We start from the raw sequence: 288358 nt of genomic DNA on the forward strand, positions 1-288358 counted from the left end.
CCTGTAGCTAGAAAAGCCATTCATGACTAGTTCTGAAAAATTATATGGGATACTGTAAATTTATATAGTAAATAGTCGAAAGGTACTGTACCTGTCTATACGTTTCTTGTGGACACTGTCAGTTAATGTGAACAGCATATACTCCAAATGAGGTGAAGCCTTGCAAAGTTATAACATTGCAATTACATGTTTATGGTCAATTATACCATTCTAGATACGCACTTGACACTTTTGCAATATTGAAAACAGGAAGATGTGCTCCAACTCGAATGTGGCACTCATTTTGTCGCACCAGTATTAATAGGAGAAGATATATTTTTGTATGCTCAAAGATGGCGCCCATATTTACTTTTACTTCTGGGACTCAGATATATATAAAGTGTAAAACGTGTATTTACTTTTTGGTAATCTCAGGTATACACCTGACGACTAATTTTACTGACTCTGGAACATATGTGTACGTTTGCCGTGTTACACAGTGGTTTCAGTCGTTTTTCTAATATGGGAGAGATAAACCCGTAATTTAAAGATGTCAGCCATTCTTATGTTCATAGACCGCTTACTGTTTTGCGAGTAATCGAGAGTCCCCTATCCAAAATGGTGTTGAATCACTTATGATAAGATGTGCTATATATCTTGTCGCACGTAATAAACCACACATACATATGCGTTGAATATTCAAAATAAATAAAATTTGGCTCGATTTCCCATGTGTAAATATGAGCAAATTTATTAGGAAAATAACTTCAGTATATAACGAGTGTTGCTCGGTCCATTACAAGATGGCGGCCATGGTTATAACTGCAAATCCTGTCATTAGGGACTAACGAGGCTCAGCTGATTGTCAAAGCGGGGTATTTAAATACTGACGTTTTCTGATAGCTTATCGACACCTTTGGAAGAACCATGCGACGGGTGCAGACTTATTTCGCACTACTAGTAAGTTTCTGGGCAGCGTACCTTCTTAGTCATGGGCATAGATATAATTCACGCTAGCTTTACTAAGGAAGGGTATTTTAGCCATGACTTGGGCTAGGGTGAGGGGACGCCTCTCCCACCGTTTTTGTAAAGTCCACATTTATATAAGTGTGGTGAGGAGAGGGGACGCCTTTTCCCCCACTCTTTGTACAGTTCACATCTATGGAAGTGCGGTGATTTGGTGCTGACTGATTCCACACTTGGGAGTTATTGTCGAGTGAACATAACTGTCTTGACACTCTACACAAATTGTTGTAGCTTCTCTGCAAGATGGAACCTATGCTCTGACTAGAGCTCGAACAGGGGTGGGTCCGTCGATTTTGTATAAGAGTCTATCATATTTAAGTATTTGCAACCCTGTGTGTGTCATATTATAAAAGCACTCATCTGAGTTTATGGGACATAATAATACAATGTGGCATGCTATAAGCTGACTGCCTGCCAACCACATATTAATAATTTATTTTTAAATATGGGCCTTGCGCCTAAAACATATAGGTTTTTAATACTAAAATTATTTTGCAATGACTCTTTCTCTGGTGCTGAATAGCTGCTTTTTACTTATATACTTTTGTAGATTGAGACTGTTTAATGCCACTTACATTTTATTGGGAGCACGCACTGTAATTGGATTCCCTCAATGCAGGGAGAACGACTTTGGAAAATACAGAGGTATGTCTAACATGAGAATTATACTTATTATATCACCCTGGATATGGGGACCGGACATTAATGATGCACTCATGTCCTGACCTCATAGGTCATAGGTGGCTGCTTTACGAGAGAGTGACATATCACCAATATTGGCCGAAGGACAAGTCAGAAAAACGCCCGCTATTATTTTCGGTAAGCAGGGAGTTGACGGTTCGGGGGTAGCTTGCCTTTCAATGGAAATAAAAGTGGCACACGTTTGTGTACGACTTGGGATAGTACTTATTAAGTATACAATAGGAATAAATGTAGGCTTTGCCAAGACATTTTATCAAAACCTCTCTATTAAGGTATAACTTTCCCAATAAATTAGATTACATTAAGAAAAAGGTAATTTGATTGAAGTGACCCTCATGTAATACTTCTTCAGATGCAATAGTTTCTTGTTTTGTGAATATTTTTTTTTTAAGCAGGTCATTTTGACAATAGTGCATATAGATAAAGATTGATTATAATTGACTTTTGATACACACGTTTAGAAAGTGCCAACATTGGCTACAGCAATGTATGGGAAAATTCATTGTATATATAAAGACTGTACATAGAAAGTGATTGAATGTTTTTAACTATCTATATGTTTGTAAATATTATTGTATATATAATGTATATTTTGTATACTTATTTGTAGCCCTGAAGACGTCCTTAGGGACGAAATGCGTTGGCTACGTTCGTGTGATTTGCACGAAGAATATGAATAAAGAACATTTATATAAAGACCTGCTGGATGGATTTTAATTTTAATTTTGTTAAACTTAACCATTAGTGATTTTTTGAGTGGAGTGCTGGACCATTGTATTTCATTGTAAAGTGTGGGAATTTCCCTTGGAATCTTAGGAGATTGCGCTTCAGGTCCCTGGCACCCCGAGATTAGGATTACCTACACCAGACTATCGATAGGTGCAGTCATTATTGCCTTATACCCTGTGTTCCTCTGTTTTGGTTGTAAGATGTTCGGGTCATGGGCCCATTGCTGCAGGTGACAGAGTATACTTTTTGCAAATAATTTGCCCGATGCGTCCAACAGCGCAATCTGTCTGAAACTAGTAGGTAGACTTTTGGGGCCCTCTTATACAAGGGGACTAAAATACTCCCCTTTCAAGAAGGGGGCAATATTAATCGTTTGAAAGCAGAAATTAAACAAAGGTGCCAAAAAGGCTCCCCATGCAGCTGAATCTTTCTTAATTAACACAATCGGGATTCCATCCGGCCCTTGTGCGCCAGAGGTTCTAGCATTCTCTATGTGACCCACATCTTCCTCCCTTGATGGGGGTCCATATTCCAGAAAAGAAGACTCCTCTATGGCGCGCAGCAGAAATGGTACTGAACCTTTGTTTTTATAGAATAGTGAGATATAATCTACCCACTCCCTTTCTGGGATCGGAATAGGGAGAGCCCTTTGTCTTGAATCACAATATTCTGCGATCAGGTACCAGTACTTTTTTAAATCTTTGTCTCTTGCGGCCTCCCTCAGCCCAATCTATTTTGCATCAAACTCCCTTCTCTTTTCTCTAAGTTTATAACGACTTTTTACTCGCTTAAGGCTTAATTTCCTGCTGTTTGCAATAGAGAAGTGTAAATGTTGTTGAGGACACTGCTTTGGAGTGAGGAATGGGCTCTGACCATGATGGAAAGTGCAGTAGATCTTTAGATAGTTTGCTGGAGCATGATGGATTGTCTGGTGTTATGTTATGTTAACTGCTATTTCTATAGCACATAATCATAGTAGCATTGAGTGACTGTGTCCAGGTGGAAACACCAGATAAGATAGTGAGCATACCACATCAGTTATAAGAGATGGAATTCCAGATCGCAGGGGACATACAACCCCCCCTAATAAATGTTCTCTTTTGGGAGAACTTGTTGTACGGCTATGGCATTTTCCTGTCTGAAAAATAGTTTGTCATGGTTTGCTCAATCATAAAAACAGTAATTTTACCTGCTTTTTCTGACTTTGTTCCAGAATTAGCAAAGAATTCATAGGCCAAGGAGTGGGTATTAGCTCCTGCTTTATACAACAACCATGTGGGGTTAGATGACGGTTGTCCATATCATTTATTACCAGTGAAGTCGACCCCAAAACCTCAAAGACAATACCCCATCAAAAATGATGCAAGAAAATAGGCTAAAGAAATTCTCACACAAATTGAATATCAGGGTGTAACAGAAATGTGCATCTCTCCTATGAATATTCCCTTGTCTCCAGTGCAGCAACCACACCATTCATACTGTCTGCAGTTAGATTACAGACACTTGGTACATGAACATTTGCTGTACAAAATGTGCATAGCACAGCACTAGTGAACAACATAGTGCACAAAAAACTACTACTTTTCTGCCAAGATATAGCATCTGAAAGCAGACACTTGACTGCATTTAGCATACTAGGTTCTCAAAAACAGTTTGGTCTATTACTACAGGGGTATAAGAAAAGCTCCAGTTTATTTTCAGCCCGGATTATGGAACTGCTACAAATCTTTAATGATCAGGCAATGCCCTCTGTCAATGACATATATGTGACAACAATGGTAGAGAGGCAACTTCAAAGAAAATATATGTAAAAGCACATTGCTATATTAGTAACAAAGAGAATTACTCAAAAGGTCTGTTCCTTGCTTGTTATGATTCTTTGAAATATGAATGGCTAATGTTGATGGCTAGGCTTTTGAGGTGGGTGATTTCAAATTAATTTTTAGTAAATTGATAACACACGTGGTGGTGCGGTAAACACATCCCCTTACTGCCTATACTTGTTCAGTCTGACATATATGTGAGGGATGATGACCTGCCTAGACACTTGAAAAGAGTATATCACATCCTTTTGGGTTTTGCTCCAATGGGCTACAAATTTAATACAAAAAATAAAAAATTGTCCACCTCAACTTACTATTTCTGGAATACGAGCTATCAAGTGCTTTGCGACACATTTTTTAGAAAACAGATGGTGTCTACGTCAACGTGCCACAGTCCAACTCAACTCAAGTTCTATAGAGGCTCTGGAGCTGCCAATAAAAATAGAACAAATAGGGTCCAGCTACTTTATCAAATATGATGACTTCTCTTTGGATGCATCGGATTCACCTTCAGGTAGACTACATGTATTCTACCTTTGGTTGAAGAAGACATACATTGTTATTGTATAGCTATTCCTTTGGATTGCAATTGATTTACTTTTCCTAATTATTTAGATTGGTTTTGTGACAGTTTTTTTCCTGATTCTAGATGGACACTGTGTCCCCGAAAGCTCTGCTGTTGAACCTGTGAACTTTGTTTTAAACCCTCATTTTTTCTTCACAAACAGTGCAAAGAGACATTTCAGCTGTTCTGGTTCCTGATGGAATTGTTTGGGATAGGGTATTGTATGAAATATTTGGTCCCATCAAACTTTTATGAATTCCATATTTGTTCAAAATATCATTGAATGACTTTATCACCCCTGATATTTGGGACATTAATACAGTGCATGAAATGCTCATAGATCTAGAGCATCCAACTGTTTATAATTCCAATTAACCGTATGTTGGTAGGGCTAACTATGATGAAATGTTCGGTTTTCAGCGTTATGGGCTTCATTTATTTGTATAAAGCAAGTACTGTGCTGTATTTAATTATATAGAATGGGAACACCCTCCTACACCACCACGGGGTACCTTCAACATGTTTGGACAGAAGTTTGCATATTTTCAGGTTGCAATACAACTGATCCAGCACCTTATTACTATAGGCTCACTCCATCTGCAGTGAGGAAAAATATGCTCACAGTTGGGAAACAGCCTTTACAATGCGGTTGTTACCACATTGTACTTTTACCATGCATTTTTACCATGTATGTTTGTAGAACGCATATGCTTTTACAACGTATGCCTTTACCACACATTTAAGGTAAGTTTAGGGTCTTCCCCCACAAATACACTGTATACAGAATGATAGTCCTAGTTTCAAGGCTGCCTCTTCAGCTTCGCTTAATACACGTGGCGTGAGGTTAATGATGGTCAGATCATTTATTTCTTCTACCACCGTTTTCCCCTGTTGCTGCGCTTCGCTCGAGATGCACCCCTGCCTCTTCCTCTGCTTCGTGCGCCACCAGCCACCTCTCCTTGTCCGTCTGCGTATTCCGGAGGCTTGCTCTTTCCGCCTCTCAGCCACGTTTGCCGTATAAGATCGAACTCCAAGTGAAAAGGATTTTTCGTTTTGTCACTCTGAGGGGCAGTCGTGTCTTCTCCCGATAGTTCACTTTCCGTGATTTCAGATTCGGAAGTTTCTATTCTATCAGACGGTACCGGAGATTTCTTCAGGGATTATAAGATGTAAGAACATTTTATTTCTTTTCTTGTCATTATTATCTGTTTCTCCTGAGCATGTCATGACTCTTTCACACAGCAATGAGTTTATATTTCAATAGATTCTATTGGATTTTTATAATCATGCATAATAAGCTTAGGCCGATACACGGCTTTGAATGTTTAATAAATTACTTAATCCATAGTATATCTATTTTAGATTAATTGGACGATATGAAGTTTTTTGCTACAATATGTTCGCCGATCCACGGCTTAATTTTATGAACATGTGTAGCCTCTCATGACACACAATTGTGAAGCGATATTCAGAATATGTTTAGATCATCACATTGTGATTGCATTCATGCTTTTTATAGCTGGATTTGTAACAAATGTGTTGTCTTGATGATTATGATTTTACCCTTGAATGTCGAGCGATAAACAACAATAAGGGTTTATCCACATGAGTTGGTACGTTGACTTCGCCCTGTTAAGATGGCCGCCATGTAATAGATGAATATTGCATTAGCTGTGCCGGTGGGGGAAGTGACGTCAATGGCTTTTGATTTCAAAATGCTATCGCGCGGCTAGCGCAACTAGACACTGAAGAAGGATAACCTGAAACGCGTCTGTCTTTTTGTTTGTTGCTGAATAAACAAACCTACGGAATATTCCCTGAGTGCTGTACTTTGTCCGAGAGTGTGGACTTTGTTGGTAGCGCTGATATATATATATATATATATATATATATATATATTCAACAGAACTTCCTCACAAGTAGGAAAGCCGACGCCGTGTCTTGTGCTTCAATAATTCCTTTATTCGGTCAGCTAACACGTTGAACGCGTTTCGCTTGTCCCGCAAGCTTGTTCACCAACATTTTACATAAAGTTTTGCCGCCATTTTAAGTGCTCAGTGCATACGTTGTGCGTAAAAAACTAAATCATAGACAGTAACAACAGACTCGTAGTTCCATGCAAATCGTAGTTACTACGGAGCTCGGAAAGTTAATTTGTAAATACAATTCATGTTAATGTAAACAATCTTGTCACATTAGAACAATTCCGCGATAATAGTTCTTGTATTTGCATAATACATTTCACATAGAAAGTAAGGCTCATCATTTGAATAGCTTTATATCAATAGAAACAAAAGCAAAAACACTATTCTTGGTTCTTGGTGCCAGGATTTATCCTTGTTGTTTTAGTCTATTAAAATGTCAGCTACTGAACTAAAGGAAAGGGAGGAAGCGGCTCTCTCCATATTCGATGACGATACACCCTCCGTTCAGAAAGGGTCTGCACCAATGAACACTACGAAAGTCACAGATGTAACAGTGAGATTGAAGAGACTGGAAAAATTAAAACGTTCAGAACTCTCCAAATGGTGGGAAGCAAAGTCCCTCCAGCGCTATCTAGAAGTCAAAAGGGTCCCCAGAGGCCTTAGGATTATGGTGGCACCGACATATGAAGACCCCAATCCGAATATGCTGAAGGAGTGGGCGGAAAATAATCAAGAAGCGTCAAGCAGAATGTTGCACATTCTTGTAAAGTATGCTGTCATAGATCGTGCCAGAATACTGGAAGAAATTGAACAAATTCTGCTAATCCTTGACAAAGAACCTGATCAAGATATGATCCTGAAATTCAAAACAGATATGACAGATCGGTTGTCTAAGCTGGAAATTACGATAAAAGAAAGAAAAGCACAAAAGTTCCGGCGTGACAAAATTGATTATGAACGTGGACAAATCTATACGTTCGCTAAAAAATTCGACAATATGCGGAAGCAAAGGCTCAACTCAGAATTGGATACCGATCTAGAGGAAGGCCCGAGTACCGGAATGTCGATTCCCTCTGTCATTGATGAATTTGATTTTTTACGCGAGGAGAGGCGCTTCAACCTACGCCCGCGCCCTCCAACAAACGCCAGGCCTCCAAGAGGAAGAGGCAGAGGCAGAGGCGGCGCAAAGGGGCAAAGCAACGCAAACAACAATGGCAAGAAGTCAACGAAATCCAACAAATAGAATGCGACAAGGTAGCAACTGTCATTAACCTTACAGAGATGACGTTATCGGACAAAGAGCAAGATATCCTCAAGTTAGGTTTATCCTACTGTCCCAAAGCGAACATTGACTATGTACAAACTAGAGTTGATATCTTTAAATTTACTAGATCACTCAAGTTGAAAAAATTCTTTGCAATTGCTCCGAAACAACCAGTAGTGGCACAGGGCAGCTTAATATCAAATCAATCTGGCAACCTGGCTGTAGACGACATGAATTTGATGCTAGTAATGGCGGACTTACATGATGATTTGAGCCAAGAGGCTCAAGCTAGCCAAGAAGTGCCTGATACTCTACAAAAAGCATTGCATCTGGCTGAGAGTGAGAGTTTGAACATAGAACAGAGGGCACCAACCAAGTTTAAACTGAATTCCAAGTTTACGCCTCTGGCCAACAAGGACTCTGTAGATGTGTTTAATTATTTGGTGGTGAATGATGTCAAGAAACTGTGCAGCACATTAAAATTTAAGAACCAAGCATACACCCAGCGTGATAAAGATTACTATGCGCTAGTTAAGAAATTGACGAGTAATGACACTTGTATTGTTCGTAATGCGGATAAAGGGGGTAATGTGGTGTTGTGGGGAAGAGAACAATATCTCAAAGAAGCCTATAAACAGCTGAATAACAAGTCCAACTATGTACGGGTTAGCAAGGAAGTAATGATAGCTAGCCACGAGAAATACAACAGTATGTTATTAGACTGGTACAAACAGGGTCTGATTAGCAATGATGAAATGTTGTTTTTGAAGATCAATAATCCCGTGACACCAGTTTTTTACTTAATACCAAAAGTACATAAGAGCATTGAGAACCCCCCAGGAAGGCCGATTATTTCAGCCATTTCCAGTGCACTGGAAAACACCTCGAAGTATGTTGATTCCTTCATTAATCCTTTGGTCAGTAAACTCCCGTCGTTTATACAAGATACGGGTGACTTCCTACGAAAGATCTATGATATACCTTGGGAGTGTGACTACGTTTTGATGACTATCGATGCAACAACCCTGTATACGAGCATTAGACACTCTGATGGGCTGAACGCCGTTAAACACTATCTGGGTTGCAGGCCGTTACAGCTTTGGCATCATACTCAGATGTTATTGTCGATGACCAAAACATGTCTTGACAATAATTATTTTCTGTTCAATGGAGAATTGTTTCATCAAGTGTGCGGGACCGCGATGGGCACCTGCTTCGCCCCCAGCTATGCGAATTTGCATATGGGCTGGTGGGAGGAGCAGGTGGTCCAAGTCCGGTTCCCCAAGGAATGGCAAGAAAATGTAGTTCTTTGGAGCCGGTATATAGACGACCTGTTTGTCGTTTGGAAGGGCTCCCAGAACAGTGCACGTGACTTTGTGAATAGGTTACAAGAGAATGATCTCAATTTAAAATTGACGTTTGAATTAAGTACAGTAAGTGTCAATTTTTTAGATGTAACTGTCTATATTGCAGGAGATAAGTTGGAAACAAAGCTTTACCGTAAGGCCACAGATGGGAATACTCTACTACATGCGACTAGCTTTCATCCAAACAATCTAGTAAGAAGTATTCCCTATGGCGAGTGTTTAAGAGCCATGAGAAATTGCAGTAGTAAGGAAGACCTCAGCACAGAATTATCATGTTTGAAATCTAGGTTTGCAGCTAGAGGTTACCCTAGTAAATGGGTAGATACAGCAATCTGGAAGGCCCGTAAGAAAACGAGAGAACAAATCTTGTTTAGTCACCAAAACAGACATGAGATGCCAGATAATGACAGTGACAGCAAATGCAGGTTGATTACTAACTTCAACATGCAAGAGGGCAGTCTTAGAAAAATCTTGCAAAGACATTGGCACATCATTGCCAATGATCCTGTGCTTAAAAAACATGTAGGACGTAGGCCTTTGATAACTTTCAGGAAGGCCAAGTCACTCAAGCAGTCTTTGGTCAGCAATATGCTCCCTGCAACGAAAGGGAGAACTACTAAAAACTGGCTCAGTAGAAAAGAGGGCGTTATAAAATGTGCTAAATGCAAAGCCTGTGTCCACGGCAAAAACACATCCAACTTTGTGGGAGGCCTATCACCGGTTTTAAATAAAATCAAGGGCCACTACACCTGCAAAACAGATTTTGCTGTATATGTCCTCCGTTGCCCATGCGGCCTACGTTACGTTGGGAGCACAATACTACAAGTACACAAGCGTATCTTACAACACTTGAGGGCCATCAAAAACGGGGATAAATCCTACCCCGTAGCAAGACATTTTGACCAATTCCACGACAGAAATACCAAAGGACTTGAGTATTATGTAATTGATGCAGTCCCACTGAGTGAGAGAGGTGGGGATCGAGTCAAAAAACTGAGGAGGTTGGAATCTAACTATATTATCAGGCTCAATACTAAGATCCCTGAAGGCCTCAATATAGAAGAAGATTTTCATACACATCTATAAAATTAAAAATAACAGTAAACTTCCTTCCCTCTCCGTTTAGCAAACTTTTTTTAAATCATTTTTTAGTATGTATCTTTGTAAGTAGAGTTTTGTAGTTTCACGGATATACACATTAATGTTCAACAGACTTAGTTTAAACAATAGCCTTGAAAAAATGAAATGGAGCTTAGTAATATCAGTATATGTCCACTTGGGCTTAATCCACTAGGATCATGTACTGAGTTTATTTATTTACGAATAACAATTCTGCGGTTTTAATGTTGGCCCACTAGGGCAATAGTGTTTTTGCTTTTGTTTCTATTGATATAAAGCTATTCAAATGATGAGCCTTACTTTCTATGTGAAATGTATTATGCAAATACAAGAACTATTATCGCGGAATTGTTCTAATGTGACAAGATTGTTTACATTAACATGAATTGTATTTACAAATTAACTTTCCGAGCTCCGTAGTAACTACGATTTGCATGGAACTACGAGTCTGTTGTTACTGTCTATGATTTAGTTTTTTACGCACAACGTATGCACTGAGCACTTAAAATGGCGGCAAAACTTTATGTAAAATGTTGGTGAACAAGCTTGCGGGACAAGCGAAACGCGTTCAACGTTTTAGCTGACCGAATAAAGGAATTATTGAAGCACAAGACACGGCGTCGGCTTTCCTACTTGTGAGGAAGTTCTGTTGAATATTATCGGACCGTGCTTGGGAGGTCCGTTCGTTGACGCACCCCCTGGTTTGGAGGCGGTAGGCATACCTGAGCAAACGGAGGAGCAATATATATATATATATATATATATATATATATATATATATATATATATATATATATATATATATATATATATATATATATATATATATATATATATTCACTGAAAAAATCATAGGTTTCAGGGGTGTTATAGTTAGCTGGACTTTTCACTCAAACAAAACCATTGAAATTCCCGTGTTATAGTTAGTTCAGTTAACTATAACTCATGCGCCAGCTGATGACGTCACATATTACATCACTCATGACATCACTCATGACATCTCAAATGCCATCACTGATGACATCACTGATGACCTCATCCAGTGAATGTGTGTTTTTCTGAAAATTAAATATGCTTTATATATGTATATCTCAAGGTCAATGGAAGAATAAATGGGTATAGAAGTGTCTAAATGGCTGAATACATGGCTTAGTGAGTAATGTTTAAATATGTATATATCTGTATCAGTCTCTCACTTTGTGTATAAGTGGCTGCATGGGTTGGTGAGTAGCTACATGAGTGTCTATATAGGTTATTAGTTATTTTTTTGAGTATCAGTATGAGTGTCTGTGTGTCTGTATGGTTCGGTGGGGGTATTACGTAGTGAATAGATGCATGAATGAGTGACTCACTGTTTGTATGTGTTGAAGACAGCATGTGTGCAGGAATGTATGGGTGAATGAGTGTGTATATGGGTGTGTTAGTGAGTGAATGAGTGTCTCAATAGTGTCTTTATGAGTAACTACATATGTTTTAAACTAGTATATGTGACTATTGGTGTATATAAGTGAGCATATGTGAGAGTGAGAGATTGGAAGAGTTCCTGTACGAATAAGTATGTGTTTCTATAAGTGATTGTTTAAAAAACTAAGTATGTGTAAGTTTCTGTAGAAGTAAGTGTGGTGGTGTGTGTATAACTGTATATGCAAGTAAATGGATGTTTGATTCGTTATTAGCATGAGTGACTATGTGTGTGAGTAACTATGGATGAGTGGCACTGTGTAACAGGATGTATAGGTGTATGAGTACATATGATGAGTGAGTACATGTATGAGTGACTGTATAGGACTGTTGGTGAATGAGTGGATGTGTATGTGGATCTGAGAATTACTGAATAGGTTGTTGTAACTGGTATTGGTATGTCCATTGTTTTGAAAATTTGAGTTTCTATTTTTGAATGTGTGTATCAAAGGTTATATTAGGGTGAGAGGAAGTCTGCCACTCTATCACAAGGATGATGTCATCAGTGATGTCATTTGAGATGTCATCAGTGATGTCATGAGTGAGGTCACTGACCATGTCATGAGTGATGTAATATGTGACGTCATCAGCAGTGCATTGCGGGCGCGCGAGTTATAGTTAGCTGAACTAACTATAACGGGGGAATTTCAATGGTTTTGTATGAGTGAAAAGTCCTGCTAACTATAACGCCCCTGAAACCTATGTTTTTTTCAGTGAATTTCTAAGGTTTTTTAAATGCTAATTCCTAACTATAATTTGCCTGAAATCTATGGTTTTTTAAGTAAATTGCAAAGGTGTTTTAAATGCTAATTTCTAACTATGCCTACAGAGATAGGACATGTGAAGAAAGAAGAAAAAACGCACAGAAAGAAAACAGAATTCCTCAAAGACGAAGAAAAGTGCACGAAGAAGGATAACGTGCAGAAAGAACAAACAGAAGAGCAGAAAGAAGCCTTGTTGCAAAATCATCATGTACCCTCAACTTTTTCAGACTAATACTGGTGGTAACTGAGTCTGACTAACCAGTCCTAGAGCCAGTGCTATGTTAAAAGACACTTAGAATACAGCGAAAACACCTACATACACTAGGGAACACTATGCGTTGGGGTCCCCCTGTGATTAGCATGACCTCCTCTGTAAGCCCCTAGTATATAATAGGGCAGGGGGATTAAAACTACCTTTTAAAAATGCTCCACAGTGCGTGTTTGCACACGTCACCTCAGGCCCCGTCCCCTCCCTTCACCACTGTGTAAACACGCCCTGTGGCCATTTTTAGTTGAGATATTAAGTTCATTTGAATCCTGAGGGTCCCTAGGGTCCAACTAGCCCACTAGGTATCTCCAGTAAGCGCCACAGAGCTGCGTTGCAGAGAGGTGAAAAAAGTGGCACGGCCTGGACCACCTCTCTGCAACGCAGCGCAGTGGCGCTTACTGGAAGCACCTGGTGGGCTACTTAGCCCCCAGGGGCCCTCAGGATTGAAGGGGAATTATTTCCCCAACTTAAAACGTGCCATAGGGCGTGTTTGCACATGTCACCTCAGGCCCCGTCCCCTCCCTTCCCCACTGTGTAAACGCGCCCTGTGGCCGTTTTCCGTGGGGAGATTAAGTCCCCTTGAATTCTGAGGGCCCCTAGGGGAAAAATAGCCCACTAGGTACGTCCAGGAAGCGCCATTGCAGAGAGGTGTAAAAAGGGGCACGGCCTGCACCACCTCTCTGCAATGCAGCGCAGTGGCGCTTACTGGAAGCACCTGGTGGGCTAGTTGGCCCCTAGGGTCCCACAGGATTGAAAGGGCATTATTTCCCCAACTTAAAACGAGCCACAGGGCGTGTTTGCGCAAGTCACCTCAGGCCCCGTCCCCTCCCTTCACCACTGTGTAAACGCACCCTGTGGCCATTCTAATTTGAGAGATTAATTCCCCTTGAATCCTAAGGGTCCCTAGGGTCAAACTAGCCCGCTAGGTACCTCCAGTAAGCGCCACAGAGCTGCGTTGCAGAGAGATGTAAAAAGGGGCGCGGCCTCAGAACACCTGTCAGCAACGCAGCTCCCTGGCGCTTACTGGAGATACCTGTTGGGCTAGTTGGCCCTCAGGGACCCTCAGTATTGAAGGGGAATTAATTCCCCAACTTATAACTCGCCAGGGGGCATGGCCTCAGGCACGATGCCGGTCTTTTATTTATTTATTTATTTTAAGAAGGGGGGGTTGTGTGGCCCCACTTCTTTTTCTAATTTATTGGCCCTGGGGACCCCATCCCCCAGGGCCTGCACCCTAATTCTTTTTAGAAAAAAAAAAAATTGGAAGGGGCCGCAAGGCCCCCCTCCCGAGGCCTTAATCGGCCCTGGGGACCCCAACCCCCAGGGCATTTTTTTTTTTTATTCTTTAGGAGGGGGGTGCGTTGCCCCCCTCCTCAGACCACTTATGGCCCCGGGGACCCCATCCCCCGGGGCCGGCCTTTGTTTTTATTTTTTTATATCTTTATAGAAACACCTAGGACATGCTGGACAAACCGTACGTACCTATCACCATGACGATTTGCATGATATTCATTAAAAGGCGACAATGCATACAATGAATCCAAGTGTAATGTATTTACACAGCTAGTGAAGCTCTGACGTGTCTGACGCCCTACCGTGCTTAATCCTGGCACCCCCACCGGTGGGTACTCTCCAAGTAGACACACTTGTTGTTTATTTATACAAACATGGATAGCTATTGACGGGCACATTTAATACACATGACCACCAAGCCATTCAAAGGGGATTCGACAAAAAGTCGACCAAAACTATGCAAGAAACCCCCCTCACGGTTAATAAAACGCACATCCACCGCTCCTGGCTGAGTACAATGCTGTGTTACACCCACCAGTGCCCGCCGAGTGCCACACACCTCTGTGTTGTATTCCACAAGCTAGTGCGTATGCTATGACACTCTCTAGCCCATGTGCAATGTAACACCAACCCGGGAATATGTCATGCCACACTTGCCTTCGCACAAGTTATCTTGCCCCATCTAACGTGCCTTCCTCGATACCTATGTTATAATGCACAGCGCTATGCCATACATATTACAATCTGGGATCCATATCTTTGTCACAGTGCATATGCAACGTTACACTCCCCAGCACATATTTTATATTACAACTTTGGAGACTAGTTAGGTTACACAACACTGCCCTGTGCATATTACACTCCAAGGTGCATATCGCATAGCACGCACTAGTGACTGTGCTATCTCGCGCTCTCCAATGAATCTGTTATTGCACACAATGAATTGCATATTATATTTCATGCCCGGTTCATCTTATATCACACTTTTTGGTGCATAGTTTATACCATACACTATATCTAGTTTTCTATTTCAATCATGCTCTCAGGACTATATTCTTTATAACTCAGCGTTCACCTACCCTTTTCACGGGCATTACATTTTGCGATGGGGTGGAGGGTCAGGGGGTGTTTCTGCCAATTAAGCCCAGAGTCACAGTCACAAACGTCCTCTTCTTCCTGAATAAAAGTGAGATTATGCTGTATACTTGTTCACATTTTAAGTAGTTCGCACAGACACACATTTTAAAAACAATAAAGTTCCTAATACCCGCCTTCTCTGAACAGTTAGCTTGCTGCCCCATCCACCTCCTCCCTATCCTCTGTTGTCTGAATCCATGGACTAGCCTCCTCCCTCCTGCCATGCATGGTCTGATGTGCTGCCACTGCCCTCCATTTAGCATGATGTACCAGTCCACTCCTCCTGCCCTCCATTGCCCAATTCTATGCCCCATCATTGACCTCCTGCTTAGCCTCTGTGCTTAGCTTGCTGCCCCTACTCTCCTTGCCCCTGCCCTCCGATGTCTTTGTGCATGCCCCTGCTCCATCCTTTTTGCCCGCCATGTTCCATGGACCTGCCACTACTATCTACTCTGAGTGTTCTGTTGAGCTGCCACTCTCCTTCCACCTGCCTAGCATTGTCAGATGACTATAACCTGTCCCTGCCACCTCCACCCTGCCTGTCCACATTCCATGCCCCTATCCCCTTCCTCCTGTCCCCCATGGTCCATTTTACTGCCACAACCTTCTGCCCTCCCTGGTCTGTTGTGCTGCAACTGCTCCTCCTGCCTGCCCCGCGTGGTCTGTTATGAGGCCCCTTCCCCTGAACTCTATTGTCTGTGCCTAGGTCTTGACCCTTCCTTCTATCCTCCATGGCCCTTTGTGCATGCTCCTGCACCCTCCTTCTTGCCCATCATAGCCATTGTGCTGCCACTAACCCACCCGCTTGCCATGCATGGTCTTCTGTGCTGCCACGGCTACTCCCACCTTCCCTGTGTGGTCAGCTAGCTGCCCCTGACCCCCTCCCACCTTCCCTCCATGGTCTGTGTGTATGCCATCATAGTTTCACTGTTGCTCTCCATGCTTGCTTCTAGTGCCCATCCTGCCTGACCTCCATGGTCACCTTGCTGCTCCTGCCCTGCCCCCTTGCCCCCAGCCCTCTGTTTCCATGTGTAGACCCCTATTCCCTCCCTACTGACTTGTCTGTTCCATTGTAAGGCCCCTGATCCGTCCCTCCTGCCCTTTATGGTCTGTTATGCTGCAGCATTCTCTCCTGACTGTCCATTATGGTCAGCTAGCTACCATTGCCTCTTTCCCCTCTGTTCTCTGTTGTTCATGTGCAAGGTCCTGTCCCCTCCCTATTGCTTTCTATGGATTTTTGTGCTGCACTCCCATCCCGCTTGCCCTGTGTGGTGTATTGTGCTGCTGCAATCCCTGATGCCTGCCCTGTAGTGTCAGTTTGGTGCACCTCTCCATGTCCCTCCTGTCCTCTGTTATCCAGGTCCATGTCCCTACCCCAATTCCTCCTGCCTTCCAGGTGTGCCATACGTTTGCCATAAGTAAGACAGTAAACGCTCTAGTTGTTCTTAAGAACACTTTGGGACATTCTGTCATTGGGCTATACTTGGGCTACATCTGGGTGATATTTGTGCTACATTTGGGCTCTTTTGTCTCTGGTGGCCATCATGGGAGACTTATTTGTTATGAAGTTTCCTAATTTCCTAATTTACTGCAGTCTCCTCAGTAGGAAATTCTTTCAGTTTTTTACTTTGGTTCCATCAAGAAGGCATTCAGATGTGTCACACATTTGCCATAAATTCTGAATGTTAGCACTCTAGTTGCTCATTAGATCACTGTAGTAAAGATACTGCTCACCAGGGAAGTCTGCTGCTGGTATTCAAAGTGCATGTTTCAGTCTGCATGTCAGAATTTTTTAATGAAATAGAAGAGGATTTGAGGTCAAAATGTGCCCTAATTTTTCTTTCTGCAGCACTAATCATAATTTCTATGGCAAAATGAACCCCCTCATTTTGTTCCTTTGCAAATTAAATGTTTTAAGTGTTACCACTTTATTGCAATCAAGATGGCTTCAGGTGTGCCATCCTTTTTTCATAATGAAGACTGTTAGCGCTCTAGTTGTTCTTTAGAACACTCTGGGAAGCTGCAGTAGAACACAAAGGAATCAACTGACAGTCTCTGCCCTTGTTTGGTGTACATGTTTTACTGAGAATGTCAGACTTCATTCTCACATGACTGAGAAAGATAATGTAAATTTACAGAAAATATGCTCTCAGTTTAGCTTATAGATCACCTTCCAAACCTCTGTGGGAAAAGCATGAGAAAATAGTTTTCTCACAAACATGATTCACGATATCCCAGCAGAAGGCTTTTTCACATGGTAAAATCACCTTAGAACACACCACAATTCCTAAAATGAGTATGGTACCATCAACAAATGATTGATAATGTAACTAAAGCCTTAAAACCTTCTATTAACTGCAATGCTTTTTAATGAGGTGCTATCATGTATATTGGTCCCAAGATGGCTGCCAACACTTCTTGGATGAAGTGCTCACAGCCAATCAGATCTCACAATGAGATGTGTGGTTGGCTCCGCCCAGATTTATATGTGATTTTACTGAACTGATTTACACCATTTAACCAAAAGGCACAACTCTGAACCAAGGGCTACCTTTTTGCCAAATTTGGTGTAATTCCGTTCACCAGTTCAGGCTGTAGCTGCGATTAAAGGTTCCTATGGAAAATTGCATGGGGAAAACAGGTTTTGGGACCCCCCTTTTTTCTCAGCCCCTGCTTGATGAATCACCCCAGACTATCAGGATAGGAATGGACCAGAGCGCCCCACCAGTTTTGAAAATTTCACGAAGATTCATCACCGGCCCCAAAGTTATTCCAAATAGAATGTTGCGGATTTCCTATGGATAATAGGTTCTAACTATAACTACCTACTGGCGACCGCCAGTAGGTAATATATACATATTTAAAAAGCGTTTTTTGTTTTGCCAATATCTTTGGCGCCGTTTGACGAATCTTCGCAAACTTTTCACAACTAATAGTTCGCTCAGGTCAGCTCCTTTCTTGAATGTTTCGGAGGGCAAATAAAAAGGGAGGGTCCCAAAACGCGTTTTCTCCATGTTAATTTCCATAGGAAACTTTAGACAAAGCTACAGCCCAAACTGCTGAATGGAATAACACCAAATATGGCAAAAAGGGAGGTCTTGGTTCAGAATGTGACCTCTTTTTTAAATGGTGTAAATCTGTTCAGTAGTTCCTGAGAAATGTAAATCTGGTGACCAAGGAGGATTTGTGAACCCTCCCGATCACAAGCTTTATTTTGATTGGCTGACAACACTCCAAACCAAGAAGTGTTGTGACTCGGTTGAACTGAGTCACAAGGACAAGGGTCAAAAAATGATTAAAAAACAAGATAAGGGGGAGAGTAAAAAAACACTGAACCTCTAGGCCTGCTCAGGGGCTCCGGCGCTTCGTTTTCCTTAAACCCCCAGGTGAGCAAGGTCCCGGGGGCAATTTATTATTGGTATGCGGGCCCTCATAGCTCCGGGGACCTCCACCCCTAGGGCTTTTAAGGAAAAATGTGTGTGGGGGCTTTTGCCCTCCTCACGCTGGAAGCCCCACCCCATACTGCCTCAGGGGCCACCACCTCCCTGGAGAAAACTTTAATAACGGGTGGGGGTCCGTTGCCGACCCCCGGTCCCGGGGACCACCACCTTCCTAGGGCTTTTCAGTGGACCCCAGATCACTTGATGGCTCTGGGGACCACTGTTAGAATAAAAATATCTTAGCTGTGCTGCTTATGTATTGTACATCTTAAGTTAGCATTCGCTGCACCATTTTATGTTTGGCCGCCATTTTGAGTCATGATCAAAGCTAATTTCTGTCTGTCTCTGCTGAAAGCAGCTGTGGTAGTTTTCGTTTCTCCAAGGTTGGGCCTTTCTGTACTAATGAATACACTGTTCTTATTAGCTCATACATTTCCCACTCAATAGAGCCCTGCTCTCACTAGTCCAGCGTGGGCACAGGCAAAACGACATGGGCATAGAGATAGTGTGTGCCTGGTCTCAGGATCGAAACTCATCTTTCTGTATTTTCTTTGTCTAGCTGCCTCCGACTGGAAATTTCCAGTCTGGGCGTGCCTTCATTGGTTCTGAATCCTACATAATGTATCGCCATGTTTGCTGATGTCAGTCCCCCTGCAGCAATACAGGGAGACTAGGCGGACTGGGCTCCGCTCGAGTGTTTCGGAATAAATATACTTGGTTTGTATTCTCTACTGTCTGACCACTTCTTCATTTGTATGGAAGGCTGGGAGGTGGTTGCGAGTGACCTGGTGGCTCTAATGGGATCACTTCCTTCAGTTGGCGCCCAAACAGGGACTCCAATGGGTGACCCATCCCCGCCCATGGATGGGTGGGGAGGTCGGGGCCATCTTCGGGTTGGACGGGCAGACCAGGGATGCCTGCACGAGAGAATTCCTGAACTCGCAGCTGCCCCGTCTGTCTGACCGGTTGGTGCCTTACCCAGCGGTCATCCCGACTGGGGTCCTGAACAGCGGAACCCTTGGATATGACCATTTGGTTCGAAGAGTCCACAGAGGAGAATACATTTGTTTGACCTGTGTGCACCAGGTGAGTTTGTTTTGGTTCTTTGTGGATGTGGTACCATTTTGGTTTGCATTTGGTACGGTCTGAGGACTGATTTTGGTTTGTATTTGGTAAGGTGCTTAGGACCGATTTTGGTACAAAGTGTTTATGAACACTTTGCTAGGCAACATAATGAATTTGGAACACTTTTGAGAATGCCTGGATTTAGTTGGTTTTTGGTTTCTTGTTGCCATTGTTGTTCTGCAGATGCTCGATTGGAAGAAAGTCAACAAGCGCCTCCAGAAGGCACTCCGAACTTTGACATGTATGTGAAGCATGGCCTTGGCCCTATTATGTTTAGTACGCTGTGGCACAAATATACAAGGGACAATGCCAAGTTGCAGTGGCCATTGATGGGAACTTTTGCTGAACAAAAAATTGGGTTTTCACAGGAGAAGTTGTTTACGAAAAGAAGTAAACAGTCTAAGTTTGATTCTCTTCGAACATGGCAGAAGGAGACTAACAGAGACGAATGAACGCAGAGAAAGAGGCCCAAAAGGAGAGAATGCAACTATTGACTCAGAAAGCTGTAGCACATGATAGAGAGAAACAAGAGATAGGGATTGAACGTGAAGACAGGAGGTTTTGATTACAGATTGATAAATCTTATGTGGCCCAAGAATAAAATGATACGTTTTTGGAACAATTGTTAGATACTCAACCCCCACCCACATATGCCCTGCAGAAGATATATCCCGCTCTTCCTTCACAGGCCCAGCTACCCGGTTCTTCTGTCTCTACTGTTTCTGCTTCTGGTACTGTTGATCATACCGCCTTGGCCACGGTACCTCCTGTCCTTTTTTTGTCCTCGCCGTCTGTGGCAACTATGACTGTTAGTGCTCCTGCAAAACCTATTGCTTTGGTGTCTTTTTCGTCAGCTCTGACACCACGACACAGCCAGCAGCAATGTTAGTGCCTGCTACTTCTGTTGCTACTCCCACGGTGTTCTTCCATTTCCCAACATGATAGAGTAGTGGGACACCAGTGCGTGGATTTGAGGATAGAGATTGGACGAAATTTAAGGAACGTGTGGGGCGGACAGTAGTCCGATCTGATATGGGAGATGAGGAGAAAAAGGTAGTGGCTAATCAGGCTGCGCAGTGGGCCCAAACCCCATTTATGGTGTGGAAGATGTGTGGAGTGTGGTGAAAGATTAGGAGCCTTTTGTACAACAGCATGCCCTTAAGCATATGTTGGCTACTTTGATCGGTCTTTGGGAGCAGTGCTTCAATGATGCAGCACCATAAATTTTATATGATATTAAGGATCATGTATATGTTACTGATGTGGCACTTGGTCAGGTTTTTAGTAATGTTGCGCTGCTGGTTGCTTACTTGGGTAGATTGCTTGAGAACAGCCCCACCCCGGTATCTCAGTTTCCGATGTGGGAGGTTCATCCTATCTATCATCCCGAAATACCAGAGATAAGGGATCAGCATAATATTGCTATTAGACAAGGGCCAGCTGCCCATTTCCAAGAACAATGGGTTCACACTCCATGGAAAAGGAGTGAGGTTTTGGAACTTAAGACTCATTTACCTGACCCTAGGAAGAATCCCACTGCTTATTATAAAGAATTGACTGAAGCTGTAAAGCTGCCTCTTCTACAGTGATGACACTGGCTGATATTGAAATGTTCTTTGGCTTGTTAGTTCCGGTTGATATTTTTAGACAAGTACACACACAGGATCATGTTGTAGAGTTGGGTGGTACATGGGATCAAATTAAAGTATGGGATCAGGAAAGGAAGCCAGGTGTTAAGCCTAGATTGGAGATACTTCCTTTGCCCAGCTGTATCATTACGTATATGCATTCTCACATTCCTCTGGGAAAAGTTGATTGGGACAAGTTATTGGCTTGTCATCAGACAAAAACATAAGAGTGAGCCTGATTTTTTCACTCAGTTTGAGGGGGTGTCTCTAGATTATAGTGGACAAGATTTATCGATTGAAGGTGGTCTGCGACTGTTTGTTAACAGATTTGTTTCCAATTTGCTTCCTGAGATTGCGACCCGATTGCAAGCTTCCAAAAGCACCTGGTCCACTTCTTCCCCTTCTGTTATTTTGAATATGGCGCAGTACTAGGAACACAGAGAAAATGAGGATAAGGAGAGGTCGGAAAAGAAGCACAAGGATTTGAAGACGAAGGTGGTGTTGCAGCAGGCTTCTAGGGGAATGGTAGAGGACATGGTAGTTCGGCCCGACAGCTTCCACGCACTGGCAGACTGCAAAATACCGCACGTATAAGTCTGAATCAGTGGGCGTATTGCAAAGAGGATGGACACTGGCGTAGTGAGTGTCCTCTGCTTTTGCAGAAGATATCATTCCCCAGAGATCGAGGTTCTCTTGGACGGGGTCGTAGAGCTAGTGGACACGGTTCAGAATGCTGTGGCCGCGCAGGGTTGTACTGATCAGAATTATTTTGATGACAATATTATCATGATGATTATGATATGGATGAGGTGACAGGGATGTCTTAAAGCTAGGACAGCCAGGGACAGAGTGAAGGAATGAAAAAGTCACGTCCCCTTATGTCAGGATTCTATAGCAGTCCTAAGTGTGTGAAAACAACAGTCATGTGTGAGGTAATGAATCTATACCTTTCGGAAACAATTGGCACCGGAAGGTTTGGTAAATGAGCCCTAGCAGGGAAAGCCGGTGTGCTCACTAAAGTTGCGAGAGGAATGAAATGTGGTTATAGAAGAGCTAGGTATGTGTTGGACCCGGCCTCGTGGCGTGGTCTTAACCCTCTTGGATTGTGCTCGTCCCCCGCACCGGCCTACACGGGCCGCCAGGGACCCCTCCTCCCTTCGAGGCCCCCTTTGGATTGTACCCGTTTTCCTACACCCGCCTCAGCGGCCCCCTTTTCCAGGCCGCACAGGGACCCCTCATCCCTTCGGGGTCCCCCCCATGCTTGCTCCACGCACCAGCCCACGCAGCCCGGCTCCCTCCGGCCTCGGCCCCAGCGAAGCCCTGCCATCGAGGCACCAAGATCTGGCCAGGGGGCACCGCATGGCAACTTCACCACTCCCGGAGGATGAGAGTTTCGATGGGCCCCCACCGTCCCTCAACACCTAGGTGCGATCGTCCTCCGGCCTCCCCGGGCCTGGCGCCTCTCCCGCTGGGCGTCTGGCCTCTCCCAGCCCGGCCTCTCCGCCCCCCCAGGCGCAAGGGTCCGGACATCAAAGGGCTCCAGACCTATATCTGGGGCAACCCCGCAATGGGACAGTAGTTGTATCCTGGAGTCAAGAGCCCTGCTGATGGAATCGCGGCTGACCCTACGGAGAAGAACTCTTGCTTGTTACTATACCACGAGCCCTGCTGACTGCGTCGCGGCTCCACCTTATTGAGACCAGGAACCTCACGGAACATCGGGGCCCTGCTGACGCTGTCGCGGCCCAACCTCGCTGAAGCCTCCACCAGAGCCCTGCTGACGTCGTCGCGGCTCGAGCTGAACTGAAACACCTTAAGAGCCCTGCTGACCTAGTCGCGGCTCAAGCTCCACGAACTGATCGCCAGAGCCCTGCTGACGCCGTTGCGGCTCGACCACTCCGAGACCCGGAGTCCCTCCAGCTTGAGGATCAAGAACTGGGCCAAGGTACCCTCGTACCCAGCTGCTACTAAAGACTGTCCTGCTACCCCGTCCCTACCAAAGACTTTGAGACTCTTGCAGATCCCTCGATCCCCCCTTGTATATATCGATAACCGTAACTTCCTAAATGCTGATAAAGAATTGCTCGTCTTGATAAACATCCTCGAGTCCTGTGTGGTGGTGTTACTGTGCTAGTACGGTATAGGAGAAGGACCTCTCCTAGGAGGCTTCTCAGCAGCGCTCGGCTACTTCGTACAGTGTGGGGGCCCCTCTGGGTGGTCTCTCCCACTCCCCCGAGGTCCGCCTTCCAACAGTATGGGACCTACCCCAGGCTGGCTTTACGCATCCAGCCACCCCCTTGAGAGTAGATAAGGATTACAGGTCCCAAAGAATTGCCGAGATCCTTTTGGAGTTTACTAAAGGCAAGAAACATGTTGACCCTTTGCACAACTCACAAGAACTGATATAGGTCTAATTTTCCCCACTCAGTTCACAACTTTTTTGAGTCTGTTTTTATCCATGGCCCAGGTAGTCCTCTAATACATTTTTCTTGGAGAATCCAGGAGCCATTTTTAAATCACTTTCACATAGTTCCACTTCTACTCACTTTACATAGGTTGCTCTCACATAAACCATCTAGCTTCACAACGGCAAAACTGAGAAGACCTCTGGCAAAGAGCCCTCCTGCGGGGCCCGTTGGGCATTGCAGCGCAGGCCCAACAAGGAGCTGCCCTGTGATGAAGCATGATACCCCTTGGGGTGTTTGAGGGCCCTTGCTCCTTATTGGAGCTATCCCTGGACAAGCACTAGCTTCCCTGCCCTTCTGAGCACCTATTTACAACTGACATGGTCTGACACCTTCTTCTCCCCCTTTCAACTCCCTAGGAACAGCATACTCCTTGTTTGTAGTTACCAGTTGGGGCCTGTATGCTGGACCTACCAAGCCCCCTGTCTCTTCCTGTAATATTATACATTACCACTCTATTGACAATGATTCCTTCGTCTGCTACATTCTTTTCTGTCATCAATTTGAAAAATTTGTATTCCTATTCATCCTGATAGCAGATATATGTTTGGATTCACCCTAGCTGGTAGAAGCTTTTAGATTCTGTTGTGCTCCTCAAGGCTAGCCAGAGAGTCTGAGTATCTATATTCAGGCATTGAAAGGTGAGCTGGATTCCTTTTAACTCCCTACAGGTCATCTATTGCTTCGGTATGTCGATGACTTGCTCATTGCCTTAGATACAGAACAAGGTTGCAGAGACAGTACGGTTAAATTGTTGCTACATTTAGCGCAACATGGCCATAGAGTATCCCTTTCCAAATTTCCGTATTGTTGACAGGAGGTCATCTATATAGGTGACCTACTGTCGAAGGAGGGTAGGAGACTGACTCCTGAGTGCATCAGTACCATTGTTAAAATGCCTGTTCCGCAAACTCAGAAAGATGTGCGCGCTTTCATAGGTATCACTTCTTAATGCAGGCAGGGGATACCTAGCTATTCGCTGTTAGTTAAGCCCCTGCTTGCCTTAACATTAAAAGATGTACATGAACCCCTGCCTTGGACACCTGAATATCAGCAGTCATTTGAACAATTAAAAACTGCGATTTGCTCAGCTCCAGTGCTTGGTACCCCTAACTATGCCTAATGCTTCATATTGTATGTCCATGAGATGGTTGTTTGCGTGCTTTCTCTTCTAACACAAAAATTTGGGGATAAGCAACAACAATGTGCTTATTTCTCTGCTGTGCTTGACCCTGTCGCACAAGCCCTCCCGAGCTGTGTAAGAGCGTTCGCAGCCCTGGCTATCCCGGTAAGGCAATCGGCTAGACTCATACTTTATACTGACCTTACAGTCATGGTACCCCATGCTGTGGATTCACTTTTATATAAGACAAAGACACAGCACCTCCTGGTGCACGTCTGGCAGGTTATGACTTAATGCTGTTCGCCAAAAATATTACGATCAAATGCTCTGCCACTCCGAATCCAGCCACGTTACTATCCATCCCTTCTGAGAATGAGGAGATTGACATACATGATTGTATCTTCCGGATGGAAGAATAAACGAACGGACTGGTAGACCTGACTGATGTTACCTTATCTGACCCTCAAGGGGAACTATATGTCATTGGCTCCTGCTTTAAATTACCAGATGACACCACAAGTGCTGCGTATGCTATTACTACACTGCATACGGTAGTTGAGACATCACATGTTCCCTACCAGTCGGCCCAAGCTGCAGAGCTCATTGCCCTTATTCGAGCCTGTGAATTAAGTGAAGGACTGGTTGTCACTGACAGCCACTATGCTTTTGGCGTTGCTCATAATTTAGGCCATCTCTGGGCAGAGAGAGGGTTCCTTACTTCCCTTGACACAAAGATCCAGCACGGTCATCTTATATATAGGCTTCTGCCTGCTTTGACACTCCCTAAGAAATAGGCAATAGTGAAGTGTAGTGCCCATAGGAAAGTTACTGACGATGTAGGCAAAGGGAAGGCTTTTGAAAATCAGACAGCTAAGGAGACGGCCCGGACAAGGATTAAAAGAATATTCGTAGCAGGTCTCACTAGGTGGGTGCCCGAGGTCAAAATGTTTGAAGATACACTTGAGAATGTGAAGGAAATACAGATAGGGCACAGAGTGGAAAGAAAGTACAGCACAATTGAATGATGAGGGATGTTGGATTGACAAGTCAGGGAAGCAAAGATGGATGTTGCCAGATGCATATGTTATTCCTGTAGTCACAATGGCCCATGGCCCAGGCCACATCAGTGCTAAGGGTATTTGCAAGTTGTTAGATGCTGTATGGCAGAATGACAACATTTCAAAGACAGCTACACATTTAGTAAAGTACTGTATGGTGTGCATGATACACAATCCTGGGATAGGTACCTCTACACTGCCTGGCAATTTTGCACCACCCACTTTCCATTTTGAGGTCCTTCAGCTAGATTACATCGAATTAGACAGGATCAACAACTTGAAGTACATGTTGGTGGTTGTCTGCGCATTCAGTAAATGGGTTGAGGCTTACTCCACTAAAGTCAATACAGCCATGACGACAGCAAAAGAACTCCTAATGGAGTTCTTCCCTCGTTTCAGCTTGCCCCATTTGATCTGGAGTGATAACGAAAGTAATTTCAACACTACGGTTATCCAGTTAGTTTGTGATGGTCTGCACAGAAAACAGAAGTTTCATGCTGCAAATCACCCCCAGTCAGCAGGTTTAGTTGAGAAGTACAATGGTAGTCTCAAACTGAAATTGGCAAAGATTCAGAAGACAAGAGGGTTACAGTGGCCAGATGCTTTACCATTAGCTCTTTTATCAACAAGAACAACAGCACATTTTAGGACAATATTGTCACCATACGAGGTTGTGTTTGGATGCCAGACAAATGTCTGGGGCATCCCGGGACCCCGGGGTTCAGACATTCAATACCCGTTGTTGATCGATTACCTCTGTCAGTTAACTGAAAATTTGCGTTCTATTCACCAACGGATCTGGGAGGCTCTGCCTGATATAACAGATGGACCCTTGCACAACATCCAGCCTGGTGATTGGATTCTGCTCTGCAATTTTCAGCGGAAGAAGAGATTGGAGCCCCACTGAAAGGGACCTGAACAGGTCCTTCCAGCCACCAGAAACGCAGTCATGGTCACTGGCTGAAAGGAGTGGATTCACGGCGCTCATTGCCTCAGTTCGTCCCCTTCAGTGATGCAAAGCTTAAATGGACACAAACGAATGGGGAGAATGATGAAGTGCTAAATGCAGTGGTCCTTCCAGAAATTTGAGCCACTGAGAAGCCACTTTTTGTTGACCCCTCTGTGCCTGAAATCACCAGGTATCATTTGCGTCCTCGGATGAGGAATGGTGCACCAAAGGAGAAGTTAGATTAGTCAGGGATGGACTATGTAAGTTAGGGAAACTTTACTATAGTGCCAACGGTGGTAGCACAGGGTTTGTGGAATTGGTGAACTGTTCTGACATTGGATAGAACAAATTGAATGTGCTCACTGGGAGGGGGGGTATATTTTCCTGTGCGACGTGGGATTCATCATGAGCTAGGACTGAGCAAGCTCCACCGCCTGCGCTCAAGAGCGCCAACGTCGATGAACAATAGGAGCCTGTACCAGTGAGGCTCAGACGGACACTGGGAACAATTGCCTTTGCTATCAGTTTTATTACATTTCTCTTTCTTGCTTCATAATGCATCCGTTTGTTCAGCCTATTGATGAGGAGGAACAGCCATTTGCACCACCGCGTCTAGCGCGAAGTTGGTCCACACAGAGCAAAATAGTTTTCTTAATAATTGTTGTGATTACATTGATAACTGTGATTAGAATATCCTGTTTCTGGACGAGAGGTATTCTGTACATTCCTTGGTTGGTACAACGCCCACTCAGCAATTTTTTATACTTTGGGCCCTCACGAAGAAGAGCATAGAAAGTCTTACACAGACTGTTTGAAATTGGGGTCTCTAGTTAGCAGAGGTAGGTACCTTTGTCCAAATAGGGACCCCTGCTTCTAGTCAGGGTGAGGGGGATACACACTTTAGATAACCTCTGCTCACCCCCTTGGTAGCTTGGCACAAGCAGACAGGCTTATCCCAAAGTCAATGTGTAAAGTATTTGTACCAACACTCACATTAACACTATGAAAACACCACAGAAGGACACCACACCAGATTTGAAAGATAAAGTATCTTTATCTAAACTAAACAAGACCAAACAACAAAAATCCAACATACACAGTTAAAAACTATGATTTAAAAAAAAAGGTTTCAAGAACTGGTACCATAGAAAGTTATGGATGCGTGGCTTTTCACCAAAGTACCTGTAGAAGCGTGAAAAGTTCACAAGCCAAACAGCCGCAGCGTCAGAAAACAAAGAAATGTGACACTCCTGAGACCTTGGGGAGGTGATGCAACAGTCCCGCTGCACGCAGAGGAAGGGTTGCGTCGAATCCGGTCTATATGGGGAGTGATGCGTTGATTCTTTGTGATGGTTCCGGTCCGCGGGTGATGCATCGGAAGAACTTGCCACATAGGTACGATGCGTGGAAATCCAGGGATGCGTCGGCAATCGATGAAGCGGCATCCAGCAGCACTGCGTTAGTCCTTTTCAGCCGCGACTCCTTGATGTGTCGATTCTTGCAGCGGCGACAGGCACTGCAACGGTTTCCGCAGCGGCGCGACAATGCGTGTAAATTCTCCTCGCACCATGGAGATGGGTTGGGAAAACAGCTGCAAGAATAGCGATGCGTTGATTTCTGTAGTTATTTGAATTTCTTCTTACTTCTAGAGCCGCAACAACCTCCAGAGGCCCAAAACTGTCACAGGCACCTCTTGTCAGAACTCACAGCAGCAGAGTTCAGGGGAGCTGAGGGTGAAGTCTTTGTATCCCTGAGACTTCAAACCAGGAGACTTGCTCACTTCAGGCTCTTGGAGATCTCCTTCAAGCAGGGGACACAGCACACAGCAAAGACCTTCTCCTTTCCTTGGCAGCAACAGCAACTGCAGGCCAACCTCAGTCTCTCCCGCTCTTTTCCTTAGCAAAGGTTCCTCTTGAATTCCAGGAATGATCTAAAGTTCAGGGGTTTTAGGTCTAAAACTTATACCTCAAAATGTCTTTGTTCTCTTTGTGCAAGGGGTTCTGAGCCCAGTTCAAACCAGTTCTGGGGAGCACTCTGCCAGTGTGCAACAACATCCATTGTCAGAGTGAGCCTTGGTTCCAGACACACCCCAGGGGGACGGAGCCAGCATTGTGGAAGGCAGGCACATCCCTATTTAGGTACAGGTGCTACTCTTCCCACCACTCCAAATGCAGATCAGGCCTATTCAGCCTAGTGCTGACTCATCCAGACTCCTGCAGCCACTGCACCTCCCCATCCCCTGCCACTCCAAAGCCGGACAGTCAATCCAAAAACAGGCAGAGGCACACAAGATGGTTGAACAAGGAAACAGACTCTTTCTCAAACTGATATTTTCAAACTCACAATCTAAAAACCCTCTTTCCTAAAATATGTGTTATAAATCCTGAGTTAAGGGATACCAAACTCTATTTTTCGATCTTATCTCTATGGGAAGATATGCCTGTAAAATGTTACAAAGCATTCCCGATCTCTGTCCTATGGGGCAAGATAGCCTTTCAATAGTGAAAAAACTAAATTGGCAGTATTTCACTATCAGGACATGTTACACACACCAGTACATGTCCTACCTTTCACATACACTGCACCCTGCCCAGGGTGGTACTGTGGGCCTACAATAGGGGTGCCCCATATGTAAGAAAAGGGAAGGATAGGGCCTGGCATTTGGGTGCCCTTGCCAAGTCGACATGGCACTTAACAAACTGTGCACAGGCACCGCGGTGGCAGGCCTGAGATATCGTTTCAGGGCTACTCATGTGGGTGGCACAATCAGTGCTGCAGGCCCACTAGTAGCATTTGATTTACCAGCCCTGGCACACTTAGTGCACTTTACTAGGGACCTACTGGTAAAACAGATATGCCAATCAGGGAGAACAAATCACAATAACAATTTACACAAAGAGCATATGAACAATATCACTGAACAGCAGTGGTAAAGTGCCCAGAGTCCTAAAGCCAACAAACAAAGGTCAGGAAAAATTAGCAGGAAGAAGCAAAATGTTTGGGGGATAACCCTGCAAAAAGGGTCATTTCCATCACAACCCCCTTCCAGCCTAAAGACAGGGTAGACCAATCAATACCTCGATGGACTTGCCAGCTTGGAGCAACAGAACATGGAACCTGGCCCAAACAGCAGGGGTCTATTCCTGTTCTATGCCTTCATAAACTCAGTTGGATCCCTCTATCCCTACTCCTGGGGCCCACTAGGATAATCCATGGGGACCCTTCTCCTCACCTGGGGACCCCCATCTGTGCCTTGCCTAAACTTACTTTGTTCAAAAATGTATCCAAACAGGTAGACAGTACAGACATGGCCAAAACAGTGGGTTGGCCCAGTCCACCCCTGGGGTTTGACTCCTGCCCCGCTTACAGGGGCAACTCAATCCACCAGGACAGCCAGCCACAGTGGCCACTGACAGCTGTCAGTGATGAGAGCCAGGCCCCGTGCCTTTCAGGCGTCTCTAACCTCTATGGTGTCAGAAAGTTGAGGGCAGTAGCCCCAGGTGCCTGGAACCTTTACTCCAATTTACCTCCTGCCAAGTCAGGTATGGCATTCTGACACTGGCCCACCGGCCCAGGGTCTGTACTCTGCGGCTGAACAAGAGACTGGGGTGGGCTCTCCCACTTCCTGTCTTCCTTCCTGGTGCTCTGCACCCTCCCACCCAGAGCAGTACCCCCAGAAGACAACTTGGTAGGGGCACTGTTAGCAGTCGCCCCTTCCTCCAGGTCAGGCGGGACACCCTGAACCTGGTCCTCTAACCCAGGGTCTGTACCCTTAGGCTTGACCTGTGCCTGGCAACCCAGGACTTCCGGGGGAGTACACAAACCCACCCCAAGGAAAACACACTCCTCATGAGTGGTACAAGAGTCTACCTGGCACAAGTCTCCAGCCTCCTGTCCACTTGACAGAGCATGAAGATCCCCAAGCCAGAAGTGGCATCACCAGGGTCAGTCCTGGGGTGCTTTGACCTCAGAGCTGGCAACCCCTTACCCACTGGTCCTTCCACTGGGGACTGTGTCCCCCTCTCCCTTTTCTAGGGACTCATGCACCCTCCCCTCTGGAGCAGTGCTACCAGACAACAGAACTGGTGGAATGCTTGTTACAGCAGCCCCCCCTAGTACACCTGACACTTTGGGATCCCCCTCAGAAAATGGCCTCCGGGTACAGACTAGGCCCCAGTCCTGGTGTTCACTTATGGAACCAACCAGGCCCTGGGACTGGGTTTCGGGCACCCTGGGACACAGCCCACTTCCACTTCTTCTCCTCTGAGACAGGACATCGAACCCTACACCCCTCCCACTACACTGAGACCTATCTGGGCTACCACAAACCTCCACTACCTCACTTGGTTGGGGAAATCCTGACCCACCCCCTTCAGGATCACTCTCAAAAGCTTCTTCAGACCCTCTGGAATCCACCAAAATGTCTGCCTCCAGCACAAGCTCCCTGGAATCAAAGAACTCACACTCCACCTAGTATCTGCATAGCTCTGGAAAACAGGAACTTAAAATATGCTCTCCGAAAATAGAATCACACGGCCCCCCACAGTTGTTAACCAAGCTACCCTTTGCCCCACCATCCAGTGCCTCACACAAGTACCCCACATCACTCTCCTGAGACTGGCAAGACAGTGTTTGACTGTCTTTGTCACTCAACCCACACTCTTCTGGGCAGTCTCCACACTCACACACCAGAACTCCCACCATGGGGGAACCCCTCTCCCTGCACCTCTCATCTAGTCAGTAGAGTGCCCCCCCACCACCAGGAATATGATCCCCTGTGTCAGTTCCCCAATCCACCTCAGGGACACTGCACATCACTGGAGCTACCTCATAACCCTGTACCCTTTGGTGTATGTCAACTCCCTCCCTCAAGTCAGGCACCACATCTCTGGGTGTGTGTACTTCTCCCTCAGCACTAGACATTACATTTTTGCTGACACCATCTGAGCTGGACTCCACCTCCAAATCAGCCAAACTCACTTCATGAGGTGCACACATTTCCTTTTCATCTAAGATACTCATGGCCTCAAGCCTTTCAAGCTCCACATCAAGCTCCCTCATTCTTAATTCATGTGCCAAGGTCAATTTCATTTTTTCCAAGGCATAAATCTTCTTGCTCTCCATTGCCGCCTTTTCTCTCTCTATGGCAGGAATTGATTCTCCATTGCCAATATTTTCATCTTGAGCCTCATGACTTCTAACTCATGATCTGTAACCCTTTGGATTTCCTCAAACTCCTCTGGGGAAAAATGTCTAGCGGAATTGTTGCTGCCAGCCCTAGAATCTACTCTTGACACAGGCAGATCCTGTGACCTGAAACCATCCCCTTCTGCATCCTTATCCATATCTGCATAATCTGTCTTCCCAGCCTCTTTGGCCTCCCACCAGGCCCTTATGGCCTTCTGTTGCTCCTCCTTCCTAGAGCTGCTCTTCATATGACATCCAAAGCTCTTGCAGAACTGCTTGAGTTGACCTACTTTGTTACCACTTAACATTTCAATATCAAACTTCAGTTCTGCTACATCACTTGCTGGTTTACCCTTCTGAGACATGATGTGTGGATACTTTAAGGGTCTCTCAAAAATAGAGCCAAAAACAAAACACAGTATGTGGTTGCGTAGTGGTCTGCACTAACCAATCAGTGTGGGTCAAGTACAAATACAGGTTCAAATCCTCACCTCTGACCACCAATGTTAGGAATGGAGGTCTCTAGTTGGCAGAGCTAGGTACCGTTGTCCAAATAGGGAGCCTTGCTTTTAGTCAGGGTAAGGAGGATACGCACTTTAGATAACCCCTGCTCACCCCCTTGGTAGATTGGCATGAGCGGACAGGCTTATCCCAAAGGCAATGTGTAAAGTATTTATACCAACACTCACAGTAACACAGTGAAAACACCAAAACAACAAAAATCCAACATATACAGTTAAAAAATATGACTTTAACCCCTTCGGTGAATCGGACAGCCGGGGGCCGTCCGACGCACCAGTGCTCATGTGTGTCGGACGGCCCCCGGCCGTCCTCGCACATGGCAAAGGGAATCCCTCTGGTGCGGGCACCAGAGGAATTCCCTTTCACAACAACAGCCTCGGGAGCTGGGGAAGAGCTTCCCCAGCTCCCAAGGGTGCAGCTTTGATTTTCCTGAAATGACTATCGGCACGCACTTCGAGCTGACTTCATTTTAGTTTTGCTTTCTACATGCTCAGGGCGTTATCTCAGCCCCCTAAGCACATAGAATGATGGGAGAGGTATAATTGAAAAAGGGGAAATTTGAGGTCTGCATGGGGTTCTGGGTAGGAAAACGTTGGAGGATTCCATACACGCCATACCTCGCTGGACTCCCCTGGGTGTCTAGTGTTCAAAAATGTGTGGGTTTGGTAGTTTCACAAGATGGCCGCCGAGCCCGGGGCCAAAAACCCTGGTGACCCCCCCATGCTAAAGCAGGCTGTTTTGTGATAGGTAATTTTGATGTCTCCTCAATACGTTTTGGGCCCTTGCCTGTTGCGGGTACTTGGGCCACCCACGCGAATGAGGTATCATTTTTATCGGGAGACCTTGGGGAATGCTGGATGGTAGGAAATTTGTGTCAGCCCGGTCATCCCACAACTTTCCCTCACAGAAATTTGAGAAACAAGTCATTTTTTCAGCTTAATTTGAGGTTTGAAGGGGATTCTGGGTGCGGATCCATGCAAGCCATACCTCCCTAGACTCCCCCGGGTGTCTAGTTTTCAGAAATATGTGGGTTTGGTAGGTTTCTCTAGATGGCCGCTGAGCTTGGGGCCAAAAACCCAGGTGACCCCCCCCTTGCAAAAGCAGGTTGTTTTGTGATAGGTAATTTTGATGTCTCCTCAATACGTTTTGGGCCCTTGCCTGTCGGGGGTACTTGAGTCACCCACACGAGTGAGGTATCATATTTATCAGGCGAGTTGGGGAAACACTGGGTGGTATGAAATTTGTCAGCCCAGTTATCCCACAACTTTCCCACACAGAAATTGAGAATGAAGTGAAATTTTCAGCTAAATCTAAGGTTTGCAGGGGATCTGGGTAGGAAAAAGTTGAGGGGTCCATGCAAGCCATACCTTGCTGGACTCCCCCTAGTGTCTTGTTTTCAGAAATGTGTGGGTCTGGTGGGTTTCCCTAGATTACCACTGATCCTGAGGCCAAAAACCCAGGTGACCCCCCTTGCAAAACCTGGTTGTTTTGTGATAGGTCATTTTGAAGTCTCCTCAATATGTTTTGGGCCCTTGCCTGTCACGGGTACATGACCCACCCATGCAAGTGAGGTTCCATTTTTTTGGAAGACCTGGGGGGATGCGGGTAGGGAATAATTTTGTGGGTCCAAGCAGATTGCAGAACTTTCCATTACAGAAATGTGAGGAAAATTTGTTTTTTGACAAAGTTTGATGATTGAGGGGGTTTTAGGTAACAAAACCTGATCAGAGCCACACAAGTCACCACTTACTAGACTCCCCTGGGTGTCTAGTTTTTAAAAATGTATAGGTTTCCCTACTTTACTGGATTTACGATAAGGATTATTAAGGTAAGAATACATATAATCATGCCAGCAGATCATAACCTGAATTCTATTATTGCTTGATCATATCTTCACTGAATGCTTTGCCCTGAAGAAGTCTGCTGTGATTGAAATAGCAAAAGACAAAACATGTGTTGGCGAAGGGGCATGTCTAAGATAATATCCTGGAGGGGCTCAATCTGTGGGGCACGACCCACAGGGGGGCTGTGGAGCATGGGAAGGGGGTCGTGCTCTTCCTTTGCTAAAAGAAAATGTCCCAGACGTAGTTTATAATGCATTCCCTGGAGTTTTATTCAGGGACTGTCCTGTGCTGGGAAATCAAAGCCAGACAGACATCTAAACACACCTTTCTACCAGTGTGTTGTCTGCCTGAAAGAAATGCAAATGCGCACAACTAGTTAATCTGCAAATGTAAAGGATTTGCAGATTTACATTTGTTTCAAGCTAGCAGCACACTGGCAGAAAGGTGTGTTTAGCTGTCTGGCTGGCTTTGATTTCTCAGGACAGGAGAGTGCTATTGCAGTTAATAGACAGTGGCCTACTAACCCTGGATGATATGCTGAGGGGCCCTCTCACTGGCGGGGGCCTTTGTTGGGCCCCTGGTTGCTGTGAGTAGCATACTCATCTGTCAAGCAAATGATGGCAGCAGTGACCAACATTCAGTCTAACGCCGCACCGAACCCCACATCCTTATATACGATTATTTTTTGCGTTCAATATTTTGTGATTAGAGAAGACATTTTCTGCATGCTATTCATTTATATTTGAGCACTTCTAAAGAGCTATAGCCAGGTAGGTATCTCAGCGCTCATTTTTCAAAAACCATTTCTGCAAATCATTAACAGGTCATATAAAATCACAAGAGCCTTGCAGTGGAAAAGCTGGGTGTTTAGTAGCTCTCTAGTCTAAATCGATATATAAGCCCCTATATTTTGGAAGCAGCCCGTATATTTTGGAAGCACCATTTTATCATAAAACATTTTGCAGCAGTCTATCTTATACTTCGTGTAATGCAAGTATAAAATAAAGACTTACACATTCACAGTGCTTTCTGTCACTGGCTGTGACCTCATAGCAATAAAATACACAAGTCACTATTCTCCACTGCACCAACCACCATTTAATTCTGTGGCTCTCTGGTTTCACACAGACTTTTGCAGTGCATTAACTGATAGAGGTTTCATAATTTATTTTAGTGCTTTTCCTACTGAGTACCAACTTTTTTACATGTATTTATTATTCATTGAAGCAGCCCATTATTTTATATGTAGCTAATTGACGGCGAAAGACCCAAAAACTGTACATATGTTTTAACCATGATGAATGATGTTCAACTACCTCCAGTTACAGGCTGCTGTAATTGCCAAGCTGTCCGCATGCCAAGAAATATAGTATGGTTTTCTTCTAATGCTGTGCATTAAAGTTGCAGCCCATGCATTACAGCTATTATACCAAGGGCCACTGGAATTATGTGATTGTCCGGCTGCAGCAATTTTAGCATAACTATAGATTTGCCACATTTGCCACATAATCCATCATCTGCCGCATAGTCTGCTGATTTAAAACAAAAAAGATGTATTTACTCAAAAGGTTTAAAAGTTACTAAAAAAGCAGCAACAGGTGTTGCCGCTCTGTAGAAGGCCATTTGTAAAGCTCTACTGGACCCCTTTTTGTTGCTTATTGTTATATTTTGGATTTAAACTGGTACTTATGAGGTTCAACCACAGATTGACCATTTCTCTGGAGAACGTTTATGGTTGTCAATGATAAGGACTGCCAGGTTCTAGAAATTTGTGTCAGGAGGTGGTCCTTACGCCTAAAAGATTTGGATGGGGTTCTCAGCATCAAAAGGTTTGAAGACCACTGATCTAGAGGGAATGAGTGCATCGTTGCTCCCAGTGTCCCCTGCTGGCGGTGCCCCCGACCAACGTAGTCCCAGCTATATGAGAGGGGAAAGCAGCAAATAACCCTGTGTGGCGGGGACGGGCTGGGGAGCGAATCAGAGAGCCTCTGCAGTTCGGCGTTGCATGGTGATGGGCCTCATCGGCCCACAAAGAGATACCTGTAGACAGGGGCCAGTTGAACTAACACACACATGGGATCTCCCCTCATCCCAACCACGTCAAGAGGATTCCTGAGAGGAGAAGAGCAAGAGTACCTGCAAGGATAAGAGACTGCCTGGAGAAGGCACCTGAGCAGGACAACGTGCTGCCTGGGTCACATATCTTTACGACGCGCATTAGGCTCTGGAGGCACATGGCGGGGGAACCCCATGCCCTTCAATGCATTGACTGAGCAGTCTCCCTCCATGGACACCGCTAGCCTAGATGCTTGACTAAGCAATGGAATGCTGGTACTACATTTGGGCCAGGGCGCACGCACAGGAGTAGTGAAGCTGGAGAGAGGCCTCTCAGACACACCACATGAGGGTGAATGGAAACAACTCCAGCGCCTCTGACTCTCTGTGACTCAGCAGCATGTCGGTGAACAGGTCAACAAAGATCGCTCTCTCAAAGAAATGATTGGTAAGCAGGGAAGCTCCGCTATGGAGGACAAACACACAGGTGCAGCTGTCGATTCCAAATCGTACCCCGAAGATGGGGAGGATCCAGTGACTAAGGCCTTCCTAAAATTCCTATTCACCTTCCTGAGTACTGACTTACCGGTGATGAAAGCAGAATTAGCGACAGATATACGGGAGGTATGGCGCGACATGGAAGAAGTAGGTAAAAGAGTGGCTGAGCTGGAGGACAAGGAACCCAGCCGAGAGGAAGCACTTGCATGGTTGCAACAGGAGGGCCTGAGGCTCAAAGAGCAGCATCTGGATCTCCAGGCCCATAATGAGGACTTAAAGAATCACTCCAGGAGAAACAGCATACGAGTCAGGGCATCAGAAGGGTCCAATCTGTGAGAATACATCACAGACCTCTTCCGACATGTCCTGAGACATACAGAAGAATCCACCCTGCAGCTGGACCGGGCTCACCGGGTGGGATCCGAACAATCAGGGGAAGGTCCCCCAGCGGACATATTGGTATGCGTGCACAATTTTTAAATCAAGGAAGACATCCTCAGGAGAGCTGGAGATGCACACCCAATCCAGTATAAAGGCCACTTATTGTAATTGCTTTTTTGTGTTCTAGGAAATAACTAACTAAAAGAATTTCTTCAAGGAATCATATTTAATTTAAAGGTTTATTATATATATATATATCAAGAGTTATCAAGATATCAAAACTTTAGGTATTTGTATAAAAGATTCTAAAAAGTTTAAACGTGAGAATTATATTCAGTTGTTACATTGTTTATTTGCATTTATATCTAACGTCAGCAACACCTGTTCACAAACAGACAGAATTCAGGAGAAACTGTTCCCTTGCGAAACTCTACATTCCACAGTCTTTGAAAACAAAAATATTGAAAGAAATAAAACACTTGATAACATTTCGTCATTTATCTTTCTCTCTTCTCGCCCTTCTTCTCCTTATACCCTAGGGTGATATAGTGTCGCCGTGTATATTCTACTACTGCCTTTCTATTTCACCTCAAAGGTGTTGGTGGCCCGTCGGCGCCAGGACTCAACATTCCCAAGTCCCAGAGAACAAGAACTGTAAAGTTGTTAAACACTTGATAACATTTTGTCATTTTTCTTTTTCTGTCTTCTCGTCCTTATTCTCCTTCTCCTATGGGGTAACATAGTGTCACTGTGTATATTCTACTACTCTCACCCTATTTTACCTCAAAAGGGTTGGGGGCCTGTCAGCTCTAGGACCAAAGAATCTGGAATACAGGTTAGTGGCCATTATAATATACAGGTTCACAGTTTTTATGAGTCATAGTGTATTTCCACAATAATTAAAGAAATAATTCCTTTGTACATCACTGAATGGATATGTTCCAAATAGTACTTTAAAAAATAAAAAACTGCATAGTCCCTCTATGAATGGTTCAGTGCAAAAGTACTCCCTCCCTCACTCATTGCATAATTGCATAAGTAATCCATGCTTGATTTTAATTTGTGTAGTATTAGTGCCTACTTGATTCTATAACCACATCATTTCTGCCTAAGTAACTATGGGTCATATTCTCAATGGCAGGCCTTAACAACCCTGAAGGCAGAGTGCTTGGTTTTTATGTGAGAGGGTTCCCCTGCATGAGCAGAGTCCCTCTGCAGCGTTTGGAGTACCTCCTCTGATGCTGTTTGTGGTGCAGCCTGACCATATACTCTTAAGTGCATTATAACTTTGCGGTAAATGCTAACTTTGGGATTGCTGCACGGAAACATGTCGTGTTTGGTGTCAAACGCTTTGGAATACTACCCCTGCCACCACGTCTGGTGGCGGGGATAGCATTCCACCCTTCTAGAGGGAGAGACATGTTCACACTGGTCTAACCCGGTAGGACTTTCTACAGCCCTGGCATCACAAAATGGATGCCTCTGCCACAGACACGGGTCTGGCCTCCTGCTGCTGACTGAAACTCTGGCAGGGGAGGCCTGGACAATAGGTTTCCTGTCCCAGGGAGGTGTAACCACCTCCCCAGACAGGCAGATGTGTATTGGGGCTGGGCGGGAGCACTCTGTGGTGTTTTGAAGTCCTGCACTGGGGGCACACTTGGTGTCCCTGTGCATAGTCCAGTTCAAACCGTTTGCAGGGGCTACCTACCCCTGCTCTGGCACAAAACTGGACAAAGGAAATGGGTGTAACCACCCCTCTTTCCAAACCCTTCCATATGTGGGTCCCTAGAGTATGTCCATCCACCATATTTAGTATAAGTATGGGAACCCAGTCCTTGCGACTTTAGATTAGCCTGGATGAAACTCTGCGACATATATCCTAGACCTTCAACGTTCTACTTTAACTAGAAGACTGAAGAAATCTCCCTTGGGGTCAAGGAGTGACTCACCTGCTTGGCAGGCACCAAAGAAGCAACTGACTGGTCTGCATCGCTGAAGCTCCCACCGGACGCCAAAGTCTTTGCATCACCAGAGGTGGATTTCCTGACTTCCCTGAGGCTACCCTGAGTCCACAGCAAAGCTGAGGCCCGTGGCTATTGTGGGTGATGTGGAACCCTGACCCCTGGACACCGTGATCTTTTGCAGCAACAGCATCTTCCTGGTCTTCCTCGAAGTTGTGCTTTGGGCTCTGAGTGGCTCCAGCCTTGAGCACCTCCTTCACCGAAGATTGCTGGCCTCCATTCCACGAGTGACCCATGGGTCAGTTTCCAGTGTGACTGCTCGAGGCTCCTTCACGTTTGCTAGCCCATTGGCTAGTAGGTCCCCACGAAGGCAACTCCTCTTCTGATTGGGCTTTCCTGGTTGCTCCAGAGGTGCCCTGACTTACCCTTGCTGGGTGAGTCCCTCAGACCTTGCTGGTCTGCACCGCATTCCTTTCTCTTATTCCAAGAGACTTGCCGTTGCCAAGGCTTGTTGGATCCAATCTGGTCGTCGACACTGCAGCACTTGACAGACTCTGTGGGACAGCTCGAATCCAGCTCCTGGTTGTCATCGGCGCCTCCTGGACCTCGTGGCTGAAGAGTCAAGACACCCATCAACTCACCTGAAGCACCCGACATCTGTGGGCATTGGTCCATCGTGCCCCTGGTTATTGGCAAGTCACCCAGACTCTGTCCCCTCTGCTTTCAGGTTCCTTCCATCCTAGATCCAGGCTCGGATCGCTTTGGACACTTCTCCTCTTCACGGCAGAAGCACTTCTTCGCCAGCTTCCATTGAAATCGATGACGCGACCCGACTCCAAAAGACACCTATGCACCCAGCTTCCCTGGGTGAGGTAACACGAGTACTCCAGTGCTCCCGTGGGTGCTAGCCCTAGAACTTCCTAAGCCCAAAAGGGTTTGGTCCTGACTTGATTGTAAATGTCCCTAATCTTTAAATTTCCATCGGTGACATTGCCCATAGAAGCTAACGAGAACCCGCTGTTGTGTTTACAAACTGCACACGGCCCCCGGGGGTCCCCAGTGTCACTACCGTGGGTGGTTCCTTGGGGTCTCAGCGATTCTACAGGCTCTAGGCCTTGTGTCTAGTTCAGTCGTGCTTCTTATACCACTTTACTGGTATATGGTTTGGTACGTCCCTAGGGCACACACGTGTATTTGTGCTATTACTGTTGATTGCTAACTTGTAAATTAAGTACTTCGAACTCCAGCCTCATAAAGAGACTAGAGAGGTGTCTTTTATCTTAAATACATATATTTTGAATATATACCTGATGTGGTTGTCTTTTCATCTGGTCATTCAGGAGATTATAGACTGGTAAAACAAGCTGCTTTACATTCCTTCAAGACTTAGCCTGAAGGCTGCTCTCCATAGCTACCACTAGGATAGCTTTCAATAAAGGTTGTCTTTAACCTATTCACCATAAGGGGTTGTATGGACTGATACAAGGTGCCCACTATAACTAGTGGACAGCATATATCAGGCCAGCTTCTCACAGTATCTGAGGGAATCCATCAGTCCTTTTGTACTGCCTCAATCATTAATTAAGTGCAAAACTACAAACGGGGGATTGCATAATTCTGTTGCTAATATCTTTGATTGATCTCTGTATACCACAGCCTCCATGATTGCATAAACCATTACCCAGTTTATACATTTAACTACCTTAAAACTACTTTTATCCATGAATTGCATTCTTTGATTTTGCATTTTTCTGTCAAAATGAAGATAAGTAAGTTTTAGTAACAGATAACCACACTTGGTTTTGTTCAATATTCTTTAGTGGAAATCTCCCACTACATTTTGACCACTTTATACACCAAATATTTAATCAGTCTGAAACTCAAGGCCTACCACATTTTTCTAAACTATCCCACTCCCGCCTTGTTATCTTTTTTCAGACCGGATTTCATTCATTCTAACTTTGCAAGCATATTTAGCGGGTCCCTTGGTGCTCCTTCCTTGTTTCCGGAAAAGTTGTTCTATAGCTCCTACTAGGAAATGGCTGCCCGTCCTCTGCTTCATCCCCATCCACCACAAATGGAGCTATACCATTGACGAATGCTACAACTTTTTAAATGCTTGCCATTGGCGAAATTTAGCATCAGATATCGCCTGAATTTCCGCCACGTGTACTTCACCTGTGTTCTACCTGTTTTTTATTGTCTCCGGTGCCACTATGAATGTGACCTCCAAGTCTGCCTCTCTACTACTTCACATGATCCCCTGGTTTATGAACTGTTGCTGCGTCTATTGCTGGCTCATGACCAGGACTGTTCCGGAGACACACGCTTGATGGATGCGTTTCATAATACAATAAGGGGAAGACGGAGTACTTGCGCTCATACGGAGATCCTCTTGCAGCAGACTATCCTCGAAAATCATGCAAGTTGCCCTGACATGCTCCTGCTTGCTGAAGATTATGATGACTATGTCTGTTCTTTTGACTTGCTGAATTGGATGGCCACCCTGTATGCTTGGAGAGGTGCAGATGACCTTTTGGAACTGATTGCATATCACGGTGCTTCTGAGTTCTTGAGGTTCGGTGAATCTCCATAAGTGCACATGGTAACCGGATTTGACGAGCTCCTATTTCTACACTTCAAGAACAATGTTTTTTTATTTATTTTTCTCTTTTCCTTCCTTTTTGGATTTTCAGACATTGACTTTCTGTATGAATTCCCCTTTACAGACTTGGGGCACCATTACGATGGCGGGCGGACACCGTAACGGTATGTGGGACTGCCTGCCAGGGGTGCCGCAGTCCCGCTGTGCCTATTAGGATGCCACTGCCACCCTGGAGGCCGCATCCTGTATATTGAACATTGTGGCGGGTGGTGCTTCAAGCAGCACCTGCCACAATGTTCAAGATGCATGTTGTGCATTGGCATGCACAACATGAGAGGCACCGCGCAGTGCCTGCCACCTTGTGTATGCCAATGTAGGGGGGTGCCATAGGTACCCCCCAAGTGCAGCCCATTACCCCCCCCATCCCCCCAGGGCCCATAACGGGCCACCAAAGCAATCTCCGCCGGCCTTTCCATGGCGGCATTGCTGCCATGGAAAGGGCTTTCAGGTTGCCCATGCTAATATGGGTGGTGTTGCCTGCAAGGCAGCACCACCATATTAGCTCCCTTTTCTGCCCGGTCGGCAATCCGCCCGGCGGAAAAGCTGCAGACGGTCTTTCTGTCTGCTGCGGTGCCCCTCGCCATGCTAAAATGGTGGGGTGTCCAACAAGGGCATTTGGCGGGCAGAACTCCCTTGGTTATGCTCTTTTGGTGTTTCCACACTGTTTGCCTGGTTGTTACAGAGCTAGTCGAAGAAATGGGTGACTTGGCAGTTGGGGACTTTACTATCTATATTAAAAGTTATGCAGTCTGCAGACAAACCTCTGAGATGTTCTATTTTATAATAACAGTTCTTTTTAGCTGAGAGAGAAACATAACTCAAGATGATCCTTTCTCTATTCCCTTTTTCTGATAACATCTTCCTTTATCAGATATTGATTCACTGCTATACTGATTATAATTCTATCATACACTTTTTTTCTTGTTATGGCACATATGCTGCACATTACGCCATGTACTTTAAAATAATTTTTTTTAAATGTATCATGTCTGTGTCATATGTTACAAACACATTACTGACAGTTAATTCCATTCCCAACATGTTTGTAACGTAATTTGCTTGCCCCATGTTTACTACCAACCAACTACTAACAATCTTGAGCCTAAGCAAATGCAAACCAGAAACACTTTTCAAGTTACAGTTGACAGTGTCACCATACTACTATTACAATGCATACATCTCCTGTGCCTTTTTGTGCCTTTTTGTAGTGGCAGCATACTGAAAAGAAACATACAATTATGTGTATACCTGTGTTTTATAGCTATCGCATCTTCCAACATATAACTCTTGTGAAAATACATGTTCAAGCATAGACATACCTTAGCAAAATTAAATGTTAACACCAATCATTGAGCAATGTAAATTGGAGCAATATGTAAGTTGCGAATTATCTCCGACTACCTTTTACACGTATTCTTCTGTACATAGTAAGTTGATAAAAAAACGTCTATCTTCAGGGATGGGCACCAATCTTCCCTACAATCGTTTGTTAAAAATTCTTTTTCATATTGCCACTGGAGCTGTGATCCAAACACTGTTGGTTTCCTGTCTCCAAAAGGCTCCCCAATCACTGGTCCCTCATTGGTTGGTGGGAGTCAAGGGCTAATCAGAACCGCCAATATCGGGACTGAAGAGTCTCCTGACGGGCTCCAAATTGCTTGTAGTGTGTACAGAAGAATACGTGTAAAATGTAGTCGGAGATAATTCGTATTGACACTCATAGGTTTACATGAGAGAAGACCCCATTGGGGAGAATGGAGATTCCCCCGACATTCCATTTATTATAGTGGATGACTGTGTTGGGAGACGCCATAATAGATTTGTAAGCCTGAAGAAGGTGGTTTACCAGAATATACCACCGAAACGCGTCACTTTGTGTTTTGAAGTCACCCAAGTTACATCGATTCTACCAGGAGTGAAAGAATTGTTTTAAGTGTTGAATTTGTGATCATAATATTTGCTCTTTAACTTGCTGGGCGATTTCTGACCCATTTGACTGAGGATATTTTATTTTTTATGAGATTCTCCCATGTTCTCTATATGAATTGTGTTTTAAGATTAGTAACATATGAAGATAGATATGTTTTTTAATGAGTAATTTTTGTTGTAAAAATATATTTCTTTAAAAAGGATTTGATCAAAGAATAGCATTTTTTATGGTGATCTTTGGGTTTCTATTCAACTTTTGGTGATTTGACTGAACAGGCATGAAAGGATTGAATGTATGGGTTTGGTCGGTTTCCCTAGATGGCTGCCGAGCCCGGGCCAAAAACTCATGGGACCCCCCTTGCAAAACAAGGTTGTTTTGTGATAGGTAATTTTGATGTCGCCTCAATAGGTTTTCGGCCCTTGCCTGTTGAGGGTACTTGACCCACCCACGCGAGTGAGGTACCATTTTTATCAGGAGACCTGGGGAAATGCTGTGTAGAAGGAAATTTGTGGATCCACTTAGATTCCAGAGCTTTCCCTCACAGAAATTTGAGAAAAAAGTTATATTTTCAGCTAAATTTGAGGTTTGCAGGGGATTCTGGGTAGGGAAATGTTGGGGGAACCACGCAAGCCATACCTTGCTGGAAACTCCCCAGGTGTCTAGTTTTCAGAAATGTGTGGGTTTGGTAGGTTTCCCCAGATGGCCGCCAAAGCCCAGGGCCAAAAACCCAAGTGACTCCCCTTGCAAAGCAAGGTTGTTTTGTGATTGGTCATTTTGATGTCTCCTCAATAGGTTTTGGGCCCCTGCCTGTTGTGGGAACTTGACCCACCCACCCGAGTGAGGAACAGTTTTTATTGGGAGACCTGGGGAAATTCTGGCTGGTAGGAAATTTGTGGATCCAAGTAGATTCCAGAACTTTCCAACAAAGTAATTTTTAATTTTTTTATTTTTTCATCAAAATATGAGGTTTGCTGGGGATTCTGTGTATGGAAACGTTGGCGGATCCAAGCAAGCCATACCTCCCAGGACTCCCCCGGGTCTCTAGTTTTCATAAATGTGTGGGCTTTGTAGGCTTTCCTAGATGGCCGCCAAGCCCGGGATAAAAAACTCATGTGACCTCCCTTGCAAAACCAGGTCATTTTCGGATACATAGGGGGCATCTGTGTTTTGGTCCCAGGGTCGACAGCCATCCCACACAAGTGAGGTATCATTTTTCTCAGAAGACTTTGGGAAACACAGAGTGTGTGGAATTTTGTGGATCCACGCAGATTCCAGACCTTTCCACCACATAAATGCGAGGAACATTTTTTTTTTTAACAGATTCTTAGGTTTGCAAGGGATTCTGGGTAACAGAACCTCGTGAGAGCAAGTCAAGTCTCCCCATCTTGGATTCCCCTGGGTGTCTAGTTTTAAAAAATGTATAGGTTTGCTAGGTTTTCCTAGGTGCGGGCAGAACTAGGGTTCAAAGTCTAGAGCTAGGCACTTTGTAAAGAAAGTGTCCGTTTGCACTGTGAAAATGTGGTGTGCCCACGTTGCGTTTTGGGACGTTTCCTGTCACGGGCACTAAGCCATGGGAGGTACCATTTTTCTTGGAAGACTTTGGAAAATAAGAGGTAGGTGGAATTTTGTGGCTCCACACAGATTCTAGAACTTTCCACCACAGAAATGTGAGGAAAATCGTTTTTTGTTACACATTTTTAGGTTTGCAAGGGATTCTGGGTAACAAGTCAAGTCACCCCATCCAGGATTCCCCTGGGTGTCTTGTTTTAAAAAATGTATAGGGTTCAAAATCTACAGCTAGGCCCTTTTCAAACAAAAGGGTCAGTTTTCAGTGTGAAAATGTGGTGTGTCCACATCCTGTTTTGGGCCGTTTCCTTTCACGGGCACTAGGCCTACCCACACAAGTGAGGTACCATTTTTCTTGGAAGACATTGGGGAATGTGGGGTGGGTGGAATTGTGTGGATCCACGCAGATTCCAGAACTTTCCACCACAGAAATGTGAGGAAAATGTGTATTTTTTGACACATTTTGAGGTTTGCAAGGGATTCTAGGTAACAGATCCTGGTGAGAGCCAGACAAGTCACCCCATCTTGCATTCCCCTGGGTGTCTAGCTTTAAAAAATGTATAGGTTTTGCAGAGCTAGGGTTCAAAATCTACAGCTAGGAGCTTTGCAAGAAAAGGGTCAGTTTTCACATTGAAAATGTTGTGTGTTCACATTCTGTTTTGGGCCGTTTCCTGTTGCGGGCACTAGGCCTACCCACAAAAGTGAGATACCATTTTTCTTGGAAGACTTTGGGGAATGCTGGGTGGGTGGAATTTAGTGGATCCACGCAGATTCCTGAACTTTCCACCCCAGAAATTTGAATAAAATGTGTTTGTTTTCTTACACATTTTGAGGTTTAAGAGGGATTCTGGGTAACAGAACCTGGTGAGAGGCAGACAAGTCATCCCATCCTGGATTCCCCTGGTGTCTAGTTTTAAAAAATGTATAGATTTGCAGGGTTTCCCTAGGTGCCGGCAGAGCTAGGGTTCAAAATCTACAGCTAGGCACTTTGCAAGAAAAGGGTCAGTTTTCACTGTGAAAATGTTGTGTCCACATTCTGTTTTGGCCCGTTTCCTGTTGTGGGCACTAGGCCTACCCATCACAAGTGATTGGAAGACTTTGGGGAATGCGTGGTTGGTGGAATTTTGTGGATCCACGCAGATACCAGAACTTTCCACCACAGAAATATGAGGAAAATGTGTTTTTTTGACAGATTTTGAGGTTTGCAATGGATTCTGGGTAACAGAGACCTGGTGAGAGCCAATCAAGTCACCCCATCCTGGATTCCCCTGGGTATTTAGTTTTAAAAATGTATAGGTTTGCTAGGTTTCCCTAGGTGCCAGCAGAGCTAGGGTTCAAAATCTACAGCTAGGCACTTTGCAAAAAAGGGTCAGTTTTCACCGTGAAAGTGGGCTGCACACAAATGGAATGCCATGGAGACACAACAAGCATGTGTACATCACATCAACACAAGGGACAGAGCTGGCTGGCACAGTCAGTGAAATCAAAACACAGACAGGTCAGTGCAACAGCACAGGGAGACAGCAATGCAAACCATGTATAGGCAAAAGGATGAAAGGATGAAAGGAAGGCCCTGAAGTCAAACTGGGAACAGCCAGACATCCATACAACTACTTCACAGGAGTACACCAGCATCACTACACACAAGGACCATCTACACACCTCAGGACTGACAAACACCAGTAAGAATATACACACATACCCCCTCACATCAGCAGCTCACAACACCAGTGCCAAACACACTGAAGGCTGGCAATACTTGACAGGCAATACACACACAAACAACCACACACCCTGGGCACAGCCACAAACATCACACACACAGGGATGCCACCACAAATGTGGAAACAAATACAGCAGACAAACACATAACCCAACAGAAACACACACAGAGTCACAACAGCCACAACAGACATGCCCTGTGCAGCTAAACTGGGGAAAGGCACTGGAAGCACAGACACAACAGGAGTGAACAACCTCATCACTCAGGAACAATGCACAGACAACATACCACAACACACACAAGAAGTGCACTATCACAGAACACACTAAACAAACAACAGATGCACAGGCAGAACAATCGCATAGCAAACACAGCAGGACATCAGGGGATGCACACCAGGCAATCACAAGGCAACATATACACACAGCACTGCAAGCACAACAAGCTGTGTGTGCACACCAGGCATACCAGACACACACAGACATCAGTGACAGAACAGTAACCCACATAACACCATAAAGCACACCACAAAGACAACAGCACGCCCAGGAAGTGAAGCAATAACAAACAAAACACATACATCCAACACAACACCCAATAGATGCACAAGTCTGGGACACAAAGCTGGAAACAACTTGACCACAGGACTGTGCAGCACACACAGTTGAACTGCATAGGAGCAACCATAACTGACAAACAGCACCAGAACATCACACATGACCCATTGGGGAAATGCACTGAGTGACACATTGACCCTGGACAAAGAACTGCATCACAAAGCACAGTGGCACAAATGAAGTCATGGGGAGGCACACACACATACAAACCAAGGGGACAGCTCACACCAAAGTGAAGTGTACTACATGTCAGTAGGGGACATGGCAGGAGTGGACCACACACAACGAGAGGGAGTGCAGACCCACAATGGGTACGCAGCTGAATGCACATATAGGGGAGGGCATTACAACACACACAACATGCCACACTGGAGGCAAGAAGGCACCATGGGACTGCAAGGCATGAGAAAACACAACCACAATGGCAGAGGGGAGTAGCAGGTCTGCACAGACCCCACAAACAGCCACCAGACACATGGATGTGCAACAAAACACAACACTGACTTACCAGTAACACCCTCTGCATACTCACAAGTGACAAAAACAACAAGCAGGAGTCAGACAGAACTGCAAGGACACACCAACACACTGCACAGTGCACAACATACATCTCACACATGGGCATACAACCACATCCACAGGGATGAACAATCAAAACAACAGGCACACAACTCCTTGGTGACATGTGTGTAGTTGACATTGCATAGGCATGAACACATCAACACTCCCCGCAAACTCACCCCCTTCACACTGCACACTACCTGGCCACCCAAGAGCACAAATGGAAAGTAAGCCATGGGACTAGGATGATTTGCCATCACAAGATGACCACACACATACACCACTGGGCACACATATAGGAAGAACACACACATGATGACCCTGGACAGTCTGCCTGCAATACTATGTGCAGAAACCCACTCTGTGCTGGCAGTGCCCCCCTACCTGACATGAGTACAATAAAGCCAACATGAACTAGTCACATAAATGACTACTGCTAACCATTCGAAATTGCCACCATTGCCACCACAAGTATCTGGGCCAAGAAGAACTGAACACCCTGTCACCCCTGAAAAAAAGAGAGCAAGTGAGCCCAAACATTGACCATGTTGAAGTGCCACACAGACCATGTGGCACAGTAAACCATTTACACACAGCAAAATAACTTTATTCAGTAAGGACACTGACAAAATAGACAACTGGAGCAACAGTCTTTATTCACACATTGCACAGATGGGTACCATGAGAAGAGAAAAGTAAGGCACAAAATGCAGAGCATGTCCATGAGAAGATGCACAGGCAAGGGCAAAACAGCAGTGAACAACAAGGCCAGTGGCCAGGGCAGAGTGCAGAGCATGTCCATGAGAAGCTGCACAGGCAAGGGCTAAACAGCAGTGAACAACAACGCCAGTGGCCAGGGCAGAGTGCACAGCATGTCCATGAGAAGCTGCACAGGCAAGCGCAAAACAGCAGTGAACAACAAGGCCAGTGGTCAGGGCAGAGTGCAGAGCATGTTCATGAGAAGCTACACAGGCAAGGGCACAACAGCAGTGAACAACAAGGCCAGTGGCCAGAGCAGAGTGCAGAGCATGTCCAAGAGAAGCTGCACAGGCAAGGGCAAAACAGAAGTGAATAACAATTCCAGTGGCCAGGGCAGAGTGCAGAGCATGTCCATGAGAAGCTGCAGGCAAGGGAAAAACAGCAGTGAACAACAAGTCCAGTGGCCAGGGCAGAGTGCAGAGCATGTCCATGAGAAGCTGCATGGGCAAGGCCAAAACAGCAGTGAACAACAAGGTCAGTGGCCAGGGCAGAGTGAAGAGCATGTCCATGAGAAGCTGCACAGGCAAGGGCAAATCAGCAGTGAACTACAAGTCCAGTGGCCAGGGCAGAGTGCAGAGCATGTCCATGAGAAGCTGCACAGGAGAGGCCAAAACAGCAGTGTTGGAAATGGCCTTTTTGCAGGGTCATCCCTAAGCTTTTTGCCTTCCTCCTGGATTTGTTCTAACCTGTTTTTGTTGGCTTTATGACTCTTGGCACTTTACCACTGCTGATCAGTGCTAAAGTGCATATGCTCTCCCTGTGTAAATATGGACATGTGAATTGGTATATCCATGATTGGCTTATTTGGTTTACCTTTTAGTCTCTAGTAGCATGGCCTGTGTGTGCCCAGGGCTGGTAAACCAAATGCTGCTGGTGGGCCTGCAACGCTGGTTTGCGCCACCCACAGAAGCAGCTTGTAAAGTGTAACTTAGACCTGCCACTGCAGTGACTGTGTGCAGTCCAGAACTGCCAACTTGGCTGTGAAGTGCACCCACTTCCTAAGCCCTGAACCTTCCCTTGGCATCATGTAAGTCACCCCTATGGTAGGTTGCATTGTATGTGTAAGGTAGGACATGCCTTTGTGTGCGTAGCATCAGTGGCGGACGGTGACATTTGAAAGGGGTGGCCGTAAAATGTTTGGCATACTTCAGCATAGCGAGCGAGCGTAGCGAGTGAGCCCGAAACAACCTAAGAGGGGTTCGGGGGGGTTCTCCCCCTGAGAAAATTTTGAAAAAAGAGTGGAAAAATGGTGCATTTTCAAGCAAATTTGAGAAAGCAGAAACGTTAATAAAGCAATGAAGGAAGTGCAGTTATTACAGTAATAAAGAGATCATGTCATATAACATAGGTAGCTGCTTATTCAGTATAACCAGGGTAAACAAACAAAGACTGGGGGGGGGGGAAACATAATGCTACAATTTTTACCTGCTTGCAGTTTGCATGCAGCTCTTAGATGACAGTTAATAATAGCTCACTGTTGTATGTTAGGATAACAACTTACAAACTTCAAGTAACAAAATGATCTCTCTGACAAATGCAGTGACTCACTGACCTATTTACATCATGTGCATTTTGTGATCTGCATCACGTACATGTTCTTTGCAGCTGCAGGCACATTAACCTTCTGAAGTTCTGCGCTACCTTTCCATGAGTCAAAACTTCCATTACACAAAACTCTGATCTCTCTCTAGGAAAAACATTAGCAATATCCTTGGTGCAACAACATCAGACAGTAGACTGTACTGTAGACAGAAGGGTGGCACTGCACAGGCAGCATTCATGAGCGAATCTAAGACTCTGGTGTGTGGTGTGCGCTGCAGCCTGCGTTATCTTATCAAATAAATAAGGTGGTCCACTGGGAAGAACTTCGCTGAAGCAGTGTTTTAGCATACAACACTTGAGAAGAAAAAAATTAAAACAGGTTCCCGCTTAAACATGCAAAAAATGCTGACCATAGGCTTGAAATTAAATTGTTGAGAAATTCCCTCCGTTCCATTGTATTTCCATTTTCTTGTCTCCCCTCCTTCTCTATTTATTTTATTCCTTGCCCCTTTCCTTCCTCACTGTGAGGAAGGAAAGGGGCAAGGAATAAAATAAATAGACCACTCGTTCACACTTCCTCTCATCTCTGCATTTACATTACATGTATAGCAACATTTCCCTTTCTTCGCCTCTCTTCTCTCTTCCTCTCGCGTGCTCCTCATTCTACTCCCTCGTAATTGCTTTCTTCCTTCCTCTTCATCTTATTGACCTTGTCCTACCCCATCTCACCCCTCTCTGTCTTGTAGTCTCTCACCTTTGCACTTCATACGCTCTTTTCTCTCCCCTGTCTCTTCTTTTGCCCCCCCCTTCACCATTCCTTTCTACATCCTTTTTTATCTCTACTGTGAAATCATGAAATGTGCTGCAACGCACCTCCCTTACATGCCAGAAACTAAGGATTTCCATCACACATGCATTGTGTGACACACATAGCCAAACGCAAGAGGCAATTCATATTTAAAATAATAACAATAACATGTAGGATGCTGTTATTTTAATTACTCTTTGAACGCGGCAAAGCGAAGGAAAGTTCATATATATTTGCAGTTTTTAAAGTCGTCTCAGTAGCTCGTGGCTTGGCCTCGCCTGTGTGCGAACTGCGGCCTTGTGCACATCATGTTCTGATTGGAAGCTGAGCTGTGGGCAGCATACGTCAAACAGACCACGAGGCCGCAGTGAGCATGTACGTCCACATCACGAGAAATAAAATACCCCTCTCGGGGCACCAGCACTAGACGGACCGGGACCAGACTTTTTTAAGGGGGGAGGGACCCACTCCCTCGTGGCAATAAAAAAAAACTGATTAAAAGTGATACGTTTACGAAACATAAACACGAGGAGGCAAATTCGCCGACTAAAAAAGACCCTTCTGACTTATTTATAGCTGCTTGGCACAAGAGCTGTCAAGTTTCCGGCAAAGTACGTGCATTTCTTAACGGGCGAGTTTCCATGATTTTCAAATACGGCTAATGCATTTATCGCCTGTGGCATCTATATATTTTTTAAGATCACTGCATACACCTCCCCTGCCAATTTCTTACCATTTGTAATACTATAGAATCATGACAAGTTGCAACCCGTGATTATAGGGGCTCCCTCGGAAATGCCAAGATTGGTTTCAGCACTGATGTGTCTCAGGCTGAGACACACATACTCAGTCGCTCCCAGCCCCCCTGACCCAGAGGAAGGAAAAACTGGTTGACAAATAAATACCCTTTTCAGCGCCATGGAGCTTTGGCACACTCCCGCGCGCTCCATACATCAACTTTTCAATATGAGGAAGAAAAAACCTGCACACAAAAATATCAATTTAGCGGGGCATTTGGATGCAATTTGACCGCTGTCCAGCGCGGACCATGAGTGAAGTGAGGAAACATCTGGGTTCAGCCAGCCATTTTCAAAAATTTCATTTACAATCCTTGTTTTTCAATTAATAAGAAGGCACACAATTCCCTGATGAATGCCTTCGTGTAAAAGATGTTACTGCGCAATATAGTAACTGCGCAAAGCGGCAAAGGTGCTCGGGGCTGTCCGCAACTCCGCACAACAAGGCGTGACGTGAATAGTGCTGGCCTCATGGCCTGGTGGTAAGTGCAAGTGAGGAGGGGTTCTTATGTAAAGGGTCAGGTCAGGGACTAGGCCTCAGTCGAAAGGGCTACACGAACAACACATTACATAAAAAATACAAAAACTTAAGCCTCCACAATCATAGTCGTCGTGATACATACTAGAGTCAAAAACTGACTGACTCGCTGCTGGTTCCGGCACTGACTGTGTGTGTCTCGTCTCTGCTCATCGTCTGACTCTGTCTGTCTCTGATGGTGACCGTGACTCTCAGTCCTCGCCTCGCACCTCGTGGTCGTGTCGTCTCTGTCTCGTGTGGCAGGCAACAACAGGCACTGGCGCGGTGACATGGTGCGCCGAACAGCGTAGAGACTGGAATGGCCAATCACTACTGCATGCCTTCACATTGCCGCAGTGTGATTGGCCATACCATACGCACGGCGCACCATGACTCACTCCAACTGCTGCAGGACCGCGGTGAATAAACTCAGCCAATCCTGGCGCTGTATTACCAGCGCCACTGTGCCAGCAGCGCCAGGATTGGCTTAAGAGCAGGGTTAGTCCCTGCCCATAATGAGACCCGGGGGCCTGCGTTAGGAGAAGCACCCTCGGGTCCCAGTCACGTCGTGTAGTAGTCAAAAGTTTCAAGTGCCACACACACACATCTGCGCATGTTCGGGCCAGGATCCCAGAATAGAGCCCAAAACATGACATGCGCATTGCCCACCACTGTACTGTCTGCTGGACTGCTGCGCACCGCTATCCACGTGACGTCAGCAGCAGCCCAGCCCTGCCCCCACACCGACCCAGGCACAGACTGCGACGATGCTCGGCTGCGAATTTTTTTTATTCAACCACAGTGACAGAAGCTGCTGTGGCGGTGCATCCATTGGGGCGTGGGGCTGTTCCAGCTTAGTGGGGCAACGCCCCAACGCCCCCAATGGACACACCGCCACTGCGTAGCATGTCCTGGTAGTGAATTACACCCAATTTCGTTTTTCACTACTGTAAGGCTACCTGTTCTCCATAGGTCAGAATGTGCAGTTTGACTATTACATTCTATAGTCCTAACTGACCCAAAGAACATGGTAGAAAAACAAATTTAGTATGCCTGAGCTCAGAATATTAAAATACATCTTTCAGTGAAGTTTATTTTTATATTCTGTGTTTGAAAATACCACTTTTAGAAAGTAGGTATTTTCTTGCCTAAGCCTTCCAGTGTGCTCTGCTGTTATGTGTATTGGCTGTCTGGTTTTGGAGTGACAGGGCTGGGGAATTCCAGGAGACAGGGTGAGGTGTCCCAGTGGTGAATAGAGAGATCTGCACCTAGATGGGTGGGAGGAGTTGCACCTGGGACCTAAATATGGCTGTGCCTTCCCTCCACAATGCTGGCTCCACCTCCTGTGGTACGTCTGATGTCTCTACCCTGCATTCTGGAAGGAAAGAAGCAGCCTGGTAAACAAAGTGCTCCAGGACTGAGCAGAACTGGTTCTGGCTGGGTTCAGTGACTTGCAGCTTCTGAGAACAAAGACTTTTGGGGTATAAATATCTGTGCTGAAACCCTTACAATTTGTTTTGCTCCTGGACAACAAGAAGAACCTCTGTCCGTGTAACTGAAGGAATCTGCAGGAGAGGACGGTCCTTGTGCTTGTGTGCTGTTTCTTGGACTGGCCTGCAGTGGTTACTACTGGAACTTGGAAGAAGAGGAAAAGGACTTTGAAGGAACTTTTATTTAAGCTTGCTACAGCAATCACCAAAGGGCTAGAAGAGAGCTAGCCTCCTGCTGGAGTCTCAGGCACATCAGACTCCACCACCAGCCTCCTCATTCCTACCAGCGAGGATTTCTATCTGCAGGTGAGGCTCTTGTGAGTTCCAGGGCCTCTAGTTCTACTACAGAGAAGAGAGTGCTGAAAATAGTCGTTAACGCCCGTTTGAGAGCCGCCACAGCGGAAGAGCGTGAGGAAAATCATTGCGCTGCTGCCCCTGGGTGCTCGCTACCAGAGATCATCGCATCACACGTTTGCGGGCTTCCAAATGCTCGCTAACCCGAAGATTATTGCATCGAGTTCATCGCTTCACGACATCGCAGCGCGGACGCCGAGCATCCCCCATTTTCATCGCATCGCATCAGGATCGTGGCTCCTTCGCGGAGCGCCATTTCTTTTCATCGCAACAAGATCGCACACGCAACAGGCTTGGCGCATCATCCTCCCTTCGCGGTAAGGATTTCAACGCATCGCCGGGTTAGCGTGGAGAAGTTTGTCGCTTTGTCCTGCACACAGATCAGCGCATCATCCTCCCTTGCGGCAAGGATTCAACGCATCGCTGGTCACGTGTGAGGAAAATCATTGCTACAACTCCTTAGCGACATTTTGGTTGCTTTGCTACAGAATCCAGGTATTTTGTGAGTAAAAGGGTCGCAGAGACCACTGCCTTGAACTGAACTCCTCTTTGCACACTTTGAACAATTTTTGCAGCATTTCAAGAGTAAGCCTATTTTCTAGTATTGTGGCTTTTTATTGTTAGTGGTCTTGTGTTAAGTCTATATATAAAGATACTTATATTTTATAACTACTTGTATGGTGTCCCTTTGTAGTGTTCTTCATTGTGTTACTGTGTAAGGTCATAAATGCTTCACACACTGCCTCTGAGATAAGCCTAACTGCTCGTGTTACGTTACCACAGGGTTGAGCAGGGGTTATCAAAGGGTGTAGCCCGCTTACTCTGACTTAGGAAGAAGGGTCCCTACTTGGACAGTGGCCAGCCATTGCCAACTAGAGACCCCCATTTCTAACAAGCAGTGAACAACAAGGCCAGTAGCCAGGGCAGAGTGCAGAGCATGTCCATGAGAAGCTGCACAGGCAAGGGCAATACAGCAGTAAACAACAAGTCCAGTGGCCAGGGCAGAGAGCAGAGCATGTCCATGAGAAGCTGCACAGGCAAGGGCAAAACAGCAGTGAACAACAAGGCCAGTGGCCAGGGCAGCGTGCAAAGCATGTCCATGAGAATCTGCACAGACAAGGGCAAAACAGCAGTGAACAACAAGGCCAGTGGGCATGACAAAGTGCAGACTGAGTCCATGAGAAGCTGCACAGGGAATGTGTGCGACTGTACCTTTCCATGGTCAGCAACACAGTCAGGGGGCAACAATGTGCAGTACAGGCCCACCTGTGTGAGACACAGGTGTGTGAGGGTGACTAACACTCAGACTTGGTTGTCAGGCGGACTGGGAGCTGGCTGTGTTCCGGGGATTGTCGGGGCACTTGACGGGGGAGAGAGCGGAACAGCTGAGGTAGAGCTATCAGTGGCTTGGCAAGCTGGAGGGCTGCTTGGACCAGGTGGTTAGTGGCACGTGGAGGTGGAGTCATCCAGACGGGAGTCATGGTGTGGCTGGGAGATTGTGGAGAGGTGCCCTTCCACTTCTTGGGGATCCTAAATGGCTTGACTGACTTTGGATCAATGGGAAGTGGTGTGGGCACAACAGGCACACTTACCACCATTGCTGCAGAAGGTGCAGGCACTGGCAGCCCCTCTGGTGATGCGCTGGACCCAGTGGTACTATTTGCCTTGCTTCGCCTCTGCCCCCCCCCTTCCCCTGTTTATTAGGTGTTACCCCTACAGTGCCCTCTGGCCCCTGCTTCACTGGGCTTGGAATGGGAGTCGAGTTGGTTGGGGAGACTGCCTTGGAGCCCTTCCTAGGTGTACCCTTGGCATGCACAGACACTGTACGATTATCTTTGCGTGATGCTTTAGGGGCAGGAGAATCCTTGGATGGGGATGCCACTGAGGCATGTGTGCCTGAGGTCTGCTGCTTTGCTAATTGTCCACTGGTGTCACCTGACGGGCTTTTCTCCCTACGCTCTGGGGTGCCTTTGATCTTCTGCAGGGATGGTGTCTGTGCCCGGGACCACTTGGGTTGCTGCTGCTGTGTGCTCTGTGTGGTGTATCGTGTCTTTGATGTATGTGGACCTTGGTCACTATCATCAGACGTGGCCACTGCCTGGGGGGTGGACAAAGGGACTGGAGCTGGACTGTGAGAATGTGCCTGTTGCAGGGCAGACGTCACTGTTGATGACAAAGCCTGGACTGTCCGGTGCAGCCCGCCCACGTCAGAATGTATGCCCTCCATGAAAGCAACCACCTGGGCCAATTTCTTGTCGTGGTCAATGAAGGCATTGAGGAAAGCTGTCTGGCCTACACACAGCTGTCACAAAAGCTCCACAGACTCAGCACTGATGGCAGCAGGGGAGACAGGGGCAGTGGTGCCAGGGGTTAAGGACACTCCTCCCCTCTTACTGAGGCGGACATGGGCAGCACCAGAGGAAGTGACTGGGAGGGTGGGCAACGGCCGCTGTGTGGTGGAAGTCGATGCAGAGTTCCCGTTTCCTGTGCCCTCCAACATGGATGCATCCACGCTTGCATTGGATGATGTGGTGCTTTGCGTCTCAGGCTGGGACTCCTCCAGCAGACTCTGTCCCCCTCTGAGGCGCTGGTGACATCTGTGTCACTGGGCTCCTGAGGAGCTGTGGTGCTAGTTTCACCCCCACTGGTGTCCGTCTCCTGTCCCTCCGTAAACACAGGTGATGCTGCATGGGAGAGAGAGATGTAGGGTCAGGTCAGTGGCAAAAACAGAACAAACATATGCAAGCAATGCATGACAAAAGTCGAGCAAATCTACATGTTGCACACCACCCTGTGCAATCACATCGTGCCAACTCACTACATAGACTCAAGCAGTGCGTGGAAACTGGAAACTCAGGCATGAGTGAGCCATGGGATGACCAGACAGCACAACACCCTGCTTGTGGCTCTGTTCAAACAGACACACAACTAGTTCTGAGCACACCTAGGGACATGATGGGGGCACACTAGTTGCCAATGACAGAACTGGATGGAACAGGAGGGGACAACACAGACCCAGACTACAACATGACAGTCCACAATGGACATTAGCCCATGCCACCCACCATTTCGTACCTTGGGGACAATAGAATGCTGCACATTGCTGTGAGATGTCTAGCCCTCCGCAGTATGGGTGCATGCAATGGACGCATTGATGTATGCACAGTAAGATTTAGCACACTGCCATTCCCCCCCATGGGATTCCCAAGACTACACCAATACAGAAAAAAACTGAAGAGCACAACTCAGAATGTAATGTGAAGGCACAGCATCCGAGTCACCTTTGTAAGTACAGGTAGTGCAAATGCATGCCACAGGCACCCAGCCCAGCAGCCACTACCAACATCACAGAGGCCAGCATTGGCACATGCTCTGTACACATGCAGCCACTCCCAGCCAAAGTCAGACTCCCCAAATGCTCACCCCTGGCTTGCTGCTGATGCTCCTTCAAACGTGCATCCAGCTCAGGCTGTGTCACCACCAAGATGCGCCCCATTAGTGGTGTCATACTCTGTCATGCCAGACGCCCAGTGTGTGGAAGCAGCCCTAGGGTCGTCTCCACCACATTCTTTGCTAGCCAGCTGATGTCGTCCCATCTCTTGTGGCAGTGGGTGCGCTGTCAGTTTGAGACCCCAAGGGCTCGCATCTTCGCTGCAATGGCCCTCCACACGGCCTTACACTGGTATACATTGAGCTGCAGGCATGGGAGACAAGAGGGAGAAATGATCAGGGACACAATGTCAGGTACCGACATCTATCAGTATAGCAGCAAGATACGAAATCATCACATATCCAACGATAGGTCAATCAGAGACTATAGTACAGCCCACATGGGACCCCTGCATTGGAAAATCTGATGTAAAAACATGCAGGTGTGAGGGGAACTCAGCCCCGGCACATCTCACACACATGCAGGATGCCAGCACTGAAACACCCATATAGCCTGCCCACATCTCCAGTCTATTGTTGGCTTGATCAACACATACATCACATGTCAACATGTGTTTGGGGGTGGACTCACTGTGTCCAAGACTGCGCAGCCATCAATGTCCCTGTCCTGTGAACATTTGAATGTGTCATGGTGGTCACATGGATGGACATGATATCACAAATACAAAATGCCAATCACATTGTTGTGTGCAAACCACCGTGCTGAGATGGCCCTTAGATGGGGTGCTATGTGAAAAGACTGATGTCATAATCTGTAGTTCAGTGAGTTGTCCTTGACTTTGTAGGCGGGGACTGTGCAGGCCAGTTGGGCTCACACGGAGATGGACTACAGGGGCACACACAGCCATCCAGCCAAGCAATCACTGTACTGACTACAGCATGAACAACCTTCTGTGTCACTGTATGGCTGACAACACAGGTCACTCACACATACATGTGCAGAGAGTGAAAGCTGTGGCATTGGGTACACATACCCTCCCACTGGAGACAGCATATCAGGCAGTGCATGACACTACCCCACACTCCCAGGCACATACTGCATCAGTCCAACTACATGTGTTGCCGGCCTACCTGCCCTACCCCACCACTGTTGAAGACTTACCACGACATTTGGGGCACCAAATAGCCTGGGGTACTGTGTGAGCACCTCGTCCACCAGGACCTCCAGCTCCTCGCTCGTGAAGGGACTGGCACGGATCTTCTCTGTCCTTGCCATCACTGTGGATGTGAGACAAAAGCAGGGGATTTTGGTGGCGAGGGGTCTCAGGCAGCAGTCCATGGAGGCAGCAGAAGGTGAGGGGTCGCAGGTGAGGGGTCTTAGTCAGCAGTCCCTGGAGGCAGCAGCACGTGAGGGGTCTCAGGCAGCAGTCCATGGAGGCAGCAGCAGGTGAGGGTCTCAGGCAGCAGTCCCTGGAGGCAGCAGAAGGTGAGGGGTCGCAGGTGAGGGGTCTTAGTCAGCAGTCCCTAGAGGCAGCAGCACGTGAGGGGTCTCAGGCAGCAGTCCATGGAGGCAGCAGCAGGTGAGGGTCTCAGGCAGCAGTCCCTGGAGGCAGCAGCAGGTGAGGGCTCTCAGGCAGCAGTCCCTGGAGGCAGCAGAAAGCGAGGGGTCACAGGTGAGGGGTCTCAGTCAGCAGTCCCTGGAGGCAGCAGCAGGTGAGGGGTCTCAGGCAGCAGTCCCTGGAGGCAGCAGAAGGTGAGGGGTCGCAGGTGAGGGGTCTTAGTCAGCAGTCCCTGGAGGCAGCAGCACGTGAGGGGTCTCAGGCAGCAGTCCATGGAGGCAGCAGCAGGTGAGGGTCTCAGGCAGCAGTCCCTGGAGGCAGCAGCAGGTGAGGGGTCTCAGGCAGCAGTCCCTGGAGGCAGCAGAAAGTGAGGGGTCACACGTGAGGGGTCTCAGTCAGCAGTCCCTGGAAGCAGCAGCAGGTGAGGGGTCTCAGGCAGCAGTCCATGGAGGCAGCAGCAGGTGAGGGGTCTCAGGCAGCAGTTCCTGGAGGCAGCAGCAGGTGAGGGGTCTCAGGCAGCAGGCTCTGTGAGCAGTGGCAATGTGAGGCTCACTCCCACATATATAGCCCCCTGGGGTCGTTTCAAAGATGCCAAGCTGCAGCAATTGGTGGTCCAATGAGCACGCCTACCGCGATCTTCAAAATTGCATCATGTCACCATAATCATGGCTCCCATTGGCTGTAAGGGCATGCTCCATGGCGGTGATACAACGCTGGGGCCCGGGGTGCGCTACCGCGTCCAAAGAGGCAGTGCAGTGTTGGAGAGGGTTGCCAACATGGCTGGCTCCATGACTGGCGTCTGGCATGTGCTTGGCCTCCAGATACTCCCAGGGTCTTCTTGGGACGGTCACTTCATTGTTTGGCAGGGGGGGCCCTACTGCAGGGCCAATGGGGTCTGAGGACTCACCCCTCTCTGTGGGCACAGGGGAGGATGGTGAACTGTCATTGTGCAGCCCACCAGAGGGAGGTGGAGTTGTTGTCTGTGGCGCATGCCTGTCCCTCAGTACTGGGGTACAGTGCGGACAGGGTGGTGTACGGTGCTGACATATTTGGGGTTGGGGGGCTGTACGGCTCGTACACGGGCATGGGTTTACCCGTGTACATGTGTGCTACTGCGTTAGCTCCGTACGGGCCTTTTTCCGTGCGATTGTGTATTCGGACGGACGGCCGGGATCGTACATGCGCGGTCGGACTTGTGTTTTACGATTTGCACGTACAAATGTCCGGCTCACTCTCGTACACTTTTCCCGATGATATTCGGACGTAAAAACTTTCCGACGAACTCTCGTACACTTTTCCCGACGCTATTCGTAGATATTTTTCACGTACGATTCGTACTTGCCCGTTTGTACGGTACTTGTACGACTCGTACGTAAAAAAATACGGATACGAGTCGTATGGTAATTTTTTTTAACGGATCGGCATCGGCACCTTGGTCTTGATATCATCCTTTGTGTGCAAACCATTTAACCTTGTCGACTTACATCCAAATCAGCCACTTGACATGGAGGGTGGATTCTATTCTGGACATTTCATCTCCCAAGAATACCAACTCAACGGTGAAATTTGGATTACCAGCACATTGTACAGCACTTCAAATTCCGTTCATCATCCTTACACATGTCTGTAAATAAAATCACAATCACACAATACTTCCCTCTGTTGTGATTTATACTTGGTTTGTGCCATGGCGATGATGTAGCAACACTGTGCATGCAAACTACTACAGCAATGTGAACACCGTTATGTGAGTCATGGGAATGTGACACATATGAGGGAGACACACCACTAGGGCAACACAACACATACTCACCATGTCCATCGAACTCATTGTCAACACTGATGTTAACAGGAAATACAGTGGAATGCACATACACAATACCCATCCTCGGTCAGTGGCAAGCAGCCCGCAGGAACAGGATCTAATGACTGTCGGATGTGTGGATACACACGGAGCACATCCCAAAGTGAAGCACTGGTTTATTAAAGATTCACAACGTGAGAATTCCACAACTGATGCAAGTTAACCTCATGTGACAATGATCAAAAATTAAACACGTGGTAAACAATGATAGTCCAGGGGTTTGTGGCATATCATTGGTTGGACCAACAACTACTTGCACTCTGGAACAAGGATCTGGGTGTTGGGGTTCAGACCTCACCATACAGCAGTCAAAGTACCCTGAGAAGAACAGACATAAAACACAATCAAAAACACAGACTTCCAGCATACAATAACAATATACATGCCCAAAACAAAACCCAAACTACGTACACACAACCTATCAATCAGGTAAACACTGTTTGGGGGTACAGACTACCTGAAAGGACACATCACAGCAATCATCTTGACAAGCAGCACACAGCCACACTCAAGCAGCACCAGTACACCACCAACATATAGCAGGCAAACACAATACTTTGACAACACATACCTGTATACTGACATTCATGTGAAGAAGTTGTGGATCAGCTGGCTCTGAACATCACCATCAACCTCATCATCACTGGCATCATGCCCCAGGGCAGAATCCTCCATGGCTGGCAGAGGCTGGTCATCGTCATCTTGGATGAGAGGCAACTTTTTCCTCACTGCCAGGTTGTGTAGCATGCAGCACACTATGATGATTCTGTACACCTTCGCAGGTGCATATGGGAGGGCCCCTTCTGTCTTGTCCAGGCAGCGGAATCTGCTTTTCAGGAGTCCAAATGTCCGCTCGATCACTCTCCTGGTCCGACCAAGTGCCTCGTTGTAGCGCATCTCGCCGGTGTCACAGGGTTCCTGAGGGGTGTCATCAACCATGGCATGTTGGGGTATCTGGAGTCACCTACATAAAGACAATTGCACATTAGATGAGTCTGAAAAGAGGGTGCTGATCAACTTTAGCAAACACACACAATGGTAAAAAGTCAGTACACACCAACAAGCCAGGAACGCTGGTACTGCATCTGTGACATCATCGTTGGGATGCGACTACTCCTCATTATGTAAGCTGCCTGTGCTGAACCCGGGAAACGTGCACACACATGTGAAATGGTCATGTCTGCCAAACATACAACCAGAGCAATAATTGAGTGGAAATATTTCCTGTTCCAGTATGTCTGCTCATGTGCCTGTGGTGGTACCAAAGCCACATGTGTCCCATCAATGGAGCCAATGACATGTGGCATCCTGCCCAGGGCATAGAAGTCACCCTTGATGTCAGCGAGTCGTTGTGGTTTTGGGAAATGGATGTACTGGTTGAGGAAATGCAACATCGCCTCCAACACATCTCGAAGCACATGGCTGAACATGGTCTGTGACATCCCACCAGCAGTAGCGACAGTGTGTTGGAAAGTACCGGCGGCAAAAAAGTATAGGGTTGCCATCACCTTCACCTTGGGGGTCAGAGCTGTAGGGTATGTCCGGCCAGGTTGCAAGTGTGCGGCCAACTGCTCGGCCAATTCTTCAATCAGTGGTTTAGTGAAGAGGTAGCGTTGCATGCAGTCACGTTTGACCATGGTGGCAAGGTTAGGGAACGGTCTGTGGACAGCTGGTCTCCTGCAGTACATAGATGAGCAAAGACAGCGTGTCAGTTCCCCTATCTATGTGCCAGTGTACATGCTAAATAGGACATGAAACAACATGACAGGACACAAGTACATGATGCGTGTGCTGTTGGGTATGGGCACACATGTCAGATACATACCCATCATCTGACATCTCAGCTCTACAGGTCCACACAACAAGGTCCATGTTGTGCTGTGACCAATCAATGGGATCTGTCACAGTACATCAGTACCAGTGCCACTGTGACTAGTGAGGACAGATGACTACCCCACATCACAGGTTTTTGACCGACACACACAGGGACCTTGTGTCACCACAAGGACACCATCATGATGTATCGTCTCATATACACACCACAATGCACACATGACACACACATGAAGTGCCACCTGATTTCATGGCTGCTCACACATAGATGTCTGTTACACACAGACGCAATATCAACTTACATTGACAATACACATGGATGTGCTGACCGTTTGACATTGAGCACATGAAATCAGAGTCATCTCTGCAGCAAAATGCACACATACTGTGGATGAACATCACATTTGTGGCACTGTGACACCCTGTGACACACACACCATTCCACCGACGAGTCATGGTGTATGTCACATGACATACACAATGTACACAGGGAACTGTGTACATGCCTCATACTCTGAACTGTACAGTTGTCAATCACAATGGTTATGTGTCCAACACACAAAGGTATCTGTCCCCATGACACCTTGCCCTGCCTGGGAGTGGGTGCCACTAAGTGTCACAAACCAAATCACATGTTTACCCACATACACAGACAGGTAATGCAGCCTGACATGCCGTTTGATATACTGTGTCACAGGCTGTAGTGTTGTTGGTGTGCCCATGGGTCCCTGGCAAACTATGGTGGGTGGCATACTTAGCACATTGACTGCAATGGGGCCTGACGCGGGTGTCCAAATCAAAAGACGCGTCGGACACCTAGGGAACGAGTCACACGCATGCCTTGCATACACACCTTGCACACTGACTGCAGTGGGGCCTGACATGGGTGACTAATTTAAAAGACGTGTCGGACACCTAGGGAACAAGTCGCACGCACGCCTTGAACACACGCCTTGCACATGGACTGCAATGGGGCCTGATGTGGGTGACCAATTCAAAAGACGCATCGGACACCTAGGAAACGAGTCGCACACACGCCTTGCACATTGACTGCAATGGGGACTGACGCGGGTGACCAATTCAAAAGACGCGTTGGACTCCTAGGGAACGAGTCACACACACGCCTTGCACACACGCCTTGCACATTGACTGCAATGGGGACTGACGTGGGTGACCAATTCAAAAGACGCGTTGGACACCTAGGGAACGAGTCACACACACGCCTTGCACACACGCCTTGCACATTGACTGCAATGGGGACTGATGCAGATTTGACCCCTGTACGATTCGTGTTCTTAAAAATCCGTTGGCTCCCTACAGCAATGTATCAGATTCATTGGTGTAATGGATTTGAATTTTTCAAACGATGCAAAAGACGTGTACGAGATGTGCAATGTGACGGATTGGCCAGATTCATAGGATGCAAACGTGTTGGACCTATTGCTTTGGACACATGGGACAGAATCTGCCTCTGCAGTACAGATATAAGGCTGTCTGTTCCCCTGAGAGCTCACTTGCCTTCACTACATGCTCCAGATTGACATCTCTGCTACCACTGCTGCTGTCTCTGCATCCTCTGGCTCCAAGAATGGCACATACTGTGGAGAGGGCCTCACCCTTCGAAGAGGAGGAGAACAAGTCCCTGCTGGACAGCCTCCTTCAACAGTACAGCAAGCTGTATGAGAAACCAGGGGAGCAGGTGAGTGTGCAGTCCACATCCCTTTTCATTGTGCATGTTGTCTGACTGGCACTAATGGCATTGTGTACACCAGTGGCTAGCATGCTCACTGAGTAGTTGTTACCCCCAGAGTGTGTAGGTACCTGTAGTGGACAGGTACTGTTAATGAAAGGTGCATTTTCACATGGTTAAAATACTGAGGCAATGTTTCCATGTTGTAAAAGCAGGACAACTGTCAATCACTGTTAGACGGCGACCTCAGAGGAGCCCGGAAGGGGGGTCCTGACTCCCCTGAGTCCCACCCGTGTAGTATCGTAGCCGGGCACTGGCGGGAGATTCCCCAGGGGGAGGAATCTCGCAACTAGGATCGTACTTCTGGCACCACACGACACAGATAGACCACACTGGGTATTCTCAGAAAACAAGCTTTATCAAATAGGTATCACTGCAAATATGTACAAGGTGAGCACGGGCTCAAGAGTCTCGGAAAGGTAGGGGGTAGCGGGACTGTCTCTGGTAACGGTTCAAAGCAGGGACGTATCCGGCGCACAGCTCACAATCCTCGAGCTGAGGGATACGTGGTCGGAGTCGGGGTCCGGCGGGACCGTGAGAGTCTGGGGGAGCCGCGAGTCACTCAGCGGGCTCAGGTACAGGTTCGGAGGTCTTACGATCTTCAAGGAGCCGCGAGTCACTCAGCAGGGCTCAGGTACAAGTTCGGAGGTCTTACGATCTTCAGGGAGCCGCGAGCCACTCAGCAGGGCTCAGGTACAAGTTCGGAGGTCTTACGATCTTCAGGGAGCCGCGAGTCACTCAGCAGGGCTCAGGTACAAGTTCGGAGGTCTTACGATCTTCAGGGAGCCGCGAGTCACTCAGCAGGGCTCAGGTAGGTTCAAGTTCCAGGAGCCGCGACCGCGTCGGCAGGCTCTCGTTGTTCCAGCGTCGAATCTACCGGACAGTCTCAGAGCACCCCTTGTTATAGGTCGACCCCTCTTTGATGTCCGGAGTCTGTGCAGGCAGGGGTCTTGTCACCTGGGGGCCGCTTGTCGGGGTTTCCTGCTATTGTCTTTTGATCCTTTCAGGGCCGGGTCGGGAGGAGTCCCAGACACCCAGCAGGCACGGAGCCAGCCTGCAGGGAGGCCGGAGGGCCGATCGAAACCCATCGTCCCAGGGGAGTTAGAGGTGCGATAGAAACTGCTCCTCCCTCTCTCATCCCCTGGAAGCGTGATGTCCTCCAGCCGGAGTGGCGCCTCGAGGCCCGGGTCGCGCTGGGGCCGGGCGGCCATCTTGTTGCATGGAGTGGGCACGCGGACCCGGGGTGGCCGAAAGGAGAGAGGCCATGGACGGGGAGGTCCGGGGTTGGTGCGGGTGTCCTGGTGGGAAGGGTCGGCTGGGCCGTGTGCTTGGGCTGCAGGTACCAGGTTTCGGTGGTGCGGGGGCACGGAGGGCCATTCTACGAGGCCGGGTCCAACACGTGTCCCCCCCAGCTGAAAGCCGGAGAGAACTGCCCATCACCTTGGGGGGTTCTCTTCGCTGAGGCGGAAGAACCGGGAGAGGCCGTCAGCGTTGGCGTGGTCCGTACCAGGGCGGTGTTCTACGGTGAAGTCCATTCCCTGGAGGGAGATTGACCACCGCAGTAGCTTGGGGTTTTCTCCTCGCATCTGCATGAGCCATCGCAAGGGCCGATGGTCAGTTTGGACTCTGAAATGAGTGCCGAACAGGTAAGGTCGTAGTTTTTTGAGTGCCCAGACCACGGCAAAGGCTTAGCGCTCTATGGTGCTCCACCTCTGTTCTCGGGGCAGCAGCCGCCGACTGAGGAAGGCGACGGGCTGGTCTAGGCCTTGATCATTCACTTGGGACAGGACGGCCCCAATGCCATGCTCAGAGGCATCGGTCTGGACTATGAACTCCTTGGTGTAGTCGGGAGCCTGGAGGACGGGGGCAGTGCACATGGCCTTTTTTAGAGCATCGAAAGCTTCCTGGCAGGCAGCCGTCCACTGCACCTTCTTTGGCTGTTTTTTAGACGTGAGTTCAGTGAGAGGGCCGACCAGGCTGCCATACCCCCGAATGAATCGGCGGTAGTAGCCCGTGAGTACCAGAAAGGCTCGGACCTCCGTTTGGGTGATGGGTGGTTCCCATGCCAGGATGGCGTCGATCTTTGGCTGTAGAGGGGCGACCTGGCCACTCCCGACTTGGTGCCCCAGGTAGACTACGGATCCTTGCCCGATCTGGCACTTGCTGGCTTTTACGGTGAGGCGTGCCTGGCGCAGGGCGGTTAGCACTCTCCGGAGGTGCTGGAGGTGCTCACTCCACTCTGAACTGAAGACAGCGATGTCGTCCAGATAGGCCGCGCTGAACTGTTCTAGCCCGGCCAGGACCCTATTCACCAGTCTCTGGAAAGTGGCCGGGGCATTTTTCATCCCGAAGGGCATCACGCGGAAGCGGTAGTGCCCATCGGGTGTGGAGAAAGCAGACCGCTCCTTGGCCCCTTCGGTGAGCGCAATCTGCCAGTATCCGCAGGTGAGGTCGAAAGTGCTGAGGAACCGGGCGGCCCCTAGTCGGTCAATGAGCTCGTCGGCTCGTGGAATGGGGTGGGCATCGGCTCGGGTAATGTCATTGAGCCCCCGGTAATCCACGCAGAACCGGAGCTCGGGGGCGACACCGGGGGCTGCTGTCTTCGGAACCAGGACCACGGGGCTGGCCCAGGGACTGTCAGAGGGCTCGATCACCCCCAGGGTCAACATCTTCGAGACTTCAGCTTGAATGCAGGACCGGACCCGGTCAGGAACCCGGTAGGCTCGGTGTCTCACCGGCGGGCTGTCCCCGGTGTCCACATCGTGAACACACCAGTTGGTTACCCGGGGGGTCAGGGAGAAGAGGTCGGAAAATTGTCTGAGGAGCTGGCGGCAGTCCGCTTGTTGCTGGGCAGTGAGGGCTGGGGAGAGGTTCACTCCCTCCACGGAACCATCCTGCTCCTTGACACACAGGAGGTCCGGGAGGGGATCCGACTCATCTTCGGCCCCGTCATCGGTGGCCAGCAGGAGGCTCAGTTCGGTCCGCACGAAGTGAGGCTTGAGGCGGTTCACGTGCAGGACCCGGAGGGGATCCCGAGGCGACTGGACGTCCACCAAGTAGGTGACTTGACTCTTCCTCTCAACCACTTTGTAGGGCCCAGTCCATCGGTCCTGGAGGGCGCCAGGCTTCACGGGGGCCATGACCCACACCTGCTGGCCCGGCTGGAACTCGACCAGAGTAGCATTCTGGTCGTACCAGCGCTTCATTTCTTCTTGACTCGCCTCCAGGTTGGCCTCGGCCAGTTCTCGGAACCTCCTGGTCTGGTTCCGGAGGGCCAGGACATATTGGAACACATCTCGGGGGGTGGTCTGGGGTGCTGCCTCCCACCCTTCCTTAACCAAACTGAGGGGACCTCGGACGGGGTGCCCATAGAGTAATTCAAACGGGCTGAACCCTAAGGACTTCTGGGGGACCTCCCGGTAAGCGAACAAGAGGCAGGGGAGCAGGACGTCCCACTTACGCCGGAGGGGCTCTTCTAGGCCAGCGATCATCCCTTTCAAAGTCCTATTAAACCTCTCTACTAGGCCGTTCCCTTGGGGATGGTACGGGGTGGTGAACTTATAGGACACCCCACATTGTTGCCACAGGGACGTCATATACCTTGATATAAAATTAGTGCCGCGATCGCTCACGACCTCGCGGGGGAAACCCACCCTGGAAAAGATCCCCATCAGGGCCCGGCCCACCACGGGGGCCGTAATGGTGCGTAGGGGAATAGCCTCCGGATAGCGTGTGGCGTGGTCTACTAGGACCAAGATGAAACGGTGACCTTGGGAGGTGGGGGGGTCCAGTGGCCCCACGATGTCGATTCCGACTCGTTCGAAGGGGGTACTGACGACCGGGAAGGGTTGGAGGGGAGCCTTGCGCTTCCCCCCACTCTTCCCACTGGCTTGGCACGTGGGGCAGGACTTGCAGTGTGCCTCTACCCCTGCTTTCATCTTAGGCCAATAAAAATGGGTCACGAGACGGCTGTAGGTCTTGTCCTGACCCAGGTTGCCGGCGAGGGGGACGTCGTGGGCTAAGCCCAGGAGGAAATCTCGGAAGCGGAGGGGTACCACCAGTACCCGTCCGGATCCCAGCTCCACCGACTTCTGCTCACTATACAGGATGTTATTCTCCCAATAGATTCGGTGCGTTCCGGTCTGGTCACCTGCGGCTTGGCCCTCGGCCTAGCGCCGCAGCCCGATCAGGGAAGGACAGGTGGCTTGCTCCCGGCAAAATTCTTCCCGGGTGGGCCCGCCCTCGTGGCGCCAATGGGCCAACTCGGGTAGATCCCCCAACTCGGGGACCGGGGCGGGGTCGGATGGTGCGGGTTCGTCGCTGGCGACGGACCCTTCCGATGGGGGAACGGGAGGACCCTCGGCGGGGACGGTACGGGTTTCTTCGACCGGGGTGCTCTCGACTTCTCTCCGGGGAGTGAGTCGGGCTGTCATAGATCGGGTGGTGGCACACACCCACTCGGGGAGTCCCATCATTCCTAGGTGGGCCTTGCGCTCTACGTGCTTCCAGGGAGAACTCTCCAGGTCGTTCCCTAGGAGGCAGTCGACCGGCTGGGAGGTTCTTACGGCCACCTTGAGTTTACCTATCACCCCTCCCCACTCAAATGGCACCAGGGCTACCTGACACATACTTTCCCTATTGTCTGCGGATATTACGGGGCAAAAGACATTGGGGAGGATCTGCTCCTCGGGGACTAGGTGCCTGAGGACACCGGTGATACTGGCCCCGGTGTCCCGCAGGGCCTCTACCTGGTGGCCATTGATCTTGACGAGCTGCCCATATTTCTGTGTGTTGGACGGTAGGAGGCTACCAGGGATCATTTCCCTATCTCCCAGGGATACTAGGGCCATAGCGGCGGGTTCCCACTCCTCGGCTTCCTCAACCTCCTCCCCCAGGGCTACGTTGGCTATCTGTCTCGCAGGGGTGACTTGGGTGGCCATGGGGCACTCTGGGTCATTGGCGTAGTGCCCGGGTTTCTGGCAACGGAAACATGTGACGGTCACCCGGTGTCCTCGTCTCCCAGGCGGCCCTGTCACTGGTGGGGGGGGCGCCGGGAAAGGTGGAGGTGGTATCTTCGGGGGGCTAGGCTGGGACTCTCTCGGCCCTCCCTGGTTCCCTCCCCCTCTCTGGCGGGGTGGTCCCTGACTGGTTCGGGGGTACTCTCCTACCATGCCCCGGGAGACCCGGGTGTTGGTCCAGCGGTCGGCCTCCACAGCCAGCTTCCGGGGATCTGTGAGCTTGCTATCCAGCAGATGTTGACGTAGCTCTATGAAGCAGTTCGCAGCCAGGTGTTCCCATAACATGAGATCAGTGGAACCGTTGGCGGTACATTTCTGGGGTGAGGCCGTATCTTGTGAGGAGAGCCTCTTTCATGTGGCTGTAGGAGGTCTGCAGGGAGAGGGGTAGGTCGAGCAGGGTGTCCCTTCCTTCGCTCAGAAACCGCCCCCACAACCCCGCCACCCAGTCCTTCTGTGGGATCCGATGGGAGGTCATGGCGACCTCGTAGGCCCGAAACCATTGCTGAATGTCATCGTTTTTATAGTATTCCTTGACCACATCCTTGGGGATGTGGACCTTCTGTTCCGATGGGGGGGCCGTCTCTCGGTTTCCCGAGGGCCTCCCGTCCTCATTTCGGGCCTTGAGCTCGAGTTCCTTTAAGCTGCGTTCGTGCTCCAGTTGGAGCTTCCTTCCTTCGTGCTCCCGTTGGAGCTTCTTTTCTTCCAGTTCGCCTTGTACGCGCATTTGCTCTACCGCTAGCTTTTTCTCCGCTAACTTCAATTCGCCCTCGATTTTGAGTTTGGCTAACTCGAGTTCATGACTGCGGCTTCTCTCTCTGTCCGCGAGTTCTTCCGGGGATAGGCCCCCGTCTGGTACAATGCCTCGCACCTGATTGTCGCTGCTTTCACTTGGAGGGGGTTCGGCTTCGTCGGGGAGCTCCCCCGTGCCTTCCGGGCGGGAGGCCCCAGTCTCCACCCAAGTTTTTAGTGCTTTCTGCAAGTCTTCCTTAGTGTTGAGGCCAGTGGTAGCGATTTTAAGTTCTTTGCAAAATTGCTTTAGCTCTTTGTGTGTGTATTCTTCTAGATGCTCCACCTGGAACACTCTGTTGGCGTTGGTTTCTGCGGAGCTCATGGCGCTTCCTTCTGCCATCTTTGTTGGTCGTGCGTCCGTTGTTCACTGTACGATCTCTAGGTGATGGGCCCGAATCCCGTCGCTTGCCACCAATGTTAGACGGCGACCTCAGAGGAGCCCGGAAGGGGGGTCCTGACTACCCTGAGTCCCACCCGCGTAGTATCGTAGCCGGGCACTGGCGGGAGATTCCCCAGGGGGAGGAATCTCGCAACTAGGATCGTACTTCTGGCACCACACGACACAGAGAGACCACACTGGGTATTCTCAGAAAACAAGCTTTATCAAATAGGTATCACTGCAAATATGTACAAGGTGAGCACGGGCTCAAGAGTCTCGGAAAGGTAGGGGGTAGCGGGACTGTCCCTGGTAACGGTTCAAAGCAGGGACGTATCCGGCGCACAGCTCACAATCCTCGAGCTGGGGGATACGTGGTCGGAGTCGGGGTCCGGCGGGACCGTGAGAGTCTGGGGGAGCCGCGAGTCACTCAGCGGGCTCAGGTACAGGTTCGGAGGTCTTACGATCTTCAAGGAGCCGCGAGTCACTCAGCAGGGCTCAGGTACAAGTTCGGAGGTCTTACGATCTTCAGGGAGCCGCGAGTCACTCAGCAGGGCTCAGGTACAAGTTCGGAGGTCTTACGATCTTCAGGGAGCCGCGAGTCACTCAGCAGGGCTCAGGTACAAGTTCGGAGGTCTTACGATCTTCAGGGAGCCGCGAGTCACTCAGCAGGGCACAGGTAGGTTCAAGTTCCAGGAGCCGTGACCGCGTCGGCAGGCTCTCATTGTTCCAGCGTCGAATCTACCGGACAGTCTCAGAGCACCCCTTGTTATAGGTCGACCCCTCTTTGATGTCCGGAGTCTGTGCAGGCAGGGGTCTTGTCACCTGGGGGCCGCTTGTCGGGGTTTCCTGCTATTGTCTTTTGATCCTTTCAGGGCCGGGTCGGGAGGAGTCCCAGACACCCAGCAGGCACGGAGCCAGCCCGCAGGGAGGCCGGAGGGCCGATCGAAACCCATCGTCCCAGGGGAGTTAGAGGTGCGATAGAAACTGCTCCTCCCTCTCTCATCCCCTGGAAGCGTGATGTCCTCCAGCCGGAGTGGCGCCTCGAGGCCCGGGTCGCGCTGGGGCCGGGCGGCCATCTTGTTGCATGGAGTGGGCACGCGGGGCCGGGGTGGCCGAAAGGAGAGAGGCCATGGACGGGGAGGTCCGGGGTTGGTGCGGGTGTCCTGGTGGGAAGGGTCGGCTGGGCCGTGTGCTTGGGCTGCAGGTACCAGGTTTCGGTGGTGCGGGGGCACGGAGGGCCATTCTACGAGGCCGGGTCCAACAATCACCATAGTTGCACTACCTGAATACATCAAATGCCCTTGCGATAAAGACATGTATATGAAACTGTGTGATGCACAAACATGTGGCATGTGTGATAATGGACTTTTATTCTTGTCATCCTCACAGGTTGATGCCCATAAAAAGCAGGAGATGTGGCTGACCATTGCCCGGGCTGGTGGATCTGTGGGGGTATACAGACGCCGCATCCGCAACTGCCAGAAGAGGTGGCAGGACCTTTGTGGCTGGACCCGGAGGATTGCAGCCTCCTCGCAGAAGGGGCGGAGGACGGACACTGACCCCCCACATGTACCGGATTCTGGTGGTGGTCTTTCCTCACCTTGATGGGCAGTTAAAGGCCAGACAGCAGCGAGGAGGGGGTAAGTGCATGCATTTTCTGTGTACTATGTCTCACATGCTCTTTGCACTCCTTCATCCTGATTACACTCCCACAGATCTCCTGTCTGCTTGAACAGGAGTCATGTGCCCAAATGCGGTCATGGACCATCCTCATCTGATACACAGGTGTGGCCCTTTCAGTATGTGACTTGTGTCACTTGGGTTGTGTGTCCCTGCTGTTGTCCAAACTTAAGGCTGTAAACAGCATCTGCTACCGGTGCATTGTTTTGTCTTCATGAGTGAGGCAATTGATTGCCACGTGTATGCACATTGCCAGAATTCAGACATGTACTCTTTGTGGGCAATTGATATGCGTTCCAATTGATGCAATGGCTCACCATATGTGCCTGGGGAATTTACCACACAGAGATATAGCAGGTACGGCAATGTTGGGGCCTCAGAAGAATGTACATCTTGTTTGTCACACATGCATGAACACATGCCTAGTGTTCAGGGTAATTCCATGTTGCACATGGATCTGGACAGGTATGCCTACTCAGGACATGAAGTACACTCTGTTCTTCTACTCCTGTGTGTCAGCCTACATTTAGTGCATTGTGAAATGTGCAATATGGTGTCTGCCTCAGTGTCATTGTGGAGTGGCCTAGCCTCTTAGACTCCTGTGGTGTTTGGTTTGGGCAGCTAGCTGAGGTGTAGCTAATGGATCATCACAATGGGGTAAAACATAGGTGTGTAATCACTTGACGGTGAATAATGTTGTATTATACATTAAAGTGCAGGCAGACTCAATTTGTTCTCATCAGGCTGTGATGTTATCATGTTTACAGATTGGTGCTTGCAGTCACTCAACTGTCACATTTGTATTACGTGTGATCATCAGATGCGTTAAGATGTGGGTAGCAGTGGGGGAACATGTACACTTGACAGCTGCAGGGCTTACATTCCCCAAAATGATAATGATTGTGACACAGTGCAGAATGTTTTTGTTTTGGTTGCACGGCCCTTGTGACTGAAACCAGTGATGACTGACTAGCCATACTGGGCAGTAGCATGGTATCCCACTTGCTAATGTGTATCCTGTAGTAATGTCAGTTGTACAGCATACACTCTATTGTGGAATTGACCAGCAATACATGGGCACCTCATGGTGGCTTGTGAAGGAAGCATATCCATTTTACTGACAATGAGTTTGGCCATCCCTTATCCTGACACATGTACTAAGTCAGTGGCAGGAAATGGGATATGGGTGTACTGGCACATTTCAATCACAATTTCAGCAGTTCTGAGATATGTCTATGTGGTGCATGTGTGCACATATAAGTAGTGGCATACTACATGCACCAGACAGATGGGTCCATGGGGGGGCAGGATATGAGGGGCATAGTTGACTGGCAGACTGACAGGTGTCTTTTCCAATATGTGTCAGCACTTTGTGCAATATTTGGCAAATGATGCAAATGAGTGCTCTGTAATGTGCTGTACTGACTGTGATGTGTCAGGTGAAACAGGTGACTGATGTGGATCTGGTTATCCTGATTGTTTGCAGATACATCTACGGCTACTGGAGGAGACAGCTCCACGGACCAAGAGTAGCCGCAGAGCCAGACTGGGTCCGCTTCAGAGGAGTTGAAGGGACCCAGTGGCATGGAGGGTGAGGGGAGCCACACTGAGGAGACCTCAGCTACGACCACCTCGGCTGAAGAACACAGCATTTCCAGTGAGGACTCCCTTGTGGAGGCAGGTATCTGCAGACCCCAGACACCACCACCATCTCCACCCTCCAATCTGCTCCCATCCCAGATGTCCGTGGAGGCCCCCATGTAAGGGAGCATGTCTCCTTTGGTCCAGGCACCGCACCCCCTGCCCCTGTCTCCCCTGCTGCCCTGAGTGTGGAGTCTGTGGACTTACTGAAGCAGCTCCATGTAGGGCAGACAGTGATGCTGAGTGTCCTCTATTCCCACACCAGTCTGTTGACACAACTGGAGGGCATCTCATCCAACATGTCTTCCCCACATCAGGCCATTCAGGCCATGGCTTCCACACAGACGGCAGCAGTGTCCCTCCTCCAACAGTCCCTCACCCCTCCAACCTCTGCTACATCCAAAGTCCCCACTACCCTTCCTGTCCAATGCACACACACACCAGCACTGGCAGGCACCACAACAGACACAAGCAGCACACAGCCACGCAAGACAAAATCCAAAGCCACAGGCATGCACACTCCGGGGACTGATGGCACACACACAGGAGATGGGTCACAGACGCACAAACAGGCATCCACAAGCACTCCGCGATCCTCAAATGCCTCTCCCTCCAAAACCCTTCCCCTGCCTCACCTGCAACACCCCCTTCCCAGCAGCTCTTCCTCTGTGACCTTGGTCTCTTCCCCACTGATCCATCTGCTCTGACTCACAAGGGGAAGAGGAAGTCACCACGCACACGGGGGAGTTCCCTTGCCACACGGACACCCTCCCCCAGGCGCACGGACACTGAGGCCCCATCCGCAAGTCCCCCCGGAGCAGGAAGAGCAAGATCCCACCACAATCCCACAGCTCCAAGACACAGTCTCTGTCCTGTAGCCCCAAGGCCACCACTCCACAGGTCCGCCGCCACACCCTGCCCCTGGTTCCCCCACACACCGATAACGCATCCCCAAAATGCTTAGGCCCTAACACATGCATTTCCACCCCCACCTCACACGCTCAGCCTGTTCCTGCCACTGGTGTGGAGACCGTGTCCCCCCCTCTGTCCTGCCCACCTCACCTGAACTCCATGTCACTCCTTTGGAGATTGGCACTGCAGTGGAGACCCCTTCCCAACCATCTGACCTGCCCACTGCAGTTGTGCCGGCAACAACCCCATCTGACTTGAGCCCTGCAGTGGTTCACAGCACCCACCACATTTGACTTTTGCCCTGCCGTGGTGACGACACCCACTGTGTCATACACCTCCACGGCAGTTTCCAGTGACACTCTTGCACCCACCACCCCTCTCCTACCCCATTCTGCTGTCCCCTGAGCCTGTTCCTTCGGTGCTTGGCCTGCCCCTATATATGTCCTTCCAAGGGGAGATGTCCCCTGCCCGTAGCAGTGCAGGCAAGCAATGGGTGACAACTTGTCACATGTCTTCCTGGTAGGACTCCTGAAATGGACTGGCCATTGGCCTTTTGACATTGTGGACTTAACAGTTTCAAGGAGTTATGTGCTGAATAAAGCCAATTGTTGTTTTTCAGTGGTGTTGCATCAACTGTACATGACGTTGATGGACTTGCTGTTGAACTGGTGTTTTAAAGGTATAACAAAATGATTTGTTGATGTGATGTACTCCATGTGGTCCATGGGATATGTGTACTTTTCTGCTATGTATCCATGACATCCTTAGCTGCAATTTCAGGGTGTAATGATGGCAAAATCTTGTGACCAGGATTTTCTCTTTGGGTTTGCTACTTCACATCTTTGGCATACACTGTTGCACATATTTAGTGCTTACATTTGAGCACATAGTAAGATTCCCTGACTAGGAACATCTCCACTTGACAGGCAGGTTTGTGCATCCATGGTACACAAGTCATCTGTGTCATCAGTCCAGCTTGCTCTACATGTGTGTTGCATATGTGCAGATGACTGAAGGGCGACTCCCATACACAGGCTGCTGTGACCAGAGCTTTCATTGTGTTGTAATTGTTGGCTCACTGGGCAAGTGTTGTGCTGGCATGACAGAACCCTGCACAGACAACGTTTGGCACAGCAGACCTTCCCCAGGAGTGGAGTCCCCTCATGGCATTGTGTCATTCCATGACATTGCCTGGGCACATGGTATGTGTTGTGTGAGCATGTCTGCGTGTGTTCCCTTCCCTTTTTAGGACACAACCTGTGTTTTATACAGATTTACCTGTTTGGTGCGCTTGCTGAGTTGTCCTGTATTCATCAAACATCCTTGCCCTGGGTTTTCTGGGATGTAGATGCATGACAACCTACTGGTCATTAGGGTGTCATCCCTGGCTGTTTCAGTTGTATGTTCCAGGGAACGCACGTGGGACACATTCTGGATTCTCATTTGCACTTATGTGTTACCAACATTATGTTGTTTTCCCTATGTGGTATCTGTCAGTGAGAGGCTCACTTGTATGTGTGTGTGACTACTCCCAATCATCAGGGTCATTGCTGCTATGTTGGAAGGTGCCAACATGTGTTCTTTGTGGCTCTCCTTTGGTTCCTCATTGGTGAAGGTGTGTGGCAGGGTTCCGAATGAATTGGGTAGTTTTCACATTATGCCCATGCTGTGCATACTGTGCAGTGTGGCAGACATTCACAGGGGCTGTTGACAGACCATGTGTGAGGATTTGTGAGTACCTTAGATCCCCCCACCAGCCCTGGGATTGACATGGGTGCTTGAGCAATGTCACCAGTCCCTGTGTGCCTAGCTGATGCACATTGTTGCAGATCAAGGTGTGTGGTGTTGAGGGTGGCCAAATGGGAGTTGTTTCATGTCTAGGCCCCTACCTACATTTTGCCCATTGTTTGCAGGCCATGGCCAATGATTTGTGTTGATGGAGGTGTTATATGAGTTTGTTGTTCAGGACACATGACCCAGTACGCACAGCTGACTGTGCTCCACAATATAGGGAAAACCTACCTTTGTCATCACAGTGGGATTGGCGTACAGGCTACTGTCACCACAAATTAGGGTACTAGACGGTAGTGCTGTAGTGGGTCTGCCTCTTGCTGTGTTGGTTGCTGTTCCACCCAGCTTGTGTCACATGAATCCGTTGGGACTCCACTCATCTGACAATGCCTGCCTGCCCACAAAGGGGTGTCGAGTTCATGAGTTACTTTTGTATGGCACTGTGTCCACATCTGTGTGATTGTTGTTCAGCCCACCGTCATGTGTTGTGTACTAGCCTGGGGACACTGAGACACACACATGTGTTGTGTATGATATGCAGTGTGGGGCTACCTGTCTGTGTTTGTGCATCTGCACCTCTGAATTGGTATGGCTTTTGCGTTCCATTGGGTGGATGTTGTTTGGAGGTTTGTCCCTAGTGTCCATGCGTCTTGTAGCTCATCATCCTGCACATTGATCATGTTTGGTATGTCCCATTGCTGCCATGGTATATGACTTTGTCACTTAACATTGACAGTCTCCACAGGATTCCTGTTTGTGTGTCTGTTCATAGAGATATGTGTGTATGCATCATGATGCTCAGATTTCACATAGTCTAATTCTAGTGTTTTGGACACCACACTTACCTTTTGGTCACTGCAGTGATGGGGGTTTATACCCCATTACCACAATGATAGTAAAATGCTGGTGTTTTGAACCCCACACTCACCTTTTGGTCACTGTAGGGATGGGGGGTTTAGACCCCCATTACCACAATGATACTAAAATGATGGTGTTTTGAACCCCACAATCACCTTTTGGGCACACATGTGATGGGAGTCATATTGTATGTTCACTGTCAGAATCTGTGTTGTGGGGATTTTGCACACACAAACAACCAATCTTGCCAAGATGGTAGGGGGGTGGTTTGCTTGGTTACCATATGTGTGTGAATGCTGGTGGTGCTGTGCATCCAGCCCCCTATGAGTTGGGGGTACTAGTATTGCTGGGCATCCAGCCCCCTATGAGTGGGGATGGTAGTGGTGCTGTGAATCCAGCCCCCTATGAGTTGGAGTACTGGTATTGCTGGGCATCCAGCCCTCTATGAGTGGGGATGGTAGTAGTGCTGTGCATCCAGCCCCCTATGAGTTGGGGGTACTGGTATTGCTGGGCATCCAGCCCCCTATGAGTAGGGATGGTAGCAGTGCTGGTCATCCAGCCCCTTATGAGTTGTTGGTACCAGTATTGCTGGGCATCCAGCCCCCTATGAGTGGGGATTGTAGTAGTGCTGTGCATCCAGCCCCCTATGAGTGGGGGGTACTGGTATTGCCGGGCATCCAGCCCCCTATGTGTTGGGGGTACTGGTATTGCAGGGCATCCAGCCCCCTATGAGTGGGGATGTTAGTAGTGCTGTGCATCCATCCCCCTATGAGTTGGGGGTACTGTTATTGATGTGCATCCAGCACCCTATGAGTTGGGGATACTGGTATTGCTGGGCAGCCAGCCCCCTATGAGTTGGGGGTACTGGTATTGCTGGGCATCCAGCCCTCTATGAGTGGGGATGGTCGTAGTGCTGTGCACCCAGTCCCTATGAGTTGGGGGTACTGGTATTGCTGGGCATCCAGCCTCCTATGAGTTTGGGGTACTGGTATTGCTGGGCATCCAGCCCCCTATGAGTGGGGATGGTAGTAGTGCTGGTCATCCAGCCCCCTATAAGTTGGGGGTACTGGTATTGCTGGGAATCCAGCCCCCTATGAGTGGGGATTGTAGCAGTGCAGGGCATCCAGCCCCCTATGAGTAGGGATGGTAGTAGTGCTGTGCAACCACCCCCCATGAGTTGGGTGTACTGGTATTGCTGTGCATCCAGCCCCCTACGAGTTGAGGGCACTGGTATTGCTGGGCATCCAGCCCCCTATGAGTGGGGATGGTACTTGTGCTGGGCATCCAGCCCCCTATGAGTTGGGGGTACTGGTATTGCTGGGCATGCAGCCCCCTATGAGTGGGGATGGAAGTGGTGCAGGGCATCCAACCCCTTATGAGTAGGGAAGGTAGTAGTGCTGTGCATCCAGCCCCCTATGAGTTGGGGGTACTCGTATTGCTGGGCATCCAGCCCCCTATGAGTGGGGATGGTAGTAGTGCTGTGCATCCAGCCCCTTGTGAGTTGGGGGTACTGGTGTTGCTAGGCATCTAGCCCCCTATGAGTGGGGATGGTAGTAGTACTGGGCATCCAGCCCCCTATGAGTTGGGGGTACTGGTATTGCTGGGCATCCAGCCCTCTATGAGTTGGGGGTACTGGTATTGCTGGGCATCCAGCCCCCTATGAGTGGGGATGGTAGTAATGCTGTGCATCCAGCCCCCTTTAAGTTGGGGTACTGGTATTGCTGGGCATCCAGCCCCCTATGAGTTGGGGGTACTGGTATTGCTGGGCATCCAGCCCCCTATGAGTGGGGATGGTAGTAGTGCTGGGCATCCAGCCCCCTACGAGTTGGGGGTGCTGGTATTGCTGGACATCCAGCCCCCTATGAGTAGGGATGGTGGTAGTGCTGGGCATCCAGCCCCCTATGAGTTGGGGGTACTGGTATTGCTGGGCATCCAGCCCTCTATCAGTGGGGATGGTAGTAGTGCAAGGCATCCAGCCCCCTATGAGTAGGGATGGTAGTAGTGCTGTGCAACCACCCCCCATGCATTGGGTGTACTGGTATTGCTGGGCATCCAGCCCCCTATGAGTGGGGATGGTACTAGTGCTGGGCATCCAGCCCCCTAGGAGTGGGGATGGAAGTGGTGCAGGGCATCCAGCCCCTTATGAGTAGGAAGGTAGTAGTGCTGTGCCTCCAGCCCCCTATGAGTTGGGGGTACTGGTATTGCTGGGTATCCAGCCCCCTATGAGTGGGGATGGTAGTAGTGCTGTGCATCCAACCCGCTATGAGTTGAGGGTACTGGTATTGCTGGGTATCCAGCCCCCTATGAGTGGGGATGGTAGTTGTGCTGGTCATCCAGCCACCTATGAGTGGGGATGGTAGTGGGACAGGGCATCCAACCCCCTATGAGTGGGGATGGTAGTAGTGTTGGCCATCCAGCACCCCAAATTTGTGGTTGGTAGTGGTGATGGGCACCCCCCCAAGGTGTGGGGACTGCTGGTAGTGAGGACCATGCTACTCCTGTGGTTTTGCTGTTGCTGGTGGAAGAGATGTACCCCCTGTGTGTGTAGCATTTCGCATGTTTGTGATGTTTGTTTGAGGGGGTGTCTGACTTACTGTCTGCGATGTACGCATCTGTTCATGATCCGGTCAGAGATATATAGTACTGGGATGACCTGACGATGGGATTCATCATTGGTTCGTCTTGTACTTGCTGATTGTTTCTCTGTCTCATACACGTTGAGAGTTGGTCCATCTCGGAGCCGTGGATCGTGTTGTGGCGCGAATCGGACCTGATATGCAGCTCTACCGGATGCTGTGATGTGCTGCTAGTGGCGACCTGTCCAGCGCGTAGGATTTGTGCATCGTACTTGTCCGGCAGGAAACTGCTGTGGAAACTGCTTTCAGGCGACTCGAATAGGCGTTTGGAGGTACGGCTCGTATGGGAAATGCTGCTGGAATCGCAGCATACGTGTCGGACGGAATTGTGGCACTTTTGCGCATCGTACTTCATCGCCGGACAGACCGGCTCACGGTACGAGTCAGTCGCAAGGTAAGGCTATGGACAGCTCTCGGAGGGCTGTCCGACCCAGATCGGAATCGACCCCTTAGGGTTGACTTTTGTAGATGTCTCCATTGATTAAAGTGGTAATAGTAACCCTGTTTTGCTGTATGGGGGTAGCATTGAGGTATTCTATTGATCATGGCATGCTCAAAATCAATAATTATTTTCTGAGTGAAATAATTATTGGTTTTATCTTTTATTTGGTTTAAAATTTCAAGGTAGGTAGCTTGTTGTTTGTTGGGGAGTAGAGTATAGACAAATGGAGCATTAGTATTTTGGAAAAACCCATGTATTGTGTGGATCACTGACAAAATATCGAGGAAAAAATATAGAATGCCAAAATATTGAATCCCTATTTACAAACAGGTAAGTACAAAAATATAGAATCCAAAATATCGTTGTAAAAAATATAGTTTGTCAAAATATCGAATTTTTTAAATGTCTTCAAAGTAATGTAAAATTAATGAAATAATACATATAATTAACTAAAACATACTTAAAAATACTTAAATAACTTTAAAATTAATAAATAATTAATGTAAGTAAAAAAAAAATGAATACATATATATTACATAATATTAGTCAAATATATTCAATATTTTTTGCGTAGGATAGCGTGCGGGTAAAATTTACTATTACCAATCCAGTAAGTGCAATAGTAGGGAAAGCGTTGGATAGCGGGAGGGTAAAAATTACTATTCCCACTCCAGAGAGTGCAACAGTAGGGAAAGCGTTGGATAGCGGGAGGGTAAAAATTACTATTCCCACTCCAGAGAGTGCAATAATAGGAAAAGCATTGGATAGCGTAGGGGTAAAAATTACTATTCCCACTCCAGAGAGTGCAACAGTAGGGAAAGCGTTGGATAGCGTAGGGGTAAAAATTACTATTCCCACTCCAAAGAGTGCAACAGTAGAGTAAGCATTGGATAGAGTAGGGGTAAAAATTACTATTCCCACTCCAGAGAGTGCAACAGTAGGGAAAGCGTTGGATAGCGTAGGGGTCAAATTTACTATTCCCACTCCAGAGAGTGCAACAGTAGGGAAAGCGTTGGATAGCGGGAGGGCAACATTTACTATTCCCACTCCAGTGAGTGAAACAGTAAGGAAAACGTCAGATGGCATAGGGGTAAAAATTACTATTCCCACTCCAAAGAGTGCAACAGTAGGGAAAGCTTTGGATAGCGTAGGGGTAAAAACTTACTATTCCCACTCCAGAGAGTGCAACAGTAGGGAAAGCGTTGGATAGCGGGAGGGTAAAATTTACTATTCCCACTCCAGTGAGTGCAACAGTAGGGAAAGCGTTGGATAGCATAGGGGTAAAAATTACTATACCCACTCCAAAGAGTGCAACAGTAGGGAAAGCGTTGGATAGCGTAGGGGTAAAAATTATTATTCCCACTCCAGTGAGTGCAAAAGTAGGGAAAGCGTTGGATAGCGTAGGGGTACAAATTACTATTCCCACTCCTGTGAGTGCAATAGTAGGAAACATAATAATGTAATATTTTATTAAAAATAAATTAATTATTAATACCCAAAAACAGTATTAAAATTAATTACCAATCACACAATATTTAATCATTAATGAATTGTAAACACCAATTTTTTTTTAATTACCTATTAATAATTAACAACCAATTGATTTTCAATACCAAAAATTAATAAATACAAATAATACCAATTAATAATTAATTAATAATAAATTAATTATCAATATACAAAAATTATTTCAATAATTAATTATTTACAATTAAATTACTTCCCACCATATTCCCCTATAAATCCACAACCAGCTACAAATAATACATTAATACAATAAACATAATTATCAATTAAACAATGAATACAAATTAATTACCAATTAATACAAATTATTTACCAATTAATAATTAATCAACATCCAATTAATTTTCAATACCAATTAATAATTACTTAATAACAATTAAATTACTTCCCACCCTATTCCCCTATAAACCCACAACCCGCTACAGAAGTAAAACGCAAAACTAAATTAAAAATAATTAATAATTCCTAAAAATGAATATTTAGGTGCCGTTTCCAATCCGTTAAAAATAATTTGCGTACGACCCGTATCTGTATTTTTTTACGTACGAGTCGTACAAGTACCGTACAAACTGGCAAGAACGATTTGTACGTGAAAAATATCTACGAATAGCGTTGGGAAAAGTCTACGAGAGTGCGTCGGAAAGTTTTTACGTCCGAATATCGTAGGGAAAAGTGTACGACACGTCCCCGGACAGTTTTACGTACGAATCGTAAAACTGAAGTCCGAGCGCACAAGTACGATCCGTACCGTCCGTCCGAATATACAACCGCATGTAAAACGTCCTGTACGGAGCAAACTGTGTACCACCCCTACCCCGGACATACCTGGGTGAGGGGTACGCGTTGCATGGCCCCCCCAGCTCCCCACCCCTCCCGCGTGCATCCGCACCGTACCCCCAGCCCCCCCATGTACGCACCGTACCCCAGCACCCATACGTGTATGCGCCGTACCCCAGCTCTGTACCACAGCCCCGTACCTGTACGCACCGTACCCCCACCCCCCCAGTATGTACGGTGCATACCCCCACCCCCGCATGTACGGTGCATACCCCCTCCTCCGCATGTATGGTGCGTACCCCCACCCCCCCAGTATGTACGGTGCATACCCTCACCCCCGCATGTACGGTGCGTACCCCCACCCCCGCATGTATGGTACGTACCCCCACCCCCACATGTTCGGTGCATACCCCCACCCCCGCATGTACGGTGCATACCCCCACCCCCGCATGTACGGTGTGTACCCCCACCCCCGTATGTACGGTGCGTACCCCCACCCCCACATGTACGGTGCGTACCCCCACCCCTGTATGTATGGTGCGTACCCCCACCCCCGTATGTACGGTGCGTACCCCCACCCCCGCATGTACGGCGTGTACCACCACCCCCGCATGTACAGTGCATACCCCCACCCCCGCATGTACGGTGCATACCCCCACCCCCGTATACCACCACCCCCACATGTATGGTGCATACCCCCACCCCCATATGTAAGGTGCGTAACCCCAGCACGTAGCACCATACATGTGGGGGGTATGCACCGTACATACGGGGGTGGGGGTATGCACCGTACATGCGGGTGGTACGCACCGTACATGCGGGGGTACGCACCATACATACAGGGGTGGGGGTACGCACCGTACATGCGGGGGGTAGGGGTACGGTGCGTACAGGTACGGGGCTGTGGTACGGAGGTGGGGTATGGCGCGTACACGTATGGGTGCTGGGGTACGGTGCGTACATGGGGGGGCTGGGGGTATGGTGCGGACGTGTACGGATGGGGGTACTGTGCGGACGTGTAGGGATGGGGGTACGGAGCATACCGGGCCCCCTTTTCGTCGTGCATCGCGGCCTAATTAGCTTTTCCGGCACTTTTTGGGTCCCGTAAATATATTGCCGTGCGAAGTGCTGTGGGTACGAATCGTACTTGCTGATCCGTAAAACGCTGCCTGACTCTGTGCGCATGTCGCGTACGCTGTGTCCCGGATCCGAATTGTGGGTATATTTTAGCCGGTCGGTGTTTTTTACGATTCGTACGGAATTGGTGTTTCTGTACGAATCGTACTTGCGGGTTTGTACGGTGTTTTTCGCGGGTACGAGTCGGACGGAGAAAACGCTCCGTCCGACGGTTCGTACCCGGGTTTTACAGGATCGGAATCGGCACCTTAATGTACTATAATTAAATTACTTCCCACCCTAATCCCCTATAAACCCACAACCCACTACGGAATTAAATTACACAAAAATTAAATATCATAAAATTATTTACTTTAAAAATATTCAAACATACATTCCCGCTGGGGGTCCGCACCGTACCTATGGGGGTGGGGGTACGTGCCGTACATACACGGGTGGGGGTATGTGCTGTACATACATGGGTGGGGGTATGTGCCGTACATACACGGGTGGGGGTATGTGCCGTACCTACGGGGTGGGGGTACGTGCCGTACATACATGGGTGGGGGTACGTGCCGTACATACACGGGTGGGGGTACATGCCGTACATACACGGGTGGGGGTACCTGCCGTACATACACGGGTGGGGGTACGTGCCGTACATACACGGGTGGGGGTACGTGCCGTACCTACAGGGGTGGGGGTACGTGCCATACATACACGGGTGGGGGTACGTGCTGTACCTACAGGGGTGGGGGTATGTGCCGTACATACACAGGTGGGGGTACGTGCCATACATACACGGGTGGGGGTACGTGCCATACATACACAGGTGGGGGTACGTACATACACGGGTGGGGGTACGTGCCATACATACACGGGTGGGGGTATGTGCCGTACCTACAGGGGTGGGGGTACTTGCCGTACATACACGGGTGGGGGTACATGCCGTACATACATGGGTGGGGGTACGTGCTGTACATACACGGGTAGGGGTATGTGCCATACCTACGGTGTGGGGGTACATGCCGTACATACACAGGTGGGGGTACATGCCGTACATACAGGGGTGGGGGTACGTGCCATACATACACAGGTGGGGTTAAGTGCCATACATACACGGGTGGGTGTACGTGCCATATATACACGGGTGGGGGTACGTGCCATACCTACGGGAGTGGGGGTACGTGCCATACATACACGGGTGGGGGTACGTGCCATACCTACAGGGGTGGAGGTCCGCACCGTACCTACGGGGGTGGGGGTACGGCGCGTACATCTGCGGGGCTGGGGACGGACAGCGCGTACATCCGCGGGGCTGGGGGGGACGGCGCGTACATCCGTGGGGCTGGAGGGGGACGGCGCGTACCGGGCTCCTGTTTGGACATCGCCATGGTTGCTATAGGAGTTCGCTCCGGACGGTCTTTTTACCATACGGTTGTACAATCGGACGGACGGTCCGAATCGTACTTGCGCGCTCGGACTTAAGTTTTCAGATTCGGACAAAAAAATGTCCGCGGACGTGTCGGACACCTTTTCCGACCCGAGAACGTCTCGGGGAATTTACCCAATGTGATTCGTATGGACTTTTTCACGTACGAATCGTACTTGCCAGTTTGTACGGGACTTGTACGATTCGTACGGTAAAAAATCCAGATACGATTCGTACGGGGAATATTTTACCAGGATCGGAATCGGCCCCTTAATGTTATAATGTTTGTTCTATTAATTTATAGGTGATGGGTAACTTGGGGATAATTCGGGTTTTTTGTGTGTATTTTAGGGAATTGTGAAAAATAAAACAGAAATATACTTTAAATGATTGATGTTTTTGCTTATGTAGTAGAAGTAGTTTTGGGATACCTTTTAGAAGGTATCTGTAGAGGAGACATAAGTGCAAGATAGATATATCAGTAAATGAGATTTTGAAAAAAAATTTAAGTGAAAAGTCTAAGTAGTGTTCTAGTTTAAATAGCGTTTTACTTACTTGGTGCTGTTGTAAATTTCTTTCAGAGTAGTAAATCTGCTTTATGGGAGTAATCTGGCAGAGCTTCCACTTCTTTTTTCTGTAGGGCTGTAGTTTGCATTATGTGTAAAAACGTATTGTTTATATAGTGTTTATTTCATTGATAGGTTTGATTCATGGATCTATTTTATTAGTTCAAGGTTTCTATTTGCTGTTCTTTATTTTTTTTTAGGTTTTGGAACGTACTTTCCATATATGGGAAACGCTAACTAAGAAGTTGCTAGTGGTGATTATTTTTTTAAACATATTTCTTGGCTTTTGTATGTTTAATATAGTTTAAAATGTATAACGTATGCAATATTTGTAATAATATTTTATGTGAAGTTTAGTAGTGTGATTAGTAACATGTAATTTTATGTATATTATAATACAGTTTTATAATGATTATAATGTGTGTAATTATTGTTTATATAGTGAAAATGCGTTTTGGAGTTAAGCTATGTTCATTTTAGTTACTTTTTTAAATGTCGATATTTAAATAAAACCAATATAATTGAAGTCTATAGTTTTGTTTTGATATTTAGGGCATTTTAATGTTTATTAAAGAAACTTCTATATTTTTTTAAATGATATTTGTGTTTTCGATAATGTTGTATACAATATTTTTGATGTACGATATTTTTGTTCGATATTTGTGTAATTTCTTTAATAAGTATTGGTAGTCGATATTATTGTCATCGATATTTTAGCGCTGATATTTTGGTAACTCGATTTTGTGCACTTTGATATTATGTCAGTGATTCCAGAATTAGGCAGGGATAGTTTGGGGGGAAAAGCGTTAAAACCTCAACTACAGGGCAGTCCTAAGAAGGAAACTTTTAAACAGGCACCTACTTCTTCTAAAAAGAAGTGGGATAATTAAAAAGAAAACTCTAAAGACAAGAGATCTCAGTCCCGAGGTAGGTCTCCTCAACAGGAGCACTCTGAAAAGAGGTACAACCTCAGGAATAGGGATAATATTAGGAAACCTGACAGGTATTAGGATACTGATACACAATCCTCTCACTCCTTTCAGGGCTCGAAGAAAGGCTCCAAAAGAGAAGGATAGTCAGAACTCAGAAAGGAGTGCACACAGTCCAGGAACAAGCAGCACGCTCAAGACTTTACTTCTAAAAAAGAAGATAAGCATAATCCAAAACCTCAATTTAAGAAAAAGAAAGTTGCTGATCTGAAAATCAGACATGCCCAGAATTCTGAGGACATAACTTCTGAACAGGGAATAGGCTCTGACGATGCTAGACAGTGCGGCAGAAGTAACAATAGCTCTCCTGAACCTGAAGGAATTTCTGGTGACAGCAAAGTTGAATGATTACATCACAGTGGATACACCAGACACCAGGGTGAGCGTCCCACAAAGGTTATCCAAAATGACATTCCGGATGGAGGGGGACAAGCCCAGGAAAGTAAAAGGTCTTTTTTTTAAGAACTTATCACCTGGTTATGACATCCTGTTAGCAGAACAAGATTTGCCGCCTGCATTCGTAATAGAGTGCCCTAGGAGAGAAAGTGTACATTTTCCGCATTCTCCAACCACGTTCCAGTTCACCTTAAACATACATATGCACAGGAGTGGGCAGTAGTCCAAACCCGGCATTGTACAAAAATCACGCCGGGTGGGATGAGAACTCAACCTACCACGTGATCCCGTTAAAAATCTCACCTACTGCGCAGAGACAATTTCCAGTAAAGGAAGAAGCTAAAAAACAGGTCAGGGAGATCTTAGATCAACTTGAATACCAAGGGGTCATTGAAAAATATACCTCTCCAATGAACATTCCTTTGTTTCCCGTCTCTAAACCTGACAAAACATATTGTCTAGTATTACATGTTAGACATTTAAACTCATGCACAAAGACATTTGCTGTCCAAAATGCACACAGTGGCGCATTAATATTTAACATTGTGCGCAAAATATACAAAACCACACTTGATATCTCAAATGGATTTTTCTGCCAGAATATAGCACCTTATAGCAGGTATCTAACAGCCTTCAGTGTGTTAGGGTCACAACGGCAATTTTGTCGACTCGCCCAAGGGTTCAAAATAGCACCAGGGTATTTTCTGCAAGAGAAACAGAGTTACTTCACAAATTTGATGAAGAAGCGTTGTCCTATGTGGATTATATTTATCTGACAGACGATGACTTGGAGAGGCACTTGACCAGGGTAAGCACCCTTAATATCGGATTTGCCACAGAGGGCTACAAATTCAACTTTAAAAAATCAAAAATAGCCCACCTCAATGTCTTTTGTTTGGGATATGAGCTGTCAAGTGAAGGCAAAAGCCTGGCAGCTAACTTTTTAGAAAAATGTGCACTGCTCCAGCCTATAAAATCATTGAAAAATTTACAATCAATACTAGGATTCCTGCATTTCGGCAGAACATACATTTTAGATTATGCAGAAAGGGTAAAACCTTTCTATAAATTAATCAAACCTGACTTTTCAGCCAGAGATTGGACACAAGAACATACTAATATTCTTGGTTTACTCCAGGAAGACATGACCTTTAATGAGGGAGAACCTGTACCTATCGCTTACAAATCACACCTGTACACAAGGGCAGAAATGCGTATCACTTTAACTAAAAAAATGCTGACAGCAGTTCAGACAGCTGTAGCAAGAGAAACAGCACTGGCTCAGGGGAAACGCATCATTGTCGTGACTCCAGTACCAGCTTTAGAAGCTGTTACAAAAGCCAGCATCCTGAATGTGAAAGCATTACATCCAAGATGGATACAATGGGATAATTCTCTTACTGCAACAGATGTTGAATATAGATTTGCTCCCAGTTTAAAAGCGCAGGCATTCTTCCAATATGAACGAGAATATCCTCTACCAAATGAAATCTTGCCTCTTGACCAGTATGAATATATTATTTAAACTGATGGGTCTGCTCAACCAGCGATAGGAAGTAAGCAGCAATATTTCTCGGCATGTGCTATCATTAAAGGTAACATGCATGATGGCAGGTTCCAAAATGCTTTTCATCCTAGTAATGGGTTAGAGAAGGATGCCACATTGTAATTGATTAGAGAAATGTTACATCGTGAAATGTGAAACAATGTCGTTTAGGACAAGTGTTGGAATAAGCTGCTGTGTTTTTCATAGAAAAACGAATTCAGTGATTAATACATCTACTCTGCCACTAATTCGACAACGTATTCCTCTAAACAGTTTGTCTTAAGCCTAGCAATATAGATAGGAATGCCCTGAACTGGTGAACGACAATGGTAGTTGAGAGCTCCGCTACAAGATGGCTGCCATTGATACGTGCATACGTACATATGTGGTTACGTCTCAAGTCTCAAAGTGGTTTTCTGAAAAACAGGTATATAAATGATAAATATCAACCTTTACTGGCTGATGATTAGCCTTAGGATGGCCGTCGGGAACAGGATTATTAGATAGCTTCTGTTCTTTTATAATGCGAAAACGCACTAAAAGATGGTGGATCGATATGGTTGCTCTGCACGGATATGGCGCATGCACAGGTTCGGGAGATAGGACTTAAAAACCCGCCGCTCTTTGAAATTGGCTTGACGGCGTTATACACAGAAGGAGGGATACTTTGCCCGAGATGTATTTTAAGGTGAGTCAACTATAGATTGATGGACTAACCAATCATACCAGATGGCAACGCTATTAGGGGACCTAAATAATGTTAAAATGGGCAAATAGAAATATTGAGTTATGAGCATGCCGGTAAAGGTGGAACTACTTTACATATTATTTCGGGTCCTCAGGGATACGAGAGCTTAATGTGGTGAACATGCAAATGAGCACATTAGTAAATATGTATCCATCACAACTATGATGTTGGTATCCAATGTCATTTGATGCTTAATTGCATGTACTCGTGAGCCCGCCGGTTAAGACAAAAATATATCCATCATAACTATGATGGCGGTATTTAAAGCTATTTGATGTCCAACTGCATGCATCCGTGAGTCTACGGGCTAAGGTGCAGACACTATTAATAATGCAAGAGCATAATATGACGTATACGCAAACTAGTATAATGGCAAATATGTACCTATTCTGAATAAGATGCAGGCACTTAATTTATGATTATCCTATGTCTCATGGGCTGTCTATAATTTCATGTTACTTCTAATGGAATGTAATGTTGTGCACAATTAAAATGAGCACACTAGTGAAGATTTAACCACTACGTCGTGATGTTATTTGTAATTACGTGTATGTATATGCAAGGACGGGACTTTAGCGGTGAACGGGAATCATTATGTCAATGTATGGGCCCCCAGGTCAGGATTTTGGTGGATAAAAGGACAAATGAGCTATATACAATAACGGTTCGGGACATATTGTAGTGGGACCTCGGGATTGAGGTACTGAATAATCGCTGAAGGGTCAGAACCTTTCTACGCTCTTTCCTGTTGTTTAACATGGGATACATCATTCACGATATGTGAGCCCCTTTTTCTATTTTACTTCATTCCCTATAGACTCATGAGTTGACCATGGCTTGCTCTTACCTAAGGAGTGTTATTGATAAATACCCGACAAAACTTGGACTTTAATACGTAAGCAAAGGTATGAGATTTGAAATATTAAACGAGAGGAGTACCCTAATTTTGTGTTCTCTGGAGACTGTCCATGAGTTATTCATGTGGCCTGTGTTGCTGGCATCACTCAGATTGTTATATATAGTTTGTACACTGACTATAGGGTATACCTTTCCTTACCCAGGGCACGCATTGACTGAATGTCTTATTTTGATTATGTTTTACAGTTCTTTGATATTGCCATCACCTCAAAAGAGCAAATATAGAAGAGAACATTAGAAATATTCAGTTGCGACTGGGGATTATAATATCCCAGTGATACAGGTATAGCGCTCTTCGTATTTAAGTCGTTGACTAACTAAATAAGAGCAACAGGGATATGTTATAGGGGACTATAATCTCCATTATTTCCCATATGTATTTCAGAGAGGATAAATGCAAGGTGGATTGCACATGAGTAAGAAGAAACCATACACCACTAAGAGGACAACTAATGAGGTAATTATAAAGTGTAACTGACCCTTACTGTTATTGTCCCTTCTTTGGGATTGTGCCGTAGGTTCTATGAGATTACAGTGGTCACTTTATAGTGTTGTGAATACTCACATAAGGTTCACTCATTGAGGAGTGTTTTGACGGGATGGATATGGAAATATAAAGGTCTCCCTATGCCACTGTGCACAGTTACAGGAGTTTTCCCTTATGTAAACCCAGATTTGGGACCTTTGCTGCTCAGCTTGTAAATATGTATGATAAAACAAAGAGTTTTTTATTTGTAAATATAAGATTATACTAGCACAGGTTTGTGGTGAAAGTGTTTGACAGTACTCATGTTATACAAGTTTCCCACACTGTCATACCCTGTGGTGGAATATAGTGTAATATTGTAAATATGTGTCAAAGTAACGTGTTTAGTGTGAACATGGTCTTAGAAGTGCTGATATGTAATCATGCAACCAGAACTTTATTGATGGACTGTATGAATTGTGTAAATGACTTTGTTCATACACACAATCTGGTTTTTAAAAAGATTTTTAATATTGTATGTTGTCTGTGTTTTGTAGCACTGAAGAAGTTCTTAAACAGGACGAAACGCGTTGGCTACTGTGAAGAAAGAAATCAAAGGAATGTGTAAATCACGATAATTTGGTGCGACTTTATTTTTCAATGTGTGCGGATCAAACCTTTATACAAAATGCTATGAGAACAGGTAGCAGACTTGAAAACCGAGCTACCGAGGACTCACGTGATCCATTCACTGAGTCATCAACATGATGGCGTTCATGTTGAAGGACATTTATTGGCTGATGAAGCCACAAAGGGGGCTGTTTGCATGGTTTCCGTAGCTGCACTGACTTGTTCTAAAACGAGAATAAACAGAAAGATAATGGTAGCTGTCATCGATTCACGCAAAGGCGTCACAGCAGTACCTAAAGAATTTCCACTCAAATACTCCTACAAGTTAGATGCACAAAACATTCCATATGCTCAGATTCCTGGAGTGGGGGATAGAGTAATACCAAATATGGATCGAAGGCAAGGTTTAATATTAACTGCACACAAGTGTTTGGGCTCTGCACACACTGGTGTTAAAGCGACTATTTCTTTACTGAAACAGCACTATTGGTGGCCAGGGTTATCTAAGCAAACTAAAGACTATGTCTTGAAGTTCTACATCTGCCAGCAAATGAAAGGCTCCACAGTTACACACCCGGCACAGACACCATAACTAAAGTCAGACAAACCTCTCGCATGTGTGTACTTGGACCACTGCGGCCCCTTACAAACGGACGGGGCTTACAGGTATATCATGGTGGCAGTGGATTCATGCTCGAGATTCCTGTGGGTTTGGCCTCAGCGTTCTGCTGGCGCTCGAACTGTTATAGAAGATTTGTGAGTCTTTATCGGTACATACGCAGTAAGCACGTTACACTCTGACCGCGGCCCTGCGTAAAGATATCAGGCTTACAAAAAGGCCATGGAAGGAATGGGTGTAGCATTGCAGTTTTCATCTCCGTATCATCCTGAGGGAAATTCTGTTGTGGAGAGAAAAAACCAAGCCTTAAAGCAATCTTCATCAGCTAGGGTATTAGGCAAGAGCGATAGTTGGGTCACACTCCTGTATTGGGTACAGCGGGCATTAAATAACCAGCCAAGAAGCTCTCTAGGGGTGTCACTCTTAATGAGATCCTCTATGGGACACAAATGTGGGTACGTGATCTGGATTGTGAAGGTGCAGTGTCGGATGAAACACCATTTGATATCCATGATCGTTTGGCTGTTTTACAGGATCTAAATGAATCCAGGACAAAACAAAGCAATGTCCATCTAAAGCAGACCTCCACTGAGGAAGTCAAGGTAGTCACAGCAAGACCTACCTGGATCCCAAAAGTCGGGGATCTGGTCAGTGAGAAAATTGCGGGCAAAAAGAAATTTGGACCCTTTTACAGAAAACCTGTACCAATCCTTGCAGTACACGCAATAAGAAATGTGCTGCTCCAGCCTCTTGCTGGAAAAAAGGAGAAAAGATTTGTCTCAATTGACTTAATCAAACCACACTTTGTGGCCGATACTAAATAGTATGCCTAGTGGGCTCCGATGTAGCAGACGTCCTCCTCTAGCTACAATCCAAGAAGTTCAAACAGAAAGACTAATCATGTTTGAAGAGCCATCTGTAAGGAATGAAGGACTAAGTGACAATGGTATTGAACTTGTTCCACTTGAACCAGACATTCAAATTCAGAATGAAAATCGGAATAATTCACAGGTTGCAATTAGACCAAATACAGACGTCTATATCAACATGCCTCGTCGAGAGGAAAACAAAATTTCAACTAATCCTGATGCAATTCCAAAAATTGATCGAACTGCTTCTGGCTATTTCATTAACTTTGATACGTTTTCTCTGGATCCAAGCGAGCCGGAAACAATGCCAGCCAAAACACCAGTCAAGCAAGATTTAGAGAACTTTCTTTTATTTCCTCAAAAGACATACCTGGTATCACCTTGGAATGAATTCTGGGTAATTTCTGGGATAATGTTTTTTTCTTTTATGGCAAAGTTTAGTAGAAACATTTAGTATGCTTATTAATGGTCATTATCTTCAACAAGATTCCACAGCCCAAAAGGTCAACATCCTCCTGAAGCCACACACATCGTCACATTGTGAACAAAGAGACTTGGTATAGTATGGGACAAGGTTGATTTCAACATATTCGGACCGACCAAACTTTTAAAAATTAATCATGTATTTAAAATCTCATTGAGTGATATCATTACCTCCAGTACATTTTCTGATGATTGGGACACTGAAACAGTTAATAACATGTTATCTGATTGAGAGAAAACTGCTTCATTTTCTAATAATGAAAGGTTAGAGGGTTCTTCAGACTATGACAAATTGTACTGTTATCAACATTATGGTCATCACTTTCTCCACAAATCCATTTCACCTAGGAATGTATATGAATACAATCAGTGGGAACACTGCCCAACACCACCAAAAAGTAGTTCACAAACGTTTGCACAGAAATTTGCATACTTTTCAGGGTTTATCATCACAGATCCAGTCTCATTCTATTATAAGGTTGCACCAACATCAGCACAGAAAATTATGTTGACAAACACCATACAGATTTACTCTGCTTAATTTTTGGTCCAATTGTCTGAACAGGGTTTCCACCTATGGAAAGACGAAATTGACTTAAAATCAATTTGGAGTTCAAGGATCTGGCAAGTCCAGGGTACAAAGGCAGTATTTAGAGCATGCCTCATCCCACAGCAGATGATCTTTTTAAATGATACTGTGCAACAGAATCCTGTCTTGGGATAGCCAAGATGAAGGAGCTAAACTCTCCTAAGTTTCCAACACCAACCCATGGGTAGCAGAATTCTTCTACAAAGGAAGGGGCAACAATTGATGACATATAAAAGTACATTAGAACAGACCCCAATTGGAAGGAGTGGTCAGTTTGGCCCTTAAACACAAACATAGGTCATAAAAAGGTTCCTGAACATCACCATGGGACTCAATATGCATAGGCCAGATCCACGTTATCCAGGGGTAATGACAACCTATAGTGTTGGGAAGTTGTGAGTACAAGGCTAGGAACCTCAACACTCGCAGAAGTTAAACAACACTTATCTTTACTCTCACCAGACATGGATCTTAGGGACTTTTTAGTAGGACCTAGGAAACAACGTAAAAACGTTTCGTATATGAAGGCATTTATGCTGCCTATAATGAAATCCGGAAGATTTCCCAACAAGATGCCGCAGAGAGAATACGGAAAATAGACCGTATTAACTTAGAAAAAGCTTTTGCTGTGGTGGATAATGGGTTAACATCTTTGCCCTCCAGAGTATATTCATTGGGCAACATTGTATCTTCTGCTATTGACATATTGGAACAGGATTTAGCGATATTACAAATCAGCCAATCAAAGTTATGTTCTATTATGTTATTGAGCTGGACACTACAATCTTTGCGTGCATGCCTTGTGCCTTGGCGTTTTATATACAGTATGTCTCTGTTTTCAGAATACAATCTAACTGATACATTGATTGAAATGGCACAAAGGAGAGCTAAATATACAATGCTGCAAATTGAAAAACTGGACAGACTACCATTTACAGTAACTGAATTGCCATCAACTGAATGGCTAATCCAAGGCCAAATCACTCTCTTGGTCACTACATTTCAGTTTCACTATTGCCTTGAGCAAAGGCAGGCAGGCAGATATGAAAAGTTGGGTAAATAATACATTAAGAAATTCTGGGATTTACCATTTAGATTTCGATGCCAGAGTGGGGATTGAGAAGTATTTCTTAGTAGTGCCAAAAGCAAGAACACTTTCAGCGGTTCTCTCATGTGCCAAGATATCGATTTGCATGGAGCCTGTAATGTTTCATTTTCGAATATGTCTTGCCACATGAAAGGAACACCAGCTGCCGTAATATCGCCAGTGTTCGAGTTACTTTCGAATGGGAGTTTCTTGATGCTGAACGATCAAGGTTGCTGTGGCATGCTTCCAGGCGTTGCATATCTGGTCACCATAAACATCAGGGTTACTTCTGTATGCAAGTATTGTTTCCTCCGACAAATACAGTCAGGGAGGCGCTAGTATGGCCTTCACTGAATGTTTTGTTGATACAGTTTGATGCTTTGAGCAGAATGAAAGCCATGCTTTTACAGAAAACTGTGCCAATGACCTCCGCTCAAGAAACCTTTGAATTTCAAGTTGCAAGGACCTCGACCGAGATACAGGCGCTGATTTGAACAAACTGCCCCCTACATTTCATAGACATGGTGGTACGTATCTTTAACATGTCTGATACGAGTGCTATTATACACCTATTTAAGACCATAGGGTCCGGATTCCTTAGCACTTTCCAGACTATCCTCTGAGTTATTCCTAACTTCATACAATCCATGTTTGGAAGCATTTTTGGGGATCTACCTCTGAAACTGCTCACTGTAGCTGGAATCCTGATTATGGTCTACCTGCTGCGCAATGGACGGACCATCCGCCAGCGAGATTGCGAAGGCTCTCCTGGAAAGACATTACCATGAGCGCGTGGTACAGCATCTCGGTGCACCTCGCCTACAAGAACTAAGTGCTTCTTGGTTCTTATCCTTCAGACCAGTCTTTGAGGACTGCATCGTACCTGTCTTTCGATGCCTCTTCTGCGGAGGCGAATGCAAGTTGGACATCTATCTGACACCTCTGACGGAGACGCTAGCGGACTTAGACTCCAGGCTGGAATCTTTATGGTCCCATGCACGACTCTATCCCCGGCGTATTCCCATCTTGACGCATGCCTTCCTTGAGGAACCACAGGTGCCTTTCACAACTGGATAAAATTTCAGCTCCAGCATTGACAGAGTTTTCGAATCCGGTACCGGAAGCCTACACACCAGCTGTTGGCAGCGAGGAGTTTCATCTATGCATATTTGACGTGCTATGCAAGGTGTTGCAATATTTGTCCCCTGATGTAGCAGGCAGTGTTAATGTTATGTCTCCCAGCCAGGACATTTAATCTGAATTCTGCTCACCGTGTGCTGGGAACAAATATGGAACTTTTGCTTCCCTTTATATTTCTAAAATAACTTTTTTAAATTGACACTTTCAATAAGCATGGCCTTCTAAGTATGCTTGCAGTAATTCAAATTGTGTGATTGAACTCGTTTTAGAACTGTGATTTGCGGAACTTTATGACAATGTAAAACCTTACCAAAGAAAATTTTTGCTAGTTTTTTTAACAGTTTTTAAATGATTTTAGAAAAAAAATTTAGAAGCATTTTAAATACCTGCTTGATAATGTTATACACTGACACTGTTATGAAAATGAGTATCTCAGAATGTGTATTATTATTGTTAAGTATCAGGTGGAGTGGGTGTGAGGTGACGTTTGCAAAAACGCCCTGTGGCGCATTTTAAGTTGGGGAAATAATTCTCCTTCAATCCTGAGGTCCCCTGGAGGTTAACTAGCCCACCAGGTATCTCCAGGTAGCGCCACAGAGCTGCGTTGCCGAGAGGTGTAGAAAAAGCATGGCCTGGACCTCCTCTCTGCAATGCAGCACAGTGGCGCTTACCGGAAACACCTGGTGGGCTAGTTGGCCCCCAGGGGTCCTCAGGATTGAAGAGGAATTATTTCCCCAACTTAAAACGTGCCACAGGGCATGTTTGCACACATCACCTCAGGTCCCATCGCCTGCCTTCACCACTGTGTAAACGCGCCCTGTGTCCGTTTTAAGTTGGGAGATTAAGTCCCCTTGAATCCTGAGGGTTCCTAGGTTCCAACTAGCTCACTAGGTACCTCCAGTTAGCACCACAGAGCTGCGTTGCAGAAAGGTATAAAAGGGGCACGGCCTGGACCACCTCTCTGCAACCTAGCACAGTGGCACTTACTGGAAGCACCTGGTGGACTATTTAGCCCCCAGGGGCCCTCAGGATTGAAGGAGAATTATTTCCCCAAATTAAAACGTGCCACAGGATGTGTTTGCACATGTCCCCTCAGGCCCCGTCCCCTCCCTTCCCCACTGTGTAAACATGCCCTGTGTCCGTTTTAAGTTGGGAGATTAAGTCCCCTTGCATCCTGAAGGTCCCTAGGGTCAAACTAGCCCACTAGGTACCTCCAGTAAGCGCCATTGCAGAGAGGTGTTAAAAGGGGTATGGCCTGGACCACCTCTCTGCAACGCAGCATAATAGCGCTTACTGGAACCACCTGGTGGGCTAGTTGGCCCCCAGGGGCTCTCAGGAATGAAGGGGAATTATTTCCCCACCTTAAAACACGCCACAGGTTGTGTTTGCACACGTCACCTCAGGCCCCGTCCCCTCCCTTCGCCTCTGTATAAACGCGCCCTGTGTCCGTTTTAAGTTGGGAGATTAAGTCCCCTTGAATTCTGAGCGTCCCTAGGGTCAAACTAGCCCACTAGGTACCTCCAGTAAGCGCCACAGAGCTGCGTTGCAGAGAGGTGTAAAAAGGGGCATGGCCTCAGCACACCTCTCTGCAACGCATCTCCCTGGCGCATACTGGAGGTACCTGGTGAGCTAGTTGGCCCTCAGGGACCCTCCGTATTGAAGAGGAATTATTTCCCCAACTTACAACTCGCCAGGGGGTGCGTTTGCCCAATGGTGAAGGAAGGGGGCGGGGCCTGAGGTGACACATCTGCAAACACGCCCTGTGGCGCGTTTTAAGTTGGGGAATTAATTCCTCTTCAATCCTGGGGGTTCCTGGGGACCAACTAGCCCACCAGGTACCTCCAGAAAGCGCCAGAGAGCTGCATTGCAGAGCGGTGTTCAGAGGCCACACCCCTTTTATAACACTCTGCAACACAGCTCCATGGCGCTTACTGGAGGTACCTGGTGGGCCAGTTGGCCCCCAGGGACCCTCAGGATTGAAGAGGAATTAATTCCCCAACTTAAAACGCGCCACAGGGCGTGTTTACAGACGTGTCACCTCAGGCCCCGCCCCCTTCCTCCACCATCCCCCGGGGTAGGCCTTTTAAAAAATATATTTTGAGGAGGGGGGCTGCGTGCCCCCCCTCCCGGGCCATTTCTAGCCCCGGAGACCCCATCCCCCAGGGCTGGCCCTCTCTGTTGGGGACCGTGGGGGGGTCAATCCCCCCACAGTCCCGCCAGCTCCCCGCGTCCTTCGGGAGCCGGCATTTCTTTTCCACATGGGGAGCTGCTAAGATGCAGCTCCCCATGTGGAAAAGCAATCATCTTTGGTTTTTGGATGAGAGAGCAGGTTTCCTGCTCTCTCTTCCAAAAACCAAAGCAGTTTGCTATGGCAGGGCGGGAGCCGCGAGGCTCCCACCCTGCCATAGCAAACAGCAGTGTCACCAGGGGTGGGCACCCCGGGACACTGCAGGAGCCGGCCCTGGGGGTGGCGGTCCCCAGGGCCATGACAGGGCTCCAGAAAGGGGGCCGTGTGGCCCCCTCCCAACATTTCCAAAGCCCCGGGGAGGTGGTGATCCCTGTCTGTCATAGACCCCCCTATTTTAATATTTGGAGCCCCGGGGATGTGGCGGGCCCTGGGGAGTGTGGGGCGACTCGAGCACCCCACACAGGTTTTTTTTTTTAATTTTCAAATGCAACACAATCCCCGGGGTTGGTGGTCCCTGGGGCTGCGGGGGGGCCGTGAGCCCCCCTGCAAATATATTCTTAAAGCCCCGGGGGGTGGTGGTCCCCGGGGCTTGGGGGGCCTTTGAGCCCCCTTCCATTGATTTTTGAAGCCCCGGGGGGGTTTAGAAAAATGTTTTGTTTTTTTCTTTTCAAATGCAACACAAGGTGGCAGTCCCCGGGGCTGGGGGGCCCCTCTGGGCCATTACATTAAACATATTGCCCCCAGTACTTGGCCCCCCCGGGCTAAATAGTAATGAAGCTCGGGAGACCACACATTTATTTGTGATGAATCACCCCGAAACTTTCAAGATAGGAGCGGACCGGAGCGGGCCATAAGTTTTGAAAGTTTTGTGAAGATTCGTCAACCGGCACCAAAGTTATTGGGAATACAATGTTGCGATTTTCCTATGGAAAATAGGTCCTAACTATAACTACCTTCTGGCGACTGCCAGTAGGTTTTATATATATATATATATTCACTGAAAAAACCATAGGTTTCACACATGTTATAGTTAGCTGGACATTTCACTCGTGAAAAACCAATGAAATTACCCCATTATAGTTAGTTCAGCTAACTATAACTCGCGCACCCGCAATCCACTGCTGATGACGTCACATATTACATCACTCATGACATGGTCAGTGACATCACTCATGACATCACTGATGACATCACATGTAATATGTGACGTCATCAGCAGTGGATTGCTGGTGCGCGAGTTATAGTTAGCTGAACTAACTATAACGGGGGAATTTAATTGGTTTTTCACGAGGGAAATGTCCAGCTAACTATAACATGTGTGAAACCTATGGTTTTTTCAGTGAATTTGTAAGGTTTTTTAAATGCTAATTCCTAACTATAACGTGTGTGAAACCTTTGGTTTTTTCAGTGAATTTGTACGGTTTTTTAAATGATAATTTTTGCATTATTTAATTATTAAAAAATATTTTTAATAAAAATAAAATTCCTATGTATTCATTTATATATTATCTGTATCTTTTTATTTGTTTTTGTTTTTTTTTAAAAAATTTAAATTAGGATAAAGTTGATTATTTTTTATAATTTTTACAATTAATTTTTCTCCACTTTTTTTTTTTAATATAAATTCTTGGGGTGCGCGCTCTGGGCGCGCTCCTAGTACAATTTCGTAAGTTTTTTATGAATACCGTCGTACGTTATTTACGTACGCAAATATACGTTATAGTGCGCGCTGGGAGCGCGCACCCAGTACGTATGCGTTCGTACGTACGCATGCGTGCGTGCGTCCTACGCACTACATGCGGTTTACTTCCGCATACGCTAAAATTATGCGCAATAACGATCGCGTATACGCATGTTCAACGTATGCGCGCATATGACGTATGCATATGCGCTCCTACGCGTTCGCGCATACGTAATCACGAGGTGCACGCTCGGAGCTTGTGCAGTGCGCGCACCTCGGGTTTATGCATAATAAAACAGCACTTCTTATTGGTTATCATTACTTTCAGTTTCTAATTGTTTCAACACCACACCCAATCCCCTCATGGCAAGTCATGTGATCAAGAATCATCACTTTTGATTGGTTAGAAGTACTTTCAGTTCCAGATTCTTCCCAAACCACACCTACTCCCCTCATTATTAGTTCTGATTGCTTTGGAGAATGAGCTATTCTGTTGTTGAGAGACAATGGCTGAACAGCAACCATCTTCAGACAGTGACCAGGACACTCTTGAGAGACAGAGGAACAGGAAGCAGAAAGACAGCTTTATATGGCATGTTTTTCACTTTTCCTGAGGGACTAAAGAAGGTAAATGCACCTAAAGTGACTTGTGTACTTTGTCAAAAAGTCTTGTCACGTGGGAATCCTAATAAGAAGTATTCTTTTAGCATTCACACTATGTTGAGGCATGTTGACAAAATGCATCCAGTGACTTTTCGTCGAGCTTCTGGAGCAAACCCTCCACCTGCTCTACCGACGACATCTGCAGCAGCTCAGCCGAGCACATCTTCGGCAGCTCAGCCGAGCACTTCTTCTGCAGTGGTGCCTTTGCCTTCTTCCACACCTCTTTTTGGACCACCTTGTTTGGCTAGGTTGTCCACACGCTGCACTGATTGCGGTAAACTTATTTCTGTGGGTGAGACCAGTCTTGATCTCATTCAGAGAAAATTTGATGCCCATGAGTGCAGTAGGCCATAGATGTTTTTTCTTTTTTTTTAGTTTTTCTCTTCCTGTTTCCCTCCATTAACTCAAGGGCTCTTTTAAGAGCCACTTATAAACTAAACCCCCCCAAAAAATTTTTGAGGGATTTTTTTTTAATTTTTTTTTGAGGTGCGCGCACCCTGCGCGCACCCAAGGGTTTTTAAAAATTTTTTTTTTTTTTTTTTTTAAATTTAATGTTCATAAAGAGGTGAAGAAATGGAAGCATGAAAAGGGAGAATTGAATAATACTAATATTTTTCACTTATTTTTTTTAAAAAATAAAATATTTCTAAAAAAAATTTTTCAAGTATTTTGCAAGGGAACAGAATTTTTTTAAACATTTTTTTTTCCAGTTCTGCAAAAAAAGAAAAAATGTATTAATATTCAATCATACATTACAAAAAGCATTACATGTTTTTACATATTTTACTAAGCAATTTTTTTGCCCTTTTTTTGCTGTTTTCAGAATTTTTTATTTTTCACTTAAAATAGTGAAAACAATTGTATTCATCATTTAACAGCGGGCAAAAAAAAACAATCTGAAAGATTGCTTAAAAAAAGCCCCAAATCTTCACTAAAATATACCTTGTTAGAAATATTACATATATATTACAACTACTTCTCTAGATGAATAAAACATTTCTAGACAAACCGTCTTTAAACCTTGTCGCAAAAGCACACATGCCAAAATAATTTCTGTCAAAGGAGTCCACAATTGTTTTTATTACTTTTCCTTTAGGCCAAATAGTAATTTCAAAATCCTTTTTAAGTGATATCTTCAATTTTAATCCTTTAAAATTACAAAAAATGCTTCCTTCAGATGCAGTTTTTAGTTTTCAAAATTTAGGTTTCAAAAAAATTAAGTAAGAATTGGGTAAATCATAAGGCAAACGTTGCTTGAAAATTAATTGGGAATCATTACACAGTGTCCAGCCTTTTTCACATTTAAGATAAACTGTGTAATGTCCAGAAGTTACAGTAGGTCCTTCATGAAAAATTATTGCAACTGTAACAAAAGTTTTTCCAGAAATTGATAATTGCTGTCCTGTAAACTTCTTTATTAAAGTGTCCAATTTTGAACCATCAGTTCTACAACGTTGCATCATTAAAATTACATACTGACCATATTTCTGTAAAAATAATGTTGAAAACATGTCTGATTTACATTCAGAACATTCCATGTGTTGATTGGCATCTTTAACTAATTTACTAAAAGTCACTGATTTACTTTGTGGTAATGGTAAAAATATGAACCTTTCTGAATCAACATTACTACTACATGTGTTCATACAGTTTTCACAGCAATGTTCCCACTTGTAAGAGACACCAAATAAGTTTTCTACTTCTACTCCTTCATCTTCTAGTACACTCAAAATATATATTAAGAATTCCTGAGCATCTTGCTGGACATTTTCTTTAAACTGTGTTGAACCAGAACATACATCTAAAAGATTTCTAACATCAGTAGCACTTTCTATTTCAGTTTTATCAGTACTCAGCTTCTCAAAAAGGAGACTCAGCAGAGAACACAATCTTTTTCCATGATTTACTATTATCTGTTCTAGCAACTTTTCAAGATAAAATACAACATTCAGCACTACATTTGCATAGCAGTTGACACCAGAGCTATTTTCAAAATGGCAACCAACAACCTCTTCAACACTGTCCTATTTCTTTTTCCTTGCTATCACATCACTGTCCTTTTCTTTTTTTTTGTTCTGTTCATCCACATTACAAATATTCTCAAATCTCCTTTTCCGAGAAACATGTTTTTCAATCACAGGATACTGACCTAAATGAGGAGCATAGGTTCTTCTTAATCTATTATACTCCTTGTATCAGCACTAACTTTTGAGTCATCAAAGTCTATCATAAATAAACCAGATAATGTTTTTACTCGAGACATATGCCATACCTTCTTTGAACACAGTAGAACCAATGTTTACAAAAGCACTCTCTACAGTCAATCCTTGAGACTTGTGAATAGTTACAGCATATGCTAGAGAAAATGGAAACTGCTTTCTATGCACATATAAGTCTTTCACAAGCATGAAACGAACTGAGCAACGACAAATGTCTTTAACTTCTTCTATCTGATCAAATTTTATTTTTAAACATTCAATTCCTTCTTTTTTCTGATAATTAATAAAACCCACAACTCTTCCCATAGCTCCATTCACTAAACCTTTTTCTACATCCAAATTTCTCCTTAAAATCACTCGACAATTCATGCAAACATATAGATTTTTTTCTAATCCAGCTGTTTTGGAAATGTTCTTCTCTAGTGAATCCAATTTATTTTTCAGTTTGCCTGTTAATGTAAAAGTAATTCTTTCATGCTGAATTTTGTCCTCTGCTTCCATTTTCATAATCTCTTCGTTTTCCAATTTCAAAAGTTCCTCATTGAATATTGAGCACTCACGTAGTGTTGGCATTAAGCAGATTACAGTATTTTTTTCTGCAATGTTCTGGTATATTTTCTCTGCAACTATTTCTTCATTTGGAAATAAGTTATGTAGCAACCGACTCTGTAATGCTTTTTTACCAACTTCTGTGAGTAGTCCAATTCTGATATCTTTCAGAATACTTGCATAATCTTCGTCGTTTGCTTGTCTCATATTGGTAGTGAGTTCTTTGTACTCAAAGAACGACCAAATATTCGCATTACCAATGCTTCCTAATGACTTCTTCGTGTCTTCATGTGTCACAGTATTAAACACTGGTTGTCCTTTAACTGGAGTGAGCTGCAGAAGATCTCCAAAAACTATGACGTGTTTACCTCCAAATAACACGTCATAGTCTCTCTTAAGTATTTGTTGCATTCTTAAATGCACAAAGGCAAGCATTACATTTGAAACCATGCTCACCTCATCAATAATGAGAACTTGCATCTTCTTCAACACTCTTGAAACTTCGAGGCATGCTTCTCCAGTTAGTTTGTGGTATTCTATTTTGTTCTCATGCTCCACTGGTAACATTAGCAAGCGATGTAAGGTAATTCCTTTTATGTTATAGGCTGCTAACCCAGTTGGAGCAGTTACCACACAAGACAAATTTGAAGTTGTTTTTTGCTGTAGCTAGCTTCTGATGACTTTTAAGAAACGTTTACCAGTTCCAGCTTGTCCACTCACATACATCCTGATTGGTTCAAATGATGTGCATGAGCACTCTTTCTTTTCATGTAGTAATCCATGATCAATTTTTTTGATGACTTCTTCATAAATTTATTTTTGTTCTTCATTCAGTTGTTCTTCCAGATTTACTAAGTCAATTGAATCTTCCTGTGCTTGATTCATAGCCGTTTCTACTTCAGTCATGGCTACTGCAGCTTCATTTTCTATGATCGGTTGTCCTAGGGGATCTTGACTAAGTGTTCCTGAACTTTGGCTGTCTTGAGAACTGTCTCTAGCTACTTCAGCTGCAATTTTTGCTTCCTGTTCATTTTCTTCATTTAACATTTGGACATAAGTTGTGAAAGTACTGCATTCTATGCTGTCTTTGCTAGCATTAAAAGAATCTTCATAGTTTTGAAATTCTCCCAGTAGTTCGTCCTCTGAACGCCATGGTTTAAACAGCTGTAAAAGAGCCAAGTAGTAAAATTCCTTTTTGTCAGTAGTTTCGCAACTGAGCTTCCTGTGATTTATCAAACTTCCTTTTGTTTGCTTCACCAAACATCCTTCCTCACCAATGACTTTATATTTTCCATTGTTGATGTCTTCTGTGGCTTTCCGTGAATAAATGTAGTTCTGCAGCACTTCATAGAGACACATGTTCTCAAGATGATGACTTCTCTTTGGGTAATATGTGTCCACCATGTTTGATTTCAAAATATCTGTACTTTCTGGGTCATTCTCAGCCAAATATTCAATTTCTCCAACAGATTTCAGTACCCGATTTCTCATTCCTGCACGGCCTAAGCTTACCCAAATTATTCTTCTGGATTTCGAGTAAAGACTTGCAGATGATAACCTATCTGAGCATTCGTAGGATCCAATTTCTCGATGCGATAACATCTTTAAACTGAAACTGTACAGCTTCTTACTGACAGTCTTCTCGTGAGAAATCTCTTCCCACATTTCCTTCAATTCTGTTTTCTCAGATTTAGTGATGTAAGATGTCACATACCGAGCAACAGCAATAGAATTGTCTGCCACATACTGAATATCCATGTTAGCATTCCACATGGATAAAATCACTGGGTTGAAGTCATTTATAAATTTTGACTCTTCATTTCTTTTTAGGTTGTAGGTATTTTTGGGAGATTTTCTGGTTATAGCATGTTGACTCTTCCTTTTGAAAGAACAGGTCTAGGAAATCCAAATCGACACTTTGTGTAGAATTTATCTTTGGTCTTGTACTTCCGTCGACAGTATTTTCCACACCGATGACTTTGGAAACGTAAAACTTGTTATTTTAACTTTTTCTCTTCTGTGCTTTTAGGTATAGCACATGTTGCATATTCTTCAATGAAAGATAACACTGCTTCATCAGTATCTGTTCCAAACTTTGGGGCATCCTTGATCCACAACAGCATATGAATATGAGGAGCACCTCTTGCCTGGTACTCTTTTCTCCAAAAGAAATCCACTACTTCTCCAAGAGGTGGATTTTTTTTATTGCAGATAAAGGACATCATAGCCTCAAATCTATGATTGAAATATCTGCAAACATTAACTGGATCCAAAGAGCACAGTTCTCCAGCTGTCTTGTATTCAATGTTTTTAATGTTTGAATTTGCCTCTCTTAGAAAATCCAGTAAATCATCCCAAGCATACTCGGCACAGCTTAGGGTAAGGAACTATGTTGGAGTTCCTAAATTCCGTAACATGCATTTTAATTCACCATGGCGTCGGTACCAATATTCATTTGTCCCACGCTGACAAGCCATCGGATTGATCAGTTGTGTTTCCAAATGATCATCTCGGTGCTGCACTTTCTCCATAAAATCCTTAGCAGACACATTTTGTAAATGCACTCCACTTTTTAAAATGTGATTTACTGCATTTGATAATGCAGACAAGTCGCTTTCAAATAAAAGATGAAACAAATAAGGAATACTTTGACGAAATCTTGGATCTTCTGCATATAGTCTTGTAGTCCGATACTCAGAAGTTGGAATATGTTCTGGACGTTCATCGTATCGTCCTCCTTTTCCTGTAGGAAACAGCTGGGGAAAACATCAAGCTTCCAAGCTCTCCTCCCATACACTCACGGGAGTTCCTTTTGCTTTCTTCATCTGAAACAGATCAATAGTGTCTCCCATAACTTCTTTTGAATGAAGAGGATGTATGCTAAAATGTTCATAAATTTCTTCTTCTTTTGACTTGTCCACTTTTTCAATTTGACCAGTTGGTGTTTCTGTGTCTTCTTGTAAATCTTTTTCTTCTTCTTCTATATAAATTGATTCATACCATTTATTATTTTTTTTCAAATACAAATTTGCTCTTTGTACTTTTCGTACATCCACCAGCTCTTGCCAAATCTTCTTATTCTTTGTAGGTACACCATTAACCAGAATTACTAATGGTTCAGTTTCCAAAGTATCTGCATCAATAGTTTCCATATTTTTTTTCAAATCCAAGGGCAAATACACCACTCTTCCTTTTAAACCTCTCAGTAAATCAGAAGGAGGTAATTTACCAGTTTTGGGCTCCATACGTACTATGGTCTGGAACGGATGAACACATTGAATGAGTATAGACTCATATGTATTTAATTCAGAAAGTTCGGCAGGAATAGCATCCAATTCTAAATTATTATGTACAGCTCTGGTCGGCATTCTATTTTCTTCTAACTTATTATAACAGTATTTACAAATACGCTGATCTTCACCCAATTCAAAACAATTTTCAAGAAATATATATGTTGCAAAATCCTTCCACTTATAATTATCTTCATTTTCACTTTTTTTATACAGATCAACACTCCTTGTTTGAATTTTATAATGACTTCTGCGGCAACAAATACAAGTAATATTTGGTCTTTCATTAGAGGTGATAGTAAATTTTGTCATTTCATCCTCAACATTTTTAGTAATAATGAGTTCTACATTCTGTTCCTCATTTTCCTCATTTACTGTGTCCTTTTCTGCACTTTCTTGTTCTGGACCAAAGTAACAAAACTGAATCTCATCAGTAACCTTCACTAGATCTGATACAGATCCATGGAACAGAGCATTATTCAACTCATTCAACTTTACTGCTGGACTTTTAGCAAAATACAACGTTCTCACAAACTTTCTCATTTCAGTATGATGAACAGCCAGCATCCTAAAATGATGAAAAACACTTTTACACACTCTTCTAGATAGACAAGCCAGAGAATGTCCCTGCAAACCAGTATTTTCTCTCACTCTGCATGGATCTAGTGTTTGAAGCACCTTCATCTTCTGTTTTACACTCTTTTTACTATATTCTCTTAGAAAGTCACGTAATTTATCAATAGATTCCTGACGCACAGTACAAATACTACTACAGTTCCAAGTGTACACTGGGGCTTTTGGACGTCTCCCCATAGCCTCAGCAGCCATTACTTCTTCCTCATTTCTAGGGACCATTTTCTCTTTTTGCATCACACAACCATCCTTAACTTCATATGCTCTACCATTAGTGTCAACTGCATGCAACAAACTATTACTTTGAAGATAACTCTCTTCATTAAAAAATGGTTCAGTACTTGAACTGTGTTTCCATTCTCCCAAGAACACTTTACAAAAGTTACTTTTTTCACTTCTCTTTTCCTTTTGCTTTGTTACTTCATTGCATTCACTAATTTTTCTAATCTACGCATCCTATTCAAAATTAGAATAAAAAGTTTTCTTTTTATTTCCAAAGCCTTACTTACAATATTTTCTATAAAAAAAATTTTCTTAATAAATTTAGATTTTTTCTTATATTTTTTCACATCCTTTAGCAAATTTAACATCACTCTTCTCTGAAACATTTTTCGACGAATGTTTTTAAAATCTAATTTTCGTGTTAAATCTGTTTGACATACTTCTGATTGTACATTAGCTTTTTTTTTTGCTGATGACTGTGTTGTGGCTTTGTACATAAAACTCTCTTTGTTTTACAGTTATTTGTGCCATTTTTTTGTTTTTTGAAAATCTTTTTTAAGAAATCTCTGCTCTGCTTACCAGTAGACTTTTTCTTTTTGCCATCACCAGCTTCTCCTGCTATTTTTTTTCCCCAGTTTTGTCCAGATATACTTGTTGTTGCTTTTCTTTCCTTTTTCTTGTCCTTACAGGCATTTTTTTTCCACTGTTGCTCAGCAATACCTGCAAGGAACTAAAAAAAAATCATTTTTGTAATTATAATTCATTTAAATATTTTTTTTTACATTTCATTTTTTTCAAATGTTTTTCCATTTCTTTCATTTGTGATTTACTAATTTGTGCACAGTACTAACCACCACAGTTGAAAAAAAACAAGCTGCCCCTTTCCTGCAAGTGCATTTTTTAACAGAACAACTGCAACACAAATTATATCTGTGGCCACAATTTCTGTGCACACACAGCCTCATGATGTGCTTCTAAGCAGAAAACAGAATTTGATTTCCAAATTCAAAGCACATTTACTACTCTGGTAGATCAAGTGATAATTGCTGTTACAGCCCTACACATTTTACCTGGAAAATCACAGAGGCAGAAAAGAGCACATTTCCTAACAGCTACTTCATACCATAAGTATCTGCAACCTGGCTGAGTGTTTAGAGTAGAGCAAAGAAAAAGAGGCCTTGGTTACGTTGAATGGGTTTGCATTACACACAGACCTGAGTAGTACACATGGGAGTGTTGGAGATGCTGCTGCGTGTGTCCCAAGAGTGTGTTTCTGCAGACTATGTATTGTCAGCTGCAAGAGACATAAGCAAGGAGATTTCCAGAACTGCATAAAGACTACAGGGATGTACATAAAAGTGCATGTGTGCTAAGGGATAATTTGTGTAAACACAACAGGCTGCCCCTTTCCAGGAACTGCATTTCTTACTGAACAACATCTTCACAAATTACATCTCTGCCCACAATTCCTGTGTGCACACAGACTCATGCCATCTTTTTACGCACATAACACAGGCTGCCCCTTTCCTGGGACTGCATTTCTTACTGAACAACATCTTCACAAATTAAATCTCTGCCCACAATTCCTGTGCGCACACAGACTCATGCTATGTTTTTTGGAACAAAACAGAGTCCCTGAATAGTACCAAATTACTGTTACAGCCTGATACATTTCCCTTATCATTTACAGAAGCAGAAAACAGCACATGTCCTAACAGCTCCTTAAAACCATGTCCATGTGTTACAGGGTGAGTGAATAGACTAGATCAATTTAAATGAGGCCTTGCTGACGTTGAATGTGTTTGCATTACACAGTGCTATCTGAAACAGCACACAGAGCTGAGTACTACACATGAGAGTGTTGGAGAAGCTGCTGCGTGTGTGCCAAGAGTGTGTTTCTGAACACTGTGTATTGTCTGGTGCAAGACAGATGAGCAAAGAGACTTCCAGAACTGCATCAAGACTGCAGGGATGTATGTAACAGTGCATGTGTGCTAAGGGATAATTTGTGTAAACACAACAGGCTGCCCCTTTCCAGGGACTGCATTTCTTACTGAACATCATTTTCACAAATTAAATCTCTGCCCACAATTCCTGTGTGCACACAGACTCATGCTATCTTTTTACGCACATAACACAGGCTGCCCCTTTCCTGGGACTGCATTTCTTACTGAACAACATCTTCACAAATTAAATCTCTGTCCACAATTCCTGTGCGCACACAGACTCATGCTATGTTTTTTGGAACAAAACAGAGTCCCTGAATAGTACCAAATTACTGTTACAGCCTGATACATTTCCCTAATCATTTACAGAAGCAGAAAACAGCACATGTCCTAACAGCTCCTTAAGACAATGACCATGTGTTACAGGGTGAGTGATTAGACTAGATCAATTTAAATGAGGCCTTGCTGACGTTGAATGTGTTTGCATTACACAGTGCTATCTGAAACAGCACACAGAGCTGAGTACTACACATGAGAGTGTTGGAGAAGCTGCTGCGTGTGTGCCAAGAGTGTGTTTCTGAACACTGTGTATTGTCTGGTGCAAGACAGATGAGCAAAGAGACTTCCAGAACTGCATGAAGACTGCAGGGATGTATGTAACACTGCATGTGTGCTAAGGGATAATTTGTGTAAACACAACAGGCTGCCCCTTTCCAGGGACTGCATTTCTTACTGAACAACATCTTCACAAATTAAATCTCTGCCCACAATTCCTTTGTGCACACAGACTCATGCTATGTTTTTTGGAACAAAACAGTGTCCCTGAATAGTACCAAATTACTGTTACTGCCTGACACATTTCCCATATCATTTACAGAAGCAGAAAACAGCACATGTCCTAACAGCTCCTTAACACCATGACCATGTGTTACAGGGTGAGTGATTAGACTAGATCAATTTAAATGAGGCCTTGCTGAAGTTGAATGTGTTTGCATTACACAGTGCTATCTGAAACAGCACACAGAGCTGAGTACTACACATGAGAGTGTTGGAGAAGCTGCTGCGTGTGTGCCAAGAGTGTGTTTCTGAACACTGTGTATTGTCTGGTGCATGACAGATGAGCAAAGAGACTGCCATCATTTTAAGCACATAACACAGGCTACCCCTTTCCAGGGACTGCATTTCTTACTGAACAACATCTTCACAAATTAAATCTCTGCCCACAATTCCTGTGTGCACACAGACTCATGCCATCTTTTTACGCACATAACACAGGCTGCCCCTTTTCTGGGACTGCATTTCTTACTGAACAACATTTTCACAAATTAAATCTCTGCCCACAATTCCTGTGTGCACACAGACTCATGTCATCATTTTAAGCACATAATACAGGCTACCCCTTTCCAGGGACTGCATTTCTTACTGAACAACATCTTCACAAATTAAATCTCAGACAACAATTCCTATATACACACAGACTCATGCTGTGTTGGTAGGCACAAAACACAGGCTGCCCCTTTCCTGGGTTATCAATTCTAACAGAACTAATGTTTTTTTCAAATGTGCTGCCATTTTCCTCTCTTTTCTTTCAAAGTGATTTCTGCTAAATGCTAACCATCACAATTAAAAAGAAGCTGTCCTTTTCTTTCAACTGCAAGTCTTACTTTTCAACAGCAACACAAATTAAATCTCTGTCAACAATTCTTCTCTGCACACAGACTCATGGTTTGATGGTAGGCACAAAACAGTATTCCTCATTGTTACCAGTACACATTAACTTATGGTGAAAACATACTCCATAATATTTTACATATTCAAAACAGTTAAATATCTCGCAAAACAGAAAATGTAAATCACAACTTTAAACAAATAATCATAATTCTTTTATTTATATCAAAATTAACCACAAACACCCCCTCTCAAACTCATAACTCACCTTTAAAATTAGTTAGTTGTGATAGAAATGTGGCAGTCACACAGCAGTTTATCAGACCAGAATCTCTGAGCTGAACACCTCTCTCCTCTCAGCAGATCCAGTTAATGGCACAGTTTCCCTCTCTTTTTTCACACATATACATGTTAATTTCAAATCTCAGTGCTTCCCACATTTTTTCAAATGAAATCACACATTTCTATTGGTTGAAAACTTCAACCCCTTTCCAAATGTACCCTTCCCCCACCTTGACTTCTGCCTGCTACCATAGCAACAGGTCATGGAACACAGGTGTGAGCAGAGAGGTCAGAAGTTCAACAGACAATGTTTCATTTCCAAAGAACAAGAGTGCTTGACTTTTCAGACCTAACAGCAAATCCAAACTAATGTTCTTTGTTCACACATTTTTCTGAACCAATACAATACATGCTTTTAAAAATTTAAACATACAGCCTAGTTTTTAGTGTAGAATGGTTTGAAACAGCCAATGAGTTCTTTTTATAAAAAAAAGTATGTGTGCCCCCATTTTTCAACTGTCTTTCATTTCTTTTTGCCTTTCTACTGAAAGACACCTCCTGAGTGCATCCAGATCTCCTTTGAAGATGTTCACAGTGTGGATTGGAGGTCACAGCTATGTCTTCTGGAGTGAAAAATTTGCAGAAAAAAGAGGTATGGTGAGAGACCTTGCTTTGCCAAATGTAGACATTAAATGGATTGGTCAGAGAGGGTTAAAGTGGCACCAATTAATGCCTTTGGTGAAAACCTTTCTACATCTCCCACAGCCTAACCTTATTATTGTGCACTGTGGTGGTAATGACCTAGGCACTTTAACTGGGGTAGGTCTGGAAATGCTTATTAAGGACACCTTTGTGCAATTGATGTCACTTTTTCCACAAACTGCCTTCGTATATTCTAACATATGCCAAAGGCAAAAGTGGAACTGGTCCAACCAATTTTGTCCGCAGATTGACAAAGCAAGGAAGCACGTCAACAAATCTATTTCTGCTTTCCTCAGAGACTATGGTATGGGTTCTATATACCACAACAACTTGCGTTACAACATGCAAGACATTTATAGAGGAGACGGTGTACACTTCACTGATGAAGGCAACAGAGTCTTCCTCTTGAACTTTAGACTCTGCATCGGTACTTACTTGTAGGTACCAAAAAACAAACAATAAACACAAGGGCCCTTTTTAGAGCCACCTTATATCTAAACACTTAAATGCGATTTTTTATTATTTTTTTAAAAAGTTTTTTTTCGGGTGCGCGCTGGGTGCGCGCACTCGGCGATATTTTTTTTCAAAACATAAATCTTTTTTTTTGCCCTACAAGGTCCTACTGTGACCCCCTTACAATGCCTAGTGGGTCAATATCTCCCCACTCTGCCCCCTTTTCAAGTTCTCCCCCTTTGTTTATCACCCCCTCTTTATGCGAGAGACAAAATGGCGGCCGCCGCTTCCTGATTTCCACTGATTCGAATGTTTACTTACATCTAACAACCAATCAGAAGTGCGCTCGCGCACGGCAAGGTTTGCGCCCAGTACTTGCTCAGTGCGCGCACGCTGCGCGCGTACAGATATATATATTGATTTAAATGCTAATTTCTCAGGAAATACTGAACAGATTTACACCAAACCTGCAAAAGGCACTTCATGGACCTTATGGCTACCTCTCTGCCAAATTTCACATAATTCTGTTCAGCCGTTCGGGCTGTAGCTGCGACTAAAGTCCCTATGGAAAAATACATGGGGAAAACGCGTTTTGGGACCCCCTTTTTTTCTCGGCCCCCGCTTGACGAATCACCCCGAGACTTTCAGGGTAGGAGCCGAGCGGAGCGCCCCATTAGTTTTGAAAATTTCGCGAGGATTCGTCAACCGGCGCCAAAGTTATTTAAAATAGAATTTTGAGATTTCCTATGGAAACACGGTCCTAACTATAACTACCTACTGGCGACCGCCAGTAGGTAATATATATATATATATATATATATATATATATATATATATATATATATATATATATATATATATATATATATATATACATACATATTATCTACTGGCGGTCGCCAGTAGATAGTTATAGTTAGGACCTATTTTCCATAGGAAATCTGCAACATTCTATTCCCAATAAATCTAGCGCCAATTGACGAATCTTCGCGAAATTTTCCAAACTTTTGGCCAGCTCCGCTCCTACCCTGAAAGTTTTGTGGTGATTCGTCAAGCGGGGGCCGAGAAAAAAGGGGGGTCCCAAAACACGTTTTCCCCATGCAATGTCCTATAGGATTTGTTGTCTCAGCTACAGCCCGAACTGCTGAACGGAATTACACCAAATTTGGCAAAGAGGTAGTCCTCAGTTCAGACTCGTGCCTTTTGCTTAAATGGTGTAAATCTGTTCAGTAGTTCCTGAGAAAATTAGGGTAAAAAAGTTAGTGATATCTTTGGCCGGGGAGGATCCGCGCACCCTCCCCACACCCAGCGCGCACCCTGCCGTGCACGAGCTGAATGCTAATTGGCTGCCAACACTCTGAATCAGGAAGTGTTGGCAGCCATCTTGTGCCTCGGTAGAACCGAGAAATAAAAGGCGCAAAACGCGACAAGGGGGCAGGGTAGAAACACCCTGATCCCCTAGGCCTGCTCAGGGGGTCCCAAAAGGACCCCCAAGGCCCCAAAAAATATATATCTTTTTTTTAATCACAGGATGCGCGTAGGGTCCGCGCATCCCGCTGCCGAAAAAAAAAACGCTTTGTTTTTATTTAGCCCCCGGGGGCAATATCTTTATCATAATGGGGGCCCCCCAGCCCTGGGGACCGCCACCCCTTGGGGCTCTAATTTAATGTATGCGGGGGGCTCATGGCCCCCCCGCAGCCCCGGGGACCGCCACCCCCCGGGGCTTGTTTGTTTAAAAAAAAAAAAACCTGTGTGGGGGGCTTGAGCCCCCCCACACACCCCAGGGACCGCTACCTCCCCGGAGCACTAATTATTTAAAATGGGGGGTCCGTTACGGACCCCCAAGCCCCGGAGACCACCACCCCCCGGGGCTTAAATTTAAGTGGGAGCCAAAGATGGCCCTGGGGACCGCCAACCCCCAGGGCCAGCTCCTGCAGTGTCCCGGGGTGCCCACCCCCGGGACACTGCTGTTTACAATGGCAGGGTGGGTGCCTCGTGCCTCCCACCCTGCCATTGCAAACTGCTTTGCAATGAAACCTGCTCTCGCTTCAATGAAGCAAAGACAATTGCTTTTCCACATGGGGAGCAGCATGTTAGCTGCTCCCCATGTGGAAAAGCAATGCCGGCTTCCGCAGGAAGCGGGGAGCCGGCTGGGACCGTGTGGGGATTGGGACCCCCCCACGGTCCCCAACGAGATGGCCAGGCCCCGGGGGAGGGGATCCCCGGGGCAAATTATGGCCTCGGATGGGGGGCCACGCGGCCCCCTTCCCGATTTCTTTAAATAAAAAAATACAAATTGGGGGCAGGCCCTGGAGAATGGGGTCCCCAGGGCCAAAAAACAAGAAAAAGAAGGGGGGCTACACAGCCCCCCTTCTTAAAAAGATTTTTTTTTTTTAAATGGAATGGGGAGGAGGCCACGCCTCCTCCTTTCATCACTCCGCAAACGTGCCCCCTGGCACGTTTGCAGAGGGGGAACAAATTTCCCTTCAATACTGGGGGTCCCTGGGGGCCAACTAGCCCACCAGGAACCTCCAGTATGTGCCAGGGGGCTGCGTTGCAGAGAGGTGTAACGAGGCCACCCCCCTTTTTACACCTCTTTGCAACGCAGCTCCCTGGCGCTTACTGGAGGTACCTGGTGGGCTACTTGGCCGCCAGGGGACCTCACGATTCAAGGGTACTTAATCTCCCAACTTAAAACGCACCACGGGGCGCGTTTGCACAGTGGTGAAGGTAGGGGGCGGGGCCTGAGGTGATACTGTGCAAATACGCCCTCTGGCGCGTTTTAAGTTGGGGAATTCATTCCTCTTCAATCCAGAAGTCCCCTAGGGGACAACTAGCCCACCAGGTACCTCCACCAAGTGCCACGGAGCTGCGTTGCAGAGTGTTGTAAAAAGGGGTGTGGCCTCTGAACACCTCTCTGCAACGCAGCTCCCTGGCGCATACTGGAGGTACCTGGTGGGCTAGATGGCCGCCAGGGGACCTCAGGATTCAAGGGGACTTAATCCCCCAACTTAAAATACCCTACGGGGCACGTTTTCACAGTGGTGAAGGTAGGGGGCGGGACCTGAGGTGAGATCTGTGCAAAAATGCACTGTGGCGTGTTTTAGGTTGGGGAATTAATTACTCTTCAATCCTGAGGGTTCCTGGGGACCAACTAGCCCACCAGGTACCTCAAGAAAGCGCCACGGAGCTGTGTTGCAGAGTGTTGTAAAAAGGGGCGTGGCCTCTGAATACCTCTCTGCAATGCAGCTCCCTGGTGCATACTGGAGGTACCTTGTGTTCTAGTTGGCCCCCAGGGGTCCTCAGAATTGAAGAGGAATTAATTCTCCAACTTAAACATGCCACAGGGCGTGTTTGCACACGTCACCTCAGGTCCCTCCCCCTTCCTTCACCATTGAACAAATATTCCTCTAGAATCAGCTGAACTACGAATTCCGATTTACTCACTTGTTATCAGGAGAAAACCCAGTGCTGCATCTTTTAGCCCAGCACTGACCCTGAAAAGTAATTCTAAGCGTACTTACCAGTAACTTGTATTTTCTTCCATAGGAATCCATTGTGTGGTTTTCACCAGAAGATTTTCTAAGTGTCTATTTTCACAAACTAAAAATATTCCTAGAAAATCATCTGTATGACTTAAACATATTCTTTCAACTGTTTACAGGAGGTTGGCCAGTGCTGGATCCAGGATCCACCACTGAGTAAGAAAAAGTAACGATAACACTACTTACCTGCTAAGTGAATTTTCTGCTGTAGGATAACATTGGTGATTCTATGGAAAAAAGTTTCTAAGTGTCAACTTTTAAAATACAATAATATTCCTTGAAAATTACTACTGTAACCAAAGCGCTTTTACTCAACTGTTTACAGGAGATGTCCAAGGACTGAATCTAGGATCCAGTCCTGTGGTTAGAAAAGTAATCCATAAAGTAACTAATTGCATTTAACTAGAAATTCACTTTGAGCACAATGTTGCTTTGTGTTTGAAATTGTGTTGCTCATTGCAACAACTGTAACTACTGTACTTCAAAGTCTGTTGCCTATTTGCCAAGTATTTAAACTACAGTAATTCATTCTGAGAAAGTATATTTTGTATTGTAATGTATAATGTAATTATAATATAATTTACAAAAATATATCTAAAAATAAATAGTTTAAAAAATGTAGTAAATCAGTATAAAAAAAATCAGTATAACAATTAATACATTAAAAATTGTCATTTACAAAACCTTTGAAATTCACTGAAAAGCCATAGGTTTCAGGGGCGTTATAGTTAGGAATTGGCATTTAAAAAACCTTAGAAATTCACTGAAAAAAACATAGGTTTCAGGGGTGTTATAGTTAGCTGGAAATTTCCCTCGTACAAAACCCTAGAAATTCCCCCGTTATAGTTAGTTCAGCTAACTATAACTCGCGCCCCCGCAATGCACTGCTGATGACGTCACATATTACATCACTCATGGCATGGTCAGTGACATCACTGATGACATCTCAAATGACATCACTGATGACATCACTGATGACGTCATCCAGTGAGTCTGTGTTTCTGTAAAGTTTTAATATGTTTAATATATATAGGGAAAGGCCTGTTGAAGAATGAGTGGGTGTACAAGTGTGTGAATGGATGATTTTCTAGGTGCGTAACTGACTCTATAAGTGAGTCATTAAATGTGTCTTACTGCAGACTAGTGACTAAACTGTGTGAATGTCTGAATGTGTCTATGTGTTGGTGTATGAGTGGCTGCATGGTTTTGTGAATAGCTATATGAGTGTCTATATGGGTTATTGATTGGTTGTCTGAATATCTGTATGGGTGCCTGAGTGTTTGTGTGGGTAGGGTGTGTGTGACTCTGTGCATAGATGTGTGAGTGGATGATTCTATGGGTGCATGGTTTTAAGAGTGCAACTGTGATGGACTGTATGGTTGGGTGAATGTATGTATGGGTGTGTTAGTGATTGAATGTATATCTCAGTTGTACATGTGTCACTAATTACATATGTGAAACGCAGTGTATATGTGTGTAAGAGTATATAGCTGTCTATATGTGAGAGTGTGTGATTGCGAGAGTGACTGTATGGATGAGTGTGTGCTTGTATTAGTAATTGTATAAGAGCGTCAGAATTTGGTAGTATTTTTATGAGTAAGTGAACTTGAGTGTGTTTAACTGTATAGGTGAGTAAAATGGACTGTGATTAATTATTTGCATGACTGACTAGGTGTGTCAGTACCTCAATGGATGATTGGCGGTGTGTGAGTGTCTATATAGGTGTATAAATGCATATGATAGTCCTGTACTGAGTGACTGTAAGTATGAGTGACTGTACAGGTGAGTGAGTGGAGGTGTATGTAGACCTAAGAGTCAATGAGTGGGTATGTAGTCATTGGTATTGGAGTAGCTATGGTTTTCAAAATGGCCGTCTGAAATTTTGAGTCGGTGTATCAAAGGTTATATTAGGGTGTGAGAAAATGCACTAATTTATCACATGGATGACATCATCAGTGATGTCATCAGTGATGTCATTTGAGATGTCATCAGTGATGTCATAAGTGATGTCACTGACCATGTCATGAGTGATGTAATATGTGACGTCATCAGCAGTGCATTGCGGGGGCGCGAGTTATAGTTAGCTGAACTAACTATAACGGGGGAATATATATATATATATATATATATATATATATATATATATATATATATATATATATATATATATATATATATATATATATATATATACCTACTGGCAGTCGCCAGTAGGTAGTTATAGTTAGGACCTATTTTCCATAGGAAATCAGCAACATTCTATTTGGAATAACGTTGGTGCCGATTGACAAATCTTCGCGAAATTTTCCAAACTTTTGGCCAGCTCCGTTCTGCTTCTATCCTGAAAATTTCACGGTGATTCGTCAAGCGGGGGCCGAGAAAAAAGGGGGGTCCCAAAACGCATTTTCCTCATGCATTTTCCCATAGGACCTGTTGACGCAGCTCCAGCCCGAACTGCTGAACGTAATTACACCAAATTTAGCAAAGAGCTAGTCCTCAGTTCATACTCATGCCTTTTGCTTAAATGGTGTAAATCCGTTAAATAGTTCCTGAGAAAATTAGAGTTATATCCGGACGGAACCTAAGCACACATCTCATCGTGAAATCTGATTGTCAGTACTTCATCCAAGAAGTGTTGGCAGCCATCTTAGGACCAATATACATGATAGCACCTCATTAAAAAGCATTGCAGTTAATAGAAGGTTTTAAGACTTTAATTACATTATAAATCATTTGTTGATGGTACCATAATCATTTTAGGAATTGTGGTGTGTTCTAAGGTGGTTTTACCATGTGAAAAAGCCTTCTGCTGTGATATCATGAATCATGTTTGAGAGAAAACTATTTTCTCATGCTTCTCCCACAGACATTTGGAAGGTGATCTATAAGCTAAACTGAGAGCATATTTACTGTAAATTGACATTATCTTTCTCAGTCATGTGAGAATGAAGTCAATCAATCAATCATGGAATTTATATCGCGCACTACTCACCCGGAAGGGTCTCAAGGCGCTTGGGGAAGGGGGTCTGCTACGGCTCGAACAGCCAGGTCTTGAGCTGTTTTCTGAAGGCCAGGTGGTCCTGGGTCAGCCGCAGGTGGATGGGTAGGGAGTTCCAAGTCTTAGCCACCAGGTAGGAGAAGGATCTTCCTCCGGCGGTGGCTCTCTGGATGCGAGGGACGACGGCGAGGGCGAGGTTCGCAGAACGTAGCTGGCGGGTGGGCGTGTAGAAGGTGAGGCGGTCATTGAGGTACCCTGGGCCCAGGTCGTGGAGGGATTTGTGTGCGTGGGTGAGGAGTCTGAACGTGATCCTCTTGTTGACAGGGAGACAGTGGAGAAGTGTGGCTCAATGATTAGAGCGGCAGACCCTGATGCAGAGGTCTAGCCCGGGACCAGGGTTCAATTCCCCGCCTCGGCGGGTCTTGGGCTCAAAAATTCCACGGACCTGATAATTCTCGCATCGGTGCCATTCCAATCATGGAGTCCCACTCTGCAACTCTGGGCAATAGCTTGCTTAATCTCCACAACGGCCCCCACAACGCTAAGGATGCCTGGCCTCCACCTTGGGGGTGCCCAGGAGTGGACGCCTCACAGGGAAAGCCAGGATGGGTTCCACAGCGGTATTCGTACAAGCGCCTTGAGACCCTTGCGGGTGAGTAGTGCGCTATACAAGTATCAAAAAAAAAAATAAATAAAAATAATTTACAGTGCAGGTCTCTCAGGTGGCACGAGATGTGGCTGCGTCGGGGGACGTCCAGGATGAATCGGGTGGAGGCGTTCTGGATACGCTGAAGTCTTTTCTGAAGCTTGGCTGTTGTACCGGCGTAGAGGGTGTTTCCGTAGTCTAGTCTGCTGGTGACGAGAGCCTGGGTGACCGTCTTCCTGGTCTCGGTCGGGATCCATCGGAAGATCTTCCGGAGCATGCGGAGGTTGTGGAAGCAAGCTGAGGAGAAGTCTGACATTCTCAGTAAAACATGTACATCCAACAAGGGCAGAGACTGTCAGTTGATTCCTTTGTGTTCTACTGCAGCTTCCCAGAGTGTTCTAAAGAACATCTAGAGCGCTAACAGTCCTACTTATGACAAACATATTGCACACGTGAAGTCATCTTGATTGGAATAAAGTGGTAACTCTTAAAACATTTAATTTAAAAAGGAACAAAATGAGGGGGTTCATTTTGCCATAGAAAGTATGATTAGTGCTGCAGAAAGAAAAATTAGGGCACATTTTGAGTGACTTCTCAAATCCTCTTCTATTTCAATAAAAAATTCTGACATGCAGACTGAAACATGCACTTTCAATACCAGCAGCAGACTTCCCTGGTGAGCAGTAGCTTTACTACAGTGATCTAATAAGCAACTAGAGTGCTAACATTCTGAATTTATGGCAAATGTGTGACACATCTGAATGCCTTCTTGATGGAATCAAAGTAAAAAACTGAAAGTATTTCCTACTGAGGAGACTGTAGTAAATGAGGAAATTAGGAAATTTCATAACAAATAAGTCTCCCAAAATGGCCACCAGAGACAAAAGAGCCCAAATGTAGCTCAAATATCACCCAGATGTAGCCCAAGTATAGCCCAATGACAGAATGTCCCAGAGTGTTCGAACGAACAACTAGAGAGCTAACAGTCTTACTTATGGCAAAAGTATGGCACACCTGAAGCCATCTTGATTGGAATAAAGTGGTAACACTTAAAACATTTAATTTACAAAGGATCAAAATGAGGGGGTTCATTTTGCCATAGAAATTATGATTAGTGCTTCAGAAAGAAAAATTAGGGCACATTTTGACTTCTCAAATCCTCGTCTATTTCATAAAAACATTCTGACATGCAGACTGAAACATGCACTATGAATACCAACAGCAGACTTCCCTGGTGATCAGTAGCTTTACTACAGTGATCTAATGAGCAATTAGAGTGCTAACATTCAGAATTTATGGCAAATGTGTGACACATCTGAATGCCTTCTTGATGGAACCAAAGTAAAAAACTGAAAGTATTTCCTACTGAGGAGACTGCAGTAAATGAGGAAATTCGGAACCTTCATAACAAATAAATCTCCCAAGATGGCCACCAGAGACAAAAGATCCCAAATGTAGCCCAAATATCACCCAGATGTAGCCCAAGTATAGCCCAATGACAGAATGTCCCAGAGTGTTCTAACGAACAACTAGAGCGCTAACAGTCTTACTTATGACAAAAGTATGGCACACCTGAAGCCATCTTGATTGGAATAAAGTGGTAACATTTAAAACATTTAATTTTCAAAGGAACAACATGAGGGGGTTCATTTTGCCATAGAAATTATGATTAGTGCTGCAGAAAGAAAAATTAGGGCACATTTTGACTTCTCAAATCCTCTTCTATTTCATAAACAAATTCTGACATGCAGACTGAAACATGCACTTTGAATACCAGCAGCAGACTTCCCTGGTGAGCAGTAGCTCTACTACAGTGATCTAATGAGCAACTATAGTGCTAACATTCAGAATTTATGGCAAATGTGTGACACATCTGAATGCCTTCTTGATGGAACCAAAATAAAAAAAACTGAAAGTATTTCCTACTGAGGAGACTGCAGTAAATGAGGAAATTAGGAAACTTCATAACAAATAAATCTCCCAAGATGGCCACCAGAGACAAAAGAACCCAAATGCAGCACAAATATTACCCAGATGTAGCCCACATGTAGCCCAATGACAGAAGTGTGCAAAACACTTATTTTTTGTGTATTTGCAATTTTATATAGTGCAGACTTGTCAGGTATTGGAGTGCTTTACATGAGCATTGGTTACATCACACAAGATCAAATTCATTTTAGTTGTAGACATGGGGAGATTAACACCCTTATGCATCAAGCCAAAATCCAGTCGGTAAAATACCGATTCGGTAATAGCTCCCGGTATTGTGTTAAAAATAGGCAATCCCAATGCATCAACCCAAAACCCGAGCAAATAACGAATCGCTAAATAAATAACCTCGAACATACCGAATCGCTAATACCCAAAATGCTAATTTACCGAATCGCTAAATACCGAATTCGCAATTACCGAAATCACTATTAGCTCCCGGAAATTGCCAATAGCAAATAACGAATCGCACCCCAATGCAACAAAACTCGCTAATACCGAAAATCCCAAAAATCGCTATTTTGCCAGAGCTAAATAAGGGGAATCAAAACCTGGAGGTAAAGTCACAAAAACAAAAAAAAAAAAAAAAAAAATTCCTACATGTGCAAATGATTGAGGCAATCACTAAACCCTTAAATTTGGCCCAGGAGACCCTGTTGGCTCCCCCAAAATGGCTGCCCTCTACGTGCTTGCAAGGAGGATGCGGATCAATGCAGCAGGACAGCGCAGGAGAAGGGTACAGGAGAGAGTGTTCAGACTGCGCATAACCCTGCTCGGCCAGAATGAGGACGAGGTGTACCAGAAATATCGCCTCAATCGCGCTATGATCATGCGCCTGATTGCAGACCTGGAACCATTACTGCAGCACCAGACCCACCGGACAAATGCAATCCCTGCGCACGTTCAGGTACTATGCAGCCTGCACCTACTGGCCTCAGGGAGTTTCCAGGGGGTAATTGCGGTTGCCGGAGGTGTTTCGCAAAGCGCACTGTCACGCTTCTTCAAAAAATTCCTAGATGCCATGCTGACAATGCTCCACAGACACATCAGCTTCCCCACAACCCCACAGCAGTTGGACCGCACCAAACAGGCATTCTACCAGGTGGCACAATTTCCACATGTGATTGGATGCATTGACTGCACGCATATCCCCATATGCCCTCCGTCAGCAAATGAGTACCTTTTCAGGAACCGCAAGTCATACCACTCGATCAACGTGCAGGTTGTGTGCGATGCCAACAACATCATAACGGACCTAGTGGCACAATTCCCAGGGAGCACACACGACTCATACATCTTCCGCAACAGTGGAATGCACAGGCGACTACTCAATGGCGAATTTGGAGAGGGACTCCTGTTAGGTAAGTAGAACTACGCTTCCCCACACCAACACCACACATGTATGTACATCACCAATGCTAAGTCTATGCTTCTATCTTCTAGGTGACAGTGCTTACGCCCTGCGGGAATACATACTAACCCCATACCTAAATCCAGCAACCCCGCAGGAACATCGCTACAACGCTGCACACATCAGCACGAGGAATGTGATAGAGCGGACTTTTGGGATTCTCAAGAGCCGCTTCCGTATCCTCCACAAGACTGGCGGCGCAATGCTATACCAACCAGACACATGCTCTCGAATAATTGCTGTATGTGCAATGCTGCACAACATTGCCACCAGAAGGGGGATACCCATGGAGGTGGACAGGGATGACGACCCCCAGGCTGACCAACCACCCGCCCAACGACGACCGGCACACATCCCAAACACAGCAGAGGGCCATAGGAGGCGGACAGACATAACGCAAAATCATTTTTGACCCTGGGTAAAATGAGACATTACAAGTTGGTGTTGGGTGCAACTGTTTAATGCACAGTAGCACTGAGGATTGTGCAACAGAAATAGCATTGTGAATCATGCTCCGAATGCATAAATGTAAATAAAAGGTTCCTTAAAGTCAGGCCTGTGCAAACAGGATAATTGGATGGCCATGGTTGCTCCACCATGGACCTGCAGCATGTCCAATTTTCTAGTGCCGCTTGCCACGTACACCAAGCCTCCGCTCAGGTGCATCCATACCCTCACCACGGCCTGTCCCCGTGGAGGCACGCGAACTTCGGCGCCTGGTGCTGGCCTCTGCCAGTGACACGCTGCTGACACTGGAGGCAGCCTCACTGGTGTCATCCCCTCCCAATGCTGCAGCACTGCATGTGCTGCTCTGAAGTTGTTCCACAGCAGTGGTGATGTGTCTCAGTGACTTGGCAACATCACCGCAGAAGTGCCCAAGGTCCACCTGCAGGGAGACTGTGCGGCGTGCCAACACAGCGGTGCAGTTGCTGTGCCGTTGTATGGCCTTGGTAGCGGCGGCAGAACGCAACATTAGCTGCCGGTTACTCCTCCTCTGGGACTCATGGCCCTCCCTGATGGCACGGGTGAGCTCACGTACCTCCTCCCTGAGCTGAGCATTGCCATCAGCAACCACAGTGGTCTGGTCCCTGACCGCCGTGCCCATGTCCCTGACCGCGGAGCCCATGTCGGTGACTGCTGCAGTCATGGCGCGCATCTCCCTCGCTAGGCGCACGATGTTGCAGCTGATGCTAGCCACATGTCTTCCCTGCAGGTTCTGTGTGCGCAGCATCCTCTCCTCAATTGCAGAGGTTGTTGGGACATCCTGGTCAGCTGAGGAGACGGAACTGCGACGGGCCCTGTGACGCCGTGCGTGTCTTGAGCCTCCATGTGGTGCAGCAGGTGGTGTGGATGTGCGCTGCGTGGGTGCCAATTGCGGGGGGGGGGGTTGCCATCTCCTGCAAGGGCGCAACTTGGTGCCTGTGCCTCTGCGGTATTGTGGCTGCACTGGCTGCAGGCTGGCTTGCTGGTGCCGTTGCTTGTGGCGCAGGTGGTGGTGCCTTGGCTTGTGGCGCAGGTGCCTTGGCTTGTGGCACTGGTGCTGGTGCCGATGATTGTGGCGCTGGTGGAGGTGGTGCTGGTGGGGTGGCAGGTGTTGGCGGTGCGTGCGCATCCTGCACAGTCTCCTGGTCTGACTCCACGGGTGTCTCAGATATGATCAGCTGGTCGCTGTCGTCAGAGTCCCCAGGTGATGCATCTGTGTGTGAAACAGTGCATGATTAGTGGGATGATTACACCTACATAGTGTTGTACCCATCAATGTCCCTCTGTGGTCCAACAAATGATCAGTCTACAGCCATGTACAAAATATGTGTTGTGTGAGGATTTACGCCTGTGCCTGCACTCTGGGCTGACTAGACTACAACTCCCAAGATGCAGTAGTGTCATGTGTGGAACTGTCTGTGCCAGAGCTGCAGACACAGTGAGATTGGGCTGGGGGCATGGGTATGGATTTACGCTATGCTGGGTGTGGCACAGGCATGCATCTTACCTTGGGCACTTGTGGCTGCGCCGGACGTGTCCATCTGGATCACCCCCACGACGGCTTCCCGCTCTATCGTCCCTTCCACAAGGTCCTCCAGGGCTGTGTTGGATGGTGCAGTGCTTGTTCCGCCTCCAGTCCTTCTTGCCTCCCGGAGCCTCTCAGCAATCCTCTCTTTTGCGCGCTTCCGGAGGTCATACCACCGTTTTTTGAGATCGTCGATGCTGCGGCTGGTGACGCCAACCGCATTGATCCTCTCACGGATGCGCTGCCAGATGCGCCGCTTCTCGGTCTCAGGCACCTTGAGGGACAGCTTGCCAAAGAGGCGGTCGTGTTTGCTGGACACTCCCTCGATGAGGTACTCCAGCTCCCTGTCTGAAAACTTCTTCTTGCGCTTGCGTGCAGATTCAGCGCTGGATGGCACTTCCTGCGACATGATGGATGTGTGCTGTGACTGGCAGAATCTGTGTGGCCTCACTCTGCACAGCCTGTCCTTCTTTCCAGCTCCTGTCTGCTCCTCTGTCGAGGCTATGTGGGTGGGGCAGCAGTATTTCCTGGTTGGTGATGTCATCAGCCTGTTCCCGGAGCGACGCGGCAATTTGCGATTTCGCTATTACCGATTCGGTAATTGCTAATTCGGTATTACCGAACTCGCTATTAGCCAAATCTGTATTACCGAACTCGCTATTTGCTAGTGGGGCCGTTTGCGTGCCCCGCTATTAAGGAATCGGTAAATTTAGCGATTTTTAAGGAATCGCTAAATTTTACCGAATCTGTTGATGCATGCCAATTACCGATTCCTTAATGGCGATTCCTTATTTTTCGCTATTAAGGAATCGGTATTAGTTTGGTTGATGCATATGCCCCTAAGTGATTTGACCAGAATCACAGAATGTTCAGCTGAAGCAGACACTCCAACCTGGTTCCCCAGATGCAAAGTCTGCAGCTCTGGAAGTAACACCACATCCTCTCCCCTAGGTGCAACATTTAATCAAGTGGTCAACTGGATAAAAAAACATAAAGATTACAAATAATTTAAAAGTTCTTTGTCGCTATTTAAAAACTCAGAAAATATGTCCTCATTTTAGTTTTTTAGAGCACTAACCATAATTTTGTTGCAAATAAGACCCTCTCATATATGTAATTTCTAAAGGAAATGCTCTAGGTATTACAGTTTTGATTACATCAAGATGACGTCAGGCGTTCCACACTTTTGTAATAAATATAGAATGTTAGCAATCTAGTTGTTCATTAGGATTCTGTTGAGAGGCAGAGGCCAGGAGCACGGACTCTGAAAATTGAAGGCAGGTAGGAGAGTGCAGAGGTAACAATTTGACCACACTGGTCAGGCAGGAAGGGCAGTGGCAGCACAACAGACTATGGAGGGCAGTGGAAAGGGGGGCAGGGGCAACACACCAACAATACAGGACTGGCAAGAGAGGCTGTGCCAATATAATAGACTATTGTGGGCAGAAGGAAGAGGCAGTGGTAGTACAACCATACATGCCAACAGACCCGTTTCAGCCAGGAAACGTCCACTGTTTTTAAGCTCAAATGGGCTTTATTTGATCTGTCTCCTGTCAATCAATCAATTAAAACTTTATTCGGATACAAAATTTGTAACCATAAAAGTATACAAGAATTAAAAACAAAGTTTTAAAATTTTAAAAGTTCAAGTAGATCATGGAAGAGTTAATATGCATTGATTGTAAATACAACAGGTATATAACACATAATTACTTTTAATCTATGTCACAGTTACAATCTAGCGATTTAAGAAAGGTCATAGTTTGCACGATATTTAATACAAGCTTTTAAAAAACTGGATATTAAAAAGATGCTATGCTCAGTGTCCAAACGTTGTAATGCAAGAAGGGCCGGGCGACACTGGCGTAAGCCTATGGGTTTTAGTAAAGGTAAAATCCACTTATGACGTGGAAAATCATAATAGCTACAAAAAAGGACTACGTGGAATAACGATTGTTCAGATTGACCATCACAGGGACAAGGAATTAATTTTCTGGACCAATCTTTTGTCTTCGGGAAGGTAATCAACCGATGGAAAGTGTTAAACCGGAATCGTGTTAAGAGATATTTTTCATAATGGTTGGCACTGGTTAGTAAATATGGCTGAATTCCAAATGAGACTTGTACAGCGGCAAGATGGAGATTTGTGGGCTTTGAGATCTCTGATGTTAGGCGAAGCTCACGTAAATGAGATAAGCACGCGGTTTTCAAATTTTTGCGTGAAATGTCCGCTGAAGACTCAGGGAGTTTGAAAAGAGATTCCAGGTTTACATCTCTCAGAAATTTATGAACATACAGCAGCCACGAAATATTTTTCCAACCTTCTAAGGTGAGACAGTCAGAAATAAGCTGCCGAGTCAGTTTGCATTCTGGAGTAACCCAAAGACGATGCCATAAAAGAATTGGTTGGATTGCAATAAGATCCGAAATATAATCCTCCCCCAACTCCATGTGGCAACCGTAAATTGGTGAACTTTTGGGAGCGGCCAAAAGGTACCGCAAGAAAGCATTTTCTGTTTTTTGGATAGGTTCCGTGTCGATGTAACCCCAGACCCCTGCCCCATACATTGCCACTGGACGGCACTTGGCCCTATAAATCTGAATCAACTCCCGGGAAGGGCGCTGGCCTAGTTTTTGCGCGAATGTGACCAAAGCTGTTGTAGTCCTGAGGAGCCCCAACTTTCTGGCCTGGAGAGTGGGACCCCAACTAGAGGTATTGTCTATCAGAATACCTAAATAGGGGTATGCAGTAGCAGTCTCCAGGATGGTATTATTTATCTGGATACTGCCAGAATGTCTAAGGCGTTTCCCCAGATGCATGGCAAACGTTTTCTTTATGTTTACTTTTAAGTCAAGGGCTGCCATGAAGTCACAATATCTATCGAGGAGAAGTTGGAGTTGGCGTGGGGTCCTGGCCATGATCACCGCGTCATCCACGTAAAGCAACGCGGGTATCGAACGGTGACCAATCATTGGTAGGTCCTGGCTTCCTGCCAACATCGCAGCTTCTAAGCCATTTGTATATAGATTGAAAAGAAAGGGGGTCAGTACGCATCCCTGTCTGACACCCCTAAGTACTGGAAATGATGCTGTGACTTCCCCCCCCAGACCGTACCGTACTTTAGCTGAGGCCCCTGAATAGAGATTCCGAATAAAATTCACCAGAAGAGGATCTATCCCCATGGCCAGAAGGAGTTTCCATAGCTTACTATGGGAAACGCAATCGAAGGTCGCCGATAAGTTGACGTATACTAAATGCAACCTCCCCTTTTTAGCCCCAACGTATTTACCTATCAGTAGGGAAAGGTTTAGTGCCTGCTCCACCGTCCCAAGTCCCTCTCGAAAGCCATACTGGAGGTCGGAAACCACTTGGTTGCTTTCAGCCCAATCCTGGAGTCTTTTAAGAAGTAGCCGACCCATCACCTTGCCGGTAGAATCCAAGAGGGAAATGGGTCGGTAACAGGCAGGACTATTACGGTCGCCCTTCTTAAAAATAGGAAGAAGAATAGAAGTTGTCCAGGACTCTGGTGGGCCGATTTTAGTGGCTGCTTCGAAGACCCTAGTGAGAATTGGGGACCATAATTCTAAGTTGTTTTTGAATAGGTCCACAGGAACCCCATCAGGACCAGGGGCTTTGCCACATTTAGAGGGCTGCAACGCCATAAGTACCTCATCGTGGCCAAAATGAAGGTTAGAATTAGGGGGGGAGGAGACCTACTATAGTTTTGGGTAAGCCGTGTCCCTACGCTATCTGAGGGGGGCTCTGGCATAGAATCATCCGAAAGACCAAAGATCCTTGAGAAATGATCAACCCATGCTGCCTCACCCACTGCTACCTCGATCCTTGGGGTCTCTTGTTGGTCAGTCAAAAAGGGAGTTCTTACTATTTTCCAGAAAGTGGCCGAATCCTTAAGAGAGCTACTCTGATGCAGCTTGGCCCATAATTCCTTCTTGATATCAACCTTGCAGGATTTTAGTGCTTGCTTATAACATTTTCTTAATCTTTTCACTTCCTCGCTATCCCTAACGGTATTAGTAAGAGCTTTCTTCAGTAATTGATGTGAGCGCCTTGTTGCAGGATTAAACCAACCCTTTTTTGTTTGATTTGTGCCCGTCGTTTTACGGAACAACTCTCTCTTAATTTCAGATGTAATGAGAGAGAAACTATCCAGTACCTGACCGGGAAGGGACTGCAAATTTAAGCACGTTTTGATATGCGGGAGTATGCGGCTCAAGACTGCTGAAGTAGTCTTTTCGGCATCAACTTTACACCATTTGATCGCATACCCGTTCAGCTTATTTACCCTTAAAGTGTCTTGTATTAAGAGAGTTTGCTTACTGGGTGGTACTAACATATCCGGGATAGCGATAGCGAGAATGTTAGGAAAGTGGTCGCTGCTATGATCGATCCCAGTTCGAACGCTACGTAGCTGATCTTTGGAAGCTTGGGAAACATGAACATAGTCAATCAGACTAGTTAGTCCCCTGCCATTGAATGTAGGAGTGAAAGGAACTGGGGGGGAAGCAAGATCGTTAGTAAATCCGAGATCTAAATTGAATATTATCTCGGTCAGATAATTCCCTAGTTTAGTATGAGGGAAATGCGTTACATTGTAACCTAGGTCATCCACAATACCACAGATGTTAGAATCACCTCCCTTACAGAGGTTAAGAATAAAATCTCCACCCCAGACTATGGAAATACTGCAATTAGAATGGTTAAGACGCTCTTCTAATAAGAGTCGATAGATGTTTTCCAGGACTGGAAGTATGTCCTTAGGGGCCAAATTATTATAAAAGTTAACTATATAGAACAACTGTGTTTTGTTGAGTGTTATCGAAAGGATCTGGGAATAGGGATTGGTATTAATAACTTTGATGTCTGTGGTTAAAAGCACAATCTCCTCTTTTTCAATGTAACTCAAAGGGGAAAATCAATACCCCAGTTTTTTTCAAATTCTCCCTCTTACCAAGTTCAAAATATTCACAATTATGGTACATTGGATCATGGTAGGCAGGAGGAATTGGGGTAGGGAAATGGACTCGGATAACAGAGGACAGGAGGGACATGGAGAGGTGCACCAAACTGACCCTACAGGGCAGGCATCAGGGTTTGCAGCAGCACAATACACCACACAGGGCATGCGGGATGGGAGTGCAGCACAACAATCCATAGAAAGCAATAGGGAGGGGACAGTACCATGCACATGGACAACAGAGAACGGAGGGGAAAGAGGCAATAGTAGCTAGCTGACCATAAAGGGCAGGAGGGACGGATCAGGGGCATTACAATGGAACAGACAAGCCAGGAGGGAGGGAATAGGGGTCTGCACATGGAAACAGAGGGCTGGGGGAAGGGGGCAGGAGCAGCAAGATGACCATGGAGGTCAGGCAGGATGGGCACTAGAAACAAGACAGCTACAATGAGACTATTATGGCATACACACAGACCATGGAGGGAAGGTGGGAGGGGGTCAGGGGCAGCTAGCTGACCACACAGGGAAGGTGGGAGGGTCCATGGCAGCACAGAAGACCATGCATGGCAAGAAGGAGGGTTAGTGGCAGCACAATGGCTATGATGGGCAAGAAGGAGGGTGCAGGGGCATGCAGAAAGGACCATGGAGGATAGAAGGGAGGGTCAGGAACTGGGCACAGACAAGAGAGTTCAGGGGAAGGGGCCTCACAACAGGCCGCACGAGGCAGGCAGGAGGAGCAGTTGCAGCACAACAGACCAGGGAGGGCAGAAGGGTGTGGCAGTAAAATGGACCATGGAAGACAGGAGGAAGGGGATAGGGGCATGGCATGTGGACAGGCAGGGTGGAGGTGGCAGGGACAGGTTACAGTCATCTGACAATGCTAGGCATGTGGGAGGGGAGTGGCAGCTCAACAGAACACTCAGAGTAGATAGGAGTGGCAGGTCCATGGAACATGGTGGGCAAAAAGGATGCACAAATACATTGGAGGGCAGGGGGAAGGAGAATAGGGGCAGCAAGCTAAGCACAGAGGCTAAGCAGGAGGTCAATGATGGTCCATAGAATTGGGCAATGGAAGTCAGGAGGAGTGGACTGGTACATCATGCTAAATGGAGGGCAGTGGCAGCACATCAGACCATGCATGGCAGGAGGGAGGAGGCTAGTCCATGGATTCAGACAACAGAGGATAGGGAGGAGGTGGATGGGGCAGCAAGCTAACTGTTCAGAGAAGGTGGGTATTAGGAACTTTATTGTTTTTAAAATGTGTGTCTGTGCGAACTACTTAAAATATGAAAAAGTATGAAGCATAATCTCACTTTTATTCAGGAAGAAGAGGACGTTTGTGACTGTGACTCTGGGCTCACTTGGCAGAAACACCCCCTGACCCTCCACCCCATCGCAAAATATAATGCCCGTGAAAAGGGTAGGTGGACGCAGTGTTATATAGAACATAGTCCTGAGAGCTCGATTGAAAATGAGATATAGTTAGCTCAACTAACTATAACAGGCGAATTTCTCTGGTTTTATGTGAGTCAAATGTCCAACTAACTATAACGTCTCTGAAACCTATGGGTTTTTCAGTGAATTTCTAAGGTTTTTTAAATGCTAATTCCTAAATATAACGTCTGTAAAACCTATGGTTTTTTCAGTGAATTTTTTAAGGCTTTTTAAATGCTAATTTCATATTTTAATATTTATAAAACTTATAGTTTTTCATCCTTTTTTTAAACTTTACAAATTAAGTAATCTTTTATATCTTCCTTACAAAATATGTATATCTTCTTTTTGTTTTTTTGAGAAAACTACTGTCCCGTACCGGTAGTCAACCAAGCTCGATCAACAAGCGAATCCTATCCACCACATTTAAATGATGCACATTTCGTATCCGACGGGTTTGTGGCACCGCATCCCGCGTAACAACATGTACATATGAGGTCGCGCCAGCTGCTACTCTGGTATGCGAAGGGTACGCACTACCAAGCCGCGTGTTACGTCATGTACGTATAGGGTTGTGCCCGCTGCATGTTGCGTATGCAACGAGTGCACGCTGCCACGCCCTGTGTTACATCATAGACATATGATGTGGCGCAGCATACGCCATTCCCTCATTTATTTTTGTCTCAAAACTATATCTAAAAAACTTTAAAGTGTATATGAGAGCAAGAGATAATTAAAAATATTTTAAACAGTTATATATTTCTAACTCTAATAAACTTATATAATAATAAATATATTTTCTCAAAATCACATCGGGTGTGGTCTCATTGCGCACTGGCTGCGCGATTGCCATGTAACCATTAAAAAAAAGCATTTCATTAGTTCATAACATTTCCCATTGTAACAGTTCAATTGCAAAACTTGTCCATTTGACTGGCGAATGGATGTATGCCTTGCCAACATCTCAACAAACGCTCCAGATATCCAGCAGGTAATGGAGTATCTTGAAAACCATGAACATGATTGTTCTGGCAGCTGAGCAATGGCGAATGCAATGCAAAAAGGAATCGCAGCGCAATGGAATTTCTGCACAGCCGCAAAAGATCTCCTGCAACGTGCGACCTTTCACAACATCGCAGATTGCCTGCCCGTTCAAATTACCGCTCCAACATTCGAGGAACATTTTTGTCCCTTCGAGGATATGATTTAGATCCCTTCATTTTTCTCACAAGATGGCAACAATAGCCTCTTGGAACATTACGCATCTCAAGCAGCTGAAGAACTTCTGGACTTGAATCTCCAAGACTTGTAAGAAACTCACATTATTCTTGAATGGATTTTTTTCCATCTTTTTTTACTTTTTCCTTAAAATTTTTTATAATACACTTCAATCCTACTACTTTGATATAACAACTTTCTAAGTATACTCAGACATTTGAACTCTATCCTCATTATTCCCCCTTACGTCTCCATTCTAACCAGGAATCGGTGATGTATGGCCTATGCAAATAAGCTATTTACTTCCAAAATTAACCTAAACCAGACACCCATTTAGAAACCACATCTATTCTTTGTGCACACACCTCTCTGCCTGCCTTTTATTCACAAAGCCCTTTCACACATTTTACGCAAAGTCAGCCTCTGCTCAGAACCTCACGATAAAAATGTAAAAAGACGACTTTGTTTAGGAACTGTTTGGCACAGTGTGGTAATCGTAAACTACCTTTATTTTCATTATACAATGTATTTATTCAAGTCTGACAGCTATTCTGTAGGTCACATAGAACTGTAACATATAATATGCAATTCACTGATGCAGGAGCTTCGATTTGACTACAGCAGAAGCAATTGGAGTTTGTCTAAGCTTGATGCCTTAGCTCTCTACACAAGAATGTTTTTTTGAAACAGCTGAAGACAATAATGTGCGGTTTGACTAGAAAGGTACTGAATGTGCTTCTCAGAAGCGAAATGTTTGTATTCCTCCTCAAAGTTCCAATGTGGGTAGAACTAGTACCAATTCTGACACGCACCACATTGGATCTACTATACAGCAGATTGCTAACTATTCTACTGTTGTTAATTTTCTGTTACAAAAAAGCACTGCCAAGGTACATGAAATGTTTGATGACTACATTTTGCAATTTCTTTTTTATTTCTTTCTTTTCTTAAATGATACATGTACTAATCGTATCCTACCTTTATTTTCTTTATAGAATGTAGAGACATTCAAGTGTAATAGCTATTGTTTATTTCACATGCAACTATAACATGTAATATACAATTCACCGATGCCGGAGCTTACGTTTGAATACAGCACAAGTGGTTCAACTTTGCATCAGCTGGATACCCTAGCTCTTGCAGCAGTGGGTCCAATTATGGCACTGAAATAAATACACTTTCTATATAATTTTCAAACTCCATCCCTTTATTACACACAACCACTTTCTTAGACACAACTCATTTTACCATTTTCCTTCTCTGGCATTGCAACATTCTGCAATATATTCTTCACGATTATTCCTTTATTCCTGCTTCCTAAAACACTACATTCAACTCTTCAGACCAATAGGGATGAGTAGTTTGTTTCACACTCCCTGTATAGAATAAACGCACACTAACACTACTTACACAGGTATGCTACAGCGGCCAGTATCCTACAGCACCCACAGCACATCACTTCACAGCAATAAACTCACGACTTACACTCACAGTTTCATCCCAGAGTCTTCATACTGATACCACGAAGTACTTTGTTTCCCAATCCCGCTATACTCTAACCACATACTAATACCACCTGCACAGATATGCTACAGCGCCCACTATGCTACAGCGCCCAGAGCACATAACTTAACAGCTTTCAGCTCACAGTTTAGACGCACAGTTTTATCCCGGCACCTCACCTCAGCACCATCTCACAGTGGGCAAAACAGCACTTTCACACCAGTAGGGATAAATAATTCACTTCACACTCCCTCTAGAGCACACCCTACCCACCCTACAAACCTCACAGCGCCCCTACCCTCCTCTTTCCCACTTTTTTCTCCCTTTTTCCCCCTTACTCACTTCAACGGAATAACAAAATGGTGGCCAACACGTCCTAGTTGCAACCGCTCGCACCGCAAATCACCAGCAAGCTTGTGCTCATAATGCCTCAGCCAATCAGATGGCAGAATTCCCAAATGTCAATATCTGTAAATGTCGATATTTATCAAAAACTACTGAACAGATTTACACCAAATAAACAAAAGCGTGCTTTCTAGGTCAAGACCCTTCTCCCTTCCAAATTTGGGGTAATTCCATTCACCCGTTCAACCTGTAGCCTTGTCTAAAGTTTCCTATGGAAATCAACATTGAAAAAACACGTTTTGGTATCCCCCTTTTTCCTCGCCCCCCCCTTCACGAATCACCCCCAAATTTTCAACATAGGAGCTGATCTCAACAAAGAACTAGTTTTGGAAATTTTACGAAGATTCATCAATCGACACTAAAGTTATTGCAAATAGAATGTTGCCATTTTCCTATAGTAACTAGGTCCTAACTATAACTACCTACTGGCAACCGTCAGTAGGTAAAAAAAAAATATATATATATTATGTATATATATATTTATTTTTTTCATTAAAAAAAACATAGGTTTCAGAGACGTTATAGTTAGAAATTAGCATTTAAAAAAATATTAGAAATTCACAGAAAAAAACATAGGTTTCAGGGGTGTTATAGTTAGCTGGCCATTTAACTCATACAAAACCATAGAAATTCCTCTGTTATAGTTAGTTCTGCTAACTATAACTCATGCGCCCGCAATGCACTGCACATATTGCATCATTCATGACATGGTCAGTGACATCACTGATGAAATCACTAATGACACCTCAAATGACATCACTGATGACATCATCCAGTAAATGTGGTTTAGTTTGAAATTTAAATATGTATTACATATATACCAATCTGTATTGAAGATTGAGTGGATATATAACTGTCTGGATTGAGGATTTAGTAGCTGTCTGACTGTCTGTTTAAGTGAGTAATTAAAAGTGTCTCACTTAATACATGGATTAGTAACTAAACTATGTGAATGTGTGCATCACTGTCTCTGTTGCATAACATGCTGCATCAGTTGGTCACTAACTACATGAGTGTGTATATTAGTTATTGATTAGTTGGGTGAGTATTTGTATGGGACACTGAGTTTGTGTGTGGTTGGATGGGGTGTGTGTAACTCTATGCATAGATGTGTGAATGATTGATTGACTAGGTGTATAGGTTTAAGAGTTCATGTGGAAACAGATGTTTGGGTGACTGAGTGTATTTATTTGTGTGTTGGTGAGTCAATATATGTTTTAGTTGTACATCTTTAACACAGTAAAAAAATAAAAGGCATTGTATATGAGAGTTGGTGTATATAAATAAGTGTGTGTAAGAGTTAGTGATTGTGAGAGTAACTATATGAATGAGTGTATAATTGTAATGGTGATTTCCTAACATATTAACTATGATTTACTATGTGTTTGAATAAATGAGGTGTTGTTGGATAATTGTGTAAGTGAGTAAATACAAGTGTGATGAATTTTTTTTATGAGTGAGTAGGATGACTGCATAACCGACTAAGATGACTGCTGATGTGTCAATGTCTATATATGTGTATAAGTGCATTTGATAGTGTTCTATTAATTAATGACTGCATGTATAAATGATTCTGTTGTTGAATGGGTAGTTGTGTGTGCGGACTTAGGAATCAGTGAGTGGGTATGTAGAAACTGGTATTGGTGTGTCAATGGTTTCAAATATGGTACTCTGTATTTTACAGTGAGTGATAAAAGGTTATACTAGTGTATGATTAGGTGTATCAGATTGTCACGTGGATGATATCATCAGTTATGTCATTTGAGATGTCATCAGTGATGTCACTGACCATGTCATGAATGATGCAATATGTGACATCATCAGCAGTGCATTACGGGCGCACGAGTTATAGTTAGCATAACTAACTATAATGGAGGAATTTCTATGGTTTTGTACGAGTGAAATGGACAGCTAACTATAGCACCCCTGAAACCTATGTTTTTTTCTGTGAATTTCTAAGGTTTTTTAAAATGCTAATTTCTAACTTTAACGTCTCTGAAACCTATGGATTTTTCAGTGAATTTCAAAGATTTTTTAAATGCTAATTTCTAAGTGTGATAGTAGTTATATCTATTTTTTTGTACTGATGTTCTACAGTTTTTTAACTGTTTATTTATAAATATTTTATTCATTAAATACCAGTATATATTTTTCTGAAAATTACAAAAAAAAAAAAAAAAATTCTAACTGAAATATTGATTATTTTTTTGTTTTCATTTTTTATTTTAATATACTTATATTATTTTCTTTTTTTTTAAATTCCATTTTTTTTTCGGAGTCGTGCACTCAAAGCGTACACATCACGGTGGGTGCGTGGATTCTAGCCGCCATTTTAGAAAGGTCGTGAAGGATCCGCGTACGGTGTGTGATGGCTGGGTGCTTTTCAGTTACATCATATACATTTAATATTACGTGATGTGCGCGATTGGTATGCGACCAGTCCACGCCTCCTGCTCCCGCGCATGCGCGACACATGCGCATTACGGTATGAGATGCTTGCGCGGTGGTGGGTCCCGCGTGACGTCATATATGTGCTGGGGCGCGCTGGGTGCGTAACACCAGGAAAAAAAAATGATGTTCCAAAATTATATGTATATGTCTTTAATATACATATTAGGGCAAGAGATTATCGAAGATATTCATAAAAAAAATATATATGTACTTATAATAAACTTATATTATTTTTAAATATATTTTCGCGAAGTCGGGTGCATGCATCGTGAGTGCAGAGAACCAGGTTAGCAGAGCTGCTTTAAAGCCAGACAAACCTGGTTGATTGACTAGGTGTATAGGTTTAAGAGTACATGTGGAAACAGTTGTTTGGGTGACTGAGTGTATTTATTTGTGTGTTGGTGAGTGAATATATGTTTTAGTTGTACATCTTCAACAAAGTAAAAAAATAAAAGGCATTGCATATGAGAGTTGGTGTATATAAATAAGTATGTGTAAGAGTCAGTGATTGTGAGAGTAACTATATGAATGAGTATATAATTGTAAGGGTGATTTCTTAACATATTAACTATGATTTACTATGTGTTTGAATAAATGAGGTGTTGTTGGATAATTGTGTAAGTGAGTAAATACAAGTGTGATTAATTTTTTTCATGAGTGAGTAGGATGACTGCATAACCGACTAAGATGACTGCTGATGTGTCAATGTCTATATATGTGTATAAGTGCATTTGATAGTGTTCTATTAATTAGTGACTGCATGTATAAATGATTCTGTTGTTGAATGGGTAGTTGTGTGTGCAGACTTAGGAATCAGTGAGTGGGTATGTAGTAACTGGTATTGGTGTGTCAATGGTTTCAAATATGGTACTCTGTATTTACAGTGAGTGATGAAAGGGTATACTAGTGTATGATTAGGTGTATCAGATTGTCACGTGGATGATGTCATCAGTTATGTCATTTGAGATGTCATCAGTGATGTCACTGACCATGTCATGAATGATGCAATATGTGACATCATCAGCAGTGCATTACGGGCGCACGAGTTATAGTTAGCAGAACTAGTTATAATGGAGGAATTTCTATGGTTTTGTACAAGTGAAATGGCCAGCTAACTATAACACCCCTGAAACCTATGTTTTTTTCTGTGAATTTCTAAGGTTTTTTTAAATGCTAATTTCTAACTATAACGTTTCTGAAACCTATGGATTTTTCAGTGAATTTCAAAGCTTTTTTAAATGCTTATTTCTAACTATAACGTCTCTGAAACCTATGGTTTTTTTCAATGAATTTCTAAGGTTTTTTAAATGCTAATTTCTAAGTGTGATAGTAGTTATACCTATTTTATTGTACTGATGTTCTACAGTTTTTTAACTGTTTATTTATAAATATTTTATTCATTAAATACCAGTATATATTTTTCTGAAAATTACAAAAAAAAAAAAAAAATTCAAACTGAAATATTGATTATTTTTTTGTTTTCATTTTTTATTTTAATATATTTATATTTTTTCTTTTTTTTTTAAATTCCAATTTTTTTTCGGAGTCGTGCACTCAAAGCGTGCACATCACGGTGGGTGCGTGGATTCTAGCCGCCATTTTAGAAAGGTCGTGAAGGATCTGCGTACGGTGTGCGATGGCTGCGTGTTTTTCAGTTAAATCATATACATTTAATATTACGTGATGTGCGCGATTGGTATGCAACCAGTCCACGACTCCTGCTCCCTTGCATGCGCGACACATGCGCATTACGGTATGAGATGCTTGAGCGGTGGCGGGTCCCGCGTGACGTCATATATGTGCCGGGGCGCGCTGGGTGCGCAACACCCGCAAAAAAAAATTATGTTCCAAAATTATATGTATGTGTCTTTAATATACATATTAGGGCAAGAGATATTCATAAAAATAATATATTTGTACTGATAATGAACTTATATTATTTTTAAATATATTTTCGCGAAGTCAGGTGAATGCATCGTGCGTGCAGAGAACCAGGTTAGCAGAGCTGCTTTAGAGCCAGACAAACCTGGTCAGCAGAGCCGTTGTAGAGCCAGAGAACCAGTTCAGCAGAGCTTCTCTAGAGCCTAAGAAGCAAGTCAGCAGAGATGCTCTAGAACCAGAGATCCAGGTCAGCAGAGCTGCTCTAGTGCCAGAGACCCAGGTCAGCAGAGCTGCTCTAGAGGCCAAGAACCATGTTAGCGCTCTAGTTGCTCTTTAGAACACTCTGGGACATTCTGTCATTGGGCTTTACTTGGGCTAAATCTAGGTGATATTTGTGCTATATTTGGGCTCTTTTGTTTCTGGTGGCCATCTTGGGAGACTTATTTGTTATGAAGTTTCCTAATTTCCTCATTTACTACCGTCTCCTCAGTAGGAAATACTTTCAGTTTTTACTTTCATTCCATCAAGAAGGCATTCAGATGTGTCACATATTTGCCATAAATTCGGAATGTTAGCACTCTAGATGCTTATTAGATCACTGTAGTAAAGCTACTGCTCAACAGGGAAGTCTGCTGCTGGTATTGAAAGTGCATGTTTCAGTCTGCATGTCAGAATTTTTTAATGAAATAGAAGAGGATTTGAGATGTCACTCAAAATGAGCCCTAATTTTTCTTTTTTCAGCACTAATCATAATGTCTATGGCAAAATGAACCCTCTCATTGTGTTCCTTTTAAATTAAACTACTCACGCTCTACTACTCACTCGCTACTAATCTCTACTACTCACTCTCTACTACTCACTTTCTACTACTCTCTACTACTCTTTACTACTACTCTCTATTGCTCACTCTCTACTCCTCACTCTCTACTATTCACTCCACTACTCTCTACTACTCTCTACCTTTCCCTCTCTACTACTCTACCACTCACTCTCTACTACTTTCTACTACTCTCTCTCTACTACTCCCTCTCTACTACTCACTCTACTACTCTCTACTACACAATCTCTACTACTCTATCTCTACTACTCACTCTCTACTATTCACTCTCTACTACTCATTCTCACCTACTCACTCTCTACTACTCGCTCTCTACTACTCTCCACTACTCAATCTCTACTACTCGCTCTCTACTACTCTCTACTACTCACTCTCTACTACTCACTCTCTACTACTCTACTACTCTCTACGACTCTCTACTATTCACTCTCTACTACTCACTCTCTACTACTCACTCTCTACTATTCTACTACTCTCTACTACTCTCGCTAATACTCACTCTCTACTACTCACTCTACTACTCTCTACCACTCACTCTCTACTACTCTACTACTCACTCTCTTCTACTCTCTACTACTCTCTCTCTACTACTCACTGTTGGACTTGGCCCTTGTTCCCTGAATTTTTTTGCTTTTCCTCCTAGCCTTTCTACTGACAGGGGGTGGCGGAATGGAAAATGTTAAATACTGCGCAATGGTGTGCAGAGGGTTATTTGCACTGTTTAAAAATGTCACGTTTAAAATGTCACCCTGTTTGGGGTGCTTTCTGCCTTACATAGGCTTATATTAGGAACCCCCCCTTTAGGGCACATCTCCCCCATGGTAGGAAATGTATATGCCATGTGTGGTGTGAAAGGAAAATAATAAATGCTGTGCAATGGCGTACGCACCTTTATTTTCACCATTGCAGAAATGTCACTTTTAAAAAGGACGCCATTGCTGTGTGCTTTGTGCCGCCTGCCTGAGGTGGGTTGGCGGTCTAGTGTTTGAAGTGACAAGGTGCTCCACACTTCCCCCACAGTGACAGTTGGGAACTGCCAGGAGCCTTCTGGAAGATTCTAGCCCTTGCTGGTAGGTGGGAGGAGGGGTGTATATGTAGAGCAGTAGAGATGCCATGTGCTCAGACTGAGCGTGGACCTAAATGAGAGGGGACACTCTGCCAGGAGGTACCCCCGCATGGGCCTGTGTGCTGGCCCCTGTGCCCAACTGTACCCCTCTGCTGTCCACAAGGCTAGTGAGAGCCCCCTTGCTGGATTGAAGACTGCTATGTCAGGAGGAGTGCCACTTTATGGGAGATGACTGCTTCTAGGAGCTGCTGTACTGTACTGATGAGTGCCCACTGATCTTGCCCAGCCTGGCCTGCCTGCTCTGCTGCCCTAGCGCCTCATGTGCGCTATACTTGGACTGCCTGTATTCCCAGGAGGTGAGGAGTGTGGTCTCTACTCCCTCGGGTGGGACCCTGGGACTGTGAGCTGTCTAGCGCCTCGTGAGCGCTGCCTCCAGCACCTGCCCAGGAGAAGAAGGTCCATGGGTTCTGCAGCGCTGTGCTGCTAGAGCGCTATATTCGCAGTGACTGTGCTCTGCCAGCTGTCTAGCGCCTTGTGAAGTGCTACAACTGTTTTCCGGCCCCCGGGACTCTCAATCCTGCATTCCTGGACTTAGCGCTGCAATGTGGGCATCTGGTCGCTTTAGAGTCCCGGAGTGGGGCTCCTCCGGCGCAGTGGCACCAAAGGCTCATCTGCAATGTTGGTGGCGTTCGCAATGCACACAGCTTTCCCCTAATGTTGCTAGGGCTTGTTCTGCATGTAAGGAACTGTTCTGCCAGCAGAGCCTAATCTTGCATAGTTGAGAACGGTTTTTGTGCGCCCCAATACTGCCCACCTGAGAGACAGCTACTTCCAGGGCGTGGTGGCAATCTTTGCAACGCGTGTGCATGTATGAGGATCACCCTTCTGACTTGAGGCCTAATGCATTTCTACGCGCAGGGTAATCCTGCCATGATGTTCAGGTTTTCATGCTAATGAGAAATGCCCTAATGATGCCTAATGTACCTGCAAAGATTCAAGCCTAAGGGGTTTATACCCCAGGATTGGTGCATAGGGTAGTTGAGGACGCCTAAAGCTATGATGTATGCATAACGTGCTGTTACCCTAAGGTTGTTGCTTTCATGCCCAGGTGTAGTTACATAAGGTTCTGAGGTTACACCTAATATGTTTTACACTTCATGCTCGGATGCCTATTGTTGCGCCTAATACATCTATGTGATGATTTACTGCCTAACGTGTTGCTCAGGCTTTGAGGCTAAGGAGGGTGCCCTGGGCCCACAGGTTTATGCCCCATGCTCAGGTGTTCATGCACACTGTGACGTATGCGGATAGAAGGCATACTGTGTTCTATATCCAAGAGTTAGCCCTAGTGCTTCCATGCAGGGATGTTTTTCTTCTAGGCCTCATGTGTAGGCCCATGCTGAAGGTCTGCACGTTGTGTTTTCGTGCTCTAGGAGGTGCTGTGATCCTGCCTAATATCTTTTTCCCAAAGGTTGGTGCTGCTGATCCCGGGCCTGAGTGGGGTTTGTGTCAGGTGCACCCATGCTAAAGTTTTCCTGCTTACTGATGCCCTGCATAAGGTTCTAGGCCCAAGGCCTACTTAGTATATGCCTAAAGAGATGTATGCAAATATGTTATCCCTAATACTTTTATGCTGATTGCAATGTATGCGTAATGTATTCATGCCATGATGTTTTCCTTCCAGGCTTGCGCATAATGTGTTTATATGCTGACCTGACGTTTTCATTCTAGGCTCATGGTTAATGCCTCATACCCCGATATGTTTTATGCCTACCGAGAGGCAGAGATGTGTTTGTTTCATGCCTAATGCCAATTTGACATAGGCCTAAAGTGATTTATGTTATGTGCAGGGGTTTGCCAGCAGTGACTGGCGGTTACATGTTCATTGATTGACTCCACATTTACTAGTCTGTATCCTTTGTGTTGGTTCTGGCAGCGGCCTGATTGGCGCTGCCCTGTATATAGTCCCCCTGTGAATTATTACCCGGTGCCGGCTGACACAGTTTATCTGCACCTGTGATTCCCTTCTGATGTATTTATTTTACAATACACATACTGTTTTTCACCTAAACTTGTGTGGTCTCTTTTTGTAGTGTGCCTCGTGTGTTGCCTGTGTGTGCTGCGTGGATGCTTTACACATTTCCTCCGGAGTTTGGCCCACCCACTCTGCACCACGCTACCCCATGTCTAACACTCACTCTCTACTATTCACCCTACTACTATCTACTACTCACTCACTAATATTCTCTCTCTACTACTCACTCTCTACTCACTCTCTAATATTCTCTCTCTACTACTCACTCTACTACTCACTCTCTACTACTCTCCACTACCCTCTACTACTCACTCTCTATTACCCACTCTCTACTACTCTCTACTACTCACTCTCTACTACTCTCAACTACTCACTTTCTACTACTCACTCTACTACTCTCAACTACTCACTCTCTGCTACTCTCGCTACTACTCACTACTACTCACTACTACTCTCTACTACTCACTCTCTACTCTCTATTACTCATCCTTTACTCTCTACCTCTACCTCTCTACCTCTACACCTCTACCTCTCTACCTCTCTCTACCTCTCTCTACACGCACACATATATGCATATGGATTTATATTTATGTATGTGTATATATAGATATATTCACAGAAAAAAACATAGGTTTCAGGCACGTTATAGTTAGGAATTAGCATTTAAAAAAACCTCAGAAATTCACTGAAAAAACCATAGGTTTCAGGGGTGTTATAGTTAGCTGGACTTTTCACTTGTACAAAACCATTGAAATTCCCCCGTTATAGTTCGTTCAGCTAACTATAACTCACGCGCCCGCAATGCACTGCTGATGACGTCACATATTACATCACTCATGACATGATCAGTGACATCACTCACGACATCACTGATGACATCTCTGTTGTTTTCTCAGGAACTACGGAACGGATTTACACCATTTAACCAAAAGGCACAAGTGTGAACCAAGGGCTACCTTTTTGCCTAATTTGGTGTAATTCCGTTCGGGCTGTAGCTGCGATTAAAGGTTCCTATTGAAAATTACATGGGGAAAACACATTTTGGGACCCCCTTTTTTCTCGGCCCCCGCTTGACAAATCACCCTAAGACTTTTAGGATAGGAGCGCCCCACCAGCTTTGAAAATTTTGCAAAGATTTGTGAACCGGCGCCAAAGTTATTCCAAATAGAATGTTGCGGACTTCCTATGGATAATAGGTCCTAACTATAACTACCTACTGGCGACCGCCTAGTCAGAGACGACACTGCATATGAAATAAAAGCAGCACTCAATCGAAGGTCCGTGTCCGCTTGTTATTTGGAGTCGTGGCATCACCTGTCATCTTCTATTTACTTAGCGGTACTTGGATATATATATATAGAGCAAGACAAGGTGGTTATCCGTAACTCAGACAAAGGGGGAAACGTGGTACTCTGGCCCCTGTAACAGTATACTCAAGAAGCTTTGTCGCAATTAAACGATAGGTCATGCTATAAGTTAAGTAACAGGCAAGCAACATCTTTGGCACAAAACGAATTATTCTCTAAACTATTGGCTTGGAAGAGCATCGGCCTCCTCAATCAAGATGAATATAAATTCTTAAAGAAAGATCATCCTATTATGCCAGTCATATATTTCATACCCAAAATCCACAAGGACATTCAACATCCTCCAGGACGGCCAATAATATCTGCCAAACAAAGCCTGCTGGAAAACGTCTCAATCTATATAGATTTCTTTTTACAAGACTTGGTTAAAGGACTACCATCATACGTCCAAGACACATCTGATTTCCTAAAACAAATTCACAATTACCAGTGGAAAGAGGATTATCTTTTAATAACCTTGGACGTTTCCAACCTGTACACCTCAATCAATCACAAAGACGGGTTGAGAGCAGTAGATTACTTTCTGTCAAGCAGACTGATCCAATTTCACCAACACAACAAAATGCTTATCAGTCTCATACAGTTCTGTTTAAACAACAACTACTTTTTGTTTAATCACCAGGTCTACCAACAATTGAGAGGAGTAGCCATGGGGGCAAGCTTTTCTCCAAGCTATGCTTGCCTCCATATGGGCTTTTGGGAGGAGACTATTTTAAAAACTAAGCATGCAATACCAATGTCAGATCATGTGATGAAATGGATGAGATATATAGATGATCTTTTTATAATTTGGCGTGGCAGTGAAAGGGAGGCTCTGAATTTTATAGAGGGTATTAATGACAATGATCTAAACTTGCATTTTACCAGTACCATTGATAAAACAAAGGTGTGCTTTCTGGATGTGCAGGTATATGTTACCAACAATCAGCTACACACAAAACTTTACCGCAAACCTACAGCAGGAAACACAACGCTGCATTCCTCTAGTTTTCATCCTAAACATACCATTCACAGTATTCCTTACGGAGAGATGTTACGGATTCGTCGAATCTGTAGCAACAATAATGATTTAACAATCTCCCAACAGGAAAGCAAAAACAGATTTTTAGAAAGAGGCTACACCAGCAAATGCATAGATGAGGCCATACAAAAGACTAGATCTATGAACCGTGAGGAATTACTATTTAAGCCATCCAAGAACAGTAAAAAAGTTAAATCTAACTCACAAATTGAAAACACTAACAAGACAGAGGAAATAAGGTTAATTCTAACATATAACAGACAGAAAGACAACCTCATTAAAATCATAAAGGACAATTGGCACCTTTTACACCTGGACACGCAACTTAGTGAAATTATTCCTTCTAACCCAACCATCACTTTCAGAAGGGCTCCTTCCACTAGTGACTTTCTTGTAAACAGCAGTCCAGAAATAAAATCAGGCACTAACTGGCTATCCAAATGCAAAGGCTTTTCAAAGTGCTCTACCTGTAAAGCTTGTAAGCACGCAATCAACAAATCCTCTTACACAACACCATTTGAGGACAAAGCACACACGATCATGAAAAACATGACTTGCAAAACAGAATTCGCTATTTATGTGTTGGAATGCTCTTGTGGGCTGCAATACGTGGGATCCACTAAGTTGCAGGTCCACAAGAGAATTCTCCAACATTTACGTGCAATCTCGAATGTTGACACATCCTATCCGGTAGCTCGACATTTTAGGGATTGTCACAAAAGCAATACACAATTTCTTACGTACTTTGCAATAGATTGTATTCCGCCCCTTAGAAGAGGCGGGGATCGTGAGGCACTATTGAGAAAATTGGAGACACAGTATATACTAGAACTGGACAGTAAAAACCCAAACAGGCTAAATGCCACAGAAGATTTATATACGTGGCTCTAGGATGTCTATTTACACAAAAATTTAGCATTGCAATAATAGTCAAATTAGCAATAGCAAAAATAGACTTCCCTTTCCCAATGTTTCTCCAATATCAATATAACAAAATGAGATTATTTTTAACATTGTATAATGATATTTTTGCTATGATGTTCTTTCCTTTTCCCTCTCTCCCTTTTCTTTTCCTCCCCCTTTTCTTTCCTTCTTCCCTTGATTTTCTTTCCGTCTGCATAAACAAAGTGTTATAGATGGTCAAAACAAGGTACTTATCGAATCATTATTCAGATTTTGCACAAATGCTAAATTGCACAGGTTTGCACAAATTTGCACTTATTTGCCGTATTTGCACAGTTAGACTCAACCATGCTGCTAGAGATTTCTCTAATACTTTCTTTATAAAATGGTTTTTTACATGATTTTATACATTGACCTGATTTTAAATGTGCAATTTATTTATTTATGTATTTATACAAAGGCAATTGCACTTTACAATATGTGAGCCAACAGCTCGAATTGTCCAAAATCAGTAGCTATGTAGCTAATTATCATGTTATGTATTTTACAGCTATAACAAACCATTCTATTGATGCAAGATGAATTTGCACGCAAAAAGCACTCGAATCATGGTTGTATGTTTTCTATGCCTATGGCAATCAACAATGCACTGTCACTTTAAAAATGGGAGAAATGTAAGAGGCACGTCATGTGATCAAGGGCTGTTGAGCCCGAAACGCGTCATGGCGGCATGGCACACGAACAAAAATAAAACGAATTGGGAACAATTAAGTGGAGTCCGTCCCCTTCTTGATCGATGGTGAAGAGGATCGTCTGTAAGAATGGTTTGCTGCGATATATTACCTACTGGCAGTCGCCAGTAGGTAGTTATAGTTAGGACCCCTTTTCCATAGGAAATCCGCAACATTCTATTTTGAATAACTTTGGCGCCGGTCGACGAATCCTCGCGAATTTCTCAAAATTGGTGGGGCGCTACGCTCCGCTCCTACCCTGAAAGTCTCGGGGGGATTCGTCAAGCGGGGGCTGAGAAAAAAGGGGGGTCCCAAAACGCGTTTTTCCCATGCATTTTTCCATAGGACCTTTAGACAGGGCTACAGCCCGAACGGCTGAACAGAATTACTAGAAATTTGGCAGAGAGGTAGTCCCTAGGTCAAGGAAGTGCCTTTTGTAGGTTTGGTGTAAATCTGTTCAGTAGGTCCTGAGAAAATAGCATTTAAATCAATATATATATCTGAGCCAGCTTACGGTACGCTTACCGTAAGCTTACCGTACACGTACGGTGGCGTGCGCGAGCGCGATTCTGATTGGCTGTTAGATCTTAGTAAACATTCGAATCGGCCGAAACCAGGAAGCGGCGGCCGCCATTTTGTGTGTTTCACTCAGAAAAAAAAGAGTGAAAACAAGAAAAGGGGGCAAGGAGGAGAGTTACAGACCCCCTTACATTTGTGAGGGGGTCAAAGAAGGACAGAAAAGTACAAAGAAAACATTTATGAATTTAAAAAAAAATCACGGGGTACGCGTACGGTAAGCTTACGGTAAGCGTACGGAAGATAAAAAATATAAAAAAAGAAATGAAATGCAGATTTAAGAGTTTAGATATTAGGGGGCTCTAAAAAGAGCCGTTGTGTTTATGAAGTGATTTTTTAAGTGGTACCTACAAGTAAGTACCGATGCAGAGTCTAAGGTTCAAGAGGAAGACTCTGTTCCCTTCATCATTGAAGTGCACACCATCTCCTCTATAAATGTCTTGCATGTCATAACGCAAGTTGTTGTGGTAAATGGCACCCATACCATAGTCACGGAGGAAAGCAGAAACAGATTTGTTGACGTGCTTTCTTGCTTTGTCAATTTGCGGACAGAAATGATTGGACCAGTTCCATTTTTGCCTTTGGCATATGTTGGAAAACACAAAGGCAGTTTTAGGGAAAAGTGAAAACAGTTGTGCAAAGGTGTCCTTCATAAGCATTTCCAGACCTACCCCAGTCAAAGTGCCTAGGTCATTGCCACCACAGTGCACTATTATGAGGTCAGGGTGTTGGATTTGCATGAAGGATTTCACCAATGGCATCAATTGGTGCCACTTTAACCCTCTCTGACCAATCCATTTAATGTCTACATTTGGCAAAGCAAGGTCTCTCACCATACCTGTTTTCTCTGCAAACTTTTCACTCCAGAAGACATAGCTGTGCCCTACAATCCACACTGTGAACATCTTCAAAGGAGAACTGGATGCACTCAGGAGGTGTCTTTCAGTAGAATGGCAATAAGAAAAGAAAGACAGTTTGGAAATGGAGGCATACATATTTTTTTCAAAACAAAAAGAACTGATTGGCTGTTTCATACCATTCTAGAATAAAAACTAGGCTGTATGTGTAAATTAATAGAAGCATGTTTTGTATTGGTACAAAAAAATGTGTTACCAAAGAACAGTACTATGGATTTGCTGTTAGGTTTGAAAAGTCAAGCACTCTTGCTCTGTGGAATTGAAACATTGTGTGGCGAACTTCTGACCTAACTCCACACAGCAGTGTTCCATGAGCTGTTGCTATGATAGCAGGCAGAAGTCAAGTTGGGGGAAGGGTACTAGGCAGAAGTCAAGTTGGGGGCAGGGTACTTTTGGAAAAGGGTTGGTTTTCAACCAATAGAAATGTGTGATTACATTTGAAAAAAAGTGGGAAGCACTGAGATTTGAAACTTACATGTATATGTGTGGAAAAATAGAGGGAAAGTTTGCCATTATCTGGTTCTGCTGAGAGGAGAAAGGTGTAGAGAACAGAGATCCTGGCTCTGATAATCTGCTGTTTGAGTGCCACATTTCTTTCACAACTAACTAATTTTAAAGGTGAGTTTAGAGTTTGAGAGGGGATGTATATGGTAAATTAAGAAATGAATAATAGAATTAGAATTCCTTTTGTAGAAGTTGTGTTTATTATTTTCTGTTTTGGGAGAAATTTAAATGTGAGGAACATGTAAAATAATATAGACTATTTTTTCATGATAAATTAAGGTGTACTGGTAAAAATAAGGAATACTTTAAGGGTTTGAGGTTGCAGTCAGTAATGCAAATACATTCAGCATCACTAAGGCTGGTTGCCCTTGCTGGAGTGTAGGCAGTCACCGAGGATACACATGGTGGTGGTCTGAAAAAGCAGTTTGGACATGGGCTTTTTAAGAAAATCTAAAAAGTGGATTCATAATGTGTCAGTCTGTAAAAGTGATTTTCACTTGCCAAAAAAAAAGAGCAGTAAGTGTGCATTTAAATTGGCAAAGAAATTTCGTTTTGGGACTAATGTGAAAACATGACTCTGTGTGGAAATAGGAATTACAGGCAGAGATTTATTGCGTTTTGCTCTGGTGATTTCACAGTTGCATTAGTAGGAAAAAGGGGGAGCGATTTTTTGGGGGAAGAAGCAGACTCTTAGCACACACCCAGCTCCTGTCCATGTATAATCATGCACAGTATTTACAAGCGAGTGGGGTTTTCAGGTTTCAGTCTGTAATGCAAATACATTCTGCATCACTAAGGCTGGTTGCCCTTGCTGGAGTGTAGGCAGTCACCGAGGATACACATGGTGGTGGTCTGAAAAAGCAGTCTGGACATGTGCAATTTAAAAAAATCTGAAAAGTGGTTTCATAATGTGTCAGTCTGTAAAAGTGATTTTCACTTGCAAAAAAAAAAGAGCAATAAGTGTGCATTCAAATTGGCAAAGAAATTTCGTTTTGGGACTAATGTGAAAACATGACTCTGTGTGCAAATAGGAATTAGAGGCAGAGATTTATTGCGTTTTGCTCTGGTGATTTCACAGTTGCATTAGTAGGAAAAAGGGGGAGCGATTTTTTGGGGGAAGAAGCAGACTCTTAGCACACACCCAGATGCTTACCATGTGGAATCATGCACAGTATTTAGAAGCGAGTGGGGTTTTGAGGTTTCAGTCTGTAATGCAAATACAATCAGGATCACTAAGGCTGGTTGCCCTTGCTGGAGTGTAGGCAGTCACCGAGGATACACATGGTGGTGGTCTGAAAAAGCAGTCTGGACATGGGCTTTTTAAAAAAAATCTGAAAAGTGGTTTCATAATGTGTCAGTCTGTAAAAGTGATTTTCACTTGCCAAAAAAAAAGAGCAGTAAGTGTGCATTCAAATTGGCAAAGAAATTTCGTTTTGGGACTAATGTGAAAACATGACTCTGTGTGCAAATAGGAATTACAGGCAGAGATTTATTGCGTTTTGCTCTGGTGATTTCACAGTTGCATTAGTAGGAAAAAGGGGGAGCGATTTTTTGGGGGAAGAAGCAGACTCTTAGCACACACCCAGCTCCTGTCCATGTATAATCATGCACAGTATTTACAAGCGAGTGGGGTTTTCAGGTTTCAGTCTGTAATGCAAGTACATTCAGCATCACTAAGGCTGGTTGCCCTTGCTGGAGTGTAGGCAGTCACCGAGGATACACATGGTGGTGGTCTGAAAAAGCAGTCTGGACATGTGCAATTTAAAAAAATCTGAAAAGTGGTTTCATAATGTGTCAGTCTGTAAAACTGATTTTCACTTGCAAAAAAAAAAGAGCAGTAAGTGTGCATTCAAATTGGCAAAGTAATTTCGTTTTGGGACTAATGTGAAAAGATGACTCTGTGTGCAAATAGGAATTACAGGCAGAGATTTATTGCGTTTTGCTCTGGTGATTTCACAGTTGCATTAGTAGGAAAAAGGGGGGTATTTACAAGCGAGTGGGGTTTTCAGGTTTCAGTCTGTAATGCAAATACATTCTGCATCACTAAGGCTGGTTGCCCTTGCTGGAGTGTAGGCAGTCACCGAGGATACACATGGTGGTGGTCTGAAAAAGCAGTCTGGACATGTGCAATTTAAAAAAATCTGAAAAGTGGTTTCATAATGTGTCAGTCTGTAAAAGTGATTTTCACTTGCAAAAAAAAAAGAGCAGTAAGTGTGCATTCAAATTGGCAAAGAAATTTCGTTTTGGGACTAATGTGAAAACATGACTCTGTGTGCAAATAGGAATTACAGGCAGAGATTTATTGCGTTTTGCTCTGGTGATTTCATAGTTGCATTAGTAGGAAAAAGGGGGAGCGATTTTTTGGGGGAAGAAGCAGACTCTTAGCACACACCCAGCTCCTTTCCATGTATAATCATGCACAGTATTTACAAGCGAGTGGGGTTTTGAGGTTTCAGTCTGTAATGCAAATACATTCAGCATCACTAAGGCTGGTTGCCCTTGCTGGACTGTAGGCAGTCACCCAGGATACACATGGTGGTGGCCTGAAAAAGCAGTATGGACATGTGCTTTTAAAAAAATCTGAAAAGTGGATTTATAATGTGTCAGTCTGTATAAGTGATTTTCACTTGCCAAAAAAAAAGAGCAGTAAGTGTGCATTCAAATTAAGGCAAAAATATTTTTTGATAAATATGTAAATATGTGTACTGTATTATCAAATGTTTTAAAAAATATTAATACTTTTTTCTTTTTTTTCAGATTGATATAGAAAATTTTCGAAAACTAGAACCATTTTTAAAGCAATTTTTAAAAAAAAAAATGAATAAATATTTTTTTGAGTGGGTATGGTAAGTGAATAATATGATGGTTCCTTTTTTTCTACTTCTCTACAATCACATTTTCAGTTTTTCATTGTAGTCTCTCAAGGACCTTGTAATGTGATAATTGATTTTTAGTGTTTTTTAAAAAAAAAAAAATAATTACGCGTACGGTAAAAAAAAAAAAAAAAAGTTTTTAAAAACATATATAAAAAAAAGATGAAAGATAAGGTTGGCTCTTAAAAGAGCCGTTGTGTTCATGCAGGGACAGAGGAAAGAAAGAATGGGAAAATTAGTCTCTGCGACAAGTGTGCTGATCTATTTTGTTGTTCACTAGGGAAACACTGGTCTCCCTATGACAAATTAGATCATGACAAGAGGCGCATCGAATATCAACCCTCCGAAATCGAGGGTTAATTTCCAGAGGGCCAGCAAAAGGAGATGCTCCCCCCACAGATGAAGGGCTCACCTGACCTGCAGAAGAAGGAGTCAGCCCTGCAGATGATGGTCCAGGCTGAGCTGCTGTGGATGTGCTTGGTTGACTTTCTGAAGGGTTACCTCCAAAAAGTCGAGCATGTGTCCTTCTGTGTACATCCTTGAGGTGTCTCTTCATGGTATGATTCCCAAAGGAATACTTCCTGTCAGGATTACCTCTTGAAAGTACACGCTTACACAGCTTGCAAGTTACTAAGGGTGCATTTACCTTTTTCTGGCCTTCAGGAAAAGTAAAATAATCCCATACATAAGAGGTCTTTTGTTTCCTCGCTCTCTGCCTCAAGGTAGTGCTGCTAGTGCTAGCCTCACTCTCAGAAGAGCTCTGCTGGTCTGCCATCGTATCACAAAGACAACCCAGCTCCTTCTCCTAAGGGATCACAAGCAGAAATGAGGGGAATGGGTGTGGTGTAGGAGAGTTCTAGAACTGAAAGTAGTTTCAACCAATCAAAAGTTGTGTTTCATGATCATATGACCTAACGTACGCTTACGGTACGCTTACGGTACGCTTACGGCAAAAGTGCGCATGCGCGTAAAAAAGACACGCGCTTGCGCGCATGCGCATAACAGTCACTACCCGACACTTCCGCGTAACGTGCGCGTGTAGCGTACACTCGTACACGTCCCACGCGGAGTACGCGCAGGTACGCAAATTGCGTAACTATACGCAAACAGCGTAGAAAAATTACGGGCGTTGCGTAAACCGTACGCTTACCGTAAGCTTACGGTACGCGTACTAAAAAAAAAAAAAAAAAAGGAGTAAAAGGTATTGCTAATAAATTTTACCTTTTTGTATTGTAAAATATTTGTAAAAAAACATATTATAGAATTTTAAAAATTTAACCACAGTCTTAAAAAAAGGATAGAAAATTTAAAAAAAAAATATGTAAAAAAAATAGAAACAAATACATAACTTAGCATTTAAAAAACCGTACAAATTCACTGAAAAAACCATAGGTTTCACACACGTTATAGTTAGGAATTTGCATTTAAAAAACCTTGCTAATTCAATGAAAAAACCATAGGTTTCACACACGTTATAGTTAGGAATTAGCATTTAAAAAACCTCAGAAATTCAATGAAAAAACCAAAGGTTTCACACACGTTATAGTTAGCTGGACATTTTACTCGTAAAAAACCATTGAAATTCCCCCGTTATAGTTAGTTAAGCTAACTATAACTCGCGCGCCCGCAATGCACTGCTGATGACGTCACATATTACATCACTCATGACATGGTCAGTGACATCACTCATGACATCACTGATGACATCTCAAATGACATCACTGATGACATCACTAATGACATCATCCTTGTGATAGAGTGGCAGACCTCCTCTCACCCTAATATAACCTTTGATACACACATTCATAAAAAGAGACTAAACTTTTCAAAACAATGGACATACCAATACCAGATACAACAACCTCTTCAGTAATTCTAAGATCCACATACACATCCACTCATTCACCAACAGTCCTATACAGTCACTCATACATGTACTCACTCATCATATGTACTCATACACCTATACATCCTGTTACACAATGCCACTCATCCGTAGAGTTACTCACACACATAGTCACTCATGCTAATAAAGAATCAAACATCCATTTACTTGCATATACAGTTATACACACACCACCACACTTACTTCTACAAAAACTTACACATACTTACTCTTTTAAACAATCACTTATAGAAACACATACTTATTCATACAGGAACTCTTTCAATCTCTCACTCTCACATATACTCACTTATATACACCAATAGTCACATATACTAGTTTAAAACATATGTAGTTACTCATAAAAACACTGTAGAGACAGTCTTTCACTCACTAACACACCCATACACACACTCATCCACCCATGCAGTCCTGCACACATACTATCTTCAACACATACAAACAGTAAGTCACTCATTCATGCACCTATGCACTACGTAATACCCCCCATCGAACCATAAAGACATCAGACACTTATACTGATACCCAAAAAACCAAGTAATAACCTATATAAACACTCATGTAGCTGCTCACCAACCCATGCAGCCAATTATACACAAAGTGAAAGACTGATACAGATATATACATATTTAAACATTACTCACTAAGCCATGTATTCACTATGATACACCTAATCAGTCAGTTACACAATCAATTTTTCAAAAACAAATCATCTATTTAGACACTTATATACCCATTTATTCTTCCATCGACCTTGAGATATACATATATAAAACATATTTAATTTTCAGAAAAACACACATTCACTGGATGATGTCATTAGTGATGTCATCAGTGATGTCATTTGAGATGTCATCAGTGATGTCATGAGTGATGTCACTGACCATGTCATGAGTGATGTAATATGTGACGTCATCAGCAGTGCATTGCGGGCGCGCGAGTTATAGTTAGCTTAACTAACTATAACGGGGGAATTTCAATGGTTTTTTACGAGTAAAATGTCCAGCTAACTATAACGTGTGTGAAACCTTTGGTTTTTTCATTGAATATATATATATATATATATATATATATATATATACACATACATACATACATATTATATATATACATACATACATACATACATATATACATATATATAGGTAGGTAGGTAGTGGTAGTTATAGTTAGGATCAAGTTGCCATATGAAGAGCATTTTTTGTTTTGCTTATAACTTTGGCGTTGTTTGATGAATCTTCATGAAATATTCCAAACTAATTCTTTGTTCATATCAGCTCCTAATTGAGAAGTTTGGAGGTGATTCGTCAAGGAGGAGCCAAGTAAAAAGGGGGGTCCCAAAACATGTTTTCTCCATGTTAATTTCCATAGGTAACTTTAGAAAAGGCTACAGGTCGAATGGGTGAACGGAATTGCCCCAAATTTGGCAGGGAGAAGGGTCTTCGTCAAAAAAATTACGCTTTTGTTTATTTGGTGTAAATCCGTTCAGTAGTTTTGGAGAAATATCGAAATTTACAGATATCGATATTTGGGAATTCTGCCATCTGATTGGCTGAGGCGTTACGAGCACGAGCTTGCTGCTTATTGGTTGTGAGCACTGCGAGCAGTTGCAACTAGGAAGTGTTGGCAGCCAGTTTGTGATTCTGTTGAAACGAGTACGGGGAAAGTAGGGCGAAAAGAGTAGGAAACAGGAGGAAAGGAGCACTGTAACCTCTGTGGGGGAGTGCGAAGCGAAGTACTCACTCCTAGTAGTGTGAAAATGCAGTGTTGCTCATAGTGACATGGTGCTGAGATGAGATGCTGCTACAGACAGGTATGAAACCGAGAGCCTAAACCGAGAGGTCATTGCTGTAAAGTGATGTGCTCTGGTGTTTGTAGGATACCTGTGGAAGAAGTGTTAGTCGGCGTCTATAAAATACAGGGAGTGGGAAGCGAACTACTGAGCTCTACCATGCTTTTATACTATACCGGAAGTGGGAAGTGAAGTACTACGCCTACCGGTGTGAAGACTCAGGGATGAAACCAAGCTGATTGTTGTAAAGTGATGGGCTGTGGGCGCTGTAGCATACTGGCCGCTGTAGTATAACTGTAAGTAGTGTTAGTATGCGTTCATACTATACAGGGAGTGGGAGGCGAACTACTCACCCCTACTGCTCTAAAGACTCGGGGATTAAACCGTGAGCTCATTGGTGTAAAGTGATGTGCTCTGTGTACTATTTCAATGTAAGTCATAGTACAATGTTAGTATGTAATGATACTATAATGTAAGTATGTAATGTTAGAATGTAGGTCTGTCATGAGGGGAATCTTGGGGAGTTTGTACATGGTGCTGGAGAAGACGGATGCCTTGGTGTCTGGTCCTGTTGGTGGCTGTTTAAGCTGTCTTCTTTTCCTGCAATAAATCTACTTATCTGATCCACTGCTGTCTTCCTGATCACTACATAAATTTGTCAACGAGCAGGAGAAGGTGAAAAGAAGGCAACACTCACCAAGATTTTGCGCTTGTTTGCGTTGTGCTGAAGACCCATTTTCTTGGTGAATCTGATTCTACTCATCCCAGGGTCACGTGCTGAAGACCAGTTTTCTTGGTGAATCTGTTTCTACTGATCCCAGAGTCATCGGCTGATCGAACTATGTGATCCTACCTGTGGTAGGATTTATATTTTTGGATTTTTGGCTTCCTCTGCCTCTTCACCACACTCTGGTTGCTGTACCACAGGTGTGCAAATAGTGTTAGTATGCGTTTATACTAATTCTGTAGTTATGCATTAAACAAAGCATCATGGTCCCATGGAGCACCACCTCCTAGGCGCAGGTCATACAATGTTCCGCGGTGTGCAAGCGCGGGACATTTATGTTTGCTATTACAGGGCGGGAGCATTGCTTGCACCCTGTAATAGTAAATTCTTGTTTGCCTTGTTGAAGTGAGAGAAGGAAAACCTTGTATCATTTCAAAAAAGCGGAAACGGATGGTAAAAATGGAGGAAAAAAATGACGCGGGGGTTCAACTGCTCATTTAAATGAGCCCACTGGTGGGTAATGTTCCGGGGCCAATCCTATTATTATATTGCGGGGTCTCTGCAGCACTGGGGATCTTAATTCCACATGTAAATTAGGCGCGGGAGGGCACAGAGACATTTCGCAGACTAGGGGATCGACACCTCCGCGGGTATTGTTTACGAATTGTTCAGGGGGCTTGGAGGCCAACTCAAGACCGGTGTTCAGCAACCTCCGGGGCTTTATTTAAATATGCAGGGTGGGCCTCGCCAGTCCTTGAAGCCTCGGTGGCCCTAGGCAGCGCCTTATTTGTTCTGGAATCATACGGGCAGTACTCATGGTGTTATAAAGTGATACACTCATAGAACTATTGCCGTTATACAATTACCCAGGCTTCATTTTTGTAATAGTCTGTTGGTTTATTTTTGGTAGGTGCACCGGAAAATGAAACAAAATTTCCCTTATAACCTACTATCAACCGCCGATTTTCACAATAAACTACAGACAAGTGTTGTCAGAAAAAGAAGACTCATACACTCAGTTATTTATTGGTAAAAAAAATAACTTTTACTAACACAACACAAATAAATGGAAATGTAACTTTATTCGAACAACAGTAAAACATGAAAGAAGTGGGTGGGACTCCTCCGGAAGCAGCGTACAAAACCTGCAAGACAAAAAAGATACATAAGTATGCGTGCCATGTCTAAGAGAAAAAGAAAAGTAGTGAGAATGAATGGAGGAAAGTGAGAATGGGACAGACAGCGAGTGGGTGGAAGGGAGAAGGAGAGGGAGAGTGAAAAGAACAGAGGGAGGAGGAGACAGAGCACCGGCCTACTGCACCGAGCCCTCTCTGTTCACCTCCCATCACCCATGTGTCTGGGATGCTGGGGTCTGTGAGAAAGAGTGCAGTCCAGCAAGTCCTTAAAATGAAACAGAGATATGAATGAGGCCAGAAATTACATTATTATCTATGGCAACATCGCTTGCCTGCACCTGTGCACCCAGGCTGCTGCACCGCAGCCCCTTTCTCCGCTCTGTGCTCAATTGCAGCTCTTGCGCGCTGAGGCTTGACTGCTCACCTGCCACAACTAGTGTGTCCAAAGACGTGCCGGTGCGAGCTCCAACCCCGGGGTGCCGCTATCAGGGTGACCCAGCAGGTCTCCGGTCGGGGATGGTGTCTTGATACCACGGTAGAAGGCGTTAGAATGCCCAGGGCATCATCACAGGGTGAGCACCCGCTCCGCCCATTTTGGCTCCACTAACCCAGTGTCTGAAAAGGGAGAAAAAATATAATGTTGGAAACGTCTTGAGGTAAATGAAGGTTTCTTTCAACTTTAATAGAGAACACCAGTTGAGTGCATCCTTCCTTCTTGAAGTATGATCTACCAACTGTTAGTGGTAATCGTGGCTCAAAGAGGAGTTGGAGTGTACAAGAAAACACAAGGTTAAATAATAATATGTTATGCCAACGTTCACATACAAAGGAACAGAGCACAAGCTAGAAGCATGATGTGCGCGTGCAATGCAGTGGCGGAAGCCTGTGTGCATGTACACATAGTAATCAGCTCACTACAGCGCCCCAAAAGCCAACGCCACGTGTCTGTAGGGCAGCGCTGCCCACTGGTTCAGGCCTACAGTACGGTCCAGCAGGTCCTTAAAATGAGAGAGACATGTGACTGACTGAGGTCAGAGAACACATTATTAAGCAGGGCAATATCGCTTGTTTGTACCTGCGCACCCAGGCTGATGCACCCCATCCCTCCCGCAGCATTGCGCTCAATTGCAGCCCCTGTGCACCCAGGCCCCACTGCTCACCTGCTGTCATTGTTGTGTGTCCAAAGACGACGGGCAGCAGTGTTCACAATTTAGGTGCAGTGTTGATTGCGACAATGGTGTACGCCTTATGGATCCCTTTTTTTATTGCGCATTGTGATATGCAAGGTGGATGCTGCCATATCACCTGAGGCAGTGTAGAAGAACTGGGACATGTGGCGTTGTCGTTATCCTATTCATACGTACACAAAGTGGGCTGGGCTTGCGTACGCCAGGCGAGCATAGGGGTGTGAATAATAGTTCCGGGGACCTGGGCGTTGTTCAGTTCCTGCCTGGCCAGGAAGTGTACTTATGTGTGTTTCTGTTGCAATTTTGACATCGCAGAATGCGCAATTTACATTAATGTAGCATGTACCGGGAGGGCGGCAACTATCGCTAATGAGATGCTGTTTGAAAACATTGAATGGCCAACATCACATGTCGTTGTCAAGGTTGTGGATATGCGCAGACACTCATGTCAATGGAGTGCAGTATTATTGAAAGTGTTGCTGTCGCGAAGCGCACTCATGTCAATGTGCTCGGATGGAGGGAGGATCAGCAGTGAGGCTACGTCATAAATAGTGATAACGTTCATTATAGTCAAGCAATGCATGTCAAACATGAATCTGAAAGTCTCACATATGACACACCACTATACTGGTAAAGCCTAACAACAGAGAATACAGCAATACAAATGTACACATTACTGTTTACTGTTTGTCACATGTGATCTAGGATGTGCACTCTGCCCGTGGCTGATGATACCCCTTCGGGCCAGCAATATCCAGGCTGAAAGGCAGCACAATAATGTGCACACACACACACACCAGGGGCATCGTGTAACACACATTTGATTTTTGATGTAACGTTTGAGATGCATGGCCATCACACGTGGAAGGCTAAGTACACACCATGAATATTGATCAAGATGATCGTTGCATGTTGTGTGTAGTAGAAGATATGTGTACACAGCAAAAAAACTTTTAAAAAAAGCTCTCTAAGCAGCAGGGGTGTATCTCATCAAACGCTGTAGAGAGAATGACTAAAATGGGTGAGGTCCTCCAACTGTCACAATGGGAAATGTTATGAACTCATCAAATGCTTTTTTTTAAGGTCACATGGCAATCGCGCATCAAGGGCACAAGGAGGCCGCACCCGACATGATTTTGAGAAAATATATTTATCATAATATAAGTTTATTACAGTTAGAAATATATAAATGTTTTAAATATTTTAGATTATCGCTTGCTCTCATATACAGTTTAAAGTTATTTAGATATAGTTTTGAGGCCATACGTCTATGACGTAACACAGGGCCTGGCAGCATGCACTCGTCGCATATGCAACGCACAGCGGGTGCGACCCCATACGTACATGACGTAACGCGTAGCTTGGTACTGCGTACCCGTCGGATACCTATGTAGCAGCTGGCGCGAACACATACGTATATGATGTTACGCGGGACGCAGTGCCACGAATCCGTCAGATACGAAATGCGCATCCTGTACGAGTTTAGCAATATGGTGGTTAGGTTTTGCATGGTGATGGAGCTTGGTACACTACCTTTATGGGAGTGCAGTTTTCTAAAAACCAAAAAAAAGATATACATATTTTTTGGGGAAGATATAAAACATTACTTAATTTTAAAAGTAAAAAAAAAAGTATAATTGAGTTCCAAAATATTACAAAAAAATAGAAAAAATAGAGGTTTTCTAAACATTAAAATATGAAATTAACATTTAAAAAACCTTTGAACTTCACAGAAAAAAACATAGGTTTTACAGACGTTATAGTTAGGAATTAGCCTGTAAAAAATCCTTTGAAATTCACTAAAAGAACCATAGGTTTCAGGGACGATATAGTTAGTTCGACATTTGACTCTAAAACCAGAGAAATTCGCCTGTTATATGTAGTTGAGCAAACTATAACTCGCGTGCCCGCAATGCACTGCTGATGATGTCACATATTACATCATTCATGACATGGTCAGTGACATCACTGATGACATCACTGATGACATCTCAAATGACATCACTGATGACATCATCCACGTGATAATCTGATGCACATACTGATGCCCTAATATTAACTTTGATACACCCATTCTAAAATGCAGACTACAATTTTTGAAACTATACACACAACAATCCCATACAACATACCACTCACTGGTTCCTAGGTCTACACACACATCCAGTCACTTATACATGTAGTTACTCATCAGTACAGTAGTAAAATATGCACTCAAACATCTATACATGCAGTCACACTCCGCCGCTCATCCATAGAGTTGCTCACACACCTAGTCAGTAATGCAAAGAATCAATCACATATCCATTTACTCATGTATACAGTTACACACACCAAGTCCATTATTCATAGACACACCATATCACTTATTTAGAGATACTAACACATATTTATTATCTTATACAATTACTGATACAAGCAGACACTCATTTATACACAAACTCTTCAAATAACTTACTCTCATGTATAGTCATTTATATACTCCAACACTCACATATAGTGCTTTAAAACATATGTAGTTAGTCACACATATACCACTAAGACATTCATTCACTCACCAACACACCCATACACACAGTAATTCATCCATACAGCCCTTCCCAGATGCACTTTTGAGTCCATACAACCAGTGAATCACCCACTCAGACACCTATGCACAGATTCATACACCCCCCACCCGCCCATACAGACACTCAGGGACGCATACAGATACTCAGACAACAAATCAATAACCCGTATAGATACTCATGTAACTATTCAGCAACCCATGCAGTACACACCAACTGAGAGACTAATACAGACTTTCACACAGTGTAGTCACTAACACATGCATTCAGTAAGACACGTTCAATCACTCACTTATACATTCAGTCACACACCTACCAAATAATCCCTTCAGGCACTTGTAAATGCATTCATTATTCAAACCCCTTGGCATAGATATATATGAAAAATAAAGAAACACACATTCACTGGATTATGTCATCAGTGATGTCATCAGTGATGTCATTAGAGATGTCACCAGAGATGTCATGAGTGATGTCACTGACCATGTCATGAGTGATGTAATATGTCATGACATGGTCAGTGACATCACTGATGACATCACTGATGATATCTCAAATGACATCACTGATGACATAATCCAGTGAATGTGTGTTTCTGTAAAGTTAAATCACTGATGACATCATCCATTGAATGTGGTTTTGTTTCAAATTTAAATATGTATTATATATATACCAATTTGTATTGAAGAATGAGTGGATACATAAGTGTTTGGATGGAGAATTTAGTAGTTGTGTGACTGACTGTTTAAGTGAGTAATTGAAAGTGTCTTACTAAATACATTGGTTAGTGAATAGTGTTTAACTGCTTGCGTACTCATGACGAGCCCAGCTCGTCATGAGGCACAGTGGAGCTGTGCTCATGATGAGCTGGGCTCATCATAACAGTCGCGGACCACCCACGCGCGATTGATTCCTCGCCTGTGCGGGAGAATCAATCAGTGGGCAGGGTCGTGACAAGCTCAGCTCGTCATGAGCACAGCTCCACTGCGCCTCATGATGAGCTGGGCTCATCACAAGCACAGTGGTGCCGCGCATGCCCCCCCACACCGTGGGGGAATTACCCCCACGGCAAAGGGGATAAATGTCTGTATCACTCTGTCTGTTGTTGTGTAACCTGCTGCATCAGTTGGTCACTAGCTACAAGATTGTCTATTTTAGTTATTGATTAGTTCGCTCAATATTTGTATGGGAGACTGAGTGTGTGTGTGGTTGGGTGGGGATGTGCAACTCTATGCATAGATGTGTGAGTGGTTGATTGACTAGGCGTATGAGTTTAAGAAAGCATGAGGAAACAGTTGTTTGGGTGACTGAGTGTGTTTCTGGGTGTGTTGGTGAGCGAATATATGTCTCACTGCTATATCTCCAACGAAGTACAAAAATAATAGGCATTGTATGTGAGCGTTGGTGTATATAAATAAGTATACGTAATAGTCAGTGATTGTGATAGTGACTGTATGGATGAGTGTATAATTGTAATAGTGGTTTTATAACATAGTAACTATGAGTTACTATGTGTATGAATAAATGAGGTGTTGTGTTTATAACTGTGTAGGTGAGTAAATGTAAGTGTGATTGATTCTTTTCAAGAGTGAGTAGGATGACTGCATAACCGACTAGGTTGACTGTTGATGTGTCAATGTCTATATAGGTTTATGAGTGCATTTGATAGTGTTCTATTGATCAGTGACTGTATGTTTAAATGATTCTGTGGGTAAATGGGTAGTTGTGTGTGTAGACTTAGGAATCAGTGAATGGGTATGTAGTAAGTGGTATTGGCGTATCAATGGTTTCAAATATGGTACTGTGTATTTTACAGTGAGTGATCAAAGGTTATACTAGTGTGTGATGAGGTGTATCAGATTGTCACGTGGATGATGTCATCAGTGATGTCATTTGAGATGTCATCAGTGATGTCACTGACCATGTCATGAATGATGTAATATGTGACATCATCAGCAGTGCATTGCGGGCGCGCGAGTTATAGTTAGCAGAACTAACTATAACGGAGGAATTTCTATGGTTTTGTACGAGTGAAATGTCCAGCTGAAGGACTGGGTTATTCTAAGACCCAGCGGTGCCAGGGAACAACACCTGAAACCTTCGTGGGTTACCTGTTCTGGCGTACCAAACACAGAGACACGGGACACTTCCAGCGACGTCAGAGATCAGCGTTTATTTACTGCAGGGATACAGAGGTCACAAGAAGTACACAACGTGTAGGTTCTCGGAGACTGCTTCGAATTGCAAAAGTGGATCGCTCCTTTTATACACGTTTTTCCCATAGCACAGTATGGTGAACAAAGGTTACAACTCAGTTCCCACAATAAACTTCAAAAGAGTCGTGTTCATGTTTCAGGAGGCCGGAACATAATTACAACAGTATTGCCGGTTCCCAACTGTAAAAACATATCTTCTCTGCAATAAAACACATTCCATCCTGACCGTAAACACATTAGGAGAAGGGACGAAAACAGATGCAAAGAAAGGACAAGGATGCACAACAGATTGGAAAAGAGTGTTAGGAGTAATAAAGGAAACTTGATAACGGGATCAGAGACCTCGTGTCTAATGTATGCATGACTGAAACAATAGACCGGCACGGCAAGATGAGCCTTGAGCGGGGCCATCTGCCTTCGCCGTGTCATTTCCCTCGTCGTAAAAGTCACACTCAAAGGAACACGTGTCCCTCGTGTAAGCTTGGGAGTCCCAGGGTCACGAAGGGGACAAAGTCCGTTCGCTGGCTACTTGAGGGCAAGAAACAAAATGGATGCCGTATCTAAAATGGAACCCGAGGGTTCAGATGAACAAAACCAAAAAATAAGACGAACCATACGTGGTTGCATAGCGAAACTGCGTACACCCACTATACTCGTCATTTGCGGTTCGTAGACACCCAACTCATCCATATTCGTCACCACTCAAAAGTGTCGTTCCGTCACACACGGAACCTCAGACGCTCCTTTTGCCCTCATGTAGGCAAGCACTAGTCGAGATCGGAATCTATTTCAATATTCATCAGATCGTTCAGCTGCTGCTGGAACATCATTCTATTCATCAACGTCTCCTTGGTAACAGATGGCCGTCTTATACACGTTGTAGCACAAAGGCCACATAAGGCAGGACCACACTGTACACAAAGACAACACGTGAACAGAAACGTTACAACAACCCCTACGATCATCAGAATCTTCCAACCCCAAGTTGACATCAGGCCCCAAAACCATCCTAGAAGCGTCCAATTACCTTCGTCCACGTGTTTGGACTCGGAAATCTTGTGCAACTTCGAGATGGCTTGGTAGACAGTTGGAGCATTGTCAGGAATAAAAATGCAACAACTCGAATGGATAACTTTACACACACCACCTCTATCTGCAAGAACAACATCTAGAACCATACGGTTCTGCAACGTCATGAGTCTATCCGCCTGAAGTTCAGCTGTTAAATTACCAAGGGCACTTGCAGTAATATTAGCAGTCGACTCAACTACCCGTGTCAACTGTCGTAGGTTCCTACTATTAACCATAGGGCCCCAAAACGGCAAGAAACCCTTAAAGAAGTCTCCTGCTTCTTGACCGGCAGTATCCTCTATGCTAATAACGCCTCTCACGACTCTAGTTTTGTGATAATCTGAGGCGACTGTGAAAGTCGGTGGTAAAAGATTCGCAATATAACAGGTACCCGAAAAATCACGGGGCAACCATGTATATGCGCGTTCATAACATACAAAATAAGTGCCCTTAGCGGTCAGAAAAACAGGGGAAGAGAGCATCGGTAGAACATACGTGTCAGTGCAAGCACTGTTCCCAAGTTGTGCTCTCGGATTTCGACCCAAACCTTTCAAGCAGAGAGGTGTGGTACAATCCATATTGGGGACGAGCTCTTAAGCTGTCTATCACCCACTGACGTACTATACTCAGCCTCGCTCAGATCCTTATAAGCCTGCACCTCTTCATTTGGGATAAGCGATGCATCAAAAACATCTCTATCTAAATCCGCTATCGCTATCGCCAAAGGCTTGTGATACGGCCCAGGACCAAAATTGACAGAGCGTGGCTCTCGACTGGGGTAGGAATCTAGTGCACTACGGAACATAGTTTGGAATGCTCGAGCCGAACCCTGGGAGCTGTAAGGAAGGACCAAATATGGAATACCCCTATCCATGGTATGTGGCATTAACCCACACACCCAACAATTGGTAGTATTCATCACCAACTGATGCTGATGTAGCAGCTGAACGAAGGAATTATTCATAAATTCCGCACGCCTAACCTGTTCATGTTGAGGCAAAGGATGAAAAGAATGTGGGGAAACAGTGGTGAGGGAACTTAGTTTAGGAGAAAGGGTAGGTGAAACAGAAGGTAATAACAACTGTACTCCAAAATACACTCCACCCACCAATAGCATAGATACGGTCAGAAACAGTAGGAACACCTGAAACAAAAAACATTTTGTTCGTACAACTCTCCTTAACTCTGATCTCTGCGCCGACATCCTTTCTACTTCCAACAGCTTAGAGAATGACATCCTCTACAAACCGTCCGTGACGTACTTGACGCACTTCGTTCTGAGTAGCGATTATCAATCCCCAGGAGTTCCCAGGAATCGACAAAAGTAACCGACCTAGCGTCAGAAACCTGCTAAACAGAAAGGAGTACCCGCACGGCCCTACGGTAACCCGGATGGAGAGGTTTCCTCGAAACGTTCAGTTTTATTACAAATCTCTTAGCAGTGGGACAGCACATAAAAACTCAAAAAGAAAGGATATAATTGTCCATAATGTTCATAGCATCAAAAAGCAAATATACTACTAATTTTTATTAGTCCTTGAACGAAGAAAATATCGACTTCTTCCAGGTCGAGTTTGCTCTACAAACAATTGTTCAGCTGGCGCAACAGTGTTCGATGAAGTGGACAACGAGTCAGACCTTGGGTTCTCTGCTACCGAGGACTCCACATGTAGGTTTGGCAGTGACGAATCATCCCCTACAGGTTGGGCGTCACTAAACGGCACAAAGTGCAAAGGAGTCTCAGTTTTCGTTGCCGAAATCCCAGTTCTCACCCAACCGTCTGTTGGTAAGGGGATCGGTACCTTTTTCGTGTGGCTGGCGTGTACCCAATTCTTCCGGCCCTCCAGTTGAACCGCCGTCCTCGTTGTCAATAGGACTTGAAAGGGTCCTACAAATCTTGGCTCCAAGTTACGCTTCCGACTGAAATTTCGGGTAACGTCCCAGTCGCCTGGCCGGAGCTGGTGTCCAGGACCCTCTGTCTGCGCCGGTAGAGCTTCAAAGACCTGTTGATGGATTAACCGTAGTTTAGTGGTCAAATCATGCAGGTAATCAATTAACATTGGATACTCAAGACTATCAAAAGCCCTTGGCCTCGGGACACCCCAAATATTCGCAGGGCGGCCGAACACAATCTCATATGGGCTAAGCCCTACTCGAGAGTGTACGGTCGCTCTGGTTGATAGGAGAGCCAGAGGCAAGGCATCAGGCCATGATAGACCAGTCGTAGCTTGAATCTTGGCGAGTTTTAGTTTCAGGGTACCATTGTACCCTTCAACCAAACCCGCTGCCTGAGGATGATTAGCACTATGGAATTTTTGACGAATTCCAAGGCCCTTACACACACTCTCCATTACACTTCCCACAAACTCGCTTCCATTATCCGACCACACGATCCGTGGCATTCCGTACCGAGGAAAGTATTCCTTCAGCAGGATTTTTGCTGTGGACAGGGCAGTATTATCCTTGAGAGGATAGGCCTCAATCCATCTGGAGAACGCACAAACCACAACCAAAACATACTTCAGGTTATTGCATCTCTCCATATGGATAAAGTCCAGCTGGATAACCTCAAAGGGACAAACAGGAGGAGCAAAATGACCAGGTGGAGTGGGGGTGCCTTTGCCAGGGTTGTGCTTCAAACACACCATACAATTCTTAACCACTCTCTCGGCACACTTAGCAATACCCTCATTCCTCCATACAGGGGACAAGAACTTACATATTCCTTTCGCACTGATATGTGACAACCCATGAGCCATCGTCACAACAGCTAATACGTACGCATCTGGTAACATCCACCTCTGACATTCCGTCAGGTCAACCCAACATCCATGTACGTCCAACTTTCCCGTACTTTCTTTCCACTTGATCTTTTCAGCTTTAGTAGCTTCGTTCTGAATTGCTTTCACACTCTCGACAGTATTTTCACACATACCAGTCTCCGTCGGCCACCTCACTGAACTCGTGACATACATTCGGGTCGCAAGATCCTTAGCCGTTTCCTTAGCAATCTCGTCCGCAAACGCATTACCACGACCAACATCATCCGTCACTTTCCGATGTGCACTACATTTAACAATCGCCACTTGTTTAGGTAATGTGAGTGCATCCAAAAGGTCGTTCACAAGCTGCCCATGCTGAATCTTCGTACCATGCGATGTCATAAATCCTCTTTCTCTCCACAGTCTTCCAAAGTTATGCGCAACACCGAATGCGTACTGACTGTCGGTAAACACATTCACTCGCTTTCCTTTAGACAAAACACACGCTCTTGTTAACGCAATCAACTCTGCCGCTTGTGCTGAATTCTGATTCAATCTCGCAGTTTCCACAACCGTGCTCAACGTCACTACAGCATATGCAGTCGTCACATCGCCATTCGGTAATTTAAAGCACGAGCCATCCACATACAAAGTACCATCGGGATCTGTCAAGGGAGTGTTTTTCAGGTCCACACGACCCTTTGTTTCTTCCTCAGTTCGTAAATAACAATCATGTGGCGGCACATCATCTGATTCCATATTAATCGGCAACAATGTCGCCGGATTCAGTACATTACAACGTTTGATCTGTATGTGACTTGCCAAAAGGGTCAGCTCGTACCCAGACAACCTTGCACTCGTCAGATGTTGAGTTTTTGTCCGATTCAAAAGAGTGTCAACTGCATGCGGAACCATCACCATTAGCATATTATCCATAACAAGACCTGCGGACTGCCGAATAGACGCCGCTGCTGCCGCCCTCAAGCAACTTGGCAACGCTCTAGCTACTGGGTCTAAGGTCGAGGAAAAATATGCACACGGGCGCTGCTTGCCACCAAATTGTTGCGTTAAAACAATCAACGCACAACCTTCCCTCTCGTGGACGTATAATGTGAATGGCTTGCTGTAATCAGGAGTACCTAACACGGGAGCCGAACACAGTGCATCACGTAGTTCAGAAAAACTTTTCTGACATTCCTCCGTCCATGGCAAAGGAGTCGAAACATCCTTGCACGTGAGAGCTATCAATGGCTTCGCTAACAGTGAAAAATTTGGAATCCACTGTCTGCAGTATGACGTGATACCTAAAAAGGCGCGCACATCTCTCTGAGTCATCGGCACAGTCATTCGAGCAATTGCTGCGATTCTTTCAGGGGTCAACCTTCTTCCCGCCTTTGACAATAAGTGACCTAAGTAGGTAACTTCTTGGCAACAATATTGCAGTTTAGAAGGTGACACTTTGTGATGTAAGTCACATAGATGCTGCAACAGAGACACAGTAGCAGTCTTGCAAACTTGTTCAGTGTCTGCAGCTACCAACAGATCGTCGACGTACTGAATCAAAGCCGCACCAGTCGGCAGCACAAATGCATCTAGTTGACTCTTAAGAGCTTGGCTGTAGATCGATGGGCTCTCACAGTAGCCTTGAGGTGCGCGTTTGAACCGGAAACTACGACCTCCTAATGAAAACCCGAACAAATCACGACTTTCCTCAGCAATCGGAATGCTAAAGAACGCATTCTTCAGATCGATTACCGAGAACCATGATGGAGAGGCTGGAATCAGAGTCAGTAAAGCTGTAATGTCTGGAACCACAGGAAACTGCGGGACAACAATTTTATTTACTTCCCATAAGTCAATAACTAGACGGTACACGGGAGGCTTGGACGGATCAGTTCGTTTCAGAATAGGCAACACAGGACTATTACACACGTTACCTCGTGTCTCCTCGATAACATCTTTATCGATCAGATCATAAATGATCGCTAATAGTGCCCGTTCACCATCAAGGGAGATACGATACTGTGGTATGCGTGGTAAGCGCGCATCAACTTTCAATTGAACAACATAAGGTGGTATATTCAGCAGGCCCACATCATTGGGACCTGTCGCCCACAAAGAGACCGGAAGAGAACTCAATTCCGGTGGGAGCTTATCGATCGATAGATACATAGGGGAAATCACATTCTCACCCAATGTAAGCTCCACACCCGTAGGAGAGCAGTACAAAGTCGCATGCAACCTCTTCAACAAATCGAAGCCCAAACGATTCTCACCACAACCAGTAGTCAAAATCAAAGGAGCTTCTAACTCATGAGACCTAATCGTAAGCGGCAAGGGGCTAGAAACTGGATTGCTAACGGGGGCGCCAGAGAATCCAACGGAAACATTCGTTAAGCCAGACAAAGGCGCGCCAGGGAGTTTCGAATGCATAATGGAACTTTTTGCTGCACCAGTGTCCAACAGAAAAGGCTCAACGACGCCCAATGTGGCAACTGCGACATAAGGCCCTCCCTGATCAACCGGAACTGATACTTCTCCCTTCCTTTGTCTATGGCTATCCTAGTAGATACCGTCAGTATCAACATCACGCTCGACGTAATAGTCATCTACATGATACTGTGCAGATCTACCAGACGAGGGGTCGCGTCGATCGAAACAATTTTGCGAGTCTGAGGAAGTGGCAAAACGCTCTGCCTGATTCTGAGTAACTCCACGACCTCTACCACGTGAAGCTTTTTGAGGACCACTATGACCTCCTCGAGCTGACACACCATTGTTCCTATCACGGAGAACCGGACAATTAAACTTCAAATGGCCCTCTCCTCGACAATACGCACATTGATTATATCCCAACACAAAACGAGGTGCGGGAGAGTCATTTCGTGTCTGCGATCTGGAAAACTGTGATTGCGATCGATTTGGCTGTTGCGAGTCACTGAAATTCGAGCGCGGAGGATACGCTTGCTGCAATAAGACCTGAGTTTTAAGATCCTTCGTTTTCTTATCTGCACGTTCACTTTCCTCCTTTTCCCTATTTTCGTAATATTGGGCCATAGCCAATATTTGAGCAGTGGTAGAAACAGCCCACGAACTCTCAGAATTTTTCAACTTGTTGCTAAATTCGGGCAACAAGTTCGATACAAACTTATCAACAAACAGCCGCTGACCACCCTCTGAACCCATGTCCTGGCCACTATGATCAAATCGAATCTCGTAAAGAAATCGGAAACGCTTTCATCCCTCTTTTGCTTGCACGCGGACAACTTGTCCCAATTGACGCGCATCGCTGGCATAAGCGTTTTCATAAGGGTAATTATCCTCTGGGGCAAATCCACAATAAGCTGTTCAGGCTTAGCCCCACCAACTTGCCGAGCGTCTACCACCGTAAGGGCAGCCCAGTCACCGCCTAACTCGGCCGCGTGATTCTCGTGACAAATTTTCGCCCAAATCGGCTGAGGCACTACATTGCCAAACAACATGTCAATATCAGCAAGGTTCATAACAGTAGCATCCACAAATTGGGACAGCTCCTTATAATAACCTGCAGGATTTTTACGGGGATCAGGCAAAGTTTGCTTCACCTGTAAGACTTCCGATCGTTTCCAAGGGAGGTGTATCCACACTCTCTGAAAATGGCCTGGGACAGCAGGGTTAGCATTAGGATTACCTGGCATCCATACTGGGGGAACTTCCCGCATCGGATATTGACCAGGTTTTGCCATCCACTCTGCAGTCTCTTCCTTAAACAATGCTCGAGGTTGCACTGTACATCGAAATGATAACAAGCGTTCTAGAGCTTCTCGAACCTTGTCACCTACGATCACACCAGTTGTGAACTGATGCTGGAGCTCAGAAACCTCAGATGGTACATTATCAACCACATCATGATCCCACTCCTCCTTCAACGATTTACACAATTCCTCAAACACGAATCGTTGAGTGGGCGCATTAAACTGAGAAAACGTTTCAAACACTACACGTGAAGTGTATTTAACAGGATTACGAATCCATTTACGTGCCATTTTTACCAGCGATTCACGTTCCCTACCATCAGGAAGCTGGCTGCGCCTCTGAGCGACATCTGAAAGAGTCGAGCCGAGTATTGGCCCAAAAAGAGGAGAATAAAGAGTAGCAACAGCAGTCAGGAGACGGCTACGAACAGAAGGAGAAGAGGAAGAAGATGCAGGCGCAGCAACAGTAGGGGTGGAGGCAGTAGAAGTAGACGCGGCACCAGGAGTAGCGGGAACGACAGACTGAGGAGGGACTTGGAAAGGCGCAGTAGGAAGAGAAGCCGGTAAAAGAGGATGAACGATCTGCGGCACAAGGGGATTCGGGAGAGCGGGAGGAACGGCGGGCTGACCAGCAGCCGCCAAAACGGCAGGTTGAGGAAGAGGTTGAATCACAGGACCCACAGCATCGGGAGCATAGGGAGGTGGTGATTTCAACAGATAAGACAATAGCGAATCCTCTATTGCTTCTTCTCCCGTCTTATCGACATTAGACGGTAGCACCGGATAACATTTGTCCACCGCCATATGATGAAGTCGAGCACTAACTTCCTGCTCTTTCTCATCTTTGTCTCGCTGATACTGTTCTGCATTTCGCATCACCGAAATGACACCTTCTCTTTTATTTTTCTTACTCTGTTTGATTTCTTTCTGCTTGGCCTCTTTCCGCCATAACCGGAAGGAATCAAACATGGCCGGCCTAGCCTTCTTTTTAAACAGTTTAGCTTCCAAATTATCTAAGACGGCAGTTTCGAAACTACCATGTGATGGCCAACTAAGAACACCATCATTTTTAGTGTAGCGGACCCAATATTCATTATACACGATAGGACCCACACCATGGCGACTATAGAGCTCGTAAATTGGAGTTCCAGCCGGAGGTATCGGACATGAATCCTCCAGCCGGGAATCCATTCTGCAACATTTGAAAAACCCAAACAAAGTACTACGGCCAGGCATCGTGCACACTAATCGAGTTTACAAACTTCAAGGGCTATCGAATTAACGATATCCTCGCAAAAAAAAAAAAATTGCAAGACCCTCGGTTTTTGGCAATTGCAATCGTCAAATAAAACCCAACAACTAAGAACCACAAATGCTATGGTACCATGCAAACAACAAAGGAACACTGGGAGCGACCCACAAATACTTAACTGAGAGAACAATGGCGTCACCAGGAAGGCCCGTCTATCGTCTCGCCGTACAAAGGACTACGCCAGGCGCCAAAACAAGTCGACAGTCAGGGCATCAGTCCGTCGCAGCCGTCAGGAGGCGGGGATCTTCGCGGGAAAAGACTTCGGGCCACTTATTTCGACAACTGGATCGATGAAGCGGGGTGCACCTTCCCTCGGAGATTTCACACGAAGTTCCTCACGATCGTCGGGCTTTGGACCGGTACCGTTGATGTGGCCCCACGTTGGGCGCCAACTGAAGGACTGGGTTATTCTAAGACCCAGCGGTGCCAGGGAACAACACCTGAAACCTTCGTGGGTTACCTGTTCTGGCGTACCAAACACAGAGACACGGGACACTTCCAGCGACGTCAGAGATCAGCGTTTATTTACTGCAGGGATACAGAGGTCACAAGAAGTACACAACGTGTAGGTTCTCGGAGACTGCTTCGAATTGCAAAAGTGGATCGCTCCTTTTATACACGTTTTTCCCATAGCACAGTATGGTGAACAAAGGTTACAACTCAGTTCCCACAATAAACTTCAAAAGAGTCGTGTTCATGTTTCAGGAGGCCGGAACATAATTACAACAGTATTGCCGGTTCCCAACTGTAAAAACATATCTTCTCTGCAATAAAACACATTCCATCCTGACCGTAAACACATTAGGAGAAGGGACGAAAACAGATGCAAAGAAAGGACAAGGATGCACAACAGATTAGAAAAGAGTGTTAGGAGTAATAAAGGAAACTTGATAACGGGATCAGAGACCTCGTGTCTAATGTATGCATGACTGAAACAATAGACCGGCACGGCAAGATGAGCCTTGAGCGGGGCCATCTGCCTTCGCCGTGTCATTTCCCTCGTCGTAAAAGTCACACTCAAAGGAACACGTGTCCCTCGTGTAAGCTTGGGAGTCCCAGGGTCATGAAGCGGACAAAGTCCGTTCGCTGGCTACTTGAGGGCAAGAAACAAAATGGATGCCGTATCTAAAATGGAACCCGAGGGTTCAGATGAACAAAACCAAAAAATAAGACGAACCATACGTGGTTGCATAGCGAAACTGCGTACACCCACTATACTCGTCATTTGCGGTTCGTAGACACCCAACTCATCCATATTCATCAACACTCAAAAGTGTCGTTCCGTCCCACACGGAACCTCACAGCTAACTATAACACCCCTGAAACCTATGTTTTTTTTTGTGAATTTCTAAGGTTTTTTAAATGCTAATTTTTAACTATAACGTCCCTGAAACCTATAGTTTTTCCAGTGAATTTCTAAGGTTTTTTTAAATTTAAATGCTAATTTCTAACTATAACGTCCCTGAAACCTATGGTTTTTCAGTGAATTTCAAAGGTTTTTTAAATGCTAGTTTCTAACTATAACGTCCCTAAAACCTATTTTTTTTTCAGTGAATTTCAAAGGTTTTTTAAATGCTAATTTTTAAGTATAATAGTAGTTATACCTATGTTTTTTGTACTGAATTTCCAGAGTTTTGTAATTGTTTATTTGTAAATATATTATTTATTTAGCAATATTATATACTTTTCTGAAAATTGCTATTTTTGTTATTAAAAAATTGTAAAAACAAAATATAGTCTAATTTTTTTTTTTTTTTATTATTATAGTTATATTATTTATTGAAACATTTTTGAGAGTCACGCACCCAATGCGTACCTAACAGGGCGGGTGCGCATATGCAAGCCGCCATTTTGGAAAAGTCATGAAGGATCCACGTACAGTGTGCAACGGGAGTGCGTTTTTTTCAGTTACGTCATATACGTATAATATTACGTGGTGTGTGCATTTGGTATGCGACCGGTCCCCGACTCCTGCACCCGCGTATTCGCAACACATGCGCATTATGGTACGCGACATTTGGGCAGTGGCGGGCCCCGCGTGATGTCATATACGTTCTGGGGCGCGCTAGGTGAGCGACTCCCATGAAAGTTTTTATATTCTAAAATGATATATATGTGTCTTTAAAGTACATATTAGGGCAAGAGATTATCTAAGGTAGTCATAAAAATACTAGGGTGCATTCTTTGTGAGCACACGGTGCTTGACTCCCATGTGACCTCAAAAGAAAGGATTTGATTGGTTCATAACATTTCCCACTGTAACTATTGAAGGACCCCACCCATTTTAATCATTCTTCTTTGACCATCTTCAGAGAAACATCTCTTCTCCAACTTGAACCTAGTTGGGTTTTTTTGGTGAATTTTGACAACTCTGAACAAAAATGGCATCTGGAGAGCAGCAGCAGGTGCAACTATCTTCAGAAGAAGAACTGTTGGAGGAAGACCCACCCAAAAAGAGACCAGAGTCTGTTGTCTGGAAACTCTTCACTTTTCCTGAAGGTGAAAAAAAAGTTAACGCAACTAAAGTGACATGCAAGATTTGCGGGAGGGTCCTCTCAAGAGGAACTAACAGAAATTATTCATGTGGCACTGCTAGGATGTACAAACATTTACGTACCATACATCCTCAGAATCTTGCTCGGGAGGAAATGAGGTGAGCTGTGGAAAATCCATCACCAGCAGTTGCTAGCACCTCAGGAGCATCACAACCTACACCTCCTATGGACATAAGGGCAAGAATTTGCGTTTTTGGAGCAGCACTGTGTGAAGTGCAAAAAAATCATCTGTTATGGTGATCAGTCGGTGGATGCTGTTTGTGCTGCCCAACACAACCACCGCTGTTAATTTTTTTTTTTGGTTGGAATGATAACTAATTCCAAAAGTTACCTGTTTACTTTGTTCCTTTTTTTGTTCAGTTTTTGAAAAAACATCCAAAAAATACGAAATGCTTAAAAAAATACCAAAAAAATACAAAAGAAAAAAGATGAAGGAAAAAAGTCCTTGTCAGAACTACCTTATCTGGTTAAAGAAAAAAGAAAAATAATTGCATGGTTATGTCTGAAAGTTTGGTTGAATATATGTGTAGAGCATGATTGACTGAAAGAATTCATTAGTAGTGTATAGTGAATTTATAGGGGCAGATGTATGAGGAAGTGCTGTAGCGTGGCACCGCAAGCCCTTTTGCTGCACCGCGCTGCAGCACTTCCAAAGCACAGGGAAGCGACATATTTACATGAATATGTCACATCTCTGTGCTTCCCTCTGCACTGGCGCACAAACTGTAGCCATGGGCTGGCACAGGCACCCTTGCACCATGGTCAAAGGATGCCTGCATCGTGGGCAGATTGTTTTTGTGCAGGAAGGGACACCTTCCTGTACAAAAACAATCACTAAAGACATTTTCCTCCTTCAAGGCATGCTGTAGAATGCAGCATGCATTGAAAGAGGAAAAAATTAGGAGAAATGAAAACATTTCTCCTTGTTGCGCCTTGCTACGCCACCTCTAGCGTGGTGCAGCATTCACACACATCTCCAGATTTATGATTTCTCGTAAATCTTGAGCTGTGTCTTGTTCCATGGGTGTTGTGTGGGAACATACACAGCAACGCCAATGGAACGCCCCTTCAACACAAAGTGCTGCGTGTGAAGGGGGCGTATTTACAAGGAGAGGAAAAGCCATGCAGGGTGGCTTTTCCTCTCCTTGTCAATATGGAGGTGCCCCCAGCACCACCACTACGTCACAAAAAGTGATGTACTAGTGGCGCAGGGGGCTTGTAAATCTGCCCCATAAGTGTTTAGGTATTGGCAGAGTAATATGATAAGAACATAGTGCTGGATGGGTGATTGAGGAAGTGCATGAGACTGATAGGAGGAATCCTAGGCTATATAGGTACTACTTCAGTGTTTATCTGAGTATACTAATAGTATGTATGTGCTGAGATGTTTGTAGGGATTGTGCACAGAATATTGTAGGTGTACTTGTGTTACTGCCTAGGCCATTCCATAAGAACATCATTAGTAATTTGAATTATTACAGTGCTGCAAATAGAGTACATGGTCAATTTATAAGTGCTTAAGTATTGGTGGAGTGATAGGATAAGAAAATAGTGCTGGATGGATGATTGAGGAAATGAATGAGACTGACAGGAGGAATCCTAGGCTGCATGGGTACTACTTCAGTATTTAGTGGAGTGTACTAATAGTTTGTATGTGGTTAGAGGTTTGTAGGCATTGTGCACAGAATACTGTACGTGTACTTGTAATAGTGGTATGCCATTCTATAAGTACATGACTAGTAACTGGAATGATTACAGTGCTACAAACAGGGTGCCTGAGGAATTTAAAAGTGGATACATATTGGCAAAGTGATAGCATCAGTTGATAGTGGTGGATGGGTGATTGGAGAAGTGCACAGGACTATTTCTATTTCTATTTCTATTTAGGGAGTTTTGTAAAGCGCTTGGTGACGCACAGCGGCGTGTCCCCGCGCTAAGGAGCGGCTGCTAACTGGAACCTACAGAAGTGGAATACTTTACTGTTCGAATAGTGTAGTTTTGAGCTTGGCTCTAAAGATTAATTCAGATGGTTCGAGACGCAATATTAAGGGTAATGTGTTCCATCTGACGGCTGCAAGGTACCTAAAGGATCTTCCGCCCATCCGTGCTCTGGACACCTTGGGGACAACAAGGCGTCCCGAGCCAGAAGATCTGAGGGAGCGGGACGGTTCATAAGGTGTCAGCAGTCCTTTCAAAGGGAGAGGAGACCTCCCGTTGATGATCCGATGGCACATGCAGAGTGCTTTGAAATCAACCCTACTTCTGATCGGGAGCCAGTGCAAGGACCGAAGGGCCACCGAGGTTGCGGCTCTTCTGGGTAGTCTAAGTACTAGCCTAGCAGCGGCATTCTGTAGGACCTGTAAACGGCTCAGATTCTTCTTCGGAGTCCCTAGATAGAGGAGGTTGCCATAGTCCATCTTTGAGGTGACTAGTGCATGCACAAGGGTTTGACGGGCCTTTACAGGTAAAAACTTCAATGCCTTCCTGAGACTTTTGAGGGTCCCAAAGCATGATCCGACCACCCGGTTGATCTGAGGGCTGAAGGTCAGGTCGGAGTCGAACCAAATGCCCAAGTTCTTTGCTTTCAGGCATGGGATAGGTGTTGAGCCAAGGCATGGAGGCCACCATGCCGACGTCCACGCCGATCGGTCTCCCCCTATGACAAGCACCTTGGTCTTATTTCCGTTAAGCTTAAGGCAGTTTGCGGACAACCAGGCAGCTAGGTCTTGCATACAGGCTCTGAAGATGTCCGCCGAAAGATCGGGTGCGCGCGACAGGGAGATCACCAACTGCGTGTCGTCGGCATAGGAAACCATTCGGAGGCCGTAGCTCTCTACCAAGGAGGCAATCGGGGCTACGTAGAGATTAAAAAGTGTTGGGCTCAGGGACGAGCCCTGCGGCACCCCCTGGTCCAGAGCAATTCGCTCAGAGTAATAGTCACCCTGCCTCACTTGGAAGCCTCGGCCTCGAGAAATGAATAAATCCATTTCAACGCTGCCCCTCTCACCCCACCTTTGCTCAGACACTGTAGCAAGATGGAATGTGCCACAGTGTCGAACGCCGCGCTAAGGTCTAAAAGGATGAGAGCCATGGTTTGACCCTCGTCAGCACCCTGCCTGAGAGTTTCGGAGGCCCTAAGAAGGGCAGACTCGGTGGAGTGGCGTGGCCGGAACCCGAATTGAGTCGGATGAAGAAGGTTACTGTCCTCCACATATTTCATTAGCTGCTTATTTACCACCTTCTCTGCTACCTTCGAAAAATATGGCAGGAGAGAGATGGGGCGTAAGTTATCCAGCTTATCGAGGCCAATGTTAGGCTTCTTGCGGAGGGGAAGCACCACAGCCTGTTTCCAGTCCACAGGTAGAGAACTGGATCGAAAGGAGACATCTAGCAAATGCCTGATGTAAGGTTCCAGTGTCTCTATGCTGTCACTCAGCCTTTTTGGGGAAGCAGGATCGCGTGGGGAGCCAGATCTGACGGATCTGCAGATTTTAACGAGATCCTCCGATAGAGGAGTGGTGAAATGAAGTAGCAGATCTGAGTCAGCTTCAGCTCCTGCTAAATCTGCAGGTTCTTCCGCTAAGGGTGGCGTGTCGGGAAAAGCAGAGTAAATCTTGCGCACTTTGTCTCCGAAGTAGTTAGCAATGCGATTGCATGCTGTTACTGAGTGATCTTCATCTCGAGTAACGGTTATTGTGGTGGAAAGGGATTTATATATGCTAAACAATTCCCTAGCCGAGTTTTCCGCCACGTGAATTTTATCTGCATAGTAGGTGGCTTTTTCTATACGGATTTTATTATGATAGGATCGTCGTTTTGTGAGGTAAGCCTCTTTCATCCGATCATCATAAGCCATTCTCCAATGTCTTTCTGCTCGTTTGCAGTCCCTTTTGGCACAGCGCAGCGCCTCGCTGAACCAGGGAGCAGTTCTTTGTCTGTGGACAGCTTTATTAGACCAACCCAATGGGGCTGTGTGGTCCAGAGCAGCCGTGATACGGTCATTCAGCAATTTATTTGCCGCTGTCACGTCATTTCCTCCTGGGGGCCCTTCCACGGTAAGAGCCTTATTAAACTCTCGCAGGGAGAATCTTGCCCACCTACGTCGAGGGTAGTTAAGAGGGGTGGGAGCGCTAGCTATATGCTTAGACAAGTAAATAGTAAACGGAACGAGAAAATGATCTGTCCAGGGCAAGGGCACTGGGGGAGCGGCTAAAACACCCTCCCAATTGGCGAATATTGGGTCGAGCAGGTGCCCACGGTTGTGTGTTGGCAGCTGACCTTTTAGCTCTAGCTGTAGGGTGTGAAGTTCTTCCCGGAACTCCACTGCTCCTTTGTCTAGTGCGTCTTGCAGGTGTATATTTAAATCTCCCAACAGCAAAAACTTGTCCCTCCTGATCGCTGTTTCTGTGACCCACTCTAGGAGGTTTCTTTTAAAACTGGCCATAGGTCCCGGTGGGCGATAAATTATCAGGCCCTTTATAGTCATGCTCCCATCAATTGCTATGGTGAAAACACCCGCTTCGCATCCCGCCAGGTCAACTAGTTCTAGTTTGCATGGCCATTGTTGTTTAAAGGCGATCGCAATCCCGCCTCCTCTGCCTATCGGTCTGTCCAGGCGCACCATCTGATAGTCATCAGGTAAAGCCTGAATGGTATCAGGATCAGAATTGCCGTCTAGCCACGTTTCGGTAATAAACAGCAGATCATAATGTTTATCAGTGAGAAGGTCATAAACGTCATGTTTGTGACGGCTAAGCGACCTAACATTAACGAGGCCGCAGGACAGCGAGGGATTGCTTGCCCTGGTGTCTGGTAGGGCTGAGCTAAAGCGGAATTGACAATAGCTACACCCTTCATTCTCCCCTACCCTTACACTATGGTGGCCTCGGGTGCACACGATCGAGGATAAACTTACTAAGTCACTCCTACTCCAGGTCAGCTTACGATCAGGGCCAGGGGTTGGGGCCCTGGGCCGTGTCCGGTCGCGGACGGGCGCAGACGGGCTTGGCTTTGGCGCGGCTTCGGCGCGCATCCGGCGCGCCCGCTGCGCCAGCCCGCTGCGCCGTCTGGCAGGGATGCACATTATGTAGGGTGTGAGGAGGGTGGGAGGGCGGCGCGACTAGAGGGCACCCCCAGCCCTACCTAAGATGGCGCCCACCGCCTCCAACAGCAAATAACACAAGACGGCTGGGCGAGGCAGAGAGAGGAAGATCAGCGTGTTGGAGAAATGTCAGTGTGCCTAACTCAATTCCCCAGCTAACTATTCAATTTAAAACCCCCAGGTAAAAAGTTATAAAAACGATCTTTTAGCAGTTTTAAATCACAATTTTCACAGATACCTATGCCAGCTAGTAAGTTCCAGGTAAAAACGCTCGCAGCCCTAGCGTCTCTCACTAGGGAGAGCTCTTAATAGGCAGCGAGGGCTTCACAGAGCAACTCTAAATAGCCTGGGAGGGCGGAAGGGCGGAGCGACTAGAGGGCACCCCCAGCCCTACCTAAGATGGCGCCCACCGCCTCCAACAGCAAATAACACAAGACGGCTGGGCGAGGCAGAGAGAGGAAGATCAGCGTGTTGGAGAAATGTCAGTGTGCCTAACTCAATTCCCCAGCTAACTATTCAATTTAAAACCCCCAGGTAAAAAGTTATAAAAACGATCTTTTAGCAGTTTTAAATCACAATTTTCACAGATACCTATGCCAGCTAGTAAGTTCCAGGTAAAAACGCTCGCAGCCCTAGCGTCTCTCACTAGGGAGAGCTCTAAATAGGCAGCGAGGGCTTCACAGAGCAACTCTAAATAGCCTGGGAGGGCGGGCGCAGCCCTAGCGTCTCTCACTAGGGAGAGCTCTAAATAGGCAGCGAGGGCTTCACAGAGCAACTCTAAATAGCCTGGGAGGGCGGGAGGGCGGAGCGACTAGAGCGCACCCCCAGCCCTACCTAAGATGGCGCCCACCGCCTCCAACAGCAAATAACACAAGACGGCTGAGAGAGGCAAGAGAGGAAGATCAGCGTGGTGGAGAAATGTCAGTGTGCCTAACTCAATTCCCCAGCTAACTATTCAATTTAAAACCCCCAGGTAAAAGTTATAAAAACGATCTTTTAGCAGTTTTATATCACAATTTTCACAGATACCTATGCCAGCTAGTAAGTTCCAGGTAAAAACGCTCGCAGCCCTAGCGTCTCTCACTAGGGAGAGCTCTAAATAGGCAGCGAGGGCTTCACAGAGCAACTCTAAATAGCCTGGGAGGGCGGGAGGGCGGAGCGACTAGAGCGCACCCCCAGCCCTACCTAAGATGGCGCCCACCGCCTCCAACAGCAAATAACACAAGACGGCTGGGCGAGGCAGAGAGAGGAAGATCAGCGTGTTGGAGAAATGTCAGTGTGCCGAACTCAATTCCCCAGCTAACTATTCAATTTAAAACCCCCAGGTAAAAAGTTATAAAAACGATCTTTTAGCAGTTTTAAATCACAATTTTCACAGATACCTATGCCAGCTAGTAAGTTCCAGGTAAAAACGCTCGCAGCCCTAGCGTCTCTCACTAGGGAGAGCTCTAAATAGGCTGACACGAGGATTGCTAGTTTGCATGGGTAGTATCTTAGTATTTACAAGAGTGTTCCAATAGTATGTAGCTGGTTAGAGATCTGGAAGCATAGTGCATTGAATATTGTAGGTGTACTAGTGTTAGTGGCTAGGCCATTGCATAAGTACATGACTAGTAACTAGAATGATTATAGTGCTGCAAACAGAGTACATGGTGAATTTATAAGTGCTTAGGTATTGGCGAAGTCATAGGATAAGTAGATAGTGCTGGATAGGTGATTGGAGAAGTGCATAGGACTGACAGGAGGATTCCTAGCCTGCATGGGTTGTAACTGGGTGTTTGCAAGTGTGTTTCAATAGTATGTGTGTGGTTACAGCTCTGTATGTATACTGCACAGAATATTGTACCTTTACTTGTGTTAGTGGCTAGGCCATTCCATAAGTACATGATTAGTAACTGGAATGATTACAGTGCTGCAAACAGAGTGCATGGTGAATTTATAAGTGCCCAGGTATTGGCGGAGTGATAGGATAAGTAGATAGTGCTGGACGGGTGATTGGAGAGGTGCATGGGACTGACTGGAGGATTCTTAGTCTGCATGGGTACTAACTGGGTGTTTGCAAGAGTGTATCAATAGTATGCATGTGGTTACAGCTCTGTATGTATACTGCACAGAATATTATACCTGTACTTGTGTTACTGGCTAGGCCATTCCATAATTACATGACTAGTAACTGGAATGATTACAGTGGTGCAAACAGAGTGCATGGTGAATTTTTATGTGCTTAGGTATTGGCGAAGTGATAGGATAAGTAGATAGTGCTGGGTGGGTGATTGGAGAAATGCATGGGACTGATAGGAGGATTCCTACACTGCATAGGTACTAACTAGATATTTAGAGAGGTGCACCAATAGTATGTATCTGGTTAGAGGTCTGCATGCATTGTGCAGAGAATATTGTAGGTGGACTTGTGTTAGTGGCTAGGCCACTCCATAAGTACATGAGTAGTAATTGGAATGATTACAGAGCTGCAAAGAGAATGCATGCTGAATTTATAAGTGCTTAGGTATTGGCGGAGTAATAGGATAAGAAGATAGTGCTGGATGGGTGACTGAGGAAGTGCATGGGAGAGACAGGGGGAATCCTAGACTGCATGGTTAGTACCTTAGTATTTAGAAGAGTGTTCTAATAGTATGTATGTGGTTAGAGGTCTGCATGCATTATGCAGAGAATATTGTAGGTATACTTGTGTTAGTGACTAGGTCACTCCATAAGTATATCACTTGTAATTGGAATGATTACAGTGCTGCAAATAGAGTGCCTGGTGAATTTATAAGTGTTTCGGTATTGGCGGAATGATAGGATAAGTAGATAGTGCTGGGTGGGTGATTAAGGAAGTGCATGCGAGTGACAAGAGGAATTCTAGGTTGCATGGGTAGTACCTTAGTATTTAGAAGCGTGTTCTAAAAGTATGTATGTGGTTTGAGGTCTGCATGCATAGTGCAGAGAATATTGTAGGTGTACTTGTGTTAGTGGCTAGGCCACTCCATAAGTACATCACTAGTAATTGGAATGATTACAGTGCTGCAAATAGAGTGCCTGGTCAATTTATAAGTGCTTAGCTATTGGCGGATTGATAGGATAAGAAGATACTGCTGGATGGGTGATTGAGGAAGTGCGTGGGAGTAACGGGAAGATTGCTAGACTGCATGGGTAGTAAGTGGTAATTTGCATGAATGCATGAATAGTATATACCTGGTTGGAATTCTGCATGCATACTGTACAGAATATTGGAGGTGTACTTGTGTTAGTGGCTAGGCCACTCCATAAGTACATTACTAGTAATTGGAATGATTACAGTGCTGCAAATAGAGTACATGGTCAATTTATGAGTGCTTAGGTATTGGTAGAGTGATAGGATAAGTAGATAGTGGTGAATAAGTGATTGGAGAAGTGCATGGGATAGACAGGAGGATACCTAGACTGCATAGTTAGAGTGCTGGTAGTTGACAGCAGGGTGAGTTTCTAAGTGCTTGTGTTTCGGCACAGAGATTGGATAAGAACATGGTTCTGGCAGCATGATTGCAAGAGTGGACAAAGACTGATAGTGTGATTGGGGCACTGCATGACTACTACCTAGATTATTACAGGAGTGAATCAGTAGTCTTCGGGGGTTAGCGGCCTACATAGATTGTGCCCATTTGGCTGTAGCAGTGTGAGTGTTAATGCCTGAGTCATTGTACAAGTGCATGGACAGTGACTGGGTAGATAGAGTGCTGGTAGTTGACAACAGTGTGAGTTTATAAGTGCTTGTGTTTCGGCACAGAAATTAGATAAGGACATAATTCTATCAGCATGATTGCAAGAGTGGACAGAGACTGATAGTTTGATTGGGGCACTTCATGAGTACTACCTAGATTAATACAGGAGTGATTCAGTAGTCTACATGGGGTTAGGGGCCTGCATAGATTGTGCACATTTGACTGTAGCAGTGTGTCTCTTAATGCCTGAGTTATTGTACAAGTGCATGGACAGTAACTGGGTAGGTAGAGTGCTGGTAGTTGACAGCAGGGTGAGTTGATAAGTGCTTGTGTTTTGGCACAGAGATTAGATAAGGACAAGCTTCTAACAGGATGATTCGAGGAGTGGACAGAGAGTGACAGTGTAATTGGTGATCTGCATGAGTACTATCTAGATTATTACAGGAGTGAATCAGTAGTCTACAGGGGGGTAGGGGCCTGCAGAGATTGTGCACATTTGACTGTAGCACGGTGTCGCTTCATGCCTGAGTCATTTTACAGGTGCATGGACAGTGACTGGGTAGATAGAGTGCTGGTAGTTGACAGCAGGGTGAGTTTATAAGTGCTTGTGTTTCGGCATAGAGATTAGATAAGGACATGGTTCTCTCAGCATGATTGCAAGAGTGGACAAAGACTGATAGTGTGATTGGGGCAATGCATGAGTACTACATAGATTATTACAGGTGTGAATCAGTAGTCTGCAGTGAGATAGCGGCCAACATAGATTGTGCACATTTGACTGTAGCACTGTGAGTGTTAATGCCTGAGTCATTGTACAAGTGCATGGACAGTGACTGGGTAGGTAGAATGCTGGTAGTTGACAGCAGGATGAGTGTATAACTGCTTGTTTTTCGTCACAGAGAATAGATAAGGACATGGTTATGTGGGAATGATTGCAAGAGTGGACAGAGATGTCAGTGTGATTGTGGCACTGCATGAGTTCTATCTGGATTATTGCAGTAGTGAATCAGTAGTCTGCAGGGGAATAGGGGCCTGCATAGATGGTGCACATTTGACTGTAGCACTGCGTGTGTTAATGCCTGAGTCATTGTACAAGTGCATGGACAGTGTCTGGGTAGATAGAGTGCTGGTGGTTGACAGCAGGGTGAGCTTACAAGTGCTTGTGTTTCGGCAGTGAGATGAGATAAGGACATAGTTATGTCAGCCTGATTGCAAGAGTGGACAGAGAGTGATAGTGTGATTGGGCACTGCATGAGTACTACCTAGATTTTTACAGGAGTGAATCAGTAGTGTACAGGGGGTTAGGGGCCTGCATAGATTGTGCACATTTGATTATAGCACGGTGTGTCTTAATGCCTGAGTACTTGTACAAGTGCATAGACAGTGACTGAGTAGATAGAGTGCTGGTAGTTGACAGCAGGGTGAGTTTATAAGTGCTTGTGTTTCGGGACAGATATTAGATAAGGACATAGTTCTGTCAGCATGATTGCAATAGTGGACATAGAGTGACAGTGTGATTGGGGCACTGCATGAGTACTACCTAGCTTAATACAGGAGTGATTCAGTAGTCTACAGGGGGTTAGTAGCCTGCACAGATTGTGCACATTTGACTGTAGCACAATGTCTCATCATGCCTGAGTAATTATACAAGTGCATAGACAGTGACTGAGTAGATAGAGTGCTGGTAGTTGACAGCAGGGTGAGTTTATAAGAGCTTGTGTTTCGGCACAGAGATTAGATAAGGACAAGCTTCTAACGGTATGATTCCAGGAGTGGACAGAGAGTGACAGTGTAATTGGTGATCTGCATGAGTACTATTTAGATTATTACAGGAGTGAATCAGTAGTCTACAGGGGGTTAGGGGCCTGCATAGATTGTGCACATTTGACTGTAGCATGGTGTCTCTTCATGCCTGAGTCATTTTACAAGTGCATGGACAGTGACTGGGTAGATAGAGTGCTGGAAGTTGACAACAGTGTGAGTTTATAAGTGCTTGTTTTTCGACACAGAGATTAGATAAGAACATGGTTCTGTCAGGATGATTGCAAGAGTGGACAAAGACTGATAGTGTGATTGGGGCACTGCATGACTACTACCTAGATTATTACAGGAGTGAATCAGTAGTCTTCGGGGGTTAGCGGCCTACATAGATTGTGCCCATTTGGCTGTAGCAGTGTGAGTGTTAATGCCTGAGTCATTGTACAAGTGCATGGACAGTGACTGGGTAGATAGAGTGCTGGTAGTTGACAACAGTGTGAGTTTATAAGTGCTTGTGTTTCGGCACAGAAATTAGATAAGGACATAATTCTATCAGCATGATTGCAAGAGTGGACAGAGACTGATAGTTTGATTGGGGCACTTCATGAGTACTACCTAGATTAATACAGGAGTGATTCAGTAGTCTACATGGGGTTAGGGGCCTGCATAGATTGTGCACATTTGACTGTAGCAGTGTGTCTCTTAATGCCTGAGTTATTGTACAAGTGCATGGACAGTAACTGGGTAGGTAGAGTGCTGGTAGTTGACAGCAGGGTGAGTTGATAAGTGCTTGTGTTTTGGCACAGAGATTAGATAAGGACAAGCTTCTAACAGGATGATTCGAGGAGTGGACAGAGAGTGACAGTGTAATTGGTGATCTGCATGAGTACTATCTAGATTATTACAGGAGTGAATCAGTAGTCTACAGGGGGGTAGGGGCCTGCAGAGATTGTGCACATTTGACTGTAGCACGGTGTCGCTTCATGCCTGAGTCATTTTACAGGTGCATGGACAGTGACTGGGTAGATAGAGTGCTGGTAGTTGACAGCAGGGTGAGTTTATAAGTGCTTGTGTTTCGGCATAGAGATTAGATAAGGACATGGTTCTCTCAGCATGATTGCAAGAGTGGACAAAGACTGATAGTGTGATTGGGGCAATGCATGAGTACTACATAGATTATTACAGGTGTGAATCAGTAGTCTGCAGTGAGATAGCGGCCAACATAGATTGTGCACATTTGACTGTAGCACTGTGAGTGTTAATGCCTGAGTCATTGTACAAGTGCATGGACAGTGACTGGGTAGGTAGAATGCTGGTAGTTGACAGCAGGATGAGTGTATAACTGCTTGTTTTTCGTCACAGAGAATAGATAAGGACATGGTTATGTGGGAATGATTGCAAGAGTGGACAGAGATGTCAGTGTGATTGTGGCACTGCATGAGTTCTATCTGGATTATTGCAGTAGTGAATCAGTAGTCTGCAGGGGAATAGGGGCCTGCATAGATGGTGCACATTTGACTGTAGCACTGCGTGTGTTAATGCCTGAGTCATTGTACAAGTGCATGGACAGTGTCTGGGTAGATAGAGTGCTGGTGGTTGACAGCAGGGTGAGCTTACAAGTGCTTGTGTTTCGGCAGTGAGATGAGATAAGGACATAGTTATGTCAGCCTGATTGCAAGAGTGGACAGAGAGTGATAGTGTGATTGGGCACTGCATGAGTACTACCTAGATTTTTACAGGAGTGAATCAGTAGTGTACAGGGGGTTAGGGGCCTGCATAGATTGTGCACATTTGATTATAGCACGGTGTGTCTTAATGCCTGAGTACTTGTACAAGTGCATAGACAGTGACTGAGTAGATAGAGTGCTGGTAGTTGACAGCAGGGTGAGTTTATAAGTGCTTGTGTTTCGGGACAGATATTAGATAAGGACATAGTTCTGTCAGCATGATTGCAATAGTGGACATAGAGTGACAGTGTGATTGGGGCACTGCATGAGTACTACCTAGCTTAATACAGGAGTGATTCAGTAGTCTACAGGGGGTTAGTAGCCTGCACAGATTGTGCACATTTGACTGTAGCACAATGTCTCATCATGCCTGAGTAATTATACAAGTGCATAGACAGTGACTGAGTAGATAGAGTGCTGGTAGTTGACAGCAGGGTGAGTTTATAAGAGCTTGTGTTTCGGCACAGAGATTAGATAAGGACAAGCTTCTAACGGTATGATTCCAGGAGTGGACAGAGAGTGACAGTGTAATTGGTGATCTGCATGAGTACTATTTAGATTATTACAGGAGTGAATCAGTAGTCTACAGGGGGTTAGGGGCCTGCATAGATTGTGCACATTTGACTGTAGCATGGTGTCTCTTCATGCCTGAGTCATTTTACAAGTGCATGGACAGTGACTGGGTAGATAGAGTGCTGGAAGTTGACAACAGTGTGAGTTTATAAGTGCTTGTTTTTCGACACAGAGATTAGATAAGAACATGGTTCTGTCAGGATGATTGCAAGAGTGGACAAAGATTGACAGTGTGATTGGGGCACTGCATTAGTACTACCTAGCTTATTACAGGAGTGATTCAGTAGTCTACAGGGGGTTAGGAGTCTGCATAGATTGTGCACATTTGACTGTAGCACAATGTCTCTTCATGCCTGAGTAATTGTACAAGTGCATAGACAGTGACTGAGTAGAAAGAGTGCTGGATGTTGACAGCAGGGTGAGTTTATAAGAGCTTGTGTTTCGGCACAGAGATTAAATAAGGACATGGTTCCGTCAGGATGATTGCAAGAGTGGACAGAGAGTGACAGTGCTGTTGGGGCACGTCATGAGTACTACCTAGATTATTACAGGAGTGAATCAGTAGTCTACATGGGGTTAGGGGCTTGCATAGATTGTGCACACTTGACTGTAGCGCTGTGTCTCCTAATGCCTGAGTATTTGTACAAGTGCATAGACAGTGACTGAGTAGATAGAGTGCTGGTAGTTGACAGCAGGGTGAGTTTATAAGTGCTTCTGTTTCGGCACAGAGATTAGATACGGACATGGTTCTGTCAGCATGATTGCAAAAGTGGAAAAAGACTGTTAGTGTGATTGGGGCACTGCTTGAGTACTACCTAGATTATTACAGGAGTGAATCAGTAGTCTGCAAGGGGTTAGCGGCCTATATAGATTGTGCACATTTGACTGTAGAACTGCGTGGGTTAATGCCTGAGTCATTGTACAAGTGCATGGACAGTGACTGGGTAGATAGAGTGCTGGTAGTTGACAGGAGGGTGATGTGAGAAGGTGACCTGATATATGCTGTCCACTAGTTCTAGTGGGCACCTTGTATCAGTCCAAACAACCCCTTATGGTGAATTGGTTAAATACAACCTTTATGGAAAGCTATCCTAGTGGTAGCTATAGAGAGCACCCTTCAGGCTAAATCTTGAAGGAATGTAAAGCAGCTTGTTTTACTAGTCTATAATCTCTTGAATGATCAAATGAAAGGACAACCACAGCAGGTATATATGTAAAATATATGTATTTAGGATAAAACACACCCCTCTAGTCTCTTTATGAGACTGGACTTCGAAATACTTAATTTACAAGTTAGCAATCAACAGTAATAGCACAAATACACGTTTGGGCCCTAGCGGCGTACCAAACCATATACCAATAAAGTAGTATAAGAACCACTACTGAACTAGACACAAGACCTAGAGCCTGTAGAATTGCTGGGACCCCAAGGAACCACCCAAGGTAGTGACACAGGGGACCCACGGGGACTGTGTGCAGTGTGTAAACACAAACGGGGGTTCCCGTTAGCTTCTATGGGCAATGTTGCGGTTGGAAATGTAAAGATTAGGTACACTTAGAATCGAGTCAGGACCACACCCTTTTGGACTTAAGAAGTTGTAGGGCTAGCACCCATGGGAGCACCGGAGTACTCGAGTTACCTCACCCAGGGTAGCCGGGTGCATAGGTGTCTTTTGGTGTCGGGTCGCGTCGTCGATTGCAATGGAAGCCTGCAAAGAACTGCTGCTGCAGTGAAGAGGAGAAGTGTCCGGAGAGATCCAAGCCTGGATCTGTGATGTAAGGAACCTGAAAGCCGAGGGGACAGAGTCTGGGTCACTTGCCAGTGACCTAGGGCAGGATGGACCAATGCCCACAGATGTCGGGTGCTTCAGGTGAGTTGATGGGTATCTTGACTCTTCAGCACGAGGTCCAGGAGGCGTCGACAAAGTCCAAGAGCCAGATTCGAGCTGCTCCATAAAGTCTGTCGAGTGCTGCGGTGTCGGTGACCAGATTGGACCCATCAAGCCTTGGCAACAGCAAGTCTTGTGGAAAGAGAAGAAGGACATCGGTGCAGACCAGCAAGGTCTGAGGGACTCACCCAGTGAGGTTAAGTCGGGGCACGTCTGGAGCAACCAGGGAAGTCTAAGCAGAAGAGGAGTTGCCTTCATTGGGACCCACTAGCCAACAGGCTAGCGATCGCAAAGGAGCCTCAAGCGGTCGCACTGGAACCTTGCCCAAGGGTCACTCATGGAGTGGAGGCTTGAGATCTTCAGTGCAGTCTGTGCTCAAGGCTGGGTCTACTTGGAGCCCAAAGCAGAACTTCAAGAATGAACAGGAAGTCGATGTACCAGCAATAGTACGTAGTGCCCATGGGTCACGGTTCTTCATCACCCGTGATAGCCACGGTCCTCAGCTTTGCTGTGGACTCAGGGTAGCCTCTGGGAAGTCAGGAATTTCACATCAGGTGATGCACAGACTTCAGCTTCCAACGGGAGCTTCGGAATTGCAGACCAGACTGTTGCTTCTTTGGTGCCTGCCAAGCAGGGGAGTCACTCCTTGACCCCAAGGGAGATTTCTTCAGTCTTCTAGTCAGGATAGAAAGTCGAAGGTCCAGGATATATAATGCAGAGTTTTGTCCAGGATAATCTAAAGTCGCAAGGACTGGGTTCCCATACTTATACTAAGTTTGGGGGTTGGACATACTCTAGGGACCCACATATGGGAGGGTTTGGAAAGAGGGGTGGTTACACCAATTTCCTTTGTCCAGTTTCGTGCCACAGCATAGGCAGGTAGCCCCTGCAACCGGTTTGAAGTGGACTATGCACAGGAACACCACATGTGCCCCCAGTGCAGGACTTCAAAGCACCAGAGAGTGCTCCAACCCAGCCCCAGTACACATCTGCCTGTCTGGGGAGGTGGTTACACCTCCCTGTGACAGGAAACCTTTTTTTTCCAGGTGTCCCCTGCCGGAGTTTCGGTCAGCAGCAGGAGGCCAGACCCGTGTCTGTGGCAGAGGAATACATTTTTTGATGCCAGGGCTGTAGAAAGTCCTACCGGGTTAGAGCAGTGTGAACATGTCTCTCCCTCTAGAAGGGTGGAATGCTACCCCAGCCGCCAGAACTGGTGGGGGGGGGGGGAGTATTCCAAAGCGTTTGACACCAAACACAACATGTTTCCGTGCAGCCATGCCAAAGTTAGCATTTACCGCGAGGTTATAATGCACTCAAGAGTATATGGTCAGGCTGCACCACAAACAGCATCAGAGGAGGTACTCCGAACGCTGCAGAGGGGCTCTGCTCATGCAGGGGCACCCTCTCACATAAGAACCAAGCACTCTGCCTTCAGGACTGTTAAGGCCTGCCATAGGAGTGACTTATAAGTTTTATGTGTGTGTGCAATGGTAGTGATATAGGTAGCCTATACCACTGTAAGGGGTGCAAGCCCACACTTACCCAGGCTGCAGTAGCAGACCTGTGGTGCCATTTAGGAGTGCTTCCCAGGGGTGGCATAATATATGCTTCAGCCATAGTAGGCCTCTGAGGTACCTATGCCCTAGGTATATAGAATACCACATACTAGGGGCTTATAAGGCACTCCAAAATCCAATTAGATATGTACCTAATGTGCATGGAAACCATTTTAGAGAGGAAGCAACTAGGCTGTAGTCCTGATTAGCAGGGACACAGACAGACTAAGGTCGAAAAACAGTGAAACACCATCAAAAAGTGGGGGTGCCCATGTGAAGCAGATCCTACTCTCCTATAGGTGAGTTTAAAATTGCTTGTGTTTAGGCACAGAGATTAGATAAGGACATAGTTCTGTCAGCATTATTGCAAGAGTGGACAGAGACTGATAGTGTGATTGGGGCACTGCATGAGTATTACCTAGATTATTACAGGATTGAATCAGTAGTGTAAAGGGGATTAGGGGCCAGCATAGATTGTTCACATTTGACTGTAGCACGGAGTCTCTTCATGCCTGAGTCATTGTGCAAGTGCATGGACAGTGACTAGGTAGATAGAGTGCTGGTAGTTTACAGCAGGGTGAGTTTATAGTTGCTTGTGTTTCGGCACAGAGATTAGATAAGGACATGGTTCTGTCAGCATGATTGCAAGAGTGGACAGAGACTGATTGGGGCACTGCATGAGTACTACCTAGATTATTACAGGAGTGAATTAGTAGTCTACAGGGGGTTAGGAGTCTGTATAGATTGTGCACATTTGACTGTAGCACGGTGTCTCTTCATGCCTGAGTCATTATACAAGTGCATAGACAGTGACTGGGTAGATAGAGTGCTGGTAGTTGATAGCAGGGTGAGTTATAAGTGCTTGTGTTTCGGCAAAGACATTAGATAACGACATGGTTCTGTCAGGATGATTGCAAGAGTGGACAGAGAGTGACAGTGTGATTGGGGTACTGCATGAGTACTATCTAGATTATTACAGGAGTGAATCAGTAGTCTACATGGGGTTAGGGGCCTGCATAGATTGTTCACATTTGACTGTAGCACTGTGTCTCTTAATGCCTGAGTCATTGTACAAGTGCATGCACAGTGGCTGGGTAGGTAGAGTGCTGGTAGTTGACAGCAGGGTGAGATTATCAGTGTTTGTGTTTGGCACAGAGATTAGATTAGGACATGGTTCTGTCAGGATAATTGCAAGAGTGGACAGAGACTGATTGTGTGATTAGGACACTACATGACTACTGCATAGATTATTACAGGAGTGAATCAGTAGTCTACAGGGGGTTAGGAGCCTGCATATATTGTGCACATTTGACTGTATCACTGTGTGTGTTAATGCCTGAGCCATTGTACAAGTGCATGGACAGTGACTGGGTAGGTAGAGTGCTGGTAGTTGACAGCAGGGTGAGTTTATAAGTGCTTGTGTTTCAGCACTGAGATTACATAATGACATGGTTCTGTCAGCATGATTGCAAGAGTGGACAGAGACTGATAGTGTGATTGGGGCACTGCATGAGTACTACCTAGATTATTACAGGAGTGAATTAGTAGTCTACAGGGGGTTAGGAGCCTGTATAGATTGTGCACATTTGACTTTAGCACGGTGTCTCTTCATGCCTGAGTCATTATACAAGTGCATAGACAGTGACTGGGTAAATAGAGTGCTGGTAGTTGATAGCAGGGTGAGTTTATAAGTGTTTGTGTTTCGGCAAAGACATTAGATAACGACATGGTTCTGTCAGGATGATTGCAAGAGTGGACAGAGAGTGACAGTGTGATTGGGGTACTGCATGAGTACTATCTAGATTATTACAGGAGTGAATTAGTAGTCTACATGGGGTTAGGTGCCTGCATAGATTGTTCACATTTGACTGTAGCACTGTGTCTCTTAATGCCTGAGTCATTGTACAAGTGCATGCACAGTGGCTGGGAAGGTAGAGTGCTGGTAGTTGACAGCAGGGTGAGATTATCAGTGTTTGTGTTTGGCACAGAGATTAGATTAGGACATGGTTCTGTCAGGATAATTGCAAGAGTGGACAGAGACTGATTGTGTGATTGGGGCACTGCATGAGTACTACCTAGATTATTACCGGAGTGAATTAGTAGTCCACAGGGGGTTAAGAGACTGCATAGATTGTGCACATTTGACTATAGCACGGTGTGTCCTCATGCCTGAGACATTGTATAAGTGCATAGACAATGACTGGGTAGATTGAGTGCTGGTAGTTGACAGCAGAGTTAGTTTTTAAATGCTTGTGTTTCGGCATAGATATTAGATAAGGACATGGTTCTGTCACGAGGATTGCAAGAGTGGACAGAGAGTGACAGTGTGATTGGGGCACTGCATGAGTATTACCTAGAATATTACAGGAGTGAATCAGTGTCTATAGCGGTTTAGGAGTCTGCATAGATTGTGCACATTTGACTGTAGAACTGCGTGTGTTAATGCCTGAGTCATTGTACAAGTTCATGGACAGTGACTGTGTAGATAGAGTGCTCTTAGTTGACAGCAGAGTGAATTTATAAGTGCTGCTGTTTCGGCACAGAGATTAGATAAGGACACGGTTCTGACAGGATGATTGCAAGAGTGGAGAGAGAGTGGCAGTGCTATTGGGGCACTGCATGAGTACTACCGAGATTATTACAGGAGTGAATCAGTAGTCTACATGGGGTGAGGGGCCTGTATAGATTGTGCACATTTGACTGTAGCCCTGTGTCTCCTAATGCCTGAGTCATTGTACAAGTGCATGGACAGTGACTGGGTATGTAGAGTGCTGGTAGTTGACAGCAGGATGAGTTTGTAAGTGCTTATGTTTCGGCACAGAGATTAGATACGGACATGATTCTGTGGGGATGATTGCAATAGTGGATAGAGAGTGACAGTGTGAATGGGGCACTGCATAAGTACTATCTGGATTTTTGCAGGAGTGAATCATTGGTCTGCAGAGGGTTAGAGGCCTGCATAGATTGTGCACATGTGACTGTAGCACTGCGTATGTTAATGCCTGAGCCATTGTACAAGTGCATGGACAGTGACTGGGTAGGTAGAGTGCTGGTAGTTGACCGCAGGGTGAGTTTATAAGTGCTTGTGTTTCGGCACAGAGATTAGATAAGGACATGGTTCTGTCAGGATGATTGCAAGAGTGTACAAAGAGTGACTGTGTGATTGGGGCAGTGCATGAGTATTACCTAGATTATTACAGGTGTGAATCAGTAGTCTGCAGGGGGTTAGGAGCCTGCATAGATTGTGCACATTTGACTGTAGAACTGTGTGTGTTAATGCCTGAGTCATTGTACAAGTGCATGGACAGTGACTGGGTAGATAGAGTGCTGGTGGTTAACAGCAGGGTGAGTTTATATGTGCTTGCGTTTCAGCACTGAGATTACATAAGGACATGGTTCTGTCAGCATGATTGCAAGAGTGGACAGAGACTGATAGTGTGATTGGGGCACTGCATGAGTACTACCTAGATTATTACAGGAGTGAATTAGTAGTCTACAGGGGGTTAGGAGCCTGTATTGATTGTGCACATTTGACTGTAGCACGGTGTCTCTTCATGCCTGAGTCATTATACAAGTAGATAGACAGAGACTGGGTAGATAGAGTGCTGGTAGTTGATAGCAGGGTGAGTTTATAAGGGCTTGTGTTTCGGCACAGACATTGGATAACGAGATGGTTCTGTCAGGATGATTGCAAGAGTGGACACAGAGTGACAGTGTGATTGGGGCACTGCATGAGTACTATCTAGATCATTACAGGAGTGAATCAGTAGTCTACATTGGGTTAGGGGCCTGCATAGATTGTTCACATTTGACTGTAGCACTGTGTCTCTTAATGCCTGAGTCAGTGTACAAGTGCATGCACAGTGGCTGGGTAGGTAGAGTGCTGGTAGTTGACAGCAGGGTGAGATTATCAGTGTTTGTGTTTGGCACAGAGATTAGATTAGGACATGGTTCTGTCAGGATAATTGCAAGAGTGGACAGAGACTGATTGTGTGATTGGGGCACTGCATGAGTACTACCTAGATTATTACAGGAGTGAATTAGTAGTCCACAGGGGGTTAAGAGACTGCATCGATTGTGCACATTTGACTATAGCACGGTGTGTCTTCATGCCTGAGTCATTGTACAAGTGCATAGACAATGACTGAGTAGATTGAGTGCTGGTAGTTGACAGCAGTTAGTTTTTAAGTGCTTGTGTTTCGGCACAGATATTAGAGAAGGACATGGTTCTGTCACGATGATTGCAAGAGTGGACAGAGAGTGACAGTGTGATTGGGGCACTGCATGAGTATTACCTAGAATATTACAGGAGTGAATCAGTAGTCTATAGGGGTTTAGGAGTCTGCATAGATTGTGCACATTTGACTGTAGAACTACGTGTGTTAATGCCTGAGTCATTGTACAAGTTCATGGACAGTGACTGGGTAGATAGAGTGTTCTTAGTTGACAGCAGAGTGAATTTATAAGTGCTTGTGTTTCGGTACAGAGATTAGATAAGGACATGGTTCTGTCAGGATGATTGCAAGAGTGGACAGAGAGTGGCAGTGCTATTGGGGCACTGCATGAGTACTACCGAGATTATTACAGGAGTGAATCAGTAGTCTACATGGGGTTAGGGGCCTGCTTAGATTGTGCACATTTGACTGTAGCCCTGTGTCTCCTAATGCCTGAGTCATTGCACAAGTGCATGGACAGTGACTGGGTATGTAGAGTGCTGGTAGTTGACAGCAGGATGAGTTTGTAAGTGCTTATGTTTCAGCACAGAGATTAGATAAGGACATGGTTCTGTAGGGATGATTGCAAGAGTGGACAGAGAGTGGCAGTGCTATTGGGGCACTGCATGAGTACTACCGAGATTATAACAGGAGTGAATCAGTAGTCTACATGGGGTTAGGGGCCTGCTTAGATTGTGCACATTTGACTGTAGCCCTGTGTCTCCTAATGCCTGAGTCATTGCACAAGTGCATGGACAGTGACTGGGTAGGTAGAGTGCTGATAGTTTACCGCAGGGTGAGTTTATAAGTGCTTGTGTTTCGGCACAGAGATTAGATAAGGACATGTTTCTGTCAGGATGGTTCCAAGAGTGGACAAAGAGTGACTGTGTGATTGGGGCAGTGCATGAGTATTACCTAGATTATTACAGGTGTGAATCAGTAGTCTGCAGGGAGTTAGCGGCCTATATAGATTGTGCACATTTGACTGTAGAACTGCGTGTGTTAATGCCTGAGTCATTGTACAAGTGCATGGACAGTGACTGGGTAGAGAGAGTGCTGGTAGTTGACAGCAGGGTGAGTTTATATGTGCTTGTGTTTCAGCACTGAGATTACATAAGGACATGGTTCTGTTAGCATGATTGCAAGAGTGGACAGAGACTGATAGTGTGATTGGGGCACTGCATGAGAACTACCTAGATTATTACAGTAGTGAATTGGTAGTCTATAGGGGGTTAGGAGCCTGTATAGATTGTGCACATTTGACTGTAGCACGGTGTCTCTTCATACCTGAGTCATTATACAAGTGCATAGACAGTGACTGGGTAGATAGAGTGCTGGTAGTTGATAGCAGGGTGAGTTTATACGTGCTTGTGTTTCGGCACAGACATTAGATAACAACATGGTTCTGTCAGGATGATTGCAAGAGTGGACAGAGAGTGACAGTGTGATTGGGGCACTGCATGAGTACTATCTAGATTATTACAGGAGTGAATCAGTAGTCTATATGGGGTTAGGGCCTGCATAGATTGTTCACATTTGACTGTAGCACTGTGTCTCTTAATGCCTGAGTCAGTGTACAAGTGCATGCACAGTGGCTGGGTAGGTAGAGTGCTGGTAGTTGACAGCAGGGTGAGATTATCAGTGTTTGTGTTTGGCACAGAGATTAGATTAGTACATGGTTCTGTCAGGATAATTGCAAGAGTGGACTGAGACTGATTGTGTGATTTGGGCACTGCATCAGTACTACCTAGATTATTACAGGAGTGAATTAGTAGTCCACAGGGGGTTAGGAGACTGCATCGATTGTGCACATTTGACTATAGCACGGTGTGTCTTCATGCCTGAGTCATTGTACAAGTGCATAGACAATGACTGGGTAGATTGAGTGCTGGTAGTTGACAGCAGTTAGTTTTTAAGTGCTTGTGTTTCGGCACAGATATTAGATAAGGACATGGTTCTGTCACGATGATTGCAAGAGTGGACAGAGAGTGACAGTGTGATTGGGGCACTGCATGTATATTACCTAGAATATTACAGGAGTGAATCAGTAGTCTATAGGGGTTTAGGAGTCTGCATAGATTGTGCACATTTGACTGTAGAACTACGTGTGTTAATGCCTGAGTCATTGTACAAGTTCATGGACAGTGACTGGGTAGATAGAGTGTTCTTAGTTGACAGCAGAGTGAATTTATAAGTGCTTGTGTTTCGGCACAGAGATTAGATAAGGACATGGTTCTGTCAGGATGATTGCAAGAGTGGACAGAGAGTGGCAGTGCTATTGGGGCACTGCATGAGTACTACCGAGATTATTACAGGAGTGAATCAGTAGTCTACATGGGGTTAGGGGCCTGCTTAGATTGTGCACATTTGACTGTAGCCCTGTGTCTCCTAATGCCTGAGTCATTGCACAAGTGCATGGACAGTGACTGGGTATGTAGAGTGCTGGTAGTGGACCGCAGGATGAGTTTATAAGTGCTTGTGTTTCGGCACAGAGATTAGATAAGGACATGTTTCTGTCAGGATGATTGCAAGAGTGGACAAAGAGTGACTGTGTGATTGGGGCAGTGCATGAGTATTACCTAGATTATTACAGGTGTGAATCAGTAGTCTGCAGGGAGTTAGCGGCCTATATAGATTGTGCACATTTGACTGTAGAACTGCGTGTGTTAATGCCTGAGTCATTGTACAAGTGCATGGACAGTGACTGGGTAGAGAGAGTGCTGGTAGTGGACAGCAGGGTGAGTTTATATGTGCTTGTGTTTCAGCACTGAGATTACATAAGGACATGGTTCTGTCAGCATGATTGCAAGAGTGGACAGAGACTGATAGTGTGATTGGGGCACTGCATGAGAAATACCTAGATTATTACAGGAGTGAATTGGTAGTCTACAGGGGGTTAGGAGCCTGTATAGATTGTGCACATTTGACTGTAGCACGGTGTCTCTTCATGCCTGAGTCATTATACAAGTGCATAGACAGTGACTGGGTAGATAGAGTGCTGGTAGTTGATCGCAGGGTGAGTTTATACGTGCTTGTGTTTCGGCACAGACATTAGATAACGACATGGTTCTGTCAGGATGATTGCAAGAGTGGACAGAGAGTGACAGTGTGATTGGGGCCTTGCATGAGTAATATCTAGATTATTACAGGAGTGAATCAGTAGTCTATATGGGGTTAGGGCCTGCATAGATTGTTCACATTTGACTGTAGCACTGTGTCTCTTAATGCCTGAGTCATTGTACAAGTGCATGCACAGTGGCTGGGTAGGTAGAGTGCTGGTAGTTGACAGCAGGGTGAGATTATCATTGTTTGTGTTTGGCACAGAGATTAGATTAGGACATGGTTCTGTCAGGATAATTGCAAGAGTGGACAGAGACTGATTGTGTGATTGGGGCACTGCATGAGTACTACCTAGATTATTACAGGAGGGAATTAGTAGTCCACAGGGGGTTAAGAGACTGCATAGATTGTGCACATTTGACTATAGCACGGTGTTTCTTCATGCCTGAGTCATTGTATAAGTGCATAGACAATGACTGGGTAGATTGAGTGCTGGTAGTTGACAGCAGAGTTAGTTTTTAAGTGCTTGTGTTTCGGCACAGATATTAGATAAGGACATGGTTCTGTCACGATGATTGCAAGAGTGGACAGAGAGTGACAGTGTGATTGGGGCACTGCATGAGTATTACCTAGAATATTACAGGAGTGAATCAGTAGTCTATAGGGGTTTAGGAGCCTGCATAGATTGTGCACATTTGACTGTAGAACTGCGTGTGTTAATGCCTGAGTCATTGTACAATTTCATGGACAGTGACTGGGTAGATAGAGTGCTAGTAGTTGACAGCATAGTGAATTTATAAGTGCTTGTGTTTCGGCACAGAGATTAGATAAGGACATGGTTCTGTCAGGATGATTTGGGGCTGTATAGATTGTGCACATTTGACTGTAGCACTGTGTCTCCTAATGCCTGAGTCATTGTACAAGTGCATGGACAGTGACTGGGTATGTAGAGTGCTGATAGTTGACATCAGGATGAGTTTGAAAGTGCTTATGTTTCGGCAGAGATATTAGATAAGGACATGGTTCTGTGGGGATGGTTGCAAGAGTGGATAGAGAGTGACAGTGTGAATGGGGCACTGCACTATCTGGATTATTGCAGGAGTGAATCAGTGGTCTGCAGAGGGTTAGAGGCCTGCATAGATTGTGCACATTTGACTGTAGCTCTGCGTGTGTTAATACCTAAGTCATTGTACAAGTGCATGGACAGAGACTGGGTAGATAGAGTGCTGGTAGCTGACAGCAGGGTGAGTTTAGAAGTGCTTTTTGTGAGAAGGTGGCCTGATATACGCTATCTACTAGTTCTAGTGGGCACCTTGAATCAGTCCAAACAACCCCTTATGGTGATAGGTTAAAGGCAACCTTTATTGAAAGCTATCCTAGTGGTAGCTATGGAGATCAGCCTTCAGGCTAAGTCTTGAAGGAATGTAAAGCAGCCTTTTTTAACGTTCTATAATCTCTTGAATGATCAAATGAAAAGACAACCACACCAGGTATATATTTAAAATATAAGTATTTAGGTGAACACACAACTCTCTAGTCTCTTTATGAGACCGGAGTTCGAAGTACTTAAGTTACAAGATAGCAATCATCAGTAATAGCACAAATACACGTTTGAGCTCTAGGGGCGTACCAAATCATATACCAAAAAAGTGGTATAAGAACCACGACTGAACTAGACACAAGACCTAGAGCCCGTAGATTCGGTGGGGCCCCAAGGAACCACCCAAGGTAGTCACACAGGGGACCCACGGGGACTGTATGCAGTGTAAAAACACAACGCGGGTTACCATTATCTTCTATTGGCAATGTCGCGGTTGGAAATTTAAAGATTAGGGACACTTCTAATCGAGTCAGGACCTAACCCTTTTGGACTTAAGAAGTTCTAGGGCTAGCACCCACGGGAGCACCGGAGTACTTGAGTTACCTCACTCAGGGAAGCCGGGTGCATAGGTGTCTTTTGGTATCATGTCGCGTCGTCGATTTCAATGGAAGCCTGCAAAGAACTGCTGCTGCCGTGAAGAGGAGAAGTGTCCGAAGAGATCCAAGCCTGGATCTGGGATGGAAGGAACCTGAAAGCAGAGGGGACAGATTTTGGGTCACTAGCCAGTGACCAAGGGCAGGATGGACCAATGCCCACAGATGTCGGGTGCTTCAGGTGAGTTGATGGGTGTCTTGACTCTTTAGCCACGAGGTCCAGGAGGCGTTAACGAAGTCGACAAGACGGATTCAAGCTGTTCCATGAAGTCTGTCGAGCGCTGCGGTGTCGGCGACCAGATTGGACACAACAATCCTTGGCAACGGCAAGTCACAGGAATTCAGAGAATGGACTGCGGTGCAGACCAGCAAGGTCTGAGGGACTCACCCAGCAAGGATAAGTAAGGGCACTTCTGGAGCAGCCAGGAAAACCCAAGCAGAAGAGGAGTTGCCTTTGTGGGGACCTGCTAGCCAATGGGCTAGTGATCGCGAAGGAGCCTCAAGCGGTCGCACTTGAAACTGGCTCACGGGTCACTCGTGGAGTGGAGGCCAGCAATCTTCAGTGCAGGAGGTGCTCAAGGCTGGGGCTACTCGGTGTGAGAAGGTGGCCTGATATATGCGTTCCACTAGTTCTAGTGGGCACCTTATATCAGTCCAAACAACCCCTTATGGTGATAGGTTAAAGACAACCTTTACTGAAAGCTATCCTAGTGGTAGCTATGGAGAGCAGCCTTCAGGCTAAGTCTTGAAGGAATGTAAAGCAGCTTATTTTACCAGTCTATAATCTCTTGAATGACCAAATGAAAGGACAACCAAAGAAGGTATATATTCAAAATATATGTATTTAAGATAAAACACACCCCTCTAGTCTTTTTATGAGACTGGAGTTCGAAGTACTTAGTTTACAAGTAAGCAAGCATCAGTAAAAGCACAAATACACGTTTGGGCCCTAGGGGTGTACCAAGCCATGTACCAAAAAAGTGGTATAAGAACCACGACTGGAATAGGCACTAGGCCTATTGCCTCTAGAATTGCTGGGACCCCAAGGAACCACCCAAGGTAGTGACACAGGGGACCCACAGGGACTGTATGCAGTGTGTAAACACGACCGCAGGTTCCTATTATCTTCTATGGGCAATGTCGCGGTTGGAATTTTAAAGATTAGGGACACTTCTAATCGAGTCAGGACCAAACCCTTTTGGACTTAAGAAGTTCTAGGGCTAGCACCCACGAGAGCACCAGAGTACTCGAGTTACCTCAGCCAGGGAAGCCGGGTGCATAGGTGTCTTTTGGTGTCGGGTCGCGTCGTCGATTGCAATGGAAGCCTGCAAAGAACTGCTGCTGCCGTGAAGAGGAGAAGTGTCCGGAGAGATCCAAGCCTGGATCTGTGATGTAAGGAACCTGAAAGCAGAGGGGACAGAGTCTGGGTCACTTGCCATTGACCTAGGGCAGGATGGACCAATGCCCACAGATGTTGGCTGCTTCAGGTGAGATGATGGGTGTCTTGACTCTTTAGCCACGAGGTCCAGGAGTCGTCGATGAAGTCCACAAGCCGGATTCGAGCTGTGCCATGAAGTCTGTCGAGTGCTGCAGTGTCAACGACCAGAATGGACCCAACAAGCCTTGGCAACGGCAAGTCACTGGAAATCAGAGAAAGGACACCAATTGTGCCCCCAGTGCAGGACTTCAAAGCACCAGAGAGTGCTCCCGCCCAGCCCCAATACACATCAGCCTGTCTGGGGAGATGGTTACACCTCCCCTCGACAGGAAACCTATTGTCCAGGCCTCCCCTGCCGGAGTTTCGGTCAGCAGCAGGAGGCCAGACCCGTGTCTGTGGCAAAGGCATCCATTTTGTGTTGCCAGGGTTCAGGAAAGTATTCCAAAGCATTTGACACCAAACACGGCATGTTTTGGTGCAGCCATCCCAAAGTTAGCATTTACCGCAAGGTTATAATGCACTTAAGAGTATATGGTATGGCTGTATCACAGAACAGGCATAAGGAAGTATTTCCGAAAGCTGCAGAGTGGCTCAGCTCATGCTTGGGCATCCTCTCGCACAAAACCAAGCACTCTGCCTTCAGGATTGTCAAGGTCTGCCTTAGGAGTGGCTTATAGGTTTATGTGTGTCTGTATAGGGTAGTGATATAGGTAGCATATATTACAGTAAGGGGTGCAAGCACACCCTTACCCAGGCTGCAGTAGCAGACCTGTGGTGTCATTTTGGAGTGCTTCCCAGGGGTGGCATAATATATGCTGCAGCCCCTGGTAGGCCTCTAAGGTACCTATGCCCTAGTTACATACTATACCATATACTAGGGGTTTATAAGGCACTCCAGAATCCAATTAGATATGTACCTAATGCACATGGAAACCATTTTACAGAGAAAGCAGATAGACTGGGGCCCTGAATAGCAGGATCCCTGTCCAACTAAGTCATTAACCAGCAAAACACCAGAAAAAAAGTGGGGGCAACCATATAGTTAGATTCCACCTTCCTACACTCGGAGGCCAAAGCACAACTTCGAATAGGACCAGGAAGATAGTGTTGCTGCAAAAGTTCACTGTGTCCAGGGGTCACGGTTCCATGTCACCCACGATAGCCACGGGCCTCAGCTTTGCTGTGGACTCAGGGTAGCCTCGGGGAAGTCTGGAAATCCACCTCTGGTGATGCAAAGACTTCGGCGTCCGGCGGGAGCTTCAGCGATGCAGACCGGTCAGTTGCTTCTTTGGTGCCTGCCAAGCAGGGGAGTCACTCCTTGACCCCAAGGGAGATTTCTTCCGTCTTCTAGTCGAAATAGAAAGTCGAAGGTCCAGGATATATGATGCAGAGTTTCATCCAGGGTAATCTAAAGTCCTAGGGACTGGATTCCTATACTTATACTAAGTTTAGGGGATGGACTAACTCTAAGGCCCCACCTATGGGTGGGCTTGGAAAGAGGGGTGGTTACACACATTTCCTTTGCCCAGTTTCACACCAGAGCAGGGGCAGGTAGCCCCTGCAACCGGTATGAACTGGACTATGCACAGGGACACCAAATGTGCCCCCAGTGCAGGACTTCAAAGCACCAGAGAGTGCTCCCGCCCAGCCCCAATGCACATCTGCCTGTCTGGGGAGGTGGTTACACATCCCTGCGACAGGAAACCTATTGTCCAGGCCTCCCCTGCCAGAGTTTCAGTCAGCAGCAGGAGGCCAGACCCGTGTCTGTGGAGACGCATCCATTTTGTGATGCCAGGGCTCAGAAAAGTCCTACCGGGTTTGACTAGTGTGAACATGTCTCTCCCTCTAGAAGGGTGGAATGCTACCTACGCCGCCAGAATTGGCGAGGGAGTAGTATTCCAAAGCGTTTGACACCAAACTCGACATGTTTTGATGCAGCCAGTCCAAAGTTAGCATTTACCCCGAGGTTATAATGCACTTAAGAGTATATGGTATGGCTGTATCACAGAACAGCCATAAGGAAGGATTTCCAAAAGCTGCAGAGGGGCTCCGCTCATGCTTGGGCACCCTCTCACACAAAACCAAGCACTCTGCCTTCAGGATTGTCAAGGCCTGCCATAGGAGTGGCTTATAGTTTTATATGGGTCTGTATATATATGTGGATATAGGTAGCCTATACCACAGTAAGGGGTGCAAGCACACCCTTACACCGGCTTCAGTAGCAGACCTGTGGTGCCATTTTGGAGTGCTTCCCAGGGGTGGCATAATACATGCTTCCGCCCCTGGTAGGCCTCTGAGGTACCTATGCCCTAGGTACATAGTATATCATATACAAGGGGATTATAAGGCACTCCAGAATCCAATTAGATATGTACCTAATGTACATGCAAACCATTTTAGAGAGGAAGCAGCTAGGCTGTGGTCCTGATTGGCAGGGCCACAGCCAGACTAAGATCGAAAAACAGTGAAACACCAGCAAAAAGTCGGAGACCCATGTGAAGCAGATCCTACTCTCCTACACTTGTGTTTCGACAGAGAGATCAGATAAGGACATGGTTCGGTGAGGATGATTGCAAGAGTGGACAGAGAGTGACAGTGTGATTGGGGCACTGCATGAGTACTACCTAGATTATTAGAGGAGTGAATTAGTAGTATACAGGGGGTTAGGAGCCTGCATAGATTGTGCACATTTGACTGTAGCACTGCATGTGATAATGCCTGAGTCATTGTACAAGTGCATGGACAGTGACTGGGTATATAGAGTGCTGATTGTTGACAGCAGGGTGAGTTTATAAGTGCTTGAGTTTCGGCACAGAGATTTGATAAGGACATGGTTCTGTCAGGATGATTGCAAGAGTGTACAGAGAGTGACAGTGTGATTGGGGCACTGCATGAGTACAATCTGGATTATTGCAGGAGTGAATCAGTAGTCTGCAGCAGGTTAGGGGCCTGCATAGATTCTGCACATTTGACTGTAGCACTGCTTGTATTAATGCCTAAGTCACTGTACAAGTGCATGGACAGTGACTGGGTATATAGAGTGCTGTAAGTGGACAGTAGGGTGAGTTTATAGGTGCTTGTGTTTCGACACAGAAATAAGATAAGGGCATAGTTCAGTCAGCATGACTGCCACTGTGGATAGAGAGTGACAGTGTGATTGGGGCACTGCATGAGTACTACCTAGATTATGACATGAGTGAATCAGTATTCTGCAGGGGGTTAGCTGCCTTCATAGGTTGAGCACATTTGACTGTAGCACTGCGTGTGTTAATCCCTGAGTCATTGGACAAGTGCATGAACAGTGACTGGGTAGATAGAGTGCTTGTGTTTCGGCACAGAGATTAGATAAGAACATGGTTCTGTCAGGATGATTGCAAGAGTGGACAAAGAGTGACAGTGTGATTGGGGCACTGCATAAGTACTACCTAGCTTATTACAGGAGTGATTCAGTAGATTACAGGGGGTTAGGAGCCTGCACATATTGTGCACATTTGACTGTAGCACGGTGTGTTTTCATGCCTGAGTCATTGTACAAGTTCATAGACAGTGCCTGGTTAGATAGAGTGCTGGCAGTTGACCGCAGGGTGAGTTTCTAAGTGTTTTTGTTTCGGCACAGAGATGAGATAAGGATATGTTTCTGTAAGGATGATTGCAAGAGTTGACAAAGAATGACAGTGTGATTGGGGCACTGCATGAGTACTACCTAAATTATTACAGGAGTGAATCAGTAGTCTACAGGGGGTTAGGAGCCTGCATAGATTGTGCACATTTGACTGTAGCACGGTGTGTCTTCATTCCTGAGTCATTGTACAAGTGCATGGACAGTGACTGGGTAGGTAGAGTGTTGTTGGTTGACAGCAGGGTGAGTTTGTAAGTGCTTGTGTTTCGGCACAGAGATTAGATAAGGACATGATTCTGTCAGGATGATTGCATGAGTGGACACAGAGTGCCAGCGTGATTGGGGCACTGCATTAGTACTACCTAGCTTATTACTGGAGTGATTCAGTAGTCTACTGGGGGTTAGGAGCCTGCATAAATTGTGCACATTTGACTGTAGCACGGAGTGTCTTCGTGCCCGAGTCATTATACATGTGCATAGACAGTGACTAGGTAGATAGAGTGCTGGCAGTTGACCGCAGGGTGAGTTTATAAGTGCTTGTGTTTCAGCACAGAGATTAGATAAGGAAGTGGTTCTGTCAGGATGATTGCAATACTGGACAAAGAGTGACAGTGTGATTGGGGCACTGCATGAGTACTACCTAAATTATAACAGGAGTGAATCAGTAGTCTACATGGGGTTAGGGGCATGAATAGATTGTGCACATTTGACTGTAGCACAGTGTGTCTTCATGACTGTGTCATTGTACAAGTGCATGGACAGTGACTGGGTAGGTAGAGTGCGGGTAGTTGACAGCAGGGTGAGTATAAAAGTGCTTGTGTTTCGGCACAGAGATTAGATAAGGACACACTTTTGTCAGGATAATTGCAAGAGTGGACAGAGAGTGACATTGTGATTGGGGCACTGCATGAGTACTACCAAGATTATTACAGGAGTGAATCAGTAGTCTACAGGGGGTTAGGAGCCGCCATAGATTATGCACATTTGACTATAGCGCTGCGTGTGTTAATGCCTGAGTCATTGTACAAGTGCATGGACAGTGACTGGGTAGATAGAGTGCTGGTAGTGGACAGTAGGGTGAGTTTATAGGTGATTGTGTTTCGGCACTGAGATTAGATAAGGACATGGTTCTGTCATGATGAGTGCAAGTGTGGACAAAGAGTGACAGTGTGATTGGGCCACTGCATGAGTACTACCTAGATTATTCCAGGAGTGAATCAGTAGTCTGCTTGGGGTTAGCGGCCTTCATAGATTATGCACATGTGACTGTAGCACTGCGTGTATTAATGCATGAGTCATTGTACAAGTGCATGGACAGTGACTGGGTAGATAGAGTACTGGTAGTTGACAGCAGGTTGAGATTATAAGTGCTTGTGTTTCGGCACAGAGATTAGATAAGGACATGCTTCTGTCAGCATTATTGCAAGAGTGGACAGAGAGTGACAATGTGATTGGGGCACTGCATGAGTACTACCTAGATTATTACAGGACTGAATCAGTAGTGTACAGGGGGTTAGGAGCCTGCATAGAATGTGCACATTTGACTGTAGCACTGCGTGTGATAATGCCTGAGTCATTGTACAAGTGCATGGACAGTGACTGGGTATATAGAGTGCTGATTGTTGACAGCAGGGTGAGTTTATAAGTGCTTGTGTTTTGGCACAGAGATTTGATAAGGACATGGTTCTTTCAGCATGATTGAATGCGAAGAAACATAGATTTAGGAAAATAGATTCAATAACAAAACCAGCGTTACTCTTGAACCCAGGATTAGTGAGAGCTTAAATGCTTTTTATACATCATTTTATTTTTATAAATTTGTAGAAAAAATATATATCAATATTTACAATTGCATGTTTTAAATTTGCTATTCATATAAAAATTGATCACAGTTCTTCAATTAGTTTGACATGTGTGGAAATGTTTGACACAGATAACATGGGAATTCTCCTCAATGTAAACATAAATACAAAGGTTACACATGTGACAAGCAATTATTCAAGGACTGTTAGGCAAACGGTTGAGCGTTGCTATGGCCTTAGGATGTATCCACAATCCTACGCGCGTTTCGGCATGTGCCTTCATCAGGGGGCCATACAAAGTTTTCACCAGTACCTAGGTGAAATATGAACAACTGTCAAGAGTATGCTGCGTATTGAAATTAACAAAAAACAAAAATCTTAATAAATCTCCTATCGTAACAGTTTCTACGGTAGGACAATTAAAATCACTAGTCAATTATATCTTATTGGACATCTTCTAGTTGTGAACTAAAAAATGCTGTACACCTTATATAATCGCATCACCAAATGTGACTATTGATTGGATAATCTATTGGTTAGAAAGTGTCTAAACTTAGTACTAAAAGATAGGTAAAACAAGGAAAAATGAAGAAAAGATAGTAGAGATATAGCTATGTCCTGAAACTTGGTCAAGTGACCTGGAAGTAATGAAGACTTACGAGTAGAGGATTGAATGAGGGGAACAGACTCATGCGTCTTACTCGTATATCACAAAGGTTCTCGGTTCCTCGGTGTGTTTACTACTAAATTATATCTGGATTAGACAAAAAAGAAGGTGATTTGTATAATGAAAATGCGAGGACCGGCATGCTAGGTATGTCACATTCAAGGAAGGGTAAAGCTAACCTGAGTCCTAGTAGATGGAATGTATAGTCTCATAAGGAAGTTTTTTCAAAGATGTATGGAAAGGGGTACAAGGAACGGGTGGTTTCATGAACGTTCAGTTTAGGTAGACTAAAACCCTTTCGATTATCTAAGTGAAGAAGAATAAAATTAATAATTAAGGACCGGTCTTAGGGATTTGTGAGTATGCTGTATCCTGAGTAAATAGATGTAACTTACAATTAGACAAATCCGGTTTCTCAGAATGTCATGTGATGAGGAAAAGGAATATGGAGGTCTAGTGGTTGAAACAAAAATTAATGAGAAAAATATAAGTCGGTGATTATGGCTAACACATTAGGTGGTGTTGGGCGTCAGATTTAAATATGACGAGTGCAAGTCGACTTACTTAAAAATGTGTCCGAATTCAAACTAGGAAGTCTTGGTGTGATTGGTCAAATGGGACGAAGAGAGCGTGGCTCCAGTAGTTTCAATGGGCGAGCATAAGACTCGGTCGTAGAAATCTAGTGAGAGACAATAGCGCAAATCCAATTGTAGATGTGCGTTTCTCCTCTGTCGGTAATATTTTTTCCAAACGTGAATACAATTGCACTTACTTTGTAATAAATTAGAGCTCGACCCAGGTAGTGTTCTCTGGTAGCGTCGGTAAAAAAATCTAATGAGAGACAAATAGCGTGCAACACTGCATAAGTAGATATGTCCTCTCTAATGTCGTAATATTTGCTAACAGATATAAGTGTACTTACTTTGAGATATGTTAACTACGCGGCCCAGAGAAATGTCATGGTGCGCTCGGGTGTCTCCGGTAGGATGCCTCGCTGCTCTCGCTTTGCCGTTCTGTGCGGTTTTGATGTGAAGCCCGAAGACTTTCATATAGTGTTTGTGTCGTTTGATTGGGCGATGGTGCGGTTTTAGCAGAGACGGAGAGAGGACTGGCGTTCAAATGGATCGTACAGGATGGTAATTGTAGCGGCCATCTTGGAGGGGAGCTAGAAACCCAAGTTAGATTGGAAAATGGATGAAGGAGATCGATTATAGAGTTAGACCTCATACTAATGCAAATATGTAGCCATGGTAGTAGTTGTGCATGCAAAATGGGCTGTACGGATGGAACAAAAAGGGGGGGGGTTTTGCAGGGATTCTTTGGGGCAAAATAACCACAATAAGAGTAAAGAGTTTTGCGTATACTCAAAGCGTGGATAACGATCTACAGCTTAATTGCTATTATATTTAATAACTTGTTCCCACGGTATTTCACTGTTCATACCCTTAAGGTATGTGTTGAGATGGAAAATCCAGAATACTTCTCTTTTTTTACGTATGCTTGTACTTGTGTTGGTGGAGTGGTTTCTGATTTTCTCTAAGAAAAGCCACCGTATTTGGTTTGGTGTGTGGTTTGCTTCCATGTAGTGGCGAACCAGGGGGGCTTGAATTTTCTTAGTGCGTATTGCTGACCTGTGTTCCGTTAGTCTAGTGGACAGCATACGAGCTGTCTCTCCAACATAGCCTTGATTGCAAGGACATAGTAGCAAGTATACAACATTGGTGGTCTTGCAATTGGTGAAACTCGTGAGTGGTATGCTTTTATTGTTGAAGGTGAATTGTTTCGTTTCTATAGCCGAATCACATGCTGTGCAGGACATGCATTTGAAATTGCCCACCAGTTTAGTGAGGCCAGTACTGCAAAATTGTGTTTGAATGACTGCAGGTATGCTTGGTAAGCGCGATCTTACTACCAAGTCTTTGAGGTTTTTATTTTTTCTGTATGCATACAGAGGTTTAGGTAAGGCTTGATCTTTAGGTTTGGTGGCATTAAGAATATGCCAATTCGAATTGATGACATGGCGAACTTTTGCATTCATTGTTGAGTGTCTTGATATGAAGACCAATCTAGAATTAGGGGTTCTGTGGCGGGGTGTTAACAAGTGTTGCCTGTCGTAAAATCTTGCTCTCTTGTATGAGTCTCGTATTAGGCGTTTGGGATAGCCTCTGGTTAGAAATTTTTGTTTCATTTCCTCAGATCTTAAATCAAAATCTCGCAGGTTAGTACAGTTTCGGCGGAGACGCAAGAACTGACTGAAAGGTATGCTGGTTTTTTGCGTAAGGGGATGGAAGCTGTCAAAGTGAAGGAGTGTGTTACGCGCTGTAGGTTTTACGTAAAGATCAACTTCAAGGTGGTCGCTATTATTTTGGATTTGTATGTCCAAAAATTCCACTTTGACATTGTTTGAGTTAGCTGTAAAGAAAATATTGTTGTCGCATAGGTTCAACCAGGAAACAAATTGAGGAAGGTCTTCAGGATCAGCTGTCCAGATGAAGAAGACATCATCTATATATCTGGACCATGATGTTATAGATTCGCTGAAAGGAGCAATTTCATTATATATGAATCGTGTTTCATATAAAGCCATGTAAATGTTAGCCACTGTGGGAGCACATGATGCTCCCATACTGACTCCCTTCGTTTGTTTATATAGGGAGCCATTAAATTCAAAGGTGTTCTCTGTGAGTATCAACTTTAAACACTCCAAGATGAATGATCTTGGGCAATCAATGTTAAACGTCTCCATGAACCAGGCTACTGCTTCTAAGGCTCCAGATTGTGGAATATTGGAGTATAGAGCTGTGATATCCATGGTAACCATGAGGTGCGTATTTTCATTGAAGGGTAGATTTTCAATTTTAGTGATGATATCACTGGTATCCCGGATGTAAGATGGGATCTGTGATACAAATGGTCTTAAAATGGTATCTACATATTTCGAGAGTGGTTCTGTAACAGATCCTATGGTGGTCACTATTGGTCTGTACGGTGGATTAGTACTATCTTTATGTATTTTAGGGATGCCATAAATGGCTGCCATTTTGGGTTCTGTGATGTTGAGAAATTCCCATTCTTTTTCACAAATTAGTTCCTGGTTGAGAGCTTGTGTGGTAAGCTGAAGTATAGAGTTTTGTACCCTTTTGGTAGGGTCTTTAATGATCTTGGAGTAATGACAAGGGTCATTCAACATTTGATCCATTTTCTGGATATATTGGGATTTATCTAGAATGACTATCCCCCCGCCTTTGTCACAGCTCTTGATAATGAGGTCTTTGTTGAGTTTTAGTGATTCTAGTGCTAGATGTTCTTCGTACGTGATGTTATACTGAGGCGGTAGAATGTATTTGGTAATCGCAGAGAGTTTATTGAACACTACATGTTCAAATACTGAAATTTCTGGAGCCACCTGTTCTAGAGATGGAAGAAAGGTAGAAATCGGCTTAAGGCCTGATCTGTTTACTACTGAGGGTTCTTCTTGATTATCTTCGAAGAAATTCTGTAGTCTTATTTTGCGGAAGAAGGCCATCATGTCTTTGAATAATTCAAATTGGTTGATGTTGCAATGTGGAACAAAAGAAAGACCTTTAGAGAGAAGTGTTTCCGTGGTGTTATCTAAAGGATGACTACTTAAATTGAAAATTGGAATTTCTTTTAGTCGCGCCAATACTGTGCATTTCTGGTCACCAGATATTGGTTCTGGTTGGTATACGTAGCAGGAGCTTGTTGGTAGTTCTGGGGCGAAGGGTATTGTTGGTTCGGTGGTGGGGGAGGAACTTGTTGGTAATTTTGGGGCGGGGGGTATTGTTGATTTGGTGGTTGTTGAAAATTGCCCCTGTATCTGGGTTGGTATCGTGTTCTCCAACGTGGTTGGGAATTCCTGCGCCTGGATAAAAAAGGCGGGGTGTATGTTCCTCTGCTATTTTGTGCTCTACTAGGGCCACTTGGTTGATGTTGATGGGGTGTCTCACTATCTGAATCCGTAGTGTCCGAGAAAGTAACTACTTTCTTGTGGGACCAGTTGGCAGTATATGAATCAAAGGAATCTCCACTTGGCTCTGGTTGGTAATAGTGCTCCGCCAAATAGGGGTATACTTTTTCTTGACTAAAGAATTTGATGTCTCTATTAAGTTTATCTGTCTTTCTTTTGAGTAGATAATCGTTATAGGAATTCATTTCCTTTTCTACTTCCGTTAGTTTGATCTTGGCTTCTTCTACTGCGTAACTGTCTTTAAGTTTAGCTTCCAGTTCAGCAATTTCTGTGAGTAGTGTTTGGACTAATTCCTTAGCTGTTTCAACGATTAGGATCATATAGTCCCGTGAACATCTATTGGAGATTAAAGACCAACGTTCTAGAAATTTACGTATCTGAACAAATAAGCCTGGAATATTGCGTACTCTAAGGCCTTGGGGTATGACCCCTGCTTTCAAATACTCTAGCATGAATCGTCCATGGAGTTCGATTCTTTTGGTCTTTTTCATAAGTGCTAAGAGTTTTTGGGTGTCTATTACTTTGCCAAGATGAGGCTGTGGCAGTGGTCATGGTGGACGTAGATTGTCCTACTAGGGAAGCAAAGTCTTCGTCAGTGAATCCAAAGGTGGGTAATTTATCCATGTTGGTAAATGGAGTGGGATCAAGTCGTGGAAATCGACTTTGGATGTGTGCTGTATATATCAGGACAAGGTTCAGGACAAGAGAAGAAGGTGGGGTTATATATAAGGGAGTGAAGGGAAATACGTGTTATTGACCCTTATCTTCGGCGTTGGACTAGTGAAAAAAATAAAATAAAAAAGGTTGGGGGTATATTGAAGAATAATTATACCTCTTTGACGAAACCCTCGCACAGACAGGCTGTGGAGTAAACATATGTGTGAAGAACAGAGGGTTACCCCTAATTGTTTTTCCTAAATCAGGGTAAGAAAGAACTGAATGCGAAGAAACATAGATTTAGGAAAATAGATTCAATAACAAAACCAGCGTTACTCTTGAACCCAGGATTAGTGAGAGCTTAAATGCTTTTTATACATCATTTTATTTTTATAAATTTGTAGAAAAAATATATATCAATATTTACAATTGCATGTTTTAAATTTGCTATTCATATAAAAATTGATCACAGTTCTTCAATTAGTTTGACATGTGTGGAAATGTTTGACACAGATAACATGGGAATTCTCCTCAATGTAAACATAAATACAAAGGTTACACATGTGACAAGCAATTATTCAAGGACTGTTAGGCAAACGGTTGAGCGTTGCTATGGCCTTAGGATGTATCCAGAATCCTACGCGCGTTTCGGCATGTGCCTTCATCAGGGGACCATACAAAGTTTTCACCAGTACCTAGGTGAAATATGAACAACTGTCAAGAGTATGCTGCGTATTGAAATTAACAAAAAACAAAAATCTTAATAAATCTCCTATCGTAACAGTTTCTACGGTAGGACAATTAAAATCACTAGTCAATTATATCTTATTGGACATCTTCTAGTTGTGAACTAAAAAATGCTGTACACCTTATATAATCCCATCACCAAATGTGACTTTTGATTGGATGATCTATTGGTTAGAAAGTGTCTAAACTTAGTACTAAAAGATAGGTAAAACAAGGAAAAATGAAGAAAAGATAGTAGAGATATAGCTATGTCCTGAAACTTGGTCAAGTGACCTGGAAGTAATGAAGACTTACGAGTAGAGGATTGAATGAGGGGAACAGACTCATGCGTCTTACTCGTATATCACAAAGGTTCTCGGTTCCTCGGTGTGTTTACTACTAAATTATATCTGGATTAGACAAAAAAGAAGGTGATTTGTATAATGAAAATGCGAGGACCGGCATGCTAGGTATGTCACATTCAAGGAAGGGTAAAGCTAACCTGAGTCCTAGTAGATGGAATGTATAGTCTCATAAGGAAGTTTTTTCAAAGATGTATGGAAAGGGGTACAAGGAACGGGTGGTTTCATGAACGTTCAGTTTAGGTAGACTAAAACCCTTTTGATTATCTAAGTGAAGAAGAATAAAATTAATAATTTAGGACCGGTCTTAGGGATTTGTGAGTATGCTGTATCCTGAGTAAATAGATGTAACTTACAATTAGACGAATCCGGTTTCTCAGAATGTCATGTGATGAGGAAAAGGAATATGGAGGTCTAGTGGTTGAAACAAAAATTAATGAGAAAAATATAAGTCGGTGATTATGGCTAACACATTAGGTGGTGTTGGGCGTCAGATTTAAATATGACGAGTGCAAGTCGACTTACTTAAAAATGTGTCCGAATTCAAACTAGGAAGTCTTGGTGTGATTGGTCGAATGGGACGAAGAGAGCGTGGCTCCAGTAGTTTCAATGGGCGAGCATAAGACTCGGTCGTAGAAATCTAGTGAGAGACAATAGCGCAAATCCAATTGTAGATGTGCGTTTCTCCTCTGTCGGTAATATTTTTTCCAAACGTGAATACAATTGCACTTACTTTGTAATAAATTAGAGCTCGACCCAGGTAGTGTTCTCTGGTAGCGTCGGTAAAAAAATCTAATGAGAGACAAATAGCGTGCAACACTGCATAAGTAGATATGTCCTCTCTAATGTCATAATATTTGCTAACAGATATAAGTGTACTTACTTTGAGATATGTTAACTACGCGGCCCAGAGAAATGTCATGGTGCGCTCGGGTGTCTCCGGTAGGATGCCTCGCTGCTCTCGCTTTGCCGTTCTGTGCGGTTTTGATGTGAAGCCCGAAGACTTTCATATAGTGTTTGTGTCGTTTGATTGGGCGATGGTGCGGTTTTAGCAGAGACGGAGAGAGGACTGGCGTTCAAATGGATTGTACAGGATGGTAATTGTAGCGGCCATCTTGGAGGGGAGCTAGAAACCCAAGTTAGATTGGAAAATGGATGAAGGAGATCGATTATAGAGTTAGACCTCATACTAATGCAAATATGTAGCCATGGTAGTAGTTGTGCATGCAAAATGGGCTGTACGGATGGAACAAAAAGGGGGGGTTTTTGCAGGGATTCTTTGGGGCAAAATAACCACAATAAGAGTAAAGAGTTTTGCGTATACTCAAAGCGTGGGTAACTATCTACAGCTTAATTGCTATTATATTTAATAACTTGTTCCCACGGTATTTCACTGTTCATACACTTAAGGTATGTGTTGAGATGGAAAATCCAGAATACTTCTCTTTTTTTACGTATGCTTGTACTTGTGTTGGTGGAGTGGTTTCTGATTTTCTCTAAGATAAGCCACCGTATTTGGTTTGGTGTGTGGTTTGCTTCCATGTAGTGGCGAACCAGGGGGGCTTGAATTTTCTTAGTGCATATTGCTGACCTGTGTTCCGTTAGTCTAGTGGACAGCATACGAGCTGTCTCTCCAACATAGCCTTGATTGCAAGGACATAGTAGCAAGTATACAACATTGGTGGTCTTGCAATTGGTGAAACTCGTGAGTGGTATGCTTTTATTGTTGAAGGTGAATTGTTTCGTTTCTATAGCCGAATCACATGCTGTGCAGGACATGCATTTGAAATTGCCCACCAGTTTAGTGAGGCCAGTACTGCAAAATTGTGTTTGAATGACTGCAGGTATGCTTGGTAAGCGCGATCTTACTACCAAGTCTTTGAGGTTTTTATTTTTTCTGTATGCATACAGAGGTTTAGGTAAGGCTTGATCTTTAGGTTTGGTGGCATTAAGAATATGCCAATTCGAATTGATGACATGGCGAACTTTTGCATTCATTGTTGAGTGTCTTGATATGAAGACCAATCTAGAATTAGGGGTTCTGTGGCGGGGTGTTAACAAGTGTTGCCTGTCGTAAAATCTTGCTCTCTTGTATGAGTCTCGTATTAGGCGTTTGGGATAGCCTCTGGTTAGAAATTTTTGTTTCATTTCCTCAGATCTTAAATCAAAATCTCGCAGGTTAGTACAGTTTCGGCGGAGACGCAAGAACTGACTGAAAGGTATGCTGGTTTTTTGCGTAAGGGGATGGAAGCTGTCAAAGTGAAGGAGTGTGTTACGCGCTGTAGGTTTTACGTAAAGATCAACTTCAAGGTGGTCACTATTATTTTGGATTTGTATGTCCAAAAATTCCACTTTGACATTGTTTGAGTTAGCTGTAAAGAAAATATTGTTGTCGCATAGGTTCAACCAGGAAACAAATTGAGGAAGGTCTTCAGGATCAGCTATCCAGTTGAAGAAGACATCATCTATATATCTGGACCATGATGTTATAGATTCGCTGAAAGGAGCAATTTCATTATATATGAATCGTGTTTCATATAAAGCCATGTAAATGTTAGCCACTGTGGGAGCACATGATGCTCCCATACTGACTCCCTTCGTTTGTTTATATAGGGAGCCATTAAATTCAAAGGTGTTCTCTGTGAGTATCAACTTTAAACACTCCAAGATGAATGATCTTGGGCAATCAATGTTAAACGTCTCCATGAACCAGGCTACTGCTTCTAAGGCTCCTGATTGTGGAATATTGGAGTATAGAGCTGTGATATCCATGGAAACCATGAGGTGCGTATTTTCATTGAAGGGTAGATTTTCAATTTTAGTGATGATATCACTGGTATCCCGGATGTAAGATGGGATCTGTGATACAAATGGTCTTAAAATGGTATCTACATATTTCGAGAGTGGTTCTGTAACAGATCCTATGGTGGTCACTATTGGTCTGTACGGTGGATTAGTACTATCTTTATGTATTTTAGGGATGCCATAAATGGCTGCCATTTTGGGTTCTGTGATGTTGAGAAATTCCCATTCTTTTTCACAAATTAGTTCCTGGTTGAGAGCTTGTGTGGTAAGCTGAAGTATAGAGTTTTGTACCCTTTGGGAAGGGTCTTTAATGATCTTGGAGTAATGACAAGGGTCATTCAACATTTGATCCATTTTCTGGATATATTGGGATTTATCTAGAATGACTATCCCCCTGCCTTTGTCACAGCTCTTGATAATGAGGTCTTTGTTGAGTTTTAGTGATTCTAGTGCTAGATGTTCTTCGTACGTGATGTTATACTGAAGCGGTAGAATGTATTTGGTAATCGCAGAGAGTTTATTGAACACTACATGTTCAAATACTGAAATTTCTGGAGCCACCTGTTCTAGAGATGGAAGAAAGGTAGAAATCGGCTTAAGGCCTGATCTGTTTACTACTGAGGGTTCTTCTTGATTATCTTCGAAGAAATTCTGTAGTCTTATTTTGCGGAAGAAGGCCATCATGTCTTTGATCATGTCAGCATGATTGCAAGAGTGTACAGAGAGTGACAGTGTGACAGTGTGATTGGGGCACTGCATGAGTACAATCTAGATTATTACAGGAGTAAATCAGTAGTCTGCAGGGGGTTAGGGGCCTGCATAGATTCTGCACATTTGACTGTATCACTGCTTGTATTAATGCCTGAGTCACTGTACAAGTGCATGGACAGTGACTGGGTATATAGAGTGCTGTAAGTCGACAGTAGGGTGAGTTTATAGGTGCTTGTGTTTCGGCACAGAAATAAGATAAGGGCATAGTTCAGTCAGGATGACTGCAACTGTGGACAGAGAGTGACAGTGTGATTGGGGCACTGCATGAGTACTACCTAGATTATGACATGAGTGAATCAGTAGTCTGCAGGGGGTTAGCTGCCTTCATATATTGAGCACATTTGACTGTAGCACTGCGTGTGTTAATCCCTGAGTCGTTGTACAAGTGCATGGACAGTGACTGGGTAGATAGAGTGCTGGTAGTTGACAGCAGGGTGAGTTTATAAGTGCTTGTGTTTCGGACCAGTGATTAGATAAGAACATGGTTCCATCAGGATGACTGCAAGAGTGGACAAAGAGTGACAGTGTGATTGGGGCACTGCATGAGTACTACCTAAATTATTACAGGAGTGAATCAGTAGTCTACAGGGGTTTAGGAGCCTGCATAGATTTTACACATTTGACTGTAGCACGGTGTGTCTTCATTCCTGAGTCATTGTACAAGTGCATGGACAGTGACTGGGTAGGTAGAGTGTTGTTGGTTGACAGCAGGGTGAGTTTATAAGTGCTTGTGTATTGGCACAGAGATTAGATAAGGACATGATTCTGTCAGGATGATTGCAAGAGTGGACAGAGAGTGCAAGTGTGATTGGGGCACTGCATGAGTACTACCTAGATTATTACAGGAGTGAATTAGTAGTCTACAGGGGGTTAGGAGCCTGCATAGATTGTGGACGTTTGACTGTAGCACGGTGTGTCTTCATTCCTGAGTCATTGTACAAGTGCATGGACAGTGACTGGGTAGGTAGAGTGTTGTTGGTTGACAGCAGGGTGAGTTTATAAGTGCTTGTGTTTCGACACAGAGATTAGATAAGGACATAGTTCTGTCAGCATGATTGCAAGAGTGGACAGAGACTGATAGTGTGATTGGGGCACTGCATGAGTACTACTTAGATTATTACAGGAGAGAATCAGTTGTCTACAGGGGTTAGGTGTCTGCATAGATTGTGCACATTTAAGTGTAGCACGGTGTCTCTTCATGTCTGAGTCATTGTACAAATGCATGGACAGTGACTGGGTAGGTAGAGTGCTCGTAGTTTGCAGCAGGGTGAGTTTATAAGTGCTTGTGTTTTGGCACAGAGATTACATAATGATATGCTTCTGTCAGGATGATAGCAGGAGTGGGCAGAAACTGACACTGTGATTACTGATCTGCATGGCTACTACTTGGATTTTTGCAGGAGTGAATTAGTAGACTGCATGGGATTATGGGACCGTATAGATTGTGCATATTTACCTACATACTAACTGCAAAATTAGACATTATAGGACCACAAAACCACTTCTCATGCACTCATAAAATCACATATTCACTTCCTTTGCACTCCTGTAATCTATCAGGTATCTGTCATTAATTCAGTAAATATAGATACAACTAAATAAATACAGTACAACCAAATACATGACTCATGACATACCATCTATTTAAGGAGTCAACTACTACATGCCAGAAAGAGTACAATCTAGTGGTTTTCTTTTGAACTACATGTTGCCAATTAAATCTAGAAATATGCAACATCATCAAACTGTACCTTTCAACAGACTTAATTAAGAAGAGTAATCAACAACACCTTTTTTATGGGGATTTCTAAAACCACAGAAACTGTACAAACTAATAACAGAATTGTAATTATTAACACCTTATATGATCATCTTGCAAACAGCACAGTTGTACCTCATTTTACCAAACTATCTATAATTATGCCATTTTATTAAACCATACCTTTTTACTGAGAAGGAATATGCATGCCTAATAAACTACACCTTATATAAACATTTTTGAAAATACAGATTCTTCGTGCATATTTAACCAATTAATAATAAATATGAAGCATCATTCAACTATACCTTTCAAGACACTTAATAATATATATATTAGTGCACATACTATTTTTTAAACATAGTTCAAATACAATAGAAATTATTCCAATATATAGCTGTACATTTAATACATTAATTTAACCAGCAGAGTTTCATAAAAATGTCAAATCTATATTACATAAATCTCTTAAAAATATAACTCACCTTTTAAATAAATCTGTTGAATGAAAAATCTCACACATTCAGTCAGGATTTTCTTTTTCACACAGAGAATGTAGATGAGCACACTCTCCAATGTAAAACCAGTAATGGCAAACTTTCCCTCTAATTTTCCATACATATTCACATAACCTACAAATGACATTGCTTCCCAGTGATTTTCAAATTGAAAAACGAAATTCCATTGGTCATAGAGAATTAAATCTTTTCAACTGACATCTTCACCCCTTGTCCTTAATGTCAGTTTCCATAGCAACAGGTCATGCAACATTCAACTTTACTGCCAGGTCACAAGTTCACCACACAATGTTGAAAATGACAACAGCAGGTGTGTTTGGCTTTGCAAAGCATGCCCTTATCCTTTATGTTATACCTTTCAAACATTTCTTAATAACCAATAAGAAACATGCTTTCTAAACAAAGTAAAATGCACCTTATATTTGAATGTAGAGTGTTCTTAAACAGCCAAATAAATCTCTACTTTCTTAAAAACAGAATCTTGTCCACCATTTTAGATAGATTTCATTCTACCACCTGCCTACCTCACCTACAGACATCTTTTGATTACCTTCAGAGATCCCTTCAAGATGCTTTCAGTGTGGATTGTTGGGCACAGCTATGTTTTCTGGTGCAAAAGGTATGCTGAAAGCAGAGGTATTGACAAAGACCTAGCTTTGCAAAATGTAGATATTATATGGATTGGACAGAGAGGATTAAAGTGGCACCAATTGATGCCATTGGTTAAAACCTTTATGCACCTCCAACCCCCTGACCTCATGATTGTGGACTGTGGTGGCAATGACCTAGGCACATTGACTGGGGTAGGTCTGGAAATGCTAGTGAAGGACACCTTTGCAGAATTGATGTTGCTTTTTCCCCAAACTGCCTTTGTCTACTCTAACATATGCCAAAGACAGAAATGGAAGTGGTCCAATCAATTTTGTTCACAGATTGAGAAAGCTAGAAAAAATGTCAATAATGCTGTTTCTGCTTATCTCAGCGACCATAGTATGGGGCCCATATACAACAACAATCTGTGTTTTAATATGGATGGCATATACAGGAGAGCTGGTGTACATTTCACAGATGAGGGTAACAGACTCTGCATCGGCGCTTATATGTAACTACCATCTTCTCACAATAAACACAAGGGCTCTTTTTAGAGCCACCCAAGATCCAAACATAAAACCTAGATTTATAATTAAAAAATCAAAAAACTTTTGGCCTGTGAGTGGCACACCCAGCACGGGCAGGAGTCGAGTACCCCTCACGTTTACACCAGAGGGCTGCGCTGGGAGTCACTCACCCCTCGCGTTTACACCAAGGTGCCGCGCTGAGAGTCGCGTACCCCTCGCGCTCACACCAGGGGCCGCACTAGGAGTTGCGCACCCTTTGCGTTCACACCAGGGGCCGCGCTGAACGCCGCGCTAGGGTTGCCCGTCGAAATTTTTCGAAAAAAAACCCCGGCTCCTACCACTAATTTATATTCACTCAAGGGACCCCATCCCCCGGGGCTATCCACTTAGTTGGAGACCGTGGAGGGAGCCCCAATGCCCCCACGGTCCCGCCGGCTCCCCGCGTCCTGCGGAAGCCAGCATTGCTTTTCCACATGGGGAGCTGCTGACATACAGCTCCCCGTGTGGAAAAGCACTTCCGCTTTGGATGTTAGAAGAGAAAGCAGGTTTCCCTGCTCTCTCTTCCAAAATCCAAACCAGAGTTTGCTACCATAGGGCGGGAGACCATGTCCCCACCCTACCGTAGCAAACAACAGTGTCCCGGGGTGGGCACTGTAGGAGCCGGCCCTGGGGGGTGGCGGTCCCCAGGGCCATCAAAGGTTCCAGAAGGGGGGCAGCGCAGCCCCCCTCCCAACAATTCCAAAGCCCCAGGGAGGTGGTGATCCCCAGGGCACGAGGGTCCAAAAAGGATCCCCACATTTTAATAGTGCCCCAGGGAGGTGGTGGTTCCTGGGGCATGTGGGGGGCTGGAGCCCCCTCACACAATATATATTTTTATGTAAAAAAATAGAGCCCCGGGGTGGTGGTGGTCCCCGGGGCTGCAGGGGCCTTCGTGGGCCCCCCGCTTTACAAAATATAAATCCCCCGGGACCTGGCCCACCCGGGGGGTTAAAAGTTTTTTTAAAATTTTGGTCCTGATCCGCGTACCCAGCACACATTCTGCTGTTTCTTTTTATTAAAACAAATGTTTTTTTTGGCCCTGGGGGTCCTTGTGGGATCCCATGAGCAGGCCTAGGGGGTCAGGGTGTTTCTACCCTGCCCCCTTTTCTTCTTTGTCACCTTTGTTTCCCTGCTTTCTTCTGATTCGGTTCTACCAAGTCACAAAATGGCTGCCAACACATCCGGGTTTGGAGTGTTGACAGCCATTTAGAATGAAGCTCGTGGTCAGGAGGGTCCGCGTATCCACAAATATTGAAAACATTTATTTTTTGATTTTCTCAGCAACTACTGAACGGATTTACACCATTTAAAAAAAAGGTCTCTTTCTGAACCAATGGCTACCTTTTTGCCAAATTTGGTGTAATTCCGTTCAGCAGTTTCGGCTGTAACCATGTCTAAGTTTTCCTATGGGAAATTGAGTTTTTTGACCTCTATTTTTTGAATTTCTCAGGAACTACCGAACGGATTTACACCATTTAAAAAGTCTCTTTCTGATCCAAGGCTAACTTTTTGCCAAATTTGGTGTAATTCCGCTCAGCAGTTCGGGCTGTAGTCGTGTCTAAAGTTTCCTTCAGGAAATAACATGGAGAAAACATGTTTTGGGACCCCCCTTTTTACTCGGCCCCTGCTTGCCAAATTTCCCCAAAACTTTCAAGACAGGAGCTGACCAGAGCAGCCCACTAGTTTCAAAGTTATTGGGAAAAGAAAAAATGCTTTTTGAATAGAAACAATATCCTAACTATAACTACCTACTGGCGACCGCCAGTAGGTAATATATATATATATATTCATATATATATATATATATATATTCCATACACAATGCGGGTCCTTCTGGGATCAGTCCCGTCGCCAGGTGGAGCGTCCTCCGGTAGTGACCCAAGCCGGTATCAAATTGTACAAAAACTTCAAATAATGACGCTCACTCGGGAGTCCATTGCAACCATAGAGGTTTAATAAAGTGAACCGCTACGCGTTTCGACACTGAAAGTGTCTTGATCACACGATTTTCACAGTGCTACGTGACGTGTATAAGTAAACAGTAAACATAAAAAAGGCACTACATTGGGAGCCAGCCCTTTCTGCTCCGTTTTTTGGCATCCATCTTGGAACAGTACCCACAGTCAGTATATAATATCACACACAATGGACGATCCTGAACAAAATGCAAAAATCAATACATAAATATATTGTATATGCTATTGTTGATTATATACAGGATTCATGAAAGGTATCTGCACAAAGCCACTAGAGCGCTTGCAAAAGAGTTCCACCACTTGTATATAATCAATAGTATTGGTGTAAAGGCACTTGCCTGTTAAACAATCAATTATGTTTGAACTTTATTTAGGCTCAAGCAATCGACACACAAGCATGTGCAATCATGGTTGAACATCATTTGAATAAGAGATGTCTCATGGGTACTTACACCTCTTTGAAACTAAGAACAATAGCATATACAATATATTTATGTATTGATTTTTGCATTTTGTTCAGGATCGTACATTGTGTGTGATATTATATACTGACTGTGGGTACTGTTCCAAGATGGATGCCAAAAAACGGAGCAGAAAGGGCTGGCTCCCAATGTAGTGCCTTTTTTATGTTTACTGTTTACTTATACACGTCACGTAGCACTGTGAAAATCGTGTTATCAAGACACTTTCAGTGTCGAAACACGTAGCGGTTCACTTTATTAAACCTCTATGGTTGCAATGGACTCCCGAGTGAGCGTCATTATTTGAAGTTTTTGTACAATATATATATATATATATATATATATATATTCACTGAAAAAACAATAGGTTTCAGGGACGTTATAGTTAGAAATTAGCATTTAAAAAACCTTAGAAATTCACTGAAAAAAACATAGGTTTCAGAGACGTTATAGTTAGTTGGACATTTGACTCATATAAAACCAGAGAAATTTGCCTGTTATAGTTAGTTGAGCTAACTATAACTAGCGCGCTCGCAATGCACTGCATATGATGTCACATATTACATCACTCATGACATTGTCAGTGACACCACTCATGACATCACTGATAACATCTCAAATGACATCACTGATGACATCCCTGATGACATCATCCAGTGAATGTGTTTTTCTTTAAGCTGTAAATTTTTCTTATATATCTATGCCAAGCTCTATTGAAGAATGACATGATGTATTAGTGCCTGAATGGATTATTTAGTAGATGCATGACTGACTCTATAAGTCACTGATTGAACGCATGTTACTGAATGCATGGATTAGTGACTAAACTGTGTGAATGTCTCTATTAGTCACTGGGTTGGTGTGTAAGCAGGTGCATGGGTTGGTGAGTAGCTTCATCAGTGTATATATGGGTTATTGATTGTTTGTATTAGTATCTGTATGGGTGTCTGAGTGTCTATGTGTGTGGGTAGGGGGTGTCTGACTCTGTGCATACATGTCTGAATAGCTGTTTCACTAGTTCTATACATTCAAAACTGCATCTCCGAAGGGCTGTATGGGTAGCTAACTATGTGTACAGGTGTGTTGATTAGTGAATTGATGTCTCAGTTGTCTATATGTGAGTAACTATATATGTTTTTAGACAGTATATATGAGTGCTGGGGTGTATAATTGACTATACGTGAGAGAGAGTGATTGCAAGAGTGTCTACATACACAAATGTGTACTTGTATTAGTGATTGTATAAGAGAGTAAGTATGTGATAGTATCTGTATAAATAAGGGAAGTGGTGTGTGTATAAATAAGTCAGGTGGTGTGTATATATCTGTATAGGTGAGTACATGGGTGTGTGATTGATTTTTGGCATGACTGAGTAGATGTGTGAGTAGCTCTATGGATCAGTAGTACTGTGTGAATGTATGTATAGGTGTATGAGTGGATATTACACTGATGTAATGATGAGTGACAGCATGTATGAGTGACTGTATCAGTGTATGTCCGGCTCACAATATATAGATAGGAATCAGTGGATGGGTATCTAGTATCTGGTATTGGTGTGTCTATGGTTTCGAAAATGGCAGTCTGTATTTTAGAGTGGGTGTTTTAAAGGTTATATTAGAGTGTGAACAGGTGTGTCTGATTATCACGTGAATGATGTCATCAGTGATGTCATTTGAGATGTCATCAGTGATGTCATGAGTGATGTCACTGACCATGTCAATAGTGATGTAATATGTGACGTCATCAGCAGTGCATTGCGCGCCCGCGAGTTATAGTTAGCTCAACTACCTATAACAGGCGAATTTCTCTGGTTTTATAGGAGTCAAATGTCCAACGAACTATAACGTCTCTGAAACCTATGGTTTTTTCAGTGAAATTCTAAGGTTTTTTTAAATGCTAATTTCTAACTATAAAGTCCCTGAAACCTATGGTTTTTTCAGTGAATTTCTAAGGTTTTTTAAATGCAAATTTCTAACTATAATGTCTGTAAAACCTATGTTTTTTTCAGTGAATTTCAAAGGTTTTTTAAATATCAAACTACTATTGTGCTATTTGTCATTACTACAGTTTTATCTAACTTTTCAACTACATAAAATAAACTGCAAAACTACTATGTAATGTAAAATATTTCACAAATTACAATGAGTTTTTAAATAATATAAAATAATTGAACATTCTGAAAACAATTTTTCTCCCTTTTTTTACTATCATCAGCTACTACTTAACTTCACTATTCACAGTGATGTCAGAGTAGTTTCATCATAAACAGCAGGGAAAAAACAACAATCAACTAGATTGTTAAAACAAGAAAACCCTAATTCTCACAAATATAATACAAAATCAACACAAATAACACATCCAATACTATTTCCAATCTTCAAATCTTATCTTTACTTTGTAGTTTATGTGAATATTTTCCAAATACACCAAATAATGTATAAAAAATTACGCTTTGAATCTTTACACCTTCCCACAAAGCCGAATGGTTTATCTAAAATCTTTATTTCAGAAATATCAAGTATGAGTTGGGTAATTCATAAAGCAATCTCGGTTTCATTTCCAAGTGTGTATTGTTGCAGTGACCCCAACCATTATTACACTTTAAATAAACTGTATATGTCCACTTGTGGTAGTACTTCCAGCATGGAAAGCAATAGCAACTTTTGCAAAAGTTCTTCCAGAAATAGATACTTGACTAGCAACAACATTTTTAATTTTGGTTTCCACTTTTCTTCCATTTGGTCTACAGCGTTGTAGCATTATAATTAAGGCTCCCGGTTTTCCGTTTAAACGTATTTTCTACATATAAATATAGACGGAAAAATATTTTTCTTCCGTCTGTATCTATAAATAGAAACGGAATAATACGACCAAATTGGATTCTTAGATTCTGAGAATTGTTCGACAATACTCCAGCCCAGGGTTGCCTCGCCACGCACCTCTTCCTTATTGTCCTGTATGCCTGCCCACATTAACACCTGCTGGGCCATTAATCTTTGGTAGGCGCGGGAAATTATTTCCTAGGATCGTCTTGCATTGACCTCTGACCTGCCCACCATAACCCAGATGAAGTGCCTGTTACATCCTTTTAGCTTGTGATTGCCTCCACAAGCGGCCTTTACTGAAATGCTGGGCTCGCCAGCTTTAAATTAAAGATAAAAGTAAGTAAAGCAATGTATTCTAATTCTTCGCTTTTATTTTCTAAATCACAGCCGGTAAATGTTAAAATCTAAATACTCGTTCATTGTCAGGGCAGGCTCCTTTCAATGTAATCATGGCTCCACAGCCTGGATGTCTCTTTCAGTGGACTAACTCCAGACTGGATGGATCAGGTATTTGTTTTACAAGTCCTGTGGCTGCCGAGCCCCCAGGAAGACATTGCTAGGCAAAATGAAGTACTCAACTGCACTGGTTTCATGTTACAGTGAGCGCTGTTTTTAAAAGACTCCCACCGCGCACACTGCAATCTAAATTATTTCTGCTGCTGAGAACATTTGCCCTTTTCTGCCCAGGTCAGAGCACTGTAGTGTATCGACTGCCCGACAGACTCGAGCATAACACTGTCTGTGAGCAGCTCTGAGCAGAGCAGCTGTCAGCAGTGAGTTTCACATTGCAGATTAGACACTACAGCCCTAGGGAGGTTTATCCCGTTGGTAAGTGGCCTGTTAACACGATGGAACAAGCACTAGAATCAGTGATGTTTGTGTTTAGGAACAGACCATGCAATAAAGTTCAGATTACAATAAGAAAAGGAGTTGGATTGCTAAACAAAGTGCAATAAGGAAGGTGTTCCGTAGCCAAACATGATCTGGCAATTTTACACTGTCAAATGCAATTTGTCTGTGGCTCTGCAAGAATCAATAATGATCACAAGTGTGAGATCAGTAGAGTAGATTGTGGGTATACAATCGTTTTGCAGTGGGATCAGGTGTTTTGCAGCGGTTTCAAATTCTTGTCATAGCTTGCCCTTGCTCAAATGAGTATAATTTCTCATGTTTATCTGTTTCCATTTACTCAATTGGTTGATTTTGCTCACAAAAGTATCACTGTTAGTGTCATATATGTAGTAGTTAAATGTCATTCATAAGTACTCTGAAACCTTGAAAATGTCACACATAAGCAATCTGAAACCTTGGCATCTATGTCTCTGACACCACTCCCATTTCTCATATGTGTGGTCTTGTTTTGATCTAACAAAAGTTTTTTTTTGGACGCTGCATGAAACATACACAACATTTGTCTTACAAATGTCTGTAATAGACTCTCACACATCATATTGTGTTTACTTAATTTGGTGCATATATACATATAGCTAAACCTATAACAACCATGTGCACTGTCTATTTAAATAAATGTGGAAAAATACTAGTTGCAGCGTCTCTTTTTGCTTGCGATAATAATAAATGCAAATATATACAGATAAAATGACATAAAAATAAATATGGATAAATACAGACGGAAATGTTAAAAAAATAAATACCATAAAACCGGGAGCCCTAATTATAATCAAATATTTTTCATATCTTTGTAGGCATAATGTAGATAGCATTGCTGATTTACAACGAGAACAGATCATCTCGTGATCAGCTTCTTTTACTAATTTGGAAAATGGTACAGATTTGCAGTCAGGTTTTGTCAAATATAGAAATCGTTCTCTGTCAACTATAGTGCTTGAAGTTAACGAACACTGTTCACATTTATGTTCCCATTTGTAACTGAGTCCAAATAAACTCTCAATTCTTGTGCATCTTTTTGTATATTAGCACTGAACGTTAAAGATCCAGTACATGTATCCAACAGTTGGCGAATACCAGAAGCAGAATGGATCTTACTTCTATCAGTTCTAAATTCTTGAAATAAAGTATAAAGTGACGAACATAATCTTTTTTCCTGACTTTCCATAATTTCACCATAAGCATCTTCAAGATAAAATATAACATTTAGAATAACATTACCATAGCAGTTGACACCAGAAGCATTTTCTAATTGGAATCTGACAACATCATCACTTGTTTGTATTTTCTGCTTCTTTACATCTTTTCTTTTCTCTTGATTTTGTTTCTGCTTTCCAACCATAGTTGATTCTTCACCATGTTTGCATTTTGAACACACAACACATTTCTCATAAATAGGATATTCACCTAAACTTGGAGCATAAAGCCTTCTCAAATGATTATATTCTCTTACACAGTTAACATCAGCACTAACCTTGTTCTCATCAAAATCAATTAAATACAAACCAGACAACGTTCTAACTCGAGATAATGCAACATATACCATTCCCTCTTTAAACACAGTTCTTCCTACATTTATAAAAGCATTATCTACACTTAAACCTTGAGATTTATGAATAGTTATTGCATATGTTAAACAGAAGGGAAACTGTTTTCTACGAACATACAAGTCTCTTACAAGCAATAAACGTACAGCACAATGCGCAATCTGTCTTACCTCTATAATCTGATCAAATTTAACTTTCAAGAATTAAATTCCATTTCTATTTTGATATTTCACAAAATCAACAACTTTCCCCATTGCTGCATTCACTAAACCTTCTTCTACATTCAGATTATGCCTCGAAATTACCCAACAGTTTAAACATAGATCTACATTTTTTTCTAAGCCAGCAGTTTTTGATACAGACTTTTCCAGAGAATCCAATTTAGTCTGTAATTTTTCTGAAAGAAGAATTGTTATTCCTTGATGCTCGATTTTATCAATAGCTTCAATGTGAACTATTTCTTCATTTTTAAATTTCATAAACTCTCTATTAAATGTATAACACTCCACCATTGTAGGCATTAGAGAAACTATAGACTTTTTTTCTTTCATTTTCTTGTACATTACTTCTGTTGGTGTGTTTTCATTTGTAAAAAAGTTATTTAGTAGACTACTTTGAAAAGCTTCTTTATCATGTTTGCTTAGAACACCAACTCTTACATCTTTTAGAATATTTCCATAATCTTCATCTGTTGCTTGTCGCATATTTTGAGCGAATTCTTTATATTCAATATGTAACCACAGATTCACATTTCCAATACTTCCCAGAGATTTCTTTGTGTCGTCATGTAGAAGAGTTTAAAACACTGGTTCTCCTTTTACCGGTGTTAGTTGTAGCAGATATCCAAGTACAATTAAATGTTTTCCTCCAAAGAGAACGTCATAATCTGTTTTTAATACCTGTTGCAATCTTAAGTGTACAAAAGCAAGCATTAAGTTTGAGACCATGCTCACCTCATCAATAGTTAATTGTTTCATTTTCTTCAGCACTCTTGACACTTCATGAGAAGCTTCTCCAGACAACTTCTGATATTGTAATTTACTATCATGCTCAACTGGTAACATCAGTAATCTATGCAAAGTAACTCCTATAACATTGTGTGCAGCTAATCCAGTTGGAGCTGTTACCACAGAACATAAATGTGAACCAGTAGTTGTTTGAAGATAACTGGTCAAAACTTTAATTAAAAAACTTTTACCTGTCCCAGCTTGACCACTGATGTACATCAGAAGAGGTTGAAAAGATGAACACACACATTCTTTTTTTTCATGCAACAAACCATGTTCTATCTGTTCTCTCACTTGTACATATATTGCTTTCTGTTCAACATTTAGTTGTTCTTCTAACTTTTCTAATGTAATATTCTCCTCGTGTGCTTGTTGCATTGCAATTTCGACTTCATGTATAGCAATCACTGCTTCATTTTCCACTATTGGTTGTCCAAGAGGATCTTGACTACATTGACCACTACTTTGACTATCTTGAGAACTTTCATTAGCTATTTCAGCTCTAATAGTCTTTTCCTGTTCAACTTCATCATTCAACATTTTTAAATATGTAGGGAAAATTGTACATGCAATGCTATCTTTACATGCATTAAAAGAATCTTCATAGCAGTCACAGTCTCCAAGTAATTCACTTTTGCTACGCCATGGTTTAATGAGATGGAGAAGTGTTAAATAGTAAAATTCTCGCCTATCTGGAGTTTCACAACTGAGTTTCTTGTGATTTTTTTTTTTTAATGCTTTATTTAAGTTTGCAAAATCAAAACAAGACAAAGACATTGGCTGTATGTTCAATAATAGACCATCAATAAGATACATCATGACACCTCTGGTCCCCAAATAATCAACAGTATCCAATAATGGCATCAGTTCAGTGGCCCCCCGTAACCGCCCCAACATTCCCAACTTTAAGAGATCACAAAGAAACATAAGAAGAACCGCCCGCCAAAGGGCCCATTGTTCAATCTTCGCAACTGCCTCAGCTGTCGCCACACAATTCCCGTCCAGCCCACGCCCGCACAGACCAGCATCCCAATCAGAACATCCATGATAACATAACGTCTTGCCAGGTTCATCACTTCTCCCTAGTTAACACCCTGGCTCTGCGCAGGTCACCCTACTCCCGTAGGCGCTATTCCGGAACTGGAGTGTGGTGGGGAAGAGCTCGGCAGGGTAGCGATGTATGTCTTATACGGGCCCAAATGTCCTTAGGTCACGCCACAGTGGGGAGGAGACTAGAGTAGATCTCGCTGTTTGTGCTGCAGAAAGCCATGGAAGTGAGCCATGCATCCGCCGTGGGGGCCGTTCGATCCCCCCAGCGCTTAGCAATCTCTCGCTTAGCAAGCAGGAGGCCCAGAGAGGCGAGCCTTCGGACAGTCTTAGGGAAATTTACCGTGTAGCCCAGCAGCGCAACCTCGGGTGTGGGAACCAACGTGAGCCCCAGCATAGTGCCCAGGATCTCGTGTACCTGTGTCCAGTATAACTGCAGTCTGGGGCACGTCCATGACAGGTGTGCAAAATCGGCGTGTGGCGCAGCGCATTTCCAGCATGTGTGTGGTCAAGAGGGGTCGATAGCGTGGAGTCTGTCAGGGGTCATGTAGAAGCGGCGAAGGAATTTGTAATGAAGGAGCTTATGGCGACTATTGAGTGATATCGTGTTAGTGACTTTGCAGCAAACGGTCCATTGTTCGTCCGTGATCGGCCTGCCCAAATCCGACTCCCAAGCTGCCCGCAGCCGGGCATCCGCATAAGGAACCAAAGCTGCGCATGACTTATAAAGCTTACAAACTATGTGGGCTCCCGTGTCTTTATCAATGAGGAGGGTGAGGGGCTCAAAGGACTCCGGCTCGAGGGGGAATCCCGCGATTTCCGACCGCGCCGCGCCGCGCAATAAAGCCGGCGTAGTAGAAACTTATCCATGAACGTAGCCTCGCTGAAATGCGCCTCCTCCGTCATCGAGAATATGTGCCCGCCAGGGTATAAATCTCCAATCTTAGTGAGGTTAAACTTAGTTAAAGTGCGCTGCACCAGGAGTTCTCCCGTACCCGGCAGCAGCCCAGGGTTGGGAAGTGGGAGCGAAGAGGAGTACAGGCGAGGCTGGGCTAAATAACGAGCCAGGCGACCCCAGGCCCAGCTGGTGGTGGACACCGTTTGTATGTCCACTGGGCTCCAGGGAACCCTCTTGGGCAACACCTCCGACAAGCGACCCGGGAGCACGAAATCCGCCTCCGGCCGAAGGAACGGGATCCGTGCGTCGGGATGATACCAGGCGTAGGCGTGCGCACATTGAGCAATCAAGTAGTACAGGTACATATCCGGGACACCGAAGCCGCCTCTGTCGTGGGGGAGCGTATGAGTCCTCCGAGTTTCTTGTGATTAATAAGATTACCCTTTGCATGTTTGTTCTGCTTGGGTTTTCGGATCGGGTGGAACCCGCTCTACAGAGCCCTTCTGACCCAAAACAGAACGTTACCCCCTCCCTAGGGTCTTTTTACACCCAAATAACCACATATATACGTACCACCTAAGGACAGGGAATTCCTATTATATATATATATATATATATCAAGACCTCACAGCCTCGCAATCTCAGCAACCACAGTCTCGCGGCCTTAGGCAGACCCAGAATCTCCTACCCATTCGGCAGCGACACACACACGATCTCGCGACCTCAGTCAGGTCCAGAATCTCCTACCCATTCGGCAGCGACACACAAAGTCTCGCGACCTCAGTCAGGTCCAGAATCTCCTACCCATTCGGCAGCAACACACAAAGTCTCGCGACCTCAGTCAGGTCCAGAATCTCCTACCCATTCGGCAGCGACACACACACGATCTCCCGGCCTCAGTCAGACCCAGAATCTCCTACCCATCCGGTAGCAACACACAAAGTCTCGCGACCTCAGTCAGGTCCAGAATCTCCTACCCATTCGGCAGCGACACACACGATCTCGCGGCCTCAGTCAGACCCAGAATCTCCTACCCATCCGGTAGCAACACACAAAGTCTCGCGACCTCAGTCAGGTCCAGAATCTCCTACCCATTCGGCAGCGACACACACACGATCTCGCGGCCTCAGTCAGACCCAGAATCTCCTACCTACACGGCAGCCTTGGTACGAGCTCATCCTATTATCACTGTAGTACACGACAGGGGAATTGGGATTACTATATATCAGATCACACAAAGACCATTAGCGGAGCACAACCTGTTCTCTAGTTCGAGGGGCTTGTTTTCCCCCTCATCCAGTTACCACTTACCTGACCAGGATTAACCTCTGTTCATTTTAAGGCAACTCTGACTAAAGAATAGGCTATCCTCCTATACAAAAGTACACAACACATGCTAACGTACAACAAGCTAAATACTTTATTTAAATGCCACATGCACATTCGCAGAATACATTATATATATAGACAACCTGCAAGGAAAGTGAAAGGTTAAGTTGTATACTCTAAAGAAAAAGGGGTCGACTTCACCTTTATGGTACGTAGCCCGTGCTCAATGGTCATCTAGGTTCCCTTCTCGTCTATGCCTCGGCTTAGCCTGGAAGTCACCCCTCTGCAGTTGTGGGTCTGCTCCCTTCTCCCTCTCCGAGTCACTGGAACCTCGTCCTTATCGTCTACTCTCTCCTCTTTGGATTCAAGTTCATCATCAGTCTTCCCTGGAATAAGTAATAGCTCTTCTGCTAACGGCCAGATGCCGCCTATGGTCTAGAAGCAAGTGCCCTTATCTCACTCAGACTTTCACTAATATAGAAGTGCATTCCCTCATGGAAATTTCCAGCTCGAAACCTGCCGCCCACCAAATTCCTGTACCTCCCCGTACCAAGGACACTTTCCCAGCCGGCCGGCCTGATGTAGTGTCTTCGGCATGAAGAAAAATACAATCCTTCGATAAGGGCCGGCCTGAACCGGTTCTCTCCGAGCGAATAACACCTCATAACTAAAACATCCCCCTCCCTCTGGAAAGGTCCCGGGCTGCCGGAGCAGAAAGAAAGATGGAGTCTCTCCCGTTTGAGGCCTACCAGGCCTGAATTCAACACAGCTCCATGAAACAACCTCACTATAGAGCAAATTATCCTCAAGGCTAACGAATCTATCCCCTAGGCTATGTGTGTAGGCCCTGAGCTAAGGGTAGGAGCACGGGATGGTGTCACAAGTGTCTAATAGATAGGCCCTACTCACTACTCCAGTCCTTAGACTCGGATGGAAAGAGACTGAAGTCATATGGATTGCTCTGCAACACCGGAAGGCCGGGAAAATCGAGCAGTACATTCCACCCTTGACTTCAGTCTATTATATATATACTAAATGGAACTAACATCTGTGGAAGAATAATATGAAACAAAACTAACTGATCTATGTCTAGTACCAGATGTGCAGAATTGAAGCAGTGAAGGGATACACTGAATAAAACAACAGATAGAAATTAAAACAACAAGAGCAATCAAAATGCCACCTAATATGTGGCGTAGCATATTCATGTCTGGCAACCAGTTAAAGAGCCAGTCAAACCAGCTCTGATCAATGTGTTTCCTAACTTCATTAGTTAGGTCATGCAATTTATCTATGTGTGCACGAATGGATTGTGTATGATCAGATAAGTTAAAACAGCAGAGGCCTTCAAAGTCCGAGCAGCCATGTCCATGTTTAAGCAGAAGATAATCAATGGCTGCTCTATTTTGCAAGATGGCTCTACGTTCACCCTGGGCGTCTAATAGTAAGTCAGATAAGACTGTGGAAGTATGATTAATAGATTTGACCATCCAGCAAGCCATTTTCCCAATGGATTTAGCATTATAAACCGCCAAAGCAGGGACACCAATAATTGAAACAGCTAGACTAAGGTATTCAGACTTGGAATATAAATGCAAAGATGAGTCACAATCCTCCTGTAACGTAGTTGTATCTCGGAGCACACGAGAGTTGGCATTTGGATGTGATGAGAACATAAGTAAACTGAGTCTAGTAATGGCACACGGGCCTCCGGAAATGTTCGCAGGGACATAGGGCCAGGAAGTATTACCACATGAGAAAAGCCATCCGGCAGGTAGCAATATTGCACAATAGTGACTGGGAGTAACTACCAAACCATTGCAAGTCATATTGTTCTGGACTGGAACACATGTGGTCGGTGTCCTCTGGAAACACAGAGTTCGTTCATGAGATGTGAGAACAGTGGCGCCTCTTAACTTGAGACGTAGACATTCAGAAATTGCATTAGGATTACATGTGAGGAAAAAGCATAGATCACCTTGTGTAATGTTATACGTAGTTATTTGGGATTGGATGGGAAGTTGCTCATTCGGCAGTTCAGTACATAAAGGACAATATGCATGGGTAGCAAAATCACCCAGAACAATATTCGGACGAGCCTTTGAAATGTTAAAGATGCTTATTAACGTCTCCAGCGAGGCGGGGACAGCAACTAGGCACGTCGCTAAGATATCGTGCACAGATCTCATCGGTGTCAAACAGAAGTGAGGGGCATCAGTTACTCTTTTCGCCAGCAGTGTCCAAAAGTTCGATGACGAGTCCCACGCATTGAAGGAACGCAACACTCTGGTTCCCAATTCATCCCGGGTTAATGGGATCCCTTCTCTCTCTCCGAAGTAGACCGAACGGTGTCCAGTACCGACACATCCTGCAGCAACAATCCAAAGAATGATCTGAAAAAGAACCAAACACAGGCATTAATCATTCTCGTAAATAACATTTATTAGCTGGGACAGCTTCCCAGCTATCTTTCCCTGGCCTCATAACCAAAATGGTATTATCCTGACCGGTGGCAATAACCTCTGCTTGTTCAGGGGGATTCTTAGGCGATTGCACCCAAATCTTGGCTCCAGGGTTATCCGTAGAGCCAAAGCCTTTCTGGCCTCGTACAGTTAGCAAAGTTGGGGCAGTGCCTTTCATTATTTCACCACTGAAAACAGGCATAATGAGTAATTGAGCCACTCGGTCGGTGCGGTGTATCAGCAAGTCATTCTCACTGCTATTTAGCAGAAGTACCTTAATCTCTCCCTGATAGTCGCTGTCAATTACCCCTCCAAGTACCTGGATGCCTTTTACAGCCAGCCCCGATCTAGGGGCGATCAATCCAAAATTCCCCGGTGGTATATGAATACCAACACCGGTAGCAATGATGACCCGATTTTTTCTTTCCAGAACGGTGTCATCCATAGCATGCAAATCTAAGCCTGCCGACCCTGGGGTCGCTCTCCATGGAGCCAGAGCTCCGGAAGTAATTTCCCAATACATCACAGTTTCATTAATTACATTAGGCATAGTCTCAACCTTTGGGGGGAACAAACGCATAAGTGGAGATTCAGCATTTAAAAAAGGACGATTATTCAGGATTAATAGTGCTTGGGGTAAAAAGTCTCGCCAATTTTTATACTTGTCATCTGTTAATTTGCGTAGCTGATCCTTTAACAGGCCATTCAATCTCTCCACCAGGCCCGAGGCCTGCGGGTAGTAAGGTATATGAAAGATCCATTCAATATTATTTTCCGCACAGAATTCCTGTACCAATCTTCCACGAAAATGGGATGCATTATCAGATTGAATTTGGAATGGCACACCATAATACATCATAATCAATTCTAATGTTTTAATGGTATTCAATTGGGTGGCTTGCTTACATGGAAAAGCTACCAGCAAACCACTATATGTATCGACAATTGTGCAAACATATTGACAATTTCTGCTCATGGGAAGGGGTCCGATGTAATCAATCTGCCAGATTTGAGCGGGCAATTTCCCGCGATGTAAATGACCTCTAACAATTTGGGGTACTTTACGCTGTCTGATATGCTGACAGACGGGACAATGTAAAATAACATTTTTGATTAGGTCCAGGGGAATATAAATTCCTCTATCAGCAGCCCACCTGCTAGTGGCCTTCTCTCCAAAGTGTCCTGCCTTCTGGTGTGCCCATTTCGCCAATCCCGCAATATCAGGATCTTGTCTGTCCACCACTGCCTCGGCAATTTTAGATTGCTCATCTGCAATGTTATGAAAAAATTTGTCAAGAGAATCTATTGGGGTGTGAGCATCCACATGGAAGATGGTAACAGTACTCTGTGGGAGCATTTCCCAAATCTCTTGCCATAACTCTTTTCCCCATAACTCTTTGGAGTGTAACCTCCAATTATGGGAATGCCAGGTCGGTAACCAAACGGCCAGTCCATTGGCAGTGGACCAGGAGTCGGTGAAAATATGGCATACACCAGGTAACTCCTGTTTCAAAACTTGATAAACGGCATAGAGCTCTGCGAACTGACTACTCTTCCCTTCACCAGTTGTGCTCAACAGTTTCTGTGTGATCGGATTATAAGACACCGCCTTCCAGTGCCGTGTAGTTCCAATAAATTTTGCTGACCCATCTGTGAACCACACATGGTTCCTGTCCTCGACGGACAAATCATCAAAAGGTTTACCCCACTTGACAGGAGACTCCTGTTCTAAAGGTACAGAACACTCACTCTCAGTCTCAGTCGATGGTGCTTGCGCCACTTGCTCATGTAAAGACGCAACTCCTTTCGGACCCACACGTGCCCTGTCTTGTATGTACCATTTCCATTTAATCACACTCGCCTCCTGAGCATGCCCAATTCGATGAGTTTTTGGTGAACTCAAAACCCACTGCATAATAGGAATTTCAGGACGCAAGAATATGTCATGTCCCAATGTTAATTGCTCGGTATCCACCAAAGCCCAATAACAAGCAAGTAGCTGTTTCCCAAAGGGTGTATAACGCTCACCAGCATCAGGTAGCTTTTTGGTCCAAAACCCTAATGGTACTTTGCACCTGCCTTGTTTCTGCCACAGACTCCAGTTTGCATAAGGGCCTTGCACAGACACATTCAAATCCACATCACCATCACGTACAGGCCAAAGATCCATAGCATGTTGAATTGCCTCTTTCGCTAGACTAAATGCATCTTGTTGTTGCTTACCCCATTCAAATGCATTCTTTTTACGTGTAACACGGTACAACGGGGCCAATATTTGACTCAAATGAGGAATATGCTGGCGCCAAAAACCGAATAAACCAATGAATCTTTGGGCTTCCTTCCTATTCCTCGGAACCGAAAAATCAAGAATTTTCTGTTTAACTTGAGGGATCACCTCGCGGTGTCCCTCATGCCAATTAATACCTAAAAATTTTACAGCTTGAGACGGACCTTGTAATTTGTCCGGGTTGATCTCCCAACCTTTCCCACGCAGACACTCAATGACTCTATCTAATTGTGTCTGAACATCCTCTTGTGTTTCGCCTTGGATCAAAACATCATCAATATAATGACATATCTGGATTTTGGGATGAACTGGTACCTCAATCAAGTGTTCTGCCACCAGCCGGTGACAAATCGTAGGACTATGCACATAGCCCTGAGGAAGACTTCTGAACGTCATCTGACGCCCATTCCACGTAAAACTGAACTGTTCCTGACACTCAGGGGCAATTGGAATATAAAAGAAAGCATTAGCAATATCGATGGACGCATACCATGTACCTGGATGTGTTTGGATTCTTTCAATCAGGGTGATAACATCCGGTACTGCAGCAGTCAAAGAGGGCGTGTGTTTGTTCAATTCTCGATAATCAACAGTCATGCGCCAAGAATTATCACTTTTACGCACCGGCCAAACAGGATTATTCCAAGCAGAAGTAACTGGAGTTATAACGCCTGCATCAACCAACTCCTGAATGGTGGTACTAATCTCTTCATGACCACCCGGAATACGATACTGCTTCTGACAAACCACTTTGGTCGCCTGGGGAACTTGTATGGGGGGCATCCTTAAACGACCAACCCGTATAGGTCTGGACGAGATATAATGCGTCGTTCCAAATTGGTAACACCCATCATCAAGATGCAATGTCATTCCCTTCAAAATATCAATTCCAATTATGAATTCTAGAAGTGGCACCACTAATACAGAATATTCCTTTCTAGGGATTCTACCTATTCTCATTTCAAGCAAAGTTTGAACTGCAGGGGTTTCCTTTCCTCCTAATCCGGTAATAGTGAAAGGCTGCCCTGTAAATTTCTTTGATTTTCCATGAATAAGAGTGGCCTCCGCTCCTGTATCAACTAATGCTCGGGCCCTTTGGATATTACGATGTCTCCAAAAAATATCAATATCTACATAGGGTCTATTATCTCTGTGAGCCCATCTGTGTACCGGAGCTTGACCTATTTCCTAGTCATTCTTACTGCATTCTGTGTACCAGGACAAATCAGGATAAAGACTCTCACGTTTCTTAGGTATCGGTACCTCCTGTTCATATCCATCTCTATTACGAAATGGATTCCTGTCCTCTACATTGCACTGCGAGTTTCGATCGGCCAAACTGTATCGATCCTCCCTCCTTCTCAATTCAGGGGATTGATCCCTATCATCTCTACGTCTGCTGTAAGCATGATCATTTCTCCCCCTTTCCTTTTCCCCCTCTCTCTCCCTGTCCCGCTCTCGACGAGGGGACAGATCACGTACAGGACGCCGATCATCACGACGATCAAAGCGCCCACGGCGATCATCATCACCGCTACCATCAGAACAACCACGATCACACTCAGTCGTCCGAACACGCCGGGCACCCTCCTTCCGGTCCAAGCCCCGTTTGCGAAACATTTCCCACAAACGAGCAGTAGTCTCACCATCAATATCCTCCCGACGCACACCATCAGCCAAAAGACCAGTAAAGATATCACGTCTAGTAAATTTATATTCACCAGGAGTACGAGTGTCAGACCGGGACTGACGTTCAGGTTTAAACCACTCACCCAACTCACCGAGTTGGCGTACCGACTCCAACACCGTAGATAGTACATTACCAGTCTGGTTAATCAACAAAGTCATCATGACCTGCTTGTAGGCAACAGGAGAAGAGCGAATGATACGATTCCGCACCGAAGAAGTCAACAACCCATCAAGCAACCTGTCAGCAGTGCCCAGAAAAATAGCCGTTTTCATCACTTCCTCCTTAAGACGTTGCGCAGCATCACGCAAGGTATACCACGGCTTGTCATTGACAGGCCAGTCAGATTCAGTAGGATACTTCAAATTGCAACCTTCAGTCGCCAATTGGAGCAAAGAAATTTGACCACCACCATTATAGTTACGAAAATGATCTTGCACAGTAGAATCCAAACTCAAAGAACAAAACTTCAAACAATCGCCAGTATCCAACATAATACCAGCAGCGCCTAGTTCATAAAGGCGCACCATCCACGTGAGCAAAGCCTCACCAGTCCGCTGCCGAAAGCGTTGCAAAATATCACTAATTTCTTGCTGGGTAAAATCTTCCAAACAGTCCAAAGAAACACCCTGCGGAGCATTGGGAGACTGCTGCAACTTCCGACGAAAAACCGGGTGCGCAGAAACAACGGGACGAGCATCACAAGGAGCCCGAGCAGTACGAGTAGAGGGACAGTCAGTGTGAAAAGTATCAATCCCGCCCGAAGAACGAGCGCAATCACGGGGTGCACCATCAGAGGTGCGAGAAGTAGACTTACTTTCAGGACGGGAACGAGAAAGCTCATGCATAGCACATTCCTCACCCGAGGAACAAGACGTAGTCGAGTCCCAGATATTACCATCCCATTCATCAGGATTCCAATCCAGTCCAGCTTTCGCCACGACCAGACGCACTTTACGCGACGAAACACGACCACGCCTGTTCTTGTACTTATAACGAGCAATCCGCACAGCCGCCCTTTCGGCAACCGTTTGGTAAGTGTCAAGTTTGTCGGAAAGCAACTTATTTTGACACCGCAATAAAGTGTTAGAATTCTGAATCTCAACAAGGTGTGATTCCGCATCCTTAAAACAGACCTGCAATTTCAGCAACCTCTCATGCAGAATCCGATACGCAGACAGAATAACCCAACCTCTGCGCCCCAAAGCGGGAACCTCCTCACCCTTCAAGACAGGTGCCGTCTGCAAACAAGTAATCACGTCAGCCGGTTCCGCCGACTCCAAAGAAGAATTCCAATTTTCACTCAGACCAGTAGAATCAGCCCACTCTCGGGCCAAGGCACCATAAGGCGTTGAATCCCATCCGGGAATATCAACGGACAATTTAAGAGTAGATTTCGATTTCCTAGAAAACATCGCGAAAAAGAAAGAAAAAGAAACGCAGAGAAAAGAAAGGAAGAGAGAAAGAAAGAGAAAGAAAAAGTATACACGCAAATAAACAAAAAAAAAAGAAAATCACGCACACGCCGAAAGCAAACACAAGACAACCACAACGCACACAGGTTACGTAAACAGTTCGTGACGCCAAATGTTCTGCTTGGGTTTTCGGATCGGGTGGAACCCGCTCTACAGAGCCCTTCTGACCCAAAACAGAACGTTACCCCCTCCCTAGGGTCTTTTTACACCCAAATAACCACATATATACGTACCACCTAAGGACAGGGAATTCCTATTATATATATATATATATATATATCAAGACCTCACAGCCTCGCAATCTCAGCAACCACAGTCTCGCGGCCTTAGGCAGACCCAGAATCTCCTACCCATTCGGCAGCGACACACACACGATCTCGCGACCTCAGTCAGGTCCAGAATCTCCTACCCATTCGGCAGCGACACACAAAGTCTCGCGACCTCAGTCAGGTCCAGAATCTCCTACCCATTCGGCAGCAACACACAAAGTCTCACGACCTCAGTCAGGTCCAGAATCTCCTACCCATTCGGCAGCGACACACACACGATCTCGCGGCCTCAGTCAGACCCAGAATCTCCTACCCATCCGGTAGCAACACACAAAGTCTTGCGACCTCAGTCAGGTCCAGAATCTCCTACCCATTCGGCAGCGACACACACGATCTCGCGGCCTCAGTCAGACCCAGAATCTCCTACCCATCCGGTAGCAACACACAAAGTCTCGCGACCTCAGTCAGGTCCAGAATCTCCTACCCATTCGGCAGCGACACACACACGATCTCGCGGCCTCAGTCAGACCCAGAATCTCCTACCTACACGGCAGCCTTGGTACGAGCTCATCCTATTATCACTGTAGTACACGACAGGGGAATTGGGATTACTATATATCAGATCACACAAAGACCATTAGCGGAGCACAACCTGTTCTCTAGTTCGAGGGGCTTGTTTTCCCCCTCATCCAGTTACCACTTACCTGACCAGGATTAACCTCTGTTCATTTTAAGGCAACTCTGACTAAAGAATAGGCTATCCTCCTATACAAAAGTACACAACACATGCTAACGTACAACAAGCTAAATACTTTATTTAAATGCCACATGCACATTCGCAGAATACATTATATATATAGACAACCTGCAAGGAAAGTGAAAGGTTAAGTTGTATACTCTAAAGAAAAAGGGGTCGACTTCACCTTTATGGTACGTAGCCCGTGCTCAATGGTCATCTAGGTTCCCTTCTCGTCTATGCCTCGGCTTAGCCTGGAAGTCACCCCTCTGCAGTTGTGGGTCTGCTCCCTTCTCCCTCTCCGAGTCACTGGAACCTCGTCCTTATCGGCTACTCTCTCCTCTTTGGATTCAAGTTCATCATCAGTCTTCCCTGGAATAAGTAATAGCTCTTCTGCTAACGGCCAGATGCCGCCTATGGTCTAGAAGCAAGTGCCCTTATCTCACTCAGACTTTCACTAATATAGAAGTGCATTCCCTCATGGAAATTTCCAGCTCGAAACCTGCCGCCCACCAAATTCCTGTACCTCCCCGTACCAAGGACACTTTCCCAGCCGGCCGGCCTGATGTAGTGTCTTCGGCATGAAGAAAAATACAATCCTTCGATAAGGGCCGGCCTGAACCGGTTCTCTCCGAGCGAATAACACCTCATAACTAAAACATCCCCCTCCCTCTGGAAAGGTCCCGGGCTGCCGGAGCAGAAAGAAAGATGGAGTCTCTCCCGTTTGAGGCCTACCAGGCCTGAATTCAACACAGCTCCATGAAACAACCTCACTATAGAGCAAATTATCCTCAAGGCTAACGAATCTATCCCCTAGGCTATGTGTGTAGGCCCTGAGCTAAGGGTAGGAGCACGGGATGGTGTCACAAGTGTCTAATAGATAGGCCCTACTCACTACTCCAGTCCTTAGACTCGGATGGAAAGAGACTGAAGTCATATGGATTGCTCTGCAACACCGGAAGGCCGGGAAAATCGAGCAGTACAATGTTTTACTAAATAACCATGACATCCAACTACTGCATATTTTCCTTCTTTTAAATTCTGTTTAACATTTCTTTTGAAGGTATAATATTGAAGTACTTCATACAGACATAGCTGTTCTCGATGTCGATTCCTTTTCGGATTGTATGTGTCAAACATATTAGTTTTAAGAATGTCTGTACTGTCTGGTTCATTTGCTGCTAAGTGTTCAATTTCTTCTAATGATTTCAACACTCTTTTCCATGAGCAGGCAAGACCTAAACTTACCCAAATGATTCCTCGAGACTTTGAATATAAACTTGAAGAGCACAAGTGGTCTGAACATTCATAGGATCCAATTTCTCAGTGGGAAAGCATATTCGAAGTAAAGCTGTACAATTTTTTGCTAATGCTTTTCTCTTGGGCAATTTCTTCCCACATTTGTTTCATCTCTGTTTTTTCTGATTTTGTTATGTACGATGTAACATAACGGGCAACAGCAATTGAGTTATCTGCAACATGCTGGATGTCCATGTTCTCATTCCACATTTTTAAAATGACTGTATTGTAGTCACTGATATACTTTGACACTTCTGTTCTTTTTAAGTTGTAGGTATTCTTTGGAGATTTCCAAGTTATTGTGTGCCTTACAGAAGAAAAAAAAGAATTTACTCTTCCTTTACAAATGACTGGACGTGGAAAACCAAACCGACATTTGGTGTAAAAACTTCCTTTAGACTATTTTCTTCTGCAGTACTTTCCACAACGGTGACTTTTGAAACGTAAAACTTGCTGTCTCAAGCTTCTATCTCCTTCTTCTCTCGGAATCTCACATGTCACATACTGTTCGATGAAAGACAATACTGTTTCATCAGAATCAGTTCCAATTTTAGGTGCATCCTTCACCCATAGTAGCATATGTATATGAGGTGCTCCTCTTGCTTGGTACTCCTTTCTCCAAAAGAAATCGGTAACTTCTCCAAGAGGTGGATTCTTTTTATTGCAGATAAAAGACATCATAGCTTGAAACCTATGATTAAAATATCTGCACACATTTGCAGGATCCAATGAACACAGATCACCAGGAGTCTTTATTTCAACATTTTTTAAATTTGAATTCAGTTTTCTTAGAAACTCAAGCAAATCTTCCCATGCATACTCTGCACAGCTAAGTTTGACAAACCATGTTGGTGTACTTACGTTCTGTAACATACACTTGAGTTCTCCATAACGACGATACCAATACTCATTTGTTCCATGTTGACATGCCATCAAATTGATTAACTGTGCTTCTAAATTTTCATATGTTTTTTCAACTTTCTCCACAAATTCTTTCACAGAAAGAAGTGATTGATGAACTCCAGTTTTAAGTATGTGGTTCACTGCATACAACAGAGAAGATAAATCACTTTCAAACAAAAGGTGAAATATGTATGGAACGCACTGTCGAAATCTAGGATCTTCAGAATATAATCTTGTTGACCGATATTCTGAAGCTGGAATACGTACAGGTCGGTCATCATATCATCCACCTTCTCCAGTAGGAAACAGCTGTGGAAAACAACGAGCTTCCAAGCTCTTCTCCCATACACTCATTGGAGTTCCCTGTGCTTTTTTCATTTGAAATAACTCAATGCTGCTTCCTATTACTTCTTTTGAATGCAAAGGACATATTGTGTAATGTTCATAAATCTCTTCAGTCCTTGACTTGTCCACTTTCTCTATTTGACTGCTTGAAATTTCACATTCATCTTCTAAACTTATTACCTGTTCATCCACATTAACAGTTTTGTAATCAATATTGTTCTCTATAAGATATAGGTAGCCTTTTCAACTTTATTAACATCCACAAATTCTTGCCATATTTTCCGACTCTTTATTGGTACACCATTTAGTAGAATGACTACTTTTCTTAAAATCCAAAGGTAAGTACACCACTCTTCCTTTCAGCCCTCTTTGCAAGTCTGTGGAGGCAGTTTACCTGTTTTAGGCTCCATCAGAATTATAGTTTGAAAAGGATGAACAGATTGAATTAGAACCGACTCATATGTATTCAATTCTGCCAGTTCCTCCGGAATAGCTACTAATTCTAAGTTATTATGTACTGCTCTAGCAGGCATTTTGTTCTCTTCTAATTTGTTGTAACAATATTTACATATACGTTGATCACTACCTAATTCAAATCGACCTTCTACCAACAAGTAAGTTGCAAATTCTTCCCACTTACTATTGATCTCCTTTTCACTTTTCAAATACAAATCAGCATTCCTAGTTTGACTTTTATAATGAGTACGTCGACAACAAACACAAACATAGCTTGGTATTTCAGAGCGCACTACATTAAACCTTCCAATTTCTTCTTCAAACTAATCAGTGCTAATCACTTTCCCATCTCCTTCAACATCTGTAATTGTCAAACTTTCACTTTCTTTTGACTGCTCTTCTGAACCAAAATATCGCATTTCAATATCACACTTTTTTTGAACATCTATTAAAGAACCATATAAAAGAGCTGTATTCAGTTCACTTAAACATAATGCAGGACATAGTACAGTTTCCTTACAAACTTCCGCATTTCTGAATGGTGTACTGCTAACATCCTCAAGTGATGAAAAACACTTTTACACACTTTTATTGAAAGACAAGCCAGAGAATGCCCATGTTTCTCAGTATATTTTCTTACATCACATGGATATAGTCCTTGCAACAACCTAATCTTCTGTTTAATACTTTTCTGTGTATATTCTCGTAGCAAATTTCGCATTATATCAATAGATTCCTGTTGAATACTACAAATACTGCTTCAACCCTACTTATACACAGGAGCTTGTGTACGTTTCCCTTGCACTTCTTCAACTATTAACTCTTCTGCACTTTTAAAAAACAATTCCTCTTTTAGAAGGGGACAACCATCCTGAACTTCGTAGCAACGACCTCCAGTATCAACTGCAAATGGTAAACTATTTTCCTGGAAGTAACTTTCCTCATTAAAAAAAGGCTCACTACTAGAAGTATGTTTCCATTGTCCACTAAAGATTTTGCAAAAGTTGGTTCTGTTCACAAGTCTTTTTCTTCTACTTTTCTCTTTCAACACTTTGATTACTTTATCTAATACTTTGATCCTCTTCAAAACACAATGAATAACTTCTTTTTTAAAGTAAAAGCAGTATCCACTATACTTTTGATACGCTGCTTCTGTTTGAATTGCAGCACTTTCTTTTTATATTTGCATCATGTTCTCCTTAAATTCTGAATCACTCTAGTTCGAAAAAGTCTCTGACGAATTTCTTGAAATTGTTTTTGTCTCCGAGTAACAGATACTGTTTGTTTATCATGTTTTCTTTTCCTTGTATTTGAAATTGAAGTCTCCTTCTCCTTACTTGAAAAATTCTTCTTTTTCCTTTGTGTGATGTTATTTTCATTAAAAGTTCGTAATATTTTTTTCAGAAATTGTCTAGTGTTTTTACCAGAAGAAACTGTTTGTGCTCTCATTTTTTTGTCATTTCATTTTTTTTCTTTTCTGCAAATATAAATGCTTCTTTTCTTGTCTTTTTTTCTCAGTTCTTCTAGGCATTTTCACAATTTTATCCAAACGAAATAATTTTCTGAAAAAAAAAATAGATTCAATTATTTTTTACATCAGTTCAATATATTACAATAATAACACACAATTACATAAATTCTACTGACGGCTTCCAGAGGCAGAGCTGCAATGTGATGGAGCACGGCAGGGGAGCAGTAGGATGATGAATAGTGCCATAGAACATACAGCAAGTATTTATTTAAATATTTACATACACCTTTACAATTTACATGTACCTGAACTACCTCGTACTTTTCACCTCTCCACCGCACCCCACCACCCCACACACTCCCTCTGCAACCCACCGCAGACAACTTTATAGATAATATTTTTAAAAATTGTAATCTATATAGTGGAGACATCATGCCAGGTGAGTCGCGTTGTAGGACAAATGAAATCCTTTAAAGAGAGCCATTTTCTCTCACGATTTCCCTTCTCTTTTTGCAGCGTAGGAGCAACATCATTGTGGTGTGATTAGCAGAGAGACCACCAGGAGCACAACGGCCATTGCCCCAGACTCCCTGAGACAGCTTCCCAATAGCACACACAAAGCCTCACCCGAGTACTTCACAGGTCTTCAAAAGACCATCTGCTTGTAAATGATGCCCTGTTTTTTTTCCAACCCCTTTTAGAGCCCCTACATCCCCACTCTGCCTATTGCTGAAAGAACTAGCCTCCCCCGAAATTTCGCTCTCGTTGCGCCTTTGGAGATGACCACACGCAGCCAACTCCAACACAAAACTGCTCTCACCTTTCACAGGGTGTTGTTGTAGTTCTACAAAAAAACACACTTTGCCTGGCTCACTTAGGGGCATGATAATGAGCTTGATAATATGCCCTTGTGAATTTCCATAGAAGCCCAGCTTCACACCACAACCTAGCTGGCTATGGGAATTGACAAGGGCATATTATCAAGCCCATTATCGCCGCTTCAGCTGCAGTTTCCTGCCGCTAAAGTGGTAATAATTTTAACGCTGTTCTTGATAATATGCCCCGGTATCTTTCTAAATTAACGTCTTACACTGAAAAGCTGCTTTACATTTCTTTCCCTACATCAACCTTTGTTTAAAACACCACCAGAGAAGGGTGGTGAACTCTGGTCCACAAAGAGCAACTCAAAGCTTTCTTGTCCTTTATCAGAAACTTCATCTGCCTCTCAATGATTATCGCCAGCCTTTTCAGCCCCTTCAGAGGCAGGGTGGATGAGTATAATACACAGTATTTAGGTTCGGCGGCAGAGAGTGCACGAAAATAAGGACAGATAATTGAATAAAGGGCTACTGGAGTGATGGCCAGATGGATGAATGGATAGCTAGATGGATGGATGTATGGATATATGGATGAATGGAAGGATAAATGGATGCATGGACCAGTACTTAGGATACATGGGTAGGCTGTTAGATGCGTAGGATTGGTTCTGGGACAGATGTATGTATGAATATATGGGCATATAACTGAATGGATGGCACAGTGCTTATCATAGGTGAGTGGGCTGATAGATACTTAGAAGAACTGCAGGGACAGCTATATGTATGTATGTAGGTAGGAATGCCTGAATGAATTGAAGGATGGTTGAATGGCGCAGTGCTCAGGATGAATGGATGCAGGGCTATCAGTGGGCCGGCTCTGAGCACCGGCAGTTATTTTCCGAAAAACTGAAAACGGGTCTCTATCGGGCTCTATTTTCGCCACTCGCAAAGGTAGTCAAGTTTTCTTTTTTTTATTGGACTGCAGTCAGAGCATGCACATCGATGTGCGCATGCTCATTTTGCTCACTACTGAGAAGTGGAGACATCATGCTACGTGAGCCATGTTGTAGGAGGAAGGGCAATCCTTTAAAGAGCGTGTTTCCCGAACGTAGGATAATTCAAGGGGATTTTCTTAAGCACACAATACTAGTTATCTTCATGTAGACCACGGCCTTACTTGGATAGCCCACACCCCTTTAACAGGTTTGCCCTGCCCCTTTTAGAGCACCCTCAGTTTTTTTCCCACTTAAAGCCCTCACTGCACCATAGTAACAAAGAAATGGTCCAAGCTTCCATTTAAATGTACAATGGCACCAAGATTCATAATTTGCCATCAACACTGGCAGCCTTCTACCACAGTGCAAGAGTATCTATCAGCATGAAGATTTGTTATCCACAGAAATGTGTGATTTGCGTAGCTGTCTGCTGGAACACTCATCACCAAAACATGCAAATTTGCGAGAAAAACTTATACCATACCATAAACCGCTTTGTAAATGGGCCCAGTGCCACTACACCACCCTCACCCCTATTCTTGCTTAACCTTACTATATCAAAGAAAGCCCCAAGCAATCCTGGTAGAGCCACTATAGCAATACAGGGACTTAATTTGAACAAATCTCTGCTGTAACGCCCAGCAACAAAAGGTATTAAAACATGTAAATTTCCGGAGAAAACATATACCATGCCATAGAGCGCTTTATAAATTGACCCAGTGGCACTACATCACCTTTACTAGCTACACATATGCACGTTAAAAATGTCCGTGTTATAATCAGCAACATACCCACCTCTCCCAACCCACCCCTTCCCTTGCTTAACCTTACAAAATCAAAACAACAAGCCCCAGCACTCCCGTTAGTGCCACTATAGCCATACATAGCCTTAATTTCAACAGGTGTCTGCCGGAACGCTCATCAGCAAAAGGTATTGAAACCTGCAATTTTCCAAGTAAAATATACACCATACCATAAGGCGGTTTATAAATAGTCCCAGTACCACAACACCACCTCCACACCCGCCCTTGTTTAACTTTACGCAATAAAACAAAGAGCCCCAGCAAACCTGGAAGCGCCACTATAGCCATACAGAGGCTTAATTTCAACAGATATATCCCGAAACACTAATCAACCAAACGTATTAAAACATGCAAATTTGCGGGTAAAACATATACCATGCCATTGGGCACTTTATAAATGGTCCCAGTGATACTACATCACCTTTAGTAGCTAGACATCTGCACATTATTAAAGTCTGTGTTTTAGTCACCAACATACCCACCTCCCCACCCCCACCCCCGCCATTGCTTAACCGTACGAAATCAAAGAGAAACTGCCACCATTCCTAGTAGCGCCACTATACCCATACTCTGGCTTAATTTTTAAAGGTGTCTTCCATAACGCTTATCACACAAAAGTATTCAAACATGCAAATTTGCGGGTAAAACATAAACCATCCCATAGCACGGTTTATAAATGGGCCCAGTGGCACTACACCACCTTTACTAGCTATACATATGTATGTTAATAAAGTTGTCTGTATAGCAGAGGATGGGGAGAGTAAACAAAGTTGTAATTCCCAAACTTTTGATATACCGTCCCTTTACTGTATGTATATTAAGGACATCTTAATGGGTCTGCATCAGCTGTCTACACCTACCAGCCACCTGAGCCGTTCCTGCTTGAACTCCTCGCCGCTCCTGGGGCCCCGACGCTGCTTGTCCCCTCTGTGGCCGCTTCCTTCCATCCCGCGGTTCGCAGGGGGAGACTACAGCTCCCAGGCTGCCTAGCGGCTGCTACGTGTTTCCCGCGCACGGAGGCTCTGTTAAGAGCGAGGCTTCCCCGGCGGAGCGGGGGTCTGCATCAGCTGTCTACACCTACCAGCCACCTGAGCCGTTCCTGCTTGAACTCCTCGCCGCTCCTGGGGCCCCGACGCTGCTTGTCCCCTCTGTGGCCGCTTCCTTCCATCCCGCGGTTCGCAGGGGGAGACTACAGCTCCCAGGCTGCCTAGCGGCTGCTACGCGTTTCCCGCGCACGGAGGCTCTGTTAAGAGCGAGGCTTCCCCGGCGGAGCGGGGGTCTGCATCAGCTGTCTACACCTACCAGCCACCTGAGCCGTTCCTGCTTGAACTCCTCGCCGCTCCTGGGGCCCCGACGCTGCTTGTCCCCTCTGTGGCCGCTTCCTTCCATCCCGCGGTTCGCAGGGGGAGACTACAGCTCCCAGGCTGCCTAGCGGCTGCTACGCGTTTCCCGCGCACGGAGGCTCTGTTAAGAGCGAGGCTTCCCCGGCGGAGCGGGGGTCTGCATCAGCTGTCTACACCTACCAGCCACCTGAGCCGTTCCTGCTTGAACTCCTCGCCGCTCCTGGGGCCCCAACGCTGCTTGTCCCCTCTGTGGCCGCTTCCTTCCATCCCGCGGTTCGCAGGGGGAGACTACAGCTCCCAGGCTGCCTAGCGGCTGCTACGCGTTTCCCGCGCACGGAGGCTCTGTTAAGAGCGAGGCTTCCCCCGCGTCGCGGGACGCGCGCGGGCGACGCCGGGCTAAGCCCGGGCAAAGGGCGGGCCGTCTGAGGCCGTCCGAGGTCGGAAGAGGTCGGGCCGGGCTTCCCCTGTTCGAGGAGTGCTGGACGCTACACTCCACAGCTGCAGATAAGGTACTGTGCTACGGAAAATGACCTCTAGTTAGTGTGTGCTGGTCCTGGTCTGTTTGCTGTGGAACTTTGACCTTCGCTTCCTGCTATTCGTTTATCTACGGATTAACAGCTTGTACCCTGCCGTTGCTGCTAGGCTACATCCATGGGTAAAAGAAAAGCTGTAGAGGGAGGGCTGACGAGCATTGGTAAAAAGGGTAAAAAGCCAAAGAAGAATGTCCACGCAGCTATGAACTGTGTCCTGACCAGAATAGAGGAGATCGTACATGATTGTGAGGATACACTACATGACGAGCAAGCGGGGAGTCAGCCAGTTAAAGGTGCCCCAAAGATCAATTGTACAATACCATCTATGTTTCATACCCAGCGCCTGACAAAACAACAAAAGTCTGACCCCGCTCCCGTCATCCTTACTCCTGACCTGCATCTTACTTCATCGCAGGCCATGCCTACCTCGAATGCCCCTGAAGCAGTCCCAATAACGCCGGACCCTGCCCTCCAAGCCTTACTATGTACCAACAGGTTTGCCTCTCTCGACCCTGACCTGTCTCATTTATCTAGCCAGGCTGCTGAGCCCACAGTGGATCCACCGATTGCTACCGGGCGTGATGCTGACAATCTGGCATCGCTCTATGGTAGAATCGAGAGATTAGAGGAGCTGGTGGCTGATCTTGGAAAGAGAGTGGAGTGTCTTATCCTGAGCAGGGTTCCCTCTTTGTCTTCCCCTGTTCTCCCATCTGATCCTGGGGTAGCTTCTTCTACAAAGAAGGCTGGATCACCCAAGCCTACTCTCCCTAATACGAATTCTGGTCATACCAATCTGGGTGTGCATGACGAGGGGAGAAATACCAGAGGAAATGTCCATTCCAAGCCTTCCCAAGACACGCTGAGACGCTCTGACCTGCCAGGTTTATCCACTGTAGCTCCCCTCTCTAGACACGCTCTTAGATCCTCTCTGCCTTGTAGCAACAACCCTACACCTTACACCCCAGCTCCCCCGGCGACCCCTTACCCTGTGTATAACAGCTTTCCTGTTTTCATGACCAACGCCCCAAAATTGACATCACGTTGTATCGTTGAAAACAGCGAATCCTTACACAATAAAGTTATACACTGGTTGAGACATGTAAGAGGCTGCAGATCAATCATTAGAGAGGACATCATAAGGGTAAGGAGGCTTTCTCGGGCACACTCTGGCTCTGACTGCATAGAGATTGTATTTGGGACCCAGTCTTAGCTGAAAACCTACTCCTGCTTGAGTATAGGACTTCACCCCCCGCTCACTCCTCAATCCAGATTCGCAAGTCTCCTGTCTGGACACATCAGAGGGAGGATGAGGATTCCGGCTTAAGACAAGTAGACTGACTACATAATGCATATACAGGATCCCCACTATATCCGTTTACACTGTATTCTGTAGTGGGCCCACCCTCGAATACCATCTCAGCTCTCAACCCGTTCTTAATTGATTCAGGCGAAGTTACTAACAGTCTGATAGCTGATGAGGGCTGCCAAGCTAGTACGGCAGCAGACACAGGGACCCCCCTAATGCCATCCCCCTCGGGTATCATTAAGATGCTATCATGGAACATCGCAGGGCTAAGGAGGAACCTTCCAGATCCTGACTGGAGCGATTTCATCGACAAGTTCGACGTTATCCTCTTTCAGGAAACCTGGAGTCTGGTCCCCCTCTATAGATCAGGATTTACTACTTTTTTTGTCCCAGCTACTAGGTCCATACGAGGTCGTCCCTCTGGGGGCCTCTTAATTTGGGTTAATATTAGCTTGAATTGGGAAGTCAAGAGCCATGTAACTTCATCTGATGATCTTTTGCATATTTCTATCAAGGGACTGGTCCATCAAATACCTCTTGATATATTCAACATCTATGCTAGGGGCAACCCTGGCGGTCAAGTAAGCCAGACTGTTTCAGTTTTGGAGTCTGAACTCACAGCAATCGCCCCCAAGGCGGGTGTCATAGTTGCCGGGGATCTAAACTGCACCTTTGAGCCCCTGAGCAGCGATGACATTCTGGGTATTGGCGTTATAGATTCCAAGCAGGGTATCCCCCAATTAACTCTTCCACCACTGAAAAAATGGTCAAAGAGAGCTGTACAAATTAATGCTCTCACCCTGGAGTTCAACTTGAGGGCCACAAATGGACGAACCCCTTCAGATGGCTTGGGTGCCCCCACATTCACAAGAACTGGCGCCCCCTCACGCATTGATTACATCTTGTTGAGCACAGAGCTCTGGCCAGACCTCAGTGACATGGAAGTGGTTGATAGGCCCGAGAGCGATCACAATCCCTTATTTATGCAATTCAGGCGAGGGCTGGTTACTACTTCTATTGAACTCCCAACTATTCAGAGGCCCGGGGCTAGAGAGGTCGCCCCCACCAACTGTAACAGACGCCTGAAGTGGCCAAAGGTGGTAAAGCGAGAGAGGGACCTGTGTAAAATCAGAAGCATAGTCGAAGAAGGCATTGTTGCTCTGGACTTGCCCACAGGCTGTCTCTCGAAGACTCTCCCCCACAATGACTTCTTAGAAGTCTATCATCGGACGGTAGCACAGGTTGGGAATTTCTTTGTGACTCAGGAAAAGGGGGACCAAAAGCGGCATCCCCCAAAAACAGAAAACCCCTGGTTCTCACAAGATTGTAGGGCTAAGAGACAGACTCTATCTAGAGCTATTAAATCCAAGGACCAGCTAGCTATCTCCAATGCCCGGAAAATGTACTACACCACCATAAGAAAGGCAAAGCGTATGTGGGACGAATCCCTCTGGCAGGATTTAAAGGTCGCAGCCCTATTAAAAGATTCATCCCCCTTCTGGAATCTTATAAACATCAGCACCAGGGGCGGGGCAGATCCAATCCCGAATCATATAACGGGGTCCCAATGGCATTCACATTTCTCTAACCTTTATTTATCTAGGGAAAGAGAGGGCCATGAGGAGCAGTTGCCGGTATGGGAGCACTTGGAACATCTGGAATTAGAGCCCGTCTTTGGCCTAAATGAGTTCCTTTCTGCAATTAATACAATTGCCCCGGGAAAGGCAGCTGGCCCCGACGGTCTCCCAGGTGATCTACTGCTCCATGAAAAAGATCTCTGGGCTGAATTCATCCTTCGGATTTTAAAAAATCTAGCGCTAGGCTGCCCAATTCCGGACTCCTGGAAGGGGGCGGAGGTGGTGGCTATTTATAAAAAAGGGGATAGAGGGGACCCTGCCAACTACAGATCGATTAGTTTAATCGATGTAATTCAAAAAGTGGTTGGCAGAGTCCTCTTGACTAGGATTAAGGAGTGGATAGACGAGGAGGGCATTCTGAGCCATCTACAAGCAGGCTTCAGGGAGGGAGTAGGTACCATTGACCAGGTCTTTAGATTCTGTATTATATACTGGAAATCCGTGGTCATCGAAAAAGGCAGCCTATACTTGGCATTTATCGATTTAAAAACAGCCTTTGGAGGGAGGAGCCAAGATGGCGACCGGAGCAGACGCTTGAGCGCCCGGCTCCGCCGGCCCTTGGCCTCGGACTATTATCCTGATTCCTATCCTCGCCGATTTTCGAGGTGCAACGTGCGCGACGATGCGCTGACCGTGCCGCCGCTTTCCCGGAGTCTGAGCCCGCCCGGATGCCGGAGTTCTTGGGGCCTTTGTTTTCCGCGCTGGACCCCTGCTCTATTGTGGCCTTGGCCGGCCCCCTGGAAGCTCCGCAGTAACTGGACCCGCCGGCGCAAACCTGAGCCCCGCGGCCCCGATCCCGCCTCACACCACGGACTGTCGCCAGATGAGCCGGGGGAGTGACGCCCGGACACCTCCTTCACCTTTCACCTGACGGGCTGGAGCTATAGGGTAAGCCCCGGTGTGGCGGGTCTCCGGCCCCGCTCTGTGGCCCACGCTGTGGAAGGCTGCAGACCCCCTTCTTCTATTGCCAAGTCGGCTGCAAAGAGAGTCCGAGGGAGGGGAAGCGACTGTTGGCTTTCACCTGTTGTGGCGTAGACCGCGGGGAATTGCCTCCTTGTTAGAACTCCCCCCCTGGCCACTGTACCGTCCAGCGGTAAAACATGGCGTTGATTGCCTGCTCACTGCTGGGGGGTGATGCTCCGGTCTCGCCCGCTGCCCGCTGCGCCCTCCCTCTACCAGACTCCAGCTCCACAGTGCCGTCCCGGATTGCTGCCGATGTGGGGGCGCAGCTCCCGCTGACATGCGGCTCCGTTCTGGCTGCCTTGCGGGACTTTCATCTGCAATTGTGTGTTGGCTTGCAAACGCTGAGTGAGCGGTTCGACTCCATACTGTCGGCTGCGGGTCGTGAGCGCCCCGTTTGTCATCAACAAGACGTGGGTCTGCCAGTGCTTCTGTCCTTCTGCGGGGACGCAACGACTGTGCATAACCGTGCTACACTGGTGTCTGCATCAGGCTTTCCCGGCACCCAGGATCAATCGATCTCCTGCTCCATTGTGGACACTTTGTTTCCCCGTCCATTGCTGCCTGCTTTGTTGTTGCCTGCCTCACCGCGTCCGCAAGAGTATCCAGCTGAGCGACACCTGACGTCCTCGAGGAACCGTTCACGGTGGCCTACGGCTTCTTTTATGTGGAACTCCTGTACTTTACAGGCCAGGTCTGGATTTTCTATGGTGCACAAGGGGACCTCAATAGATGATCGGCGGCCATTTTGTGACTCTACTTCTCCAGCTTCTCCCAAGCGGCCATATTGTCTTTGTCTGCACGGGCTGCGGGGCCTTCATGTGGGGACTAGTCTAATCTTAAGCCCGCGATCGGGCCAGGGCTAGATTGATTTTTATCATCATGGTTTCTCGGATGGGCTAGACTGGGACTGGAACTGCTTGCATATGTTGTGCGCACTCGTCGCGATTTATCTGCCTTCACTTATATTGTTGTGACACGTTATCCTCACACGACCGCCTCTGGGTGTAGTGGGTTCTCAGTGTGTGGAGGCGTAGCTGGCCGGTGGTTTCGGGCGCTCCGAGGTTACGTGGGCTCCTCCCCGCTTTCTTCTTTGTTTTCTTATTATCTTTACTCTATTCCTACTTTCTCTCTTGTCTATATTTCGGGTTCATTGGGCGACAGGCACTATGCTGGGGGGGGGTAGGCCGTAGCCTCCGCATTGGTGTAGGGTGGGGGGGTAATTTACTGTTTCTTTTTAGTTCTATGGGCCTTTTTCTTCTATGTCTCTGCGCTATGCTTGTTTCGATTCGGGGTCCGGGGGTGGGGGGGACTGAGTGGGGGCGGCTTTGGAGGGGTGCGTATTTACTCATGTGACTATCCTGTTATCTAACTGTACCGCCTCACTGTCTGAGATTTCTATGGCCGTTTTAATGCTGTTGCTGCTCTCCCATGTGGTGAAGCCATCTCGCGGACTCGAATCTCCTTGGTTCTATCCTCTACTGACCTTTTCCTCGATAAAATTATTTTGAAAACCTTAAAATTAACCTTCACTTCTCCTTCCCCTGGTGTCAAAGATCTCTCCAATGTATAACTCCTGAATCGTTGCTAATTTTGACCATTGATGCACAGGGGATGTAATGTTTGTCTTAGTGCTTAACCGTATTGTGGCCGGCCTGATGGTTGTAGGCACGTATTTGTTCTGTTAATATGCACAAATAAAGGTTTTTAAAAAAAAAAAAAAAAAAAAAAAAAAAAAACAGCCTTTGACCTGGTGCCACGCTCACAGCTGTGGCAGGTACTGCATGATCTGGGCATCCCTCCCCTAATTCTGGACCTCCTGAAACGTCTCCACGTAGGCAATTTTGCTAAAGTCAGGTGGGGACAACAGGGGCAGCTCACAGAGAGGATCTCCGTCGAGAAAGGTGTGCGCCAGGGCTGTGTCTTGGCCTCGACCCTGTTTTCTCTCTACATAAATGGTGTGGCAGACTATTTGAGAGACGACAGGGTCGATGCCCCAACCCTGTGCGGGGAAAAAATATCTACCCTACTCTTTGCTGACGATACTCTCTTAATTTCGAAAAGCCCCATGGGCCTACAAAGACTGTTGTCCCGTTTCTCAGAGTTCTGTGACTCCAGGGGGCTGCAAATAAACACGCTGAAAACTAAACTGATGGCGCTATCTCCCTCTAAAAACTTTAAGAACAACATCAAGCTCAATGGTACATCTCTTGAGCTAGTGGACGCTTTTGACTATCTCGGAGTGAGGGTAAATAACAAACTTAAATGGGCCCCGCACCTCTCAAAAATGCTCCTTGTCCACAAAAGAGCTGCAGGTGCAATATCGAGACATCAGAGGCTCTCATACAGCAGGCCGATAGCGGCGGCTGTCAAAGTCTATGAGGGGAAGGCACTGTCTGCAGCGCTCTACGGGGCGGAATTGTGGGGTTTCGAAAATCTGTCAGAGTTACTCAGATCCGAGAACAAGTTCTTTAGGGACTTAGTCTCGCTTCCCCTGTCCACCCCGCTGGTTCCCCTCCGCTATGACCTTGGCAGACAAAACATCAGTAACATGGCAAGGTTGCGCCCTATACTATACTGGGCAAGGATTAGAAGATCCCCTGAACTCCACCACTTTGCCTCTGCCCTGGACGAGCTACTAAATCTGGGAGCAGACCATAAGATTCCATGGGTATCAAACTTGAAAAAACATCTGCAGATGATTGGCCTGGAAGAAGCCTGGGCGAGCCAGGTTCCCCCTCCCAAACTTACGATAAAAAAAATCTATTGGGATTGGGTCACGGCCGATACCCTAAGGAACCAGGAGGGTGTGCTTACTGTAAACTTCCTGGATACAAAACCAGCTCCCAGCCTGGAATCCCTTATGGACCTCATTGAATCACCTGAAGACAGATCTCTATATCTCAAATTGAGATATGGCACGCTCCCACTCTATGATTTTCAAACCCGCTGGAGTAAGGTCATCACACACCCAAAAGGCTGCCCAGGGTGTGCCTCGCCCACAGAGTCTATTGGTCACTTCATGTTTGCCTGCCAGGCGTACAGGCAACCAAGACTTAGGTGGCTTAAACCTGTTTGCAACAATCTGGGTGTAAGGTCCGCTAGGGTTGCACTGCGTATTTTGACCTATGACACTACTGTCCCTAGTGTAATCTGTGGGACTGCCAAATACCTGGGATGGGCCTGGAGATTAAGACGCAGGCTGCTCAAGGCGCACCACCGTCAAGCTAACCACCCACTCCCCTGACCCTGTGACTATTATTGTTCACTCTATTAATTACAGGGGATATGTGGAACTGATACGTGTATTTACACGCTGTTTTTTATTCTTTTTTTTTTACTATGTATGGACTGAAGCCACTTGTTGTAGTATAATTTTTTAATCTGTTTTTATCACACATTGTACTGCACTTTTATGATATTTTTATATGTCGAATAAAGTACTACAACAACAAAATATTAAGGACATTAAATTGAATGAAAAAATTGACGAGTGTCTCAAAAGAGATAGTGAAACTGAGCAACGGTAAAACCCAGACCACTCAAAAACCTACGTATATTCAGCACAGGAACACAGCCTGACAATTACTATCACTTGTAATGACATGTACTTTACTAATGTCAAGAAAGTCATACAGAAAATATACCGAACATTTTCATTTCTTTTTTATCTCTCACACATTTATAAAAACATCTCTTCTAAAGAAACCCTCCCCAACCACTTCTATTTCATAAGAACAGACAATAATTAATATGTTTACTACCATATATTTTAGTATATCTACCTTTTTATTATTCACTAGTCACAAACTACTAAAACTATTAACTATACCCAAATGCAAACCAGAAACCATGTTCATATTATATCTCAACCTATATTCAAATGATTCATACTATGCGTACATATAAAAGGTACGTATCACTTTTACTATCTCCATCTCCTCTCCATGTAATCTCCAAATACTGTAGACGGCCTCACAGTACAACAACCTACCTCGGCTTATATTCAAATCTATCTCTCACTGTCAAAAATGAGACCACAATCTGTCCACATAACATTGCTGGGTTTCGTTTTATCGCTTTTAACTTAATAACACATACATTTCCTACCCCCCTTTCCCCACTACTTCCACAAAAAGTATAATTTGCAAACGTGGGACATTTTGTTTATCTCGCCTGAATACATTAAAAACCCAAATTACCCTCATTTTCAAAACCATGCAGTCCTTTAAAGATGACAAACTACATTTCTTCTTTGTGAAAAATTCCTAAACATATATAAAATACTTATACAACAACAGGTCAAACTTTATGCATATTTTATAACCAATATGAAACACCACACTTTACTAACAGGATATTATTTTGAAATAAAAAATACTTTCAAACTTAAAAATATCACCCCAAATCACTACTACAGAACACACAACACACCTTGTTCATTTCTACCTCACCTTTGTAGTTGGTATGCAGATTTTAAATGTCACACATGCATGCAGTTCTTTCTTTCTCACACAGTACATGTAATGCACCGCTTTCATCAAAAATGAAACCAGTAATGGCACAATTTCTCTGTCGCTCCACATATAAATACATGTAAACAACAAATCAGAATACTTCATTCCCTCATCGACGTTCCAAAATGTATCTCCATTGGTTATTTTTGAATTTTGCATCTGAAAAGCTACTTAATATTCCGTGCCACACACAGGTCAGAAGTTCAACCTATTTTATCACCACACTTTCTGGAACATTCTACGACACCTGCAGGGTAAAAGTTAATGATTTTTTTAAACGTAACCTTTTCTTTTTCAGCATATTTTCGAACATTTAACACCACCTACGGGTTAAAAGTTCACCATTGTTTTAAGTTACAAATGTAACTTCCAAATGCAAGTAGCACGTCTGGTTGAGCTTTGCACATTTCATCCTATCTTATGTACTCCACGTTTAGACTGCTCTTTATTAAACAATGACGAACATGCTTTTTCACGCAACTAATATGCACCCTAGTTTTTAGTACCCAATGCTTCTTATCTTCCAATCAATTATCGTTTTCTGTGTAGTTTGCACTTTACAAATACCGTATTGATTTACCTTTGCACTCCCTGTATAACACCACCTAAGCACCATATACAAATTACCGTGTTCCAAACAAAACTTCCTCCTACTTCGTATAAAATATTACTGACACTACTTAAACAGGTGTGGCACAGCGGCCAGGGCACATGACTTCACACCATAAGACACACAGTTTAGGCACACGCTTTCATCCCCGACTCCCACACCAGCCCACCTTAGCAGCATCAGATTCTACGCAATACATCACTTAATTTCCATACCCAGCACTTTCAGACCAGTAGCTAAGAGTAGTTCGCTTCGCACCCCCTCTATAGCACACCCTAAACACCCCCACAAAGGTTACAGTGCTCCTACCGTCCTCTTTTCTACTTTTTTTGCCCTTTTTTCCCCTTATTCGCTACGACGGAATCACAAAATGGCGGCCAACACTTCCTAGTTGCAATCGCTCGCAGCGCTCCCAACCAATAAGCAGCAAGCTCGTGCTCGTAATGCCTCAGCCAATCAGATGGCAGAATTCCCAAATATTGATATCTGTAAATTTCGATATTTCTCAAAAACTACTGGATGGATTTACACCAAATAAACAAAAGTGCGCTTTCTAGACAAAGACCCTTCTCCCTGCCAACTAACTATAACATCCCTGAAACCTGTGGTTTTTTCAGTGAATCTATATATATTCTTGGTGTGGTGCTGTCGTGGTGATGGACCCTGCCTACTGAAGTGTAGTCGCCGGAACACAGGAATCCTGGTTGGCAAGATTCAATAAAAAACTCAAACACACACATGCAGTCCACGGTTGGAGTACACATATATAATACTCTTCTTGTTTCAGACTTATAGTTTGGTGTCAAAGATGCTTTATTCTCTGCACAGACATGTGGTGGTTCGGTAGAAATACACTACAGATAGGCAGCTGACACGTCTTTCATTCAAAGACTTTCTCAAGGATGTATACTCGAAATAGTATTAGGCCAATAAATCGTTAAGTCCAGCAAAAAGTCTGGAAAAGTATTCCCTTTTGTGAATGAAAAAACAGATGGTGATGTGATGTGCATGGAGGGGTCTTATTTCAAGGTTCCGTGTAAGGTGATGACGTTTGTTTGAAAACAGTTCAGCAACTTAGACAACATTTAGGGAGAGGGACCAGGAATAAACAGAAAGAGTCTGTAATTAACATTTCTTCTGATTGATAAGAATCTTAGTGTTACAAAGGAGCCTTTATTACTGACCTCTATCAACTTCATGCTTTATGTTATACTACATCAAACTTACAATCTCAGTCTTACCTCACACCGACCAGTTGCTCGTATAGTGAACTTAATGCCATCCTTGCAGAGATTGAACCTGTTGTAAATATCATCATAACTGACTCCCAAATCTTCTACCTGCATCGTATCATTTTGAATCTGCAACATAATGATGTTCCGTATTATAATGTGATTTAAAATGTTACAGAATAAAACCAGACACTGTAAATAAGCCAAAGGTGACATGTTACTTAAACACTAATGCTTTAGTAATTAGCACATACACGATACATGTCTATGTCGTAGAAAGCAAATGTTTGCTCAAGGTCTGGACCACAGATTAATAATGCCAAACCAATTTCGCAGTGAAAATACAAATGGCCCATTTAGTTCCAAACCATTCCTTTATTCTGAAGTCTGTTTACAGATGATAAAAGCTGGTGCTCGTCTAAAAAAACACAACAAAAAAACTACTTCTAAAGTGCACTCAATGGAAGAGGTTCATCTCTAGTTTCAGAGTTTCCGGCATACTTTAAAGCAGTGTTATCTCTAGCACGCCATTCACATTTTAGAGCTGCAGGGAGAAAGCATGCGCTGTGCCTACCTGTAACGTCAGATTGGAGGTGTTTAGCGTCACATTAGACATGCATGTTTGTCACTCTGCTAACAGAGTAGAGACGTTTCTTTATATTATTGGTGTGCTGGTGGTTGTTGAATCAGGGACAACAAAAATTTGCTAAATATTTTCGTCAGCCCTCACTTATGTGGATTGGTGACCTAATGTCCTACTTTAATTAAATAACCACCATTTACCTTGTATTACCATCCATGTGTTTTTGTGCGGGATGGGGCAATTTTTGCACAAAAACAAGCCATGGAGATGTTTTCCTCTTTCTTTATGCGTTGCAGAATGTAGCACACATGAAAAGAGGGAAAAAAAAGGAGAAATAAGGACATTACTCCACATTACACCTGACCTCAGGGGGCGTACAGTTTTGACCTATTCCCAGGTTTACAGATCCTTGTAAATCTGGGAATGTGTGAAACCCCATGGATGTTGCATGGGAACGCCCACCGCAAGGCCCATGGGACGCTTCTCTGGAGGTGCAAGGCAACGAAGCAACTTATGCTGCATTGTCTTACACCATGTCTATGAGACCATTAAAAGTCAGTCAAAATGGCTTTGTGTGGCCTCCTAAATATGGGCCTGCACTTTGTGCTGCTGGAGTGTTATAAAAAGTGACACACTGGAGGCACAAGGGGCTTGTAAATATTCACCGTAATTAATGGCCAATTTAATATTTTAGGTGCAAAGTAGCACAGCAACCAAAGCTGCTCCAATGTATTGCTGCCTTGTGTCATTGGGAAAGTAAGAGAGAAAAACGCATAATACCTACTAAGATATGGTGATGCTTTTCTTTCATCCACTAATAACAGACTTTATGCTGCCACGCACCATTGTACACACTTTTTCACTGCAGTGCAAGGGCTTGTGTGTTCTGTCAAGAATATGTTTTATACTAGAAGGGTACCCCGCCGGCACAAAATCTATGCTTTCATATAGTTTGATACTTTTCTCAATGTGGATGTGTTTTGTTTGGTGCAAAATTATACAAGTGTGGAGAATTTTAAAGTTGCTTCACTGTTATACATGCCTTGAAGAGGTGTATGATTTTTAGTGCAAACGTTCATCTGCAAATGCTAATAGACAGGTATTTGCATCAAAACCAATGGGTGGTTGCATGGGAATATCCATGTCCCACCCATGGGACGCAATATAGTGTAAAGCAGCAAAAAGTTACTAACACATTAATTTGCATCAATTTTGTGACTAATCTAGCGCACAGTGTTACCAATTTCCTTTATGTTGCTTTGTATAGATTGTTTTTTTGTTATGTGCATACAGATAGCACCATATGTATGCCGATGACACCATTCCATTACTTTGCAGTACTAATGATACCTTGATTATACTTACACAAAAAGTGCAACTTTGTCATTCACTTCAAGGATCTAACCGATGGAAAGCTGTGACTTCAATGATACCCAGACGAAGCCAATATTTTTAGGTTTGAAGGCTCTCTTCACAATATCCAGACATACCCTGACTTTGCACAAGCAAAAAACTGCATAAAGTGAAAACTTGTGTATATTTCCACCATGCACTCACAATGGGTGTCAGCAAACTAAAAGCAAAAAATGTTCTGTATTGAATGAAATCTCACTTTCAATAAAAAAAGAACCATCTTACCATCTACTAGTCCTGTCCTTACATCAAGAAGTGTGTTCAGTGGGCAGCTTCAGAGAGGGAGTTTGGGATGTTACAATGCTGTCTTTAGAGCAACATGCATTTACCACACATCCTTTACCATGCAATTCTTTTTTCCATCGATTTCCTTTACAACAAAAGGTAAATATATTTGCGGTAAGTGTGTGTGCTAATATCTATCTATATATATATATATATATATATATCAGTACGAAGCGGACCTTGATCACATGACAGCGCTGATAGTGCTAAGAGACCATTTAACGTGCTACAGGTTATCACGTGATGAGAGAATGGCAATAAAACAGAAAAACATACTAGTCAACTCACAGAAGAAATATTTTCTCAGTCTAAGTCACTTAAAAGAAATCTTATAACAATAAATGCATAGCATGTACTGTCAACTCCCTTTGTTCAACAAAGCCTCCTAAAAAATACCCACTTAAATAACAAAAGGGATAATTTTGGTTAAAGTCGGCATATAAAAGATTTTGGTTATTAAACATATAATAAATACATACATAATTATAATACCAAAAGCAACAGATATAAAATGCTCTTCAGAATGCATTTGTTACTAAGAGGAGTAAAATGACTGTATTAACATGTAAACAATTATGGGTCAAATCCCTCATTGCAACATATTAAAAATAATGAAAACATTCTCATAGACTGGATAAAAATAGTATAAAAATCAGTTCCATAACAAAGTGCCAAGTGCTACCTAAAAAGTGATAAAATTATCCCATCTTCTTATTCATATAAAATGAATAAAAACTAGTGTCAAGTACTAAAGTGCATAGAGTGAACCTAAAAAAACCGGAATGTTCGCCGGTTAAAGTGATTTGGCAGCATCTATAAAGTTAATGTTGGTATTTCCCTTATATTACTTTTAGAGTTGTTAAATTCAATTCATTTAGTAGAGAAAGGGGAAAACCAAATAGATTTGAGGACCTAATCTCATCAATTCTGTAAATGTATCTCACAGAAGTTAAAAATGTAAGATAAGGTTTGTATCATGTGAGAATGTTGCGCGGAGTCACAAGTAGGGCATGACATTATTATAAACAAGTATAAAGTTCTTCTGTATTGTTCAACCCTCCTGGTGATTTACTATCCAAATTTAGAATGTAATATATATATATATCAGCCAAAATCATCCGAGGAGGGGGGCAGCACGGCTCCCCTCTGTGAGAGGCTGGCTAAGTATATGGTGCTCACTTATGTAAGTGTAGCACCCTGCATTAATCCAGACAACCCTTATGGTGATTTTAGTGATCTTAGACAACCTTGGAAAGCTCTATAAGTGGTAGCTGTGGATAGCAGCCTTCAGGCTTAGTCCAGAAGGAGTATAAAGCAGCTTGTTTTACCAGTACGTAATCTTATGGTATACGTTAAGTGAAAAAGAATCACACAGTGTAATTACAAACATAGGTATTTTATTACAAAAATTCACTAACACGATTGTACTTTCTCATAAAAACACAATACACACCATAATTAGGAAATAGAACGGTAAATAGCATAAATACACAATGGTCACTAGGGGGAGATCAAATCATATACTAAAAAAGTGGTATGCGAACCACAACTTAAGTCGAGAATGGACCCAGAAGATGTAGAAGTGTTGGGGACCCAAGGAACCACCCAAGGTAAGTACCCAGGCACCCATGGAGAGGCTGTGTGCACTCGACAGCGTGATCAACACTTGTCAATGGCTAAGACACGGTTGCAATTTTAAAGATAAAGGACCCATCCCACCCGATCCTGAAGAAACCCTGTGGAAGATGGAATGTTGGAGAGTCACCCTACCCATGGATACCCCAGAACCCAGGATACCTACACCAAGGAATCCAGGTGCATAGGTGTCAAGTGACGCCAGAAACCGTTGCAGTCCACAATGGACGACTTCAGGAAAGACGCCGCTAGAGGAGAAGACGGAGTCCTGTGGAACCCAAAGGTGGATTCAGGATGAGAGGGGTTAGCGCCTATGCCACTCAGAAGTGACCAGGAGGCACTGAAGACAAGTGTCCACCGATGTTGATAGATGCAAGATGGTTGATGGTGCCCTTGAAGTTGAAGCTGTGTGAACCAGATGATGTCGTGGAAGACCAGGAGCTTTTCACAAGCTGTCCCAAGTTGGATGTCGAAAGCCAGGGGGTCAGTGTCCGGTAGAGGCACCAACACACCTTGGCAAAAACAACAGACAAAGAAATTGAAGAAGGTGCAGTGACAGGACCTGCAAGGTCCAAGTGACTCACCATGACTAGGTAAGTCAGAGCAGGCCCGAGCAAGTAGGGTAACCAACTGGAATAATAGAAGTCTATTGAAAGGACCCAAAGATCTGTGGATACGAGAGTCACCCAGCCTTAGCAATGGTCAGCTGACGCAGTGCACAGGAGCTCTGTTCCAGTGGTGCTGATGATGGATACTGGCTACAGACTCGGTCTGAAGACAGTGCAGGCTTCGTGGGAGTTGCAGAGCCACCACCTGTGTTACTGAGCCTGTCTGAGTCAATAGGAACCCAGGATCAGCAAACCGGTCGGTTACGTTGTGGTGCTTGCAGATGCAGGGGAGTGTCTCCTTCACTCCAAGAGAGACCCCTTCGGGTGTCTTGGATGTCCACAGGCCCTGGGAGGATTATGTATGAAGCACAGACACTGACGGAGCAGCAGACTTGCAGGATTATGGAACCTGGAGATGTCGGAGTCTTTCCGGTTGCAGTTTCAGTTCCCAAAGCGAAGTTTGATATTCACAGACTGATGCGGTCAGTCCGATTTGGTCAGAGTGTCCAGATGGTTGAATATGACACGGAGTTGAATCTAAATTGAATCCCAAGACAAATCTAAGGATCCACCCCCAGGTAACCTCTTAAGTACCCTTAGGAAAGGGTTGGGATTGATTCAGGTGTCCGTCCCAGAGGAGAAGCTGGACAGTGGGGAGGATACTCACATGTCCTTAGTCCAGTTTCCTGCCAGAGCGGGAGCCGATGGCTCCCTGGACTGGTTTAAAATTGAGTATGCAAGGAGGGCACCAAATGTGTCCTTTAAGCAGGCTCTATGGTGCTGGCAAACACTCCCACCCTGCCCAAATACACTAAACCCTGTCTGGGAGGTGGTCACAACTCCCTGTGTCAGGATACCTATTGCTAGGCCTTCCCCTGCTCGGGCTTGGCTCAGCAGCAGAAGGGCTGAAATGTGTCTCTGGCCAGCAGCAGGTCTAGCTTGCTGTCCTGTTCTGGAAGACTGGTACCGGAATCACTGAGGGCCTCCCAGAGGATCTTTACAGTGCATGGAAGGTATGATTCCAACATGTTTGATACCAAACATGACAGGGTTCCTTACAGCCAGTTCAGAGATGGTCATCACGTAATGACGCATGGCCACTCTATATGTCGTAATGACTGATGCATTTACAACCTGGGAGAATGGACTTCGAAGGTTGCAGGGGTGCCCTGCTCATGCAGGGGCACCCTCACACTTAGGACCCAGCACCCTTCCTTCAGGACTGAAAGGCCTGCCTTAGGGGTGACTTATAGGTTTCAAGTGTAGTGACCTCAGATATTGATATTGGGAAACCTATATCTGTCATAAGTGGTGCTACCACCAGCTCACACAGACTGCAATGGCACGCCTGTAGTCACTATTTGAGTGGTCTCTCATGGGTGGCATAATACATGCTGCAGCCCATGGGAGATCCCTGGTGTACCTATGCCCTGGGTACCTTAGTACCACATACTAAGGACTTATCAAGGTACACCAGTAGCCAATCTGGAGTGTACCTCAGTACTCACCATGTCCAATTTAGGGAGGAAGCAAAGAGACTGGGGTCCTGGTTAGCAGGATCACAGGCAGGCTAGTTAGGAAAACATATTGACACCAGCAAAAAGTAGGGGTGACCGTGAAACCAGAACCTACTTTCCTACACCCAACCTTTAATAAAAAAGAAAGGAAAAAAAGCCGGGCACAGGGGGTAGGGACCCCGGGGCTGAAATTGGACCCCGTCCCAAATTTAAAAAAAGACCAACAAGTCACCTGGAGGCTCCACCATCTTCACTCTGCAAACATGCCTGCTGGTGCACTGCTGGTTGGGGGATGAAGTCCCCTTAGGCCCAGAGAGTCCTTGGGGTGAAAAAGCCCTCCTGTTACCTCCAGTAAGTCCCACACAATGGGACCGCTGATAGGTCTTAGGAGGCCATGCCCCCTTTCTCCACCACTCTGCAAATGCACCTCTTAGTAGAGAGATGAAGTTACCATGGATGCTGAGGGTCTTCAGGGGCCAACAAATCATCCTGTTACCTCCAGCAAGTCCACACAGCCTGATTACTGAGAGGACTTCGGAGGCCATGTCCCCTTTCTCCACCACTTTGCAAACGTGCCTCCTGGGTCAATACTGGTTGGGGGATAAAGTCCCCTTGGCTGTTAAGGGTCCTCGAGGGCCAACTACCACTGCTGTTATCTCCAGTCAGTCCTACACAGTGGGATTGCTGAGAGGTTGACGGAGGTCATGTCCCTCTCACTTGTTATTTATTTGAAAAAAAATAATAATAAAGACAAAGGCCAGGCCCTTGGAGATGGGGTGTCCTGGGCCGATTTCGGCAGCTCAGGCCGCTTCCCTTAAAGTTATTATAGAAATTTGTTTAAAAAGGCCTGGCCCAATGGTATGGGGTCCCAGGGACAAAATCGGCCCAGGGAGGGGGGCCACATGGCCCCCTCCCTGAGTAAATAAAAAACAAAATGTTTAAAAGATTGGGAAGTTGCCAGAGGCCCCACCCCCTTTCTTCACCAAGCTGCAAACATTCCTCCTGGTGTGCTGCTGGTTTGGATATGAAGTCGCTTTAACTCCAGAGGGTCCTTTGGGGCCAACAAGCCCTCCTATTACCTCCAGTAAGTTGCACACAGTAGGATTGCTGAGAGGTATTCGGAGGCTATACCCCCTTTCTACACAACTCTGCAAATTCTCCTCCTAGTGTACTGCTGGTTGGGGGATTAAGCCCCCTTGGATGCTGAAGGTTCTTGGGGGCCAACAAACCATCTTGTTACCTCAGTAAGTCCCCACAGCCTGATTGTTGAGAGGACTTCAGAGGCCACGCCCCCATTCTCCACCACTCTGTAAACACACCTCCTGGCACAATACTGGCTGGGGGATGAAGTTCTCTTGGCTCCAGAGGGTCCTTGGGGGCCAACAAGCCCTCCTGTGACCTCCAGTAGGTCCCACATTGTGGGATTGCTGAGAGGTCTTCAGAGGCCATGCCCCCCTTCTCTACCACTCGTCAAGCGCCCCTCCTGGTACACTACTGGTGGGGAAATGAAGTCCCTTTGGCTGCTAGGGGTCCTTGGTGACCAACTTCCCATCCTGTTACCTCCAGTAAGTCCCACACAGCGAGATTGCTGATAGGTTGTTGGAGGATATGCCCCCTTTCTTCACCACTGTGCAAACGTGCCTCCTGGTGCACTGCTGGTTGGGGGATGGAGTCCCCTTGGCTCTTGAAGGTCCTTGTGGGCCAACTACCCCTCCTGTTACCTCCAGTAAGTCCCACACAGTGAGATTACTGAGAGATTTTCAGTAGTCACACCCCCTTTCTCTAGCTACTTACACAACCACTTATTTACCTATACAGGCTACTATATATGCTTAACACCCATAAACTTAAAAACACTTACACTCACTTTATGATGTCATCAGTGATGTCATTTAATCTCTCTTCAGTGATGTCATCGGTTATGTCACTGACTGTGTCAAGAGTTCTGAAATATGTGAGATCATAAGCAGTGCATTGCGGGGGCGTAAGTTCTAGTTAGCTCAGGTAACAATAACTGCTGAATTTCCCTGATTTTGTACAAGGGAAACTGAGCCTAACTATAACTAACTATAACGTCCCTGTAACCTTTATTTTTGTCAGTATATATTCACAAAAAAAACAAAGGTTACTGGGATGTTATAGTCAAGGATGTCCTTTGGGGCCAACTACCCCTCCTGTTAACTTCAGTAAGTCCCACACAGCAGGATTGCTGAGACGTTTCTGAGAGGCCATTCCCCCTTTCTCCATCACTCTGCAAATGCACCTTCTTGCACACTAATAGTTGGGGATGAAGTCTCCTTGGCTCTTGAAGATCCTTGGGGGCCAACTACCCCTCCTTTTACCTACAGCAAGTCCCACACAGTAGGATTGCTGAGAGGTTTTCAGTAGTCACACCCCCTTTCTCTACTATTCCTCAAACTTGCCTCTCAGCTCTTGAAGGTCCTTCCTAGGGGCCAACAAGACCTCCTGTTACCTCCAGTAAGTCCCAAACAGCTGGATTGCTAAGAGGTTGCCAAAGGCCATGCCCCATTTCTCCACCACTCTGCAGTCATGCCTCCTGGTGCACTTCTGCTTGGGGGAAAAAGTCCAATTCAGTCCTGAGGCCCTTGTTTCGAACCTGCAGGCCCACCGGGATGATATTCGCCTGGAGGTATTTGGTCCAGCGTGTACGGACTAATTTTTTCTCAAGGCGTTCCACTTTGTTAATCTTCTCATTAAGTGAAAAGTCTATGTTGGGGGTGTTGGACATTAGGAAACCTGACCCATATTGTCCTTGTATTAATCTGTTTACATACTCCAAATACATACTCCAAAAGAAATAAACCCTCACAGGTATCAACCTAAACCTAGAGGGTTAAGTTCTGGAAAATGTGCCTCTGGGAGTAAGGGGTGCTTATATTAACTCCATTCTGAATATACAAGAATGTAAGTGGATGTACACTATGGACACAGTAAATAATGGTCAGAATGAACTCGATGCCACTAATGCACAACTCTCCATTCTGAATACTGAATAAGTGCCCTCTAACTATTATGTAATTGTCCTTCATGTTTTATGAATACCAGGATGTGGTATATGTACAAAGCAGACTTTGGTACTGTATCCAAATGTTTATTTATGTTTCACATATAATGCTCATTTGTATGTTGGAGCGAACATAATATACTTTGCCGCTGTAAGTGCCCCCCTCTGCTAAGAACTATCTTGTTACCTAATCACACGGTATTATATTGTATAGATATAGTATTGCATAGCTGACATCCAAGCCTTTTAGTAATATGTCAACCATTATGTCCCGCTAATAGATGACCCTGTGGACCACTTGGGACTTCTTCCGCCACTATTCTCAATCACTGTTACTTTGAATACTTCATATTAACTGCTGTATTTCGAAAAAACCTTTGCCTTGACACCGGCTATATACGACAGCTCTGAGCCAGGTTAACAATCCCTTACTGGTGTACAGCGAGCATGGCCTACGGCTCGGTACGTGCTGGCAGCAAGCGGCTGCACTCAACTTGCATACAACCGCTTGTGCCTTTATCTTGCTCATTGATTTAGCCCAGTTCCACTTTCACTCCGGGATTGGAGTCATTCTGGCAATCACGGTTGTATTTATTGGCTGGGACTATCGCTGACTGTCGTATGTATTTATTTACAAAAGCTGCATGCAAAATGGTCTCTCACAATACACTATTGTCGTGTAGTCATGGAGATAATGCTTTAAGGATTATGAACGCAGCGGGAGGCATATGAACAGTTACTATTACATTATTGCTGTGGGGGGTCCAGAATGTTAAGTTACACCTGTACTCCCTTTTAGAGCGTCACCACTTGCATGCAGTACAGTGCTGCATTTAGGGGACTTTTTTGATCGTACAGGTTCTGAGTTTAATTTCCCTGCTACCACGCTTAAGACACTGTTTCCGTATTCACTCTGTGGATGATCACGTAACATTTATCTCTACCGTCAAACATTGTGAGGCCACATTCAGAAGCTCAGAGTTTTACTTTCTTATTAAATGTGCCACTTTACGGCTATTGATTTGGAATAATAACCAGACTAGCTAATCCTACAGTCTCTTATGTATTTTGGAGGCAATGGCGTTACAGACCTTTGCATTACTCGTACCGCCATTCATTGTGGGGCCATATTTAGGGGCTCAGCATGATCCTACAGGATCAGTGTCCTATGTTCTTGCTAATGCACTAAACAAGATCAATTTGTATTTCTGCTGTTTCACAAAATGTGGGGCCTTATCGAGGGGCTTAGCACGATCGCAAATGGTCAGTTCTTCATCCTCCTGCATTTGCGCTAAAGGGTCTTAGCACGATTGTACAGAATCAGGGCTTTATCTTCCTGCTGTTGCACTTGAACTTGGCTATTGAATTGGTTAAGTATATACTAGATCAGTCTGTGTCTGTTGGACCGCCTAGACCATAGCACTGTCTTTTCCTTTGTTTGAAGGGTTTGCCATTTCACTGTGAGGGATCTGTTAACCCACAGTCTCACCATGGATGTTCGTACGTATACTCTTGACCGTACTGTTTCCCGTTAATTAGTAAGTGATAGTTCTGCTCCTGGATAGGCATTTGATGTCTCAGTATGATCAAGTAAGTAGTTCACAATCTAATTTTAATCTTCTCTGAGATAGGAGATTCACGGAGCCCAGTCTCCTTGAATTCACAGCCTGATTCTATGTGCTGTTTTCCAGATTAGGTAATTAATATCTTTCAGGATGAGCATTCACATCCTGTCATGATGACCCCATTTTAATATGGAGTATCTAATTGTTTTCAGTTGCTCTTTTTGCACTGTCCTGATGAAGACCCCACTCTAAGGATTGAATCACCTTGAATTTCTAAGGGGTCGAAATGTTGACTACTACATACCATTATACAAGCTCTGACGACTGAAATTCATTATCAGTGTCTTTAAATAGTATGTATATTTACTGGTGTTGTGAATGCCACTATTTCTTTCGTATTGTTAAATTGTTGCTACTATGACCAATTGTTTATTGTACTGCAGTTTTAACCTGGGTCAGGTAGCCTTTTGGGTAACACCATTGATACATAACCCTTAGGACCCTGAGCAGCCAAGGGGACTTCATCCCCAACCAGCAGTGCACCAGGATGTTCATTTGCAGAGTGGTGGAGAAAGGGGGCAAGACCTCCAGAGAGTTGCCAGGTTTCTTTTTAATTTTATATAAAAGAAATGCCCTTGGACAGCACTACGTTCTTCTACCGAAACCATAAGGCGACACAGCACGTATCGAAGGACGCGAGCAACGCCAGAATTGTTTGCTGAGGTAGGAGCGGATGTTTGATAGTCCGGTAAAGGAGTGTGTAAGCAGCGCAAGCAGTGGCATTTTTTCCGACTGTTTGTGCTAGCTTAATATAGTACGTAACCATAATTGCACAATGTCTGCCGACGCTATGAGGAGGCGGCAAGTGAAATGTTTGACGACTCGCCTGTGAGCGAGTCAACTGCACGAACAAATTTGGTTATTCCACCAGCAGAAAGCACTGGTCTCCGAGAAATGTTTAAAAAATTGGAAAAAATGATGAGCAGTGAACAGTCAAAGTGGTGGGAGCATCGCTCCCTGTCCCGGTATCTGGAGGTTGGGCGCATTCCCCAGGGGGCTGCGCATTAAGCTGGCCCCAAGTTACGAAAATCCAGACGCCAAAATGTTATCTGAGCGGGCGGAATGTAATTTAGAATCCTCCTGCACACTTGTAAAGATCTTAGTCAAATATGCAGCGAGTGATCGGGCAGCCCTACAAAGAAAAATAGACAAACTCAATGAAGAAATAAATAATCTAGGAACGTCAGAAAATTAGAAGAAACTGCGCGAAGAGATGCTAAACTGCTTAAAGAAGGAGGAAGATATCATTAAAAAACGAAAAGCTTTCAAATTTCAAAGGGATAAGCTTGAGTACCAAAATGGTCAGGTGTTTACCGTTGCTAAGAAATTTCAGACATTTAAGCCGGTAAAAGAGCAAGTGGGCAACAAAGTCAATGCTACAGATATGGTCCAATCTTCCACTTCCATATCTGATTTGAGTTCTGTTCCCGGAAGTGAATCTGAGGGTGAGCTGGCAATGGCATCAGCGAGGTTGGGGTTTACAAAGCGGTCCTTGGCGCAGGAGGTGGATTGCCTGCGCCAGGACAGAAGACAAACCCTGAGACCAAGAATGCAGAAATCAACCAAAGACGACAAAGAGACAACCACAAGCGCAAAGAACGACGACAAAGCCACAGATCAAAAAGTGGAGGGAAACAAAACAACAGAAAACCATACAAAAAATGGAATCTCAAGTAGATGCATCTATGGGTAATAACAGATTGGCAGTAATAAATTTAACAGGCATGAAATTGAATGACAATGAACGTAATATTCTTTCATTGGGATTGTCTCACAGCCCTGCCAGTGATTTTAATTATGTGCAGACGTGCATTGACGTTTACAAGTGCACAAGCAAATTAAAGCTACTCAAATTCCATTTATTACAGAGGAAAGACCAGTCGAAGACTGAAATAGTTTTGGTTCCCGCAGTAAACAGTTCCTCCATGCTTAGAGTTAAAGACATGGAACTCCTGCGAGATTTACAGGAGCTGCGTGAGGAAAGCACTCTCGCAGGGTTCTCAGATCACGGGCACTACCAGCATACCTAACATCAATAGTGCAGGTTCAACTCACTTCAAGCCAAAGTCTACATTTAATCCGATCATGTTACACGACAATTTGGACGTCTTTAATGAGCTGATGACCAACCAATTGAAAAAATTGTATATCTCCATGCTGAAATTGCGTCGTAAAGTGTCTAGAGAAAACAATTGCTATGGTCAACTGATAAGAAAACTACAATCCATGGACAATATAATTGTCAGACAGTCCGATAAGGGAGGCAATGTGGTCTTATGGCCACGAGAGACGTATTTGGAGGAAGCATATTGTCACTTCAAAGTCAGAGACTGCTACAAATACAGTGACATGAAGACGGCCAAACAGGCATGGAGTGAATTTTACGTCAAGCTTGTTGCATGGAAAAGTGCGGGACTGCTCAGTGGGGATGAAATCAAGTTTCTAAAAAACGACCATCCGGTGAATCCGGTTATCTACTTCATCCCGAAGAAACCACAAGGATGCCAATAAACCACCTGGGCGGCCAATAATTTCAGCGCGGAACAGTATTATGGAAAACACATCAAGGTATGTCGATTTCTTCTTGCAAGAACACGTCAAACATCTCTCTTCATACATCCAAGACACTGGTGACTTCTTGCGGAAGGTGGAGGACATTATTTGGCAGGAAAACTATCTCCTCATTACCTAAGATGTTAATGACCTCTATACAAGCATACACCATCGTGATGGCATCAAGGCAGTGGGCTATCTTTTAAACAAAAGACCGATTTATATGCTGAACCACAATAAGATGTTGAACATGATTTTAACCTGTTTAACCAACAACTTTTTCTTGTTAAACAACCAGGTTTATCAGCAGATGAGAGGAGTTGCGATGGGGGCTTGCTTCTCCCCAAGTTATGCCTGTCTTCATATGGGACTTTGGAGGAGCAAGTCCTCACCAACAAATTTGCGTGCGTTATGACCAACAATGTAATTAGATGGTATTGTTACATTGATGATTTGTTCCTTGTATGGAAGGGCAATGAACAAGAAGCTCTGACCTTTATAGACCAAATCAATAACAATGAGTTAAATCTGCACTTTGTATCACATGTTAGCAGGGAAAGAGTCAATTTTTTAGATGTGGAGATATACATCAACCAAGGCAAGTTAGAGACTACTTTTCATCGCAAACCAACAGCTGGCGATACAATGCTCCACGCATCCAGTCATCATCCCGAACATCTGATTCGCAGTATTCCCTATGGGGAAATGCTGCGAATCAGAAGGATATGAGTCGGAATGCTCCCTAGCCCAACTGGAAAGTAAGAAAAGATTTTTGGCTAGGGGTTATTCAATGGAAATTCTGGACAGGGCAACCCAACAAAATGATCCACCACATTTGATTTTAACTTACAATAGGCAACATTTGACCTTACACAAGTTGATCAACAGAAATTGGGTTGTAGCCTGTAATGATCCAGTAATAGGAGAATTACTCCCTAAAACACCTACTATTACCTACTATTACCTTTAGCAAGGCACGCTCTATGAGCGACTTTCTGGTCAAAAGTAGACCTGAGATCCCATTTACCAAATCATGGCTCTGTATCTGTATTGGACAGATATAGAGATAGCCCACTGGGGCTTGATTGGCGTGGTACTGGATTTGGGCAGCACTATACCTATGTCCATTGAACCAAATGATTTACAATATTCCTTAACACATTAAGCTGCAATGGTCAATATCGACTCTTGGCAAAATTTCTTTCCTATTTAATGTAATTTATAAAAGAATTTTAGCTGACAATAATGTTCTCTCTATTAATGGAGATAAAATATAATATACATTTTTATGGTATATTTATTGAATGTTATTTGCACTTTACAAATTGCAGTATTTTTACAGTGATTGTTATCATGGAGTACCAATATGCGCCGGGTAACCATTGACGGCAATGTTGATCAATATGTTTTAAGTTGTTTTGAATATAATAGACATTTTTTTTAACTGATTTATATGTGAATTTGCACAAAAAAGCAGTAATTTGCACGTTTGTTAAGTTTCATTGCACTAGTAAAAGTATGTTTTCTATGTTTATTTGACTGATTATGAGCCCGTAGTCACATGTTTGTTGCACTGGCACTTTAAATTGAATGGTCACTCCTCATGGCGTCATGTGATCAAGGCTTTTCTGAAGCCGAAACGCGTCATGGCGGCATTGCGGGGTTGAAGAAAAAAATAATCTGCACTTATATCTGGGCCCGTACCATCCTTTATTCAAAACCTGTGAAATGGAGTATTGCGGCGGATTGCGTGTACACATATATATATATATATTCACTTAAAAAAACATAGGTTTCACACAGGTTATAGTTAGGTGGACATTTCACTCGTAAAAAACCAATGAAATTCCCCCGTTATAGTTAGTTCAGATAACTATAACTCGCGCGCCCACAATCCACTGCTCATGATGTCACATATTACATCACTCATGACATGGTCAGTGGCATCACTCATGACATCACTGATGACATCATCCTTGTGATAGAGTGGCGGTCGCGCGAGTTATAGTTATCTGAACTAACTATAACGGGGGAATTTCATTGGTTTTTTACGAGTGAAATGTCCACCTAACTATAATCTGTGTGAAACCTATGTTTTTTTAAGTGAATTTGTACGGTTTTTTAAATGCTAAGTTATGTATTTATTAATATATATATATTTTTTTAAGGTTTTTCACAATGCGCGCGAGTTGGGCGCACCCCGCGATTTTTATGAAAAAAATAAAATGTTTATTTGACCCATGGGGGTCCTTCTGTGACCCCCTGACAAAGGCTAGGGTGTCAGGAACTCTATTCCCTGCCCCCTTTTCACGTTTTCCACCTTTTTTCCCCCTTTCCTTTTCAGTGCGAGAGACAAAATGGCGGGCGACACTTCCTGATTTCGACCGATTCGAATGTTGACTGACATCTAACAACCAATCAGAATTTCGCTCGCGCACGGCACCGTGCGCGCACTGTGCGCGAGTATAGATAAATGCTAATTTTCTCAGGAAACACTGAACAGATTGACACCAGACCTGCAAAAGGCACTTCCCTGACCTGAGGACTACCTCGCTGCCAAATTTCAAGTAATTCTGTTCAGCCGTTCGGGCTGTACCTTCGACTAAAGGTCCTATGGAAAAATGCATGGGGAAAACGTGTTTTGGGACCCCCCATTTTTCTCGGCCCCCGCTTGACGAATCACCCCGAGACTTTCAGGGTAGGAGCTGAGCGGAGCGCCCCATTAGTTTTGAAAATTTCGCGAAGATTCGTCAACCGGCGCCAAAGTTATTCAAAATAGAATTTTGAGATTTCCTATGGAAACACGGTCCTAACTATAACTATCTACTGGCGACCGCCAGTAGATAATATATATATATATATATGTATATATATATATATATATATATATCTCCATAGCATTCCACTCCAACAAAGAAGAGGTAAAGGCCACTATGGGGGAAGCGTCGGGAGATCTTTATTGAAACAGCTTACGCATAATGCATTTTAGCCTTTTGGGCCTTCCTCAGATGACGCTGTGTACAAGGTATGGCTCCACCCCCACCTTTCACTGACCACAGTCTCTCCCATTGGCGTTAGTCCACTGACCAATGGTCACATGTTTGCAATTCCACTGCAGTACAACTACAGCTCCCAGAATGCTGTATTGCCAGTTAAGCGTTGCCTGGGAGGGACTGAAAAATAAAACCTCTGTGGGTGATGGTGATTAATTGAAAGGTGGCGAGTGCCAAAAATAAAGACTTCTTGTGAAAGTTGATCACAGATCTCCCTTGGGTCCTCTTAAAACGTTCCAGCCTTGTTGCGCATGTGCCAGCTGGATCGTGGGTCAGAATTGCAGGGAACCTGACACACCATGAATAACGGCCTGCATTTCGCAGCAACCCATGGCATGGCTTGCACTTCCTGGTGGGCTGGGGTCATGTCAATCCCTTGACGATGCAGAAAGCTGCAGCAGCAGGTGCCAGTGATACTCCGGCTTCTTGATGGAACGGGGCCTCTAAAGCGCCTCTGGCAGGCGTGAAAATAGCCACAGCATTCCACTCCAACAAAGAAGAGGTAGAGGCCACTCGGGGGAAGCGTAGGGAGATCTTTATTGAAACAGCTTACGCATAATGCATTTCAGCCTTTTGGGCCTTCCTCAGATGCCGCTGTGTACAAGGTATGGCTTCACCCCCACCTTTCACTGACCACAGTCTCTCCCATTGGCGGTAGTCCATTGACCAATGGTCACATATTTGCAACTCTGCTGCAGCACAACTACAGCTCCCAGAATGCTGTATTGCTGGTTAAGTGTTGCCTGGGAGGGACTGAAAAATAAAACCTCTGTGGGTGATGGTGATTAATTGAAAGGTGCCGAGTGTCAGAAATAAAGAGTCCTTGTAAAAGTTGATCGCAGATCTCCCTCGGGTCCCCTTAAAACGTTTCAGCCTTGTTGCGCGTGTGCCAGCTGGGTCGTGGGTCAGAATTGCAGTGAACCTGACTCACCGTTAATAATGGCCTGCATTCTGCAGCAACCCATGGCATGGCTTGCACTTCCTGGTGGGCCGGGGTCATTTCAATCTCTTGAAGATGCAGAAAGCTGCTGCAGCAGCAGCAGGTGCCAGTGATACTGCGGCCTCTTGTGGGAACGGGGCCTCTAAAGTGCCTCTGGCAGGCGCGAAAATATCCACAGCATTCCACTCCAACAAAGAAGAGGTAGAGGCCACTCGGGGGAAGCATCGGGAGATCTTTATTGAAACAGCTTACTCATAATGCATTTCAGCCTTTTGGGCCTTCCTCAGATGCCGCTGTGTACAAGGTATGGCTCCACCCCCACCTTTCACTGACCAAAGTCTCTCCCATTGGCGGTAGTCCGCTGGTTAATGGTCACATGTTTGCAACTCCGCTGCAGTACAACTACAGCTCCCAGAATGCTGTTTTGCCGGTTAAGTGTTGCCTGGGAGGGATTGAAAATAAAACCTCTGTGGGTGATGGTGATTAATTGAAAGATGCAGAGTGTCAAAAATAAAGAGTCCTTGTAAAAGTTGATTGCAGATCTCCCTTGGGTCCCCTTAAAACGTTCCAGCCTTGTTGCGCGTGTGCCAGCCGGGTCGTGGGTCAGAAATGCAGTGAACCTGACTCACCGATAATAACGACCTGCATTCTGCAGCAAGCCATGGCATGGCTTGCACTTCCTGGCGGGCCGGGGTCATGTCAATCCCTTGACGATGCAGAAAGCTGCAGCAGCAGCCGGTACCAGTGATACTCTGGCCTCTTGATGGAATGGGGCCTCTAAAGCGCCTCTGGCAGGCGCGAAAATATCCACACCATTCCACTCCAACAAAGAAGAGGTAGAGGCCACTCGGGGGAAGCGTCAGGAGATCTTTATTGGATCAGCTTATGCATAATGCATTTCAGCCTTTTGGGCCTTCCTCAGATGCCGCTGTGTACAAGGTATGGCTCCACCCCCACCTTTCACTGACCACAGTCTCTCCCATTGGCGGTAGTCCGCTGACCAATGGTCACATGTTTGAAACCCCGCTTGCCAAATTTCCCTGAAACTTACAAGACAGGAGCAGACCGGAGCGCCCCACTAGTTTTGAAAATTTCGCGATAATTCGTCAATCTGCGCCAAAGTTATTGGGAAAAGAAAAAATGCTTTATGAATAGAAACAAGGTCCTAACTATAACTACCTACTGGCAATCACCAGTAGGTTTTATATATATATATATATATATATATATATTATCTACTGGCGGTCGCCAGTAGATAGTTATAGTTAGGACCCTGTTTCCATAGGAAATCCGCAACATTCTATTTGGAATAACTTTGGCGCCGGTCGATGAATCCTCGCGAAATTTTCAAAATAGGTGGGGCGCTACGCTCCGCTCCTACCCTGAAAGTCTCGGGGGGATTCGTCAAGCGGGGGCTGAGAAAAAAGGGGGGTCCCAAAACGCGTTTTTCCCATGCATTTTTCCATAGGACCTTTAGACACAGCTACAGCCCGAACGGCTGGACAGAGTTACTTGAAATTTGGCAGAGAGGTAGTCCTCAGGTCAAGGAAGTGCCTTTTGTAGGTCTGGTGTAAATCTGTTCAGTAGTTCCTGAGAAAATAGCATTTAAATCAATATATATATGTGGGCGGAGCCTAACCACACATCTCATCCTGAGATCTGATTGGCTGTCAGCACTTCATCCAAGAAGTGTTGGCAGCCATCTTGGGACCAATATACATGATAGCACCTCATTAAAAAGCATTGCAGTTAATAGAAGGTTTTAAGACGTTAGTTACATTATAAATCATTTGTTGATGGTACCATACTCATTTTAGGAATTGTGGTATGTTCTAAGGTGATTTCACCATGTGAAAAAGCCTTCTGCTGGGATATCATGATTGAGAGAAAAATATTTTCTCATGCTTTTACCACAGAGGTTTGGAAGGTGATCTATAAGCTAAACTGAGAGCTTATTTTCTGTAAATTCACATTATCTTTCTCAGTCATGTGAGAATGAAGTCTGACATTCTCAGTAAAACATGTACATCCAACAAGGGCAGAGACTGTCAGTTGATTCCTTTGTGTTCTACTGCAGCTTTCCAGAGTGTTCCAAAGAACTACTAGAGCGCTAACCGTCCTACTTATGATAAATGTATGGCACACCTGAAGCCATCTTGCTTGGATTAAAGTGGTAACTCTTAAAACATTTAATTTAAAAAGGAACAAAATGAGGGGGTTCATTTTTCCATAAAAAGTATGATTAGTGCTGCAGAAAGAAAAATTAGGGCACATTTTGAGTGACTTCTCAAATCCTCTTCTATTTCATTAAAAAATTCTGACATGCAGACTGAAACATGCACTTTCAATACCAGCAGCAGTTTTCCCTGGTGAGCAGTAGCTTTACTACAGTGATCTAATGAGCAAAAAGAGTGCTAACATTCTGATTTTATGGCAAATGTGTGACACATTTGAATGCCTTCTTGATGGAATCAAAGTAAAAAACTGAAAGTATTTCCTACTGAGGAGACTGCAGTAAATGAGGAAATTAGGAAACTTCATAACAAATAAGTCTCCCAAGAAGGCCACCAGAGACAAAAGAGCCCAAATGTAGCCCAAATATCACCCAGATGTAGCCCAAGTATAGCCCAATGACAGAATGTCCAAGAATGTTCTTAAAAACAACTAGAGCACTTACTGTCTTCATTATGACAAAAGTATGGCACACCTGAAGCCATCTTGATTGGAATAAACTGGTAACACTTAAAACATTTAATTTAAAAAGGAACACAATGAGGGGGTTCATTTTGCCATAGAAATTATGATTAATGCTGAAGAAAGAAAATGAGGGCACATTTTGAGTGACTTCTCAAATCCTCTTCTATTTCATTAAAAAATTCTGACATGCAGACTGAAACATGCACTTTTAATACCAGGAGCAGACTTCCATGGTGAACAGTAGTTTTACTACAGTGATCTAATGAGCAACTAGAGTGCTAACATTCAGAATTTATGGCAAATGTGTGACATATCTGAATACCTTCATGATGGAATCAAAGTAAAAAACTGAAAGCATTTCCGACTGAGGAGACTGCAGTACATGAGGAAATTAGGAAACTTCATAACAAATAAATCTCCCAAGATGGCCACCGGAGACAAAAGAGCCCAAATGTAGCCCAAAATCACCCAGATATAACCCAAATATAGCCCAATGACAGAAGTGTGCAAAACACTTATTATTTTGTGTTTTTGCAGTGTTATATAGTGCAGACTTGTCAGGTATTGGAGTGCTTTACATGAGCATTGGTTACATCACACAAGAACAAATTCATTTTGGTTGTAGACATGGGGAGACTAAGTGATTTGACCAGAATCACAGAATGTCGAGCTGAAGCAGAAACTTCAACCTGGTTCCCCAGTTGCAAAGTCTGCAGTTCTGGAAGTAACACCACATCCTCTCCCCTAAGTGCAACATTTAATCAAGTTGTCAACTAGATAAAAAAACATAAAGATAACAAATAATTTAAAAGTGCTTTGTCGCTATTTGAAAACTCAGAAAATATGTCCTTATTTTAGTCTTTTAGAGCACTAACCATAATTTTGATGCCAATAAGACCCTCTCATATATGTAATTTCTAAAGGAATGCTCTAGGTATTACAGTTTTGATTACATCAAGATGATGTCAGGCGTTCCACACTTTTGTAATAAATATAGAATGTTAGCAATCTAGTTGTTCATTAGGATACTGTTGAGAGGCAGAGGCCAGGGGCACGGACTCTGAAAATTGAAGGCAGGTAGGAGGGTGCAAAGGCAACAATTTAACCACACTGAGCAGGCAGGAAGGGCCGTGGAAGCACAACAGACTATGGAGGGCAGTGGAAAGGGGGGCAGGGGCAACAAACCAACAATACAGGACTTGCAAGAGAGGCTGTTGGAGGGAAGATCTATTACGGGTCAAGGAAGCTAGGGGCGGTCCCCAGAGCCCCGGGAGCCACCACAGAACTGAGCAGGAGAGTGAGTCAGGGACAAAAGGGGCACCTTAATTTGAGCCGGGGTGCCTAGGAACGCTTGCTCCAAAAATGAAGAAAACAGACATATGAGACATGGAATTGGAGGCAGAATACAATGGCAGTTTAATGAGAAGATGCAACTTCAAAGAAACCGCAGAATAGAGACATAAAGTACAAAATACAGAATCCAGATAATCATACAGCTGTCATGATATTCTCTGTATCTCAATTAATGGACTGACAGAGAGAGAGAGAAAACACATCTATAAATGCATCATGAGAAACAAGTTACACCAAGGAAAATGTTACCTAGGGACACTCACATTTACTCTTAGAGCAAGCATTCCTGCAATTACAATACAACATCTTTTAAATGCAAAAGTAAAGAGAACAATGGTTAAACATAACATGACATTTCATATAGGTAAAATAGAATAAGATACTTCAAGCAAAGCAGAGCAAGACATTTTAAGCAAAGGAAGACAAGAGCTCCCAGTTCTTGGGGAAAACCTGCACAGCCTGTTAACCTACATACAGACGGCGAGGTTGTCCGTCGATATCTGTGGGTGCTCCCTTTTTATATCATTTTGTGGGCTCCTTTGCACGCTACATCTACCTACGTATGCTACCCAAAAGCTTCGTCTGCAGATTTTACCAGACATTTCGTCATTTACCCACTTAATGCTGACAATGGACTGGGTGAAAAGGTCAGTCTCTCAGGCCAATCGCTTATCGTAAGTTCCATAGAGCAAGCAGAAAATAATGGGTATTGTACAGGAATTCAATATATTCATGTATAAAATCTCCTCAGTTCTCCTAACTTGACGCTCTGCGGTTGCCACTTCCTTAAAAGCGGGAAACCTGCCCAGGAGGCAAGTACCAGTCCAGGATGCAGCCTACTGTATGTCGACAGCTTCAGGGGGATGTTGAACTTTGATACCGAGCACGGAGCACTCGGGTAGGGTGGGGGCTACTAGTTTGGAGCAGAAGGCCTCGCAGACCTGCCTTCAGACGGCTATACACTAAAATTGCAGAGCTATGGTCAATTTAACAAAGAGGCCTACATATTGAACAGAAGGGCCTACACAGGGGTTTTATGCTGGCTGAGTGGTAAGGATGTCTCAGGATAATTATATAGCAACACAGGACCCGCTGGTCAATTTAATACGGCCTACAAATGCGGCTGGCAGGGCAAGGACAAGGGTCTCATACTTCAGGTGTGGACAGAACGGGCCAGGGGCCCCCTGTGATACAAAATCTACCCTCCTTCAAGGCTGTGGCAATGTAATAGACCATTGTGGGCAGAAGGAAGAGGCAATGGTAGTACAACCATACATGCCAACAGACCCGATTCAGCCAGGAAACGTCCAATGTTTTTAAGCTCAAATGGGCTTTATTTGATCTGTCTCCTGTCTACAATATCCTCTTTTTCAATGTAACTCAAAGGGGAAAATCAATACCCCAGTTTTTTTTCAAAATCTCCCTCTTACCAAGTTCAAAATGTTCGCAAGTATGGTACATTGGATCATGGAAGGAAATGGGATAGGGACATGGACTTGGATAACAGAGGACAGGAGAGACATGGAGAGGTGCACCAAACTGACCCTGCAGGGCAGGCATCAGGGTTTGCAGCAGCACAATACACCACACAGGGCATGCAGGACGGGAGTGCAGCACAACAATCCATAGAAAGCAAGAGGGAGGGGACAGGACCATGCACATGGACAACAGAGAACAGAGGGGCAAGAGGCAATGGTAGCTAGCTGACCATAATGGACAGACAGGAGAGAAGGCTGCAGCATAACAGACCATAAAGGGCAGGAGGGACGGATCAGGGGCATTACAATGGAACAGACAAGCCAGGAGGGAGGGAGTAGGGGTCTGCACATGTAAACAGAGGGCTGGGGGCAAGGGGGCAGGGCAGGAGCAAGATAGCCATGGAGGTCAGGCAGGATGGGCACTAGAAGCAAGACACAACATGAAGAGCAACAGTGAGACTGTGATGGCATACACACAGACCATGGAGGGAAGGTGGGAGGGGGTCAGGGGCAGCTAACTGACCACACAGGGAAGGTGGGAGGGGCCATGGCAGCACAGAAGACCATGCATGGCAAGTGGGAGAGTTAGTGGCAGCACAATGGCTATGATGGGCAAGAAGGAGGGTGCAGGGGCATGCACAAAGGACGATGGAGGATAGAAGGGAGGGTCAGGACCTGTGCACAGACAAGAAAGTTCAGGGGAAGGGGCCTCACAACAGACCACACGGGGCAGGCAGGAGGAGCAGTTGCAGCACAACAGACCAGGGAGGGCAGAAGGGTGTGGCAGTACAATGGACCATGTAGGACAGGAGCAAGAGGATAGAGGCATGGCATGTGGACAGGCAGGGTGGAGGTGGCAGGGACAGGTTACAGTCATCTGACAATGCTAGGCAGGTGGGAGGGGAGTGGCAGCTCAACAGAACACTCAGAGTAGATAGGAGTGGCAGGTCCATGGGACATGGTGGGCAAAAAGGATGGAGCAGGGGCATGCACAAAGACATCGGAGGGCAGGGGGAAGGAGAATAGGGGCAGCAAGCTAAGCACAGAGTTTAAGCAGGAGGTCAATGATGGGGCATAGAATTGGGCAATGGAGGGCAGAAGGAGTGGACTGGTACATCATACTAAATTGAGGGCAGTGGCAGCACATCAGACCATGCATGGCAGGAGGGAGGAGGCTAGTCCATGGATTCACACAACAGAGGATAGGGAGGAGGGGGATGGGGCAGCAAGCTAACTGTTCAGAGAAGGCGGGTATTAGAAACTTTATTGTTTTTAAAACATTTTGTCTGTGCAAACTACTTAAAATATGAACAAGTATGCAGCATAATCTCACTTTTATTCAGGAAGAAGAAGACGTTAGTGACTGTGACTCCGGGCTCACTTGGCAAAAACACCCCCTGACCCTCCACCCCCTATCGCAAAATGTAATGCCCGTGAAAAGGGTAGGTGAACACAGTGTTATATAGAACATAGTCCTGAGAGCACGATTGAAAATGAAAACTAGATATAGTGTATGGTATAAACTATGCACCAAAAAGTGTGATATAAGATGAACCAGGCGTGAAATATAATATGCAATACATTGTGCGCAATGACAGATTCATTGGAGAGCGCGAGATAGCACAGGCACTAGCGCGTGCTATGCGATATGCGCCTTGGAGTGTAATATGCACAGGGCAGTGTTGTGTAACCTAACTAGTCTCTAAAGTTGTAATATAAAATATGTGCTGGGGAGTGTAACATTGCATATGCACTGTGACAAAGATATGGATCCCAAATTGTAATATGTATGGCATAGCGCTGTGCGTTATAACATAGGCATCGAGGATGGCACGTTAGATGGGGCAATATAACCCGTGCGAAGACAAGTGTGGCATGACATTTTCACGGGGTGGTGTTACAGTGCACATGGGCTAGAGAGTGTCATAGCATATGCACTAGCTAGTGGAATACAATACAGAGGTGTGTGGCACTCGGCAGGCAATGGTGGGTGTAACACAGCATTGGGCTCTGTCAGGAGCGCGCTGTGACTCGCAAGTGATGTTCGTCCCCTTTCCAGAGAGTAAAATAAAAAGTATTACACATCGGGCAGTGGATGTGTGTTTTATTAACTGTGAGGGGGGTTTCTTGCATAGTTTTGGTCGAATTTTTGTCGAATCCCCTTTGAATGGCTTGGTGTGCATGTGTATTAAATGTGCCCGTCAATAGCTACCCATGTTTGTATAAATAAACGACAAGGGTGTCTACCGGGATTAGGCACGGTAGAGCATCAGACATGTCAGAGCTTCACTAGTGGTGTAAATACATTCCACGTGGATTAATTGCATGCATAGTCGCCTTTTAATGAATATCACGCAAATCGTCATGGTGATAGGTACGTACGGTTTGTCCAGCATGTCCTAGGTGTGTCTATAAATATATATTTTTAAAAAATAATAAAAAACAGTGGCCGGCCCTGGGGATTGGGGTCAAAAAAATATAATTAGGAGACAGGCCCTGGGGGATGGGGTCATCAGGGCCAATAAATTAGAATAAGAAGGGGAACCACACAGCCCCCCTTCTTAAAAAAATAAAATAAATAAAAGACTGGCATCGTGCCGGAGGCCATGCCCCCTCCATGCAGCACTCTGCAAACGCGCCCCCAACAGGCATCTGTAGTATGCGCCAGGGAGCTGCGCTGCAGACAGGTGTTCTGAGGCCAAGCCCCTTTTTACACCTCTCTGCAACGCAGCTCTGTGGCGCTTACTGGAGGTACCTAGTAGTCTAGTGTGACCCTAGGGACCCTTAGGATTCAAGGGGACTTAATCTCTCAACTTAGAACAGTCACAGGGCGCGTTTACACAGTGGTGAAGGGAGGGGACGGGGCCTGAGGTGACGTGTGCAAACACGCACCATGGCACGTTTTAAATTGGGGATATAATTTCCCTTCAATACTGAGGGCCCCTGGGGGCTAACTAGCCCACCAAGTGCTTCCAGTAAGCGCCACTGAGCTGCATTGCAGAGAGGTGGTCCAGGCCGTGCCACTTTTTACACCTCTCTGCAACGCAGCTCTGTGGCACTTACTGGAGGTACCTAGTGGGCTAGTTGGACCCTAGGGACCCTCAGGACTCAAATGAACTTAATCTCCCAACTAAAAACGGACACAGGGCGTGTTTACACAATGGTGAAAGGAGGGGACGGGGCCTGAGTTAACGTGTGCAAAAACGCCCTGTGGCCTGTTTTAAGAGGTAGTTTTAATCCCCATGCCCTATTATATACTAGGGGCTTATAGAGGAGGTAAGGCTAATCACAGGGGGACCCCAACGCATAATGTTCCCTAGTGTATGTAGGTGTTTTCACTGTATTCTAAGTGTCTTTTAACATAGCACTGGCTCTAGGACCTGGTTAGTCAGACTCAGTTACCACCAGTATCCGTCTGAAAAAGTTGAGGGTACAGGATGATTT

The sequence above is a fragment of the Triturus cristatus genome, chromosome 2_2 (genome assembly GCF_964204655.1).
Source record: "Triturus cristatus chromosome 2_2, aTriCri1.1, whole genome shotgun sequence".
Classification (NCBI taxonomy): Eukaryota; Metazoa; Chordata; class Amphibia; order Caudata; family Salamandridae; genus Triturus; species Triturus cristatus.